The 288,358-nt window shown below is 44.7% G+C and overlaps 1 protein-coding gene across 3 annotated transcripts; it reads left to right on the top strand.

The window, feature by feature from the left end:
• Positions 1–81,150: 81,150 nt before the first annotated feature.
• LOC147422195 (uncharacterized) lies at positions 81,151–223,957 on the top strand. 3 transcript variants are annotated; one of them, XM_086503360.1, is made up of 7 exons: positions 81,151–81,346; positions 125,423–125,495; positions 216,235–216,411; positions 216,545–216,640; positions 216,886–217,026; positions 223,414–223,526; positions 223,606–223,957. In XM_086503360.1, the coding sequence occupies exons 1-7, from the start codon at positions 81,210–81,212 to the stop codon at positions 223,679–223,681; spliced, it is 813 nt and encodes a 270-aa protein (XP_086359486.1). In that variant the 5' UTR covers positions 81,151–81,209; the 3' UTR covers positions 223,682–223,957. The 3 variants fall into 3 exon arrangements, with proteins under 3 accessions (XP_086359486.1, XP_086359485.1, XP_086359487.1); XM_086503359.1 differs by having other exon boundaries at positions 216,232–216,411; XM_086503361.1 differs by lacking the exon at positions 216,886–217,026 and having other exon boundaries at positions 216,232–216,411.
• The last annotated feature ends 64,401 nt before the right edge of the window (positions 223,958–288,358 follow it).

Genomic DNA, 288,358 nt, shown 5'->3' with positions numbered 1-288,358 from the left:
TCTCGGCATCATTTAATTGGCGACTTGCAAAGCTAATAGGGTAGTCCAATTTATGTTCTCCTGGTTGAGTTAGAACACACCCAATAGCAAAGTTTGATGCATCAATATGCACATGAAAAGGTACATTCCAATCAGGTGTTCGCACGATTGGAGCACTTGTTAGGGCCTTCTTTAATAACTCATAAGATTGATGACATTCTTCCGTCCAGTGAAACTCGATAAGAAGCTTGTACAATGGACGCGCTATCTCGGCAAAGTTTAAAATAAACCTTCGATAATAACCAACATGGCCCATAAATCTTTGAACTCCTTTATAGTTCGTAGGTGGTGGCAAATCGGCAATGGCTTTAATCTTACTCTCATCTGTGGATATCCCGTTCTTGGACACTATATGCCCTAGAATGACTCCATGCTTAACCCAAAATTGGCATTTGAAAGGGTTCACTGAGATGCGATAAAATCTGCACCTTTCAAATATTTTTCGTAGATATAACAAATGCTTCTCCCAAGAAGAATAAACACAAAGGTCGTCTAGGAAAGCTTCACAAAACTCCCTTAGAAATTCTTTAAACGCAGTGTTTATTAATCGTTGGAATGTAGCAGGGGCATTTGTTAAGCCAAAAGCCATAACACGAAATGCAAACACTCCAAACTCTGTGATAAAAGCAGTTTTAGCTTGGTCCTCTAATGCAATTGTGATTTGATTGTAACCAGAGTACCCATCTAAAAAGCTATAATCTTCCTTGCCCGCAACTCTTTCAAGCACATGTTATGAATATGGCAAGGGATAGTGATCTCTCCTAGTGGCCGGCTGCATTAACTTTCTTGAGATCCACGTAAACTCTTAGTTTCCCATTCTTTTTTGGCACAATGACTATTGGAGAAACCCATTCTGAGTGCTCAATAGGGTATATGAATCCACATTGGATAAGTTTTTCAATCTCCTCTTGTACAATTTTGGCGTACTTAGGATTCATTGGATAGGGTCATTGCTGGACGGGTTTAGCAGTGTTGATCATGGGAATTGTATGTTGCACCACAGAAGGTGGAACGCCCTTCATGTCATGATATGTCCAAGCAAAGATATCCTTGTATTACTTGAGGAGCTCCTTAAGTACAGCCTCTTCAGTTTCGGTAAGGTCTTGAGCAATAAAGACTGGTTTAGACTCCTCACCTGGTTCTGCTAATTCTATCTCTTTAACTACCGCTGGACCATCATAGACTCCACTGCTTCCATTGGTAGGTATTCGTTGGGCTTTGGTATACACAACCTTTCGCTCCCCCGTGGTATAAGATTTAAAATGTTCAGGAGCCGTATGTAAGTCAGCAGGCTCTTATACTGACAGAGACCTTTCTTTTAGTTCTGCCTCCTTTTGTTGTTGTGCTAACTCTCGATTTTGACATCTTCTTATAGTTCGACTCAATTTCGGCTCTGTAACCTCCAATTGAGCGAGGTCAATGGGTCGCAGGCTGCACCACATGACACTCTGGAGATGTTCACCCCAATTGTCTACTAGCTTTCGATGAGCATCACATGCCCCTAGATAGCTAAGCCATTCTGCAGTAGATCTTTCCTTGTTTATCCTAGCTCTCACATTTGCTCGATATCGTCGTCTCTTATATGACCTTTGTTTCTTGTTAAGGTTTTGATTTTGGTAAATGTTTGAACTCGACTCGCCTGATAAGTCTTCGCTTGTATCTTCTTCACTCTCATATAAATAGAAGGTCGTACTAGGCCTTGAGTGTTTAGTTTCTATACTTGGTTCACTCGATGTTTCCTCAGGTTCTGAATCCATTTCTCCCTGAGATTCCGTTTCTGATGTGTATTGGCCTGAAGCCTTTGAGGAATCATCAGTTTCACTCTCAGGTAGGTGTGTCTCTTTCTTATCATCGGATGTTACATGCGCTACACCTAACATGTTTACTGGTGCAATGTGTGGTATCTCTTCCCCATCTGGTGTTACCCAGGTTGTTCCTCTAGCTCCCCACGTATCTATAGTTGGCGCTAGGTGTACCCAATCGACATTGTCTGACTCAGCCATTCCGGGTAGGATATCCATATAAGGAGAGTTCTCCCCAATATCCGTGTCTTCGTTACACGTGTAACAATACTGTAATGGAGCTGAGTGAATTGTTGTGTGTGATCGATTATCAATGATGAATTTGTTTCCTAGAGGATGCGTTCAACCACTTAAAAGATCAACTCGAATGACAGAGTCTTGGAACTGTAAGTAGACATGGTTCTTGGACCAGTCATGCACCATTTTTGCTTCCCTCATGAATGGACGCCCTAAGATCATCTCAAATGACATAGGATGCTTGGAAAAATCCATAACAATGAAAGTCTGCCTTACCTTGTGTCCCAAGACCTTGATCCTGAGATCTTGAGATCCTTTAGCATTCCAATAGGCGTAACAATAGATCCATTAGCCATTTTTACCACTACGCTTGTGGTTTCAAGGTGAGGTCTTCCCATAGACTCCCAACAGCTCTTTGTCACCATGCTGACTCCCGCACCACCGTCAAGGACCCCCTTTACAGTTAATCCTTTAGTAGTGATTGGTAGAGTAGCATTAGATTCATCACCTTCAAAGTATTGCCCCAACTTGTTAACAATTATTTCTATAACAAGGTTCTCATCTAGGTTGGGTTGTGGATCTATGTGTTCCTCCTCTATCGGCATCTCCGCAGCTCCATCCATCTGTGTAAATTGTGGTAGCCCAAACTTTAGTTCTCCATTGAGGAAGGCTCGAAGAGCTGAGACTAGCTCAGGGTCTTTATATAGTTTGGACATGATGGTGGTTCTAACTTCTGAAGACATGAAATCCATCAATTTCGCAATGTTTAACGGCACCTTTTGGACTTCATTCCCTTGACGTGGGGAAGATGCGATCTCCATTTCTTCGATAGGATCAAGTAGTCCCTCTGTAAACATTATTTCCATCAAGAAGTGAGTACGCCCACTTTCCCATGACTTTAAGTCACTTTCTTCTTGGATGACACTAGGTATGTCCAAGGGTCTATGGACTTGGTGAAGTTGTTGTTGCGTAGGGAACACGATGTCTGTAATTTAGATCTTCCTAGGTGCTGGTTCTAGATTCCTTTGGGTATCTTCTATCAAACTCCTTAATTGCTTGACTCGCTCAATCTCCTCTGTAGGGTTTGGGTAAGTTCCTATCTTCTTTTTGGATCCTGGCCATTGTGGCTCATGAAGATCTTCCTTGTTGGTTTCTATGTTAGTGGTCATTTTGGTCTCCATGGTTTCACCTGAATCAGAATCTTCTTCAGCGTCGTTCATATATACGGGGTCATCACCAGTCCCTATGTTGGTCTTTGAGCTGGGGTCTGACTTCGCTGCTTTTTGCGATCTCTTTCTTCGTGTTTTCTTCTTTTTTTGAGATTGGGCAATTGATGCCGTGTCTCTTTCCTCAAGAATATAATTTTTTTTTTGGAGCATCGATCGTGTGAGTGCGTTTACTGGTACTATGTTTATAGTTGGTGGTGTCCCATAAACAATCTCTATTAAGTTCAATGGTGTGATTTTCGGTGCGTTTGTATTGTTAGGACACTGTGCGATCAAATGATCTATGCCACAACGATTACAAGTTAGTATTGGCATTGCCAATGCACTCCCTTGACTTGTTTGCATTAGTGCAGCATTCTTTTGCATTCTAATGGGGCACTCAGCTACTCGCTGTGGTCCACCACATTCGTAGCACTGAAGAGGTGGTCTCTTAGCAGTGTAGTTGATATTTTGGCCTCTTGCCGCAAGAGCAGCTACTTGATATATAGGTTTTACTTGTCCCCAATAATCTTCCATATAGTACATGGGACACTCCTCAAGCATGTCTACTCCATAGGTGATACTAGAGTCTATGTCCTCTTCGCAATCTACATAAGTACTAGATGACTCGCAACCTATTTGGTTCATAGGTGTAACTCTTGGATGAGGGGGTTGCGGTCCTAGCACTGGAGGTGGCAACGGTGTGGTTTGGACCACATTTTGGGTTCTAGGGACCATGTGCTGTAATGGCAACTGTTGCTCGATGGGTAGGGTAGGCATCAATGCAAGAACTCGAGGTGAGTCTGCCCAAGCTATAGGCGGTCTATTTTCCATGTTGCGTTTAAGCATTAGGCAATCCTTCGCTTGATGGCCATACCTACCACACACGTTACAAGTCCCGTTAAACTTTACTCTGAAAGTAGGGCATTCACTTGTAGTATGTGGGCCCAAGCAAATTGAGCACGATTGTTGCTCCCTTCTTGGATACATATGAGTGTTTTGTGGAGCACGATTACCCCTAAGGCTTTCTTGGATGGCCTTGGTGAGATCTGCCAAAGTCATCTCAGATATCGTTTGCTCTTTCACGATTGTCTTTATCTTCATTAGCTCATGCCCTAACGCTTGCGAGCTACTAGACTTCGGCTCGACAGACACTCTTTCTCCTGCAATCATTAAATTATCCTCCAATTGGATTGCATTCATGGTGACTGCTTCCCAAGTAGTGATACCTCTAATGACTAGGCCATTATAGATACTTTCATGACGTAGTCCCCTAATGAATCTATCGAGCAATTGGTTGTTGTTGAATCGTTCGTTTGGATTGCATCGAGAATTCAAATTCTTTAGGCGACTAATGAAGTCTCTCACGGATTCACCTTCTTCTCGTTGGACTTTCTGGAGCTGAGAGGCTACACCCCAAAGTACTCCCTCTCGTATGTGCTCTTTCAAGAACAATCTCCTAAGAGTAGAGTAGATCGTTTTCTCTTCTACTCTTAAGGTTCTATACCAATCTCCAGCATTTCTGCTTAGGGTCAAACTCAAAGCCTTACACTTACGTAGCTCATTGTGCTCTTCCAAGGAATCGCACACATGTTCAAAGACTTCCATATGCTTTCTAGCATCTCCGTCTCCACTCAATTTCTGTGTGAGCTTAGCTACTTGAACTGCCTTGCTCCTAGGCTCTCTATCATGTGCACTTCGCATGTTTTTCGCAATAGAGCGACCGATAGTTTGAGCAAATGCTGCCAAATCTCCTATTTGAGCAGGTATAATGGGTGTATGTGCTCCTGGAACCACATGTGAGATGGGATTTGGCCTTGGCCTTGGCATACACGCGGCTCTTGGGTCCCATATTTCGTAGGGTGATGTACCAAACGGTGGTCCAAAGTTTACAGGCGTGGCCCTAGGCATAGGGGGTGCCTGATATGGCATGTTATTATTAAATGGCATGGCTCCACTTGTATAAGAGCTTGGATAATGCCATTGTGGATTGTAAGCTCTTGGAATAATCGGAGGTGTAGAAGCTACATGAGGCTGAGGTACGACAGGTGCACATGATTGATACATACATGTAGGTATAGTTGGGGGCACTGTGCTACTAGGCATCGGCGCAGTATTAACAAATGAACTCCATGGTGTACTTCTTGTCATGCTCACCACTGGGATATGCATGGTAGCCGTAGTGTCATTAAGAGAAAGATGAGCTAGATCTGGGAAGGTAAAGCTGCCACTTGTGGGATCAGATTGTACTGAGGCTCCTGGAGAAACAACATATGGAGGATCAATGGGGCTCACTGAGGGAGTCTCCATTTGTGATAGGGTTGGTTGGTTGGCCTTTCCCGTATCCAAGAATCTCATTAGGCCTGTTGAAGGCATGTTGATCCCTGTGTTCTGTCTTTCTAACTCGACAATCCTATGGAGGACATCACAGACTTTCTGTAGTTGCTCATCTATGCTAGTAGCACCCGATGTGGATTGTAGAACATCTAACCAACCCACATGATAGGTGTGTCCTGTGTACCGATCAGTTAAAGCTTCTGCTTGTAGGTCATACTCCCAATTTTTGTTTAGGAATATCCCATCTAGGCCTGGTGTGCTGGAGGTTTCCCTCGAAGTGGAATCATTATTGCTCCCCATCGCTTGCCCCTCCGTGACTGCTACCTTGGGAGCACTCGGTTGCTCAGCTGCATGATTGTTGTCATAGGAGCCTTTGCTTTCAGGGCTCGACTTTGTTCTAGCCTTCATAGGTTCTCAATTTCCCTCTCCCTTGTTGCTTGCATATAGCGTTCGATCTCTTGTACTTCGGCAAGACTCCTACCATCGGGTAGTAGAACCTCAGAGGGAGATAGTCCTAAAGGATCAGGAGGTGCAGTGGATGGAACATTCACATGCACACTCTCAAGAAGCATAGGGTCTATTTTAGGCATGAATGACGAATTTACTTCCCCACTCCCTTCATTTATTTCATTAACCGCATGTTCGGAGCGAGTAGCTCTACTAAGGGTCTCTTTTAAGCGGCTAAACACGCTGGACCCGGGCCTTGGGCCCATGGCATGCATGTCTTGACTTGAACTATCAGGTTTTGGTGTAGGATACCCCTCCATGACTTTGTAGTCAGAGGAAGAATCACTAGACGCGATATGAGGATCTTGGGTCGCGCTACCTTGAGTCCCGGCCGAAGGTCCAGAACCTAGGGTGGAGGAATAATGGGTGCCCGCGTAAATGGAGGCACTACCAATATGCTCGTGCTCTAACACTCGTCCAGAGCGTAGGTTCATATGACTTGGATCCCGTAGAAGTGTCAGTGAGTGCCCGTGAAAGCTGCTCACCTAGTATTTTTGGGTGTTTTGCAACCCAAGTCTTTTCTTTTTTTTTCTTTTTTTTTTTGGTCCTTTTTTTTTTACCCAGCTATAGAATAGAACGTATGATAGCTCAAAATGAGCGTCTCGATCAAAGGGTGCCGTGCTTTATAGCCCTCCGTTTGGTCACTTTATGCCCTCGGAATCCCTCAAACCGTCAATTTCTAGTAGGGAACTAGGCTCAAATTAGAAAGTCTAAGGGTGCAAGTGGGAAGAGAAGGGAGGAGTGTGGAGGACTTGCCCCACATGCTCTCATTCCCTCTTGAGGGGGTAGGGTATATATATAAGAGTGAGTCTAGTATATATCATAGGACTGAGGACTGAGGCCTTGGCCTGAGGCCTGGGCTTGGGCTTGGGCTTGGGCTTGGGAAAATGATCCCGATCCCGATCAAAATTTTAGTGTAGCCCCCCAGTCACTCACGCTTAAATATTTTCGGATTTTTTACTCTTTTTTTAAATTAAATTTTTTCTTTTTTTTTCTTTTTTTTCTTTTTTTTATTTATTTTGGCGAAGACCGCGCGCGGTTTTGGTGACCTTTTCTTGGCCACACACACTTTCAACACCTACCTAACCTCTTTGTCAACAGCTCACAGCTCACTACCTTATCTACTTACTAACAGTGCTGCTAACCACTAGCTAATCTACTAACTAATCTGTTAACCACTCTGCTAACTGCTTACTGACAGTGAGCTAACTGTCCACCTACTTCCTCTCTCACTACCTTACTGTGCAAAGACTGTGTGCAAGCAAACCTTAACAGAAAGCTGTGTACAAACTGTGTGCAAACAGAAATTGCTAACTGTCTACCTACTTACTCATTCATTGCGAACAAGCTAACGACTACTAATTGTGCAAAGACTGTGTGCAAACAGAAAACACAAGATTATGCAGAAATCACAGAACTTGCAGACAATACAGAAACTAACAACTTGCAGAAAAATAACTCATTCCTCTTCCTCTTCCTCTTCTTTCCTACTACAAACCACTCATAGAAGAAGCACAAAGTGCCTCTTGGGCTTAGTGTAGGGCGATTCCCCGGCAGCGGCGCCGAAAATGTGCGCTCCTTGCCGCACTGTCGAAGCAAGGGACTTGCCTAACACTGTGTGCGAGCCACAGACGGCTCCAAGCACACAACTAGCTTAACTAGTAAGCTCAAAAGAGGGCAATGGTGTGTCACTCACCGCTCTATGCTCCTGCCGTGGAGGATTCCTCGCCGCGAAGAAGAAGGAGATGCCGCTACGTCGCGCTCAACCGCTTCACCGTCGTCGTGCCGCCGCAATGCTCGATCACACACACTCTCTCTCTCTCTCAAGTACACACACACACACACTAGTACACAAGGAGATGGAGAAGGGGATGGAGCAAGAGCACTCTTCTTGCATTGCACAAATGAGAGAATCCGTGAATTTTAGGTTTAGTTGGCTTTTATATGAGCTCACCCCATTCACACTTGGGTGCCCATGCTTAACCAACTAATCCCTTGAATGTCCCAGTTAGAGTGCACCTCTCATCGGCGATCACTCTTACCCTTTTCCTATTGGACCGACAAGCCCGGTACCTGACTCTACCAAATAAATAATACAATGTCCACCGTAGGTTACAACGTCCGTCTTGTAGGTGATAGGGTGTCCGTGAGCCATGAGGGTTAACAGTGACAGATCATGATTCTTTTGAAGGTTTTGATCTCTTTTAGTCGATAAGGAATTTTTCCAATTTTGAGGATGCATAGAAATTTCCACCTCAATATAGATATGTAGCAGGTGAACGAAGGCCAAAACGAGGTTAATCAAAAAGAGAAAATTCTCTTGTACAATGAAGCAGACATGGCTCTAAGTCAGACATTACCTGTCCTTGATTACCATCTGAGCTCTCAACAAAAAAAAAAATCCTTCGCACTGTACATAAGCATTCCCCACTTCTGAAGTGGACTCCAAATTTTACATAAATCACACTAGTTCTTTTGTGGAGGCATGGTAATCGAATGCTTGAAAACTTCATTTCAATATTTGAAAAGTTGTTTGTACCCTCTCTCTATGTGTATCACCCGAGGAAGAAAGTTTGAACTACTTGGAGGATTGTAAAATGATTGAATTGGCTAGTAGACTCTTGATGTATTATCCGTCTAAACTACTTGGAAGATTGTAAAATGATTGATTTGGCTAGTAGACTCTTGATGCCTTACCAGTAAGAGAGGTTTACCTAATGCCTTCAAAGCAAAAATATTCACTACATAAGTAGTGCAAGGACACTAAGCAACGCGTGCAATGACACTACGAAAATGCTAAAGGGAAAAATAAGAAAAGGAAAACACAAATGTATATGATGTGCACTCGACCATCTCTTTTATATGGAGATGAAATATCTTTTGACTTTTCATTTCCCATGACTTTTCATTTACATAGGGCTTTTCATTTTCTATACTCACCTTCGCTTATGCATTTGAAATGTTTTGAGAGAATTTTTATTTTTCTGAGATTGGTGAGACCTAATTGGAGGGCATTCAGTACTGTTGTATACAATACCTTCATGATTTTGTTGTAGGCTTATGGAAGCTCATTCCTTTTGCCTTTTGAAGTTTTCCCTTTCTCTTAGACCAAGGGATCTTTCAAGATTCCTATTAAAAAGACATGGGTACAACCCTACTTGACGTGCGCAGCAACAACAAGAGTCAAATATGATACATGTCACAGAAGCTCACAAACAATTGAAGCAGCTTATTATGATCTCATTCATCATCAAGAACCAAGCAAGGAAAAGGGTTATAACAATGTAGGGGCGAAGTAAAATATTGAGATGAGATTATGTGAATTTAAAGGAACTCCAATCTTCAATTTCGAGATGAATTATACCTTCATTATGTACTCTTGTCTATATCAAGTAAGAATTACTTTGCAATATAAGGATTAGGTCTTACGTTTCCACACTTCTTGTCCTTACTAGTCAATGAAAACCTGGACTTTCGGCTGGACATCATAAAAACAAGAGAGATTTAGTTTTCATTGACACATGAAATTCAAGCTAAACTCAAATTTTGAAGCGCAAAAATCTTTTAAAAAAGAAGATTCAAAGTCGTCACTTAGATTAGGCGGTGTGGAAGCGTAGGGACCAAGGGGAGTGAGCATGAGAGAGAGAGAGAGAGAGAGAGTCTCATGAACCAATCAACCTTGGCAATAAATAATTGAATGTCTATACAATGGAGGCAAGGGGTTGCTTATATAGCAAGCCTAGTGCCCTACCCAAGACTTTGACAAATAAGTAGAATAAATACCTAAAAGACAAACTAAATAATGGGATCACATTGGACAGTTCACTTGAGATGCCTAAACTTTAACATCCTCTCTGCAGCTCATAGTGGACATCAATAGTGAGACCAAGTGGATGAAGAAGCTACCATGGACACCCCAGCACCGGTCGGGCTACTGGATACACCTCAATGTTGCTCTCCTCAACTTTGTACCTGAAAGTAATTCCATCTTGAGCATCGGTTGGCTTTGTAGAAACTTTGAACTGTAGACCATACTACGTCCAAGAATCCCGATTCGTGAATTGTGAACACATCACGTCCAAAATGTAAAACTCCAAGATAATGAATTGTTGAAACACATCATGTGCATAATTTGACCAACAACAATGGATTGGTGCACTCATCCATAGTGTTTTAGACGTTTGATTGGTTCTCTGCCAGATGCATGTGCATTGAGACCTACGAGTCCAAACACCAATAATTTGAACTCCAACACAAGGTCTAAATGAATTATAGGGAGCATGCGGTTGCCACTCTCTACCACTCACAAGCCTCTCCCTCTCGTTGAAGCTAGTGGTGACACTGGTTTTCATGTGACTAGAAGGCGGGAGTCCGTGTCAGTGTAGTCACCACCACACCAGCAGCCTCCTTGTTGTCCCCCCTTGAGTCACTATCACTGCTTTCCTCTTGTTGCTTGCTTTTACCTTTGTCCTTTGTAGAATCTTTGTCTTTGCCTTTGAATTTGCAATCCTTGGCCAAATGACCTCGCTTCCCACATTTGTAACAACAGTACTTTGTCCTCTTTTTGGAATCCGAAGCAACAAGTGCTTCACCATGTGCTTCCACTGTCTCAAAAATCTGAATTTTGCCTTGAGTTACCAATATGGCTTCCTCCTCAATGAGAAAAGGGCTGAGATCATCAAATTCCAGCTTTTCCTTCGTGACTTGTAGCTGTAGTGTCCTAGCCACTATTTCATACTCTTGAGGCAACTTCGTGAGATCCAAAGCAGCTAATTGGGTACTCGTCATACACTCTTCATAGTTGATAGTTGATCACGAGTAACTTTAGTCTTCATAAGAAATGATTGCATGGAACTTCCTCGGGGAAAGTGGATGGCAAACAACTATCCAAGAAGGGTGATTGCTCACATTGTAGAATCCCGATCAAACATACCTACAAGCTTGAACCACATTTCATTGGCAGTCTTCAAGGTTTGAATAGCTGGAGAAAGGTCCTCTATAAGAGATTCCACAATGGCCGACATTGCCTTCACATTAGCCGCATCCCAATCGACACACGATTTGAGATATTCGTCATCTTGAAGGCCGGTGTACCTGTTGTGGGAATCTCGTGTGGGACGATGCTACGAGCCGTCGACAACATCCCATAAACCTTTCCGTGAAAACCAAAGTCGCATAATCAAATTCCAATGAGCGTAGTTATTCTCATTCAATTTGTCGCTGGCACTTGACCAAGGCGGAGCCATTGTGAAGCTTGCAAGATCTGGAACTCTGAGAACCTTCTCGCATTCCAAAGTTGGCCGCACAAACCAAGGCGATAAAATCCCCACTTTCCTCGCCTCTTCCAAGCCGCTCCACACCGGTTGTCCCTCTCTAGAGCTCGAGACCGCACGCAAGTCCCACCGATTGGCTACTCAAAGCCTAGCCCTCTACACTCCTCCAAGCCGTGTGATAAGACTCTTCACAAAACTTCTCTGAAAGCTCGCCCTAGAAACCCACCAAGGCCAAGCAAAACCAGCTCCCTCACTGCAACCGAAGGAACATTCACCTTGTAGCTTACGGCGTTTCAAAACGCTGGGGAGTTGGGGGGGGGGGGGGGGGGGGGGGGGGGGGGGGGGGGGGGGGTGGGTTCCAAATTGTTACTGGCTGAGCGTCTCAAAATGCAAGATAGTAGGGGGAGGAGGGGCTTTGTCCTTGCTCTTGCTGCCGTAAGGCGTTTCAAAATGCAGGGCCGCCAAGGGGGGGAGGCGTCTAGAGGTCACTGCCTGGCAGCGTTCCAAAACGCTCGGGATCTCTGTCGCCAAGGGGAAAATGCTGCTACGCGCTCCGTCTCAGAATGTGCAAGAGGGGAGTGGTGCTATCTGGTTGGGCTATGTTTTGGCAGCATTTTGAGATGCCGCAGCGAGAGGAAGCACCGACGACCGAGATAGTCTTTGCCGGCAAGGGAGGGAGGTGGGCTATGAGGGCAACGTTTTAAAACTTTGTTGCTACTGCTTCTCTAGACTGCTCCTCCACGCGAAGGGCTTCAAGCCGCCCGCTTTGACACCATGTCAAAGTCGACGATGCGGAAGTGTAGAGACCAAGGCGAGAGAGAGAGAGAGAGAGAGAGAGAGAGAGAGAGAGAGAGAGAGAGAGAGAGAGAGAGAGAGAGAGAGAGAGAGAGAGAGAGAGAGAGAGAGAGAGAGAGAGTCTCCTGAACCAATCAACCTTGGCAATGAATAATTGAGTGTGTTTACAATGGAGGCAAGGGGTTGCTTATATAGCAAGCCTAGTAAATTTCCCTACCCAAGACTTTGACAAATTAGTAAAATAAATACCTAAAATCCAAACTAAATAATGGGATCACATTGGGTAGTTCACTTGAGATGCCTAAACTTTAACACTATGCTCCTGGGAAGTTGGTCTTGAGAAGGGGTCAAGCTGGAAATTTTCTGTTGGGATAGAAGGGACTTGGAGAAGAGTGGGAGGAATGTGCCATGTGGCAATGGGATAATCCCACATAGGGGAAAGTGGGCTCAAAGCAAAGGGTATAAAGGGGTGGATGGGGTGCCCATTTGGGTGTATCAAAGGAAAGGGGAGCTTGGGAGGAGCTTGGATATGGGGGCTCGTGGACTCTTGGGGGAGAAGGGGGCTCATTTTTGGGTTCCCACCAGCCTGGACAGGCGCTTGGCTCCACTTTTTGGTCCCCGAACACTTGTCCCACTTTACAAGGTGAGATAAAAGTTTGGTTACAAAATTATGAAGAGGTGGTACAGGCACAAACTCTAGGGGTGGTTTTGGACTACAATTGTGTGAAGCAAGATTTTCTGGCACAATACAAGGGCATTGAAGTACTTTATGAAGTTTGGCATGAAATTTTGGGGTACACTTAGAAGGCTAATCAAAGTGTTGATGATTTTGTCATCCAGTTCACCCGTTTATGGGATAAATGGGCCCAAGCTTTGGGAAATGAAATCTCTCCAGCCATGTTAAAGAAGGACCGTTTCGTGGCAAACTCAAAGGAAAGTCTGAAGTTCAAAGTTGAGCTGAAAAGGCCCACTACCTTTGAGGAAGCAGTCACTATTGCTAGGGAGAAAGAATGGAAAGCTTAAAGACTCAATGAGTATAGGAAAGCAATCCATGTGCAAGGTAATGGTGACCAAAATGAGGGAAATTAGGTAGAGGTTGGAGCCCAACTTGCTCAAAGGGTTGCGAACACTGAACAGTTACAGCGAAATATGCAAGACGTGATGACCATGATGCAAGAATTGCGGCTCAGTGTTCTTGGAGGTGGTCGTGGTCATGGTGGTCATGGTAGAGGAATGGCCCAGCCGTCTGAAGCTTAGCCTAATGCTAATGCGGATCGTGGACAAGGTGTCTTTGAACCGCAAAGGAGGTTCATCCCTACCTGTTATAATTGTGGTGAACTTGGTCATATCAGCACTTATTGTCCAAAGCCAACAAGGATGGGAGGTGATATGTTCCCACTTCCTCGGTAGATTCATAACAGGGCTAATGATTATGCATTGGATATACGGGGAGATCAAGATATTGAACAAGAAAATTGGGCCTCAACCTCTCGTGGTCATGTGGGTATTGTGCGGGTTGAAAAGAAAGAAGTAGATATGATGCACGTACGCAAAAGAGAGAGGGAAGGCTACGCCGCTCCAGGTCCCAGTAATAAGAAAGAGAGAGAGAAAGAGGGTGAAGACGTAAAATTTAAGAGGAAGAGAAGACCTCGTAGACGGTTTGAAGTAGCAGATATACGTTTGGGAGAAGGCCAAACAGCTTACAGTTTAAAGGAAGACCTGATTGGGGGGAAAGTCGATTGTACTTTTGGACAGTTGATGAGTATGGTGCCCAAAATTAAGAGATAGTTGAAGTCATTAGTGAATCCAGAGAAAGATCTGAAGCATGGACAAGTCAAAGTGTTGGCTGTGGAAGAGTTACCCAACATTTGTCTTGTGGTGAACGCTTGGCACAAAGGTGTGGACATGGGAGAGGCCCACATTGATGAGGTGCTCAAGTTTGCGTGATCACACAGTCATGTGTCGAGAGACTAGGTCTCATTACATGCGGGAGCTTTGGGTTTAGGATTCAACTAGCAAACCATGCCAAAGTGAAGTGTTTGGGGCTGATTAAGAATTTGGAAGTTGAAGTCTTTAATGTGAAGGTTATAATAAACTTTCATGTTATGCCAGCTAGCTTGGGAGATTTTCCTCTCATTTTAGGACGACCTTGATTGAGAGTTGGTGGAGCTATGCAAGATTGAAGCAAGGGCACAATTTGTGTGTACGGCAAGAAGGGTGAAAAGAGTGTGTTTGATATGACTACCAAGCAACCTTTGGTGCTCGAAGATGTGAGTGAAAATGATGAGTCCAAATTTACCGGTGAAGATAGTTCTAAAGATTCGAAAAGTATCACTGCTTCTAGTTCCAGTGATGAGGGTGAAGTGTCATTCTTGTTGTTGAACGAGGAGAAGAGAGCAATTGATGAAGTATTTCAAGTGTCAGGGGATATAAATGCTTCGAGCCGTTTAGAGCAACTTGAGGAGTTGATGCAACCTAAACTGGAATTGCTAGTGAAGAAGGAGTTGATTCAAAATATGTTTACTGATTTGACACAAGGAGAAAGAAGGGAGTACCTAACAATGCTAAACAGGTTTCCAAATCTTTTCATCACTTCACATCAAGAAATAAGGGGTTTTTTTGGAGATCCTATGAAGATTGAAATAGTTGAAGGGACAAAGCCAATAAGACAAAAATTAAGAAGGACGGATAAGGAACAAATGAATGCATTAAAGGAAGAAGTAGATAAGCTTTTGGATGTAGGGTTCATTGTGCCAGTTGATAATGCTGAATGGGTGATCCCTGTAGTGGTCACTCTAAATAAAGATGGATGTTGGAGAGTTTGTGTTGATTATAAGCCATTAAATGCAATGACCAAGAAAGATCCTTATCCCTTACCTTTCATTGATCAACTTTTAGATGCAGTGGCTGGCTTTGAAAGATACAATGTCTGTGATGGTTATTCAGGGTATTTTCAGCTTATCCTTGCTCCTAAAGACCAGAAAAAGACTACTTTCATCACTCCATGGGGTTGTTTTTGCTTTTGTTGCCTTCCTTTTGGGTTAACAAACGGGCCTGGAGCCTTTGAAAGAAAAGTGGATTGGGTACTTACCCCATTCCTTGGAAAGTTTGTCAAAGGATTTATAGATGATTTATGTGTATACAGTTCAAGGAAAGAGCATGTTCAAAAGCTTGAAAAGACTTTTGCAAGGTATGATGAATGTGGGGGTCAGTTGAACCCTAAGAAGTGTCATTTGGTGCAACCAAGGGTGAAGCTTCTTGGACATGTCATTTCAGAAAATGGGATTGAAGCAGACCCAGAGAAAGTGGAAGCTTTGTTATTTTTCTCATCTCCAAAGGATACAAGACAATTGGCCACTTTCATACAGAAGGTTAAATATATGTCTCGATTCATACCTTTGGCATCACAGTTATTGTATCCATTGCAGCAAGCAGTTAAGAATGATCCAGCAGAGTGGACACGTGATTGTGAAGATGTTTTTGACAGATTCAAAAAAAAATTAAGTACACTACCTATCATGCAAGCTCCTGATTGGGAAAAGGAGTTTTATGTTAACCCATCAATGGGAGATGATGCCATTGGGGCTATGTTGTTGCAAAGGGGGAAGGAATCTCAGTATATGAAACGTGTTCATTATGCTAGCAGAGTGAAGACTCCTCATGAAAGAATTGAATTGAATTAGTGATGACCAATATGGTTTATACTTGCAGACTATTCAGACATTACCTATTGCAAAAGTCGTTCACTTTTCTCACTAGCTATTCATTGCTTCCTCAGCTGTTTAATAATTCAAATATATCAAAGACAGTGATGAAGTGGGTTATTGAACTTTAGGAGTTTCAGTTCACCTTCTTAGTGGAAGAGAGTACTCAAGCTACTCTTGCAGATTTACTCACTTATAAGGTAACTCCTATTCTGGTTAAGGAAGAGGTGGTGCAAAGGAAGAAGGTTGAAACACTTTCTATAGCCAATGCTTCATTGTTATATTTTGATGGCTCTTATCGAAGTAGTCATGATGCTGCTTCGGGAGGAATTATCATGTATGATGCACAAGGAAAACTTGTAAGGAATCAAGGACTGAAACTTGATGCAAAAAGTAACTATGAAGCAGAGTACATGGCTCTTGAAGGTGGCTTGCACATCTGTTTACAGTTGGGAATTAAACACCTACAAATCAAAGGAGATGCCTTGTTGGTTATGAAGCAAGTATTGGGAGTATGGAAGAATAAGAACTGTAAACTACAAAATTTATGCTTCAAGGTGAAATCATTACTCAAAAAATTCGAAGCATGGAGTTTGCAGCATATTGAAAGGTCTCAAAATGAGGAAGCTCATGACGCTGCCCAAGAAATGATCACTTGTGTGTTTGTGTTGAGGCTAATGGCCCTTTATATCATGGAAGGGAAGTGTTATCAAAGGAGGTGGATTTTTTGTTAACAGGTGTTTTACCTGAGGGTCTACCATCATCCAAAAATCATGCTTTTATAAGATAATCTAGGAAGGACAAAATGCTTGATGATGTGTTTACATGAAAGGAAGTGATTTAGTGTTGCGCCGTGTGCCCTGGAAAGAAGAAATCTACAAGATTTTGGAAGAAAATCATGAGGGATCTTGTGGAGACCATTTTGCCATGAAGATCATGTTGCATAAATTTTGCAAGAAGGCTATGTGTGGCCAAATATTCATTGACATGTTAACCATTTGTGCAAGTCTTGTTTGTCTTGTTGAAAAATGGGGAAGAGAATTTTGAAGCCTGAATTACGAAAGACAATTCTAGCTTTTGATGTGTTTGAAAAATGGGGTCTTGATGCTATTGGACCCTTACCCATGACTAGTAAAAGGAATGCTTACATCTTGACAGAAGTGGATTATTTGTCACGTTGGGCAGAAGCTAAAGCTGTCAAACAGATTATCAGTAAGGAAATGGGGAAGTTTGTGTATAAACTTATATGCTACAAATTTGGTGTACCATTAGAACTACTTTCTGATAGAAGACTGGGATTTAGAGGAGAGATGTTTGATTTCCTGTGCGAAAAGCTCAATATAGAGCACCGATAGAGTTCTCCTTATTATCCAAAATGCAATGGTCTCAATGAGAGATTCAATGAAGATTTGGTAAAAATATTAACAAAGATGACCCAAACATATGGGAAAACTTGGGATTCAGAGTTGCCTTGTGCATTATGGGCCTATAGAATTGCTATCAAAATGAGCACATGGTTTTCTCCTTACCACTTGGTCCATGGCAAAGAAACATTATTTCCAATTGAAGTGGAAATTCTTGCACTCAAACTGTTGTCATTGGGAGATGAAGAGAAAAAAGATACTTGGCAGAAAAGGTTATTGGATTTACAATGTTTGCAATTGGACAAAATTTTTGGCTTTGAGCTACTATGAGGAAGTGTAAAAGAAAGCTCAGATATAGGGTAATGAATGTGTGAATAACAAGGGAATTGAAAAGGGTGATCTTGTGTTGCGATACAATAGTAAACTGGACAATACCTTTCAGAAAAAATTTCAAATTAAATGGGAAGGTCCTTTTACTATTCTGAACAAGTTTGACAATGGCACATATCAGTTGGCAGATTTGAGTGGTGCACAAAATAAATACCATGTTACTGGTTACAGATTGAAGAAATATCTAGCATGGTTGATGACAATTGTGATAGATGAGATGCTATCAATGGAGGAAAACAATGTGAAGACATTTGAGAAATTGAATGAGGTTTCTGGGAATGAGCTACAAAGTTGTTCACCCTAGAAATCTCTTCTTGTCATGAATGATCAAGCAGGCTATGGGGGTTGGCAAGCTATGTCAAGCATTTTTTGGATGAGCACAATGATTTAGATGTTTGTTGCATGATATCATGGCATTGTTTCATGATGTATTGTGTTTGAGATATTTATTAAAATCATGCCAAAAAGCTTGCTAACTAGCCTCATATATATATATATATATATATATATATATATATATATATATATATATATATATGTGTGTGTGTGTGTGTGTGTGTGTGTGTGTGTGTGTGTGTGTGTGTGTACATACTGCTTGGAGTCTTGGGAGTGACCATGTAAAATTTATGTACAAAGGTTTGGATTTTTTGGGCTTGTGTACTAGTTTTTTGGGGTTGTTCAAGTTTCCAAAACATGGTTTTCAATAAGTATTTTCAGCTGTGATTTATAGCTTGTGAATCGAACTTGTACATCACGAGTTATGTGCGTCCGAAGTGGGCGGTCTTGACTTAGAAAGTGGTTGCAGATGCATACGACAAAAGCAAACGGGCCAACTTGAGGATCTAAAATTAGAAGTGCTGAGATTTTGAATTTTTGGAGATAGCCAAAGTAATGGGCTCTGAACCGTGCTTTACGGCGTCGCATTTGGTGGCCGGAGCAGTGCTTTATGCTCACGGGAAGTTGGGTCCTAAGAAGGGGTCAAGCTGGAAATTTTCTATGGGGAGAGAAGGGACTTGGAGAAGAGTGGGAGGAGTGTGCCATGTGGCAATGGGATAATCCCACATAGGGGAAAGTGGGCTCAAAGCAAAGGGTATAAGGGATGGATGGGGTGCCCATTTCGGTGTATCAAAGGAAAGGGGAGCTTGGGAGGATCTTGGCTATGGGGGCTCGTGGACTCTAAGGGGAGAAGGTGGCACATTTTTGGGTTCCCACCAGCCTGGACAGGCGCCTGGCTTCACTTTTTGGTCCACTGACACTTGTCCCCACCCCTTCCCTTGACCAAAAAGTCACCGACTGCCCATTTCATGCCCAAAAAAGGACCAATTAAATGGAGGCTTGCACAAGAGAGCCTTGTCGGCTGAGAAGAGAGAAGAAATATTTGGGAATAAAAGATAAAAAGCTCCCATTATTATAGCTACAACACCTGCAAACTTTCCAGAGAGCTCATTTTTTAGCAAGAGAGAGTGCATCCCTAGTTTCGAGTGGCCATAACTCTCTCATCTTTCATTTGTTTGTTTCCTATGGTACTCTATGGACATCTCCACAAGACAAGCTACATCATGATGTCCTTGGTTCATCCTAATTCCAAGCATGCTTATGCTAGAAGGGTTCCTCATAAATCTTTACAAGTGCTTATCACAGGTGGTTTCGGCAGTGCATTTCTTCCTTCCGATGGTGTGACTCGTGCAAGGCTATAGAGGCACTTGTTTTCCATGTCATTTGCATGCTAACACCGTGCATAGAATCTTATAGGTAGCTTCAACATGTCCATTAGCCTATGGGTAGTATGGAGCAGACTTCCTGTGAACTACCATGAATTCGTTCAAAAGATTTTCGATAACTTCATTAAGGAAATGTGTGCCACAATCACTGACAATTTCTATGGGTAAGCCATATCTAACAAATATATTTTTGTGTACAAACTCTGCAGTGGTTGTTGCATCTGCTTTCTATGTGGCCTTAGCTTCAACCCACATTGTGAGATAGTTTGTAGCTACAATGACATATTGGGCATGAGTTCTGTAAGTTGGGGGTGAAATTGGTCCGACAAAATTTATACCCCACTTAGCAAAAGCCCTTGAAAGGAGATAATGCCGAAATTTCTTAACAGCGTATATCATCCCTAGCCCCTCTCTCTTATAGTTGTGTAGTTCTTTTCAGCACTATTCAGCTGCGTGCTGGCATAGCGAAATCCATATTTCCTTCTCCTGGTTGGGCCAAGATGCATCCAATAGAAAATGCCGAAAGAATCGATATGAACATGAAACATCTTTTCCCAATTTGGTGCTTTCAATATTGGAGCAAATATAAGTGTTTTCTTCAACTTTTCAAAGTATTCTTTACACTCTTCCATCCACACAAAGGCTACTATAAGTCTGTACAAGGATTGGGCAATGACAGTATACATGTGTATAAAGCTCTTGTAGTAACCATAGTGTCCCATAAAGCATTGTACCTGCTTTACATTGTTTGGCATAGGCAACTCTACAATTACTTTTATCTTGTCCAAATTGGTAGATATGCCATTCTTCGAGACAATATGTCCCAAGATTCTGCCTTGCCTAACCATAAATATGCACTTTTATGGGTTAAGACATATCTTGGCAGTCCTGTAGTTCTCGAATAAATTTTTGAGGTGCTATGTATGTTCATCTCTCAAGAGAGAGTGTACACATAAGTCATCCATGTATATCTCCTCAAGTATTCCTTAAAGGCATGAGCCATCAATCTCTAGAAGGTGGTTCGGGCATTGGTCATGCCAAAAGGCATCACCCTATATGCATATATACCCCATTATGTGGAAAACATTGTCTTGTGTTGATCTTTGGGAGCAATGGCAAGTTGGTTATATCCTGAGAATCCATCTAAAAAGGAGTATTCTTGCTTACCGGCCACTCGTTCCAAAACATGTTCAGTAATAGGAAAGGGATAATTATCCCTTATTGTGGCGGCATTAACCATCTTTATATAATTTCTGGATCTCCTCCTTGATGCACTTAGCAAACATATCATTGTATGTGTAAGGTCTTTGTCAACAAGGCTTTGCATCAGGATTTAATGGAATTGTGTGTTGACATATCGTAGGATCTACTCCCGTCAGGTTTTTATATGACCAAGCAAACACGTCCTCGTATTCCTTGAAAAGACTTATAAGCTTCTCTTCCTCTTTTGGATTTAGATATGTTGCTATGTAGGCTAGTCGTGGCTCTTCTTCGGGTCCCTTAATGGAGCTCTTAATGGAGCTCTTAATGTAGCTGATTATACCCTTAATGGAGCTCTTAATGTAGCTGATTATACCCTTAATGGAGCTCCCGCCTTGCTTCACTCTCACCACCTCACACTCACCTTGTTGCATCAACTTCACACTCTATGAAATGTGTGTAGAAATGGCCTCCTTTTATAGGCCAAAAGGGCTGCCCTCTCTTATGAGAGGCAGCCATGTGTAACCTCCCTTGTGTGAATAAGTCCAAATCGGACCCTCCAATCCGCCCATGTGTGGCCGCCCTTGTGTAGACAAATCCGCTTTTGAATTCAACCACCTACCATCGGCCAGTGACTTCCGACCACCTGCTAACCGACGGTTGTTTTCCGACCACTTTCTGACCGCCGTCCGGCCATAATATTCCGGCGAAAAGTAATATTCCCCTAAAATTGCCCCTGGTTTTTTACTGTGAAAATTTTGGTTTCTGGTGAGTGATTTACCTTCACGTATGATGGCTTCTCCTCATAATGGGGGCCTTACAAATGTGTGCTTTTACCACAGAAAATTACAAGGGTAAATCAAGCTCCATACTTAACAATCTCCCACTTGGAGACTGATCTCCAAACCAAACCTGTGACTACTTTCCATCCTGGCTTCTTATCCTTGAATGCCGATTGAAGATGAGCAAAATCTCTACTTCTCCTTGTTGACCACCTTTGTAAACATGTCTGCAGTATTTTCACTTGTATGCACCTTTCCTAGCTTTAGCTGTCCCTCTTCCAAAAGAGTGCGTATGAAGTGATATCTCACCTCAATGTGCTTTGTCCTTGAATGAAAGGTTGAGATCTTCACAAGATGGATAGCGCTTTGGCTATCACTGTACAAGACACAATTGTCTTGTTTGAATCCAAGCTCTTCTAAGAATCTGTGAAGCCACAGAATTTCTTTGCTTGCCTCCGTCATTGCTACATACTCTGTTTCCTTGGTAGAAAGTGAGACCACTTTCTGCAGCTTTGAAACCCAGCTTACTGTTGTGCCTCCAATCATGAACACATAGCGAGTACTGCTCCTTCGAGTATCTTTGTCACCTGCCATATCTGCATCAGCATACCCTTCTAGAAAAATATCAGTTCCTCCAAAATACAAAGCATTTGTTGTTGTCACTTTTAGATACCTAAGTATCCACTTCATAGCTTGCCAATGCTCTTTACCTGGGTTGTCCATGAACCTACTCACAACTCCCACTGCATGTGCAATGTCCGGCCTTGTCCAGACCATAGCATACATTAGAGAACCTACCGCTGCAGCATATGGAACTTTAGACATATAGGCTATCTCCTCTTGTGTCTTTGGACACATATCCTTCGTTAGTTTAAAATGACCAGCCAAAGGTGTAGAAACTCGTTTTGCATTTTTCATTGCAAACCTTTCTAATACCTTCTTGATGTAATCTGCTTGAGATAGCTTTATTGTCTTCTTCGTCCTGTCCCTTGATATTTTCATACCAAGTATCCTCTTTGCAACACCTAAATCTTTCATTGAAAAATATTTAGACAGCTCCTCTTTTAGGTCTTCGATGTCCTGCATGTTAGCACTTGCAATCAACATGTCATCAACATACAACATTAGGATGATGAATTTCCCATCTCCCAAATTCTTCGTGTAGACGCAGTGATCCGAGTTGCATCTTGTGAATCCATGATCCAACAGCCATCGATCAAACTTCAAGTACCATTGTCTTGATGCTTGCTTTAAACCATACAATCTCTTCTTTAATCTGCAAACCATTTTCTCCTTACCTTTTACTTCATACCCCTTTGGTTGAAGCATGTAGATTTCCTACTCTAAGTCACCGTGAGGGAATGCCGTATTTACATCCATTTGCTCGAGATTTAGATCATGAGCAGCCACAAGGCTTAAGGCAAGCCTAATTGAGTTCATTTTTACAACAGGAGAAAATATTTCATTGAAGTCAATACCTTTCTTTTGAGAAAACCCTTTTACCACAAGCCTAGACTTGTACCTTTTCTTTCCACCTTCTTCTTCCTTCACCTTGTATACCCATTTGTTTTGAAGTGCCCGCTTACCTTTAGGCAACTCAACCAACTCCCATGTTTGGTTGCGATGTAGTGAGTCCATCTCCACTTGCATGCTCTTCGTCCATTCTTCTTTGGATTCATGTTGGATAGCTTCTTCGTATGATTCTGGCTCTCCAGAATCTGAGATCAAGAGATGGTTGAAGGAAGGAACAAACCTTTCTGGAGGTCTACTTTCTCTTGTAGATCTTCGGGGAATAGGTTGAGGCTCCTCATTTGGTTGACATTGTTGCACATTGTCACCATTTGCAGTCCTTGAGTTGTTACCGTCCTCAAGCGCCATGTACTCATCACCTGTTTCTTTTGTTTGTTTTCTTTCCAAGTAATCTTTATACATATTTTGTTCGTTAAAAATTACATCGCTACTCCTTAAGATTTTACCATCTTCAGGATTCCATAGGCGATACCCAAAGTCACCTTCTCCATAGCCAATGAAGAAACACTTTTTGGACTTTGCATCTAGCTTTGATCTTAGGCTTCTATCTATGTGCATGAAAGCCTCACACCCAAACACTTTGAGAAATGCATAATTAATCGGTTTACCTGTCCATGCCTCTTCTGGAACTCCCCCATCCAATGCCGTTGAGGGTGACCGATTGATTAAGTACACAGACGTACTTACAGCTTCCGCCCAAAGCTCAAGCGGTAGGCCTGCATGTAGCCGCATGCTTCGTGCTCGCTCCATGATTGTCCTGTTCATCCTTTCCGAAATCCCATTTTGTTGAGGTGTCGTTGGGGTTGTCCTTTGGCTCCGAATGCCATTGCCAGCACAAACGCTTTCAAACGCTTGGCTGCAATATTCACCTCCATTGTCGGATCTGAGGCATTTAACCTTGGTACCTGTTTCATTCTCCACAAAGGCTTTCCATGTTTGAAATATGGAAAATACATCGGATTTATTCTTCATGACATAAACCCATGTTTTTCTAGTTGTATCGTCTATGAATGTTACATAGTACAATGAGCCACCAAGTGATGGTGTACTTGCAGGACCCCAAACATTAGAATCAAATTTTTGCGAAGAGAAGGAACATGCCTAACATCTTTAAGCTTCCATTCATTTCCATTAGCAGTTTTGACAAAAACTGTACCTTTGTCGACAATCTCACAAGATTCATCATCTCCCGAGTATACATACCCAAAATTACCTTTGGTATAGTCTTGGAAATGTTGCTTGTGTGGTGTCGCATGGAATGAAGCCCCGGAATCTACTATCCAAGAATTAGACACATTGTCTAATGAGAGAATTAGAGCATCTTGCTCTACTTTACTTGCCACATTGGCCTCCGATGTTGGCTTGTTGTCTTCAGACTCAGTCTCCTTCTTCTTCTTGGACCAGCAATCCTTCTTGACGTGGCCCTTCTTGCCGCAGTTCCAACATTCAAGAACTGACTTTGTGCGTGACTTGCTCCGCCTTGAGCGATCACGACCCTTTTGGTTTTTGAACCTTTCCTTAGGCCTTCCTCTTGTTTCCACTGATAGTGCAGCACTTGATGATTCTCCTGTACTTCTCCTTCTCATTTTCTCGCTTAGGAGAACACCCACAACATCATAAAACTTAAGAGTATTTGTACCAGAGATAGAATTACTTACAGCCATCACAAGACTATCCCAACTATCCGGTAGAGATGATAGTATAAGGAGAGCTCGCACTTCATCATCAAAATTGATTTTCACCGATTGAAGTTGACTTATGTTTGTGTTAAAGTCATTTAGGTGTTCTGCAACTGAACCATTCTCTACCATCTTTAGATTGAACAAGCGCTTCATAAGAAATACCTTATTGGATGCCGATGGTTTCTCGTAGAAGTCATCAAGTGACTTCATCAAATCCTCTGTGGTCTTCATCTCCGAAACATTGAAGGCTGTTGAAGATGATGAAACACGAAAGAGAAGGAAGATAGCAACTCAGAGTAGGAAGAAGATGGAGACGGAGAAGACACAAAGCTTGCGTACGAGATCTCTGTAGTCTATCTCTCTGTATTAGAATAATAGAGCATATGCAAACTCAGAGCTACAAAGCTTATATGAGACCCTAAGAGATAAGGTGTCCTTTCACACCGGATGTCCAGGGGGAAAAACCCAGTGGGAGAAAAGTGCCCCTGGTGAAGCGCGTATACACACTAACACTACTACATGTCTACAAATCCCCCCTGTAGTGATAGTGTGAGTCCGTACAAGGTAGCAGATCATCATGTGTATGAGAGTAAGCCCAAAGCTTTTCGAAAAGCTTCAAACTTTTCTCGTGATAACGCCTTCGTAAATAGATCTACAATGTTATCCTGTGTAGGACAGTAAGTTAGTGTGATCTCCCCTGCATGTAGCCTTTCCCTGACATAGTGGTAGTGAACCTCTATGTGCTTTGTTCTTGCATGAAATACTGGATTCCTTGCAACTTCCATTGCACTCTGACTGTCATTGAAAATGGTAGTGGGTGCCTGTTGACACTCGCAAAGATCTGCCAATAACCTGCGTATCCATACACAATCAACGGTTCCCGTGAAAGCTGCCTTGTACTCAGCTTCACAAGTTGATGTAGCCACTGTGGGTTGCTTCTTGGTTAGCCAAGATATACATGCATTTCCCAAGAAAATACAATTCCCACTTGTGGAATGTCGTGTGTCAAAATCACCAGCCCAATCTGAATCGCTGTAACCAAGAAGATGCATAGAACTGTGCTTTCCATACATATCCCCCCTTGGAAAGAACATGGAAAGATTAGGGGTACCTGAAAGGTAACGAAGTATGCGCTTAAAAGCCTGCCAATGATGCATACCTGGGCTGTGCATAAATCTGCTTGCTTGTGAAACCCCAAATTGAATGTCTGGACGAGTGTTGCCTGCCAAATATATCAAGCAACCAACCGCTGCTGCATAAGTATGTACATCAAAAGGTTCTCCAGCATCGTGCATGCTCAACTTTGATCCAGTTTCTACGGGTGTAGAGATTGGTTTACAATTTTGCATACCAAACTTGTCCAAAATTTTATGCAAATATTTTGCCTACAACATGTATATGCCATCCTCTGATTGCACAAACTGAATACCCAAGTAATAATGTAGCAAACCAAGATCATACATCTCAAAGTTTTTTCTCAAAGCATCTTTAAACTCTTTAATTTAATCTGCAGTATTGCCTGTAAAAAGCATATCATCCACATAAAGTGTTAGCATAATGAGAACTCCATCTCTCTTTTTGACATACAAAGTACTTCCTGTTGGACTATTTTGAAATCCCTGGCCAATCAAATAAGTATGTATCTTCTCATACCATGCTCTTGGAGCCTGTTTGAGACCATACAAAGCTTTACACAATCTACATACCTTTTTCTCTTGACCTTTTACAACAAAACCACTTGGTTGACTTACATAAACTTCTTCCTGCAAATCACCATTCAAAAAAGCAGTTTTGATATCCAACTGATGCACTTTCCAACCATGATGAGCAGCAATTGCAATGAGGGATCTAACTGTGGACGCACGAGAAGTAGGAGCAAAGGTTTCATCATAATCTATGCCTTTCTGTTGCGCATAGCCTTTTGCCACAAGCCTTGCTTTGTACCTGTCAACAGTACCATCTTATTTCATTTTTACCTTAAATACCCACTTTGTACCAATAGGCTTTTTACCTGTAGGCAAGTCCACTAGATCCCATGTATGATTCTTATGAATAGAATCAATTTCTTGTTGCATAGCATCTTTCCACTGAACACACTCTAAAGCTTGTTCAAATGAATCAGGCTCATCTACATCACAAAGAGTGCTAAAGCAAGCCAAATCTACTTGCTCTCTGCCAAAAGTAGTACCAACACGTGTTTTTCGTGGCAACGGTGCATCCAACTTGCTATCTTGTAAATTTTTTTGAACCCGTTTAGGCAAGGTTCTTTCTTCCCTGAGAACTTCTTGCTCTTCACGCACAATTTCCTCTACATCATGAGGTGTCACATGCTGATCAAAAGATTGATCAAGATTATCAACCTGTTGTGATTCTTGATTCTCCACAAAAGAAGGAAGCAAACCTTCAAATACATCATGTGTCTGCATATGAGGTACATCAAAAGCAACCATAGGTTGAGCAGTAGTTTCTGCAAAAATTTCATCACGACTTTCAAAAATCTTGTTTGTAGCAGGATTGTAAAGTCTATAACCTTTACTTCCACTACTGTACCCCACAAATATACATTTGATTGCCTTATCATCAAGCTTCCCACGTAACTGCTGAGGGATGTGAGCATAAGCAAGACAACCAAAAACACGAAGATAACTGACTGAAGGTTTTCTATCATACCAAGCTTTATATGGAGTAATGGTCTTCAAGGCACGAGTAGGACACCTGTTCAAAACATGTGATGCACAAGCAACTGCCTCCATGCATAGCTTATGAGGCAAACTCTTAGCCTTGAGCATACATCTAGCCGTCTCCATTAAAGACATGTTCTTCTTTTCTACAACACCATTCTGTTGTGGTGTGTATGGCATAGTGCATTGGTGTTTAATGCCTTTCTTTCCCAAAAAGTCCTTAAATGCACCTGACATGTATTCACCTCCTCGATCGGTATGAAGAGTCTGTACTTTGCAACCTGTTTCATTTTCAACCATGGCGACATAATGTTGAAAAATTGCAAACACATCTGACTTTGCTTTGAGTGGATACACCCAACAAAACCCGGAAAAGTCATCAATGAAGGTCACAAAATAAAGGCTGTTTCCCATAGATGGCGTCCTCATAGGACCACATACATCACTGTGTACAAGCTGCAACTTTTGTGTCCCTCTAACTGAACCATCCTGCGAAAATAAAAATCTGTGCATCGTTCCAAGAACGCAACCTTCACATACATGTCTTGGTGGCATCTCCAATAAAGACAAATCATGCACCATATTATGACGTTGTAAAGTCGTCAAACTGCCATAACCAACATGCCCAAATCTAGCATGCCACAACTCAACATCCTGCATGGCTTGAGTCTTTGTTTCTGCAATACATACTTGAATCTGCTTTTCATAATGATCTAGCACAAACAGTCCATTTTCCAGCGTACCTGTAGTGATAAGAGAATAACCATTCTCTCGATCTTGTACAACACATCTGTCATCCTCAAAAATGACCCGAAGACCATTTTTTGCAAGAGAGGATACAGACAACAAATTCTTCTTGATCCCTGGAACATATAAGACATCTCGCAAGCATAAATTTGAACCATCTGAAATGGTAATCAAAATCTTACCAACGCCTTTGATTGGATAAGTAGCATTATTTGCACATGTCACCTTCTTTCCTGCTAGAGCTGCATCGAATGAACAAAACGAATCGTTCCTTGAAGTAATATGCCTGGATGCACCACTATCAAAGTACCAAATCATTTGTGTCTCTTCAACACTGTAAGCAGAAAAATCTGAACATACTAAGAAAGCATAAGAATCCTTCACAAAGTTTGCAGACTCTTCTTTAGCTGTAGAAGAATCACCAGAAGCTGAAACAACCAAACTTGACTCTTTCTTCTTTTCTTTAGCAATTCACTTTTTACACTCACTAATGTAGTGACCAGTTTTCTTACAGTAGTGACATTTACCTTTCTTCTTGGACTTGTCGGAATCACCTTTATACTTCTCTGAAGACTGTCCTGCACCAGACTTGGAGTGATGAGCACTCTCTTTACCCTTGTTTTGTTCTGTACAACAAGAGCATGATCCATACCATCCACCTGTAAAGACTTGTTCTTACGTGATTGATCCTCCTGCAATAGCAAAGCCACTAACTCTTCAAAACAAAGAGGCTCAAGATTAGCTCGCAAAGACAGAGTCAAAGAAGTCTGAAAAGTCAAATAAGATGGTGGTAGTGAATTGAGTGTTTTGGAAACCAAGTCCTTCTCTGGAATCACTTCATCAATGCTAAGCAATTGCTCTTTAAGATCCCTGATTTTTGTAAGATGCTCGACGATATCTTCACCTTCGTCCATCTGTATTTTGTCATGTTGTTTCTTCAAAAACTCTATTCTGGCAGCGTTTCTTCCTCCAAACATAGCTTGCAGAGTGTCCCAAGCATCCTTAGAAGTTTTGCAAGATCTGATATGTGGTGTGATTGTCCTCTTTATGGTTAAGGCAATCACAACCATAGCTTGTGCATCTTTAGTATCCCATTTCTTTTGCTCTAGAGTGACTTGTGAGGGTCCTGTACCAACAGCTGCACCACGACCAGGCGTGGCAGGTGCAATGCTACCTGGACGAACTGCATCTCCAGATACATAATCCCACAATCCTTTACCAACCAAAACATTTTTGGCCATAAAAGACCAAAGAGAATAGTTGGTACCATCCAATTTGTCTTCGGATGTAAACGCACCAAAAATCTCTTTCTCCATAGATTGCGCCATAATGTGGATGCCCACAAGAGAGCAAAAGAACCTCCAAGAGATTCACAAATCTCCTCTCCAATGCAAGAAAAACTCTACACAAAATCTCAGCACAAAGCTAAGACAAGCTGCTTCCCAAAGGAACTGTTTACTTGAAGAAAATCTTTCAAAAAGCACACCCTCTTGATCTAAACGCCTCCGAAAAGTAACTTCTGCTACGCTGCTCAGAACGAAATTCTGAGGGCTCGAACGGCTTCAAAAGGGGGGGTAAAACCACAGGTCACCTACTGAGAATACTCCCGAAACGTCAAGGATGCTCCCGCGAGCAAATTTTTTGAAAACTACTTGAAAACTGCGATTGCGCGCGCGGACGCGAAAACGCAAGTAGAGGCTCTGGAAATCACCTTGCTCTGATACCAATTGTTGAAGATGATGAAACAGGAAACAGAAGGAAGATAGCAACTCAAAGTAGGAAGAAGATGGAGAAGGAGAAGACACACAGCTTGCGTACGAGATCTCTGTAGTCTATCTCTCTGTATTAGAATAATAGAGCATATACAAACTCAGAGCTACAAAGCTTATATGGGACCCTAAGAGATAAGGTGTCCTTTCACACCAAATGTCCAGGGAAAAAACCCAGTGGGAGAAAAGTGCCCCTGGTGAAGCGTGTATACAAACTAACACTACTACATGTCTACAAAGGCCACCGTTGACGCCAAGCTTAACCGGATTGTTCCTAGTGCCTTTCGATCAAGGACAATCCATGCTTCATCTGCCATTGTTGCGGGCTTCTTCGGAAGACCGCCTATTGGAAAATAGAGGTCCTTCTGGTAGAGATAGTCTTCAATCTGCATCTTCCAATGTTGGTAGTTTTTGCCATTGAACTTCTCAATCTTGAGCTTCCCTTCCTCCGTCATAACTCCCACTCAATTCAAGGAATCCTTTCCTTGAAATAATTTAGCTACGAGCAAATCTTTCTCTGATACCAGTTGTTAGGAAATAAGACGTAGCTAAATAGATAATTGAGTAGATTACTTAATGGAGAGAGACAGATTTACATACACGAGATTATAGACTAGAGAGAGAGAGAGAGTACACACGATATACGTGGTTCACCCAATGTGGGCTACGTCCACGGGAAAGCAGCCACTCAATGGCTTTAGTACGTCAAAACAAGAAGTAGTTTACAAAGGGATTATACCCTTAATGGAGCTCCCGCCTTGCTTCACTCTCACCACCTCACACTCACCTTGTTGCATCAACTTCACACTCTATGAAATGTGTGTAGAAATGGCCTCCTTTTATAGGCCAAAAGGATTGCCCTCTCTTATGAGAGGCAGCCATGTGTAGCCGCCCTTGTGTGAATAAGTCCAAATCGGACCCTCCAATCCGCCCATGTGTGGCCGCCCTTGTGTAGACAAATCCGCTTTTGAATTCGGCCACCGGCCACCGGCCATTGACTTCCGACCACCTGCCATCGGCCATTGACTACCGGCCACCGGCCAACCGACGGTTGTTTTCTGACCACTTTCCGACCGCCGTCTGGCCATAATATTCCGGCGAAAAGTAATATTCCCCTAAAGTTGCCCCTGGTTTTTTACTGTGAAAATTTTGGTTTCTGGTGAGTGATTTACCTTCACGTTGTCGTGCTGTGACACGTTTATAGTGGGAACGCATGCTACAAGATCTATCTTGTAACTTTTTAGATACATAATTATCTTTCCTATAATGTACATATGCATATTTAAGTATAATAATAAGCCTTCTATCTCATCCTATTATTTTTCTCAAGGGTAACCTATCCTTACTTTACCATCAGAAAATACTATGGGAAAAGCTCAATAGCTCCGCCTCTTTAACTTGGGGCAAAAAGCATTGATTCTTTATTTCTACTATCTCATTATCATCTCACACCCTAGCTAGATCCTATATCTAGGGTAAACTCCAATATATATATATTCTATGTTTTTTTATACTTTTCTTATATTTCTTTTTAAATAGCTACTAGGAGGGAATCAAATCCTAGTGGGACACTAGGTGGCATGATTTCAAAGATACACTTATTTTAATGCATTATTGCAAGCATGATTACAAAACTTTGTCAAGGAGCAATGTCATGCTTTCATATGGCATGAGGTGTCCTTTGGAATTAAATGAAAGTCTAGGCTAAGGGGACCACGGGAAGACTTTTGCTGTCAGAAATGGACCCTATTTTGATGAATTTTTTACACAAGGTTCCAATCCGAATTGGAAAATGATTTTAAAATACAAATCATAGCTAATGAGCTGAAGTTTCTACCCATATTTTTACTTTTTTATTTGGAGCCACGGTTGAGGAGATATGATCAAAATACTGGACCCCAGTCTGCCCACATCATGCAGGGACAGCTCATTTCCAACTTTTCCAATTCCTATTCACACTGGCTCCTCTCTTCTTGTGTAAACCCTTGGGGGTTCCCTTCACCTATAAAAGGGAACCTCTTCTTCCTTGAAAAGAAACTCAAGCATTCAAGCCATTGATGAGAGGAATTCTTGAGGGAGTGAGTAGTAATGCCTAATTGTACTTAGCCCCATTAACATAAGCCCAAGCCTACACTTTCTCCTAGAGGAAGACTAGCCATTCTTGTACGCTATCCTTGGAAGATCAACTCTAATCAAAGAAGGTGTTGTACTTGGCGTATCAATCAACGTTGAATTCTCCCCTCTTCTTCTCTCTCCCATCAATAATGGTGCCGAAGGGTTTCAAGTAAGATGTGTTCTACATTGATGTTTTCTTGATTTCTTGTTGTTTTCATTTTCATCTCTAATCCAACATATATATATGTATCTAATCTCATCTCTTTAACCAAACCTATCTCTCTCATTCTTAGTAATTCATCCTCTCTAGGTTCTCTTTGCTACAGGTACATCTCTCCCCGCAGTATCCTTATTGCCTACGGGCAAGAATAGGGCTTGGGAGGGAAACTTCTCATCTCTTCACTTCTCTCATATCTACATTTCTCACATACTATCCTAGATGAATAACCCACATGATGATCATTTCTATCGCTTTCACTCTGTACGATCTATTAGAATTAACGTATGGATTAGCCGAAAAATACACTTTCAACAACGTATAGTGTTTCTCTTTGGCCCAGAAAGGCTTAATGAAATACTTCTATCACCGGATCCCATCATACTACCTCTCATAGACTATAACTTTTCTTTTGACGTAAGCGTAGTTATCTTGCTACGAACTAAGAGGATTTGTACACACAATTAATCTCAATCACTAGACAAAATATATATATTATGGTATGCACAAAAATACAATTCCAAAGAACAATTCGTAGCCTATTTGGTCAGCCAAGATTGAATGCCATTAACTCATCTATTAACCCTTTCATATTACCCATGATACGATATGACCATAGCCTTGATGTTTTCATTTTCGTATTGTTTTGACATTCTCTTTTGTGTTCTTTCTTTGTGTGTGTGAGTGCAAAAGAGAAAGAGTGAGTCTTCTTTGATTGCACTTCTTACCAAACCCTAGTCTTCATGGCATCTATGGTTTAACTCCTTCATATAGTTTTTGTTGAGTTCTCTCACAAACTCTCACATCCATAAGCCCGGTGCTTTCCTGGCAAGACCGCAAAATTCTCGACAACGTACGATGGCTTCTCCTCATAATGGGGGCCTTACAGATGTGCGCTTTTACCACAGAAAATTACAAGGGTAAATCAGGCTCCATACTTAACAAATGGCACACCCATTATGTCCTCATTATGATCTTCTCCCTCCCTACTTTCTACTTCCATTGTCCACACCTCCCTAAGAATCTTCTTAAGCTCACGGTACTTCTTCTTTCTTACCACCTTGGTCCATTTAGTTTCTCCAAACTTGTTTAATGCTGGTTCTTTTGTTTGTTTGGGTTTATTTCAGATTCTAACTTTCTGGTTTGTTTTCACAGGTCCTTTATGCTCTCTTTTGTTTTGGAATCTTGAGCTTTAGAGAACCTTCCAGACATCTTGTCCTTAACACAATCTTTGTTGGAATTAGGGTTGCAGAGAAACGCACACAGCTTGGAGAAGACGAAGGAAGCTCAAGGCACACAATAGAGAGTGTGTTTCTTAGTGTGCAATGGAAAGATAGATAGCCCTAGAGTGATGGGCGTATATACAATGCACGGGGGGAAAAAACCTCCTAAAGAGGGAAAAAATGCCCCGGCGATCCTAGTGTGTTCACACACATCACTACCACATGTATATGGTAACGAATCCCCCCTGGAGTGATGCGGTGAATGAGAGCTGGCACATGAGTAAAGGGAAGTGCCATGCCCTGAGGACAGGATCAGTCCACAAAGGGGAGTAAGCCCAAAGCTTTGCGGAAAGCTTCAAGCTTCTCACGAGACAATGCCTTTGTGAAAAGATCTGCAATGTTGTCCTGTGTTGGCACATAAACCAAGCTGATCTCTCCTGCTGAGAGCCTCTCCCTAACATAGTGGTAATGCACCTCAATGTGCTTTGTGTGAGCATGAAAAACTGGGTTCCTCGCAACTGCCAATGCGCTCTGACTGTCAGTGTAGATAGTGTTGGCAGTGTCTTGTCCAACACCCAAATCAGCCATAAGGCGTCTGAGCCATACACACTCAACCGTAGCTATGAAGACTGCCCTGTACTCAGCCTCACAACTCGAAGTGGCCACAGTAGGTTGCTTCTTGCTCAACCATGATATACATGAACTGCCAAGCATGAAACAAAAACCACTTGTGGACACTCGCGTGTCAAAACAACCAGCCCAATCTGAGTCTGAAAAAGCATGTAAGTCTGGCGGCAATGATCCCCCCTTGGGATAAAACAAGCCAAGATGTAAAGTGCCACTAAGGTAGCGGAAAATCCTCTTGACAGCCTGCCAATGCTTAGACCCTGGGCTATGCATAAATCTGCTGACATGTGAGACTGCAAACTGAATATCCGGCCTCGTGTTGCATACATAAATGAGGCAGCCAACATCAGTTTGGTAAAGAGTGACATCAGCAGGATCGCCAGCATCATGTAGACTCAACTTCAAACCTGTTTCCATGGGAGTGGCAATAGGTTTGCAATCCTCAAGTCCAAACTTACATAGCAATGTGTCTATGTAACTTTTCTGACACAAGGCAATACCACCATCACACTGCTTAAACTGTATACCCAAGTAATGATGCAACAGCCCCAAATCTTTCATCTTGAAAGTAGCATTCAAATCAGCCTTAAATTCAGCAATATGTCTCTCATTTGGTGCAGTGATCAGCAAATCATCAACATACAGAACCACGATGAGAAATACATCACCCTCACGCTTTACATACAATGTGCTTTCTGTTGGACTGTTACGAAAGCCTTGTTTGAACAAATGAGTGTCAGCTGAGTGTCAGCTTTCTCATACCAAGCACGAGGAGATTGCTTCAACCCATACAAAGCCTTGTTACATTTGCACACTTTGTCCTCTTGTCCTTTTATGACAAAACCGCGAGGCTGCGTTACATAAACTTCCTCAAATATGTCACTATTCAAGAAAGCAGTAACAATGTCTGATTGATGTACATCCCAACCAAAATGAGCTGCCAATGCACATAGAAAACGCACAGTAGCCATACGACAAGTGGGAGCAAAAGTCTCTTCATAATCTATGCCTTTTTGCTGTGCATAACCCTTTGCAACAAGTCGAGCCTTATGGCGATCCATCTCACCATCCGGCTTGCGTTTCAATTTGTAAACCCACTTCGTACCAATGGCCTTTTTTCCAGGAGGCAAATTACATAAAGTCCATGTGTCATTTTCTATAAGTGCATCATATTCTGATTGCATGGCAGCCATCCAATTTTCTGAATTTTGTGCTTCATCAAAACTCAGAGGCTCCTCAACATCATGTAAGCTAGTCACAGCCAAAGCATAACAATCTGATGCATAAGATGCATGGCGAGAGCCTGAACAAGTACGACTAGACAAAGGTGCATCCAATTTACTGCCACGCAAAGTGTGCACCAGCCATTTTGGCATACCTTTAGCCTGCTCATTTTCAGCCCTTTCCTCATCATGTACATCTGCATCAGTAATAGGCTGATCTAAAACATTTTCAGAAACCCCCATAGGCTGTACATTTGCCTTATTGGAACTTACATTCGTATTTCCACCACTGAAAAGAGGCAACAAAGTGTCATAAATGTCCTGTGAGCTTACATTACTGTCTCTAGTACATGACAGCAAGGGCTGAACAGAATCTTCCACAAACACTACATCCCGAGAAACCAGAATACGTTTTGTTTGCGGATGATACAACCTGTAACCTTTGCTTTCAGCACTATAACCAACAAAAATACATTTGACAGCCTTATCATCCAATTTTCTGCATTGCACTTGTGGCACCAAAGCATATGCTAAACAGCCAAAAACATGCATGTGCTCAATAGAAGGTTTTCTATCATGCCATGCTTCATATGGAGTAATAGACTGCAAAGCTTTCGTAGGACACCTGTTAAGTACATAAATGGCACACATAATGGCCTCAAGCCAAAAAGAATGCGGCAAAGCTTGACTTTTGACCATACATCGTGCCATTTCCGTCAGTGACCTGTTTTTCCTCTCAGCAATACCATTTTTCTGAGGTGTATAAGGCACTGTACATTGGTGTTTTATCCCACGACTAGCCAGAAATGCATTAAATTCATGAGACATGTACTCCCCCCCCTCAATCGGAACAGAGGGTGCCCATAGTACATTTCGAGACATTTTCAGCCATAGCAAGAAATTGTTTGAAGCACATAAAAACTTCGGACTTCGCTTTAAGTGGAAATACCCATGCATGCCTGCAGTAATCATCAATGAAAGTCACGAAGTACAGGTAATTGCCCAAGGACGGAGTTTGCATGGGCCCACAAACATCACTATGCACAAGCTGCAACCTGCATGTGCCCCGAACTGAACCATCCTTTGGAAACTTAGAACGCTGCATCTTACCCAAAATACAACCTTCACAAACATGTTTGACACGTGCTTCAAGAGGCGGCAAAGAAGCAACCATATCAGATTTTTGCAAACGCAGCAAACTGGCAAAATTCAGATGACCAAAACGTGCATGCCAAAGTTTTGCATCTGAAATAGCCCTTGAATCTGCAACAGCATTTGCAAAATTTTTTCCACACTTGTCATACAAAGTGAGCTTATACAGCCCACGGCACAGAATCCCAGATGCAACAATTTCATCACCAAAACTGAGATCATGAACTGTACATCTGTCATCCACAAATTTGACTACAAGTCCAAGTCTAGCAAGTGCGGATACAGATAAGAGATTCTTCTTGATCCCACGTACATAAAGTGCATCAACAAGTGTGAAGGAACTGCCATTAGCAGCAGTGAGCACAATCTTTCCAACTCCCTGAACTGGATAAGAGGCGTTGTTGGCACAAGTGACTGAATTCCCATGAGGGACAGACTCAAGAGAGGTAAACAATTCACGATGTGAGGTAATGTGCTTTGTAGCACCACTGTCGAAATACCACACATGTGAATCTGCAGCAATGACTGATAAGCATGCATCATGGATAGTAGGATTGTAAGTGCACTCTGCGCTAAAAGCCCATTCTGCATCAACATCAGCAACATAGTCTCCTTTCACAGAAGACTCAACAATGGCTGCATTTGTAGTGGAACCAGCATTTGAACCACCCTCTTTCTTCTTAGCCTCTTTGGCCTTCAACTTAGGACACGTTTTGATCAAGTGATCATTAGCTTTACAATAATGGCAACGCATCTTCTTTTTGCCCTTATCACCAGAATTGCCAGACGAAGTACTGCCAGCAGAAGTATTAGAAACAAAATTTTTGCCACTCGCAGCAGAACCATAAGAAGTGGTTGCATTACTGTTACCACCCTTTCTTTGAGAAGCAATAAAAGCCTATTTAACTGCACGTTGCCTAGTCCTGTTTTTTCTGGAAAGTGACTCTTGCAACAGCAATGTGCATAATGCATCAAACTTGACGACTTGAGGATTTCCTTGGGTCATCAGTCTCCAAGTACTAGCAAATGTCTGGTAGTACTTGACATCAAGAACCGTCTGCACAAGGGAACTGTCTGAAATGACTTCACCTGCAGAAATAAGCTACTCATTGATATCCTTGACACTAGCAAGGAAAGTGTCCATATCATCTTCCTCATGCATAATCTTCGACTCCAGCTCTTTACGCAGCAAAGCAATTTTAGCCTCATTGCGGCTTGCATAAAGACCTGCTAAAATATCCCAAGCCTGTTTTGCAGATTTTGCAGAACGGATGTGAGGAACAATGGTGCGCTTCACAGACAACGCAATCAATGCATGAGCCTGCGCATCCTTAACATCCCAACGAGCTTGTTCTATCGTAGGCAAAACAACTCTAACATCTGCAATCCTTGCAGCAAGACCTGCAACATCCTCAACATCGCCTACATCCTCAGAACCAGGACGTACATCAATGCCCTGCACAATGTTCCAGACACCTTTTGACACAAGAACATGTTGCATCATATAAGCCCACATAGGGTAGTTGTCCCCATCCAACCTGTCCTCAGTAGCAAACATCTTGAACACATCTGTGTTGTTGTTGTCAGCCATGGTAAATGCTGCAACTGATGTGAAAAGTGCCCAAAAATAGGAGAAACGGAGCGGGAACAACCTGTGCTATATAGCACAAACCGTAGAAGACTATAAGGCACCTGTTATGCAGAAATTGGCACTGACAGAAATTTTGCACAAAATGACGAAATAGCCTGTGCAGTACTGCCTGTAGTGGAAACGGAGGCCGAAATGAGCCCAATTTTTGTCGACCTGCGAACGCTCGCCAAAGCTCACTGAAATCGGAGAAGGTGAGCAGGCGTGTGTTGGAGCAGCTGGCGACTAAGCCCGGGAGGACGTGACCTGCTATGATACCAATTGTTGGAATTAGGGTTGCAGAGAAACGCACACAGCTTGGAGAAGACGAAGGAAGCTCAAGGCACACAATAGAGAGTGTGTTTCTTAGTGTGCAATGGAAAGATAGATAGCCCTAGAGTGATGGGCATATATACAATGCACGGGGGAAAAAAACCTCCTAAAGAGGGAAAAAATGCCCCGGCGGTCCTAGTGTGTTCACACACATCACTACCACATGTATATGGTAACAATCTTCAACTTTTACAAGCATGAGAAACTGTGCTTTGCCCCTTAGTCTAAGCATAGGGTTCTCTCTTGGTTTGTTTTGAGTTGTCTTTTCCTTGTAGCATTTTTGAGGTCTAGGTTTTTGATTTGAAAAAATCATAAAACCAAACATCTGCTATCGTTTCTTCCTGCTCACTTGGGTTGTCCAAGCATTTGTTATCTGCATCATCCTCTCGTTCAAAATTTTATAGGGAGTCATAAAACTCGTCTCCCTCTCTTTTGGCACTTGACAATACATCAACTTCGGGTCCCTCTAGGGCTAATGTCTCATCACTCGCAGTTACTATACTGACCATATAGTATGGAACCACATCATAACCATCATTGTAACAAAATTTTATTGTGGGGCCATTTAAAATACCACACACATCTAGGGTTGCTAGGATATGAGTCCATTCTTATGGCTCAAGCGATTCTTCAAGAAAAGGTTCAAGAACGTATTCCTTATCTTCAAGTGCCCTTTCCAGGATACACTCTTCTCGTTTCGAACTCCCACATTGTGATGCACCACATCCATAGCTCTTTGGGTTTGCCTAACCAAGCTGGAAGCTCCAATCTTGCTATCGTAGCTGAATTAAATTCATCCATTGGGATTCAATTCACATCTTTGTAGCTATGGTCTTTAAGGTTTATGCGCGTTGTGGTTTCCATGTGTCTGAGGTATATATGATCATATCCCCAGTCTTGAACCATCTTAAGTTGTCTCATAAATGGCCGTCCAAGTATGATGTCGTAATTGTTCTTCTAGTCAAAGTCAATTATGGCATAGGTGCACTCATACTCAATGCCACAAGAAGTAACAATCATTTTCTCTAGAAGTCCCAAGGGTTTTGCCATATACCCATCTGCTAGTTGCAACCTCATTCTGGTAGCCCTAAAGGCAGGTTTTCCCATTTTTTCCAAATTTCCTTGGTGGCGGTAGCAACACCAACTCCACTATCGAGAATTTCCATGGTTGTTACACCTTGGAATTCTACTAGAAGCGTAGTATTCCCATCTTCACCCTCACAATACTCACCAACCTTGTTTAACGGTACATGTCGTGTGTTTAGTTGAGGTTTTTTCAGCTCTCATATCCCTTCTTGAATCTGTGATGCTGGATCTTTTATCCCAAATTTCTCCAAGCATTTTCCAATAGTCGCCCACATGTTTGGTCTTATTCGGAAGAGCTCTGCTAGTGTAATAGTACAAGTCACATGCATAGACAATATGTCTATCAACCCCTTAGAGTCCATAGCCTTTTTTGACAAGAGCATTTGTGATGGCATTGCCTTCACATTTGATTTGGCTTCATACTCTCCCCTGTATGAGGGTAAGGTTTTCAAAGATTGAGGTCGACTCTCTAAAAAGTGTACTGACCCCTTATCTCCCCAGTATGAACAAAGGTCTAGGTCAGCTTGAGGTCCTACCTCGAACTCTTCAATAGGTGGAAGAAAAACATCCCTCCCCTTACTGGTTTGGTTGACTCTTTGATTCAACTCTTTCGCATCGTTTGCTTCTTGTATGTGTCTACAAAGCTCGTCTAGGCCATCATCCTCTCTGTAAGCTTCTGGTATCATAGGATGGATATCCTTGGATGCCTGATCTATCGTATTCATCAATACTCTGGGCTTTTCTACTTCAACTGTGGATTTCCCAATGGTCCCTTTAGCTTTATGCCTTGGTAAGATTATCGGTATTGGAGCTAGAACTTTGATCCAACTCTTTGGCTTACTTGCAGGTGGCTCTAGCAAAGCTTGGGCAGTTTGGATCATTTTCTGACACATCTCCAACCTTGCTTTTCTAATTCTATATAAGGGTACGTCATCCATTTTTTCTCTTGGTTTTGTTTAGTCTGAAGTCATGCTTTGTAGGATTTTATAAGTGCGTCTAGAGGTTCATTCACTTTTTCAACTAAAATTGGTCCTCCAAAACTTGCACTTTTTGGTAGCTTTGTCCCATTAGGCTCTCTGGTCTCAGGGAGTTCCAACTCAAGGTTATTTTGACTCTCTAGTCTCTCTAATCTATCCCTGGTTTGTTTTAACTCCTCCGCAAGGGCTGTCTGTTCACGTTCCTTTCTAGCTTTCATACATGCCTTCCTGGCTTTCCAGGTGTTTCGTTGACTTTTTTGTTCATAACTAGGCGCATTTGTTTTAGGTTCCTCAATTATCCATTCTTTCCTAGCTTTTTGTGCTTGCACTCTTGTGGCGACCTATAAGGGTATCACTGTTTCATTTTCTGAACCGCTACTTGATGGGATCGCCCCCACTATGTTTAATGTAGTTTTCATTTTTTTATTTGGTTTTTTTGGATAGTCACTGATCAAATGAGTAATACCGCAATCTGGACATTACACATTCACTCTCATGAGCTCTGTGTGAGGACAATCTTTCATAAGGTGGCAACCACCACACTTGTAGCACGGTCCTAAGGGTTGATGAGGCGCTCCTGGAGCCGCTCTCTATTGATAGGTAGGTCTTGGTCATGTTAACTCCCCATTGGCTACTATGAACAACAATGTGCATTCATACAAACTGTATCTAACTTCTCTTGCAGCATGAGCTGTTGTTGGTGGTCCAACATTCCCAATCATGCTCCAAGGTTCAGGTGCTTTTGGCTCTTCGGGTGGATAGTATGTTGAACTAGTCCCATGTTCACTTGGCTCTTCGCTTAAGCATAGGTATGAGCACAACAATTTGATGTTCGAATCCAATTATGAACGTCCATGAGGTGTGGGAGTATGGGCCATGATGCATAGACGTGGTTGCAAGCAGTAAATCAGTAAGTAATCCACCCTACAAAATGAGTCATTCTGAGGCTGTTGAGGTGGAACGTCAATTTGCTGATTATCTCAATAGAGTTTTTAGACAATCCAATTCTTCACCATGGGCTTCTCCCATCTTATTGGTGAAGAAAAAGATGGTAGTATGTGTATGTGCGTTGACTATTGGGGATTAATGCGGTTACTATATTAAGAGCAAGTACCCATTGCCAAGAGTGGATGAGCTATTTAATAAGCTCACCCACGCTTGCATGTTTACAAAGATTGAGTTACAGTTAGGGTATCATCAAGTATGCAAAGGATTGTGGATATACCCAAGATTGCATTCCAAACACAATCTGGACACTATGAGTTTTTGGTTATGCCCTTTGGGTTGACCAATGCACCAACTAGTTTCATGACACTTATGGACAATGTCTTGGGACCATATTTAGGTAAATTTGTTATTGTTTTTCTCAATGACATTCTCATGTATAGTGCTTCTAAAGATGAGTATTTACAACGTTTGAAGCAGCTGTTTGGATTGTTACGAGAACATAAGTTATAGGCCAAATAATCAAAGTGTGATTTTCTCAAGGAGGAGATTCACTATCTAGGGCATGTTATATTATTCGATGGGTTACATGTCGACCAATCCAAAATGGATGCTATTAGGAGGTGGCCCTCTCCCAAAAATCTTGAAGGGCTTCATATTTTCTTGGGATTTGTAGGTTTTTATTGAAGGTTTATTAAAAACTATGCACATATTGCAGTTTTGGTGTGACAGACCAATTGAAGGCCAAGGGTATTTTAGTGGGGTACATCTCAGCATCAAAATTTTGATGCTCTCAAGGATGCATTAGCTACAAATCCTATTTTAGCTATTGTGGATCCTTTGAAGCCATTTGTTTTAGAAACAAATGCCAATAATCGTGCTATTGGAGCATTCCTTTTGTAGGAGGGAAGGCCAATTGCATTTGAAAGCAAGAAGCTTGATTCAGCCCAGCAAAATTATTTTGAGTATGAAAGAGAAGTTTATGCAATAGTGTCTGCTTTGAAGACATGGCCGCATTATTTGTATGGGGCCCAATTCGAGAGTGTGTTTGACCATGAAAAATAAAACGGTTTACACAACAATCTGATTTGAAGAGTTGGAAGGCCAAGTGGATTGAGATTCTTCAAGAATATGATACAAAGTTCCGATATCATAAAGGACGATATAATGTGGTAGTTGAGGCTCTTAGTTGAATATCACTAGTTAGTACTCCTAGCATAACCACACAAGGTAGGGATATTGAAGTGAATGTTGTCCAACATAGAGGACATTCTGAGATCATATCTCTTCTCTTTACCGAGCTACAAAGCAAGGTTTTGGAATCTCTCAAGGGAAAATGTGAGCATGATCAGGCATACTCCAAAGTGTGGAGCCATGTGCAAATGAGGGATCCTTCTCACTCCAATGCTGGTAGTTCATGTTTAACCTCCACACTTGGTTCTCCTCTTTGAGTGATGAGTTGCAAAGATGGAAGAGGTATTTTTGCGTGTCCTAGAGCACTCAAAAAATTCTGAATACTCGCCCAGCTCCTAAATTATATTCGCGATATTGTGGGCCTTTTATGATACTCAAGCAAGTTGGTGATAGAGCCTACAAAATTTTGTTACGTATGCACTCTTGTATTCATCCAATATTTCATGTGATTTGTTTACATAAACACTTGCATGGGGATGATAATGTCATTGAAGAGCAAATTTTGGTTGATTTCATTGAACCTCCGATCCAACCGCATGAACCTAAGAGAATCTTAGACCATCATGATTTACATACTTGTCATCATGTGCGTCGAAAGCTTTAGTCAAGTGGAAAGACCGACCTGAAGAAAGGTGCCACTTGGGAAAACATTAGTGTTCTTAAGAATAAATTTTCCACTTTTTTTTTGAGGATGAAAACACTTCTCCAAGGGGGGAGTAATGTAAGGTTAAGGAGGTCACAAACCTAGGCCAAGGGCCTAGACTGTGCATGTAGATAGGGGATCCTAAAGCAAGCTAGGGCTAAGAGCCCAACTCTTATATAAAGGGTGGTAGGGAGGAGGATAACCGATGCAGTCTCCTTGGGTCTTATAATATCGTTAACAAATACGCGTATCTTGCACTTAGGGGAGAAGTTAAGAGACATTAGAAAAGGTTATATAGGGGTTAACATAGTCATGGCATCAGTGTACAAGCAGTGCAAAGCGAACCCTCCATCTACCCTATTCTTTTGCTTAACACTTGGGCTATCAATTTGAACAAATTCACCTAAACAAATCTTATCAAGGTAGAGATCTATATATGGATCATTAACCACCACCCAAATGGTTTCATTGCATTTTACATCAACGAAGTCAACATTGAGGTAGCGATGAGGTGGCAATGAAGAGCAAGACATTGAAGACCCACCAATAGATTTATTTCATGGATGAGTACAGTCAGTTTTTATCATTTGGAGCTCTATATTACACTAACTATGAGGAGCTAGTGCCTTTGCATTGCTTAATGTCAACACTTAAATTAAAAACAAACATCAAATCCACCTTTGTTCCAAACAAATAGTAACTTACACCAGTTACCTTGAAACAACAAACTCCGTCACAAGGAAATGCTACAAGCATACCCAATAGAGACTTCAAGTTCTTTTAGTCATGGAACAATCATACATGATTGGTGGAGAATCATTAATTCATACAAAATAATACCCCTTTCTTCTTAAACGTGTGAAGAAACAATTGATGACAAAGGTGAGGCTCATTCAGAGTCGCCTTCTTTTTCTGGTAGCACTTAATGGCATTGTTAGTAGGGGGAACATATAGGGAATTAAATAGGGGGACATTGAGAATCAAAAGTGTTTTCAATGAGGAGCATAGTGCAATCTTGCTTGCAAGCTCATTGCACATCCCCTGAAAGTTTGTTGCTTACTATCTTTGTCTAGCCCTTCCCCTACCTATATGTTGCCTTGCTGAAGTTCTTTCATGAGCTTCTTATTCTTGTAGTTTAAGAAACCTGCAAAGTTCCCGATCCCCTAAATTGCACCACTATGCCTTGGAAATATCAACTAACTCTTACAAGGGCCAAAAAATAGATAAGACAATGCAAAAGTAATGCCCCTCTTCCAAGACATAGGAAGGAAAAAGTTTTGTAACGATTAGCTTTCCATATGACACTAATATATAAGCTTTATCCAACAGTCCATAATTGCTCCCAAGAGTTTAATGCTTTCCTAAAGCATTGCTGAAAAGTGAGAAGCCTTAAGATTAACGTTGAAAGTGGTACATAGAAGTTGATTGATGTTTCATTGGAAGAAGGCAAGCAGGGTTTCATGCTTGTTCATTCTTTTGAGAGACTAGTCTCTTCTTTATTTGATTTCCTTGTTGTGGTGTTTGTCATAAAAGCTAGTTCTACTTTAGTATAATTTAGCTTTCGCTTGGACAGACTAGCATCATGACAACAATTGATAGCAAGGAGCAGAGGCTCAATGAGCTTTGTTATAGGTAGGAATTGCACCAGACTATAGTAAGGTGTAATATTTACTGGGTATTTACCAGTGCGTTCTCTCTCTCTCTCTCTCTCTCTCTCTCTCTCTCTCTCTCTCTCTCTCTCTCTCTCTCTCTCTCTCTCTCTCTCACACACACACACACACACACACACACACACACACACAGTTGAGAGAGAGAGAGAGAGAGAGAGAGAGAGAGAGAGAGAGAGAGAGAGAGAGATGATCAAAGTGGCAATGGAAAAGGGAAAGGAGGAAGAACTTGACACATCACATAAGCAATATTTTGATGAACTAGATGATATGATGTTTGCCAAACATATATCCACTATGAGGACAACAAAATCTCACTGTCTCAAGTTCTATGCTACGAGATGAAGAAGGTATGCTTGAGTTGTTTAGTTTCCTTGTGGAGGTCCTGGTACAACCAATGTTGTTTTTTTCGGGGGAGGAAGTTGAAACTATAGCCTTGTAGGGCTTCACATGCATCACCAAGTGTAAGGCTCGATGGGAGTTTGATGCAATTGGTATGTATGAGTGTGTCCAAGACGCGACAAAGCTCCTCACATGCTTAGCCCAAGTTCGGTGGAGTAGATGCTATATGTGAGAGCCCAAGACACATAATCGAGCAATACTAGTGAAACAAAGGCACTAATTTCAATGGTTAGGATGTGTCCCCATGTGGAGTCCATATGTGAATGGAATTTCTTACATAGACATGTGCATGTCATCTCCTTATGCAAGGTATAAATAGTACGTGCATTGCACATTTTAAAAGGAGCATCAAACGACCATGTAAAGTGACAATCACTCCAAAGCTGAGTGGTGACAATATTCAATCCAAAGAAAAAGAGTTCAAAAAAGGCCTTGACATTACATAAATCTAGCAAAGGGTTAACAAAATGGATTGGAACAAAGATGCCTTTGTTTAAAGGCTTCTTCTCGAAGCATAGCCTTCCATGCAAATCTCTAATAACCTGTAGCGAACAGCAAGGAAGCAGATTCAAATTTCAATCATACAATAAGGCTTTTGTGCTAGCAGCACAAAAGCCTTTAACCCACAGTGTGCTAGCAGCACACTGTGGGTTAAAGGAGGGGAGAGCACAGGGCGGAGGGGGATGCACAGACTTTTGCAAGGAGTAGGCAGGATGAGTGGGAGTGTTGAATGGTGTGTGAGAGTTGTTAGTCAAGTCGACAGGTGAGGCTTGCGACCATCGAAATTTGGTCGTAGTGGAACCAGTCGATCTTTGTGGGGTGTATGGCTGTCATACTCGGCCTCGGGACTATTTTGAAGAACCTCCTTGAGCATGCTTATTTGATTTTGCATCTCAACATCTCTCCCCGGAATAATGGCCTACTGTATAAAGCTATCAACCTCAACATTGAGACTTGTTGTGGGAGCATGTTGAGTAAACAAAACTCGATGCTTGAAAGCATCCTTCAACTTCTCCCTCTAAAAAAGGTGAATCAGCAAACCTTTTATGGCCTCCTGGGCTTGTTTCTCAATCCAAGAGAGAAAGGCAATAGTAGACATTTTCAAACTTGAGCCCAAGAAGAATATGGAAAGACGATTCATCATCATCCACAATGCATGGTATACATTTCCATCCTTGCAATTATCAGAGAGAGAGAGAGAGAGAGATTATCAAAGTGGCAATGGAAAAGTTAAAGGAGGAGGAACTCGACACATCACATAAGCAATATTTTGATGAACTGGATGATATGATATTTGCTAAGAGCATATCCACTATGAGGACAATAAAGTCTCACCGTCTCAAGTTCTATGCTAGATCATATAGTCATATGAGAAGGTCATGGGTCACCACCTTGGAGCATTAGATTTCCTATTGTGGATGACATCAAGCTCCTTTTTTTATGTTGTTGGGAAGGTAGGTAGATGTGATGTCAAAGAATGGATGGGTTGCACTATACCAAACATGAGGAAGGCTTTCGTGGCTACCATTATCTTCACACCAACCTCTCAAGCTCCAATTGTAGATGCACAACCCAAAGCTTTTTAAAGTTGTTCATCATAGCTAGGTTTCATGTAAGTAGCAATAATAATCATAGTACAAGATACAATATCTAAGAGGGCGTGTATCAAAGACTTGTTATGCATCAACAAGAAAATTGCATTCACATATAGTTCAACCAACAATATTGATAAGTTTCTCAAAACTGCAGGTGTACATATAAACTATAAGGCAAACAAACAAAATACTAATTCTGTTTACATTGCTTACACTTGAATGACCCAACTTCGTTGATAGAACTTTATGGTAAAAATCAAGCACACCAAGCCTCAACTAAACACATCCATTTCTACCAACTTCGTTGATAGAACTTTATGGTAAAAATCAAGCACACCAAGCCTCAACTTAACACATCCATAGGAAGGAAAAAAGTTTTGTTACCATTAGCATTCCATGTGACACTAATCTATAAGCTTTATCCAACAATCCATAATTGATCCCAAGAGTTTAATGCTTTCCTAAAGCATTGCGGAAATGTGAGAATCCTTTAGATTAACATTGAAAGTGGTGTTGTAGAGTGGCAGAGAAATCAATCATAACATTAAGAATGTAGCAGCTCTTCACAACGTAAGCATAGGTAAAATTCTTTTGGATAATGCCTTCATTCTCCATCAATGGAATCTATACTAAAGTTTCTTCATATCCTATCTCCATGTTCCAAGAGACGACATTCCAACCAAGAAGATCTGCAAAACATTTGTCCTTTTGGGAGGATTCCATATGTCGTGGCGTAAATATCGACCAAAGCGCAAAATAACACTTGCTGAAAATGTAAGACGTGAGCTTTGTCCTAGAGTCACTAGAGTATGAGTCAAGGAGAGAAAAGGTGGAATTATCCCACATGTATTGGTGCAAGTTTGTAGAGCTACTTAAAGCTCATTTCATTAATAAACAAATCTATTCCAATTTTGCATTACATCTCTCTTGTTTATGGTGAGCTTGTGATGGGTTAGCAAACTACTCAAGATCGTGCTGATGAGTCCAAGTTAATCTATCTTGGAACCTAATTTGCTTGAGTGATAATCTAGCCTACACACACTCACTTGTGTGCACGATATTTGTCTTTCATTCACCCTAGCTAGCACAATCCCAAAGGAAAACAAAGGTTCCAATGAGCCTAAGGGGAAGGACAATGTCCAAAAGTCTCCTAAGGGCAATTCCAACAAAGCTAAAGAGAAGGGAGTTTACAAAGGAAAGAATAAACTCTCTCCTGAAGAGCTTGAGCGTTATCGTAAAGATAACCGGTGTTTCAAGTGCGGCGAACAAGGGCATGCGTACCGCGCTTGTCCCCAAAAGAACAACCGCCAAGATCCTCCTAGAGCTTCTTTGGTTGAAATCCAAGAGGAGGAGATTCACCAAACTCACCACAAAGGATCTCCTCTATGCCATGCTTGGGGAAAGGTAAGAGAACATGATGCTTTTATTCTCTTTGACCCTGGTTCTACTCACAATTTCATATCTATGGAGTTAGCCACCAAGCTAGGCATACAATCCTACGAGATGGGAGATATCCTACCCGCAGACAGTGCCTTCAAGGGGCAAGAAGCTTCAGTCACTCCCTTAATCGGGAAATTGAGGCTTCATGTCCAAGGCTATGTGGACAAAGAGGATTTCTTTATCTCTCCTCTCAAGCATGAGGATGTAATCCTAGGGGCACCATGGTTTGACCGTCTGGCTGCCCATGTTAAATTTCCTGAAAGGAGAATCTCCTTTAAGTTCAGGGAAAAGGACATGTATATAGATGCTAGGGAGATGGGTAACACCATCCCCATTGTACATACACCAGCTTTCAACAAGTCAATAAAGAGCTCTATTTCCGTGTACATGATTTTTGTTAAAGATTCTCAAAATGAACCTAATGCTTTAGCAAAAGAAAATAAAAGCAACCAAAAGGAATTAGAGTTATCCAATTTTCTCAAGGGGTTTCAAGATGTCTTTATTGACGACATCCCTTCTGAGCTACCTCCTAAACGAGGTAATGACGACCATGCAATTGAACTTCTTCCAGGAAGTTCACCGCCTAACAAACCTCCTTATAGAGTTTCTCAAGCTCAACAAGAGGAGATTATGCGGCAAGTGCATGAGTTAATTGAGAAGGGCATGGTTAGGCCTAGCTCATCTCCATTTTGCTCACCTGTGCTATTAGTGCAAAAGAAAGACCGCACATATCGTATGTGTGTCGACTATAGAGCACTAAATAGGATCACTACCAAGAATAGGTTTCCCGTTCCACGGGTAGAAGACCTATTTGATAAGCTACAAGGATCGACCTACTTCAGTAGGATTGACCTAAAAAGTGGCTATCATCAAATAAGGATAGTTGATCAAGACATTGTAAAGACCGCATTTCGTACTACATTTGGTCTTTACGAATACATTGTCATGCCTTTTGGCTTGACTAATGCACCAGCCACATTTAACCGCTTGATGGAGAAGCTGTTCAGACCTCATCGAACCTTCACTGGAGTGTTCTTTGATGATATTATCATCTACTCTAATTCATTAGAGGAACATAAGCAACACCTCCAGGTAATATTTCAAGTTTTAAGAGAGAATAAACTTTATGTTAATCGAAAGAAAAGTGAATTTTTCTTGCAAGAGATTCAATATTTAGGTCACATTATCTCTCAAGATGGAATCCAAATGGATCCATCCAAGTTAGAGGTAATAAAAGGATGGCCTAAACCCAGGAATCTTCATGAACTAAGAAGCTTTATAGGTATGTGTGCATACTATAGACGCTTCATAGAAAAGTTCTCACAAATTGCGGGACCATTACATGACCTAACAAAGAAAAATGTTAGGTATACGTGGTCTGCTAAGGAGAACAATGCTTTCGAAAAGCTTAAAGAAAAGCTTATCTCTCAACCTGTGCTTACACTACCGGATCTCTCAAAACCATTTGAGGTCCAATGTGATGCTTGTGGTGATTGCCTTGGGGCTGTTTTGCTCCAAGAAGGGCACGCCATAGGCTATGAGAGTCGAAGGCTCGACCCTGTTGAGCAAGCTCTAGGCATATACGAAAAAGAACTCCTTGCAGTTCTACATGCCTTAGACTCATGGAAGCACTATTTATTGGGGACTCCTTTCATTCTGCGAACGGATCACCAAAGTCTTAAGTACTTCATGACGCAGACCAAGCTCTCCGACAAACAAATGAGGTGGGCAAATTTCCTTTCGCAATTTCATTTTCATATTGCTCACATTGCTGGCAAGCATAATCAAGTAGCCGATGCACTCTCAAGACGACCGAGAGTGAATGCGGTTTCCATAGCAACTCACAATGATCTATCTTTAATGATAGATGAGTATGCTATTGATCCCGATTTTAGAGATGTGATTTCAGCCCTTGCCTTAGGGAAGAAAGAAGAACCATTTACTTTACAAGATGGTTATCTTCTCTATGGCAATAGACTATGCGTTACTAACTCACTACGTGAGAAAGTAATGTATGAATCTCATGCTCCCCCATATGCGGGGCATAGAGGGATTCAGTCTACCCTAAAGGGAATTGAAACATATTTCTATTGGCCTACCATGAAAGTGAACATACATGAGTATGTTTCCAAATGTGTGGTATGTCAAAAGACAAAATTTGATAGAGGGAAGCAACTTGGATTGCTTCAACCCTTGCCAATCCCTAATTCACCATGGGAGAGCATATCCATGGATTTTATCTTTGGATTGCCTAAGTCTATCCATGGGAATACGGGAATATGGACGATAGTAGACAGGTTCAGTAAACAAGCTCATTTTATACCTGTCAAAAAGACTATCAAAGCCCATCAAATGGCAACCCTCTTCATTTCACAAATTTTCGAGTACCATGGCTTGCCAATGTCCATAGTGTCGGATAGAGATCCTAGAATGACCAGTAATTTCTGGAAGGGTCTCTTTGAGAATTTAGGAACAAGGCTAAACTTCTCTTCGGCCTATCATCCACAAACTGATGGCCAAAGTGAAATAGCTAACCTAACTATTCTCGATCTACTAAAAGCCTATGTAACGGAAGTAGATCAAAGATCCCAATGGGAGAAGTACTTACCCTTAGTAGAGTATGCTTACAATAACACTGTACATACTTCTACAGGAAAAGCACCTTTCGAGGTAATTGAGGGAAGATCAAAAAGTCCCTTGCTACTTAAGGTACATGGGAAGATCTTCGCTGCAGATGAGTATAGCCGAGACCTACAAGAATCTTTCCAAAAGATTAAGGATGCTATCTCTATCTCACAGCAAAGGCAAAAGGCTGCTGCTGACAAGCACAGAAGAGCCCAAGACTTTAAAGAAAACGATTGGGTCTTGTTAAAGTTTCCCAAGGCTCGATTAAGGCACACGACGGGCAAGAATCCTACGGGCCACCAAAAGTACTATGCTAAACTAGCAAAAAGGTACTATGGTCCCTTCCAGATTCTTAGGCCAATCAATGAGATGGCCTATCAACTTAAGTTGCCCAATCATTGGCTCATACACAATGCTTTTCATGTGAGCCTCTTAAAGCCTTACAAAGGAGAGCCACCTCAAGAACCAACTATTGAAGACCCACCGGAGATCGAGGACCACGAGGAGGTGCTGCAGCCCGAGTCCATTCTCCGACATGAAGACAAGGTATTAAGAGGCGGTAAGACTATCCGACGATATCTTATTAAGTTTAAGAATTATCCTTTTGAAGATGCTAGATGGATGCAAGGCATACAATTAAAGGATAACCTAAACCTTGTCAATGCTTACAATGCTTCCCAAGAGTAAGCAAATGTACAAAATGTTAAAAATGAACAAAAATTTTTGTCTTATAAGACTCTCTTTTTCTTTATTTGTGCACAAAAATGAAGTAGTATGCATGCTTAGATCAAGTTTGCGGAGACGACGTCTCCCGAACACCAAGTAGAGCTTGTCACTCTACTATGGAAGACTGATAGGACTAATGTGCAGACATGCTTGCGGCAGCCTCAGGCTCTCAAGCGCCAAATGGACTAGTCATCCATTATGGAATGATGTCGTAGGGTAACATAGGGATCCTCTACCCGCTAAGAAAAGGACTCATGCATATGCTTTATCTTTTCTACACCATAGTCGAGGACGACTATGATTTCAAGAGAGAGGTAATGTCATAATAATCAATATCTAATTCTCCTAAATGATTTTCTCATATTAAACTGATCATTTAATGTGGGGAAGTGCCAAGGGAGAAAAAGCTAGAATATTGGTTAAGTTAGCAGACTGGCCACAGTAGGGATCCAAAGGAGGGAAAATAGGGATCCAAAGGGGGGGGCCATCTGCAAAAGAGCCATGTGAAACAACGGGCTAAAAAGACCCTAAGGTTCAGCCCATTAAGACTTCCAAAATGCTAAGGTTCCAAAATTCAAAGGTTGTGTCCAAAGGTCAACCTTAGGGAAAATTGGATGCTTAGTGTGTGCCCAAAAAGTCTTTCTACATCCCTACATGGGAGGGGGCGAGCCCCAAAGCTAGGGGATGAGAGAGAAAGCCACACACACACACACAGGCTCCCTTTACACAAAGGGAATGAGGGACACATGTCAGCTCCCTAGGCCAGATGCCCACAAGGTATGCCCAATTCCTATTGGAAGACCCTTGAAGTGGACCAATGAGAATTAGGCTAGAGTAAATCTAGTTTAATTAATTTAAAAACATTTAATAAAAGAAACCAATAAGAATTAAGTGTCCTAGAAGACTATTGGGCAGTCTCCCAAGGGGTCCAATGAGCATTCAGGAGCCCCATGGCTTGCCTGATTCCTATTGGCCAGGAGGCAAAGGGGTCCAATGAGAGTTTAGTTTAATTATTTAATTATCTAAAGCTCTCACAAAAGGGGAAAGGGGGACACATGTCAGAAGGCTATCACTTATGCTGCTTAATCCCTATTGGCTTGACCTGGGGAGGTCCAATGAGGCAAAAGCCAGACTAACTTAGCAGCTAGGGCTCGCCCAAGAGAGAGAGGGGGCTGATTTTTGCTTGGCATTGACACACACACTCTCACACTTGACCATGTGTGAAGGGAAAATACTCTATCTCCTCCCAAGCTTTAATGGAGAGCTCATCACCTACTCCAAGCTTGTGAGATAGAAGCCTACATCAACACTCTCTTGGCATGTGGATGCAAATCCAACCAAGAGCCAAGCTTCAATGCATGCTCATCTTCTCTACCAAGCTAATTACTAAGCTAAGCTATGCTAATATGAGTGATTATGTGAGGAGATGTACTTCTTTTTCCTCTCAATCTACTCTCATACCCTGCTAGCTCTCACCATCTTCGAAGGTGTGTGAGGTCTTGGGTCTGAGAACGGGGATAATTCAAGTTGTGTTTGATTAAGTGTTTTGCTTGGTGTATGAAGCTTCCATCTTCATTGCACTAGCTCGTCTTGAAGGAACACAAAGAATTGTATTGTACAATGTCTCTCTTGATGGGAGAAACCATAATACAAAGCCTTTTGGAGGGGGGACCGGCTCCATGCAAATCCGGTCCTCAACTGTTGTCAATAGCTTAATTGCTCTCTCTTTTGAAAGTATTGTCGATGCTATCTAACTAGGTGTTATGCTTTTTGTTGCTCTCTCCACCCAAGCACTCTTGTAATTCTCATTAGGAATCAACTCTAATGAAATGCTCACTATGTTCATGCTAATTTCCGCTACACATAAGATTTTAGGCCATTAAATGTTACAAGAAACATGTAAGAGGATCAGCTCGTGTGGTGGACGATGAAGAAGAAGACGAAGACCAAGGCAAGAAAAACTTGGTCTACTACGACAACATACTATGAAGATTGTAGCCTCTCTTCAAGGGGAGGAATTTTTTGTCCTCTTTTTGGGATTTTTCATCCTTAGTGGATATGTATTGACATCCTATGTGGATAGTATGTGTGATCCTCGGTGAATAAAGATTCTTCAATGTATTGTCCTAGTCCAAACCTCAAGGGGAGGATTGTAAGGTTTGAGCTTTGTCCTAGAGTCACTAGAGTATGAGTCGAGGAGAGAAAAGGTGGAATTATCCCACATGTATTGGGGCAATGTTGTAGATCTACTTAAAGCTCATTTCATGAATAACCAAATCTATTCCAAGGTTGCATTACATCTCTCTTGTTTATGGTGAGCTTGTGATGGGTTAGCAAACTACTCAAGATTGTGTTTATGAGTCCAAGTTAAATTATCTTGAAGCCTAATTCGCTTGAGTGATAATCTCGCCTACACACACTCACTTGTGTGCATGATGTTTGTCTTTCATCCACCCTAGCTAGCACGATCCCATTTCCATCAGAAAATTGACAAAGAAGTAGTTGAAAATAGACCAAAGCTTCCACATCAATGTTGTCCATATTTTGCAATCAACCTGCTCTAAGTGACAACATCAAGACACAAAATATATCAATGATGTTTTCCTTGATGCTATCCAAAATCTTATATCCCTCATCCATTAAATATGAATCACAACATACATTGCGCACACTAGTAAAAAGCAACCGTAAGTGTGGACATATCCTCATATTGTATTGAGAAAAAACAAGTTTTCTCAACCAACAGATGTTTAGATTAACATCTTATAAGTGCATTCCAAGAGGATTTTCTTGGCAAGAAGCTCTCACTTTTATTTTATGAAAACAACTTGAAGCATCCTTTCAAAATAATTTCAACATATTTTGCAATCAACTCACTCTAGATGATGATATATTCGATAGGTTAGTGTGACGAATATTTTTTGCTTTTATGAGGATGTGAATTTGGCATACACGTCGACCAAAGCCCATCAAGCACGATAAGCTTTTGCAACATCCCCATGCTAGAAATCTCATTGTGGATTCTCTTGTCCATGTCAACAAGTTTGTGCAATCCCTCATGCTTCAAGGTGTAGACCTAGGTGGCTACATCTAGAGAGAAACTTCCAGTTTGTATCTATTGATAATAGCCCAAACCTTCCTTGTGACAGCCATGCTATGCAAGCATATGTGTTTGCATTTGGAGAAAGGCCCTCTTTTCGCATCCGAATAAGACATCGAGAGCTTCCTTGCTATAATCAAAGCATTGCCAAACTCAGTTTGTTTCTCCAACAGACATGCAATCAATTTTTGTAAGGCGACGGCATTCCAAAGATGAACCTCATTCTAAATTCTTATGTCCATATCAACATCTTGTCTAATGCCACATGCCATCAAGATGCAAGCATAGTTCATTGCATTTGGAGCGATGCCCTCCCTTGTAATCCACTAAAAATAGCCTAGAGCTTCTTGTCCCTTTAGGGAATATCCTAGAAACAGTGCATATCAAGGAGAGGCACTCCTTGAGAGGAACCTCCTCAAGAACACCACATTTGGCATACATGTCGATCTAAGCAGTACAACAACCTTAGCATCAACATTGCATTGACAGTGTTCGAGAAAAGTGTGCCTCAGCTTAGAGCCTGGAGCCGGTTGAAAAACCAAATTAGCCGATTAAAGGGAGGGGAAGAAGGAGAAAATCCACTTGGAGAATATTAAAAAATAGAGTTAGATTGCAAAAAATGCCATTTATATTGCAAAATTTCCCCGTTGAATCTATCCTCAAGGGGATTTTGTATGTGATATTGATTTTTCCCAAACAATGCATTATAACATGCCTATAAGATGCAACTTTGTGCAAATGATCAAATCCCCTTGTACCTTAGAGGCAAAACAAGGGGCTTCACTAAGAGCAGTGACTTGGACGTAATCCCTTAAGGGCTTGTGCAGCTGAAGAACCTGAAGATATCTCCACTCAAGAGGTAGCTCCCTCAACTTCTTCTTTTTTGTTTCTAAGAAGAATATTCTTGCATTAGAAAGCTTGCCCAATTGAGAACAACCCAATACTTTACAAAGCAAGGCTTGACCGGATGGCAAAAAAAAAGAAAAGGAAAAAAAAGGTTCCCAATTGGCTACAAACTGCCCATACTAGAGAGGGCTACATCAAAAGGTGGAGAGACTCTCCCAATGAAAAACCTAGATATGAACAATAATGGCTAAATCAAGATATGGGAGGAGAAAACAACTACACTGGTGGGTAGTAGTGCCATCTAGGTGCCGCATGAGCTATGGTGAAGAAAGGCCATGGTCACCAAAGTTGCAAGAAGGCCTAGTGGCACTTGCGCATGCGGCTAGAGTTGCCTTAAAGTCTCTTAAATTGTCCCTTGAGTGTATGAATCAACTCCATCCAGATGTCTCGTGCAGTCTTTGCCGGTGGAAGGAGTCAAGTCTCAAAGGGGGACCTTCCTAAATCACAATCTATATTACTCTATAAGGGAGAGCATTTTTCAGGATGCCACGTGGTGGAGGGAGAGAGAGAGAGAGGGGGGGGGGGCTAAGTTCGTGGCCGATCCTCCTCACTATCTCACACGGGCCTCGGCAGGAGGGGATCAATGGTCCACACCCATTTCGAGAATCCGGTGCGATCTGGGCCGTCTGACGTGCTTTGTGTAAATTTGGGAAAATAGGTAAACTCGGGTGCATAAAAAATTATAAATTCGGGTTGCCCCCTCCCTTCCTCGATTCGAACCTAGGACATCCCCTTTGCAAGCCTACCACCCTAAACACCTTGCCTGCGCGTGCTTGTTAAAAGCATAGGGAGAAGGGTTCCTTTTATGATGAACCCACCGCCATATAAATTCGGGTCAGTTGCATAAATTTGGGAATATTAGTAAATCCGGGGCACATCGCACGATCGACGGCCCACAATTCCCGCGCTCTGGGAATTAGGTGTAAACCATTGATCCCCTCCTGTCCATGCTCATGTGTGATATTGTTGAGGCCGGCTGATAGGGCACGTGTGCTGACAGTGAGAGAGGGATTCAATGCAGGGCCCAGCCGCCCAATGGCATGCGCATGAGAGCGAGGGCATGTGTGTGTGTGTGTTGGGGGGGGGGGGGGGGGGGGGGGGGGGGGGGGGGGTCTGAAGATCCCTCTTGACTCTAGAGCTTAGATAGGCGAGCCCTTGGCTGCCTTGTCTGCCATGCACCCAAAAGACGGCCACAAGACCCTCGCCTTTGCTTTTTGTTCTACTCCAGGCACAGCCTGTGATGGGCCACCGACGTTGTAGGGTGCTGCTTCCATGTCTCTTCCCACGTTAGACAGCTAGCCAACAAGCTTTTCCTATATTTTATTTTACAAAAAATTTACCAAAACACCCCTACAATTTGTGGAAATTTCCAAAATACCCCTCAAATTTTAAAAATTCCCAATTTACCCCTCATATTCAAGCGAAATTTCCCAAAATTCCCTTCAACTACTTTGAAATTCCCAAAATACCCTTCAATTTCTTTGAAACTCCCAAAATACCCCTCACTAACCTCTCAGACATCTCTAACGACAATTTTTTTGCAACTCTTTAGAGAAAGATTGGTTCTCCCTCAATAGAAGATGATAGGATTAGGATTTAAAATGGTATTGTTAGCATACAAGATGAAATCGTTCATCATTTTTAGACACATATGCCTCTATTTGTGAGCTCATTGGTGAATAATTTTGTCAACCTGTGCTGGGCCATCGATGTTGCAGGCTGCCGCTTCGTTGTCTCTTCCCATGTTAGACGGCGAGCGAGCAAGCTTTTCCTATATTTTATTTTAAAAAATATTACCAAAACACCCTTGCAATTTGTGGAAATTCCCAAAATACCCCTCAAATTTTAAAAATTCCAATTTACCCCTCATATTTGAGCGAAAATTCCCAAAATGCCCTTTAATTTCTTTGAAGGGCAATTCCCAAAATACCCCTGAGTAACCTCTCAAACATCTCTAACGACAATTGTTTTGCAACTCTTTAGAGGAAGATTGGTTCTCCCTCAATAAAAGATGATAGGATTAGGATTTTGAATGGTATTGTCACCATACAATATGAAATCATTTTTAGACACATATGCCTCTATTTGTGAGCTCATTGGTGAATAATTTTGTTAGCCTGCGCGGAGCCATTAACGCTGCAGGCTGCCGCTTCCTTGTCTCTTCCCATGTTAGACGACAAGCCAACAATTTTTTCCTATATTTTATTTTACAAAAATTAGCGAAACACATGCAATCTGTGGAAATTCCCAAAATACCCCTCAAATTTCAAAAATTCCCAATTTACCCCTCATATTTGAACAAAAATTCCCAAAATGCCCTTCAATTACTTTGAAATTCCCAAAATACCCTTCAATTTCTTTGAAATTTCCAAAATACTCCTCAGTAGCCTCTCAAACATCTCTAAAGACAATTTTTTTGCAACTCTTTAGAGGAAGATTGGTTCACTATATTACTCAATAAGGGAGAGAGTTTTTCAGGCTTGCCACGTGGTGGAGAGAGAGAGAGAGAGAGAGAGAGATCGGGGCTAAGTTCATGGCCTGTAGGGCACACGTGCTGACAGTGAGAGAGGGTTTAGTGCAGGGCCCAGTGGCATGCGTATGAGAGAGAGGGCATGTGTGTGTGTGTGTGTGTTTGGGGGGGGGGGGGGGGGGGGGGGGTGCTGGTGCAGACCCCACTTGACTCTAGATCCTAGACAGGCAAGCCCTTGGCTGCCTTGTCTGTTGCTCACCCAAAAGACGGCCACAAGACCCTCGCCTCTATTTTTGTTCGCTCCAGGCACATCCTGTGTTGGGCCACCAACATTGTAGGTTGTCGCTTCCCTGTCTTCCCACATTAGACGGCCAACTAGTAAGATTTTCCTATATTTTATTTTATGAAAAATTACCAAAAAACCCCTACAATTTGTGGAAATTCCCAAAATACCCCTCAAACTTCAAAAATTCCCAATTTACCCCTCATATTTGAGCAAAAATTTCCAAAATTCCCTTCAATTTCTTTGAGGTTCACAAAATACCCTTCAATTTTTTTTCTTTGAAATTCCCAAAATACCTCTCAGTTGCCTCTCAAACATCTCTAATGACATTTTTTGCAACTGTTTAGCAGAAAGAAGATTATAAGATTAGGATGGGATCAACAAGGAGATTGAGAGACCGGTTGGGGACATGCATAATAAACCTATGTAGATGGACAACCCCTTAGATAAACCACAATCAAATAGTTTGGAGGCATCCAACTGTGAAGGAAACGGCAATGAGGTTGATTGCCCTCGAGTTGAGATGCAAGACAAGGCAGAGATAGTCACTGAGGATATGGGATTGCATCATCTGGACCTCATTAGTCATTCGGTGAAGGTTAAAGGTCCTTTGAACACACTATGAGTAGTCTAAAAAGAATAGCTAGAAAAAAGTGAGAGCTGCAACAATAGGTTTTGGCTTGGCGGTCAAGGGGTGCGTTGTGACAGGGCTCTCTCCTTTGTGGCAACCCAAGTCAACTTATGTCCCTTTGGTGTTGTTCGGGTTCAGGATGGCTTCCCTTCAATTTCTTTGAGGTTCACAAAATACCCTTCAATTTTTTTTCTTTGAAATTCCCAAAATACCTCTCAGTTGCCTCTCAAACATCTCTAATGACATTTTTTTTGCAACTGTTTAGCAGAAAGAAGATTATAAGATTAGGATGGGATCAACAAGGAGATTGAGAGACCGGTTGGGGACATGCATAATAAACCTATGTAGATGGACAACCCCTTAGATAAACCGCAATCAAATAGTTTGGAGGCATCCAACTGTGAAGGAAACGGCAATGAGGTTGATTGCCCTCGAGTTGAGATGCAAGACAAGGCAGAGATGGTCACTCAGGATATGGGATTGCAGAACCATCATCTGGACCTCATTAGTCATTCGGTGAAGTTAAAGGTCCTTTGAACACACTATGAGTAGTCTAAAAAGAATAGCTAGAAAAAAGTGAGAGATGCAACAATAGGTTTTGGCTTGGCGGTCAAGGGGTGCGTTGTGACAGGGCTCTCTCCTTTGTGGCAACCCAAGTCAACCTATGTCCCTTTGGTGTTGTTCGGGTTCAGGATGGCTTCCCTCCATCAGCCAATGTAGCAGTTTCCTTGTGTCTTAGGTGCCAATTGATTCCATGGCTCGGTAGGAGCATGGTTTTACAATGTAGTTTTTTGGTTTCATAATGTATACATACACTCACTATTGTGAGTTTGGGAAAAAAAAAAAGAATTAGGATTTCAAATGGTTAAAAAGTCATCAAGAAATATACAAATCCGCCTCAAGCTCGTGTTGAGCCTTGAGGGACAGAAGGTTACTTGTACCTAGCAACGCACTATTACCAACAGCCCAATCCTTCTTTATACAGCAAGGCTCAATCGGATGGCGAGGGTCACCCTAAGACAATCCTTTGTGTTATGCCTTTTACCTACTACATATATAATCTCCTTACTTTCTTGTACAATCTCTGAGAAGCTAGCAACAGAGAGGTTATTATCAAATACATGTCAGTTCCTAGCCTTCCAAATATTCTTGAAGAAATAATACCTGACAATTTGAGTAGAACTTCGAAACTATTTCCCACCAAGGCAAAGATCCTTCTTGAAAAACCCTAACTTCCACAGTCTTTGTATCCATTTGCACACCTTTCCTACTAGGCCTCTAATTGCCGAACAGTCCATGAAAAGGTGGGTGAGGTCTTTGCTAGCCAATCTGCACCCTGAACACCTATTGTAGAACTACGAAACTATTTCCCACCAAGGAAAATATCCTTCTTGAAAAACCCTAACTTCCACGTTCTTTGTATCCATTTGCACACCTTTCCTACCATGACTCTAATTGCCGGACATTCCATGAAAATGTGGGCGAGCTCTTTGCTAGCTAATCTGCACCCTGAACACCTATCAAACCCAATACCACGTGATTGAATATTGACACCTGTTAGCAGAGCCCCCCATAGGAACTTCCACAAAAATATCTTCATAAACTGAGGCCACTGTGGATTCCAAATATTCTTTGTAACCTCAACCCATTGAACTTCTATCCATTGTTTCTTCCATTGCTTGTTCAAAGGGCAAACCAATTAGCCTGGTGTATTAACACTTGGTAAATGCCATTGGTAGGAGGTTTACAGAATTGGCTACTCATGGGCCATTTCCAATCTTGCCACTCAAAAAAAAAATCACAAATCGGCATCAGAATCTTGTCCAGGCCTTCTACAACTCTAATGGAAAGAAGCTTCTCAATCCCATTAAGTTGAAATTGTGTAGCCACTTGGTCAAAGGATTTCCAACACGTGTTGTTTTCATCTCAAAAGTGGATCAACCACTGGAGTCTTTTATTATTCCTCTTGCAGATTCTCTCCAATAAGGGTTTAGGGTAACACCAACAACTTTAGATAGCCAAGGGGACTTGTGTGAGATGGAATTCTGGAAGTATCTAGTTGATTCACCCCATTCTAGTATCCGTTCGCTCTATTGCACTTCCGCACCAACTCTCCTGTGATGCCACCTAGTCTCAAGCTAGACCACCTCGGGGCTAATAGTTTGTTGTGTACCTCAATCCCTTTCCACTGAACACCTTTAGAATAAAGTTTTACCTTGTGTGTCATATCCTTGGTCATGATAGCCCAAGGATGGTCTTGTTTTGCAATTGAGACAGCAAACTTGGCACACAGGGCCTCAACATGAACAATAGGGTTGAGAATTCCCAAGCCACCTTGGACTAACAGTCGAGCAATACCTTCCCACTTTGCCCATTGCCATGGCGATGAGGCTTTAGTGTTGTTCCTCTCCATAAGAATCTTTTAACAGGTTTCAAAAACTCTTTCTAGTTAAATTTGACTATTTTAAGGAGCGGGCTGGTGAAAGCAATATAGGGAAGCAAAAACGAGTCGATCACTGTGACCCGACTCTGGGAAAGTGAAGCAACACATACTCCCACCTTCTTATTTTTCTCTGGATCTTCTTCAGGACTCATTGGAACCTTTGCTTGTGCGTAACGTCTATCCCCAAGGGGGCACCCAGATGTTGAAAGATCCTTCCTTTAGAAACAGTCTCCCCTGACAAGACCGATGGGTCAAATAAGTCGTTGTCTATCAAGGAGATTAGTCGAGACTTCTCAATACTACACTTTAATCTCGAAGCCACAACAAATGTTTGCACAATCTCAAGGGCCTTTCGGAGCACCTGAGGGAGTGCTTTGAAAAAGAGGAGGGAGTTGTTTGCCAACATCTTGGTCAAGAGCTGGTCGTCACTAGGTAAAGTTAAGCCTTGAATTTTTCCCCGCGCAATAGTAGTTTCAAGCATTGTTATAAGAGGATGTGGTCCAATGGAAAATAAAAGAGGGGCCAATGGGCATCCTTGCTTGATAGATCTTTTGGCTTCAAAGGAGCCCACAATTCTATCATTGAATAAGAGCTCAGATTGATTGCTTTCACCGTGAGTGTATATAAGTCGACAAAGGTGTATAATTCGACAAAGGTGAGGCCCAACTGGCAATCAAAAACCAAATATAACAGCTGCATCGCAGCTGCTTGGAGTGCATCAAAGAAATTTTTATGCCGCTAGATCTAGATTGAAACAACAATCAAGACTACCATTGCATTTGAGTGAGCAACAACCACACACAAGGAATACCATTACAGAGGAAGTCAAAGACAAAGTCATAGCCTTTTGGACAAGCAATACATGGGTGTCTCCAAACTACAAGGATGTATGTGGAAAGCGTATTTCAGCAAAAGTGTACAAGAAACATCGAATGCATCTACTGAAACAGCCTCAGGTTTGGTTTTTTGTATTTGCATTGATCCTCATGCAAGCTTTTGATTAATTTCATGCATTTAGTTGATGGTTTAGGCTAGTATCACAACCAACATGATAACTACCATGTATCACCTTCCTTTGTGTAACAGTAAGATATCACTACCTACCTGGTATCTCATAGCCTTGGAGGTACCAGTCAACTATCTTTCAACCTGATAGCTATCGACCAACTTTTACCAAGTCTCCTACCCATCTGATAGCCACCTGACAGCTACCTTTCATCCTGATAGCTTCCTTCAAGTCTCCTATCCACTTGATAGCCACCTGACAACTACCTCTCATCCTTTCAACTTCCTTTAAGCCTGAAAGCTATCCACCAACTATCTTCTTTTTGAAAGCTACCCACTAGCCACCAGCTATCCACTCCCACCCTGATAGCCACCAATATCACCTGGATGGTCTCACTAGGTAGTTTACTGGCGACCAGAAAGTAATCTTGAAGCTTCCAATTCCAACTTGGTGACCTCTTATCTTGATAGCTACCTACCTTTCAGCTTCCTTCAAGTCTGAAAGCTATCCACCAGCTACCTTCTTTCCTGAAAGCTACCCACCAGCCACCAGCTATCCACTCCCATCCTGATAGCCACCAATATCACCTGGATGGTGTCACTATGTAGTGTACTGCCAACCATGAAGTAATCTAGAAGCATCCACTTCCAGCCTGGTGACCTCTCATCCTGATAGCTACCTTTCAGCTTCCTTCAAGCCTGAAAGCTATCCACCAACTACCTTCTTTCCTGAAAGCTACCCACCAGCCACCAGCTATCCACTACTCCCATCCTGATAGCCACCAATATCGCCTGGATGGTCTCACTAGGTAGTGTACTGGCAACTGGGAAGTAATCTAGAAGATTCCAGTTCCAGCATGGTGACCTCTCATCTTGATAACTACCTTTCAGCTTCCTTCAAGCCTGATTTTGTCAACAATCTCAAATATTTTCCTCTTTTCATGAAGATGGAATTCTTTCTTGACTTCAAACAGAATCATCGAGAGGTTTAGATATGCCAAAGAGAATTTGAAAAGCTGAAGCCTTATTTTGTGCGGAAGCTTAATGATCAGTACACATGTTGTTGCATCACACATGTGAAAATGTCATTTTTGCGGGACGCTTTAAACAAGGCAAGTCATGTTACTAAAGGTGTGCATGGAAAAGAGTGTGCATGTTGATGTGGCGTATGTGGTGCAAGTGGGAAATGCGAAGTGCACAACAAAAATTACTCAAGCCTTACAATGTTGTGGGAATCAATTTTATGTCCAAAGGTTACAGGCGTAGACCATTTAAATTTGAAGTGTTTGTTGGGGGACTACCAGTCATGTGGACGTGCAAAGAAACTTATGATATGTCCAGAGGAGGATTCAACTTGTGTATAGGTGAATGTGAAGATATTTGAAGATATTCAAACCGGTCAAACTAAAACTGGCAAGAAAATGAAAAGAAAGCCATGTCTCATAAAGAGATGTCAAGAAAAAAACTTCTTGATTTGTTTAGGGATCATTTGAGCAAGTTCATAAAGCACAATTGGGTCTACAGATTGCAGACTAAACAATTCAAGGAGTGTCTACGTACTTCCCCGATGACGTGGTAGTGTCAGTTGTGGACTTTGCTGAGAACTACACATTCAAGAAACAAAATGAGATTCAATCAATGCATTGGTTCTCTTGCTAGGTTACAATCTTTGTTCACATCACGTATTTGAAAATGGCAGGGAGTGTCCACAAGTATTATCACTGCCTCACAATTCAAAGCAAAAAGACCATTGTACTTTGTTGCCTGGTATGGGACTCTCACATGTTTGAAAATGACTTGGAATTTCTCAGGTTCAGGTCATGGGAAGGGTGAGCACGATGGTGCAGGTGCAGTTATCAAGAGACATTTGACTCATGAGCAATTGAAGCCAAATTGTAGAAAATTGCAATGTGCAGCAAATGTAGTTACATTTTTGAGAGAGCCTATGTCTGATGGGGCTATCGCCACATATGCTTCCAAAGTACGGCCAGTGACAAGGGTGTTTTGGGAGGTGAAGGAATGTGATGTGGACACGAGAAACCATTGGATGGAGTTCGTGGGTTACAATGTGTCTCTGGGTACTCCTTAACAAATGGAAAAGCTCTTAGGTGTAGGAAATTCTCATGCTTTTGTACTGCTTGTCTGCAAGGCTAGTGGAGGAGGTGTTCTTTCGAAGTGGGAGTACATGACCCTTGAACCTACTGAAAATGTCGAGCCTGATGATGAAAGTGTTAATTTTGCATATGAAGTCCACCACAATATTTTGAGCGATGCCCTCCGGATCAGTGACAATTTTGATGTCATAGCTCCTCATGACAATGAGGAGTTTGAAGATTTGTTTGTCTGGAAGGCATTCAACACAGAAGTGGAGGTAGACATTTTTGTCATGCCGCACAAAGGAAAGGGCTACCCTATCATTCTTGGAAGACCATGGCTCATGGCTATGGAGGCTAAGCAAGACTAGAGTACCGGAATGATCCAGATGAAGGATGCTAAGGGAAAGTCCATATTCTATGACATGAAGACTAGGAAGCAACCCTACATGATCTTGGAGGCATCGGAAGATGAGTTCACCAGTGACTCTTTGACCACCTCAGGAGAAGAGACAACAACAACTGAAGAGAGCGATAGTAGCATCGACGTGATGGGAGTCATCCTGAGAGATCCAAAGAGATTGACACAAGCTGAAACACCACTGGAGAACCAAGAGGGACCATCAGGTATGCAACCCTTGGTGGATACAAGTAAGTTACACTGGATGCTCTTCAGTGAGCTAGCTAGTGAAGAGAGAGAAGAATATATATCTATGCTAGGTAACTTCACCACCCTATTCATTGATTGTTATGACAAGATCACAGGCATCACAATGGTGCAACGTCGCATAAGATTCAAGGAAGGAAGTAAGCATGTAGTGCAAAATCTCAGAAGGCTTGGGGTAGTTCAGCAAGAGGCATTCCTCAAAAAGGTAAGGAACTTTCTACAGGAAAGTTTCATTTACCCCGTTGAAGACTCAGAGTGGGTCTCTCCAGTGGTAGTCACGCCAAAGAATAATGATAAGTGGAGAGTTTGTGTAGACTACAAACCTCTCAATGCAGCAACAAAGAGGGATCATTTTCCCCTCCCATTCCAAGACGAGATTCTCAACGATGTAGCAGGTCATGAGCGCTACACAATATGTGATGGCTACCCAAGCTACTTTCAGATTATCAGTGTGGAAGAAGACCAAAAAAAGACAACTTTCATAACACCATGGGGATGTTTTGCTTACAGGGTGATGCCTTTTGGCCTCACCAACGCTCCGGCCACATTCCAACGCTATGTAACTTTGTCTTCCAACCATACTTTGGTAAGTCAATTCTGCATCTACAGTTCTTGCTCCCTCTTTTTGAGCAAGGTTTATGATGGCGTGGCTAGGCTGCAAACTCTGGGTGGTCAGCTTAACATAGATAAGTGTCACATTGGTGAAAGCAAGGTCACTCTTCTCGGCCAATGCATGTAATTTCAGCAAAAGGAATTGAGGCTGACCCTAGCAAGATTCAAGCTTTAATATCTTTGTCATCACCCACAACAGCTAAGCAATTGGTCTCTTTCCTTCAGAAGGTAAGGTACTTGAACAGGTTCATCCACTTGCTCTCTCACGCGGTTCTCCCTCTACAACAAGTCACCCATAGAGATGTCTTCTTATGGAGTGAATAATATGAGCAACAGTTTAGCGAAGTGAAATAGATCCTGGCTACACTTCCCACCATTGCTCCCCTAGATGGGACGAGCCATTTTATGTTAACCCCAGTGTAGGAAGTGATACACTTGGAGCTGTACTAATGCAGAAGGACCCCCAAACCTCTTTCATGCGTGCTATCTACTTCTCTACTCGCGTCATAACCCCATCAGAAAAAGGATTCACCACGGTAGAGCACATGGTGCTTGCATTGATGTTTGCCACTACAAAGTTCCACTCTTATCTATTGCTTCTAACAATGGAAGAGGTCTTTCTGTATGTGATGCAACACACGGATGTCTCATCTAGAATCTCTAAGTGGCTTGTTAGATTACAAGAGTTCGATCACACTATGCAAGTGGAAAACTCCACCAGAGCTAGTCTAGCAGGTATTCTTACTCATTGTCACTATGAGAAGAAGCTAAAGGTCAAACACAGAAGGCAAAGGAGTGACACCAATGGTGGAAATTCCTAAGCTAGAAGGAGCTCACTCTCTTTTCTTTGATGGAGCTTACAAAAGGACATCGGACTAGGCTGTAGCAAGCATTGTAATTTTCAATGAGCAAAAGGGAAGGTCTTCTCTATTGGGCAGTTACTACACTCCCACTCCAACACAACGAAGTAGAGTACACAGCCTTGATTCTTGGATTAGAAAATGTGTTTTGCAAGGGGTTCAACGTCTATATGTGTTTGGTGATGCCATGCACTTGTGGAACTTGGATTTGTAAAAATCAGGTTTTGCTTGGCCAATTATGCCAAGTTAAGCATCTTTTAAGAAAGTTTAAAACGGTGCAATTATTTCTTGTCCCTAGGACATAAAATCAAGAAGTCGATGCTCTAGCCAAGGAAAGAATACAAGATGTTCCCATAGGAGCAATCAGCTGCCCCTCTTCCTGATATCATCAGCTTCTCAGATACAAGAGAATGTCCTTAAGGGTATACCAAGGGCCAAAAACAATGGCTTGTCCGAAAGGCAACAAGATACCGCCTTATAAACAACGACTTGTACTGCAAGGGCAAACATCAGATTCTCAAGCGAGTGCCAATCTCCAGTGAAATCACGGAGGTGATCTCAAGTTGCCATGATGGTGTTTGCGGCGGCCACTTTGCTTAGATATCACTAGTAGGAAGATTCTACAGGCAGGATTCTCTTGGCCTAGTCTAAACAGGGATGTGCATCATTGGTGTAAAACATGCAGAGCTTGTCAACTATCCAGTGATCGAACACTAACCTATGAGCCACAAACTCCTATCATCTCATATGGACCGTTTGAGAAGTGGGGAATAGATGCAATTGGTCCTTTACCAAGGGCCCAATCTGGTAAACTGTACATTCTAGTTGGTGTAAACTACATGACCCGATGGGCGGAAGCAACAACCACCACACACATTACAACCCAAGAAGTGGCGAAGTTCATATTTGAGCACATCTGTTTCCACTTTGGCACACTTGTGGAGATAATATCTGATAGAGGGCCAGGTTTTAGAGGCGACTTGGTGGGAGAACTGATGAAAAAGTAAGGCATCACACGCCGATACTCAACTCCATACTATCCACAATGTAATGGTCTAGTAGAAAAGGTAAAGGAATGATCTGTAAGATCATCACAAAGCAGGTGAATAACCAACAAGTGATTGGGATAAGCATCTCATGGCCGCTCTTTGGGCCTACTGCCCGACATTCTGAACATCACTAGGTTTCACCCCTTTTCATCTAGTATATGGAAAAGAGGCCATTCCACCCATTTGAGGTACAAATAGCCAGCTTGCGAGTCATGGCTAGTCAGTCACAACACCCAATTGCCCATATTCGCAACCACATCTTAGATCTAGAAAGGCCTCAGCTAGACAGGGAAGATGCGATCAACCACTATGCAACACAAGCAGAACGACGCCGACTCACATTCAACAAAGGCATGTTAGTATTGAGATACGACAACATATTCGACACTAGGAAAGATAAGAAGTTTCAGCCTAGATGGGAAGGTCCATTCATCATCAAAAAGCGATACGCCAACGGTAGCTACAAATTGATGGAAGCAGATGGTCGAATTCACAAGACCAGAGTCAATGGATGGAGGCTAAGAAGGTACTTCTTAAGGTTTGATCCAGAGTTTATGCTAGATATTCCAAAGGAGGGAGAGCCCTCCAACCCCGCTGCTAGAGAGTCAGAAGCAGAGCTAGAGGTATAAATGCCTCTAGCCAGAAGGGGAGGGCTAATGATGGCCGGCTTTGAAAAGCTAGGGCCGCGGGAACCAACCCACCCAAGGGAGCTTCATAATGCAAGAAAAATATTTGAAAAAGTTTTTTTTTGTCTGTAGACGACCGCCACCGCCACCCTCTCTCCCCCCCTTTGCTCACGCATGCGCCCATAGTCCCCCCCCCCCTCTCTCCTCCATTATTGCCATTCCCCTCCCTCTCCCTCTCATTCGTCTGTATGCAGTCAAAACCCTCTCTCTCCTTCTCGTTCGTCAACCCAAGGGCCGCCATGAAGCAAAGCTCTCTCTCTCTCTCTCTCTCTCTCTCTCTCTCTCTCTCTCTCTCTCTCTCTCTCTCTCTCTCTCTCTCTCTCTCTCTCTCTCTCTCTCTCTCTCTCTCTCTCTCTCTAGTTCCCCACCTATGTCCACACACACTCCCCCGCTCCCTCACCCGCTCTCTCCCTCTCTCTCTCTCTCTCTCTCTCTCTCTCTCTCCGTCCCTCTCTCTCTCTCGCTCTCTCTCTCTCTCTCTCTCTCCTGTCATGTGTCATGAGGGGCCATCAATAGTTTCTCTCTCTCTCTCTCTCTCTCTCTCTCTCTCTCTCTCTCTCTCTCTCTCTCTCTCTCGTTTCTCCACCCATACACACACACACACCCACATCCACACACACACACACTCACCCTCTCCCTCCCTCTCTCTCTCTCTCTCTCTCTCTCTCTCTCTCTCTCTCTCTCTCTCTCTCTCTCCCCCCCCCCCCCCCCCTTTTCTGAGTCGACAACAGCAAAGTCTCTCTCTCTCTCTCTCTCTCTCTCTCTCTCTCTCTCTCTCTCTCTCTCTCTCGCTCTCTCTCTCCCTCCTTACACACACACACACACATACACTCACCCATACACCCCCACACACACACACACTCCCTCAGTCTCTCTCTCCCCATCTCTCGCTCACTCCCTCTCTCTCTCCCCCTCGTTCAGCCTCCCTCTCTCTCTTCCTCGTTCATGTGTCGGTTCAACATGTAAAAAAATCTTCTCTCTCTCTCTCTCTCTCTCTCTCTCTCTCTCTCTCTCTCTCTCTCTCTCTCTCTCTCGTTCCCACACACACACACTTACCGACACACATATACACACTTACACCCACACACTCCCACACAACCATCAAAATCTTTATCTCTCTTTTACCATTTAGATAAACACTCACGAGCACATGCACATACACACACATATGTACACTATACGCACGAGCACGAGCACATCCAAACAAACACATGCACCCCATACGCATGCACACGAAGAAAAGACCGAAGGAGTTCAACATCGACGCCCAAACAACAAAAAAGGAAGACCAAATCACGCGATGGTGATGACGAGTCAAGAAATGACGCCGAAGGCATGCCTCGGCTAACGGCCCCAAAAGTGACAAACGCGCTACACCGAAACACCAGCAAAGCCCGCCATTCACCGACATTTCGTCCACGATGCATCTTCGTAGTAAACATCCGTAGGGTAATCTACTTTTCGTTTTCAAGTCAAAACCTTTATAAAAACCAATTGTACATTGCCACCTCTCTCTATGTGATGGTCACAAAGGCCTACCTAGGAGATATCATTTTAAAGTTCTCCTAAAACAAAGCAAGGGTCAACCATCTGGGACCCGGATCTTTGCTTTGTCTCTCCTGATAAGGGCCCTAACCTAATCAGATCATCCTAAACAAATGCAGCCTGCATGTTTGGAAATAAAACGTAGCTAAATAGATAATTGAGTAGATTACTTAATGGAGAGAGACAGATTTACATACACAAGATTATAGAGTAGAGAGAGAGAGAGAGAGAGTACACACGATATACGTGGTTCACCCAATGTGGGCTACGTCCACGGGAAAGCAGCCACTCAATGGCTTTAGTACTTCAAAACAAGAAGTAGTTTACAAAGGGAGTATACCCTTAATGGAGCTCCCGCCTTGCTTCACTCTCACCACCTCACACTCACCTTGTTGCATCAACTTCACACTATGAAATGTGTGTAGAAATGGCCTCCTTTTATAAGCCAAAAGGGATGCCCTCTCTTATGAGAGACAGCCATGTGTAGCCGCCCTTGTGCGAATAAGTCCAAATCGGACCCTCCAATCTGCCCATGTGTGGCCGCCCTTGAGAAGACAAGTCCGCTTTTGAATTCGGCCACCGGCCATTGACTTCCGACCACCGGCCATCGGCCATTGACTACCGGCCACCGGCCAACCGACCGGTTGTTTTCCGACCACTTTCCGGCCGTCGTCCGGCCATAATATTCTGACGAAAAGGAATATTCCGGCGGAAAAAAAAGTCTCGGGGGCGCCTCTAAAGTTGCCCTGATTCTTGTCCGTGAAAATTTTGGTTTCCGGTGAGTGATTTTCCTTCACGCACGATGGCTTCTCCTCATAATGGGGGCCTTACAAATGTGCGCTTTTACCACAGAAAATTACAAGGGTAAATCAGGCTCCATACTTAACAATCTCCCACTTGGAGACTGATCTCCAAACCAAACCTGTGACTGCTTTCCATTCTGGCTTCTTATCCTTGAATGCCGATTGAAGATGAGCAAAAGCTCAACTTCTCCTTGTTGACCACCTTTGTAAACATGTCTACAGGATTTTCACTTGTATGCACCTTTCCTAGCTTTAGTTGTCCCTCTTCCAAAAGAGTGCGTATGAAGTGATATCTCACCTCAATGTGCTTTGTCCTTGAATGAAAGGTTGAGATCTTCGCAAGATGGATAGCGCTTTGGCTATCACTATACAAGACACAATTGTCTTGTTTGAATCCAAGCTCTTCTAAGAATCTGTGGAGCCACAGAATTTCTTTGCTTGCCTCCGTCATTGCTACATACTCTGCTTCCGTGGTAGAAAGTGAAACCACTTTCTACAGCTTTGAAGCCCAGCTTACTGTTGTGCCTCCAACCGTGAACACATAGCCAGTAGTGCTCCTTCGAGTATCTTTGTCACCTGCCATATCTGCATCAGCATACCCTTCTAGAAAAATATCAGTTCCTCCAAAATACAAAGCATTTGTTGTTGTCCCTTTTAGATACCTAAGTATCCACTTCACAGCTTGCCAATGCTCTTTACCTAGGTTGTCCATGAACCTACTCACAACTCCCACTGCATGTGCAATGTCTGGCCTTGTCCAGACCATAGCATACATTAGAGAACCTACCGCGACAGCATATGGAACTTTAGACATATAGGCTATCTCCTCTTGTGTCTTTGGACACATATCCTTCGTTAGTTTAAAATGACCAGCCAAAGGTGTAGAAACTGGTTTTGCATTTTGCATTGCAAACCTTTCTAGTACCTTCTTGATGTAATCTTCTTGAGATAGCTTTATTGTCTTCTTCGTCCTGTCCCTTGATATTTTCATACCAAGTATCCTCTTTGCAGCACCTAAATCTTTCATTGAAAAAGATTTAGACAACTCCTCTTTTAGGTCTTTGATGTCTTGCATGTTAGCACTTGCAATCAACATGTCATCAACATACAACATTAGGATGATGAATTTCCCATCTCCCAAATTCTTCGTGTAGACGCAGTGATCGGAGTTGCATCTTGTGAATCCATGATCCAACATCCATCGATCAAACTTCAAGTACCATTGTCTTGATGCTTGCTTTAAACCATACAAGCTCTTCTTTAATCTGCAAACCATTTTCTCCTTACCTTTTACTTCATACCCCTTTGGTTGAAGCATGTAGATTTCCTCCTCTAAGTCACCGTGAGGGAATGCAGTATTTACATCCATTTGCTCGAGATTTAGATCATGAGCAGCCACAAGGCTTAAGACAAGCCTAATTGAGTTCATTTTTACAACAGGAGAAAATATTTCATTGAAGTCAATACCTTTCTTTTGAGAAAACCCTTTTACCACAAGCCTAGACTTGTACCTTTTCTTCCCACCTTCTTCTTCCTTCAGCTTGTACACCCATTTGTTTTGAAGTGCCCGCTTACCTTTAGGCAACTCAACCAACTCCCATGTTTGGTTGCGATGTAGTGAGTCCATCTCCACTTGCATGCTCTTCGTCCATTCTTCTTTGGATTCATGTTGCATAGCTTCTTCGTATGATTCCGGCTCTCCAGAATCTGAGATCAAGAGATGGTTGAAGGAAGGAACAAACCTTTCTGGAGGTCTACTTGCTCTTGTAGATCTTCGGGGAATAGGTTGAGGCTCCTCATTTGGTTGAGGTTGTTGCACATTGTTACCGTTTGCAGTCCTTGAGTCTTCACCGTCCTCAAGCTCCATGTACTCATCACCTGTTTCTTTTGTTTGTTTTCTTTCCAAGTAATCTTTGTACATATTTTGTTCGTTAAAAATTACATCCCTACTCCTTAAGATTTTACCATATTTAGGATTCCATAGGCGATACCCAAAGTCTCCTTCTCCATAGCCAATGAAGAAACACTTTTTGGACTTTGCATCTAGCTTTGATCTTAGGCTTCTATCTATGTGCATGAAAGCCTCACACCCAAACACTTTGAGAAATGCATAATTCACCGGTTTACCTGTCCATGCCTCTTCTGGAACTCCTCCATCCAAAGCCGTTGAGGGTGACCGATTGATTAAGTACACAGACGTACTTACAGCTTCCGCCCAAAGCTCAAGCGATAGGCCTGCATGTAGCCGCATGCTGCGTGCTCGTTCCATGATTGTCCTGTTCATCCTTTCCGGAATCCCATTTTGTTGAGGTGTCCTTGGGGTTGTCCTTTGCCTCTGAATGCCATTGCTAGCACAAAAGCTTTCAAAAGCTTGGCTGCAATATTCGCCTCCATTGTCGGATCTGAGGCATTTAACCTTGGTACCTGTTTCATTCTCCACAAAGGCTTTCCACCTTTGAAATATGGAAAATACATCGGATTTATTCTTCATGACATAAACCCATGTTTTTCTAGTTGTATCGTCTATGAATGTTACATAGTATAATGAGCCACCAAGTGATGGTGTACTTGCAGGACCCCAAACATCAGAATGAAACAAGTTTTTTATTTTTTCTTTCATTTCTTGATTTTTGAAATTTTACCCTCTTTTGTTTACCATAAACACAATCTTCACAGAACTCTAAGTCCACTTCTTTCAAACCTGGTAGAAGCTTCTTTGTTTGAAGGATTTGCATTCCTTTGGCACTCATATGCCCAAGTCGATAGTGCCACACTGCACTATCAACTTCTGTAGTTGCTGCACAAGCTAAAGGTTGCGTGCTAACAGTACACAAGTAAAGTGTACCGACCTTTTCTCCCTTGGCAACCACCAAAGATCCCTTTGAGATCTTCCACCGTTTATTTCCGAATGCAATGTTGTGACCTTCATCGTCCAATCGTCCTGTAGAGATTAAATTTTTTCAAAGAGAAGGAACATGCGTAACATCTTTAAGCTTCCATTCATTTCCGTTAGCAGTTTTGACAGAAATTGTACCTTTGCCGACAATCTCACAAGCTTCATCATCTCCCAAGTATACATACCCAAAATTACCTTTGGTGTAGTCTTGGAAATGTTGCTTGTGTGGTATCGCATGGAATGAAGCCCCGGAATCTACTATCCAGGAATTAGACACATTGTCTAATGAGAGAATTAGAGCATCTTGCTCTACTTTACCTGCCACATTGGCCTCCGATGTTGGCTTGTTGTCTTGAGACTCTGTCTCCTTCTTCTTCTTGGACCAGCAATCCTTCTTGACGTGGCCCTTCTTGCCGCAGTTCCAACATTCAAGAACTGACTTTGTTCGTGACTTGCTCCATCTTGAGCGATCACGACCCTTTTGGCTTTTGAACCTCTCCTTAGGCCTTCCTCTTGTTTCCACTGATAATGCAGCACTTGATGATTCTCCTGTGCTTCTCCTTCGTATTTCCTCGCTTAGGAGAACACCCACAACATCATCAAACTTAAGAGTGTTTATACCAGAGATAGAATTACTTACAGCCATCACAAGGCTGTCCCAACTATCCGGTAGAGATGATAATATAAGGAGAGCTCGCACTTCGTCATCGAAATTGATTTTCACCGATCGAAGTTGACTTATGTTTGTGTTAAAGTCATTTAGGTGTTCTGCAACTGAACCATTCTCTGCCATCTTTAGATTGAACAAGCGCTTCATAAGAAATACCTTATTGGATGCCGATGGTTTCTCGTAGAAGTCGTCAAGTGACTTCATCAAGTCCTCCGTGGTCTTCATCTCCGAAACATTGAAGGCCACCGTTGACGCCAAGCTTAACCGGATTGTTCCCAGGGCCTTTCGATCAAGGACAATCCATGCTTCATCTGCCATCGTTGCGGGCTTCTTTGCAAGACCGCCTAGTGGCAAATAGAGGTCCTTCTGGTAGAGATAGTCTTCAATCTGCATCTTCCAATGTTGGTAGTTTTTGCCATTGAACTTCTCAATCTTGAGCTTCCCTTCCTCCGCCATAACTCCCACTCAATTCAAGGAATCCTTTCCTTGAGATAATTTATCTACGAGCAAACCTTGCTCTGATACCAGTTGTTAGGAAATAAGACGTAGCTAAATAGATAATTGAGTAGATTACTTAATGGAGAGAGACAAATTTACATACACGAGATTATAGAGTAGAGAGAGAGAGAGAGTACACACGATATACGTGGTTCACCCAATGTGGGCTACGTCCACGGGAAAGCAGCCACTCAATGGCTTTAGTACTTCAAAACAAAAAGTAGTTTACAAAGGGATTATACCCTTAATGGAGCTCCCGCCTTGCTTCACTCTCACCACCTCACACGCACCTTGTTGCATCAACTTCACACTATGAAATGTGTGTAGAAATGGCCTCCTTTTATAAGCCAAAAGGGATGCCCTCTCTTATGAGAGACAGCCATGTGTAGCCGCCCTTGTGCGAATAAGTCCAAATCGGACCCTCCAATCCGCCCATGTGTGGCCGCCCTTGAGAAGACAAGTCCGCTTTTGAATTCGGCCACCGGCCATTGACTTCCGACCACCGGCCAACCGACCGGTTGTTTTTCGACCACTTTCCGGCCGCCGTCCGGCCATATTATTCCGACGAAAAGGAATATTCCGGCGAAAAAAAAAGTCTCGGGGGCCTCCGCCCTCGAGGCCTCTAAAGTTGCCCCGATTCTTGTCCGTGAAAATTTTGGTTTCCGGTGAGTGATTTTCCTTCACGCACGATGGCTTCTCCTCATAATGGGGGCCTTACAAATGTGTGCTTTTACCACAGAAAATTACAAGGGTAAATCAGGCTCCATACTTAACAATGTACCTATAAAAGAACACTGAGAGGTCACTATCAAGGGGAGCACTGGGGAGTCAGCACTTGAGAAGGAAGCCATGCACACACACTGACTCCAAGGGTCACCACACACAAGAGTAGGATCTCTGTGCATATGGAATTTTCCCTAGAGAATGCACTATAGTCTCTCTCTCTCTCTCTCTCTCTCTCTCTCTCTCTCTCTCTCTCTCTCTCTCTCTCTCTCTCTCTCTCTCTCTCACCACAGTCTCCATCTCGCCGAAACTAAGCTTTCTATAAATACCACTTTGAATCAAGATTGCCCTCACATCCCGAGGGGTTTGCATCATATCTCTCTCTCTCTCTCTCTCTCTCTCTCTCTATACGGGCGTGCTATATTAGTGTTAGTTTAATCACTACTCCCCACGTCTTAGCGGCTCAAAGCTAGATGGTGCCCCCTGTTTACTTCCCGTGACAAGTTCGAAGTGCATGGTCCTGGCGTTGAGGCTGTCGGGGTCTGTTTTGCGCTTGCGCTTGTCACTGGTAGCTGAAGGTGGTAGAGAAATTGGATGGGCCAGTGTCCTCTTTGACAGAATCAAATTTGAGATTTACACCAAGCAAAGAAGAAAAGACAAAACAACCAAAGTGGGTCCATATTTGGCAGCATTTTTTCAATATGTGAATAACAAAAGTATATTGCAGGGGGAAAGTTTTCTAGCACCAGGACAAATGATTGAAGACTCAGGGTCTGCACAAAGAAAAGAGAAAATACAAAAATTGCAACATGACAGGAAGCCCATGCAGATGACAAAGGATGTGGACACACTGATGGTTGTTGCAGGTTATTCAAAGAAAGAATTTTTAGATGCAGCAAAAGTAAAGTTAGATCGAGAATTTGGGGATTTGTTTCCTGTCTACAAACGTAGAGCCCGATATCAAACTCAAAAAATTGAAGGGGAAACTTACAGGGGAGGTGCATGTACTTGCAGTTGGGGAATCTACAATTCAAAAGACTAGCACGCCTAAAGCAAGTTTTCCAAATGTATCTTTAAATGAGGTGCAAACTACATTGGGTGTAGTAAAGGAGTATGTTGAACAACAGACAATGGATTTTACCTTGTTGAGCAGGGAGAATGAGGGATTTCACAAATAGTTGAAGCAGATCAAAGAGGGTGCACTGAAGGAAAACAAGACTCGTTCTGAAGTGGAAATTTTACAGAAGCAGGTCAAGGAGCTGATTGATAGCCTTGATTGATAGCCAAGAGCTCATGCAACAGGAGTTACACACAGTTACAACATGCAAAAGAGTGGAAGAAAAAGATCAAGCAAATGGCAGAAGAAGAGCTAGATGTAGAGGGCTGGTATTTGGCTTCAACTGATGTGAATAAAATGAAGACTGAGGTAATGGAGTACATGAAAGGAGTGTGGGAACATATCAAACTGAGAATGTATGATGTGGTTAGTAAACCATATCAGATTTGCAGAAGAAGAAGCCAAAGAGGAGAATGTGTTTGTGTAGAGGTAGTATGATGATCTGAAGAAGAAGTGTGAGGAATTGCAGCTGCAGTTGGAGCAGCAGAAACATTAGCAACCTGAACAACTACATACTCAGAGTGATACTATAAAATTGGATAAAACTTAAGCTAAAGCTCAAGAACAATTAATAGCAGATGCAATCACAATTCAATTGCAGTTGCAGATGAAGAAGCATATGTTATAGGTGGACAACAATAATTTAAAGATCCAATATTGTCTATTGTTGATGAGATACTCAATGGAGAAGAGGTTGAGGCTCCAATGAAAGCACCTGAAGATGAGGTGGATGCAAGAATTACTGGAGAGGACAACACAACTACTGACCAGGATGAAGATGCAAAAGAGCAGTAGGCTGAACTTGAAGATCAGGTTGATTTTAATCAAGGAATTGTGGGTCCTCACAATGTTTGAGAAACATTGCCCACCAGGAGTGCCAAGTGTTAGTGCATGTGTGAGGGCACTTACTTTTTGATTGTAACTAAGGTCTTAGCTTTAATCCTTAGGGGTTTGTTTACACAAGGATTTTATGCCTAGGTAGTTTTAAACATTCGAATGGTCTTATGGCGTGTAGTAGTTTTTGACAAGTAACCAACGGAGTTGGCAATTGGTTGTCCTTCTTGTTAGTGTTTTCTGATGGTTTCGAGAATGTAATGGACATTGATGATGGATACAGGGTAGCGCAATACTTTCTCTTGCTTAGCCATGGTCTATTGTCTTCACACAATTTGCATTTTTCATGGTGTAAAGTGCAGTCACCTGTAGTCAATTCCTTGTATTCTATATGTGGTTTTCATTGAATATCTGTTCGGGTTGTAAACCCCTAACAATTGCCACACAGGCACCCTCCATGAGAGTGGCCGACCGTAGGGTAGCATCAAGTGGAACTGGGGTAGGGTTCTTAAAATCAAATGTATGATGCATGTAAATATTCAAAAAGATGGTGTAACGTGTTGTGCTAGCAAGAGAAAATAAGTACCTTGTGGTAAAATTCACCTGACAAAATCAAAGAGTAACCTGTCATAATCAACCACGAAAGAAATTGACTAGCCTTGCTAAATCAATAATTCATAATCAATTGCCAATGTCGATCTCGAACATTGGAAGTCACCATCCAATCAAAAAAATTATTCTCAAACTTGAAACCCGGTCAAATTGACCGTGTCAAATTCGATGAAGGAAAAACCTTAATATGTATGGCCGACTTCGATTTATCACCCGACTTTGTTGAAAAAGAGAGAGCGAGAGAGAGAGAGAGAGATGAGATTAACAAATTTCTATGACACAAGAAATTGATGTTGTTATTGATGTCAAAAATCGGCTAGCCTTGCTAGCAAGTCTCCCACCAAACTTCCTTTGCTAGGCTATGGGGAAGGGGTGTCCAAGGTGGGCACCCTACCTTAGAAGGTTTTTTTTGTAAAAGAAAAGGGGTGGATCTTCCTTAGCCTTGGGTGCTGAACAGGAAAACAAGCTCCATCAAACGATGGAGGACTTATCGAGCAGTGCAAAGAGAGAAGGAAAGTGCCGCAATGCGCAACACAAAATTCGAGAGAGAAAGATGATGAAGCGGAATTTGCTCCAAATCATAGCGTGCTCCCAATGAGGGTGATCTCACCCCATTTTGTGCAAGTTGAATCCACGCGACCCTGCATCATTGCGGGTCTCCCTCTACCCTTCTTCTCCGTGGCTTCAAATTCATGCAACTTTTCTAAAATTAGGACCATGCCCTGCTTTTCCCAGAATAGCTTTGATACCAGGGAGTGTGTAAACTACCTCACCTCCCATCTTCTTGTCCCTTATATAGGCAAACTCTTGAGCTTTTCAGATTGGCCCTTGGCCTCTAGACCCTTGTCTTGATAGGGTCATTTTGTGGCTCTTTGTGGCACATATGAGATAGTTTGTACTCATTATTAGCCTACTTTTGGCATCATTTTTCCTGCCATGTACTGCTGGCAGTGTCATATAGTTTGTCTCTTAAAGGCCCTAGGTTGGGATATTCTTTCTTGATACCCAGTACCACTGGATTCCTATAACATCAATTCTTTTAATTTTCTTTTCGCCATATTTTTCACTAAGTTGTGGGGTTATATATTTGTTGGGATGAGTAGGAAAAGCTTTGATAGTTGCCATATAGGGACCCCACCCCCTTGTACTTCATTTTACATTGTATTACATTTGTTGGGATGAGAGTAGGAAAAGTTTTGGTAGTTGCTATATAGGGACCCGACCCCCTTGTACTTCATCCACATTGTGTTAGTGTAATGGTCATTACAGTTTGCCACCCTTAAGGGTCTCTCTCTCTCTCTCTCTCTCTCTCTCTCTCTCTCTCTCTCTCTCTCTCTCTCTCTCTTCAACATTTACTCTCTCTAGCATTTTTGCCAAATCGCTATCCCCCTCTATCTACGTTTGCATTAATTTTTGGAGGATTTCTCTCCTTCTATGCCCTCTCTTGCCCTGGGCGACTCTCCCTTTGTGTGTATTTGCAGATCTAGAGGATCACCGCCATGACATTGTTCTCAAAGGTTCCACCTTGGAGGTTGTTGCTATTCTCCATCAGATCTTCCATCTTCAGTTGCCACTTCTTACAACAAACACAAACCCATTCGAAACAAAATATTAATTATAAATGATTTTAGATAGTCATCTGTATTTTTCCTTCACAAGAAAAAATTCTACCATGAGAAGATAATTCACGGTGATTTATCATTATTGCAATCTTGTAGAGAAGATATATTTATTTTATTTTTGTGCAATGTTCCCAATAGAATTATAACGTGGAGGGCCTAGAAGGAGCCCATAGTACACAGACCATCCATAGAAGGCACCTTTTCTTCTACATCGTCACAAACAGAAGATGAGCGTCTTTTGGCTCTCCTTGCAACTTATCGTTGCAGCATTAATTCTTATTTGTTTTTGGGGCCTAAAACTGATTCTTAAGAGTTGATGCTCTAGCTAAAAAGAAGCCACTTGCAAGGGCCTCTATCAATTGCACCAAAAGACTTAAGTAGTTTGCTACTACTAGTACTCATCTACTTTAGGGGCTCTACACATTGAACCTGTGCACGCTATTTGATGTTTGCACCTCCAATTGTGATGCACCAACTAGGAAGTGGCCGCTTGCATGGATACACACTGCCATGTCTGGTCAAGTTGTAGAGCATTGTTGGCAGCCTTGTCACGCCAACTCCATGGGGTTTTGGTTGGTACCCATAGGCTATTGGCTGCCCATTTTTAGCTATTCCTTGCTCAGCCAATCGCAAGAGAAGAAAACCACCATCAACTAATTTCCATACAGCACCTACTGAGTGCCTTTGTTTTTTACAACTTGAAATTACAACGCACACACCCTACTCACTAAGGTGGAGCATCCCAACTTGATAAGGTAGGCCAACCCATCATATAGACTTGGGGAACAACCCCTAAGGGCTACATGTCACATGAACTATCAAGGGGGTTTGAACCCAAGACCTTGGAGACAACTCGTTGACCATACACCACCCGCGACCCGCCTTGGGTACGGGGGCCAGTTATGGGTCGGGGTCCTCTGCTGGGACAGGTGACTCCGCTAAAAATAAGTAATGTCAGGACCTCTTTAGAGACACCGAAAAGTGGATGCTTACGTGGTTAGCACAATGGAAATAAGATATTTCCGTAGGATGTTGGTTCAAATCGAGCTGGCAAGTTGGTTTTCAAATTGGGCTGCAACACTTTTGCTAATGGCATCGGTTTTTGATACTCACGATTGCAAAGGCTGTCGGCGGTCGTAGTCTGTGAAGGGTTATTTGCACCAGGGTTTTTGCTGCAGCTCGGTCTTGATGTTGGCTATGGATTGCACCCTTCTATGCCCAAAATGGAGCACCTGAGGAAAATTCCGATTAGAGGGGGTTTTACCCTAGGCCTAGTGCTCGGTCTTGATGTTGGCTATGGATTGCACCCTTCTATGCCCAAAATGGAGCACCTCAGGAAAATTCCGCTTAAAGGTCTTAAAATAGGGGGTTTTACCGTAGTGCCATATTTTGGCCAGCCATACTTTTGAACAATTTCCAGCATTCTTGCGCGGGAAACTGCCGGCCACCTTTCTTGCCTGAATAAAGCGTACGTGCGTACCTACATTTGCGCGGGTGAGCTAATGGAGTCAGCTGCCGCTTGGACAGAGTTGAAGGAAACTGCGAAATTTAGTAGCGACGACGAAGGGGACGGAGCAGAAGATGCACTCATGACGGCTTCTCTGTGCCCAGAAAACATGCAAGCTGCGTCCCACCTCCTGTATGTCTGCTACTGTTTTTTTGCATGATGAGAGAGAGAGAGAGAGAGAGAGAGAGAGAGAGAGAGAGAGAGAGAGAGAGAGATTTTTTATTAACCGCTTCTAAAGGCGAACTGGCCTTAGGATGTATGATTGAGATCGTCTCTGTTATCCTAAAATATGGGGAAAATTTGAATGAAAAAACTATAATGGGAGCTGGAAGCGAGCCTGGAAGGAGTGATTGACTGGAGCAGCGTGCGCTGTCAAATCTGGGCTCAAAATGCAAAGTATGTGCGTCGGGTATACAAGCATGATTGCATATCTAGTTCCATCCTGTACCGTAAGTATGGAGTATGGATAGACAAATGGACAGAGAGTACATTCCTTACTCCATGATAACCATGGTATCTTAGTCTTAGAGGTTTCTTTTGGTGGGAGTGCCTATCTTTTAGAGGCAACTGTCATCTAGCTACCCAAGGCACATTTTACTTCCTTTAAGAGAGGTTTTTCCCCGACATTTCAATTTTTTGTTTTACCCATGTGACTAATTCTATATGGTTTTGTCATCTCTTCCCTTCAGGCATGCTTCATACTGTTGGAATGTAATGGAGGATTAGATTCACCTTGATTTACATCTAGTTAGATTCACCTACTTTAGTCACCTACCCTTGATTGGTGGGGTCTACTTCTCTTGGATCAGAGTCACCTAAAAGTAGTCCCAAAGCACACCTACCAATCACACCTACTTCATCTCTCATGTTGTATATGAACACATTGTACTCTGTCATTTGATTTAGTAATGAATTGAGTCTTGATGTGTTCTATTCCAATATTTGTCTCAATCTTTATCATTTTTGTTTTATCTCTTTCAATTATCTTTTCATTAGTGTTAAGGTTAAGTAGATTAGTTCCACATGGTATTAGAGCTCCACTAATCTTCATTAGCCTTCACTCTAGAGCCCTCGTTTGCTTTCTCTAGCCCACTAAGCCCACTAAGCAAAACTCTCAATTCCAAGGAATCAAGAACCTTGAAATGGCTGATATAGCTTCTTCATCTGCTTCCGCTACTTCTTACAAGCCTCACCACACCAATTAAATAAGCTTAATGGTACAAATTACCAAATCTGGAAGCTGCGGATGGAGCTCTTTCCGAAGGAACTCCGTTTGTAGGATATTATCTCGAGCTCGGACCTCATGCCCATTGCTTGAGCCACCCAAAGAACGAGTACCTTGAGGTGAAGTTGAGGCATACGAAGCCCGGAAAGCTTGAGATATAAATGCTCAATTGGAGCTCATACAACACTGCCATGACAGACAATTTCTTATTGTAAGAAATCCTACCAACACTCAAGCCATTTGGCAATTTTTTGAGTGTAGCTATAAGCAAAATGACCTCATCTATCAAGTCTCCTTGATCAAGAGACTTATCAACACCAACATGTAGGAAAGTGAAGCCACTGCCAAGTTCCTTGATAATTGCAAGCTCTTCTTGATGAAATCTTGATCTTTGGATTGGATATCCCTGAGGAGTTTTAGTCTATGCTTCTACTTGCTACTCTACCGGCTTCTTGGAGAGCATTCATCACTACTCAAGCCACTGTGGAGAACTTGCAACTCCAAGGTTTGGTGGCTAAGATTCAGCAAGAGAAGACTCTATGCAAGCAAAGCTCCTGCTCTTAGAAGTCTATCGTACCTGCTACTATAGCTAGAACTACTAAATACTACAAAAATCCCAAGAATCCTCAATCTCCATCAAAGCAACTTTAACATCAAGACCTGAAGAAGAATCCGAACTATTGCCACCACGGTATTACCCTCAAGGGGGAAACCAACCACCCTATTTTGGTAACTCCTATCATCATGGATGATGGCGGTCATCGAGCTCAAGCTCACTCCATGGAGATTGCCAATTACTCAAGTGATACCTATCATACTTCTCCCAAGCTATACATTGCTACTATAAGCACCACATCATTAGATTCTTGACTTTGATACTGGAGTCACTCTCATCACTATGAGTGGCTCACAGATGTCAACTACTTAAGCCGGCCATCCACTTGAAGTCTCTCTCGGAGATGCTAACATACAACTTGCAAAAGTTTATAGTGATGTGGAAATCAAAGTCTCAAATGGTCGCAAGACAACCATTCCTAATGTCTATTATGTTCTTGGATTGGCAAAGAATCTCCTATCGGTGAGCTTACAGATGCAGTCATTAACCTCGATTTCACCAAAACATGATGCAAGCTTCTTACTCAGGATCCCTCTGGTGAGCTCACGACCCTCCATATTGCAAAGAAAGGTTGTCTCTATCCTCTTGGCATCTCTACCTCTAAAGCACATGCACTAGCATCATCTGTACATACCCTTGCACAAGCCACTGCTAACGCTTGGCGCTACCGCTTAGGACATGCATCCAGTCACATTGTACAAAAATTAAAAATCGCAAGCTTGTCATAGGTCCTCCTTTTGAGCTCTCTCCTCTCGCTTTTTGCGAAGTTTGAGCCTTAGCCAAAGCTCATCAACAACCATTTCCTCGCAATCACACATGAGCCACAGCCGCCCTAGAACTCATTTACTCTGATCCTTGCCCACAAACTCTCTCACTGGTCACAAATACTTTCTCACTTTCATAGATGATTACTCCCACTACACATACTAGCACAAAAATAATCTACACTCGCCATGTTCAGGCAATACAAAACAAGAAGTGGAAAATTAGCATGACACTTGAATTGAGAGGCTGCGCAATGACAATGGGAGAGTACCTCATGCGAATTCCAACTTCCATGTCCAGAAGCTGGAATTCGCCATGAGTTCACGATCCCCGATCATCCGCAACAGAATGACATCACCAAAAGAAAGAAGCTCACACTTATGGATACCACGCGTGCAATGCTACAACATGCAAATCTCACTCCATCCTATTGGGAGCATAATAGCCATGAAGTTTTGAAACTTTTCGTATGGAACGAGTTTCAAAAGTTTTGAAACGATTTCGCTTGACTATGAAATTGTCACGTGCACATGGCTCTGTGTGCCACATGGACATGCTTCAGTAACTTCTAGAGCCAGTCTGTACATATCTCTAGATAGAAGTTTCTAAAATTCTATGAGGATTATTACTGGCAATTTTGTGAGCTTGTTCGCAGGGCGTGCATGTCCCAACGAGTCCATTAGATTAGGTTTTTCAATTTTGGAACCCTCTTGCATAAATGGATTGTACAAGCGTTTTGACATATATTGTTACACGACTGTGGACATCTGGCATGACGTGCATGCAGTTTTAAGTTGGAGGAATCCAACGAGCCATTCCCCTCGCCAATCGGATTCTTGAGTGGGCAGACGTGCGATGGTTTCACTGAGAAACTTGGCCCGGACAAGTTTATTAATAAATCATTTATATGATTTATTTTTTAACTTTGTCTTCCAAATTTGCCCTACCAAAGTCCTAAAAAGTTTACAAGCAAAATTTTCACCTATAAAGGGAGTAGGAGAGCTAACGTTTGCAATCAGATGAGCCAACGCTAGAACTAGACTTAGGGTTTCTGTAGATCAAGCCCTAGCATTTTGCATCTAAACGCTCTGGCGTTTTTGCTCCACAACGCAGATCAGCCTAGCGTTTCTACAGCAACACATCAACCTAGCATTTTTAGTTTTCAGCCCTCTTCCTTGTCGGAGGTTGCGTGGATTTGCAGAATTTATCTTCCTTGCTACAGCTTGGACCTTTGACAGTCCATCGAGCCTCTTCTCGGCCATTTTGCCTCACCACATCGAGTCCTCCCATTGCTGTCCATCATCGGCTCCATCATTATTTGCATTTTCAGCCCTGCTTTATGCAACGGATTGGCTGTGTTTTTGCAGCCAGATCTGCGTTTTCGCAGCCAACTTTCAGCTCTTCACTCCTCTCACATTGGGAGCGCAAATCAGTCCCAAATCTACCCCTTGGTGGCAATCAACAACCCCTCATCGAGACGGATCCAAAGGTGCATCAAATCAGCCCCGGAGGTGCCTTATCTTGAAGAGTTACCGTGGCGACATTCCCCATTCGAGTCAATAGAGTGTGCATTGAGGTGTTGCACGTGTGTTCATTCCATTTACGCAATCAAAAGCAAATACCACATCAGCAATGGTGTGGGGGGTCCTTGAGAGCAGGTTGGGACCGCATTGACTATCATTTTCCTTCTCTCTCTCTCTACACATCTCTACCTCTCTTTCTCATTCTCTCTACAAGGAAATGAAAGGAACCATCATTTGTGCATGTACACCATTCAAGCAAGGAAAGGAGTAAAGATTTGTGGAAGTGTAAAGTCTAGATCTTCATCATTTCAATTTCGTTGCATCTGACAGAATCGCCACTCCAGAAGTGTTGCCACCAACTGTCAGGTGCAGCGGAAAAGAATAAGGATTTGCTTGGATCTAGTACTCCGCACACAAATACAAGGGATACTTTACTTCACTTGAAAGAACTGAACTGAACTGAAAGAAAGAGACAAGAGAGAGAAAAGAGACGACACACGGATGTCGGGTCCCAACCCTCAAGGGCCCCCTTGCTCTGCTGCCAGAGCAAGTACTTTCTTTATTCTTTCAAAAATGCTACTACAATGGGTGGATGTTGAGATGCTGATGCTAATGGATCCATCCTCATATGCACTCTGGACGTGGAGAGAGTATGGCTCGAATCCTCTGCTGTAGTCTCCGTCGATATTGTGTAGCTCCTCTCCTCAATCGCGGGCGTCTAGATCTCCCTAGCTCCAATGCTCGGTCTATGAGAATGCCAGTAGCGGTAGTATGAGTACGGGCAGAGCTGTACAATGGTGTCTGCTCCTTTGACTGCTCCTCTGGGGGTCCAATATCTAGTGTAAAGAAATTTGTAATCTGTCTTTGGGACTGTCTTTCTCCAGCTCTCCTCAGTAAAGTGTCTCTGTGCCTGTGTAACTCAAGTAGATACAGTCCAAGACATCTCTGATCCTCATAGCTCATGACCCTAGATAGAGGCCCAAAACCCTCTCTGAATAGACAATGAAAACGGCCTCGTATCTCATAGTACACTGTGCAATGACATATGTAATGTAACTCTGACTGTGGCACTAGATGAAATAAGCGGCATATCCTGCTATCTGTTGGTATCCCTCTAAATCTGCCAGTCTCAATGCTGATGTGAGGATGTGCGTATCTGGCCAATGGCACAACGCAAGCCATGAGAAAGATGTGTGTCCATATAGCTAGGTCGAATCACAAACCCATCCCTTGTGAGGTGGAGAAGATGCTGTCTATAGAAAGCCATCTTCGTGGCCAACTCCTGTACCGGCTCTATCCATGTCCTCCTCGTCTCCAGTTGGATAAGATCTTGACGAATGACTCTAGTAATCTCCACACGTGTCAGAGACATCAGGGTGCCTGTAGAGAGTACTGGAAAGGAAGCAGCTTGTCCACGGTGAAGCCATGTGTCTGAAACCATGATGTCATCTGTGCATACCAGCATGATGTACCCCCCTGTAGAGCTAGCTGTCTAGAGGACTCTAGGGCCAACCTGGCATATCTGTCTCTGGTAGTATCCCATAGGTTGTGTACAAAGGAGACTGATCTGGTAAGCGCCTCAATCTCCATAGGGGGGTAGCTAACTCCGCTCGAATGATATCATGTGGTACGGGCGCCTTGGCTCTAATCAGCCGTCGAGAGATCATAGATACCAAGGGCCTCTCCATACGTCTCCAACCATCCTGGCCTAGAGAAGGTCCCCAAATCTGCACCCCATATAGCATAGTAGATGCAACCAAAGTATCAAAGAGCCATAGCTTTGTCCTAGGTTCCTAAAACTGAACATGTGAACACATCTTCTCTAGTCCTCCCAAAGCCGCATAAGCTCTAGTCAGTCTAGTCTCTGCTGCTCTTCTCAAAGAAAAATCTTGGCCCAATGAAGACTGCCCCCAGGTAAGTGTACGCTTTTGTATACTCCACAATCTCCTGGCCATATGTGAAAGTAGGTGCTGATTTCCTGATCCACTATGGTGTGGGGTTAAACACCATAATCTTGGTTTTACCAAGGTTTACACAATCAACTATCCTCTGAAAAACTGTGTAGTGCATCCAAATGTTGCTGCATACCCTCTGGTGAGTCAGATATCAACACAATATCATCAGCATATAACAACAATGGGATCCACGTCCCTGCCAGCTGGGCACCTCTCTCACCCTCTCTGTCATTGTAATCAGACACCTCATCAACATACATACCAAATAGAGTAGGAGACAATGGGCAGCCCTGTTTCACCCCAATAGTAGAGTGAACTAAATCAGATACCCCTTCTGGAGTGCGTACATGTCCCATCACTGATCTGTACAAAGCCATAATCCCCCATATCAACTCTCTGGGCATCCCCATATCTTGTACTCTGCGCATCGATCTAGCTCTCGGTACCATGTCAAATGCTTTGCGGAAATCCACAAATCTACAATAAATCCGTGTCCCATGTGATTTGCCCTCCTCAATGATGGCTCTGAGTGTCAAAATGTGATCAAGAGTGGAGAAACCCCTCCTGAAACCGGCCTGACCCTTTGCCTGTACCCCCTCATCCTCTGCCCAAATACTCAAGTGTTGCTCAAGAAAGGATGCATACAACCGTGCCAATGTGTGTCCAACCACAATAGTGCGGTAGTTCCCAGGCTCTGTAGGATCCCCTGCCTTGAAGATAGGCACAATAGTAGATAACCTCCAAGTCTCAGGTAACCCCTCACACATGGCATGATTAAACAACACTGCAAGAACCTCCATCAACATATCCCTAGCATGTATAAAGTGCTCCGCTACTAGACCGTCATGATCATATGTCCTCCCGGTCCTCATCCTGTCAATGGCCCTCTGTACCATTCCAGTGGTAAAGAAGGTGCTCATAGCTGGGCATGGCTCTGTAGGGTCTGGAAGGCGGGGAGGGGGGTTCTCCTGTCCAGGAACCGTATATAACGATGTTGCATATTGGCCCCACACATCAAGCGAAGTAATCACCGGGGCCTGTACCAGCTATGCCTTTCCATAGACGGTCCTAGATCTCCTCTATATAAACATAATCAGTCTTTGGTGTAAATGTATAACGAGTGTGTGACCTGCCTCCTGATGTCTGGGCTGTACTATATTGGAATGAAATAGCTAGTGTCAAGAGAGCATGATCTACTGCTACGCCCATTGGCCTTGCTCCCACTGTGAAATCTTGCATGCAAGGGATAAAGCTCGTCTGTGTCATAACATAGTCCACTGTACTGGCCCCATGTCTGTGTGGGAAACATGTGAAGCCGGCTGCTCTAGGAAATCGCTGTAAGCCGTTAAGTATGGCTAACCCAACACAAGACACGAAGTGGCGGAGTTCTACTCCCAAAATGCAATGGCCCCAAACGATGGCGCCCCTTTCCGTATTTCTTTATATTGCTTCAACAAGGTATAACTTTGTGGGTCTGCTTTGCATCTCCCGCGGGTAGACTCCCAAAGAGAGCCCACAACACGTATATAAAGGCCCTTGGCCTGTACAAAAGCACCATTATATCAGCATTTGTGCAAGTAGTTAGAGGAAGTACTTGTCTTGGCAACAGAGCAAGGGGGCCCTTGAGGGTGGTTGGGACTTGATATCCGGGGCCGTCTCTCTTTTCTCTCTACCTCTCTTTCATTGTGTTTAGTTCAGTTCTTTCAAGTGAAGTAAAGTAATCTTGTGTTTGTGCAAAGTACTAGATCTGAGTTAAAATCCGCAAACCCTTCCGTTGCACCTGACAGTCAGCTACTACTTCCAAGAAAGCCCCATCAATATCGCAGAGCAGAGATGAAGATCCTCTCTTGGCACTAGGGGATGGCTTGCCAGCTGTGCTGGAAGAGGTGTACTCATTGGCCAAGGGCTGCCCTTTGTGCCCGAGTGAGGACACCAGCAGGCTCTACCAGCTGCAATTTGCCTTGAGGGACAACCACATGGGTAGAAGGTGGCGGCTCAGGGATGGCTTGCCGGTTGTGTTGGAAGAGGTGTACTCATTGGCCGAGGGCTGCCCTCTGTGTCTGAGTGAGGACAACAACGGGCTCTACCAACTACAATTTGCCTTGAGGGACAACCACATGGGTAGAAGGTGGCGGCTCAAGGATGGTGCTAACTGCTATCAGATTGATCTTGGGAAAGGTGAATTAAGGTCGGCTTTGATTTGGGCTGGAAGGTGTGGATGCGTGTTGTTTGGGACAATCCAACTGTAGTGATCCATAGCCTCAGGGCAATGACGGCAGGAGGAGACCCTTCTAGGAGGTGGCATTTGCTTTGGTAATGCCCATATTCTCCACATGTGTAGCACAAAATGGGCTGATTGGATAGACGAGTTGGGGGACGAGGTGGCCGTTGCTCCTACTGCATGGAGGTGGATGTTGAGGTGCAGAAGCTCTGAGGGGCTGACGGAGTACTAACATGATAAAAGCTTTGAGATGGAAAAGTGCTCTGCATACCTTGCATAGAAATTGTAGTCAGCAAAGGTGGCATGTAGTGTGGATGGTCATAGGGAAAACCGTGTTGGATGCTGGTCCCAACCCTTGTTGAAGAGTAGGAGCAAAACTTTGCTGTAGTTGCCACAATCCTTTTAAGTAGTAGCAATCCTTGTCTTCATGTGCAGCCTTTTCACAGAGGTGGTAATAAGCGCGAAGGAGGCATTTGTGTGGAGGATGCCCAGGAGAGCGACATGAGGTACACCAGACTACAGGCTTAGATTCTTGCTGAGCCCGAAGCTCTTCTAGCTCTCTCTTGATTTGGTCTAAGGCTCCTTGATGTGGGAAATTTTCTTGTCAAAGAGAGAAGGATCTCTCCTTTTGAAGAGCTTGTTGTAATTTTAGTGCTTTGAGTTCCGTTTGTATAGAAATCAAGGGGTTAGAGGCAGTTTCCATGAGGACCAATGTAGACTCTACCTAAGGGGGGTTCTTGAATAATCACCTTGCTCCCTCTATTCTGGTATCGGCCGCGACAAACTCCTTCATAGTTGCTTCAAGTCAGAGAGTCTCTTGTAGCTTCTGTTGAGACATCCTGGGGAGAGCCTTCTCCACCCACTTCTTGACCATGAATTCTTCTGGTTGCTGGGGAAGCTTGGCGACTAGAGACTTCATTCTTGTCATGATTTCTGCAAAAGTCTCATATGGTTGGAGCACTAAGTTTGCCAGCTCATCCAAGACTTTATCTTGCAAATCACATGGTCTGAAAGCTTCAGAGAATTGTTGCCTTAGAGTTGCCCAAGTTGTAAAGTGGTTCTCAGCAAACTGATTATACCATTTATTTGCTAAGCCAACTGACCAGTGTAGGCCAACTGACTAAACTAGGAGAGGGGCTAAACCAGCTAGCTCCTCGACCATGTATGCTCAGTGGAGTGAGCCTTCAGTTGAGGTCCCACTGGGCGTGCCAAAAAATTGAGAGCACCTGTAGCAAGAAAAGTGTGCCGTGCTCTCTACTATGGGTGCTCCTCAGTGCAATATGCATGAAACCTCACTCCAACAGAAAAAAAACACTATAGAGCAATGGAAGAAGCAAATTCAAAGACACAACAACAGACTCAAAACTCAACGGAACTCGACTAACTCATGGAACCAATACAGACTTGTTAGAGTTCAGTTTCCTCTCCGTGGGTTGCTCTAGTATTTCAAGGAGTAGATTAGGGAGTGAGGGTTGTTTTGTGGCTATGCCCGGCCGTACTTGAGGTAGACGTACCTGTTCATGGCGGTGCACTTCATTGTGTTGCTCACCTGGTAGTCTGGCATGAGATGGGACCCCCATTCTTAGGGTTTCCCAGGGTCAGAGTCAAATTTTCGTAGTTTATCTACTAAATATGTGTCCGAGGTCACTTTTAGTGAGTTTACATATTTATTAGCATTTAAAGCCATTTTATATGGGGTTGTGGTAGAGCCCTCCCTCCCCACCCCTCGTACTTTTGGCATGTTATTCAGTGCAGAGATCGAGCGTTTGGGTCTCCCTCTCTCTCTCTCTCTAGCGTTTGGTGTGCTGGCGACTCACCTCTCTCTAGCGTTTCTCCCTCCACTTCGATCTCTCTCCATCTGGCGTTTTTCTCTTGCTATCTCATCTAGTGTAACAGGGAACGGGCGGAACGGGGCCCTCCCGTTTTCGGAACGCGTTCCCAAGCCTGGCGCCTCCTCGAAACAGGAACGGGACCGGAACGCCGTTTCCTTCCTAGGCATAACCGGAACGCGGAACGGCAAATCGGGAACACCAAAGTATTAAAAAATGATAGTTTGGGGCAGGTTTTTTGAACTTTTGGGGGGTGGTATTTCCATCCTCTCCTATATAAAGTATAAAGAGGGGCTTTAAACCCTCTCTCTCTCAAGCTCTCTACCTCACCCTGTCCCTCAAGGCTCTCTCTCCCTCTCCCTCTCCCTTTCCCTCAAGGCTACTGTTCTGGCCTGCGTTCCGTTCTGCCACCCTGAGGGCCCCCCGTTCCGGAAACATCCCGAAGCCCCCCGTTCCTGTTCCCCGTTTTGTTCCCCGTTCCCGTTCTCTGTAACTATGATCTCATCTCCCTCTACTAGCGCTTCCCTGTTAGGTGCAGCGGAATGAATGTTGTATTTTCTCAAGATTAGTGATATTTATCGCTCAAGGTTCCTTTTAGTTCTTAGGGAAAGAGAGAGCTTTCCGTCTTGTGGAGAGTGCTATGATCACGAACAAAGTGAGTGGATATTGTGCGTGCAAGTGAATGAGACTGAGAGAAGGAGAGAGAAGAGATACGACACCGAGAGGTTTGTAAAACCCTCCTCCGAAGGCCCCACTCTCGTCGGCGAGAGTGGTCTATTCTTTGATTGCACAAAGGTGTACAAGCGTATGCAATGGACTATGCAACTTGGTCTATGCCGATGTCGACGACGATGACGACGACGACGATGGCTGAAATCTGAGATCTTCTAATCGCTGAATTTCGGGACTGTTTCGGTGGCTGAAAATGACTGTTTTGGCTGCGTTTTGTCGGGCTAAACTTGGGGTTTCTTAGGGTTGAAAATTGATGGTCTTTACGGGCTGAATCTGCTACACTTTAGGTGAATAATGCCGGTCTTAATTTGCTGCTGAAATCCAAAAACGCCAGGGGCTGAAATTGGTCCTTCTGTCGCCGGGGTTCTGCAAATGCAAAAACGCTAGGCTGATCTGTTGTGTCGTGATGACGCCGGGGCTGATCTGCTGTGCACAAATCACCAAGGCTGATCTGATGCAAAAACGCTAGGTCTTCTGTGGAGAAAACGCCAGAGTAGTCGCGGGGGTTGGTCTTACTGAGAAGTTGCCTGTTGAGCAAGGTGCTCCTGTTGCCTCTTCTGCCATTTAGTGCTAACTTGGGTTTGCTTATATAGAAACTTAGCAAAATTGCCCTACCTACTTTTGTTGGAAAGTCACTTAAAAAAAATAAGTGAAAATAACCAATAAATAGGAAAATAGGCTAAATGCATTGAAAAATTCCCCTATCTGATGCTAATGGATTCTGATGGGAATTCCGATGATCATGCTGTGTGCAACCGGAGGATATGCATCTATGCTAAGTGACTGGGCATGCACGGTCTACGAATAGACTCACAAAAGTGCCAGATCACTGCTAATCTAGACTTGACTGAACTGACTGAACCTTGCTGTGGTGTAGCTTGTCCACGGACACATACGGTTGGGATGTGTCACGTGACATTCCCCTTCTCACTGTGTGGACACCCTCTTTGGTGTTCCATTGTGTGCGGTGTGTTTCCGTGCCTGTTCGGTGAGCAGTATGGGCTAGAACCTTGGCGGTGAGGAGATCCATCGCGATAGATACGTGACCTATTGGCTGCCTAGTATGGAGAGGTGGTTTGCTCGTGGTTGCAGACAAGTTCATCACCCGATTCACCCCTTTTCTGCTGCACCTTTGACATGGTATCAGAGCCATGGCGTGCTCTTGAATCGGATCGGTGATTTTTGCGAGTTTGTGGTGCTGATTTTTTGCGACGAAAAGAGACGGTTTGCTTTTTTTTTTGGTGCATTTTTCACTCTTTTGTGGCTGATTTCGGATGTGGGCAGATTTGCAGATTTTATCTTCTTAGACTACCTCGACCTAGCCTTATCACATGCCTAAATTCTCCAACACCACGGAGAGGAGTGATGATTCTGAAACCAATTCAGCCCGTGGTGACAAAGTACATCATGAGGATGGGATCGGTGGCGATGAGACCTCCGTCATCGAGGAATGGGGAGATTGATTCCAGTTCTATTCCGGCGTAGGTGATCAACCAATCAAGATACATACACTTCCTACCTTTCCCTCGGATCGACAATTGAATGGAGACAACTATGCCATTTGGAAAACTACCATGATGGAGGTTTTGTCTCGAGCAACTTTCAAAAGCCAAAGGACCCGGCGGGAGCGAAGTTATGGGAGCGTGTCAATGCTCGAATCCGGTCCTTCATTATCCTCAACAGTTCACCATCGGTGATTAGCCACATTCGTTTGATGAAAGATGCGAAGTTGATTTGGGATCGGCTCCTTTCCCTTCATGATCGAGTTTCTCTAATGAAATGGGCTCAAGGTTCAGTTGAGGACCTTGGATGCGAAGAACTCTTCCATGAGAGATCACATCAACAAGATGTAGGAGCTTCAACAAGAGATACTTCATATGGGAAAGCTCATCAACTCAGAGGATATGGCCATCCAACTTTTGGCCCAATTACCTCCTCGGTACTCCAACTTCTATTCTTTCTTGATTACGAGTGGCCGGCTGAATACTATCTTTTGGGAAGAGATTCTTCCAATGGTATTGGACTAGGAGGAGCGGTTCAATACGGGGAAGAAGTCAGGCTTCGAAGCCTTGATCGGTTCTTCCAACAACAACAAGAAGCAAAGGGTACGAAGAAAAGCAACAACACTAGAAAGAAAAAGAGTGATGGCGAGTGTGAAGCCTTGAAGGCGGAGCGGCATTGCAACAATTGCGGTGAGAAGGGCCGTTATTGGAGGAAGTGTTCTAAGCGGCTTAGAGAGGCTTCGACTTCATCAATGGTAGTTGTGCAGTCACTGGTCTTTGTTCATTTGGAGATACTCCCCACAAATGACTTTCCGGGACATCGGAGGTCGAGTTGATTGTTGTGAGGCGTGCAAAAAAAACTTGGTGGCCTCTACACCAAGACGATGCATACGGACCTCATCAAGGGAGGGCAAAAAAAACCTTTGGGGCACCACCTAGCTAAAAGTGCGGCTACGACGCAAAGTGAGAATCAACACATAGTACACATGCACAAAGGCATTGGGATACGCACTCATGTTGCAGCCTCATCAGGCTAACTTCTAACACCCAAGTGAGAATGCACACGCAAAAGAAATCCAAATGGAAGGATAATGGTATGAGGAAACCAATCTTGTGCTGTGAGAGGCTTGACGGGGTGCCTATTCAAAACCTCTCTTGATCAACTCTATCAAGTGGTTGCAATAGCAAAGGCAATTGTGTGCGTATGTGATTGAAGGAAGGAGAGAGAGAGAGAGAGAGAGAGAGAGAGAGAGAGAGAGAGAGAGAGGAGAATAGAATAAGAAGAGAAGGTAATAGGAATGTGTTGGAGAGTAGGGAGAATGAAGGGAAGAAGGATGAATGACAATATAATGCAATGCTTCACTATAGTCTCAAGCCTCCATAATCCGCAACATACTCACCCATACTCTACACACATACTCACAAGCAACGAGTCCAGACATTATGAAATTTTCAATGTGGAGTGGAGTAAGGGTAAGCATCACAACTCCATCAAAAGGGAAGGTTGCAAGTAGCAAGCTCACACACAAATCTAACTGCTAATGACAAGATATACAAAAAAGACTCCGCCTCCCTATACACTAGTCGTATCCTAGTGTTGCACTCAAGTACTTAGTAAAGGAAATATACAATGTGGAGAGTCCCCCTTTGGTTGAGATTGGGGTTCTTTATATTGATTTTCTTACATGATTATATTTAGGGATCATTACAATTTACAAGGCTAAACGGGGGAGGGGGGGCAAAATGAGATGCCATGGGAGCCACCACCTTGTCCTTGTAGATGCTTCTCTTAGAAGCTTCTCTTTGCCACTTGTATTGGTGCTTCTTCATCACCCACTTGCAGAAATTTTATTTACCTTTGAGCCTTTGAATATATCGAGTTCTCATCTCACCATTGTTGGTAGAGGGAAGTGATCAATGAGGCATAGTAAAGAGGTAGATGTATATATATGAGAATGAGTGAGAGTGGGAGGTGAAGAGATGGAGTTTTCTGAGTTTTATGGTTGATTTGAGTGGGGTGAAGTGGGATTTGTGATGAAAGATTGGAATTATAATGAATCCATACTTGTGTGATTATGTGTGTAGTTAACTAGTGTGTGTGTATAGTTAACTAGTGCACATCCTTACAAGAAAAGGGAAGATGATGAAGTGCAGCCATGGAAGCTTGGGAGGGTTGATTAGGAATGAAGAGTGAAGGTGGTTTTGTGCAAAACTAAGTGTGTGTGAGCAAGAACATGAATAGGGCAAGATAAGAGAAGACTAGGTGATAAGAAAAAAGGCCCAAAATAGGTGTTTTTCCACTAAAATGGCTCCAATATGGGTCCCAAAGGGTTCCATCCGAATTTTGAGGGTATGTGGCAAGGGGAGGGCGTGGAGGGGGTCCTAGGGGGGTCTACTTATGATATGGTATCCATACTTTTAGAAAACTATTGAAAAAAATGATAAAAAAGCTTGTTTTGTCTTATTTTCCTTATGAGCCAAAGGGGAAGGTGGCCCACATCACATGCACCTTGCTTTGGAGTCTTCCATTATGCACCACATGAGATTGACACCTCAGGATACCTTAAGGGCCCATGATGTCACCAAGCATCTTATCTGTACACAAGGAAATTTCTGAATAGAAAATCTTGGAATGGTGGATCTTGCCACTTGACCTTCCAAACTTCACTCCTTTCCTAAGTAAAATTAACTCCCATTCCCTTTACCATGGAGTTCACCAATGCATGGAACTCATTCCCATATGAAACTTACGCATGCGGAAAAAACCGAGTCATGATTAGGCAGCATCCCCCAAGCGTATCCTCTTAACTAGCTATAATTTTTTGTCCGCACTAGCATCACGCATGGAATGAAGGGGATCGGGGAGCACCACAGAGGGAGAGTGAGAGAGAGAAGGAAACACACACACAATGTGGGTGGGGAGATTGTGAAGTGGTAGCTCCCCCTATACAATATACTCACTATAAGTATAGGGTAACAGTGGGCGGGCGCCCATGACCTGGGCGACCGGTCAAGGCACATAGGCCTTAACCCCAACAACCTCCCACTTAAAGGCCAATGTGCCTTTAAGCAAGATCTAATAGTGTACAACTAATAGAAGGTGAGATATTCTCTCAACCTATGCCCACTGACTCTCGACGAGCTAGTGCATCCGGCTCTACTGATAGACAAATATCCCGCTGCGGAAACCACACAGAGCTAGCTCCAAGCTCTGCAAAGAGTCTACAAGAGCTCATGCACTCCTGCAAGTATCGGTCCAATACCTGCAAACCTCCCCTATGCTCTATGCCGAGATCAGTCATCGAACAACTAAGCAACCCTGCTGCAAATGCTCCCACTGCAGCTGCTATGTCGGGCCTCGAGATCAGCATCTTGTACACGAGGACACCGAACATTGATGCAACCCTGGCAACCTCTGCCACCTCCAACTCAGAACTCAACTCATGGCAATCATGTCCCCTATCATAGAGACCATGGCACTCTGACTCCGAGCTCTGGAGTGACTCCTCGTGCCCATCACATATCACATGTGTACCAAGAGTATCCATCTGTCCTGAATCTACATCAAGCTCTGGCATAAGCATATCAAGAAATGATTCCATAATAGCCGACATCTTAGCATCCATGTGAGTCATCTCTGTCATCACCTCTGATGACTCATCCTGCTGCTGTGACTCACTAGAGCTGTCCCGCTCTACCTGTGCATCCGTAGACGCAACCTGCACAACAAGGTCACTGCTCTGCACTCCATGCAAAGCATCCTGCAACCCACAAGCAAAAGAGACTCGCCTGCTCTCTCGCTCTCTACCTGGCTGCATGATCACAGAGACAACACCGTCTCTCCTGTGATGCACGTAACCTGTACCACTCCTGGCACCTCTCGCAATCACTAGCGAACCCAAATGCATCACAAAATCTCGCTCTCGTAGCGAAATCTGACATCCACAATCTCTAAGCTGACCAATCGAGATCAAACTCACTGTCAAATCTGGTACATAGCGCACATGTCGTAACAAGTAAGATGCACCACTCGGTAATGACAGTCTCACATCTCCTGCACCTGCTATCGCATGCACCGATCCATCGGTCAAACGTACACTGCCAAGCATCCCGCTAGAATAGCTACAAAACCATTCACGATGCGACGTGACATGAAACATAGCATCTGCGTCTAGCAACCATTGCGAAGGGAGTGCACTATCCACATGTATAGCATCTCGTGCATAGCTCAAGGTAAAAGTCACATCCCCGTCACTAGTATACTTTGACACTACATCTGCCTCAACTGTCAAAGCAACTGAGTCCATGGCATCACAACATACATCTCTGAGACTGCCATGTCTCTTACGATGTCGCATACGACGAAAACAACGCCGTCTAACGTGTCCAAAATGACCACAATACCAACATATCACCTGTCGGTGTACTCGTGAATGTACATGTCTCACACGAGTCCTTGATGACTCAGATCTATCATACATATCATGTAATCTGCGCCAGAGTGCTCTCGAAGTAGTCTCATACATAACAAGAGCATATACAGATTTCGCAAGGTGCAAAGAGAGCGTAGATAGTGCCATCTCCTCTAGCTCCTGCCACTGATCATCAGACATGTTTGAAGGTCTACCTGCATCACCACTCAATGGTCGATGCAACCCTCGCTGTGTCAGTGCATTAAGCATACAATCTCTCCATGCCGCAAAGTCTGATCCATCAAACACGCGCATTTGTGAGAGGTCACAATCTGATCGATCACCTGTCTCTGCCATGAGCACAAGTAGCAAGCTAGATAGCAAAACCACCTCACCAACAACACCTGGAAACTGTCTACAAATATGGCTAGAAACACAATGTAAAGCCTGTGAGACACACTCCAAAGTAGAGCGCCCGCAATGTCAATACAAGCCTCGCCTGCTCTAGTATCACACTGCAATCTGTGAGCTAATCACCAAGCCCACACTGTGCGGTATCGATGCATACACACGCACAACTCCCACCTGCAGAGAATACCGCACGTAACCCCTGAGTGCCACCTACAATCACAATCCCGATTGCATCAATTGATGCCTGCTCAAGACCATGTGCATATGTGTATCAAACTGTATTCAAATACATGCATAAAACCTCTGCGAATCTGTGTCCACACTGCACATCAACTTTATGCATAAGTTGCTCTCCTAGAGACAATGTAACCGGAAACCAAGCTCCCACCTGAGCTTAAATTACATGCACATAAACTATGCACAAAACCGATCACAAATAACTCCACACACTGACCGACAACGAGGCATCACATGCACAAATCCACATATGGCATACATAAGCCAAATCTATGGCAATGAAGCTCACTCCCACACAAGGAGCTCTCTCGACACAAAGTCGAAACCTGTATATCTGTATCCGTAATCAATGCATACATAGCACGTCCGCAACTTGCAGAAGTCCTCTCGCGCATGCAAATACATCGTCTTAGTCAAGCAATCTCGTCACGGATTTGTTTCCCCTTGTCAACAATGACTTCGGGTGTGGGAATGCATGATCCTTGTGGAACCTTAGGAGGATAAGTTTTCCAAGCCTGCAAACCTGCAAAAAGAACGAATGTGTGTGTGTGTATCTTCCTTGTGCTTATCCTGCAAACAGCACGCTCTGAGCTTGCTTCACATGATCATTGCCTTGCGCAATGTCAGTCTGCAGTAGTTCGCAAAATAGCCCCCTCACTTAGCATACATGCTAACTAGAGCATTGCCCTACGCAATTTCACAGCCCTGACTTGCAACCTTTGCACTCTAGCTGCAGAAGCCCGTGAGTGAAATTCGTGCTCAGTAGAACCGCCACACAGTAGCATACATGCCTGTTAAAGCATTGCCATGCTCAATGTCCACTACAACAGCTCAAGGCACACTCAAGCAGCCCGTTATGCAACCTTGTAGCGCATTGGAGAGAGTGTATGCAGCCCGCCTGTCTTGCTTGCTAGCTGGCCGCTGTTGCTGGCCTCCTGAGAACCACTACTGAGGTTACCCACACCTGGCTGCCCATACACCCATATGCGGCACCTGTGGGCTGCCTGTTGGTCACCGCCTTGGGTTGAGCACGCTACCGGGTTGTCCAGAGGATGAAGGCACAGTACCTTAGCCTTGCAAGCTCTTCTCACACAAGAGCACCGCCTTGCTCTTGCACTCAGATCTGCAGCAAATCAGCAAGCTCCTGAGCTCACAAGCTCCATAGCTCAAGCTCCGACGCCACTCCTGCTCTGATACCAATTGAAGGGGATCGGGGAGCACCACAGAGGGAGAGTGAGAGAGAGAAGGAGACATACACACGATGTGGGTGGGGAGATTGTGAAGTGGCAGCTCCCCCTATACAATATACTCACTATAAGTATAGGGTAACAGTGGGCGGACGCCCATGACCTGGGCGACCGGTCAAGGCACATAGGCCTTAACCCCAACATGGAGCTGGAAGCCTTCAAAATGCAAGATAATTTTTTTTAATTTTTCTCTTTTTATTTTTTTGGTTTTTTTCCATTTGGCTATGTACAAGTGACGACTTCTGGGGGGGAGTCGTGGAAAGCATGCATCATATAGCCCTCCCCTGATGGCTGGAGACATTCACGTCTCTAGCCTGTGTCCCAATCTGAAAGGTTATGAGCAATGCAGAGAAAAGTGTCCGCACACTCCTCAACCTATCTGCAATTGTAGGGTTTAAGCCGCCATCCATTTACTGGGGTATGATGCAATTTCCCATCCAGGTCTCCTAATTTATAGTTCCGAGCCTGAGCCTATGAGAAGTAGAGTCCTATCTCAGCTTATGGCCCATTTGAAAAATGGGGTATTGATGCAATCGGACCATTACCATGCACGCAGTCCGGAAAGGAGTATGTCCTCATGGGGGTAGACTACATGACTAGATGGGCAGAGGCACGCTCTACTAGGAGGATCACTGCCAAAGATGTGGGTGACTTCATCTTTGAGTGCATTTGGTGCAGGTTTGGTACACCTTTGGAGATCCTATCTGATAGAGAACCCGGGTTTCGAGCAGATCTAGTAGGGGAATTAATGGAAAAATTGAAGATAAAGCGTAGGCACTCCACTCCTTATTATCCTCAATGTAATGGGCTGGTTGAGAAGGTGAATGGCCTTATTTGTAAAATTATCACTAAGCAAGTGCATATGCACCCAAAGGCATGGGACAAACACTTAGATGCAACACTCTAGGCTTACAGGACATCTTTCAAGACCTCTTTGGGGTACACCCCTTTTCACCTAGTGTATGGGCAAGAGGCTCTTCTATCCTACATTGCAGATTGGTTAAGGAGTACGCTGACACTTTTCTATGCATTGCTGATAACCTTTCACATTGGGACACAGGCTAGTGACATGAATGTCTCCAGCCATCAAGGGAGGGCTATATGATGCATGCTTTTCACGACCACCGCAGAAGTCATCACTTGTAGATAGCCAAGAGGAAAAAAAACAAAAAAAATAAAAAGAGAAAAAAGAAAAAAAATTCATCTTGCATTTTGAAGGCTTCCAGCTCCATGCGTGATGCTAGTGCGGACAAAAAATTATAGCTAGTTGAGAGGATACGCTTGGGGGATGCTGCTTAATCATGTGTCACGTGACACATCTCAACCCTATGTGTCCATGGACAAGTTACACCACAACAGGGTTCAGTCAAGTCAAGTCAAGTCTAGATTAGCAGTGATCTGGCACTTTTGTGAGTCTATTCGTAGACCGTGCATGCCGAGTCACTTAGCATAGATGCATATCCTCCGGTTGCACACATCATGATCATCGGAATTCCCATCAGAATCCATTAGCATCAGTTAGGGGAATTTTCCAGTGCATTTAGCCTATTTTCCTATTTATTGGTTCTTTTCACTTATTATTTTTAAGTGACTTTCCAACAAAAGTAGGTAAGGCAATTTTGCTAAGTTAATATATAAGCAAACCCAAGTTATCACTTTCTGGCAGAAGAGGCAGCAGGAGCTTCCCGCTCAACAGGCAACTTCTCAGCAGTACCCCCCTAGCACCCCCAGCGTTTTTGGATCCCTATCCTCGCCGGGCAAGTTCCCATCCTCAACGTTTTCTCAGCATCAGCCATCGCCATCAAGTCCCTCCTTCTGGCATTTGTTCGCCCTTCAGGCAGCCCCCAAAGCCCAACGTTTTTGGGATTACAAAGCATCAACAGAATCAACGTTTTTTGACATCAGCAATTTCAGCCAAGCTAGCATTTTTGCTGGCGTTTTTGCCTTGCTGCAGCGTTTTGACTTTTAGCCCCACCTTGCCGCAGATACACAGCATTCAGCCTTTAGCAAGGTAGCAGATACATCCCAGATTGGTTGCAGAAGTTTCCCCATCTTTAGCCCAAGAAAACGCAGCCAAAACAGTATTTTCAGCCACTGAAACAGTCCCGAAATTCAGCAATTAGAAGATCTCAGATTTCAGCTACCAAGTCGTCGTCGTCATCACCGTCGTCGTCATCGGCATAGTCCAAGTTGCATTAGTCCATTGCATACGCATTGTACACCTTTGTGCAATCAAAGTAGACCACTCTCGCCTACGAGAGTGGGGCCTTCGGAGGAGGGTTTTACAACCTCTCGGGTGTCGTATCTCTTCTCTCTCCTCCTCTCAGTCTCATTCACGTGCACACACAATATCCACTCACTTTGTTCGTGATCATAGCACTCTCCATAAGACGGAAAGCTCTATCTTTCCCTAAGAACTAAAAGGAACCTTGAGCAATAAAGATCACTAATCTTGAGAAAAAACAACATTCATTCCGCTGCACCTTACATCATGACTCGGTTTTTTTTGCATGCATGAGCTTCACATGGGAATGAGTTCCATTTATTGGCGAACTTCATGGTAAAGGGAATGGGAGTTAATTTTACTTAGGGAAGGAGTGAAGTTTAGAAGGTCAAGTGGCAGGATCCACCATTCCAAGATTTTCTATTCAGAAATTTCCTTGTGTATAAATAAGATGCTTGGTGACATCATGGGCCCTTGAGGTATCTTGAGGTGTCAATCTCATGTGGTGCATAATGGAAGACTCCAAAGCAAGGTGCATGTGATGTAGGCCACCTTCCCCTTTGGCTCATAAGGAAAATAAGAAAAAACAAGCCTTTTTAATCATTTTTTTTCAATAGTTTTCAAGAAGTATGGATACCATATCATAAGTAGACCCCCCTAGGACCCCCTCCACGCCGTCCCCTTGCCACCTATCCCCAAAATTCGGATGGAACCCTTTGGGACCCATATTGGAGCCATTTTAGTGGAAAAACACCTATTTTGGGCCTTTTTTCTTATCACCTAGTCTTCTCTTATCTTGCCCTATTCATGTTCTTGCTCACAAACACTTAGTTTTGCACAAAACTACCTTCTCTCTTCATTCCTAATCAGCCCTCCCAAGCTTCCATGGCTGCACTTCATCACCTTCCTTTTTTTCTTGTAAGGATGTGCACTAGTTAACTACACACACAATCACACAAGTATGGATTCATTATAATTCCTATCTTTCATCACATATTCCACTTCACCCCACTCAAATCAACCATAAAAGTCAGAAAACTCCATCTCTTCACCTCCCACTCTCACTCATTCTCATATATAGACATCTACCTCTTTACTATGCCTCATTGATCACTTCCCTCTACCAACAATGGTGAGATGAGAACTCAATATATTCAAAGGCTCAAGGGTAAATAAAATTTCTGCAAGTGGGTGATGAAGCAGCACCATTACAAGTGGCAAGGAGAAGCTTCTAAGAGAAGCATCTACAAGGACAAGGTGGTGGCTCCCAAGGCATCTCATTTTGTCCCCCCCGGTTTAGCCTTGTAAATTGTAATGATCCCTAAATATAATCATGTAAGAAAATCAATATAAAGAACCCCAATCTCAGCTAAAGGGGGACTCTCCACATTGTATATTTCCTTCACTAAGTACTTGAGTGCAACACTAGGATATCACTAGTGTATTGGGAGGCGAAGTTTTTTTTGTATATCTTGTCATTAGCAGTTAGATTTGTGTGTGAGCTTTGCTACTTGCAACCTTCCCTTTTGATGGAGTTGTGATGCTTACCCTTACTCCACTCCACATTGAAAATTTGATAATGTTTAGACTCTTTGCTTGTGAGTATGTGTATAGAGTATGGGTGAGTATGTCGCAGATTATGGAGGCTTGAGACTATAGTGAAGCATTGCATTATATCGTCATTGATCCTTCTTCCCTTCATTCTCCCCACTCTCCAACACGTTCCTAGTACCTTCTCTTCTTATTCTATTCTCCTCTGTCTCTCTCTCTCTCTCTCTCTCTCTCTCTCTCTCTCTCTCTCTCTCTTCCTCAATCACATACGCACACAATTGCCCTTACCATTGCAGCCATTTGATAGAGTTGGTCAAGAGAGGTTTTGAATAGGCACCCCGTCAAGCCTTTCACCGCACAAGATTGGTTTCCTCATACCATCATCCTTCCATTTGGATTTCTTTTGCATGTGCATTCTCACTTGGGTGTTAGAAGTTAGCCTGATGAGGCTACAAGCTCAGGCTCGGCTAAGGGGGAAGTCTTGGTAGGTTGGACTTTCTCCGGACTCTCATAGCAGCGTTGTGTTAGCACATCTGCTAGGCATGCCCTAGTAGTTTTCTCCACTTGTAGTGTGTAATCAAACTGCTGTAGTAGTTGCACCACCTATTTTTGTATCCTTGGGGATAGTTCCATGTGTTGCAAAGCATACGGTAAAACATCCTCAGTGGTAAGCACAACAAACCTTTTTGGTAACAAGTAAGCCCTAAACTTTTCCACCGCAAATTTAAATGCCAAGACCAACTGTTCTGTAGAGATGAAGCCCTTCTCCACTACAATCATAACTCTACTTACAAAATACATAGGTCTCATCAAGAGTGTCTTTGGGTCCTTTTGCATCAAAATTGCCTCCAATGCCTCGCAGCCAAGGCTAGGGTTGACATAGAAGGTCTCCTTCCAGCAAGGTTGCAAGACAGTAGGTAAAGATCCCAGAATTTTCTTAACCTCCTCAAAACACCTCTCACTATTCCCATCCTATGCCAAGGTAGCTTGCCTTGTGAGTTGCTGCAGTGGATAGATTGCCTGTGAAAGGAGATGAATGAAGCGACTCAAATAGCGTACGTTTTGCAAAAATGATACCAATTGTTTCATGTTTGAAGGTGAAGGCAGAGCAAGGAGTGACTTCACTTTCTTGGGATTAGCTTCTATCCCTTTCTCAAACACTACATGACCCAAAAGAGTTACCTTGGATTCTTCAATGTGGCACTTATCCTTGTGGAGTTGCCCTCCCAACTGAGCTAGTCGTGTAAACCCCTCATTTATCTTGCTCAAGTGTAATGCTCTAGAGCTATAGATGCAAAAGTCATCAATGAAGACTCTGATAGACTTACCAAAATAGGGCTGAAAAACCAAATTCATGAACCTTTGGAAGGTAGTTGGGGTATTAGTTAGGCCAAATGGCATGACCCTATATGCAAAACATCCCCATGTTGTAATAAAAGTCGTCAGCCGTTGATCTTCATCTGCAATCCTTATCTGAAAATACCGTGAATACCCATCACACACAGTATACCTCTCATGACATGCCACTTCATTCAAGATCTCATCTTGAAAAGGGAGAGGAAAATGATCCCTCTTTGTAGCAACATTTAGTGGCTTGTAATTTACACACACTCTCCACTTACCATTTTTCTTCGGAGTTACCACCACTGGGGATACCCATTCTGAATCCTCTACGGGATAAATGAACCCTGCTTTAAGCAGCCTCTTTAGCTCCTTTAGCAGTGCGTCTTGCTGGACCACTCCAAGCCTCCTTAGCTTCTGCACGATTGCTCTACTACCTTCCTTAAGCTGAATGCGATGTTGTGTCACCGTGACCCCTTTGATGCGCTCATAATCTGTGATGAAAAGGCCAACATGTTTCTTTAAGACCTGTATGTAAGACTCCCTTTCCTCTTGAGGCAAGTCCTTGGCTAGCATGGTCTCTAATCCTATTTCATCTATTTCACCTTGGATGTCTTGGCTCTTCTCCTCCTCTGGATCTCGGAGGAGTATACCCATCACCTCTAAGAGCTTGCCTCATCCTCGGACATCTGCTCATTAGATGAGGAGTAATCACTCGTACTCCACTCATCCGCAGAAGACTCTAGCTCTAGATTCTGTTGCCTACCTAACTTCATGTCATAAACAATCTTTTGCTGCTTTCCACCAGACTTTCTTTTTAGCCGCAACTCCACTGCTCCAGTTTCCCAGTCTTGCCTAGCCTTCATTCCATGAGCCAAGGCTTTAATGAGTAGCCCTCCCCCTTGGTAGAGATCACATATGCATCTATTGACACACTCACCCCAAAAACCGACACCCTTACTCCATTTACCTTGCCTACACATGCAACACGAACATTGTTTGCCATCTTTGCTTGCAAGGAAGTGTGCTCATTCACTTCTAACCCAAGTCTGTGCATAAGCTTTTCTGTCATTACACAAATTTATGCTCCTCTATCCACATAAGCATTAGAGATCCGTTGGTCCTTGATCTCAACCTCTACTACTGGTACAATATCTTTGATTCCCCGGGCACTGATGGCCCCAACAGACTTACCTTTAGCTCTCCTAGTGCTCACCATCTTGGATCAAGCCCTCCTCATCTTAGGTGAGAGATGAAGGAGTTGCTGCCAAGTGATCTTCGGCCTTTGCTTACTAACATCTGCCACAAGGTCATATGGTAAAGATCCCACTCCAAGTGGAAAATCCTCCAAGCCAATGTGTCTCCTAGACCTAGTTTTCCTTTTCTTTGCATCCTTGGGAGCTTGTGATGATCCTTCTTGAGGAACCTCTTCCCACTCTGAGGAATCCGTCTCATCAGATATGTGTCTCCTTATACTGCCCGCTCTTCACCGCAGGAGGGAGTGGGGGAATTTCCGATGGTGGGAGTGGTGGTGGTGCCGGGGGCCTTAATATCTGTATTGGGGGTGCATGGGTGCGACAGGCGTTGCTTGTGGCCTATCACGTGGAGGAGTTACTTGCTGTCGGGGTAGGCGTCGTGGATTACCATTCCCTTGGCGAGGAAAGGGGCAATAATACATACCATGACCTACCTGCACTCTCAGGCATCCATCTCATCAGATATGTGTCTCCTTACCCTTTTGATTGGCATTGCATCAGCTTCACTCACCTTTGCCTTCCCCTTATCTTTGCCATGATCTAGGCTAATGACTGATACTGCCCGCTCTTCACCCCCAGGAGGGAGTGGGGGAATTTCCGATGGTGGGAGTGGTGGTGGTGCCGGGGGCCTTAATGTTTGTATTGGTGGTGCATGGGTGCGACAGGCGTTGCTTGTGGCCTATCACGTGGAGGAGTTACTTGCTGTCGGGGTAGGCGTCGTGGATTACCATTCCCTTGGCGAGGAAAGGGGCAATAATACATACCATGACCTACCTGCCCACAATTGTAGCATACATATTCCCTAGCTTGCCATTGACCACCTTCACGATTAGCTCCATTGGCTGGTGGTGGGGGTCTCACACCTTGAACCAAGTTTAAGGAGAGGCTTTCCAACTGATTGGTAATTTGTTGCAATAGCTCCTGCTGTGCAATTTTGGGGTTGGTTGGAGCCACCCCTCCCATTGGCCCTGGCTGTTATGCCATTGATGGAGGCTCGATTCCTCCTCGCAGTTGAGCTTGGAACTTCAGCTTACGCTCCTTCTCTCTTGCATGAAGAATGGCTTGATCATAGGAAATTGGGAACTTCTCTTTCACTTTTTCTCGCAGGATCGGATAAAGTCCTGCTAAAAAGCAGTCCTTCTTAAGACAATCAGTTGCCCTTTCTTCCTCGCCTAAGGAGGATGACCACTTCTCCCAGAGTTTGAGAAACTGATCTTCGTATGCCTTATAATTATTTGGCAAAGATTGACGGAGTTCTTGAAGTTGTCTCCATATTTCATCCGGGGACTCTTGATGTTGATAGTTGCTAAGAAAAGTCATCTTTAATCTCTCCCAATCCTCTCACGTCTGGAGGGAGCGTCTGGTACCAAGCCTTGGCCCCCTCCCGCAAAACCAGTGGGAAGGCCCTGACCTTAGTAGCTTCCTCGTCACGTCAGGATACCAAGAAGGCCATTTCTAGATTGTCTAGAAAATCAGAGGCGACTTCACCCGGCTTCCTATAGAAGTTTGGGAAAGCCATCTGCTCAAGAGCTCAAAATTGCAACACCTCCCTTTTTTTTTTGAACTCTTTGTATATATATAATGATTTGAAAATCACAATGGTATGTACAACGGGTTGGAACTGAGTTTAATGATCAAGGAGCTAGAACAAAATGAAAATAAATACATCAAATGAGTGATGATAATCCAGTAGAGGCAGGATCATAGGATGTGGGGATCTAAGGATTTCATCTAATACTTGGGGTCAAAACAAGAAGACTATTTTTTGCTGGTAGAAAGTTTTCCTATCGACATATATGTTCACATCCATATGACGTAGGAGGCTAAAAGGAAAAAATTGCGGCCCGTTATCCATGATTACAGGGTAAAAACTTACCTACTGCAGTCGCACCTTCTTGGCCTTGACAAGGTTGTATATCCACAATAGATCACAACCCTTCATGACTTCCACCTTACCAAACTCCTCAGCTACCATCACATAGGGAGTGATGACCACGTGCTTCACAACTCCGAGGTTTTTTGCTAATAACAATTGTAGGTAGTTGCCGTAATCAAACTGTTGCATGAAGAGCACTCCATTTAGGTGTAAATCTCCCCCAATCCACTCTATTGCATCTATGGTGGATAGCTTCTTTAAGATGAGTTGCAAGGGAAGAGCAGAGAGGCTCTCAACCCGCTCTCCAAAGCACCGATGACAATAGCCGAACCACTCTTTCTTTGGACATGGAATTGCCCTTGACATCCTTGCTTTGGGGTTGACAAAGTGTACTGGTTGCACTCGCATACAGGCCGCAAAAAGGTATGCGACCTTACGTCGCTTTGCCTCAGAGGACGACCTCCATGGTAGCCTGAGTGCAATCTTTGCTACTATGTTTGAAACGGGCTTTGAACTTGAAGCACCAGCACTGCCAAGTGCCTCCTTCCCTTTGTGTACCATGTACTTTCAAGCTTGTCTAGACCCTTCCTTTCCTATCACTCGTGCAACAAATGAAGAGTGAAGGTAGTTTTGTGCAAAACTAAGTGTGTGTGAGCAAGAACATAAATAGAGCAAGATAAGAGAAGACTAGGTGATAAGAAAAAAGGCCCAAAATAGGTGTTTTTTCACCAAAATGGCTCCAATATGGGTCCCAAAGGGTTCCATCCGAATTTTGAGGGTAGGTGGCAAGGGGACGGCGTGGAGGGGGTCCTAGGGGGGTCTACTTATGATATGGTATCCATACTTTTAGAAAACTATTGAAAAAAATGATAAAAAAGGCTCGTTTTTTCTTATTTTCCTTATAAGCCAAAGGGGAAGGTGGCCCACATCACATGCACCTTGCTTTGGAGTCTTCCATTATGCACCACATGAGATTGACACCTCAGGATACCTCAAGGGTCCATGATGTCACCAAGCATCTTATTTGTACACAAGGAAATTTTTGAATAGAAAATTCTGGAATGGTGGATCCTTCCACTTGACCTTCCAAACTTCACTCCTTCCCTAAGTAAAATTAACTTCCATTCCCTTTACCATGGAGTTCACCAATGCATGAACTCATTCCCATGTGAAGCTCATGCATGCGGAAAAAACTAAGTCATGATTAGGCAGCATCCCCCAAGTGTATCCTCTCAACTAGCTATAATTTCTGGTCCGCACTAGCATCATGCATGGAGCTGGAAGCCTTCAAAATGCAAGATGATTTTTTTTTAATTTTTCTCTTTTTATTTTTTTGGTTTTTTTTCCTCTTGGCTATGTACAAGTGACGACTTTTGGGGGGGTCGTGAAAAGCATGCATCATATAGCCCTTCCTTGATGGCTAGAGACATTCATGTCTCTAGCCTGTGTCCCAATCTGAAAGGTTATCAGTAATGCATAGAAAAGTGTCAGCAATGCATAGAAAAGTGCGATCCCGTTTGTGACAGTGGTATCAGAGCTCGGATTTCTCTCTTTCTCTGCAAAGGAGGACGATTCCGGGAAGGAATGGGAAGAACCATGATGAGCCACGAAAGAACCGGCGAAGACGAACTTCAGCAAGTACGAGTCCAACTCGTGAAATTGCAGCAACATATCTTGCTGCCGGGTGTCTTGGACGGAATCAAGAAGCTGCAAGGAACAGATGCCCATGGGTACCAGGAAAATCCTATCGGTGGTAGAAACCCGCAAGAGAATAATGCGAAAAGAGGTGCCGAAGCGCACAAGGGATCTCCGGATCAGGACAAATGGCCTTCCAAGAGCAAGGGCCAAGAAAAAGAACTTTCTCTGCTTAACCTAAGCAAGGATGTCTCTATCTCTTCTCCATCATATTCTCCTGATTATACCACATCTATTCTCATACAATATCTAAATCTTCTCCAAAGAAGAAAACTCCTACTACTTCTCTACGTAATACTAAAGAAAAGCCCAAGTTCAAGAAGGATAATTGCAGGCGTCAGTACAAGATGCAGGTTTTCAAATCCGATGCCAAGGATGTGAAGTTTAACAATTACACAGAACGGAGAGATGTCTCCAAGGCACTATCTTTCATCATGCAGTTTGAAGTTGCTTTTGCCAACGGGAACTTCACCGAAGAATCTATGTTGCGTCATGTTGGGATGCATCTCATGGAGACAGCAAGCAACTGGTGGTTAGCCAAGATTCTGGAAGGTACACAAGTTGATTTTGCCAACAGGAACTTTACCAAAAAATCCAAGTTGTCATGTTGGGATGCATCTCAAGGAGATAGCAAGCAACTGGTGGTTAGCCAAGATTTTGTAAGGTACACAAGCCAGAACGTGGGCTCAATTCAAAAACTGAATTTATGAACAATTTTTTCCATCTGACTTCGAGAAGGACATTCGGAAGGAATGGGACTAGCTCGCCCAGAAGGACTATGGAAAAGTCACGGCTTATGTTGACAAGTTTTGGTCGGTTCTTTTGAAAGTTACGTCTTTCAGTAAGATTTCCGATGAGGAAAAGATGCGGAAGTTTGAAGCAGGCCTTCAACCACCGCTTCGAGGCTCTAATTTTTTTTTTCCCGAGAAAAAGATCCTTCTATTAGTTAATGAAAGTTGCCCATAGGGCTACATCCACCTCTGCAAGAGAGGGCTACAACAAACATGATGGGGAGACTCTCCCAATGAAAAAACAGCATATATACAATGGAGCTAAATCAAGAGATGGGAGGAGGGAAAAGCCACACAGGTGGACAGTAGTGCCATCTGAGCACCCCCTGGACCATGGAGTAAAACGGCCCAGGGCGCCAGAGACGAAGGAAAGCCTCGCGGCGCTCCCGCATGCGGTCGGAGCTGCCCTGTAGTCCCTCAAGCTGTCCTCTGAGAGTATGGATCAGCTCTAGCCAAAAGTCACGAACAGTCTCTGTTGGTGGTACAAGGCGAGCCTCAAAGATGCGGAAACAACGGGCCCGCCAGATGAACCAGAGAGCTAGGCCACTGATGAGCTCCCAACACTCCGCTCTCTCACTGCTCCACTCCTGTGGAGTAAGGTCTGTAGCAGGCTGGAGTGTAGGTCGACCCCCCTGTATCACTATCATCCTGCTGGTGGAAGATAGCTCAAACTGAAGTGCCGGGCCCGTGCGGGTGGACCAAGCCGCCGCCCCCCAAGTGTACTGTCGAGCCGTGGAGAGGGCAGGCATCAGCCGAAGAACTCGTAGCCACACCTGCTGGGCCGAGGGACAGTCCCAAAGACAGTGTCGCTGACTCTCCACCAACTGGTCACAGGCTGTACATGCGGCCGAGAGACCACAATGTACAAGCCAGCTCCCTACTGCTGTGGCTCTGTGTGCAACCAACCACTGGAACAAGGTGACGCGCCTCGGCTGTCTGGAGTCCCACAGCCTCTGCCAAAAAGCTGCCAAGAACTCAACTGTGAGACCCTCCTCCTGCCAATGACGTGCTGTAGCGGGGCGGGCCTCTCTCTGTGCTGCAAGTATATGACGTCCAAGCCGAACAGTGTATTGAAAGAAAGGGACTCCTGGGCGATCTGCAGAAGAGAATGGGTCCCTCGACAGCCACTCACCAGGATCCCACTGTACTCGTGCCAGTGGACAACACTCCCAAGCCCATAGCCTCCAGTGTCCTGTCTCAAGAGCTGCTGGGTCAGGGTCTATGACGCAAGTCCTCCCACAGATGCCCACAACTCGGATCCTCTGGAAACAACACTCTGCTACCTGCGGGGCCTCTACTGCAACTCTCTGTAATCGTCCCCCACCCTGAAGCTCGAAGAGCAGGGTTGGGACAGTCTCTGAGCAAGCCCTGACTGAAATGAGAACCTCTAGTTGTGTGAAGACTCCCATCCACCGGGGTGCTACTGGCTCGAGAGGCGTGAGCCAATCAGCTGGAACTGACTCTGAGATGTCCTGACACATGCTCTGAACCCCTCTCATGCCTAGTAGCTGGACAACCTGCACCTCCTCTGACAAACCTGTGAACTCTAGCCAGTCACCTAGAGAGCGCGCTGGACCTGCTGCCATGGGACCCCAAGAAACATGAGGCCTACTCCCAACCAAGTGGCCTCTCTGAGTGCTAACCATGGGGTTCCAGACGAGGGGCTGCCGTAGGCGCTCCTCCGTGCACGTCGGCTATCGCTGCTCTAGGCCACGCCGCAATAGCTCCCAAGAACGAAGCAAACTCACAGCGAATCGGTCCTCCAGTCTCCTGCTCAAACCAACTCGGCGCAACTCTGTAAAGATCCATCTGGTCGAAGGTTGCCAAGGGCCTCCTAACTGAGGCACCCTGGCACGAAGCCTCTGCAACAAGAACTCCTTCCAGGGCTCCTCGCCTGGAAGAAGTTCTCTGACGACGAACTTCCCAAGAAGGGCTCTGCTCTGCTGTGCTGGATCAATGATCCCAAGCCCTCCCTGAGAACAAGGAAGTGTGATAACCGACCAAGCCACCTTGGCTCGGGCAATCTGAGTGTCGCGACCTGACCAAAGGAAGTTCCTGATCAGCCTCTCTACCTGGCTGATGCAAGAACTCGAGAAGATCCAGCAAGAAGTGATGTACCACATAGTCGCCAACAACACCTGGTTGGCAACTACTACTCTACCAGCCAGCGAAAGTCGTGCTGAGCTCCAATGTAACAGCTTTCTCCTGATGGACAGGAGAAGAGGAGCAATCTGCTGCTCGGGGGACAAATCCAAACCAACCTGACAACCCAAGTACCGAATTGCAGTCCCTGGAGGAATCCACCTGAAACCCTCTCTTGGCATCCATTCTGGCACAGGAGCACTGCCAACCGAGAAAGCCACTGTCTTTCTCCAGTTGATCAGTGCGCCCGATGCACAGCAGAAGGTCTCCAAAGCTTGCCCACATCTGTGTAAATTGGCCTCCTGGCCCTCTAAGTACAAGGCTGAGTCGTCGGCAAACTCAGCGTCCAGAAGCTCATCTCCCCGTATAGGGAGTGCTAAGCCCCTCAAACCAACCTGCTGTGACACCAAAAATCTGCTCATCGCCTCCGCATAGAACAGAAAGAGAAAGGGGGCAAGAGGACAACCCTGTCTGACCGATCGTGTGAGCATGAAGCGCTCACCTCTACCTCCTGCCAAAAGCACCTGACTGTGGGCCTGTCTGTACAAAGCTGACACCCCTCTGATCCAAGCCTCTGAGAAGCCATCCTGCGTAGCGTGCCCTCTAGAAAGTCCCAGTCAACTCTGTCGTATGCCTTCTCAAAATCGAGAAGAAGAATCACAAGGTCCTCCCCACGGAACCGTGCAAGGGCAGAAGCCTCCCAAAAAGTGAAGATGTTGTCAAGGATACTGCGTTCCTTGACAAAACTTGTCTGAGTCCCATGTATAAGGCTCTCCAAAAGTGGCTGAATCCTCAAACTCAGAGCCTTGGCAAGAATTTTGTAGGCTGAGTTGAGAATGGTGATGGGGCGCCACTGTCGAATCTCATCCAAGGCCACCCTCCTTTGGAATGAGGTAAATCAGGCCCTCACTCATGCTATCCGGCATCACTCCTGTGTGCAGAATGTACTGAAAGGCACTACAAAGATCTGGGCCAAGCAGGTCCCAGTACTCCAAGAAGAAGTTGAAAGTCAGCCCATCCTCACCTGGACAGCTACCACGAGGGAGGGCCCTAAGAGCCGTGTGCAGCTCCTCAAGCTGAAGAGGTAACTCAAGCCTCTGCCGCATCTCCTCAGTCACAAGACAAGGCATCTGTGCCCAAACCTGCTCCCTGCATGCATCCTGTCTCTTTGACTCGGGCTCAGCCGATAGTAGCTCATGGTAAAAGTCAGTAGCAACTGCACGCATATCCTCTGGCTCACAAACAACTGACCCATCGGGTCTCCTCAACTGATTGACCTTGCCATGCGAGTGCCGAGGTCCGACTGTCTCAAAAAAAGCACCTGTCACTCTGTCACCCACCTGAGTCCACTGAGATGCCTGTCGGTGAAAGGCAAACTCATGGCGCCTCTCCTCCGTGCAAGCAAGTTCCTGTCGAGCCTGCTGTAGCTTTGCTCCTCCAACCATGGACTGTCTGGATGCTGCTCCTGCATCCTCTGTAGTGAAGCAATGCCTCGTCTGAGACGCTGCTCCTCCTCTCTCGTTGCAGCCCGTCGAGCCAAAGACTCCTGGAGAAAGAAGTGGCTAAGCTGAGCTAGGCCTGAGGCCACTCTGTCTGCAGGTGGAGCTTGGCTGTCCATGCCCTCTGTCCATAGAGCCTCGACCCTCTCTCTGAGTGCTGAGTCCAACAAGACCTGCTCTGGGATGCGAAGCATCGTGCTCCCACTCCTCTGCCTGTCTGCCACTGTGAGGATCACTGGTGCATGGTCCGAGAAGGATGTCCCTGCCAGGATGCCCACAGATCCCCCCAAGTCACTGAAGTGGTCACTAGTGTAGAAGCGATCTATGCGCGATAGATTCACTCCTCCCACTCTGCGGTCCGATCTAGAGAAGGCAAGACTCTCTGGAGGTTCACAAAGCCAGAATGCTGCCATGTATCCGAGACCCTCAACGTCATACAAAACCTCTCCCAAGCTGCTAACTCGACTCCATGCAAAGTAGCATGGCTGCCTCCGATCCTGTCAGAAGGGTCCTCAAACATGTTGAAGTCCCCTCGTACACACCACTGGTCAACCTGTGGCAAAGACTCAACAATCTGTGACCAAAACTCTGCACGAGCACTCGCCACATTGGGCGCATAGATGTTCAGGAGACCCACAAGGCTACCCTGAACCTGCATAGTAATCCACTGAGCCCTGCCAGGTAGCTTTATCCCTCTGCCCACAATGGCCTGCTGTAATGAGTCCGCAATAGTCATACATACCCCACCCTGGATGCCTCTAGGTCCAGAAGCAGCTGACCAAAAGGTATCATAGCGTCCACGCAAAATCTGACCACATCGCCGAATGCGGCTCTCAGACAAATGGTGCTCCTGAAGCATAAGGAGATCAATCTCTCCTCCCACAAGGCAACTCTGAAGCTCCTGACGCAATCTGCCCCGCTGTCGCTGAAACTGGGGCCCACCTAGTTCCTGCACGTTCCACGAGACGATCCTCATGGGGAGCGAGAGAGAACAGATGCTGCAGCAGCAGCAAGACGAGCTATCTTCGAAGCAGGCTTGGATGGGGAGTAATCCGCATCCGAGTGTCCTCTAGATAGGCGAGACTGCAGTGAGTGCCTGGTCCAAGCCCAAGTAGAGCGAGCCGTGCGTAAAGCAACCTCCTCTGTCCAGGAGTCCTCATGAATGAATACATAGCAAGGCAAACACTGCGTATCAGCAAAAAAGTACACCACAATGTGTATACATCCTGCTGAATCTGGGGGTGTCACCGCAAACGTGGCCAGTGGCCACAAAGTCTGCAGCAAATCTGTAACGCCAAGTTCTCCCATGTGGTGAGAGAACTCGAGAACCTGTGTATGCAACCATCCCACCACTGAGTCGAGGGACCACTCTGTCTCAGTCCTGCCACAGAGGGGGAAGGAGAAACCAACTGCTGAGTCCAAGGCCTCTGTCCCCCTAGCGGCGAGGAACAAAGCGTGGACTCTGAAGCAGGCTGCCTCGTGGTCTGCTGCGGAATCGCCAAGAAAACGAGTAAACCCGTAATCGAAGAAATCCCAGCGGCGTCGGAGGTCAAAGCTCGTCAAACCACGAGGGATAGCTGTAAGAGGAGATGTCTGAATCTGCAGTGGGGGCCGCATGAGGGGCTGACCCTCTCTCGCTAGGCGACTCGTGGCGAAGGTGCTGCCAAGAGATCTCCTGGCCGCCGGCAAGGGTCCAGTCTCCTGAGCCGACTGTGGTACTGAAGCAGGAGGAAGGGGAGAACGGGCTGGGGGGGCGGGGGAGAGGAGAAGCGGGGTGGGGCGGTTGAGACATGGGGGGGGCGAGGTGGGGAGTGAGCGGTAGCAGAGGGCGGGGGAGGGCATGAGGAGGAGGAGGGGAGATTGGAAGGCGGAGCGGCTGGCGAGGGTGAAGCGGAGGTGGTGGCTGGCGTAGGGGGCTCCTCCTGCTCAAGAGGACCAAAGCGGTTCCCCGTGGGAACCCACTGCTGCTGAGTAGGCACCTGGGGGCCACTCTGAGTGCCAGGCTGTCGCTGTGGCCCCTGGCGTCGACGGCCACGGGCCTGTTGCCACCCCTCCTCCGCTGGAGCCCCAGGCTCGGTGGGTGGCGCTGAATCTGTGCTCTGTGTCGCTGGCTGTGGCTGCGGGCCAGCCTTGGCAGGCTGGGACTGAGGCTGGGGTGCGGGTCGTGGTCTCCTCCGTGGACAGGCCTTCGCTAGGTGGCCCATCTGTCTACAAATGAAGCACTGGTTCGGGAGACCCGAGTACTCCACACTTTGTCTAAACCAACCCCCACTCACCCGAGGCAGAAGGATGACCTTCGGGAGCGTGTGGGTATCTCTGACCAAAATTCGAACTGAAGGGATGCCAGCCGCCTTGGCAGCTACTGATGCTGCCGTACGAGGTGTCTTCAGGACAGTTCCGATGGCGGAGCCAATCCTGGAGAGAAGTGGAAGGTACTCCCTCCGTAAACCCGGAAAGCAGACTGAGATGGGGATGTCCGCCTCCTCTACTAGCACATCCGAAGACGGGTCAAAACCATGTCGCCACTGTCGAAAGTGGGCGCGTGATGCTCGGATGGCCAATGGACTCATAGCTATGACCTTGAAGGCCATCTCGGAAGTCTCGAACTCAATCTGGTAGTACCCCCGTCCGAGAATCTGGACATCCAAGATCTTGCCCACCTCTGTGAGGAGGCGGGCCTAGAGAAGGTCTCGCAGCTCTCCTCTGCTGGGACGAGTGCCGAGAACCTTGCAAATGACAGAAGTCGCCTGCAAGCGTTCTACCTCTGTGGCAAGGCTCGCTTGCTCTGCCGGCGTAAGAGCAAGTCGAATGGTGGGCTCAGCGGGGTCGGGCGAGGGGGCTTCAGGCGAGTCCCTCTGAGGTGAAGCTGGAGTCTCCATCTGTGTCTACTGCTGAGTCGAAGAAGCGGGCGGCGAAGAAGAAACCTGCAAACAAATCAGCCAGGCACTTTTCCGAAGAGAAAGTGCTGTCGAGCCAGGTGCAGAGGGCCTTCGGGAGCGAAGCGGATGGGGGGGGGGGGTGATGAGGAGACAACGAGGGCGAAGAGGGCAGCCGTGCAATGTGCGGGTGCACAAGCAGCAGCGAGCGGGGGGGATGGAGCGGGGAAGGCAGAGCGAGAGGAGGGCAGCGGGCTGCGGCAGCTAAGGGGCAGCGCGCAGACAGGGGGGGGCAGCGGGCTGCGACAGCTAATGGGGCAGCGCGCGCAGATAGGGGGGGGCAGCGGGTGGGTTGAGAGGCAGTGCGCAGGGGCTGAAGGGGGTGGGGGGGCAGCGAAGGGGCAGCGGGGGGAGGGAGGGGGGGGGGGGAGGAGAGCGATGGCGCAACAGCAAAGGGGGGGGGGGCGAGCAGCAGTAGCGGGCCTCTCACCGTCTTGGGCAGCTTCCGTTCCGACTTTCTCGAGGCTCTAAATTCCTTTGGTACCCCAGACGCATGAACATAGCACGTACTGTGCAAGGCAAAGAGCGGTTTATGATGACCATGGCGACCAAGGCAAAAAGAGTCCCTCAGAGGATCCGAGTCAGCCTAAGAAGCCTGAGGGTACCAGCAAACGCCTCAAGTATCTCACGCCAAATCAAATACAAACCTTCAAAGAGCAAGGGAGGTGCTTCTCCTGTGGTGAGAAGGGACACATGAAGACCGATTGCCCGGTTTGGTAGCAACGACAAGAACAAGCATCTTCGAAGAAGGAACAATTGAAGAAGGAATCGGCTTCATTGAGCTTGAATTCCATTCCTGATGTGCAAGGGAATACAGAAACCAAAAGGGAAGCGTCAGCTCCTTAAAGGTTGGGGATCTGTGAATAACTAGCGCGTGTTGATTCTCTATGACCCTGAATCACGAACAATTTTATCTCATTGGAAACTGGAGAACGCTTGGGCCTCACACTAGCTCAGCTTGGAACTCTAGTCACTTCCGGGTCAGCATTCGAGGGGTTGACTACCAATGCAACTCCCGTGCAAGGATAGCTCAATCTTCGGATTGGTGAGTGCAAGTACCATGAATGCTTTTTGATGGCACCCATCGAGAGATGTGATATCATCTTGAGTATGCCATGGCATTACCATATGCAACCGGTTCCAGATTATGTAGAAAAGACCCTTGCTTTTGAGCATGAGGGCAAGAACATTAAAATTTTTGCTGACGCAAGAGATTGGCTATTCCCTATTGTAAGCCATCTCTTTATTAAGAAGAAAATAAAGAAGTGCATTTCTGCTTACTTCATTTTGGCACGAGGAAAAGATAAAACAATGAGGGTTCGCTCTCTAGTTTTGGAATTAAACGTTTTCAATTTCTTGAAAAGTATAAAGATTATTTCACGGATACTCTGCTAGATAAGCTACTCTGGAATGTCCGGAAGATCATCGCATTGATCTTGTACCGGGTACCTCTTCCCCAAAACAACCCCCTTACAGGGTTAATCTTGCTCAACAAGAGGAAATTTTGAAGCAAGTCAACGAGCTTCTGGAAAAAGTCTAGTACGACCAAGTACTTCGCCTTACTGCTCTCTAGTCTTACTGGTGCAGAAGAAAGACAACACGTTTCGAAAGTGCATAGATTACCGATCCTTAAACAAGATCACCATCAAGAGTTGCTTTTCGATTCCTCAGATTGATGATATTCTCGATAAATTGCAGGATGCAAGCATCTTTAGACGCATTGACTTAAAGAGTGGGTATAATTAGATACGCATAGGTATAATTAGATACGCATAGCCCCTGAGGATGTCCATAAGACTGTCTTTCGCACAATCTTTGGACTTTATGAATTTTCGGTAATACCTTTCGGCTTGACCAATGCTCAAGCCACATTCAATCGAATGATGGATCGAATTTTCAGCCCACACCGAGCTTTTATAGGAGTGTTCTTTGATGACATACTTGTCTTTTCGAAGACTGAGAAAGAACGTCGGAAGCACTTGGACATAGTGTTTCAAGGATTGCGAAAGCATGAGTTGCATGTGAATGCAAAGAAGAGTGAGTTCTTTCTCACTGAGATACACTATCTCGGCCATATAGTCTCACACAACCAAGTGAGTATGGATCCCGCAAAGGTCCAAGTGGTACAAGATTGGCCAATCCCAACTACGGTACATGATGTACGTAGTTTCTTGGGATTGTGTTCCTATTATTGGAGGTCGAGGATTTGCTCAAGTAGCAAGATCACTCCATGATCTAACAAGGAAGAATATCCCTTTCAAATGGGGATCGAGACAACAAGGTGCCTTTGATAGGCTAAAGTATCTATTAAGCCATGGATCTACTTTGATAGTGCTAGACTTGAGGAAACCGTTCGAGGTTCATTGCGATGCTTCAGTTGATTGCATTCGGTGCGGTGCTCAACCAAGAAGGCCATGCAATAGCTTTTGAAAGTAGATGGCTTAAGGATGCAGAATTGCATGCCTAGATCTATGAGAATGAATTTATGGCTTTGATTCACGCCTTGTCTACTTGGAAGCACTACCTTCTAGGAGTGGATTTTGTGATCAAAACCGATCATCAGAGTTTGCGGTATTTTCTCACGCAATGGAAATTATCTGAGAAGCAAATGAGATGGGCCAACTTTTGTCCATGTTTCACTTCCAGATCCTTCATACGGCTGGGAGTAAGAATGTGGCTACAGATGCATTGTCTAGACAGCCTAGGGTGAATGCAGTTACTTTTGTATATTACGAAGAATTGGAATCACTTTCAAATTTGTATTTGAACAACCCCGACTTTGTGGGAAGCAACATCGACAATCTATTCCACGGCTTGCGAGCCATTGCCGTATTGGAGTTGGTTCACACCAACCTTTGTGGACCTATGCATACCTCTTCCCTAGGCAAGACTCTTTATTTCATGTTATTGGTGGATGATTTCAGCCGCTTTACTTGGGTGTACTTTCTACAACACAAGTATGAGGCATTTGGCCTCTTCAAGAATTGGCGTACTCTTGTGGAGAGTATTTCCCGATGGGACTTCTCAGTTCTTTCATGTAGAAACCCGTCAAGTCACATTTTGAGTAGGCTCTTCAGACTCTGCGGTATTTGAGGACGACCAAGTCATTAGGCATACATTATCCAGCTAGAGGTACAGACTCTCAGATCATTCTACGGGGATGGAGTGATTTGGATTGGGGTGGTGATCCAAATGGACGACAGTTGACCACAGGTTATACCTTTTGGCTCAGGAGCAGTTTCATGCAGCAGCAAGAAACAACCAACAGTTGCCTTGAGGCAGAGTACCGTGCTGTTTGCAGTGCTACATGTGAGTCAGTGTGGATACAGAGGTTACTTTTGGAGATGGGCTTTCCCCATTAGACGACCATTATGTACTCTGACAACCAGAGTTGTATAACAATTGTAAGGAACCTGGTGTTTCTAGACCAAGGATGTGTATCATTTTGTTCGTGAGAAGACCAAGGATGGCTCTATCTGACTAGATTACATCCCGACTTCGGATAACCCCGTTGACATCTTCACCAAACCTCTTCTACAGGCAACATTATCCTCTCATGCCATCTCCCTTGGACTTGTTTCCCGTCCAGGAGTTGAGAGAGGGTGTTAGAGTTCAGTTTCCTTTCCGGTGGTAGCTCCAGTATCTCCCAAGAGTAGATTAGGGATTGAGGTTGTTTTGTGGCTGTGCTCGGTGGTACCTGAGGTAGATGTACGTGTTCATGGCTGAGAGTTTGCCTATGGAGGTGCCCCTCCCCCCCCCCCCCGGCGTACTTTTGGCATGTTATTCAATGTAGAGATCCAATGTTTGGGGCAGTCTGTCTCTAGCGTTTCTGCTTGCTAGCGTTTGGTGTGCCGGCGACTCTACTCTCTAGTGTTTTCTTTCTCCACTTCAATCTCTCTCCATCTAGCGTTTTTCTCTTGCAATCTCATCTCCCTCTACTAGCGCTTCCCCTCCGCATCGTGTGGACACCCTCTTCGGTTTCCATTGTGTGCGGTGTGTTTCCGTGCCTGTTTGATGGGCGGTATGCGCTAGGACCTTGACGACGAGGAGATCCATCGCGATAGATACGAGATCTATTGGCTGCCCGGTACGGAGAGGTGGTTTGCTCGTGGTTGCAGACAAGTTCATTACCCACTTCATCCCTTTTCCGTTTCACCTTTGACAAGATTCTGGCTGGCACTACACTCATCTCCAAGCCCAAGATTCACAAGTACAATGGGAGTGTCCAGGCTTCGCTGTGTATGGAGAGTACAGATGTGCGATGCTGGATGCAAGACACGAGACTCCAGACTCGTAGAAAGTATGATGTATCTGACAACTAAACCCAACTAAGCATATATACATAATGAGCAACCAACGGTTAGCAAAATATCCTTAACAGTCTAGCTACGTCTATGTCACGTGACACATCCAACCCTATGTGTCCGTGGACAAGCTACAACATGACTAGGGTTCAGTTCAGTCAAGTCAGTCTAGAATAGGAAGTGATCTGGCACTTTTGTGAGTCTGTTTGCAGACCGTGCATGTCCACACACTTAAAGTAGATGCATATCCTCTGGTTGCACATAGCATGATCATCAGAATCCATTAGGAGCATTTTCCAGTGCACAGAATCTATTTTCCCTATTTTTGACATTTTTCACTTATTATTTTTAAGTGACTTGTTGGGAACTAGGTAGGGCAATTTTGCTAAGCAAGTATATCAAGAAACCTAGCGCTAGCACTTTCTGACAGAAGAGGCAGCAGGAGCACCTTTGCTCAACAGGCACCTTCTCAGCAAGACTCCCACCAAGACCCTAGCGTTTTGCACCATCTGCATAAAGCTAGCATTTTTGCACGCAGATCAGCCAGCGTTTTTGCACTTGCAGATTCCCGGCGACAGTAGAATAGTAGATCAGCCTAGCGTTTTGCAATTGTAGGACAACCGGCGAGAGCAGACCAGAATTTAGCCATAGCATTTTTGATTTGCAGATCAACCTCAGCGTTTTGCAAATCCTTCGCGACAAGACTTCAAGAAGCACCAACATTTTCAATTTTCAGCATAGACCCACAGCAGAACAAGTCCCGAACCTCGCAGATCTCACCTTCCCGCAGCAGATCCTCGCCGCATGGTCAGATCCCACGAAGTTTGCAGTTTCAGCCCGGAAAACACAGATTTCAGCATCTGCGTTTTCAGCGCGTCGTCGTTGCATCGTCGTCATTGACATCGTCACCGAGATAGAGTCAGAATTCAGTAGATAAAGATTTGCAGATTTCAGCCCTTAGCATTTTTAGATTTCAGCCCGTCTCTTTATCGTCCTCATCGTCATCGACATCGTTGGCAAGTCCAAGCATTGTAGAGATTTGTGCAATCATAAGTAGACCGCTCTTGCCATAGAGAGTGGGGCCTTTGGAGGAGGGTTTGACAACAGTCTGGTGTTGTATTCTTCTGTCTCTATCTCTCAGTCTCAGCACCTTCATTCACGGTTTTTATCCACTTTGTTTGTGTCCATTGCACTCTCTCACTAAAGGAACGGCAAGATTTCCCTTCCGAAAGTAAAAGGAACCTTGAGCACAGTTCGGAGCACTCATCTTGAGCAAAGTTCGACATTCACTTCCGCTGCACCTTACAGTCTATCTCCAAACTGTGTGTTCTTTTCCCTTGTCTTTAATATTTGGAGCAGCAGAAAGTGCAGACAATTGTACTTGTTTCCCCTTGCCTTTAATCGTCCCAGCGGAGGGGGAGGAGGATGAAACTCCTTTAGTTTGAACCTCAGTAGAAGGTTCGGAGGCGAGCGAGGTTGAGGAGCAGGGACGGCTGAAGGAGGTGGTTGCAGATTTGGTTCCGGACATTCGGACTGCATATGACCAAATTTTCCACATCGGAAGCAAGAATTTGCAAACTTGTCCCATTTAAGCTTAAATGGGCGCTTTCCAACCACTGTATCCCCATAATCGATCGAAATACCTGCTGGTGTGGGGATATCCGTGTCCCACAAAATACAAAAACGGTTTGTGTTTGCCTCCAACTTAGGAGGGCAAATGACTTTGCCTAACCGAGCAGCCAACAAAGGAAGAAAATGACGCCAAGTGCGAGGAAAGTGGACCACCTCAACCCAAACGGGACACTTGTGACGAATGAGACTCTGATAGTCCTTGGTAAGAGCCGAGGGCAGCACATGAGTCATCTGCTTATTGAAAAAAAGAGGAGACATTTCAAGCAGAGCATCCCGAGCATCCATGTCAGCTAGCAAGACTTCGTAGAACCCTCGCGCACCAAAGTAAACCCCTTGGATTGCTTGCCGTTTGAGCAGGAAATCAACCCATTGGCCTACATCTTGAGCAGTAGGCATTCTACCCGGGAAAAAAAGAATCACAGTATTAAGTGCGTATTGAGCAACTCGGATCCATGAGCTCCTGTATAGGAATGCGCACTTCCGTAACAGGAGCGGTTCCTTCCCAGGCTTGACATGCATCCTCGAAGTCCTCATGCAAACATTCTTTAATAAGACTCAATGCATCCATCTCCGAAGTTTCCATGGCTTTCCGACGCTTATATATACACTGATCAGTCGAATCCATGTGAAGCTCTCACACACACTCTCTTCTTTTTTTTCTTTTTCTCTTTTTTCTTTTTTTTGGGGAGTTTTTGATATATGACTGCTATAAACACAGGCAAAAACACACACACCGGCTAACTGTACAGAAACACACACCCCTCTCTCGCACACAAGACGACGGAAGGACCGCGTGTAGGCGAAATCAAACTTCCACCCCCGGCGCGCTGCGAAGAGCCTGCACAAGGTAGATGTTGTGCAGAACAAAGTCGTGCGCCAGACAAGGCCGAAGGATTCACCACACACCCAAATCCCCCACCACACCTCTCACACACGCACACACGGGCATTCGCTCAAATCAAAGTAGCGAGTTTGCAAAAGCAAAGAAAGCAGACTTGGACGTCAATGGAAATGGGCGTGTCTATGTCCAGCATGCTGCGCCCTTTCCTCTTCTGCGGGAGCTAACAAGAACCCGAAAGTGTCCAGCTGTCTCACACACACACACACACACACACACACACACACACACACCTCGCTGCACAAAATCGCAGAAGCTACAGCCTGCCCGTTGCTGAAAATTGATGAGCAAGAGGTTACGTGCTGGCAGGGAAAACATCCAGACGCCTGCGCAGTTAGGGTTCGCGACCTTACTGCAGAGAGAATCTGTTGGCTGGGGTCTGCAGAATGTTGCGCTGGGCTGCTTACTGTAGAGGGCGAGAGCACAAGGCAGGCGACCACCAGAGCAGACGAGCGCGTAGTCCAGTACACATCACCCACATACACTACACCCCACACACACACACTCTCTCTCTCTCTCTCTCACACACACACACACACACACACACACACACACACCTCTCTCTCTCTCTCTCTCTCTCTCTCTCACACACACACACACACACACACACACACCCCACACACACACACACACTTTCTTGGGTTAGCTTGAGAGGTGAGGCGGGTCTCTCTCTCTCTCTCTCTCTCTCTCTCTCTCTCTCTCTCTCTCGTAATATGGCACCATTTACACCATATTGGATGAATTGTAGCAGAAGATGGGTGACCATATTTAGATTCTCTCGCACAGATGTGTCGTCTCGGTATACACATGCATTGATGCTTAGACTCTTGAAAAACACACACATTCCATATTAACATGTGCGTGTGTGTATACATACATATATAGAGATTTATGTTGTATTTAAATAAATACAAAACATATATTTAGTATTAATACATTTTTTGTTATAACAGGATACATTTTTTTTTTGTTTATATATGTACTAAGCATGTTTGTGTATATATTTGTTTATATGTATGGACATACACATATACACACGTGTATGTGATATATATTTCGATGTATGCATGTGCTTGTTTACACACATGCATGCACTCAAGCATAAATATATGTGTATATTTATGCATTCAAGCATAAATATGTGTATATTATAATATGGGTTTACATACATACATACAATATTTATGTATATGTGTCACACTATGATATAAATGCACACTAATTATATGAATGCACGCAAAGATGCTACTAATGACTATTAGAGTTCATTGATTTACCTTTTAAAGTTGGACTTTGTCATTCACAAGCAACTCTCATTTATTATTTTTCAAAAGTGAAGGCACCTAGTCGATTTTGGCTTAGTTAGGTTTTCATTTCATGCATATTAGGAGGTATGCAAATCCTTGCCATCAAATACAGCAAGTCCCAAAGCTATGCAAGAGGAGAGATCTTTCCTTACAGGTTAGATTACCAAGTTAATAAATTTTGTAAATACTTTATATATTATATCAAAACTTGACATTGTAAGCAAGTCTGAACTAATTGTTAGCAAACCTTGTTTATTGTTCAATGCTCATATTGTTGAGCTTCATGGAGATATATTGGGAGGGTGTGCATACCCTAGTAGCTACTCATCTTACACTCTTGTGTCGAAGTGATTTTATGCATGTGTATTTGGTGTATTTGTTTCATTTTGATTTGAATAAAGAGAAATATTATGGCCGTTTTGTAATATTGGCTTCATTATGATCGATTGTGTAGAGTTTTTTCTTTCTTGGCCGAGAGGAAGCTCGATGGGTTGCCGAACTACTGGACCGCAATCGTGAAGGTTAGATCTCATCCGCAGCGCGACGACGATGGGTTGAAAACTGAAAACGTTGGCTGTTGTGCAGGGCTGAAAATACCAAGGGCTGAATTCTGAAAACGCTGGTTGCTCTTCTTCAAAAACGCTGGCTGAATTGCAGTCCCTGAGAGAACGAGAATAGCACTAGCTCCTTGGGTGCCTTTATAGGGAAAGAATAGGCGTTAAGTAATTATTAGGCCTTAGGTAGGGCAAACATCCACCAGTTTTTTCAACAAATAAATCATAAAATGATTTATTAAAAATTGGTCCAAACTTGGTGAGATTGTCACACATCTGCCCACCTGGGAATCCGATTGACGTGCAGTCTGGCACGTCGGATTCCTCTAACCTAGAACTACATGCTCATCATGCCAGATGTCCACCGTAGTGTAATAACATATGTCAAAACGCGTATACAAACCATTTATGCAAGAGGGTTCCAAATTGGAAAACCTAATCTAATGGATTTGTCCGGACATGCAAGTCCTGCGAACAGGCTCACAAAATTGCCGGTACTAATCCTCTTAGGATTCTAAACATCCCTATCTAGGAAGAAGGGGAAAGCTGGCTCTGGAAGTCGATGAAGTATGTCCATGTGGCACACAGAGCCATTTGCACGTGACATCCCCTCCTGCTTAAGGTGAGGTACAGTTACCGATCTGCATGGCCTCCTTGTATGAGGCTAGCAAATCCGGGTAATCGATGAAGAATTCCTCGTCCACCCATGCCGCTTCATGTGTCCCTCGATCCTTGAATTTGAGGAAATATTGTCGTGCTTGCTTCTTCGTGCCGTGCTTGAAGCGATGCAAAAGGATCTGCTCGCGCTCCATCACCTCGGCTTCATCAACAATCTCCGGTTGGTACTCATCAGGAATGCTCCTTGGAGGATCACCCTGAAACAATTTAAGCCAAGAAACATGGAAAACATTATGCATTGTCCAAGAAGATAGCAAACGTAATTGCATGGAAACATCATTTCCCTTTTTGACGATTGGAAACGGACCATACATACGAAAAGAGAGTTTAGGACACCTCTTACCAACTTGCTTGAGCCGTTGCTTCATGATCCATAAATACACCCAATCACCTTCCTTAAACGAGACATCCTGTCGATGCTTATTAGCATGCCTAGAATAGGACTCTTGAGCCTTGCTAAGCCGAAGCTTAACACTCTCGAGTACCTCCGCATAGGTTTGACTAACACAATTAGCATCATTAACCTTGGAAACTGACCTAGTCAACAATGATTGAAAAGGTCGCCAAATGCAACCTCATATGGAGTGCGACCAATAGCACTAGAAAAAGAATCATTGAGGACAGCTTGAACTAATGGCAAATATTGCTCCCACTTAGATTGCTTATCATGCACATTCGATTTGAGAACATCAAATGCCAATTGATTGTAAATTTGAGTTTGTTCATCATTAACCTTGGAAACTGACCTAGTCAACAATGATTGAAAAGGTCGCCAAATGCAGCCTCATATGGAGTGCGACCAATAGCACTAGAAAAAGAATCATTGAGGACAGCTTGAACTAATGGCAAATATTGCTCCCACTTAGATTGCTTATCATGCACATACGATTTGAGAACATCAAATGCCAATTGATTGTAAATTTGAGTTTGTTCATTAGACTGTGGATGAAATGCAGACGAAAAATTCAACTGAGTGCCAAAATTTTCAAACAAAGCACGCAAAAAATGGGATGTGAACTTAGTATCACGATCCGACACAATAGACTTGGGTAGACCACACAATGGATACCAATGCTTGATGAACAATCGTGCAACATCTTGTGCAGTGACATTAACCTTGCAAGGGATTAACATACAAACTTTGCCAAACCGATCAATGATGGTTAGACATTGCGTGTTCCGTGCAGACGTGGAAGGAGGTAAATTAGTTACAAAGTCCATGCTAATGTCCTCAAATGGTCCGTCAGGGATAGGCAACGGCATGAGTAGCCCTTGTTGCTTACTATGAGGGACTTTAACCTTTTGACACACAACACACTTAGTAACATAAGCGTATACATCCTTACGCATCTTTGGCCAAGAGAAAAAACGTTCAACCTTTTCTAATGTAGCATTAATACCCCTATGCCCACCTGTCAAAGCATCATGTGCGTCATGCAAAATGGGTGCTTGGTGAGAAGACAGAGCACACAAGCGGTTCCTGAAGAAAAGCCACCCATCACGAATGAGATAATTGCACGACCTTGTGCATTTAATGCTTGTAACCAATGCTTTTCAAACTCAGAACCCGTGTAATTGTCTTAAGATCATCAAAACTAACACCTTGAATAGAAAGAAAAGAATGAGACTCGAGAGAGAGAACTTATCCTTTCCTACTAAGTGCATCTACAACGGGGTTAGCTTTTCGAGGGACATACTCAATCATACCACCAAACTGCTTAAAAAACTGAGACCATCGTGCTTGCCTATCACTCCAATGTGCACCGGGCATAGATTGAAGCCATTTAAGTGCTTGGTGATCTGTGCGAACAACAAACTCATGCCCATAAATGAAATGCTTCCAATGCTTTAATGCATGAATGACAGAGAGAAGTTCCTTATCATAAACAAAATAATTCTTCTCAACACTATTGAGTTACGAGAGAGAAATGCCACTGGATGGTTGTTTTGTTGTAACACTGCGCCAAGGGCAATGTTACTAGCATCAGTCCACACCTCAAAAGGCTCATCCCAAGAGGTGAGGGCGAGGCATGGCGCCTCGGTTACTGCTACTTTGAGCGCTTCAAAAGCACTCTTAGCGGCATCGGTCATGACAACCCAGTTGACGGCGTGTCTTGACACCTTTTAACAAGTCACATAATGGTGCGGCAATATGTGCAAAATGCCTAATGTGAGGACTATATGCTTGACACAAACCCAAAAATGAGCGAACATCATATGCTGTCTCAAGCATAGGCCACTCTCTTACCTCACTTACCTTTGCAGGATTAAGTCGAATGCCCTCGGGAGAGATAATGTATAGTGAGAAAAAATTCCGACTTCTTTGCTGCAATATAAAGACGTTTAGCATCCAACTTACCGTCATACTTACTGAATGTGATCTTCTCGGGAATTGGATCACTGGTCGTCCGTGTAGTAATGGTTGCCTCTGCCTTGGCAAGCTTTTCATAATCGGGCTCCGAAGATGCGGGATCGGGTCGCACCGCCAAGGTGGTGATGAGATCACGCATGGAATCCCTTTCCAGCCTACGAGCCTCGGCTTCGGTCGCCAATCGACGCTCCTCACGCTCCGCCGCTTCCACACGCTCTTGTCGCCGAGCTTCGTCTTGCCGCATCATCATCTCCATCATCATGCACATCATAGCATCCATGGGATTTGATGGCGAAGGTGGAGGAGTTGGGGGAGGGTTTGCAGGATCCATAGGTGGCTCTTGCTCGCCTTCTTGATTTGTGGAGGTATTCATACCGCTACGAGTCTTGACCATGCAAGGATTTCTCCTCTTGGTTCAAGGAAGGTCGCAGACTTATCTTCGGGAGACTATCTACCCCCTCGTCGGCGCACCACGCATGCAACACCCGATATACAATTGGTTGCTATTTTTCGACGCTCAAGGCGCACGGCTCTACGCGCAATGGCAGGCCTGCTGTTCCAAGAGTCGGAGGAGTATACACCGAAGGGCTACCAACACAACCAAAAAACACAAGAGAGAGAAAAAACTTGTCGTGGATTAGCGGATTAGTGCAAAATCTTCAAAACTCTAATACCAATGTCAGGTGCAGCGGAATTAAAATGGTGAAGATCTAGTATTACACTTTCACAAAATCCTTTCCTTCTTTCCTTGCCTTAGTGAATGCTTTGTACTTCAATGAGTGCTCCTTTTATGTTCCCCTGAAGAGAGGGGTTGAGAGAATGCAATAGAGATGTGTAGAGGGAGAGAGAAAAAGAGAGAAGAAGAGAGCGACACCCGATGGGGTCCCAACTAACCCTCTCAAGGGTCCCCCACACTGTTACCGATGTGTATTTGCTTTAGATTGTGTAAATGGAATGTATACACAATGCAATACCTCAATGCAGACTCTAATGACTTGACGACGACAAATCACCGCGGTAACTCCTCGGGAAGAGGCACCTCCGGGGCTGATTTGGTGCACCTTTGGATCCTTCTCGATGTGGGATTGCGGATGGCCACCAAGGGTAGATTTGGGGCTGATTTGCGCTCCCGATGTGAGAGGAATAAAGGGGCGACTGATGGCTGCAAAACCGTAGATCTACGACGAAAAACGCAGCAGATCTCTCACGTAGAGCATGGCTGAAAACGCAGATTTCGATGATGGCGATGAAGGGCAGCAATGTGAGCACTCGATGCTGGCGAGGGAATGGCTGAGAGGATGCTCGATGGGCTGCCGAAGTATCGGACCGCAGCCATGAAGGTTAGATCTCACCCGCACCGTGACGACGATGGGCTGAAAACTGAAAACGCTGGCTGTTGTGCAGGGCTGAAAACACCAAGGGCTGAATTTTGAAAAAGCTGGTTGCTCCTCTTCAAAAATGTTGGCTGAATTGCAGTCCCTGAGAGAATGAGAATAGCGCTAGCTCCTTGGGTGCCTTTATAGGAAAAGAATAGGCGTTAAGTAATTATTAGGCCTTAGGTAGGGCAAGCGTCCACCAGTTTTTTCAACAAATAAATCATAAAATGATTTATTAAAAATTGGTCCAAACTTGGTGAGATTGTCGCAAATCTGCCCACTCGGGAATCCGATTGACGTGCAGTCTGGCACGTTGGATTCCTCTAACCTAGAACTACGTGCTCGTCATGCCAGATGCCCACCGTAGTGTAATAACATCTGTCAAAATGCGTATACAAACCATTTATGCAAGAGGGTTCCAAACTAGAAAACCTAATCTAATGGATTTGTTCGGACATGCAGGGCCTGCGAACAGGCTCACAAAATTGCCGGTACTAATCCTCCTAGGATTCTAGACATCCCTATTTAGGAAGAAGGTGAAAACTGGCTCTGGAAGTTAATGAAGTATGTCCACTTGGCATACAGAGCCATGTGCACGTGACATTCTACAAGAGTTCTTTGATAAACGAATGTCTATAATTTAATAGACAGGGTTTTATTTTAAATGGGATGAAATGTCACGATTGTGACGTATTCTTTATGTTTGTATTACTTTCCTCGCTTGGTTCTCTTGCAGATACGAAGATGTACAAATTAGAGACACTTGTTCTCGAAAGGGTGTGCCTCTTGGCCCAAGAGTCGCACGGCGAATAGCCATGCCTCTTCAGCGAATGGCTGCACCTCTACGCCAAATGGTCACGACTCTACAGCAGAGGCACACGACTATTGGCCTAGAGTCATGTCTTTTGACCTATGCTCATGTCTCTTCATCGTGTCTCTTCAGATTCTATATAAGAACGCCTTTGTAAGACATTTGAATCAATCAAACACATTCAGTCTTTGAGTCTCTTGTTATCAAGTTTTGTTCAGAGTTCAGTTTTCATTTAAGTGTAAGTATGAATAAACACACATAGTAAGCGTGTTCTTCACAGTGCCATTATCTCTTTCTGTTGTGCTCCACTAACCCTGTACGGTGGCCTAGTGGACGGACTAGACCTTGGAACGAGATCTATAGTATGATCTTCAAGCCTCTCAGGGGGTAACTCTCCTGGTAAAGAATCTGAAAAACAATCCCCGAATCTATCCAAGAAAGCCCTTCTACTTTCATTTAGTGCAAACAAATCATCGTCAACTTCATTAACTTGCTTTGCAAAAACCAAGCACGCAGAAAGACGACTTTTCATTATTGAAGTAATAGCAGAAGCAGAAACTACTGGGACAGGCTCCCCTTTTAGCTTTACACCTAGGGTGTGGGTCTTGCCTCTATGTACAAGGGTGATTGTTTTTTTGAAGACATCCAAAATAGCATGCTTCCTGTGGCATCAAGGTATGCCTAACAGAACATCACAACCTTCCAAGCCGCATAATATGAAACCCCTTTGTGTCCACATAATTTTGAATGTGTATTCAGAGTTTTTCAAGTATGGGGGTGATAGGTTCAGAATGCCTAGGGCATGCCAAATCAGCCTGTCGAACTCGTCCCATTTCTACAGGATGTGTTCCTAGCTTGGCTGCCAATGCCGGTGTAATAAAATTGGCACGAGCTCTAGGATCAAAGAAAATAAGCATTGTAGAATCTCTGATCTTGCCCCAAGCTTTGTATTACTCTGAAGCATCAGTACATGGCTGATCACCAACCATGTCAGGCACTAAACCTGCACTTCACATCCTTATGCTTGTTGTGTACACTTTGAAGCAATATGCCCTTTTTCTTCGCAAATGAAGCATTTCCCAGCTTGCATTAAAGCCTTTCTTTCTTCAAACGACTTTCCAAATAATGGCCTCTTCTGTCCTTTGCCTTGTCTGAAGAATTTCTGAGGCTGCTCTTGAAAGGTCTTCTTTCCAAATGGCTTCTTTCCATAAAAGTTCTTTGTTGGAAAATCCTTCTTTGAACCTGTATCCTGTTTGCCCTATGGTTCCTTCTTGGTGAGTCATGTTTGCAACATTGGTCTCAATGCAATAGTCTCTGATTTCTTTGGGCAAACCACAACAATATTTCTCAATCTGCTCTGGCAGTGGCACTGTCCAGTATGAAGTGACTGGTAAGAGTGCATCCTTGTTATACTCTTCCAGATTTGCACAATTTGCTGCATCCAGCTTGTGCCATGCTGTCATGACATCTACTTCAAATGTGTTTGTCAGCCAAGCAAATGAGAACTGTTGTTTGAACTGGACCCAAGTAGCAAGTGATAATCCTTGCATTAACAGTGAGGTCCACCATTGTCAAGCATTACCCTTTAAGAATGTTGATTCCTTCCGCACCTTAGAAGACTGTGTAAAATTACCTCCAGAAAGTATGTGGCATCAAACTGTTGGATAAAAATCAAAGCTTTCAACTTGTCTTGCATACCACTGAAAGTCTCCAACTTCACTGCGTGACCACCTTCCTTATAGTCCTTAGCCTTTATGCTCGTGTCAAGTGATCATAGACTGGTGGTGGTAAGAATGGAAAATCCTTAGGCATCTTCTTCTTTGCACTGACCTCACCAGTCTTTGCTGCCAAATGTTCGCCTGAGGAATTTCAGCCATGCTAACAGGTGGTGTAGGCATCAGAACTGGACTGTAGAAGGTCTGATGTCTTGGCTGTACACCGATGCTGGCATAAAGAGGGTTCACTGCCTCAGTAGGCAACATTCCTGGTGACCCTCTTGGCATGAATCCTGGAAAACTAGTGGGCTGCCTTGCCATGGCTTGAAAAATTGACCCACCACCAAAGTATCCAGGTTGGGCAGCAATCTGGGTAGAAATGGTCGGCATAAGCAACTGTGCATTACTCCCTTGACCATTCACTGCTAGATCTTGTGCATGTGTAGCTTGTAGCATTGGACAAGTCATTACTACTGGTATCTTCTCAACATGCACTTGTTCCTTCAATCTGTTTGTGGCACGATGAGACGATTCAGCATGTGAATCCTCTTTGCCTGATTTCATAGACAAGCTGTTCAAATGTGCCAACCATGCTCATGAGCTGTGTAGCAAAAACAATTGCTCTTCAAGAGTCATATTAGGCTATGGGACACGCTTTGTCCTGGAAGATGCTGACCCTGGTGCACCTGTCGTGCCTCTATGGTGTCTGCGAGTTGAAGAGGAACTCTCTTCAGGAGGAAGCTTGCCTTTGCCTTTATCTGCCATAGCTACAACTCTGGCTCAAGCAAAATATGTAATATTCAAAGAAAGATTGCCGTAATATTTCTCACCTGTAAGGCAACTGTGTGTGTCCTTTTCACCCAAAACTGTCTGTGATAGACTCTTTAAGGAAAGAGTTCAAATCCCGTTGATGGAACCATAAAACCTGTGTATGGACTCATAAAGCAGTGATTCTATCAAATAAATACCTGGACTTGTCATTCACACACAGACTTTCAATCTCACTTCCTCGCTCAACACCAGATTGGCCCCAAAATTTGGCGCCCCTTGCAGTATTTCTTTTTCAATTAAGAGTAGAGAAATTACAAAGATTGAGAGCTTCAGAGTACAGGACCTATTCACAACAAATTTTCACCTGCTCTAGAAAATCTTGACAGCATAACAACACTATAACTTGCCCAGAACAAACCTCTCTCAAGTAGAGAAGCACTTTCTCTAATCAAAACCCTTCCATTTGAGCCCTAAACAGTAAATTTCAGACCGCTGTATTTTCTGGTTTTTGACCCGTTTTCCACCTGTTTTTAGTCCTAATCAATCCCCGTATTGTCCGCTGTATCCCGGGCTATGTTGCCCTCAATTTTGGCATCATTCTGAGCTCAAAACAGTAAAAAAACAGCAATAATTCAGAGCTGGATTTTAGTATTTGTACAGAGAGGTTATCAACCTCTCTTGTTCCTGCACAAAGAGGCTCTTACCTCGGCGTTTAAGCATTGAACCCACACGACTATACATGTTCAGCTGCAAAAGCCCTCTTGTGGGGCATTATGGTATGTATTTAAGTGGGAGAGAGAGAGATCAAAGGGAGCGGATCACCTTCGTACATAAAGCAAGGGAAGAGGGAAGCACACCACATTGCTTGTGTACCTGAAAATCCGCCATACCTCGCAAAAAGAGCCCAGCACAAGAATAAAATGCCCTCTCTCTCTCTCAAGCTGGAAAGTGGCCAAAAATGTGCCAAGTGGCACTCATGCATGGTTTTCCCGCTTTGTACCTACTACCGGTCTAAAAATATCTCAACCGGTTGCTCAGTTGACTTAGCGGCATACTAATAAAATGTTCCTCTCGTCATTCTAGAGCTAATGACGCTAAATGTCAAAAAATAGTAACTCCCTAAGTTCTAGGGATCACTTCCATTGCATTTCCTTGGGTCTTTTGACCATCTTTCAACACTGTGACTGCATCTCAAAATGCAATGTGGCTCAGATACAGTGACTTTCAATCAATGTCCACTCACTGGAGTGCACATTCATTTCCGGCCAGGCACTTTGTCTTGCACCTTTTCTAGTGACCAAGCACACAGTTCTGATCCACTGCCATTCTATTCTTCAGTGCCAATTCTAAGGCTCAGTCAAACCATTGTCCAATGTCCCAATGGTTGTCTTATCTAGCCATGCAATAGTTCAAGCTTAATCCAAGAAAATAGGGGGAAAACAACAGCAACAAAAGAAGAAGAAAAAGATATATCCCAATGTCCCAATGGCCGTCTGCTTTGGCTATGCAATGGTCCAAGCTTAACTTAAAGACCTTCCTGAAGAGACGTTCCTAGAGAAAGAAGCTAATTTCAGAGAAGCTTTCTTGAGGACTACAGACTTCTAATGCAAAGAAGTCTCCAGGTGGGTCTTCTGACCATCTTTCAACACTGTGACTGCATCTCAAAATGCAATGTGGCTCAGATATAATGACTTTCAATCAATGTCCACTCACAGGAGTGCACATTCATTTCCGGCCAGGCACTTTGTCCTGCACCTTTTCTAGTGACCAAGCACACAGTTCTGATCCACTTCCATTCTATTCTTCAGTGCCAATTCTAAGGCTCAGACAAACCATTGTCCAATGTCCCAATGGTTGTCTTATCTAGCCATGCAATAGTCCAAGCTTAATCCAAGAAAATAGGGGGAAAACAACAAAGAAGAAGAAAAAGATATATCCCAATGTCCCAATGGCCGTCTTCTTTGGCCATGCAATGGTCCAAGCTTAACTTAAAAAAAATGGGGAAAAACAACAGCAGCAAAAGAAGAAGAACGTAAGATGTCACCAGATGGTGATATTTTTGCAATTGATTTCTGCACGTAACAACAAAGTTAATAGAGCACTTATCTACGTAAGACCTTTCTGAAGAGACGTTCCTAGAGCAAGAAGCTAATTTCAGAGAAGCTTTCTTGAGGACCACAGACTTCTAATGCAAAGAAGTACCTTAAACTCCTAAAGACTCTTTAACCTTTACTATGAGACTAGAAATTGCTTTCTCTATGGCTTTGAGAAGGCAAGAGTTATCCGAGGAAGAAAGCCTATATTTAGTACATGTAGAGAAGAGGTCTTTGAGGGAATCAAAAGGAAGAATAGTACAATCAGCAAAAGCTTCAATCAAATATTTTGTCGACTTCAATCAGAAAGAGGGATGCATATCCAAAGTTTACCATACATTAGGTGAGCTCGCGCTGCTTGCTATGCTTCACCCCCCTCGCACGCCCCCCCTCCACCTTCCCCTTGCACTAGCATGCCGCCCGCGCACCTCCCCCCCCCCCTCCCCCCCCCCCCCCCCCCAAGTCTTGGAGGACCACAATTTGTGCACCATTAGGGTTCTTTGAGACAAGAGCTTCAAAGATGCATAATGGATGGACCTATTGATATTCTTATCTTACAGAAGCATCATCTGTATGAGAGCTGCATTCAACGTTGTGGGCACGTTCTGCGAGGTAGATATGAGACATTTTGGTCAGTTGCTTTTGGCATTCATGAAGGTGTATGTGTGACTATTGCGGATACATGGAAGCAGGCCATTGTGGCCAGAGGCATTATTGTGTCAGACAGGGCCGAGTGGGTCACAATGCAGGTTCAAGGTAGCCTTGTGGGCTTCTTGAACATTTATGCGCCCAACCATGCGAGTGCACGGGCTGAGTTTTGGTCACATATTGTGGAGTCTTTGCCTCACACAGAGCAATGGTGCATTAAGGGGGACTTCAACCATAGTAACAGGGGACGGAGGAGACAGAGCTTGAGACGGGGGATGCCCGATTCCGGGATTGGGATGGGTGGGGACAGACGGCAAACTGCCTACCATGTGGGAACGCAAGCAAAACGTCCCGAGGACAGCAGGGAAAGGTAGGGGACGACAGTCAAACAATCAACTTTTTTTAAAATTTGAAAAACTGATCGTTTCTAACGGCCAGTTCCTCTCCAACAGCCATATTTTGGAACTTTGAAGCACCCCAATGGCTATAAAAGCCACCCTTTGGGTCCTCATTTCTCGATGTTTTATTGGCACATTTGCGTCGATACGACTCATGTTCTTTGGTCTATTTAGTGTAAATTTGTGGTCAAAGTGATGCTCTATGTGTGTGGCATTTATGTAGGTCAAAAAATACCAAAAAAACTCTGTTTTATATTTGCCATTCCGACCCCCGTCCCCGTTCTCTAACTTTTGCCGTCCCCGTTCCCGTCCCCGTCCCCGTTCCCGACCGCCGTACCATGTTACTATGACTTCAACACACTAGAGGACCCCTCGAATAGGATTCGAGGCAGCCATGCTACTGTTCACGGAGCTGAGTTGGCTGCTTGGGAGCACGTATGTATGACTATGAGGATTTCGGATGTATGTTAGCGTAAAGAGTCGACACACCTCTGATCCAAGCATCTGAGAAACCCATCCTACGTAGAGTGTCCTCCAAGAAGTCTCAATCAACTCATTCGTGAGCCTTCTCAAAATCAAGAAGGGATATCACTAGATCCTCTCCTCGGAGACGCGCGAGGGAAGAAGTCTTCCAAAAGGTGAAGATGTTGTCAAAGATACTACGCTGCTTGACAAAACCTGTCTGGGTCCCATGTATAATGCTCTCTAGTAGCGACTAAATCGTCAAGCTCATAGCCTCTGCTAGAATTTTGTAGGCTGAGTTGAGGATGGTGATGGATCGCCACTATTGAATCTCATCCAAGGAGCCTCCCTCCCTGGGAATAAGGTAAATCAAGTCCTCACTCAGGCTGTCAGGCATCTCTCCAGTGTGCAAGATGTACTGAAATCCGTTGCAAAGATCTGAACCAAGCAAGTCCCAAACTCCAAGAAAAAGTTGGGAGTCAAACCATCCTCCCCTGGACAGCTACCTCGGGGGAGTGCTCTGAGGGTTTCGTGGAGCTCCTCTAGTTGGAGGGGAAGCTCTAGTCTCTGACGCATCTCCTCAGTACAAAGGCAAGGCATCTGTGCCCAAACTTACTCTCTGCATGGATCCTGACGCTACGACTGAGGCTCAGCTCTGACAGAAAATCACGGTAAAAGGTAGTAGCAATTGCACGCATATCCTCAGGCTCTTAAGCAACTGACCCGTCCGGTCTTCTCAATTGGTTGACATTGGTGTGCGCATGGCGGGGACCCACCGTCTCAAAGAACTCCCTAGTAATTCTGTCACCCACCTTCCAGTGAGATGCATGCCGATGGAAGGCAAACTCATGACACCTCTCCTCAATGCTAGCGAGCTCCTGCCGAGCCTGCTGCATGTGCTCCTCCAACCAAGGACTGGCTGGGTGATTCTCCTGCATCCTCTGCAAGGAAACAACGCTGCGTCAGAGAACGCTTCTCCTCCTCCCTGGCTGCAGCCAAGGGAGCTGCAGACTCCTGGAGAAAGAAGCGACTAAGCTCAGTAAGTCCAGAGGCCACTCTACCAGCAGGGGTGTCCTGCATGTCCAAGCTCTCTGTTCAAAGTGCCACCAGTCGCTCTCTAAGCTTTGGATCCAGCAAGATCCTCTCAGGGGGGACGCGCATCATCGTGCTCACCCTCCTCTGTGTGTCTGTCACAATGAGGATCACAGGTGCACGATTGAAAAAGCAGTCCTTTCCAGAATGCAAACAGATCCACCCATGTCACAGATGTGGTCACTGGCGTAGAAGCAATCTATCCGAGATAGATTCTCTCCTACTCTACGGCCAGAGCGAAAGAAAGACAAGTTGTCTGGGGGCCTCATAAAGCTTGAATACTGCCAAACATCAGAAACCCGCAAAGTCATACATAGATGCTCCCACGTTGCCAACTCAGCCCCGTATACAGTAGCATGGCTACTTCCAATCTTGTCAGAGGGGTCCTCCATCCTGTTGAAGTCTCCCCCAACGCACCACTACTCTACATGTGGCAGATACTCTACAATATATGACCAAAACTTTGCTCGTACACTTGCCACATTAGGCGCATATATGTTCAAGAAGCCCATGAGGCAACCTTGAACGTGCATAGTAATTCAATGAGCCCTGTCCGGCACAATAATACCTCTGCCCACAATGGCATGCTGCCATGAGTCCACAATAGTCATACATACCCCTCCCTCGATACCACCAGGTCCAAATGCAGTTGACCAAAATGTCTCATAGCGACCACGCAAAATTTGACCACATCGTCTAATGATGTTCTCACAAAAATGATGCTCCTCAAGTATAAGAATATCAATCTCACCACCCACAACGCACGCTGAAGCTCCCGACGCAACCGACCCTGCTGGCGCTGAAACTTGGGTCCTCCTAATCCGTGCGCATTCCATGAGACAATCCTCATGGAGTTTGTGAGAGAAAACCGATGCTGCAACACCAGCCAACCTTGCTATCTTTGAGGCCGGCTTGGATGGGGAGTAATCCGCATCCGAGCGACCTTGAGATGACGTGACTGTAAAGATTGTCCAACCGAGGCTCAAGAAGAGTGTGCCGTCCGTCGAGCTACCTTCTCTGTCCAGGAGTCCTCATGACACATGTATATATACATAGCATGGTGTGCTCTGCTTGTCAGCAAAAAGTTTACCACAATGTGTCTACATAGTACTGTGTCCGGGGGTGTCACCCAGAACTTGGCCAATAGCCACAGAGTTGTAGCAGGCTACAGTGTCACTGCTACAGGACACAGTTACAGTTAGTACAGTTGGACATCATGCATACTACCAGAATCAAACAAGAGCACCATGTGTTGACCATTCACATGACCATAACACTTCATGAGAGACTCATCAATGATAGGATCATGAGAAACTTGTGACACACGAATGTTCTCATTTATGGCATTAACAGAGGACGTGGGTTCTTTAGATTTGTTAGATTTAATCTTAGGAAATGTTTTCTTGATATGACCCTTGACGTGACAATGATAACATCGACCTTCCTTATAATAAATGGCTTGTTCTTCTGACGTGATGTATCCTCCTACAATTCCTTGTGCGGCTTTTTCATCTGGGGTGAGCTTAGGTTTAGCAACTGTGTTTGCTTTACCCTTAGATTCATTGTGTGAGTTCTTTTCCGAAAGACCAGTGGAAAAGTTACCGTTCTTACCATTCTGAGGGTTCTGAGGAGTATGAGAGGTACTTTCAGAAGACTTGTTCTCCTTAGGCTTTCCCTTATTGTTCTTCATCTCCTATGTGAGAGAGCAATCGCTACCGCCTTGTTGAGATCCACGGGGCCAAAGACTTCTACATCAAACTTGATCTAGTCGTGCAAACCCAAAAAGGAATATGAGAGGTACTTTGAGAAGACTTGTTCTCCTTAGGCTTTCCCTTATTGTGCTTCATCTCCTGTGTGGGAGAGCAATCGCTACCGCCTTGTTGAGATCCACGGGGCCAAAGACTTCTACATCAAACTTGATCTAGTCGTGCAAACCCAAAAAGGAATGCCTCTTTGCGTAATTGGGTGCCGAGCTGCAAAACACGATTAGAGAAAGACATAACTGGCATACCATTTTTCTTGAGATTGCGTCAATCGTCTTTCAACCGTGCTAGGTACTGTGGTGGCATAAACCGCACCTTGACTTTGTCTTGGAAGTCGGCGCAATTGAAGGAAAGGGACGCGCCTTCTTCGGCTTCCTCTAGGTGCACGGTCAACTGTGCCTCTTGCCATGCGTGATACCAACTAATGGCATCATCGGCAAGGTACATAGCTGCCGTCAAAACCTTGCTATTTCCTGTCTTCTTAGTTGTCGCAAAGTAAGCATTAAATTGATGCAACAAAGAATGAATAACACTAGCATCCATCTTACCGTCATACTTACTGAATGTGATCTTCTCTGTGACGGGGTTGTTGGAGTCCGAGTCTCTGCTTGTGCTACTTGATGAACTACCAACATCTTTGACCGGCTCGGGTTTTGAGGTAAAGACCTGTAGGAACAACTCTTGCATGTGTTGGTCTCTCTGCGCCTCACGCTCTAACTCCAAGGCCACTCGTCTTTCTTCGGCCACCAAACGTGCTTGCTCACGCTCCAAGGCTACCCTTCTGTCTTCGACCGCCAAGCGTGCTTTCTCGCGCTCACGCTCCAAGGCTAACCGTCTTTCTTCGTGGTCGCCATCCAATTCTGCCTTTCTTTCTTTGCGCTAGCGATCCAATTCTGTCTTTCTTTTTTCGACCGCCAAGTGCGCTTGCTCACGCTCACGCTCTAAGGTTTCCGTTCTTTCTTTGCGCTTGCGCTCAAAGGCGGCGCCTTGCGCCTCTTGTTGTAGCATCATGTCCATCATCGTCTTGACCAAAGCCTCCATAGGATTTGGTGCAAACCGTGGTGTAGATGGAGAAGGGGGAGGGTAGGAAAAACCTTATGGTGGGAAAAATTCTTCTTCACCACCACCATGCTCATCACCTTCACACAAAGTATCCATTCCGCTTCGGGCGATGACCATACACTGAGATCTTGGGTTCTTAAGTTCACGAGGATCTTAGGTTCTTGTGGTTCTTGGGGCCTTGGGTTCTTGAGTCCTTGAGTCCTTGAGTTTTTGAGGTGTTTCTTTAGCTTGCAATCTGTGTTAGAGAAGGATCTTCTCTTACCCGAGCTCTACTCTACCCTGCGGGCGCACCCCTTGGCGGCCTTGCGCTCACACCAAGGTTGCTTTTTTCCACCTCATGTCAGTTGGTTGGCCGCTAAGTGCACGGTCCGCTCTCAATGAGTGAAAAGAGGAACAAGGGGAGGCCGGACAAGTCCTTCTTTCTTAAGTTTCCTGTCACTCTTCAAAAACACGATTAAGAATCGACATGCCCAAGTGGACTTGGGTTACGTGTGACCGCAACAAGCAAAAAATATTCTGTGGTTCTTTCCTTGAGTGATACAGAAACATTGCCAAATCTTTGATACTAATATAAGGTGGAATGGAAGTGAATGTTGAACTTTGCTCATGATGAGTGCTCCGAACTGTGCTCAAGGGTTCCTTTTACTTACGGAGGGGAGAGCCTTCCATTCCTTTAGTGAGAGAGTGCAAATGATTACAAACAAAGTGGAAAAACACTGTGAATGAAGGTGCTAAGACTGAGAGATAGAGAGAGAAGAGAATATGACACCAGCATATTGTCAAACCCTCCTTCAAGGGCCCCACTCTCTATGGCGAGAGAGGTCTATGCTATCGATTGCACAAATCTGGTACAATGGTCTAGATGCAATGGACTTGCCGACCATGTCAGCAACAATGATGACGACGACGACGAGACGGGCTGAAATCTGAAAACGCTAGGGATTGAAATCTGCAAATCTGGTATCTGCTCAATTCTGACTCTATGTCGGCAAGGATGGCGATGGCGACGAGGACGACGCGAGGACGATGTGTTAAAACCGCAGATGCTGGATCTGCGATCAGCAGGCTGAAACTGAAAACGTTGGTTGATCAGACCATGTGGCGAGGATCTGCTGCGGGAAGTTGAAATCTGCAAGGTTAGGGGGTTGTTGTGCGGAGTCTAACTGTTGAAAACTGAAATGCTGATGCTATGGGTTGAACCGTAGCAAGGAATCTGCAAAACGCTAGGTGGTGCAACAAACTGGAAACGCTAGGTGGTGCAACAACAAAAAGGATATGCTGATCTGCAATCTGCAAACGCTAGCTGCTGTAGTCTAAAAACGCTGGCTGATCTGCAATGTGGAAAAACGCCAGGTTGGTCTTGATGGTTGAAAACGGTAAGAAGTCCTGCCGGTCTTTGCTGAGAAGGTGCACTGCAAGTGTGGTACTTCTTATGCCTCTTCTGCCAGAAAGTGCTAGTGCTAGTTTCCTTATATATTAACTTAGCCAATTTGCCCTAACCAGTTTCCAACAAAGTCACTTATTAATAATAAGTGGAAAATGTCTAAAATAGGAAAAATGGGTTCTGTGCACTTTATAATTCTTATGATGTCTATTGACTGTAATTTTGATGATCATGGTATGTGCAACCAGAGGATATGCAACTACTCTAAGTGCTTGCATATGCACGGCCTACGCACAGGCTCACAAAGGTGCGAGAACACTTTCTAAGCTGACCTAAACCCTAGACCTGAAGTAGCTTGTCCACATGCACATAGGGTTAGATGTGCACATGACATAGCCTTTCGTCGCAAATTAGACGGTTGAGACTGTTTATCACATTGAAACCATCGATGAGGTCCACCGCAAAGTGTGCATAATCCATCTCTGGACGGTTGGGAACTGGATTGTTGTGGAGGAGCGGAAGAAGTTGAAGCTTGATTTCCATACGAACGGCTGTCCTTGTAAGAATTTTGCCGAAAAGATTGTCCGCCTCGGTGACGTCGATTGAAATTAGACCGATCATTTTTAAAATTTGGTCTACTATTCTGCACTCTTGGACTCCAAACACTAGATCGGGACAAGGAACTAGCAGTTGATTGGGATTGTGAAACATTAGAACCAATGCGTGATCTGTTGCCTGAATAAGAGACGTCACGCTAGTTTCGAAAAGGGACACGGGATCCGCGATCAAATGGGCGATCACCGGCTCGACCAAGCAAAAAGTGGTCTCTACGAAAGTCTCCTAACCGTTCCACATATGAAATGGCATCCTCAACTATAGGGGGGTTTGCCTTGTGAACATCATCGTGCCAGATGGGCTGAAGTCCATCGACAAAAAAATGCAATTTATCGTTGGGACTAATGGTCATTATCTCCAAGTTCAGTCGTTGGACCTGAGATATGTAAGTAGCTAGAGAGCCTGTTTGCTTTAAGTGGCGCAACGCAGAACGTGCATGAAAATCAGCACTTGCTGGCACAAAGACTTTGCACATTGCGCGCTTAAATTTTGTCCATGTTGGTATTTGTTTTCTTAAGGCAACCCGATTTTTCCACCAAAGAAAGGCAGTGTCTTTCAGGAGGCTAGTACTAAAGCTACTTTTTTTTGTTTAGTTATGTCCAAGTTATTGAAATAATTGTTTATTTTGAATATACATTGATCAATCACCTGCTTATTGCGACGACCATCATAAGGTTCTGGGAGGTTTATGTCCACTTGTCTATTTATTAGATTCTGTGATTAAATGAAATAAATATTCATGTTCATGATTATTAACCTCATCAGGTGGATCTGGCATTGGTTGATCTTTGCCCGCACTGATGATGTAGAACTGGCATCCTGCTGAGTTGTCGGCTGTGTCAGGGCTTTGACTTCATTTGATAAGGACTGGAGCATGGACTCGAATTGGGCTTGTCGTGAAGCGTGGGCCTCAAATTGTTGTTGAATAGCGGCCAAGAGTGCGGCTCTGTCCACCTGTCCCTGCTCTGTCCTTGAGTCCGACATGACGAGCTTACAACTCGTAGCGAGGCGAGGCTACAAAAGACCAACTTGTAGGCAAATTAGGCGGTGTGTGTAGTGGCTCCGCGAACTCGGCAAATGCCGGGTCCTTCGTGAAATCCTCGATCTCGTCGAGCTTTCGAGTCAGTGGAGTGTAATTTGGCACGGCTTCCTCTGCGTGAAAAGGAATCAATGTGGGAGGTCTGGATCTTAGAGAGGTTATCCACGTAACAGGCCGGAATGTGGTGTGCGATGAATGGGAAACGAGTCAAAAGGAACTCGTAATATGGTAACTTTGCCTGCTCGCACCGAATGGCAATCTGCCAAACTGACCATCTCTGGAGCCGAAACGGTGTTGCGAGATGTGCACCAGGTACTCTCTTTCTAGAGGGTTAGGAGGTTCGGGAGATTACGTGGGAGATGGAATCCCAACGGGTACGTCCAGAACTGCTTGCTCAGGGACAGGTGCAGGAATAGGTACGGGTATAGGGATCTCTGAAATTTATGGCTCTGGAGAATCCGGAATGAGTATGATGTCAGGTTCCGGCAAATCGGAAATGATGAGAATCTCGTGGGGGGTAAGAGGTTCCGGTGCAGGAGTCGGTAAAGGCAAAGCAGGATTCTCTGGAAGGATTTCTTTCGGCAGATCGTCTACGTACGACAAGTACGGAATGGGCACGTCGTACGCGTCGTCATCCATGAGGTGAGAGCCGAGATGTGTAACGCGCTCTGAGAGGAAGAGCACGCAAGAATGCGAGCGCTGGAGCATTTCTCTGCAATGCGGGCTCGTACAGATGATTGCGTTGGTTTCATTCGATTTGAATAAGTCATACTTTAGTTATTTTTTTTAATGAGTACCAAGTCGCCCCTTATAGGCCGGCCACCGAAATTTGGGACGGGCAGGTCACTTATGATAAGGAATTATAAGGCTTATGTTAAAAGGTCAGCCAATGTAAACTAAAAACCTCAGCGACGTACAACTCAGTCAACGAATAAAAGAGAGAAGCGTCAAACGTTGCCAGAACGTTATCGCTTGGGAAAAGTGCTGACGTTTGGTGGAATGAAACGTTGCTGCTGCTGCCACTTGGGAAGAGGTGTAGCGAAAGGCTCAATTCTCCAAGTACTCACGGCGTACACAATTCTCCGGGTACACGCAGTGCGCGACTCTCCGGGTACGCCACACACACCCTCCAGGTACGTCACACACACACTGCTGTCTGCCCTTTTTATTTTTCTCTTATGTTCATAGAATTAAATAGAACAGCTAAGAGTTACCTCATACACATAGGCAGTTGGACACCATTTTTCCTTAGCATCCAGACAACTCACTAGGTGAGGATTGGGGGAAGGGTCGGAAACGACGAAGTTAGGTACGCCAAGTCCAGAGGCTCGGGAGTTTTTTTTTGCTTTGATACCAATGTGAAGAACACGTTTACTATGTCTGTTTATTCATACTCAAACTTAGATGAAAACTGAACTCTGAATATAACTTGATAACAAGTGACTTAGAGACTGAATGTGTTTGATTGATTGAAATGTGTTACAAGGGCGTTCTTATATAGAAGCGGAAGAGACACGATGAAGAGACATGACCATAGGTCAAAAGACATGACTCTAGGCCAATAGTCGTGTCCCTCTGCTATAGAGTTGTGACCATTCGGCATAGAGGTGCAATCATTCGCTAAAGAGGCATGGCTATTCGTTGAATAGGTGTGACTGTTGGACGAAGAGGCACATCCTTTGAAGAACGGGGGTCTCTGATCTGGTACGTCTTCGTATTTGCAAGAGAATCAAGTGAGGAAGGTAATACAAACATAATGTCACGATTGTGACGTATTCTCTATGTCTGTATTACTGTCCTCGCTTGGTTCTCTTGCAGATATGAAGACGTACCAGATGAGAGACCCGTGTTTTTGAAAGAATGTGCCACTTAGCCCAAGAGTCGCACCTATTGAGCGAATGGCTATGCCTTTTCAGCGAATGGCTGCACCTCTATGCCGAATGGTCACGACTCTACAGCAGAGGGACATAACTATTGGCCTAGAGTCATGTCTTTTGATCTATGGTCATGTCTCTTCAGATTCTATATAAGAATGCCCTTGTAACACATTTCAATCAATCAAACACATTCAGTCTCTGATTCTCTTGTTATCAAATTCTGTTCAGAGTTCAATTTTCATCTAAGTGTAAGTATGAATAAACACGCATAGTAAGTGTGTTCTGCACAGTGGTATCAGAGCAAAATTTTTTTCCCGGCCCTTTGGACTTGGCGTCTACCTAACTTCGCCGTTCCCTACCCTTCCCGCAATCCTCACCTCGTGAGTTGTACGGCACCAGAGGAAGATGGTGTCCAATTGCCTACATGTATGAGGTAACTCTTAGCTGTTCTATTTAATTCTATGAACATAAGAGAAAAATAAAAAGGGCAGATAGCAGTGTGTGAATGTGTGACGTACCCGGAGGGTGTGTATGGCGTACCCGGAGAGTCAGTCGCGCACTGCGTGTATCCGGAGGATTGTGTGCACAGTGAGTAGTTGGAGAATTGTGCCTGTTCGCCACACCTCTACCCAAACGGCAATAACAGCAACGTTTCATTCCACCAAGCGTTAGCACTTTTCCCAAACGATAGTGTTTTGGCAGTGTTTGACGCTTCTCTTTTTTTATTCGCTGGCTGAGTTGTACGTCGCTGAGGCTTTTAGTTTACATTGGCTGACCTTTTATTATAAGCCTTATAATTCCTTATCATAATTGACCTGCCCGCCCCAAATTTGGGTGGCCGACCAGTAGGGGGTGACCTGGTACTCATTTAAAAAAAAAACTAAAGCATGACTTATTCAAATAGAATGAAACCAGTGCAACTATCTATACGAGCTCGCAGTGCAGAGAAAAAATCCAGCGTTGTCATTCTTGCGCGCTCTTCCTCTCGCAGTGCGTCACGTGTCGCGGCTTTCGTCTCCTCATAGATGACGACGCGTACGACGTGCCCGTTCTGTACTTGTCGTACGTAGACGATTTGCCGGAAGAAATCCTTCCAGAGAATCTTCCTTTGCCTTTACTGGCTCTTGTACCAAAACCTCTTACTGCCCGCGAGATTCTCATCATCTCTGATTCGCTGGAACCTGACATCATACTCATTCCGGATTCTCCATTGCCAGAAATTGTTGAGATCCCTGTGCCCGTAACTAATCCTGCACCTATCTCTGAGCAGGCAGTTCCGGACGTACCTGTGGGGATTCCATCTCCCATGTACTCTCCCAAACCTCCTAACCCTCTAGAAAGAGAGTACCTGGTGCACATCTCGCAACACCGTTTCGAGTTCTAGAGGTGGTCAGTTTGGCGGATTGCCATTCGGTGTGAGCAGGTAGAGTTACCACATTACGATTTCCTTTTGACTCTTTTCCCATTCGTCGCACACCACATTCCGGCCTGTTACATGGATAACCTCTCTGAGATCTAGACTTCCCACATATTCGTTCCTTTTCACAAAGAGAATGTCGTGCCAGATTACACTTCATTGACTCCAGAGCTTGATGAGATCGAGGATTTCATGGAGGACGATCCGACATTTGCCGAGTTCGCGGAGCCAGTACACACACCGCCTACTTTGCCTACAAGTTGGTCTTTTCTAGCCTCGCCTCGCTATGAGTTGTAAGCTCGTCATGTTGGACTCACGGACAGAGCAGGGACAGGTGGACGGAGCCCACTCTTGGCCGCTATTCAACAACAATTTGAGGCGCAAGCTTCACGACAAGCCCAATTTGAGTCCATGCTCCAATCCTTATCAAATGTAGTCAAAGCTCTGATACAACCGACAACTCAGCAGGATGCCATTTCTACATCATCAATGCGCGACGAAGATCAAACAATGCAAGATCCACCTGATGAGGTTAATAATCCTGAACTTAAATATCTACTTTGATTAATCACAGAATCTAATAAAAAAAGTCGACATAAAATCCTCGGAACCTTATGATGGTCGTTGCAATAAGCCGGTGATTGATCAATGGGTATTCCAAATGGACAATTATTTCAATAACTTAGACATAACAGTACAAAAAAAAGTAGCTTTAGCTCCTAGCCTCCTGAGAGAGACTGCCTTTCTTTGGTGACAAAATCGCGCCGACGTGAATAAAATTTAAGCACTCAATGTGCAAAGCCTTTGTGTCAACAAGTGTTGATTTTTTTGCACGTTCTGCGCTACGCTACTTGAAACAAACAGGTTTTGTAGCTCCTTACATATCTTAGTTCCAACTATTGAACTTTGGAGATAATGACCATTAGTCTCGACAATAAATTGCACTTTTTTGTCGATGGACTTGAGTTGACTCTGCGCGATGATGTACACAAGGCAAACCCCCCTACAGTTGAGGATGTCATTTCATATGTGGAACGGTTAGGAGACTTTCGCAGAGATCACTTTCTGCTTGGTCGAGCTGGTGATCGCCCATTTGGTCAAGGATCCCATGTCCCTTTGCAAAACCAGCGTGACGTCTCTTATTTAGGCAACAGTCATACACTGATTCTAATGTTTCACAGTGCCAATCAACTGCTAGTTCCTTGTTCCGATCTAGTGTTTGAAGTCCGAGAACGCAGAATAGCAGACCAAATTTTCAAAATGATTGGTCTAATTTAATGGACGTCGTCGAGGCCGATAATCTTTTCGGCAAAATTCTTATCAGGACAGACGTTTGTATGGAAATCAAGCGTCAACTTCTGTCGTTCCTCCAGAACAGTCCAATTCCCAACTGTCTAAAGATGGATTATGCACACTTTGCGGTGGACCTCATCGATGGTTCCAATGTGATAAACGGCGTCATCCGTATAATCTACGACGAAACACTAATGCAGAGAGACTTGCAGTGTTACCTTTTAATTCTAACCAATCTGCAGATTCTACTTCACAGCAAGACCGAGGCAAACATGTTGTTAATACAATAGGCATTTCCAAGGTGGCTACATTTCTAATGAAAAATGCCAAGAATACTATGCCCATACCGAGCAGCTTGTCTAATCAAGTCTTAATTCTCTTTGGCTTCATTCATGGCAAACCAATTAATATTTTGGTCGATAGCGGATGTTCCAATAATTTTGTGAGCACCAACATTGTGCATCAACTACAATTGCCTATTGTGCAGAGTACTCAGCCATACGATGTTGAGCTAGCAGATGGTTCATTTTTAATGTGCAAGTTGCCCTTTGACGTCCAAGATTATCAGGATAGCCTTACTCTCGAAGTAATGCCATTATCCACTTATGATATGATTCTTGGCCAATGCTGGTTATACCAATATGATCCTCTGATCAGCTTTCCTTTGCAAGGATGGTCAGCTTATAACTTTGAATGGCTTATTTCGCATACAACCGATGACTGTCGTTTTTGCACTGCAAGTTAAAAGGATGGTACCAAAACCCCATAACTTCACAACAGTTTAATGATACGTAGCATGGAAAATGTCACAACTGATACAGTTCAATCCAAACCAGTACCAAAGCCAGCAACTTATTTTGAGTAACCTTTTTATAAAGCATACTTGGATCTTTTTCCTGATGATTTGTCGAGCACCTTGCCTCCTCGTCGACGAGTAGATCATCCGACTGATCTAATTCTTGGTAGTGCTCCGTCTACACGAGCTACGTATTGAGTCTCATATTCTAAATCTCAAGAAATTCAGAGACAACTGGCAGATTTGCTAGATAAAGGTCACATTTGTTCAAGTAAAAGTCCTTTTGGTGCTCCAGTCATGGCCATTGCAGATTCTACAAAACCATTTCTTGTGATGACAGATGCTTCAGATCGTGCTTCTGGTGGCGTATTAATGCAAAATGACAAGGTTATTGCATTGGATAGCAAGAAGTTTACTGCTATACAGATCCGTTATCCAGTCTATGACAAAGAGTTTATAGCCATTGTCCATGCATATCGTACATGGAAACGTTACCTTTTGGGAGCTAACTCTGTTGTCAAGACGGATCATCAATCATTGCAGTATATTTTTACACAACCAGTTATGAATCTTCAACAAGGACGTTGGGTAGAATTTTTGGCAAGTTTCCACATGGTCATTGAATATGTGCCAGGACTTCAAAATTTGGTAGCAGATGCACTTAGAAGAATGCCTCAAGCTACAAATATGGTGATATCTACAGTTACATTTGATGTTCCTGATTGTTTTAAGGATAATTGAGATTTTGCTGAAATTTTTCGAGTGCTTCGAACAAACACTCCTACACAGACAGAAATAAACTTGGTTGTAGCATATACAATCGAAGATGATCTGTTGTATTATGAGGACATAATTTACCACATAATTCGCGTTTGCGAAAAATGATTATTCAAGAACATCATAAAGTACCTTATGCTGCTCATCCTCGTATCAACAAAACGTTCAAACTATTGACAGCTATTTATTATTGGCCTCAAAGACTTTGTCAAAGCTTGTCACTCTTGCCAAACTATGAAGGCATCACGACAATTACCACAAGGATTGTTACAGCCTTTACCAATTTCAAATGAACAATGGGAAAGCATCAGCATGGACTTCATTACAATGTTGCCCAAATCTTCAAAAGGCAATAATCAGATATTGGTGCTAGTGGATCGATTTTCCAAAATGGCACATTTCGTACGTTGCAGAATTATTGCTTCAGCACCAGATATTGCTTCATTATTTGTGCAACATATATTTGAAATCCATGGATTACCAAAATCAATCATTTCAGATCGAGATCTAAAAGTTTACAAGACATTTTTGGACTTGCTTATTTAAATCATTGGGAACGAATCTTTTATTCAGTTCCGCTTACCATCCATAGGCTGATGGGAAAACTGAACGAGTGAATCAAATATTGGAGGAAATGTTACGACATTATATACAGACTCGACTTAATTCTTGGGAAGAATATTTGCCATTGGTGAAGTTTGCTTGCAATAACTCCTCTCACTCATCAATTGGCATAACTCCCTTCCAAGCAGCCTTCGGACATACTCCATTGATTCCTACAAATTTGTGATACAACATAAGGTTGCTTTGGCAGATCAATTGGTAAATGAGATGCAAGATATTCTTATTCAGACCAAGGCCAAGTTGACACATGTTCGACAGACTTATGAAAAGCAAGCAAATAAACATCGTCAGTGTGTTTGACTAGGGCCAGATATATGTGCCACTAAGTAAGCCCATCTTGATATCGCTAATGATCCTTTGGAAGCTTTATGTTACTGCTTTTATTGCTGATGATTCCGATAATAATTTGGTTGCTTAGAACTATAGCATTTCCAAGATTATTCATGCTGAGACTTTTGTTGCTCACACGAAGATACTTTGTGTCTAGTTGTCTCCGAGAAACCATGCTTTGGGTGAGAAAATTTGAGTTCTGAAGGCTTTTGTTTGAGTGGTTCTTCCTGGTCGACCACTGAAGCGTTGGAAGAAGACGGCAGAGAAATTGCATGTGTAGTCTGAGAAGTAGTTGGGTGACTCCGAGAAGAGGTTTGCATCTGCATCTGATCCAAGCAAATGTGAATCGATGCGAGGCTTGTTTAAAGTGCTGCCATCTACTCTTTGAAAATTGCTATCGGGTTCACATGCATAATATGGTTGTCGCCTTCTCCGGACATACTGACAGCTCAGAGGAAATATCGTCCATGTAACTCAGTTACGTGATAAACGTGAAGCCTTCGAACCCATTTGGAGAATTAGCCATGGCACATTCACAGGAGTAGCATGGTCCAACGATGACGAGAGCGGGATCACCAAATGTTGCAAACTAGCGTTTGTTGAAAACTGCAGTTCCTTCGTCGGCTGCTGAAATTTGATTGCCAAGGGAAAGGGGGGTGTCCATACGAGCGGGAAATGCCCAGCAGAGGGAGGCGATCAAATTTGGTGAACAAGGTGCACTAAATTTTTGCTTAGGCTGCTTGCTGAGAGGCTCTGTTTTTCTGCTGTGGGATTAAATTGTAACATTATTCTATAACTTATGGTAACGTGGCATCAAGTGATGATGTGGCAAATTTTTAAAGGTTGCTTATGCTTGGGCGATTAAAGCACAGCCATCGATCGTTTTTTTTGAAAACCCACGCATCAGTTTATTCCAGCGTGTATATAGGCAGCGCTTCAGTACAGGCAGCGGTTCAACAATTCGGCCAACGAAGGGGTGCAAGCATCGGCTCTCTGAATTCAAGTTTCTTAAGTCTTAATCATGAGTTTTAAGTACTTAAACTCATGATTAAGACTTAAGAAACTTGAACTTCACTCAAAGACAAGACTTAAAAGACTCTGTGTTTGATTGATTGAATGAATGCCTGAAATGTGTTACAAGGGCGTTCTTATATAGAAATTGAAGGGACACGATGAAAAGACATGACCATAGGTCAAGAGACATAACTCTAGGCCAATAGTCATGTCCTTCTGTTGTAGAGTCGTGACCCTTCGACGTAAAGGTACAGCCATTCGCTAAAGAGGCATGGCTATTCGCGAAACATGTGCGACTCTTGGACAAAGAGACGCATCCTTTGGAGAATCGGGGGTCTCGGATCTGGTGTGTCTTTGTATCTACAAAGAATCAAGTGAAGAAAGTAATACAAAAACAAAGAATACGTCACAAATGTGTCACTCACTCCCAATTAAAATAAAATTTAGGGTGGTTCTAGAAACTCCGGGAGAAGGAAATGTATTGTTGTAGTGCTTCTGCATCCAAAGCTCTTTCTGTTAAGTCCCACCCCATGGCATTGTTTTTGACCATAACTATTTTGCCAAATTGAAAACTGATCATATCTGCAACTTGTCTCATCTTTGTCAAAAGTATCAGTATCACATCTGCAACTCGATTAGTGCTTTTGTCAAAGTCATTTGTAACTTCGAGCTTTGTCGAGAAAAGATTGAATCTTTATTTGCTTCGAGTGAAACTATTGATAAACTGACTTGAGTTTTCTATTGAGTGATGACCACTTGTGGAAATCTGTAAGGTATTCCATTGGTTTGTCTGGAACAATAAAATCCTCCTAAAGGAATGTCGTAGACCGAGACAGAGTAGTGGTTGGAGGTATATCCATCTGTAAGGGTTTATTTGTGGAACAAGTTGTGTCCAACAATTCAATTGTAGCGACTAAAGTCGTGCTACAAGAGTCTGTATATGTTTTATCCTTTGCATCATTGAAGGTAAGCACTCGAGTCTTCAAGTTCGAAAAATTATCATTCACCACTGCATTTGGTATCGTTAAGAAACAAAGACTTTATTCTGCAAGGGCAGTGATAAGGCGACTTTTTCTGCTTGGATCACGGCCATAGAAGGGGTTATGTGCTGGTTGGTTGTCATTGAAGAACTGGAATCTTCTGAATCTTCAGCTTTCTCAGCGGTTATTAAAGCTTCCAATTGACAAGAGGTTGAGAAAGTTGTTTCCTCTTAGACCTTTGAAGGATCCTCTTGCACAAGGAAAGGATCAATAAATCTTCAACTTTACCACCATCAAATAAGAAAGACTTGAATGTACGGCATGGCTCGCGAGGGGGATCTTGTCCAGCGTCGCGACATTCACAACCGAGTACTCGATTAGGTTCGGATATATGTGCCACGAAGTAAGCCCATCTTGATATCATTGATGATCCTTTGGAAGCTTCATATTGCTGCTTTTGTTGCTGATGATTCCGATAAGAAGTTGGTTGCTTAGAATTGTAACATTTTCAAGAATATTCATGCTGGGACTTTTGTTGCTCACACAAAAGGTACTTTGTGTCTAGTTGTCACTGAGAAACCATGCTTTGGGTGAGAACATTTGAGTTTTGAAGCCTTTGGTTTGAGTGGTTCTTCTTAGTCGACCGCTGAAGCTTCAAAAGAAGATGGCGGAGGAGGAGCATTAGTCGTCCGAGAAGTTGTAGGACAATTCCGAGAAGTGTTTTGCGTCTGCATTTGCTCTAAGCGAGTGTGAAGTGATGCGAGACTCGTGGGGAGTGTTGCCATCTTCTCTTTGAGAACTGTCATCGGGTCCTTGGGTGGAATAGAGTTCTTGCCACTTATGATTCGGCCATGCCGATTGCTTCGAGGGAATAATTGGAATTGTGGCGTGATGATGTGTCACATACAACTTGTATTCATGTTGTATGGGGTTGGCCTTGGGTATCGGGTGTTGTGGAACCAGTTTTAGAAGAGGGATCTCTACTACATGTGCCAATGAGGGAACAAGTTTGGGTACTTGTTTTGGGAGAGGTTCCAGTTCCGGGAGAGGCTCCGGTTCTAGTTCCGGTTCCGAGAGAGGCTCTGGTTCTAGTTCCGATTCCGGGAGAGGCACCTTAGGAACAAAGTGCAGGTTGGTTTCCGGGAGAACCTCTTCTGGGAGTTCGTCAATGTACGAGATGTACGGAAGAGGTTCGTCGGCCATGGCTGGGAAATGTACCGCGTGCAGGAGATGCACACACAAAGCCAGCGCTGGGTGATTGGTAGGAGCAGCGTGCCGCAATTTAAATCGCTGGTTGGCTGGCATGTTGTTTAGTATAATTGTTGAAGAGGTGCAACTATAAGGCGTGTTCACATTGGGAATAAGTGAAGCTGGCTAGACACTTTAATTGGCCAAGAAGGCCATAGGGAAGTGGTAGAGAAAAACGTGCAATTCTTTTACCATCAAATGGTCACCTTCATATTAACTTTTCTATGTGATATTTCAAGTCATTTCGTGCCTTACTATATTCATTTTAATATTTTCATTATGAAAATGAGCATGTGTGTGTACACGTGCATCTCTCTCTCTCTCTCTCTCTCTCTCTCTCTCTCTCTCTCTAATCTTTCTCCATTAAAGTGTTCAAGAAATATCATCTTTTCAGACATATAAAACTTCTTTTCTTAAATTTATTAAAAGAAATTTTTAAAAAATTAGATTTATTTTTTAAGTTTTTATATTATTTTTCACTATCTTGGGACAAAAATTCTCCTTTGCCCCTTACTCTCAATTGGCATTTTTGAAATTGAGAACGGCACAATATTAAGCTGAGACACATTTTTCATGAACACAAGGTCCATTAATATGTCAAATGTGCTCTAATAATCATTTATTAGAGGAAAAAATGATGCCTTCTTGAGGCCATCGTGAAGTCTTCACCTTGTTTTTTAAAATTAAAGGTTATGCCAACCGGGTGAACTCGTAAAATCACCAGCGAAGAGTTCTTGCAAAGGGGCAGCCATGGGCAACGTCAGCAAAGCAATTCACACGGCACAAGGGGGGCTGACCGGCAAGTTTAATCAATAAAAGTAAAGGGCATAAAACTTATACGTTGCTTGCTTATAGCGTAGAAAAATACTATGCGCTACTGTTGCTGCTGCTGGTGTTGGGTTTTTTTTTGTAATGCCGGCAGCCAAAATTGAATGCGTTAAGCCCAAAGCGTAAGTTGGCTTGCGTAAGACAATGAAGTGGGCTGCCAGTGTAAGTGGGTTCTACGTACGCTGCCTCTTGGAGATTGAAACGGCTGCCTTTTGGAGATTAAAACGTTGCGCACAATATTGAACGGGCAGATGGATGCAACCTTTGGGGGAAATGGTGCCACCAAAGCAGAGGGGTGCCTTACCTTGGTGCCCTTTTGCGAAGAGGTGCCTTGTGATATGCATCACCCAGCAAAGAGAATTCAGCCACCAGCAAAGGGAGAGCTACACCCGTGAAGAGACACCGGTATGCGGAAGGGTGCGATCCAAGGGAGATGAAGCGACCGCCTGCCGGGTCAGCGTCCTTTTGCATGAAAGGGTGTGTGCACAGAGGGGCAAAAAGGTGCAACCCGATGAAAGGGTGCACAAGGTTCTCCGCGTACGCCATACACACACATCACTCTTCTGATACCACTGTGAAGAACACGCTTACTATGTGTGTTTATTCATACTTAACTTATATGAAAATTGAATTGTGAACAGAACTTGATCACAAGAGACTTAGAGTGTGAATGTGTTTGATTGATTGAAATGTGTTACAAGGGCGTTCTTATATAGAATCTGAAGAGACATGACCATAGGTTAAAAGACATGACTTTAAGCCAATAGTCGTGTCCCTCTGGTGTAGAGTCGTGACTATTCGGCATAGAGGTACAGCCATTCGTTGAAGAGGCATGGCTATTTGCCGAATAGGTGCGACTCTTGGGCGAAGAGGCACATCCTTTGGAGAACAGGGGTCTTTGATCTGGTACGTCTTTGCATCTGCAAGAGAACCAAGCGAGGAAGGTAATACAAACATAAAGAATATGTCACAATCGTGACGGGCGTAGGTTAATGAGCTATTAGAGAAGGGTTTAATTTAGCCCAGTAGTTCCCCTTTTGTTCACTTGTGTTACTAGTTTAGAAGGACGGTTCTTGGCGAATGTATATAGACTACAGAGACTTGAACAAGAATACGATCAAGAATAGGTTTCTGATTTCTCGAATAGATGACATTCTTGATCGATTGCAGGGAGCAGAAATATTTAGCAAAATAGATTTGAAAAGTGGATACCATCAGATTAGAAAAAGGCCCAAGGATATTCACAAGATTGCTTTTAGAACTACATTTGGTCTCTATGAATTCTTAGTGATGCCGTTTGGTTTGACCAATGCTCCTGCCACCTTTAACAGAACGATGGACAAAATCTTTCATCCACATAGAACTTTTGTAGGCACATTCTTTGATAATATGATTGTCTTCTCAAAGAATGAAGAGGAGCATAAAGACCATCCTACTGCAGTCTTTAATGAGCTCAAATGAAATAGGTTGCTCATCAATGGCAAAAAGAGTGAATTCTTTCTAGAAGAGATCCACTTTCTTGGGCCCATAGTCTCCAAAGATGGTGTCAGGATGGATCCTACTAAGATAGAAGCAATCGTTTCTTTGCCAGACTTGCAAACTGTACATGGTGTGCATAGTTTCCTTGGCCTATGCTCTTACTACATACAGAAGATTTATAAGACACTTTGCTGAGATTGCTTCTTCCTTACATGTGCTTGTAAAGAAGACCATCAAGTGGTAGTGAACTGACAAAGAGAAATCAGTATTTAGATGCCTGAAAAGCAAAATGACTACAGATCCAGTGCTTGTTTTGCCATTGCTGTCTAAGTCATTTGTAGTGCAGTGTGATGCATGTGGAAACAACATGTGTTGTCTTGATGCAGAACGGCCGAGTCGTGGCATATGAGAGTAGAGTACTCTCTGACACTGAAAAGACTTATCAGGTTAATGAGAGAGAATTGATGGTTGTAATCCATGCACTTTTCACTTGAATGCACTATTTGCTTGGTGCTGATTTTGTAGTGCAAACGGATCACCAAACTCTCAGATACTTTCTCACACGAACAAAGTTGTCAGAGACACATGCGCTGGACAAATTTTCTGTCAGTGTTCCATTTTCAGATAGTGTATGTGGAAGGCAAGAAAAATGTGGTTGCTAATACCTTATCTCGCAAATCACAAGTGCAGTTGTGTCAATTTCTTATCATCAGGAACTTGATGATATGAAAGAGCAATATGCAACTGATGAAGATTTTTCTGGAATCTATGAACAGCTGATCAATAGATAACATCATGATCAATACATTCTTAAAGATGGCTTTATCATGATGCATGGCCGACTATGCGTTACAAAGCCATTAAGGCCAAAAGTTTTTCTTGAAAGTCATGCTCCACCGTATGCTGGACATCGTGGCATTGATGCTACTGTTAAAGCGGTAGAGACTTTCTTTTATCGGCCAGTTTTGAGATCAAATATGGGTGCATATGTCAGATCCTGCCTAATAATATGCCAAAAGGTCAAATTTGACAGACAGAAGGCACCAGGGCCTAATCCAGAGAGGCCCTGGGAAAGTATTGCTATGGACTTTAGTTTTGATCTTCCAAGAACAACTACAGGGAATGATGGAATCTGGACAACCATTTGTAGATTCAGCAAGCAGGCACATTTCATTCCTGCTAGAAAGAAGATTAAGCCTGAACACATGGTCAAGATATTCATGCAGAATATCTTAAGTACCATGGGATGCCACAGGCAATTGTCAATGACAGAGACCCAAGAATGGCTAGCTTGTTTTGGAAAGCATTGAGAATATGGGCACTTCTTTGAAGTTCTCATCTTCTTTTCATCCACAAACAAATGAACAGTCTGAAGAAGGGAACTCTACTGTCTTGGATTTGCTGAAGTGTTATGTCTTAGAGCATAAGGCATCTTGGGAGCATTACTTACCACTGGTAGAGTATGCTTACAACAATACAGTGCATTCCTCTATTGGCAAAGCACCTTTTGAAATAGTTGAAGGTGGAAAGAAAGTGCCTCCCATTTTGCAAACAAAGGACAAGATATTTGAAGCGGATCGTTATGTGGAAGGATGGCAAGAAGCTTACAAAAAGGTCAAGTATGCCTTAGAAAAGTCACAAGCTAAATAGAAAAGAGCTGTTGACAGCCATCATCGAGAGCTCTTGTTTAAAGCGAACGGTTGGGTTTTGCTGCGTTTTGAAAAGGCACGACTGAGAAAGAGGAAGGGTAAGGAACGTCTGTTTCCTAAGCTCAATATGCGTTACTATGGCCCTTTTCAAGTCTCAGAGAAGATTAGTGATGTGGCATACAGCTAAAGTTGCTTGAGAAATGGAAGATTCATAATGCTTTCCATGTGAGCCTATTGAGGCCCTTTGTTGGAGAAGTGCCAGAAGAGATGGTTCAAGAATAAGAGCCTGAAGTCGAGGAATTAATTGAACTTCTGATTCCTGAGCAAATTTTGGCACACAAAGATAGGAGAGTCAAAGGTCGAGTTGCAAGACTACTTTTGGTGAAGTTTAAGAACTATTCACCAATGGATGCCAAATGGATGGACGAGGTTGAACTGGTTGATTCGCCTCAGTTGTTGCAACTTTACAAAGAGTATGTTCCTACATCCAACAATGTAACTTGCAGTTGACCATCGTCCTTTTGGATCTTTGTCCCAATTGGAAGCACTCCATCCTCAAAGAATGATCTTGGAGTCTTATACCTTTAGCCGTATGAAAACTGCCTAATGACTTTGACTGCTTTAAATATTGTAGAGTCATCTTCATATGTGACTTGACGGGTCTTTGCAAAAACAAATTGAGAAGTCTCACGGGGAAACTGACATCAAACCGGGTATTGAGTACCCAAATAAGAGAATCCACCAATTTTTGATACTTTCTAGTCTCTACTACATCTAAGGGGTCATACTATGACAACTTCTGGTTGGCATCTATAAGAGCCATATGGGATAGGGTTGCACTCGATCATCCCAAATGCTTCCAACAACTCTTGGACATAGCGTTGCTAAGAGAGAAAGATGCCCCGGTGTGTTTGCTATAACGAGACAATATCACGTGCCAAGTGAAAAGAACAGACCGAGACAAATGTTGAGCACTTCAAACAACTGAACAGAAAGAAAGGGAGAATCCACATGAGACATAGATTGGCGGAATTCCACTCCCAGACTGCAATGGCCCCAAATCATGGCACCCCTTTCGGTATTTCTTTATATTGCTACAACGCAGCATAACAATTGTGGCTCTGCCCTGAATCTCACGTGGATAGAATGCCAAAGAGTGAAACATGAGCTCTTATTTAAAGGCCCTTGGCCATCAAGAGTATATACTTCTCAGACTATTTCCAATTTCCTTTTCAAAACTCCTCCAACAAATAACCAAGAAGGTCCAGGTCATGATTAAAACACCACTTTGCAATCATTCAATACTTCTCCCGCAAATAGCCAAGAAGGTTCGAGTCATGAGTATATTCAGACATTATCAAGCATCAATTCTTCTCTTCAATACTCCTCACAGGAAAGCCCGAGGCATGAGTAAAACACAACTTTGTAGTCACAATTTCCTCTCAGATACTCCTCCCAAGAAAGCCCGAGCCATGAGTATCCACAAGTGTTTCCAAAAACATCGAAACCAATATCAAAACCGAAATCAAGCAATCTCAAATCGACACCAATACGGGCTCAAAAGAGCTAAAATTCATTTCAAACAAATTCTAGATAATATTTTCAAACAATTTCTCAAGCAAAATTCGAGTAAATGGTTCCCGTTGCAAAAGAATGGATCTCGATCTCTGTGCTCCCAAATGCTTCTAGTATTACCTGTTGTCTGCAAAAAAACACTCAAAACATAATTTTGACCCAGGTTGCAAAAACCCTAATTTGCTGTTGAAAATCCTAATTTTCCAAAATCATCGGAATCAAAATCTGTTCACGTCAATGTGTAGGACTTGTTGAGAAGATCATACTAAACTTCTATTGCATAGCCAAATTCTCACGTTGAAGAGGTCTCTGCAACACAAAAAATCGTCAAACAACGTGTTTTTTGTGCTTTAGGGCAAAAACGAACTCCTCCTTCTCTTGTTGTTTCTTCTTCATCCAACTCCATAGCTTCCATCTTTCAGTTCATGTAGGTCTGGATTTCTCTTGAGAAAAGGCAAAAAAAATTCTGTAAAATCTCGAAGTGCCATCTTGCTCTGTCTACTCTTGGAGGACCGGTATGTTTTCAAAAAAGCACACAACCAGAGTCTATTACCACTTTAACGGGGCTGCACCACATGCCAACTAAAAAGAACAGACTAAGGCAGATGTTTAGCACTTCAAACAACTGAACAGAAAGAAAGAGAGGATCCACACGAGACACAAAGTCCACTCCCAGACTGTAATGGCCCCAAACCATGGTGCCCCTTTCGGTATTTCTTTATATTGCTTCAACAAGGTACAACACTTGCGGCTCTGCTTTGCATCTCCCACGGTAATACCACTTTAACGGGACAGCACCACATGCCAACTGAAAAGAACAGACTGAGGTAGATGTTAAGCACTTCAAACAACTGAAAAGAAAGAAAGAGAGGATCCACACGAGACACAAAGTCCACTCCAAGACTGTAATGGCCCCAAACCACGGTGCCCCTTTCGATATTTCTTTATATTGCTTCAACGACGTAGAACACTTGCGGCTCTGCTCTGCATCTCCCACGGGTAGAATGCCAAAGAGTGAGCCTTGAGCTCTTATTTAAAGGCCCTTGGCAATCAAAAGTAGTTTACATGAAAAGCTTCAAGTCCAAAAGCATCTGCTCCCAAAAGCTAGCCCCCAAAGTTGCTAGCACAATTTGCGAATATCCGTACAGTTGTCACGTCAATAGTCAACGCAAAACGGAGCATCCGTACAACTGCCATGTCATCATCTCTCTACACAAATTTCGAGAGAGTGTAAAAATGGTGTGCAGAGAGGTCTACCTCCTCGCGAACTGCATGCCCCTTGTGACCTGCCTGCCCTGCGCACGCAGTTGACTCTGCACTGCTCATGCGCACGTGCATGTGTGTCATCATCCTGCCTGCAGTCGACTTACAACTTGTGCAGCCGTTTTGGGGGGATTTGGGCCCAACAACGAACAGGCTCTCCACCAGTGCTTTGCCTGTTGAAAAATTCCAAGGCACAGCTGTTTTAGGGTTTCGGGACCAACAAAGAGAGTAAAAGGTGTGCAATTTAATTTGAAGCCTCTGTACAGCTTGCGTTTTGTTTAGGGCTATGTATATGTGTATAAAGATATGGCCTGCAGATTTACAAAAAAGAGTGTGGCCTGCCAGAGTCAAACACAAAAACACCAAAAAACAGTGTGTGTGTGTGTGTGCATGTGTGTGTGCGTGTGTTTGTGTGTGAGCTTCGCATGGATTCGGTTGAACATTGTATTTACAAGCGCCTCAAAGCCATGGAATCCTCGGATATGGATGCTTTAAGCCTTATCAAAGAATGTTTGCATGACTTCGAGGATGCACGTCAAGCCTCGGAAGGATCCGCTCCTGTCGTCATGGAAGGGCGCATCCCTATACAGGAGCTTATGGATCTTGTTGCTCAATATGCACTTAGCGCGGTGATTCTTTTTTTCCCGGAAGAATGCCTACGGCTCGGGATGTAGGCCAATGGGTTGATTTCCTACTCAAACGGCAAGCAGTCCGAGGGGTTTACTTCGGCGCGCGCGGGCTCTATGAAGTCTTGTTGGCCGGCATGGATGCTCGGGATGCTTTGCTTGAAACGTCTCCTCTTTTCTTCACTTTGTAGATGACTCGTGTATTGCCTTGGGCTCTCACCAAGGACTATTAGAGTCTCATTCGTCACAAGTGTCCCGTCTAGGTTGAGGTGGTCGATTTTTCTCGCACTTGGCGTGACTTCCTTCCTTTGTTGGCTGCTCAGCTGGGCAAAGTCATTTTCCCTCCTAAGCTGGACGCAAACACAAACCGTTTTTGTATTGTGTGGGACACAGATATCCCCACACCAGTAGGTATTTCAATCGATTCTGGGGATGCAGTGATTGGCAAGCGTCCATTTAAGCTTAAATGGCGCAAATTTGCAAATTCTTGCTTCCGTTGTGGCAAATTTGATCATATGCAGTCCGAATGTTCGGAACCAAACCTGCAACCACCGCCTTCAACTGTTCCTACTCCTCAACCTCACTCAACTCCGAAATCTTTTGTTGAGGTTCAAACTAAAGGTGCTTCAACCTCCTCTCCGATAGCCGAGGCGAATAAAGGCAAAGGGAAACAATTACAATTGTTTGCACTTTCTGCTTCTCCGAATATTAAAGACAAAGGCAAAAAACAGGTTTCAACCTCCCAAACTTGGATTGTGCCTAAGAACCCGTTAAAGCTGCTACAGCCCGTATTCCGGCATCTTCTCGTAATTATGTGTCCCCTTTGAAGAATGTTGCTAAAAAAAAACTCCCTTGTAATGACAACACTTCTTTGGTTGAAGCTTGGGACAAGGTGGTCCGCTCTTACAAGGAAGTTGTTACAGGTGAAGCTTCTTCATCACAAGGTGCCTTTATTTTCAATCATCCAAGTCTAGGTCTTGACCCACCTCCTCAGGTGCCTGCAGGCAGCCGGGGAGGATGTGTCGATGGTCATTGGTACTTGAGTTTTCTCCCATTTTCCCATTTCCTCGCCCACTGTATATACCATATCAGATGCATAGTTCCTTGAACTGCATCTTCTATAATGTGCATGGGTTATGCAATCATGACAACTGGTGGCTAACCTGGCACTATGTACATACATGTCAAGCAGACATTGTAGTTCCTCAGGAGCATAACCAGCATCAATTTGTAGGACAGACTTCTTACTTTGCGCGCTACTGGATAGCTTATGCAGGATCAACTGGCTATTCTGGCGTGTCTATACTTGTTCGACACGAACTCTTCCCGACCTTGGTTTTCAATGACCCGGCTGGGAGATGGATGGTCATCCAATGTATTGTTAATGGGGAAGTTTTAGGGTTTAGGGTATATATGCATACACAGCTTGTACAGATAGGGCATGGTTGTGGAGTGCTATCTCCTCTTATTGTTTGCGTTCTAATGCATTTCTCTGTGGGGATTTTAATAATGCACCAAACCTTGAGGATAATACTACTGGGCATTCTCACATGCTTCATACGGGACGACAATCATGGGATCAATTTATGTTGACATGTAATGGGCTTGATTTGTGGCCCTTATCGCATGCGATTGATCCAGGATTCACTTTTCAACATAATGCTCAATCTATGTATCATGCTCGGCTGGATCGCTGGTATCTTTTTCACATGCAACAGTATGATGACTTCGTATGCGAGATGGGGATTGATTATGCTATGTGTCTTTTGGATCATTTTCCTGTCTGCTTGAAACTTTGTTTTAGCTCCTTTGATGTCAATGATCGCCTACCCAAGAAGAGGCTTTTGCATGTCAATAATGCTTATCTCAAGCATGAGCCTTTTCGCGCTACGACTGTGGATATCATCCTACCTTTGATCTCCCAGATGTATGTTGATACGGACATAGCCTGGTTCCGCTTTGTTATGCGTGTTCAATGTGTTATCCAGGATTATGGCAGGGATTATTTGTCACAATCAAGGGAACAGGTTAATCAGGCGAAGGATGCTTGTAGCATATTCATGCTTGTGGGAATCATTCTTCTCTTACTGATACTCAAGTGACTGAGTTGTTTTCTGCTCGCGCTATGTTACGGCACAATGATGAGAGGAAATGGCAGACTCGAGCTCGACAACACGCTTTTGCAGATAAAGGATGTTCTTCTAAACAATTTTTCCAGCATTTGCATCACTCCAGGCAGTCGCAAGGTATACGGAGAGTTAAATTACCTTCAGGGGAATGGACCTCCACTTTACAAGAGCTAGCACTAGCCCTACATTCTCATTATGGCAAGATTTTTGAGGTCCCTTCTTCTCCCACGAGAGAAGCTTGCCAAGCGCGTCACATGTTTCTATCACATGTTACTCCCATCCTTTCGATGCGGTAGGCTCAAGACTTGGAAGCTGTTTTCACTGAGTCGGAATTGCATGCCAGCTTGCTTGATTTGGGTTGATGGAGAGCTCCTGGTTAGGATGGTCTCTCTGTGGAATTTTTCTTGTCCTTCTGGGATTATTTGAAGTTGCCTCTGTTGTTCATGATGAATACAGCTTGGGAAAAGCAGGAATTGCCCTCCTCTTGGAAAGAAGGTTTGCTCAAGTTGATACGTAAGCATGCATTGTGCAAGTTCACCCATGCCTGATCTGATGGAAAAGGTTTGAGGGCGCGCGCTCGCTGCTGCTGCTCGCACACCCACCCCCCCCCCCCCCCCCCCCCCCCCCCCCCCCCCCCCCCCACTGCCCTCGCGCTGCCCCCCTGCCTACCCTCTCGCGTGCAGCAAACTTGCCCGTACCCTGCGCCTTTTTCCACTCCCGCTGCCACCCCCGCAGTCTGCTCGCTGCCTTCGCCAGCCACATCCGCTGCCCACCCCTTCCCCACTTTCCGTCGCCAGCCCCCCCCCTCCTCTTGCTCGTCCCGTTGCTCGCCCGATGTCCTCCCCCCGCCGCCACCCTTTTCGCCTACCGCTCCGTTTGCCGCGCTCGTCTCCCTGCTTTTCACCTTTAGCCATCGCCCCCCCCCCCCGCTTCATTGTATTTTATTTATTTTCGACTCTCTTGCTTGTCGGGCCTCGCCAATATCCTTGACGTGCTCGGTTCCGCAGGAGTTGACCTCTTCATCGACGTTTCTCCGCCTTTCCTTCACAGCAACAGACACAAATGGAGGCTCATGCTCCGCCACAAAGGAACTCCAATGAAGTCCCCTCGCCCCACCCCATTGAGCCCACCATTCGACTTGCTCTTTCACCGACGAGCAAGCGAGCCTAGCCGCAGAGGTAGAGCGCCTGCAGGCGACTTCTGTCATCTGCAAGATTCTCGGTACCAAACCTAGCAGAGGAGAGCTGCGTGATATTCTCCAGGTCCCTGCTTCAAACGTTTTGGTAGAGGAAGCAGACATTCCCGCCTCCGTCTGCTTTCTTGGTTTGCGACGGGAGTACCTACCACTTTTATCCAGGATAGGCTCAGTGATTGGGACTGTCCTGGAGACACTTCGCACAACAGCCTTTGTAGCTGCCAAGGCGGCCGACATTCCCTTAGTTCGTCTTCTAGTTAGGGATACTCACACTCTCCCAAAGGTCATCCTTCTTCCTCGGGTGAGCGGGGGTTGGTTTAGACAGAGCGTGGAGTATTCGGGCCTCCCGAATCAGTGCTTCATTTGTCGAAAGATGGGCCATCTCGCGAAGGCTTTTCCACGGAAAAGGCCCTGATCTACACCACAGGCTCAACCCCAGCCTGCAAGGGCTGGCCAGCAGACAGACAAACACAGAGTACACAGGCAGAGCCTCCATCCGAGCCTGGGGCTCCAGCGGAGGAGGGATGGCAGCAGGTCCGCGGTCGACGACGGCAGGGGCCACAGCGACAACCTCGCACTCAGGGTGGTCCAGCAGCGCCTGCCCAGTAGCAGTGGGCTCCCACGGGAAACCGATTCGGTCCTCTTGAGCAGGACGAGGTCCCTACTCCACCCCCCACCTCAGCTTCACTCTCGACAGCCCCCCTCCCCCCGAGTTCCCTCCCTCTTCATCACCCCCCCCCCCTCCCCCCCCCCTTCCTGCTCCCGCCGCCTCTCCTCCTCGTCCCACTACCTCTGCCGATCCCTCTCGCCCCTCTTCTCCCCCACTCCCCCCTGCTCCTACACCCCCTCCCTCCCCCTCCAGTTCCGCAGTCGACCCAGGGGGCAGGGCCATCCCCGGCTGCTAGGAGATCTCTTGGCAACGCCTTTGCCACGAGTCACTTGGCGAGAGAGGGACAACCTTTCTTGCGACCCCCTCTACAGGTACAGATTGGATGCTGAGTTTGCAGATGACTCAGCCTTGTACTTGGATGGCCAGGAGGCCAACCTTCACAGGTGTGAGCAGGCTCTTGAGACCTTCTGTTGTGCATCTGGCGCAATGATCAACTGGAGAAAGACTGTGGCTTTCTTGGTTGGTAGTGCTCCTGTGACCGATTGGATGCCAGGTGAGGGTTTCAGGTGGATTCCCCCAGGGACTGCAGTTCGGTACTTGGGTTGTCAGGTTGGTCTGGACTTCTCTTCCGAGCAGCAGATTGCTTCCCTCCTCCTGTCTATTAGGAGGCAGTTATTACATTGGAGCTCAACATGACTTTCTTTGGCTGGCAGAGTAATAGTGGCCAACCAGGTGTTGTTGGCGACTATGTGGTACATCACTTCTTGCTGGATCTTCTCGAGTTCTTGTATCAGCCAGGTAGAGAGGCTGATCAGGAACCTTCTTTGGTCAGAATGTGACACTCAGATAGCCCGGGCCAAAGTGGCTTGGCAGGTCATCACTCTTCCTTGTTCACAGGGAGGGCTTGGGATCATTGACCCAGCACAGCACAGCAGAGCCCTTCTTGGGAAGTTCATAGTCAGAGGACTTCTTCCAGGTGAGGAGCCTTGTCAGGAGTTCTTGCTACAGTGGCTTCATGCTGGGGTGCCTCAGGCGGGAGGCCCCTGGCGACCTTTGATCAGATGGATCTTCACAGAGATGCGCAGAGTTGGTTGGAGCAGGAGACTGGAGGACCGCTTCGCTGTGAGTTTGCTTCAATCTTGGGAGCATTTGCAGCGAGGCCTGGAGCAGCGATAGCCTAGTTGCACGGAGGAGCGCCTACGACAGTCTCTTGTTTGGAACCCCATGGTTAGCACTTAGAGAGGCACTTGGTTGGTAGTCGGCCTCATGTTTCCTGGGGTTCCATGGCAGCGGGTCCAGCACGCTCTTTAGGTGACTGGTTAGAGTTTTTAGGCTTGTCAGAGGAGTTGTAGGGTTTCCAGCTACAGGGCATGAGAGGGATGCAGAGCATGTGCCAGGACATCTCAGAGGCAGTTCCAGCTAAGTGGCTCACACCTCTCGAGCCAGTAGCACCCATGTGGATAGGAGCCTTCACACGACTGGAGGTTCTCATCTCAGTTCAGGCCTGCTCAGAGACTGTTCCCTCCCTTTTTTTCGAGTTACAGGGTGAGGGACGCTTACAGCGAGTTGCAGTATAGGCCCTGCAGGTGGCAGAGTGCTGTTTTCACAGGATCCGAGTGGTGGGCATCTGTGGGAGGACGTGTCATGGATCCTGACCCAGCAGCTCTTGAGACTGCACACCGGAGACTGTGGGCTTGGGATTGCTGTGGGATTCTGGAGAGTGGCTTTGGAGGGACCCTTTCTCTTCTGCAGACCACCCGGGTGTCCCTTTCTTTCAGTACACTGTTCGACTGGGACATCACATACTGGTAGCACACAGAGAGGCTCGCCCTGCTGCAGCACCTCATTGGCAAGAGGAGGGTCTCACAGCTGAGTTCTTGGCAGCCTTTTGGGAGAGGTTGTGGGACTCTAGACAGCCGAGACGAGTCACCTTGTTTTAGTGGCTAGTCGCACATAGAGCTACGGTATTTGGGAGCTTGCTAGTGCATAGTGGTCTCTCGGCCGCATGTGCAGCTTGTGACCATCTTGTGGAGAGTCAGCGTCACTGTCTTTGGGACTATCCTTTGGCACAGCAAGTGTGGCTTCGTGTTCTTCGGCTGATGCCTGCTCTTTCCACGGCTCAACAGTACACTTGGGGAGCAATTGCTTGGTCCACTCTCACGGGCCCGGCACTTCAATTTGAGCTATCTTCTACCAGCAGGATGATAGTGATGCAGGGGGGGCGACCTACACTCCAGCCTGCGAGACAGAGCTTACTCCATAGGAGTGGTGCAGTGAGAGAGAGGAGTGTTGGGAGCTCATCAGTGGCCTGACACTTTGGTTCATCTGGCTGGCCCGTTGCTTCCGCATCTTTGAGGCTCGCCCTGTGCCACCAGCAGAGACTGTTTGCAATCTTTGGATAGAGCTGATCCACACTCTTAGAGGACAGCGCGAGAGACTCCAGGGCAGCTCCGACTGCATGCGGGAGCGCAGAGAGGCTTTCATTCGACTCTGGCATCCTGGGCCTTTTTACACCATGGTCCAGGGTGTACTTAGATGGCACTGCCATCCACCTGTGTGGCTTTTCCCTCCTCCCATCTCTTGATTTAGCCTCTTTGTACATTTGATGTTTTTTCACTGGGAGAGTCTCCCCATCATGTTGTTTTAGCCCTCTCTTGCAAAGGTGGTTGTAGCCCTATGGGCAGTTTCATTAACTAATAGAAGGATCTTTTTCTCGGAAAAAAAAAAGCATGCATTTTGCGAAGGATTCTCTCATTGGCGGCCTATTACACTCATGCCTGTGGTATATAAATTAATGGCAATAATGCTAGCTAACTAACTCAAGTGCTTTTTGCATTAAGGCTTTCATCAATCTCAATACGGCTTCATTCCACGACATTACTGATAACCTCCCAAATGTCATCATGGGTATGGAATGTGCAAAATATACTCTACAGGCATTTGATACTGTGCTTTGGGATTATATTGCGGATACCATGCAACACTTGGGATTTGGGCCTAGGATATCCCGTGTCATGCTTTTCATGTATGCACACAACACTTCTGTAGGCTTGCTTGATGGATCTCTTACAGAATCTTGGCCTTTGGGACGGTCAGTGAGGCAGGGCTGCCCTTTAGTGCTTTTCTTTATGCGATCCCTACTCACCCCTTGTTTATGTATTTGGATTCCTTGACTTCAAGTGGCAGGCTACATGGCCTGACTTTACCTTCGGGATGGCAGTTTGCTGGTCAGGCCTATGCAGATGACTCTTTGTTTATGCCTCGCAATCACTATGATGATCTACAACAAATTATGCATACTCTTCACTTGTTTAGATTAGAGATTGTTCCTCCACGTGTTCTGGTTCGCCATTTGGGTTATCCGTTGGGTTCGAATGTATCGGCTATGCAGAAACTGGATTTGGTGCTCCGACGTCTACATTCCAAGTTGAATTATTGGAAACTGTCCACGTGGCCACTTCATGTACGTCTCAGGATTGTCCAATGCATCCTTGTGGCTTATGTGCAGTTTTACTTGCCTTTGTTATCCTGGCCTCGGTTGTACTTGCAGTCCCTCATGTCCAATATTTTAGAGCATTTTTGGTGGACCTCGTCTACCAAGAAGGGTCTTCGGCTTCTCTCTATGGACAAGCTATGTTCTCCCAAGCGATTTGGAGGGTTAAATATTTTGGACTTGCGATATCATCTTTTGGCTCCGAAAGCTATGCTGTTGCCAGTATTGGTGGAGCAGCAGTAACCCTGGGCTCTCATGGTCACACATTTGTGTACGCACATTGTCACCCCAGCTTTTGGTCATTGGCAACCGACTTATTGGGATGTTTTTTGGGGAAGCTTGAAGGACACATTCCTGGATGTCCCTTTACTTCTTCTCTCATTGTTGATTGGAAGGTTGTCACTTCGCATTTGGCTTGGAATGGTCGACAATCCAATGTGGGTAACTCTCTTCGTTTGGAGAGTTTGCATTGGAGCAGGGCCTTCGCTTCGACTTTGGTTCAACAGTCTCCTCGCCAAGCATATTTTCTTTCCCAAAAACGAATCTGTCAGGTGCATCAGGTGCTTGATGACTCGGGTTATGTTCTTTCGTTCGCTAATGCAGTGTCCCGCTTTTGGTTGGGTCCTCACTGTTCTTCTCTTTGGCAGGAAATTCAAAGGATGCTTGTTGATTGCTCATCCATTCCTCCTTTGGATGTTGACTCTCGCTTCTCTAATTGGAATCTGGCTACTATTAGATTGGACTGCGTCTCAACTGTCAGTGTATATGCCATCCTTTAGTCTAATATATGGATTGTGCATCATAGCATTCCTCTCTGAGTCATCCTTGTGGTGGCAACACACATTTTCTCACATTTGGCATAGTCGTCTACTTATGAAGGAACGTGTTTTCTTGTGGTGCGGCTTGGTGGGAGCTCTAGCTGTTTGCAGCATGTTACATGCTCGGCATATTGCGTCTTCCCATTGCCCCAGATGCCTTGAAGCTGAGGAGACCGTGCCACACTTACTATGGCGTTCTCGCCATTCCAAAGCCTTCATTCGGCAAGTGACGATTGCTCTTCGACGTCGTTTTCCTTCCGGCTCTTTTCACAGACGCTTTTGGCTTTTTGGGGTGCTCTAGTCACCGCATTCTCGGTTTGCGATGTTCTTCACCTTGGTCAGATTTTGGATTCTGTGGGCCATCTGGCACCATAGGAACTCCTTAATGTTCCAAGGCACTTATGTTGACCCCTTTCCCTATTTCAAATTATCTCTTGGTAAAGCACTACATTTTGCTTATGACATTGGAGACATCACTCTTGATGCCTACAGGATTTACTTTGTTTCTAGCCTTCGGAGCCTCATAGTGCTCTGCTCTTTGTATCCCTTTCTTTTTGTGGGGTTTCCTGGCTTTGATGTTTCCCAGTTGTAAAGTAATCAAAGCAGATTTTCAAAAAAAGTGTGTTTGTGTGTGTAATGTCCAAATGGCAGACTCGAGCTCATCAACAGGCCTTTGCAGATAAAGGATGTGCTTCTAAACAATTCTTCCAGCATTTGCATCACTCGAGGCAGTCTCAAGCTATACGGAGAGTAAAATTACCATCAGGGGAGTGGACCTCCACTTTCCGAGAGTTGGCACTAGACCTACACTCTCATTATGGCAAGATTTTTGAGGCCCCTTCCTCTCCCACGAGAGAAGCTCGCAAAGCGCGTCACATGTTTCTATCGCATGTTGCTCCCATTCTTTTGATGTGGCAGGTTCAAGACTCTCTGTGGAATTTTTTGTCTTTTTGGGATTATTTGAAGCTGCCTTTGATGTTCCTGATGAATACAGCTTGGGAACAACAGGAATTGCCCTCCTCTTGGAAAGAAGGGTTGCTCAAGCTGATACCTAAGCATGCATTGTGTGAAGAATTCTCTCATTGGCGGCCTATTATACTCATGCCTATGGTATATAAATTAATGGCAAAAATGCTTGCTAACCGACTCAAGTGCTTTCTGCATGAAGGCTTGCATCAATCTCAATACGGCTTCATTTCATGATGTCAAATTATTGATAACCTCGCGAATGTCATCATTGGAATGGATTATGCAAAATATACTCGACAAAATGTCTTGGTCATGTAGGTCGACATTGAAAAGGCATTTGATACTGTTCTTTGGGATTATATTGCGGATACCATGCAACACTTGGGCTTTAGGCCTAGGCTATTCCGTGTCGTGCTTTTCTTGTATGCACACAACACTTCTGTAGGCTTGTTGGTTGGATCTCTCACAGAATCTTGGCCTTTGGGACGGTCGGTAAGGCAAGGCTGCCCTCTGAGTGCTTTGCTTTATGCGATTGCTACTCATCCCTTGTTGGTCAGGCTCTTTGTTCATGCCTCGCAATAACTATGGCGATATACAACATATTATGCATACTCTTCACTTGTTTAGATTGGCAACAGGTCTCAAAGTTAATTTTTGCAAATCCAAGCTACTGCCTTTGAAAGAGTGTGACTGACATAAGATATTGTGGCCTGGGGAGATTGTTCCTCCACATGTTTTGGTTCGCCATTTGGGTTATCAGCTAGGTTGAAATGTACTGGCTATGCAGAAACAGGATTGGGTGCTCCAATGTCTGTATTCCAAGTTGAAGTATTGGAAACTGTCAACGTGGCCACTTCATGTGCGTCTCGGGATTGTCCAATGCATCCTTGTGGCGTATGTGCATTTTTACTTGCCTTTGTTATCCGGGCCTCGGTTGCGTTTGCAGTCCCTCATGTCCAATATTTTAGAGCATTTTTGGCGGACCTCCTCTAGCAAGAAGGGTCTTCGACTTCTATCTATGGACAAGCTGTGTTCTCCCAAGCGGCTTCGAGGGTTAAATATTTTGGACTTGCGATGTCATCTTCTAGCTTGGAAAGCTATGCTGTTGCCAGTTTTGGTGGACTAGCAGCAACCTTGGGCTCTCATGGTCACACATTTGTGTATACACATTGTCACCCCATCTTTTGGTCATTGGAAACCGACTTATTGGGATGTTGTTTTTGGGAAGCTTGAAGGACACATTCCTCGATGTTCCTTTACTTCTTCTCTAATTGTTGATTGAAAGGTTGTCACTTCGCATTTGGCTTGGAATGGTCGACAATCCTCTTTGGGTAACTGTCTTCGCTTAGAGAGTTTGCATTGGAGGCTGGAGTAAGGCTTTCACTTTGACTTTGGTTCAACGGTCTCCTTGCCAAGCATATTTTCTTTCCCAAAAAGGAATCTGTCGGGTGCATCAGGTGGTTGATGACTCGGGTTATGTTCTTTCGTTCGCTAATGCAGTGTCCCGCTTTCGGTTGAGTCTTCACTCTTGTCCTTTATGGAGGGAGATTTAAAGGATGCTTGCTGCTCATTCACCCATTCCTCCTTTGGATGTGGACTCTTACTTCTCTAAACTGAATCTGGCTACTACTAGATTGGACTGCATCTCAGCTAGCAGTGTCTATGCCATCCTTCAGTCTGATGTATGGATTGTGCATCAAGGCAATCAATTGTGGTCGCTTTTCGAGTCATCCGTGTGGTGGCAACACACATTGTCTCGCATTTGGCAGAGTCATATGCCTTTGAAGGAACGTGTTTTCTTGTGGCGCTGTTTGGTGGGAGCTCTACCTGTTGGTAGTGTGTTACATGCTCGGCATATTGCGCCTTCTCGCTATCCGAGATGCCTTGAAGCTGAGGAAACCGTGCCACAATTACTGTGGCGTTGTCGTCACTCTAGAGCCTTCATTGGGCAAGTGTCGACTGCTCTTCGGCTTCATTTTCCTTCCGGCTCTTTTCACAGACGCTTTTGGCTTTTTGGGGTGCTCCAGCCACCGCAATCTTAGTTTGCGGTGTTCTTCAGCTGGGTCAGATTTTGGACTGTGGGCCATCCGGTACCATAGGAACTCCTTAATGTTCCAAGGCACTTCTGTTGATCCCTTTCCCTATTTCAAATTATCACTTGATCAAGCGTTGCATTTTGCTTATGACGTTGGAGACATCACTCTTGATACCTATAGGATTTACTTTGACTGTTTCTAGCCTTCGGAGCCTCATAGTGCTCCGCTTTTTGTATCCCTTTCTTTTTGTGGGTTTTCCTCGCTTTGAGGTTTCTCACTTGTAATTAATCAAAGCAGATTTACAAAAAAAGTGTGTGTGCGTACTTTATTTTAGGCACCATCGGACGGGGTCCCGTAAGTTGTTGGGGGTTGGGATGTTTAATCCTAACCCTATTTGTTATTTAGGCCACTCGGTGAGACTTTGTAATTTGGTAAGTCCTTCTGCTTCTGTTAGGGTTTAAGCCCCTCGATTGGGATCTGTAGGTTGGCTAGGGTTAGGGCTAGGGAGACTTAACCCTCTAGATCTTCAGTGGCTTGGCACGTCAGCAGTTTGTGACATTTTCCATATCTCCAAGCCAAGAAAGTAGTGAAGCAAGTCGAGCTTTTTCATCTGAAAATCCTTAGCCAAGGTCTTCATATTACTACGAATGTGCTCAACATGGCTACTTGTAATCACAAGATTGTCCATAGAGAGGATAATAAGAGTCACGAATCCTCCCTCAATAAACATGTACAAATCTCAGTTTGCAAAAGAATGACAAAAGGAGTGCCGTAGGAAGAAAGAGTCCATCTTCTGGTTCCATGCTCAACAGGCTTTCTTCAGACCATAGACTTGCCAACCATGTCACTGAAATCTAGGTCCAAGAACCGTGGAGGTTGCTCCACATACATCTCCTCCTCCAAGTCGTCGTTGAGAAAAGTCGAGACAACATCCATTTGATAGACGGGCCAACCAAAAATGCAACAAGGCAAAAACTGTGCGAATGGTCGCCATCCTTGCAATTGGTGTAAAGGTCTCCTCATAGGCCACACCATGTCTCTGAGAAAAGACCTTGGCAACAAGTTGTCCCTTGTGCTTATCCAGAGTACCATCAGATTTTAGTTGGTCTTGTAGTTCAATCTGACACCAAACACCTTCCGCTTAGCGGGCCATGGAACCAACTCCCATGTGCTAATCTTCTTGATGGAATCAAGCTCTTTCTGCATGGCAAACGCCTACTCTGGTTGTGAAAGGGCCTCCTCAACTGTCATAGGGTCTCTATCCTTGATCACTGTAGATATCAAGGCATAGTTTAGAAAACTTCCTAGTGGGCTACAACCTACCCCTGCTAGAGAGGGCTTCATCAAAGTGTGGGGAGGCTCTCCTTATGAAAAGATAAGATATGTACAATGACGGATAAATTAGGATATGGGAGGAGGAACAACCACATTGGTGGATTGTATTGCTTTCTAGGCATGCCATGAACCATGGTGAAGAATGGCCCTGGTCACCAAAGGCGCGAGAAGGCTTCGTGGTGCTCCTGCATGTGATCGGCTGCCTTGAAGTCTCTCAAACTGGCCCCTAAGTGTATGGACCAGCTCAGCCAAATGTCACCTATAGTCTCCGCAAGTGGAACAGGTCGAACCTCGAAGATGTGGAAGTAGCGGGCTCTCGAGATGAACCACAGTGTCAGGCTGCAGATGAGCTCCCAACAACACTCTCTATGTGTGCTTCACTCTTGAGGAACAAGCTCTGTGGCAGGTTGGAGTATAGGACGGCCCTCTTGTATCACAATCATCTTGTTGACCAAAGCCAACTTAAAATGGAGTGCTAGGCTTATGAGTTGTGACCAAGCTGCAGCACCCCAGGTGTATTCGCTGGTTGTAGAAAGTGTAGGTGTTAGTTGAAGAATCGGAAGCCAAACCTGCTGTGCCATGGGGCAATCCCACAAAAAGTGGCGTTTGGTCTCAAGTGCATGATAACAAGCGGCACATACCGCCGAGAGGCCACTGTGTACCAACTCACTCTCGATTGCAATAGCTTGAAGAATCTGAAGCCAAACGTCACAGACTTGGGTACCCCAAGTAGGAATCGGGCACGACCCACGACAAAACACTTAAAATACTTCACAACTTTAATATTCAAGTCGACACGCCTCGGCATAGTTCCGTGCCCATCGGTATTGGCCCGAAAACTTGGCGTCCCTTTCGGTATTTCTTTATTATATTAATGCTGAAGCAAAGTACAACTCCCGAACGGGTCCTCTGCTCTCAGACTCTACGCCCAGATGCTATGAAGAGTGAGGCCCCTTGGGTCCTTTTTATTCTTACAAGGGATGCCCCAAAAGAAGAGCCCCAAAAGCAGTCAAACTCAAAAGCAAGGAGTCCCAAAAGCAACTTGTCAAAAATCTACCAACAAAAGAAACAGCATAATATGCGAAAAAATCCGTACAATCTGCCTCGTCATCATGCTGTCAGCGCTTTTTGCAGAGGGCCGTACAGGTTTCCACGTCAGCATGATGTCAGCGTGAATTGCGAAAGGTCACATCACTATCCGTACTGCCACATCAGTCCCTCTGTCTGCGGATGGTCATGCCACAACATCATTTTGTGACATACCCCCGTCTTGAAAGAATTGTAATCGCCCTCAATTACGCCTGCAAAATCAGACATAAGCCATAAACCAGTTCAATAGACACTGACTCTAAGTACCGACTCACTAGACGACACAAATCCAACACTTGTACAAAGACGACAATCACAGCACATCACATCACATTCAAATCACATTCAGATCATATCACATAGAACCTAGGACTGTGATTCTTGGTGACGTATTTAGCAATCGCATTTAGATCGGCACCGGACCTCACTGATGTCGATTTAACTAATGCCATATCGCGATCATGTCCGTGCATTCTGTAAAGTGTGAGCTTTGTCCTAAGGTGTGAGTCAAGGAGAGGAGAGTGGATTTATCCCACATATTGTGGAGCAAGGCTGTAGAGCTACTTAAAAGCTCATTTCTTGAATCAATAAACAACAACTCATTTTGCACTACATGCTTGTCTATGGTGAGCTTGTGCTAAGCTAAGTCAATACTCAAGATCGTGTTTATGAGTCCAAGCTAATCTATCTTGGATATTCACTTGAGTGATAAGCTTGCTTACATACACTCACACACTTGCACCATGCTTCTCTTTCATCCACCATAGCTAGCACGATCCAAATCCTAACATTTGGTATCAGAGCTATGGTGTGCTACCTAGGATTTTCATTACGCATTAGTGTGTGTTAATCACTAGCATCTCCTTTAGATCAATTTGCACTTCATTATCACGGCCCATTAACATTCTTCGTGATTAGTTGCATCTCACTAATTAGGTCTTAATCTAGCTATGTGTGGGCATGTCCTTGGCACACCCAAGAGGCCACTATCCTCCATGGCTAGATAGGTTTGATTAGGGAGAAGATTAGCATCCAATTTTTTGTGTTCCTAAGCCACTTTTGTGTCAATTTTCTAGTGATTTGCACCTTCAATTAATCTTCCCGATCTTGCACTTATCAAGCTTCAATCATCCCATCTTGAAGCCTTCCTTGCAAGCTTCGCATAGAGCTTTCAAGCCCTGCAATCCGAGCTCAAAATCATTTCAAACTCCATCTTCAAGATTGCCTATATTTAGGTGTGTGTGTGTGTGTGGAAAGTCTACTGAGCTTTGCTTAATAATTAAACTTTCGGAGGCCTTCACAAGCAAGCACCTTGGCTTGTTGGCTAACCCAATTTGGGGAGCCTAAAATTGGCTTGAGGTTGTGGGGTCAATGCCCTTGGCCAACTTGGGGAGAGCGGGCGGATTTTAAAAGCCAGTCAACTGCGCCTTTTTTAAGGTTGGCGGGTCCACAGGAGGACATTCACGCGCTCAACTACATTGCATGAGCGAGGCGGGTCCGCCACTGGCCCGACCGACTGTAAAGGCATGCGCCCGTCCGGTGGAAATTGAACAACTGCGCGAGCGCGCCTGTGCTTTGTCGCGATCGACCGATGCCTGCTCCCACGCCGTCCAGCCACGAACCTTACCCGCATGCTCAAGCATTTTCTAAAGAAGTTTCGGGTCCGCCCCTCTTGGGCCCTTCCTTCCCACAGTGCTGCATGCCGAGTTGTCTGGCTCTGTAAGCGTACCTTCACGCGCTGCCTCAAGGGCTTCAACCTCCGCCCTTGGCCCCCCTTCCCACGCCTGCTAAGGCCCACCTTGCTTAGCACCCCTTCCCGTGGCTGCCTGGTTTGCCACCTTATGCCAAGGCCCCAAAGCCACTAAGCGGGCAATCTTGCCTCAAGCCTCCGAGCACCTCCAAAAGGCCCAAAGCCCCATCTCATTACAAGGTGTTGTTCCCACTAAGAGGACAGCTGCCTCGAACCCCGGAAGACCCCTTTAAGGCTTGCTCCCACCAAAGCAGCAGCAAAGTTTTCAAGGCCTTCCAAAAGACATTCAAAGGCGGATATTATCGCGCTTTAAAAGGCATCTCCAGGCCAAATACACCAAGGTAAAACAGAGCTGTGAAGGGTGACTTCACCTCGAGTGAAGAGGTACTTCACATTTCATTAAGAAGATATTAAAATTTCAAATCTTGCAACCAAGCACAACTTTGCAAATAAATTTTCTATCATCAATTGTGCACCGTGTAAAGAGGCAGACACTGGCTAGGAGAGTCTCCTAAGCTAAGACCCCTCTATTGGCACAAATGGGGGACAAGGGAATAGAGAAATTCAATGGGGAGGGATTTCACACTTGGCAAACGAAGTTAGGAGGCTATCTTATGAAAAAATGTTTGTGGTCTGTCATTAGCACTGCCCTCGAGCAACAAGCCGAACCCGATGGAGTGCACACTAGGGCATCTACACTCATAGCAAGTGCACACAATTTAGCCAAAGACGAACAAGCATTGGGAATTATCATCACTTCTTTGCATGATAACTATGTGCATTTCATAGATGAATGTAAGCATGCACATGAAGCTTGGCATGTCCTAGAAAGTAATTTTGGAGCTAGAGCCAAAAGAAGCAAAGTTAGTCTTAAAAGACAGCTTTACAAAGTTACTATGCTTCAAGGGGAGGATATTGCTAGCCTAGTGAACAGGCTTAAGAGCATTGTCACGCAGCTCACTTACATCCAAGTTGAAGTACTAGAAGATGACAGAGTGGCTATACTTTTAAGTGCACTTCCACCTTCTTATGACCACTTAGTCACAATTTTTGAAGAAAAAGAACCGGCACCACCATTTCAAGATGTAATCAACTCAGTCCAAGCAGAAGAAAGAAAGCAAAGAGGTTCCCTTACCCCATCAGGAGGAGTTTTCATCGCAACATCTTCAAGGGGAAGATATTCACCATCAACATCGACAAACGGACGAAAATGTTATGAATGTGGAAGAATGGGACACGTAGCGAAAGATTGCTACACAAACAAACCTTGCAACAAATGTGGGAGGAAGGGACACCCTCCTTCTCGCTTCTACTCAAGTGGAGGCAGTAGCAGTGGAGAAAGCAGCAGCAGTAGAAGCAACAGCAGAAGCAACGAAGGCAAGAGACCTGACAAAGGATCAGCTCACATAGTAGAAGACAAAAAGGACGAAGACGAAGGTAACGTTTGGGAAGACCCATTTTGAAGATGTAGACTCTCTACTTGTAGGGGAGGACTTTTTTTTCCTGTGTGGATACCAGCTTATCATCCTGTGTGGACATCACCATCCTTTGTGGAATGTTCTTGTGTGGATTTTACCATCCTGTGTGGATATCACCATCCTTTGTGGACTTTATTTTCCTGTGTGGATATCACCATCTTGTGTGGATTTTGTTAGCCTGTGTGGATCATGCATCTTCAGTATCTTGTCTTAGTCCAAACCTCAAGGGGAGGATTGTAAAGTGTGAGCTTTTTCCTAAGGTGTGAGTCAAGGAGAGGAGAGTGGATTTATCCCACATACTGTGGAGCAAGGCTGTAGAGCTACTTAAAGCTCATTTCTTGAATCAATAAACAACAACTCATTTTGCACTACATGCTTGTCTATGGTGAGCTTGTGCTAGCTAAGTCAATACTCAAGATTGTGTTTATGAGTCCAAGCTAATCTATCTTGGAACCTAATTCACTTGAGTGATAAGCTTGCTTACACACACTCACACACTTGCACCATGTTTCTCTTTCATCCACCATAGCTAGCACGATCCAAATCCTAACACATTCCTTCTTATCTAGAACCATGATTCCTAGCAACGTATTTAGCAATCGCATCTGTCTATCCCATATGTCACTGATGTCAGATCGACTAATCCCATATGCGATCATGTCCATAGATTTCCGAGACCGAAATGCTGCAGTCATTTGGTCAATCATTCCATTTTCAGTCAAGCATTGTCGTGTGCGAGTAAACATTTCCAGGGATCCCAATCCATCACACACTGAGTTCATACTGAACAAAGTGGTTCAATCATTCAGATCTAGCTGTGTGGCCATCTCATCCCGCAAGAACTCTTGATGCGCGCACGAGAGTTCCATTGAATCGTTCGTGAAATCAAGCACTACGAGACAGAATCACTTAAAATACTTCACAACTTTAAAATTCGAGTCGACACGGCCTGGCGTAGTTCCCTGCCCGGAGGTATTGGCTCCAAAACTTGGTGCCCCTCTTGGTATTTCTTTATTATATTAATGCTTAAGCAAAGTACAACTCCCGAAGGGGTCGTCTGCTCTCAAACTCGACGTCCAGATACTATGAAGAGTGAGGCCCCTTGGGTCCTTTTTATTCTTTTTTTTTTCAGAGAAAAAGATCCTTCTATTAGTTAATGAAAATTGCCCATAGGGCTACATCCACCTCTGCAGGAGAGGGCTACAACAAGCATGATGGGGAGACTCTCCCAATGAAAAAACAGCATATATACAATGAGGCTAAATCAAGAAATGGGAGGAGGGAAGAGCCACACAGGTGGACAGTAGTGCCATCTGGGCATCCCTTGGACAATGGTGTAGAAAGGCCCAGGGCGCCAGAGTCGAAGGAAAGCCTCGCGGCGCTCCCGCATGCGGTCGGAGCTGCCCTGTAGTCCCTCAAGCTGTCCTCTGAGAGTATGGATCAGCTCTAGCTAAAAGTCACGAACAGTCTCTGCTGGTGGCACAGGGCGAGCCTCAAAGATGCGAAAACAGCGGGCCCGCCAGATGAACCAGACAGCTAGGTCGCTGATGAGCTCCCAACACTCCTCTCTCTCATTGCACCACTCCTGTGGAGTAAGATCTGTAGCAGGTTGGAGAGTAGGTCGTCCCCCTTGCATCACTATCATCTTGCTGGTGGAAGATAGCTCAAACTGTAGTGCCGGGCCCGTGAGGGTGGACCAAGCCGCTGCCCCCCAAGTGTACTGACGAGCCGTGGAGAGGGCAGGCATCAACCGAAGAACTCGTAGCCACACCTGTTGGGCCGAGGGACAGTCCCAAAGACAGTGACGCTGACTCTTCACCAATTGGTGTAGCGCGGATAATGTGTCGTGCTCTCTAGAGTGTGGGTGTCCCCCAGTGCAATGTGCGTGACAATCTCACTCAACAAACAGAAACTCTCTCAACAGAATGAGATACAAGAAACAATGGATAATAACAGAGACACAGCAGTAGACTAGAACATGTAGACTCGACTAACTCAAAGGACCTTGTACAGACTCGGGAGTGGCAGCACACTCAGCTCCAGCCCAGGACTCACAGGTACAAGATGGGGTGTCGAGGCTCAGATGTGCATGGATGGTGTAACAGTGCTCTGTGTAAGACTCTCTAGACGACTACGTGCAAGATAAGCCCCAACTCCCCCAAAACGACTACTGATATGTACAACCATAAGAGCCACCAACGGCCCATAAATGTCCAGCCAACTAAGTCTATCTCCAAACTGAGTGGTGGTGGTGACCTGGCCACGACGTCCACTAGACCACCGTAGGTACCCTGCCACGTGTCACTCCCAGCCAAAGGGTCCGTCCAGTGTGAACCAGACCAACTGTAGCTAACTGTCCAACTGCCTGTCCTGTGAAGTGACACTGTAGCCTGCTACAGGTTGCCCGCCACAAGACTGGTCACCGTCTCGGTGAGCCAAAACTGAATGAAACTGCAAAAGTAACTATATGTACCATGAAAGATGAGGTAAGAGCACAGTCCTGTCACCCAAGGGAAAGGGTCATTCCCACTGCTGCTCCAGAAGCTTCCGGATCGGGAGGAGCCATCAGATCAATAGTGTAACCATGCGGTTGCTGTCCTGTGCTTTGCATACCTTGATTTCCTGTGGTTGTAGCAGCCATCTGCTGCACAGCGGATGGGAGTACCTGCCCTGAAGTGAACTCCGGACGCCTAGTAACGCAACCATGGCGGTGTGCACCAGCAACACCGTCACAGCAAGGAACACTCTGGCTCTGCATGTGTGGCATCTGGACCTGAGACTCTTGCTGAGTGAAGTACTGGACCTGGGGCTGTGGGTAGTGTCCCATGAACTGCTGAGAGGGCTGAGAGGGACCTGCTGGCGCTGCAAAGGTAGCTGGACTCTGGACCTGTATCCCTGGCCTAGTCCATCCATATCCCACAGTAGCCTGGGTAGGCCTGTTATCATACATAAGCATTTCTTGAAATCCTTGCACCTGTGCTTTGAGGTCATCAATAATTCTCGACTTTATCTTCAATGCCTGCTGTAGTGCAAAAATCGTTGCATCTCGATCTGCGATGGCACTCTCGGCAACTCGCAGGGATCCCTCCATAGCTGCGTATGTGGCGGAGTGATGCTGGTGGGTTGCAGCTAGCTGCTCCACGCCTAGCTCGATGGTGGCAATAGCAGCTCTGGAGTCCTGAAGCAACTTCTCTGAAAGCTGAAACAGAGAAGTGGAGTCGGTCCTACCTGAAGATCCCTCAGATGGATGTGATGTTGGAGGGCGCACATGTGGCACTGCCGGCGAGCTAAAAGTAGGTGCAGATGGTGGCACAACCGGCGAGCTAGAAGTAGGGACACTCGGTGTAGAAGGTGCCTCAGAGATTGTTGTTGTAGGTGCAGCGAGTGATATGTTGACCGGTGTATGAGTGAAGATGGGAGAAGAAGGAAGAGGATCCTGTAAGGGTGAAGTGACCATCCTGTCCTGAGGAGCGGCAGTAGACACTGGTGTCGGCACAGCAGAACCAGGTGTAGCAGTAGACGTATGACGCTGAAGATGTACCTTAGTCTGCTGTCTCTCAGAAACTGGCAAGGAGAGTAGAGACTTCACTGTATCCTTCATCACTTTCGCCTTGATCTTCTTTTTCTTGGTGACTGTGGGGTCTACTTGCATGCTCACGGGTTTCCTTTTCCCTTTCGAGGTTCCCTGTTCCTCATCCACTTCATTTATGTTAATAGGTATGTTTATGATCCATGCCAAGAGAGGCGCCGCAAAACATCTAAAAGTTAACTGCACAGACTGCACTTGGGCCCGAAATCTTTTTGCCCTAGACTGCAGAGAGCTGAAGAGAATTTGGTGGAATCCACATGGGATAGTGTGGATTAAACAGTATAGCCCGTAGCAGTGGGAGAATGTAGTGAGAATATCTGTTTGTACCTTGTCTTCTTTGGCATCCCGAGCCAGAAAGTAATACCTGAAGATTGCGAGAAGCCGTCTGTTTCGCTCATAATTTGGGTGATCCGAGCTCAATAGCTCTTTACATGCTTGAATTGTCGCGTCCTTGGACAACAAAGAGAAAGTGCGAGTAGTAGACTTCACAGCTGGAAAGTTGGTCATACCCATGGCATGGCCAAGCCTTGTAGCTGTTAGCTTGTGGCCCCGGACCTTTGGAAAGTTTTTTAGCAGTTGATGTATCAGTTCTGCTGGAATAGTATCAGGTAAATTTGCATCAGCCAATTCTGTGAGGCCCAGAGTCCGTAGCTGAGCAGTCGACAGCACCTCGCTGAGAGATGGTCGAGGTTGCTGCGTATGAAAATGTAATGAAAATGCTGTGCGATTTTTTGAAGAAGCAGGCCTCTTGATTTCATGAGTGATAATTTGTTGCTTTTCTTTTTTCTGAGCCACCTTTGAGTGTTCCTCTTGGTCACTGGAATTGACATCGGAATCATCAGATGCTGCTGAGTCTGCTTTGTAGCTCTCATCACTTGGGTCACTGGAGGTAAAGTCCTCTATGTCATGGCTGCTGTTGCTGGCAGATACTTCATCTGCTTCGCTCTCTGATTCTGCAACCAGAGCTTTCCTCCTCTTCAACTCTACCTTTTTCTTGCTACTTCCTTCTTGCTGTTTCTCCTGCTGCTTGCTACCCCCTGCCATGTTGAGGTCGGATGACAAATCGAGCCTCTGAGTAGTGAAGTTGACAAACAGAGCCGTTGAGTAGGCAAGTGATGGAAAAGCACTCAGATACAGGCCAGGTTGGAAGAAAAGGCCAGGTTGGATTTTCTTCTGCAAAACGATTTAGGTTGGCAATGGAAAAGCACGTGATGCTTTAGTTTTGCTGCAAAACACAATTTAGGGCAGCAAATTCGAACCAGTAGGGCAAGTAGAGGGCAGGTCGAATGTGAACTTTGCGAGGGTATGGCGAGAGGGGTGCTGAGAGAGAGTAGGGGCGAGAGTGGGAGGTTAGGGCGAGACGGGACGGTTAGGGGCGAGGGTTGCTGTGAGAGGGTAGGCGAGAGGGTGTGGGAGAGGGTAGGGGCGAGAGGGGAGGGTAGGGGCGAGAGGGGGTGCAGGAGAGGGTAGGGGGCGAGAGGGGAGGGCAGGGTCGAGAGTTTAGGGTAGGGGGCGAGAGGGGGTGAGGAAGAGGGTAGGGGGCGAGAGGGGTTGTGGGAGAGGGTAGGGCCGAGAGGGGAGGATAGTGGCGAGAGTATAGGGTAGGGGCGAGAGGGGGTGTGGGAGAGGGTAGGGGGCGAGAGTATAGGGTAGGGCGAGAGGGGGTGTGGGAGAGGGTAGGGGCGAGGGGAGGATAGGGGCGAGAGGGGGTGCGGGAGAGGGTAGGGGCGAGAGGGGGTGCGAGAGAGGGTAGGGGGCGAGAGGGGAGGGTAGGGGAGGATAGGGTCGAGAGTTTAGGGTAGGGGCGAGAGGGGGTGAGGAAGAGGGTAGGGGGCGAGAGGGGAGGATAGGGGCGAGAGGGGTTGTGGGAGAGGGTAGGGCCGAGAGGGGAGGATAGTGGCGAGAGTATAGGGTAGGGGCGAGAGGGGGTGTGGGAGAGGGTAGGGCCGAGAGGGGAGGATAGGGGCGAGAGGGCGAGAGGGGTGTGGGATAGGGTTGGGGCGAGAGGGGAGGATAGGGGCGAGGGTAGATAGTGGAAAGGGCGAGGGTCTGGTATAGAGTAGGGGCGAGTGTGTTTGGGAGAGTTTAGGGGCGAGGGAGTGTGGATGCGTAGGTAGTGACGATGTGGTTGGGGTTGGGATAGGTAGGGCGCATCATCACACTCGGTACTGGGTACAAAGTGATAGCAGAAGCAAAGAGAAGGTACAAAGTGCTAATTTTTTAGCAGCTACAATTTTCGAGCAGATAAAAGGGAGGGTAATTTTGACTCATTGGGAGATTAAGGTTCCTGCAGTAAAGCCTATATTCTTCCCATAGACAGTATGGCATTGGGAGTCCCATCAAGTCAAGCCCTTGATTACACCTTGCTCATTATCCCAATTGCCATCTAAGCAGTCCCCACGAGTCCCCAAGCAGATTCTAGTTGTCAGACTGAACAAAGTCACGCAAGAAGCTTGACTGAAAGCAGTTTGGAAGGATCTTAATACTTAACTGCAAATAACACTGAGGATAGAAACCATTAGAGGAATTAGAAGAGTGACTGATTAGAGGAGTCGTCCAGTGAGGAGGAGTGACTCTTGCAGAAGTTCTCGATAATACCCAATTACCAAGAGGACTTAGTGGAGAAAAGATATCTTAGAGGAAAGGCGGAAACTTACAAACATAGCAAAAACTGTGACAGTAACAGAACATCTATTCTGGTGGAAAGCTCGAGGGGAGGAGAGAGATGGGCCATAGAACCTACAGATGGTGGAAAGTTGCATACCCTTTACTCAGAGGAGTAATAGCACTTGATTCTGGAGCCATTTACCAGTGGCAAAGGGACGCCTTCCAAAGTGACTAACTGGATAGCCCCCTGTGGCAAAACCTCCTGTACTCTAAAGGGCCCTTGCCAAGCTGGAACCAGCTTCTTTGCTTTTTTCAAAAACTTGGCCTGATAAAGTAGTACCAGTGCTCCTTGTGTTATTTGCGGCTTCCTGAGATGGCGATCATGCCAGGCTTTACGACGAAGCTGCTCTGCTTCTAGAGCCAGTGAAGCCAAACCTCGGCTTTCCTCCAAAAGGAAAAGACGAGAGACTACTGCCGACCCCAAATTTCCATTGGCACGAAGACTTCCCACTCGTGGGGATCCTGAGTTGAATTCAAAAGGTGCTATCGCTTCCAACCCGAACGCCAATTGAAATGGAGTGTGATTGGTTGTGGCTTTGAAAGAAGTTCGATATGCCCAAAGTGTACCGTGGATAGCTTGAGCCCAAGTTGATGGATGAAGATGACATGCTTTCCGCAGGAGTGCTATCAGAACCTTATTAGTGCTCTCTGCCTGCCCATTTGCTCTAGGGTAATAAGAACAAGATTTTCTGTGAAAAATCTTGTAGTTGGCCAGCAAGGTAGAAATTGTTTCATTGACAAAGTGACTACCCCTGTCACTGGTGATTTCCAATGGACATCCAAACCTGCACAAAATATTTTCATAGAGAAACTTGGCTACTGTAGTGCCAGTGCAGTCCGTTGTGGCAAGTACCTCTGCCCACTTTGTTGCGTAGTCGGTAGCCACCAAGAGATACTTCCGATTGCCGGGTTGGGCAGAGGGAGTAATTGGGCCTACAAAATCTATGCCCCACCTCTCAAAGGGTTGCCATGCCATAGAGACCTGCAGAGGACGGTTTGACTGTTTGCTTGGTTTAGGGCCACAACGCTGACATACATCACATACCTTTACATAGGCGATTGCATCGCGGAAAATATAGGGCCACCACAAGCCACACTGGAGAATCTTTTGTGCAGTAATATGGCCAGGGTAATGGCCACCAGTGGGACCACTATGGGCATCCTCTAAAATATACTCGACTTCGTGAGGGGAGGCACACCGCCTCAGAACACCATCTTGCCCTGATTTGTATAACTGGCCCCCAATGAGAGTGAAAGGTCTAGACTTTAGCAACAGGCGTCTCTTCTGTAGGGGAGAAGCATTCTCAGGGTAGAGGCCCCTAGAAAGCAGATGCAAAACATCGCCGTACCATTCCGGTGTGGTATCCACCTTAAAGAGACTGCTGTCCGGAAAGTCGTCACCAACCCCTGTTGCTTCTTCACCAGTGTAAACGCGAGAAAGATGGTCGGCGAGGACATGATGTTTGCCGGGCCTGAGTACCACTTCGAAGTCGAACTCTTGAAATAAGAGTAGCCATCGCCATACTCTACCTGCAACCTGCGGCTTGTTGAGTAGATATCTGAGGGCATGGTGATCAGTAATAACTGTGAAGTGGACCCCTAATAAGTAGTGCCGAAATTTTTGCAGAGCATACACAATGGCTAAACCTTCCCTTTCTGTGGTGCTATAGTTACACTCTGCCTTGGTGAGTAGGCGACTTGCATAGTGAACAGGGCGATCCAGGTTATACTCCTTACTAGGCTGAGTCAGCACCGCACCCACAGCCAGTTGACTGGCATCTGTATGCAGATGAAAGGTGAGAGACCAATCGGGAGCTACTAAGATAGGCGCCTCTGTGAGGCGTTTTTTAAGGTATGCAAAAGCTTCTAACTCTGCCTTTGACCATTGAAAGGGAACAGCAGCACTGGTTAGACGGGTCAGGGGTTGAGCCACCTGTGCATACATGTGTATAAACTTGCGATGATACCTTGTGTGGCCTACAAAGCTCTGTACCCCTTTTGGGTTGATGGGAGGTGGTAACTTTAAGATTGCCACAATCTTCTCTGGGTAAGGAGCTAAACCTTTAGCCGACACCACATGGCCTAGAAGTGTGCCTTCAGTAACCAAAAAATGACATTTGTTAGGATTTAGCTTTAGACGCGCCTCTCTACACCTGAGGAAGACAGCAGAGAGCTGAGAGAGGTGTTCCTCTAGGTTTTCCACTGGGGTTGAACATTGAGCACCTGAGAAGGTCGAAAAATCGTCCATGAAGATGCGAAGATGATCCGTAAGCAGAGGACAAAAGATGAGATATACCGCCCTATTGAAAGAAGGTGGAGTATTTTTCAACCCAAAAGACATTCGAGTGTATATAAAAATACCCCAAGGAGTCACAAAAGTCGTTTTCAGTTGATCACCTGGATGGATGCCCAACTGATTGTATCCACTAAACCCATCCATGAAACTGTACAATACATGCCCTGCTACATCTTCGAGCACACGCTCGGTGAAAGGTGTTGGGAACCCATCTGGGATAGTTACCTTATTTAGAGCATGGTAATCGACGCACACGCGGATTTTGTTGGATTGCTTCTTCGGCGCTATCACCATGGGTGATAACCACTCATAGTGCTCCACAGGTACTATGATCCGTGCCTCTTGCATTTTTTCTAACTGTGCCTTGACCGCCTCAGCATACTTCGGGTTGAGCTTGTAAGCTCGGCCTCTTACAGGCTTAGCCCCTTCGACCAGAGGTATAGTGTGGACACCCAATTCTGGTGGAATCCCCTCTAAATCCTTGTAGGACCAAGCGAAAACATCTTTAAAAGAGTGAATGAAAGAGACGACCTGATTGAGTAATGCGGGATGCTCCCATAACCAAGCTGCTATCAGTACGGGCTGAGGGTTGTCAGGATCTCCCAGGTTGACTTCTCTGACCGGGTCTGGGGTTGTAGTTGGAGAGGGTGCTTCTGAAGATGAGAGGTGAGCTGCCTCTTGGAGCTTCAAGACATCATGAGCAGGGATTTGATCGATTGGAAACTCTGCATACTCTTCTTGTAGCCATCCCTGTGGGAGCTCCTCGAAGGGAAAATCTTCCGATAGAGACAACCTGACAGAGTGCTTTTGCATGGGGTCCAACTTGGGAGATGCTCTAGAAAGAGGGAAATCTTTGGCTAGTGCATGCAGAGGAGATTTCTTCCCCCTTCGGTGATGTGTGATAGGTTCCCCAAGACCGAGGGCTTCCATCGGCGGTTCATTCGACGCATGAGAATGTGGGGCTGACACACTTACTTCTTCGACTGTTGTACTGTCTGCTGTAGGACTTTGGACATCGGTGTCCTCCTGAGGATTTTGAAGAGAGAGTGTAACTGGCGGCAAAGGTAAATTTTGAGTAGAGACCATGTAACATGGCATTGAAGTGGTAGCTTCCAACCACTGTAGCAGGTCCTCGTCAGACCCGTCAGGTGCGATGGGCTGCTCAGGGTCAGGGTTGGACTGTACTGTCAGTGAGCTGTGCTGGGCCACTGGATCCATCCCTCCTTCAAGCCGGATTGGTTGCATTTGGGAGCCGGGAGTGGATATCCACATGGCGTCGTTTCCCCAATCATGAAGTGCCTTAGTATGCCGTAACCAGGGTCTACCAATCAGCAACGGAAATCCTCCCTCCACCTGAGGAAGACTGACCACCACAAAATCCAAGCTAAAGGTGAAGTCTTGTACCTTCAAAGGCACCTTCTCTATTATGCCCACAAGATAGACTGTCTGCTGGTCTGCCAATGTAACAGTGAACGGAGCAGGGCGAGTAGGCTACAGACCTAAGGCTGACATGGTAAATTCAGGCATTAGGTTGATTCCAGACCCACCATCCACTATGACGCCTGAGAACGACTTCCCTAGAATAGATACAATAAGACGTGGACTTTTATAGTCGGTGAGGGGAGCAGCCGGATAGGAAATCAAATAGGACTCTGAGGGCTGTACAGGGAGGTGCCTGCCACTAGGCCCAGCCCCCGGGTACAGAGACTGAATGACTGACAGGGTGTCACTTCTAAGTGTTGCGTCGAGCCTTAGCATGTCGTATAGTGACACCTGCTGAAAAGTATTTTTCAAGATGGCTTCTGTTGTGGGCTTGGCACCTTCGAACTGGGCTCCTTTTGTGACCTGAATCTGTTCCAAGTCAGCCACTGCTTCTAAGAAGGCTCCATCAATGTCAGATAACAAGGAAGTTGGTTTGCTCTGAGCAATTGGGAAGGACTTGTCCTTTGGGTCAGGTAGACCAGAGTGAGGAAGTGGAGACTGGCGAGGTGGACCTGTGGGTAGACTGAGACCAAGAGCTGCTCTTTGTGCTCGAGTAAGGACACCAGTAGGCTCCTCCACTTGCAGAGGCTTAACCACATGAGTAGCAGGTGAAGGTTGAGGCACGGTGTTCACAGTAATCAAATTTATCTTCGGAAAGGTGAATTCGGGCTGGTTCTGAGTCGAGCCTGAAGACGTGGATGCCCTTTGCTTAGGACAATCCTTACTGTAGTGATCCTTCGAATCAGGGCAATGACGACAAGGAGGGGACCCCTCGGGTAAAGGACACTTGCTCTGATAATGCCCATATTCTCCGCATCTGTAGCAGAGTATGGGCCGATTGGAAGGACGAAACGGGGGACGAGGTGGTTGCTGCATGGAATTGGAGGCTGAGGTGTAGAAACTTTGGGGAACTGAGGGAGTACTAGCATGATAAAAACTGTGGGGTGCAAAATTGTTGTGCATACCTTGCTGCATAGGGGGTGTTGTCAGCAGAGGAGGCAACTGGTTTTGATGGCCGTAGGGTGAGACCATGTTGGGTGCAGGTGCTAGCCCTTGTTGGAGAGAAGGACCAAGATTTTGCTATATTTGACGCAATCCCTTGAGGTAGTAACACTCTTTATCCTCATGTCCAGATTTTTCACAGAAGTGGCAGTAAACGCGAAGGGGGCACTCCTGTGGGGGGTGCCTTGGAGAGCGGCATGAGCTACACCAAACCATAGCCTTAGTCTCTTGCTGACACTTGAGCTCTTCTAACTCGCGCTTAATCTGTTCCAATGCCTCATTATGTGTAGGCTTCTCTTGTCTAAGAGAGGACCTCTCCTCTTGAAGAGCTCGTTGTAGCTTTAGGGCTTCCAGTTCCCTGCGTAAAGAAGTTAAAGGATCAGTAGGACTACCTTCCGAGAACACAGAGGGAGTATCTATTTGAAGAGAGTTGTTGAAGAGCTTCCTAGCTCCCTCTATTCCAGTAGCAGCTGCGATGAACTCGTCGAGAGTGGCGTCGGGTCGGAGACTCTCTCGGAGTTTTTGCTGAGAAGTTTTGGGAAGCGCCTTCTCCACCCACTTTTTAACCATAAATTCACCGGGTTGTTGGGGAAGCTTGGCCACCAGTGACTTAGTTTTAGTCATAAGCTCCGCAAAAGTCTCCTCAGGCTTGAGCACCATGTTGGCCAACTCATCCAACACCTTCTCCTGGTAGTCACCCGGCCTGAAGGCTGCACAGAATTGCTGTCTTAAGGCTGCCCAAGTTGCAAAATGGTTCTCTGCAAATTGGCTGTACCATTTATCTGCTAGGCCATCCAGGGTGGATGGAAATAGTACCAAGTAAGCATCTTCTCTGTTCAGCCCACGTCCCCTACAGAGAGATACAAATCTTCTTGCATGGTCGTCAGTATCTTCTGAGGACAGCCCTTTGAAGGTAGGGAACTTGATGTTCACCTTGGCTAAAACACTAGCTAGTGGCTCCATGATTCCTTGCTGAGAGCAAGTCTGTTGCACAATAACTTGCTGTAGCAGAATAGGAGAGAGCTTTTCTGGAGAGGTGATCACGAAGATGGGGAACCTGATGACGAAGGAACGGGTGGTGTGATATGTGGAGGTATAGGTGATGAGGTTGAAGGATTTCTACAAGGCGTCAAAGGTCGTCTTCTGTGATAGTACTTCAGAGGGCTCAGTAGTGGGCTTTGACGCTCAACTGACCTCCTTGTATGTGTCATGCAGTGACCTCCAATCCAACCAAGCTTTGGGCCTTTGGGCAAGAGAACCTTGAACTGGCTGAAGACTGGTCTAGACTCTACTAGACCAGACGAGTGACTAGACTAGCTGGACCAGGGACGAGGAGGACGAGACCAGGGTCTAGACCAGGCAAGTGACTAGACCAGCTGGACCAGGGACGAGGGACGAGGAGGACTAGACCAAGGTCGAGGGGTCTAGACGAGAGACGAGGCAAGTTGGACCAGGGCGAGAGGGGACCAGGACAGCAAGGCGAGAGACTAGACCAGCTAGATTAAGCTATCAAGGGTGAAACTGGACTAGACCAACAGGCTGCACAGGCGAAGCGAAGAAACCAGCTACTCAACAGAGTGAGACTTCAGTTGAGGTCCCACCGTGATCGCCAAAATGAGAGCACCTGTAGCGCGGATAATGTGTCGTGTTCTCTAGAGTGTGGGTGTCCCCCAGTGCAATGTGCGTGACAATCTCACTCAACAAACAGAAACTCTCTCAACAGAATGAGATACAAGAAACAATGGATAATAACAGAGACACAGCAGTAGACCAGAACATGTAGACTCGACTAACTCAAAGGACCTTGTACAGACTCGGGAGTGGCAGCACACTCAGCTCCAGCCCAGGACTCACAGGTACAAGATGGCGTGTCGAGGCTCAGATGTGCATGGATGGTGTAGCAGTGCTCTATGTAAGACTCTCTAGACGACTACGTGCAAGATAAGCCCCAACTCCCCCAAAACGACTACTGATATGTACAACCATAAGAGCCACCAACGGCCCATAAATGTCCAGCCAGCGAAGTCTATCTCCAAACTGAGTGGTGGTGGTGACCTGGCCACGACGTCCACTAGACCACCGTAGGTACCTTGCCAAGTGTCACTCCCAGCCAAAGGGTCCGTCCAGTGTGAACCAGACCAACTGTAGCTAACTGTCCAACTGCCTGTCCTGTGAAGTGACACTGTAGCCTGCTACAACTGGTCACAGGCTTCACATGCGGCCGAAAGACCACTATGCACAAGCCAGCTCCCTACTGCTGTGGCTCTGTGTGCAACCAGCCACTGGAACAAAGTGGCGCGCCTCGGCTGTCTGGAGTTCCACAGCCTCTGCCAAAAAGCTGCCAAGAACTCGACTGTCAGGCCCTCCTCCTGCCAATGACGTGCTGCAGCGACGCGGGCCTCTCTGAGCTGCAAGTATATGACGTCCAAGCCGAACAGTGTACTGAAAAAAGGCGACTCTTGGGCGGTCTGCAGAAGAGAAGGGGTCCCTCCATAGCCACTCACCAGGATCCCACTGTACTCGTGCCAGTGGACAGCACTCCCAAGCCCATAGCCTCCAGTGTCCTGTCTCAAGAGCTGCTCGGTCAGGGTCGATGACGCAAGTCTTCCCACAGATGCCCACAACTCGGATCCTCTGGAAACAGCACTCTGCTACCTGCGGGGCCTCTACTGCAACTTGCTGTAATCGTCTCCCACCCTGAAGCTCGAAGAACAGGGCTGGGACAGTCTCTGAGCAAGCCCTGACTGAAATGAGAACCTCCAGTCGTGTGAAGGCTCCCATCCACCGGGGTGCTACTGGCTCGAGAGGCGTGAGCCACTCAGCTGGAACTGACTCTGAGATGTCCTGACACATGCTATGCACCCCTCTCATGCCCTGTAGCTGGACAGCCTGCACCTCCTCTGACAAACCTGTGAACGCTAGCCAGTCACCTAGAGAGCGCGCTGGACCTGCTGCCATGGGACCCCAAGAAACATGAGGCCGACTCCCAACCAAGTGGCCTCTCTGAGTGCTAACCATGGGGTTCCAGACGAGGGGCTGCCGTAGGTGCTCCTCCGTGCACGTCGGCTATCTTTGCTCCAGGCCACGCCGTAAGAGCTCCCAAGATCAAAGCAAACTCACCGCGAATCGGTCCTCCAGTCTTTTGCTCAAACCAACTCAGCGCAACTGTGTAAAGATCCATTTGGTCGAAGGTTGCCAAGGGCCTCCTGACTGAGGCACCCTGGCACGAAGTCTCTGCAGCAAGAACTCCTTCCAGGGCTCCTCGCCTGGAAGAAGTCCTCTAACGAAGAACTTCCCAAGAAGGGCTCTGCTCTGCTGTGCTGGATCAATGATCCCAAGTCCTCCTTGAGAACAAGGAAGTGTGATGACCGACCAAGCCACCTTGGCTCGGGCAATCTGAGTGTCGCGACCTGACCAAAGCAAGTTCCTGATCAGCCTCTCTACCTGGCTGATACAAGAACTCGAGAAGATCCAGCAAGAAGTGATGTACCATAGTCGCCAACAACACCTGGTTGGCAACTACTACTCTACCAGCCAGCCAAAGTCGTGCTGAGCTCCAATGTAACAGCTTTCTTTGATGGACAGGAGAAGAGGGGCAATCTGCTGCTCGGGGGACAAGTCCAAACCAACCTGACAACCCAAGTACCGAACTGCAGTCCCTGGAGGAATCCACCTGAAACCCTCTCTTGGCATCCATTCTGGCACAGGAGCACTGCCAACCGAGAAAGCCACTGTCTTTCTCCAGTTGATCAGTGCGCCCGATGCACAGCAGAAGGTCTCCAAAGCCTGCTCACATCTGTGTAAATTGGCCTCCTGGCCCTCTTAAGTACAAGGCTGAGTCGTCGGCAAACTCAGCGTCCAGAAGCTCATCTCCCCGTATAGGGAGTAACCTGCTGTGACACCAAAAATCTGCTCATCGCCTCCGCATAGAACAAAAAGAGAAATGGGGCAAGAGGACAACCCTGTCGGACTGATCGTGTGAGCATGAAGTGCTCACCTCTACCTCCTGCCAAAAGCACCTGACTGTGAGCCTGTCTGTACAAAGCTGACACCCGTCTGATCCAAGCATCTAAGAAGCCCATCCTGCGTAGCGTGCCCTCTAAAAAGTCCCAGTCAACTCTGTCGTATGCCTTCTCAAAATCGAGAAGAAGAATCACAAGGTCCTCCCCACGGAGTCGTGCCAGGGCAGAAGCCTCCCAGAAAGTGAAGATGTTGTCAAGGATACTGCGTTCCTTGACAAAACCTGTCTGAGTCCCATGTATAAGGCTCTCCAAAAGTGGCTGAATCCTCAAACTCAGAGCCTTGGCAAGAATTTTGTAAGCTGAGTTGAGAATGGTGATGGGGCGCCATTGTCGAATCTCATCCAAGGAGCCACCCTCCTTTGGAATGAGGTAAATCAGGCCCTCACTCATGCTATCCGGCATCACTCCTGTGTGTAGAATGTACTGAAAGGCACTACAAAGATCTGGGCCAAGCAGGTCCCAGTACTCCAAGAAGAAGCTGGGAGTCAGCCCATCCTCACCTGGACAGCTGCCACGAGGGAGGGCCCTAAGAGCCGTGTGCAGCTCCTCAAGCTGAAGAGGTATCTCTAGCCTCTGGCGCATCTCCTCAGTCACAAGACAAGGCATCTGTGCCCAAACCTGCTCCCTGCATGCATCCTGTCTCTCTAACTGAGGCTCAGCCGACAGTAACTCACGGTAAAAGTCAGTAGCAACTGCACGCATATCCTCGGGCTTACAAACAACTGACCCATCGGGTCTCCTCAACTGATTGACCTTGGCATGCGAGTGCCGAGGTCCCACTGTCTCAAAAAAAGCACCTGTCACTCTGTCACCCACCTGCGTCCACTGAGATGCCTGTCGGTGAAAGGCAAACTCATGGCGCCTCTCCTCTGTGCAAGCAAGCTCTTGTCGAGCCTGCTGTAACTGCTCCTCCAACCATGGACTGTCTGGATGCTGCTCCTGCATCCTCTGTAGTGAAGCAATGCCTTGTCTGAGACGCTGCTCCTCCTCTCTCGCTGCAGCCCGTCGAGCCAGAGACTCCTGGAGAAAAAAGTGGCTAAGCTGAGCTAGGCTTGAGGCCACTCTGTCTGCAGGTGGAGCTTGGCTGTCCATGCCCTCTGTCCAGAGAGCCTCGACCCTCTCTCTGAGTGCTGAGTCCAACAAGACCTGCTCTGGGATGCGAAGCATTGTGCTCCCACTCCTCTGCCTGTCTGCCACTGTGAGGGTCACTGGTGCATGGTCCGAGAAGGATATCCCTGCCAGGATGCCCACTGATCCCCGCAAGTCACTGAAGTGGTCACTAGTGTAGAAGCGATCTATGCGCGATAGATTCACTCCTCCCACTCTGCGGTCCGATCTAGAGAAGGCAAGACTCTCTGGAGGCCTCACAAAGCCAGAATGCTGCCACGTATCCGAGACCCTCAAAGTCATACACAACCTCTCCCAAGCTGCTAACTCGACTCCAAGCACAGTAGCATGGCTGTCTCCGATCCTGTCAGAAGGGTCCTCCAACATGTTGAAGTCCCCTCCTACACACCACTGGTCAACTTGTGGCAAAGACTCAACAATCTGTGACCAAAACTCCGCACGAGCACTCGCCACATTGGGCGCATAGATGTTCAGGAAACCCACAAGGACACTCTGAACCTGCATAGTAATCCACTGAGCCCTACCTGGCACAATAATCCCTCTGCCCACAATGGCTTGCTGCAATGAGTTCGCATCAGTCATACATACCCCACGCTGGATGCCTCCAGGTCCAAAAGCAGCTGACCAAAAGGTATCATAACGTCCACGCAAAATCTGACCACATCGCCGAATGCGGCTCTCAGACAAATGGTGCTCCTGAAGCATAAGGAGATCAATCTCTCCTCCCACAAAGCAACGCTGAAGCTCCTGACCCAATCGGCCCCGCTGTCGCTGAAACTGGGGCCCACCTAGTCCCTGCACGTTCCACGAGACGATCCTCATTGGGAGCGAGAGAGAACAGATGCTGCCGCAACAGCAAGACGGGCTATCTTCGAGGCTAGCTTGGATGGGGAGTAATCCGCATCCGAGCGTCCTCTAGATAGGCGAGACTGCAGTGAGTGCCTGGTCCAAGCCCAAGCAGAGCGAGCCGTGCGTAAAGTAACCTCCTCTGTCTAGGAGTCCTCATGAATGTATACATAGCAAGGCAAACACTACGTATCAGCAAAAAAGTACACCACAATGTGTCTACATCCTGCTGAGTCTGGGGGTGTCACCGCAAACTTGGCATGTGGCCACAAAGTCTGCAGCAAATCTGTAACGCCAAGTTCTCCCATGTGGTGAGAGAACTCGAGAACCTGTGTATGCAACCATCCCACCACTGAGTTGAGGGACCACTCTGTCTCAGTCCTACCACAGAGGGGGAAGGAGAAACCAATTGCTGAGTCCAAGGCCTCTGTCCCCCTAGCGGCGAGGAACAAAGCGTGGACCCTGAAGCTGGCTGCCTCGTGGTCTGTTGCGGAATCGTCGAGAAAGCGAGTGAACCCGTAATCGAAGAAATCCCAGCGGCGTCGGAGGTCAATGCTCGTCAGACCACGAGGGATAGTTGCAAGGGAAGATGTCTGAATCTGCAGAGGGGGCCGTAAGAAGGGCTGACCCTCTCTCGCTAGGCGACTCGTGGCAAAGGCGCTGCCAAGAGATCTCCTAGCCGTCGGCGAGGGACCAGTCTCCTGAGTCGACTGTGGTACTGAAGCAGGAGGAGGGGGAGAAGGAGCTGTGGGGGGGGGGGGGGGGGGGGGCAGAGGAGAAGAGAAGCGGGGTGGGGCGACAGAGACAGGGGGGCGAGGTGGGGAGTGGGCGGGAGCAGAGGGCTGGGGAGGGGATGAGGAGGAGGAGGGGAAATCGGAAGGCGGAGCGGCTGGCAAGGGTGAAGCGGAGGTGGAGGCTAGCGTAGGGGGCTCCTCCTGCTCAAGAGGACCAAAGCTGTTCCCCGTGGGAACCCACTGCTGCTGAGTAGGCACCTGAGGGCCACTCTGAGTGCCAGGCTGTCGCTGTGGCCCCTGGCGTCGACGGCCACGGGCCTGCTGCCACCCCTCTTCCGCTGGAGCCCCAGGCTCGGAGGGTGGCTCTGAATCTGTGCGCTGTGTCGCTGGCTGTGGCTGCGGCCCAGCCTTGGCAGGTTGGGGCTGAGGCTGAGGTGCGGGTCGTGGTCTCCTCCGTGGACAGGCCTTCGCTAGGTGGCCCATCTGTCTGTAAATGAAGCACTGGTTCGGGAGACCCGAGTACTCCACACTCTGTCTAAACCAATCCCCACTCACCTGAGGCAGAAGGATGACCTTCGGGAGCGTGTGGGTATCTCTGACCAAAACTCGAACTGAAGGGATGTCAGCTGCCTTGGCAGCTACTGATGCTGCCGTACGAGGTGTCTCCAGGACAGTCCCGATGGCGGAGCCAATCTTGGAGAGAAGTGGAAGGTACTCCCTCCGTAAACCCGGAAAGCAGACTGAGATGGGGATGTCTGCCTCCTCTACTAGCACATCCGAAGTCGGGTCAAAACCATGTCGCCACTGTCGAAAGTGGGCGCGTGATGCTCGGATGGCCAGTGGACTCATAGCTATGACCGAGGCCATCTCGGAAGTCTCGAACTCAATCTGGTAGTACTCCCGTCCGAGAATCTGGACATCCAAGATCTTGCCCACCTCTGCGAGAAGGCGGGCCTGGAGAAGGTCTCGCAGCTCTCCTCTGCTAGGACGGGTGCCGAGAACCTTGCAGATGACAGAAGTCGCCTGCAAGCGTTCTACCTCTGCGGCAAGGCTCGCTTGCTCTGTCGGCGAAAGAGCAAGTCGAATGGTGGGCTCAGCGGGGTCGGGCGAGGGGGCTTCAGGCGAGTCCCTCTCTGGTGGAGCTGGAGCCTCCATCTGTGTCTACTATTGAGTCGAAGAAGCGGGCGGTGAAGAAAATCTGCAAACGAGTACGCCAAGCACTTGTCCGAAGAAAAAGTGTTGCCGAGCCAGGTGCAGAAGACCTTCGGGAGCGATGAGGATAGGGGGGGGGGATGGGGGGACGGCGAGGGCGATGTGAGCAACTGGGTAATGTGCAGGTGCACAAGCGGCAGCGAGCGGGGGGATGGGGTGGGGATGGCAACGCGAGAGGAGGGCAGCGGGCAGCCTTTGGGGCAGCGCGAAAACAGGGGGGGGGCAGCGGGCGGGCTGTGGGGCAGCGCGTAGGGGCTGATGGGGGCGGGGGGGCAATGTAGGGGCAGCGGGTGGGGGGGGGGGGGGGGGGGGGGGGGGGAGAGGTTAGCGATGGCGCAGCAAGGGGGGGGCGAGCAGCAGTAGCGAGCAAAAACGTAAATCCGTGGGTCCTTTTTATTCTTACAAGGGATGCCCCAAAAGAAGAGCCCCAAAAGCAATCAAACTCAAAAGCAAGGAGTCCCAAAAGCAACTGGTTAAAAATCTACCAACAAAAGCAGCAACATAAGATGCGAAAAAATCCGTACAATCTGCCACGTCATCATGCTGTCAGCGCTTTTTGCAGAGGGTTGTACAGGTTCCCACGTCAGCATGATGTCAGCGTGAATTGCGAAAGGCCATGTCAGTGCCACATCACTCCCTCTGCCTGCAGGTGGTCATGCCACGTCATCATTTTGTGACATCGCCCTCAATTACGCTTGCAAAATCAGACATAAGTCATAAACCAGTTCAATAGACACTGACTCGTACCGACTCACTAGACGACACAAATTCAACACTTGTACAAAGATGACAGTCACAACACATCACATCACATTCAAATCATATCACATAGAACCTAGGACTGTGATTCTTGGCGACGTATTTAGCAATCGCATCTAGATCAGCACTGGACCTCACTGATGTCGATTTAACTAATTCCATATCGTAATCAGGTCCGTGCATTCCTTTTGATCTAGAACCATGATTCCTAGCAACGTATTTAGCAATCGCATCAAGATCTATCCGAGATGTCACTGATGTCAGATTGACTAATCCCATATGCGATCATGTCCATAGATTTCCGAGACCGAAATGCTGCAGCCATTTGGTCAATCATTCCATTTGCAGTCAAGCACTAACGTGTACGAGTAAACATTTCCCGGGATCCCAATCGATCACACACTGAGTTCATACTGAATAAAGTGGTTCAATCATTCAGTTCTAGCTGTGTGGCCATCTCATCCCGCAAGAACTCTTGATGCGCGCACGACAGTTCCATTGAATCATTCGTGAAATCGAGCACTACAAGAGAGAATCACTTAAAATACTTCACAACTTTAAAATTCGAGTCGACACGGCTTGGCGTAGTTCCGTGCCCAGAGGTATTGGCTCCAAAACCTGGTGCCCCTTTCGGTATTTCTTTATTGTATTAATGCTTAAGCAAAGTACAAATCCCGAAGGGCTCCTCTGCTCTCAGACTCTACGTCTAATGAGGCCCCTTGGGTCCTTTTTATTCATACAAGGGATGCCCCAAAAGCAATCAAACTCAAAAGCAAGGAGTCCTAAAAGCAATCGTCAAAAATCTGTCAGCAAAATCAACCACCGTAATATGCAGAAAAATCCGTACAATCTGCCACGTCATCATACTGTCAGCGTTTTTTGCGGAGGGCCGTACAGGTTCCCACGTCAGTATACTGTCAGCGCGAATTACGAAAGGCCACGTCAGTATCCGTACTGCCACATCACTCCCTCTGTTTGCGGGTGGTCATGCCACGTCATCATTTTGTGACATACCCCCCTCTTGAAAGGATTGTAATCGCCCTCAATTAGGCCTGCAAAATCAGACATAAGCCATAAACCAGTTCAATAGACACTGACTCTAAGTACCGACTCACTAGACGACACAAATCCAGCACTTGTACAAAAACGACAGTCACAGCACGTCACATCACATTCAAATCATATCACATAGAACTTAGGACTGTGATTCCTGGCGACGTATTTAGCAATCGCATCTAGATCGGCACTGGACCTCATTGATGTCGATTTAACTAATCCCATATTGCGATCCCGTTCGTGCATTACTTCTGATCTAGAACCATGATTCCTAGCAACGTATTTAGCAATTGCATCTAGATCTATCCCAGATCTCATTGATGTCGGATTGACTAATCCCATATTGCGATCATGTCCATAGATTTCTGAGATCGAAATGTTGCAATCATTTGGTCAATCATTCCATTTGGACTCAAGTACTGTTGTGTACGAGTAATCATTTTTGGGGATCCCAATCCATCACACACTGAACAAAGTGGTTCAATCATTCAATTCTAGCTGTGTGGCCATCTCATCCCGCAAGAACTCTTGATGCGCGCACGACAGTTCCATTGAATCATTCGTGAAATCGAGCACTACAAGAGAGAATCTTGTAAAATACTTCACAACTTTAAAATTGTCGACACCGGTTCCATGCCCAGAGGTATTGGCTCCAAAACCTCGTGGTATTTCTTTATTTTATCAATGCTTAAGCAAAGTACATTTCCCGAAGGGGTCCTTTGCTCTCAGACTCTGCGTCCAGATGCTCTGAAGAGTAAGGCCGCTTGGGTCCTTTTTATTCTTACAAGGGATGCCCCAAAAGCAAGGAGTCCCAAAAGCAACTGGTCAAAAATCTGCCAACAAAAGCAACCACTATAATATGTGGAAAAATCCATACAATCTGCCATGTCATCATGCTGTTAGCGCTTTTTGCAGAGGGCCATACAGGCTGCCACGTCAACAACGTGAATTGCGGAAGGCCACGTCAGCATCATACTGCCACATCAGCCCCTCTGTCTGCAGGTGGTCATGCCACGTCATCATTTTGTGACACCAAACCTGTTGTGCCATCGAGCACTCCCACAAAAAGTGGCATTGGTTCTCAAGTGGATGATAACAAGTGCCACAGATCGCGGAGAGGCCACTGGTGACTGTGCACCAACCAACTCTTGACTGAAGTAGCTTGATGGGGACAACTAGCCACTAGAACATGGTAACTCTCCTCGACTTTCTATTGTTCCACAAGCGCTCCCAAAAACCTGCCAAGAACTCGGACGTGAGACCCTCCTCGTGCCATGATCCGTTGCAGCAAGAGGAGCCTCTCTCCGCGTTGTAAGAATATCACGAGTCGAGCTGTGTACTGGAAGAAGGGGGTCCCCGGGTGATCGGCTGGGGTAAAAGGATCCCTCTAAAACCACTCCCCCAAGTCCTACTATACTTGCATCCTCCCACTGATGCCCACAACTTGGATCTAAAAGCAACAACCACCTCTGGTGCCTGAGCAGTGACTCTGTGGAGGCGACCCTCTCTCTAAACATCAAAGAACATGCAAGAACCTGTGTCTAAGCGATCCCTAAATGAAATGAGGACCTCCAATCGAGCGAAAGCTCCCATCCAATGAGGAGCTATTGGCTCAAGAGGGGTGTGCCACTCTGCAGGTATAGTCTCTACAATATGCTGACACATGCTCTGTGCACCCCTCATGTCTCATAGCCGAATGCTCCGAGTCTCCTCGAGAAGTACTGTAAACTGCATTTAGTCCCAAAAAGTGGGCTGGACCCTTTGACATGGGACCCCAAGGGACATGAGGTCTGCTACAACCATGTGGCCTTGTTGTGTGTTGACCATAGGGTTCCATACAAGTGGCTGCCTCAGATGCTTCTTAACGCATGGGGTGGTGTTTCTCAAGGCCACTCCACAACCTCTCCTAAGACAGAAGCAGGCTCACAACAAAGCGGTCCTCCTATCTCCTACTCAGGCTTGCTTTGCGCATCCCAAGTGAATGAAGCTTTTCTACAATGCCAATGTATCCCAGCTTGGGATGAATCCAGTGGGTCGCGCTTCGTACATCACACCACCCATATTGCCCCCAGCTACAAAACTATGTTCTTTGCTGAAAGAGGAAGCCGTATGCACCCTTATATGCTTGAGCCTATCCCCTTGTCAGTGATACGTGCTATTGTCTCCATTCAGCTTAGCTCCCACCCCATTCGATGTGAGACGGGGCATTGGGGCAATAGAGAAGAGTCCCATTGACTATGCACATTATGCTCACTGCAAGTTCGAGAGTTTGAGTACCACACACTACTAGAGTACTCAACTTTTTCTCACATCCGAACTTGCTTCCTTCACATTTTCTAACATGACTTACACCTACACACTTTCCTCTCGCATCCACAATGTGGACTCTACATTGCAATTCTCATCATCACGAGAATTGCAATGTAGAGTTCTAACATGACTTAGACCTACACACTTTCCTCTCGCATCCACAATGTGGACTCTACATTGCAATTCTCATCACGATCCTTGAGCATTGAGAATCACTTACCAGCCCGGCTTATAGTACATCACATGTATCTTTGGTCCCATAGGTCATATTTGACCTTCAACGACGATATAAAATCCCCCCCCCTCTCTCTCTCTCTCTCTCTCTCTCTCTCTCTCTCTCTCTCACTCACACACACACACACACACACACACACACACACACACACACACACACACACACACACACACACACACACACAGCTCGCACATATGAGAGAGGTAATGCCAGAGATTACAGCGGCAAGGGAGAAGGGAAAGATAGCCTTCTATAGAGATGGACGGGTGGTGATTTTAGAGCGGCGTACTACATGACGGTGCGAGACATATGGGACCACACTGAAGATGGCTACCTGGAATTGTAATGGGTCTATGAGATTGGACGTGGGTGCATTTGAGGAGAGTTTCAAAGACATAGATATTGTGTTCTTCTCAGAGACTCATCAGGCCCCTGGACAGGTAATGCCACATGTGGTGGGATACAGATGGGAAACAGCTCACAGGACAAATGCGAGATCTGAGCATGGGAGTAGAGGCTCAGGAGGAGTAGCAGTGCTATTCAGAGAGGAACTACAACCATTACTGCATATTGTACGAAGAGATGATCATGCTAAATATATGTGGGTGAGACTGAGAGCTGACACAGGTCGATTCCTATATATTGCCATATGTTACTTTCCTCCCAGTACATCAATGTATGCCGCATCCAAAGGGTAGTCGCCTTTCTCTATCCTAGATGATGACATTTGGGAGTTCTCTAGGGATGGTGATATCATTCTCCTAGGGGACTTTAATGCCCGAACGGGCAACTCGCAGACAGTCTTCTACGACATTTTAGATGAGATGCTTAGAGAGCTGGATGTGGGCGAGTTGGGACTTGACAGATGCTCAGATGACAGAGAGCAAAAGAGTATGGGAGATACCTCATGGAAATGACGACTACACATGGATTAGCCATACTTAATGGCTTACAGCGATTTCCTGGAGCAGCCGGTTTCACATGCTTTCCACGTAGACATGGGGCCAGTACAGTGGATTATGTTATGACACAACCGAGCTTTGTACCCTACATTCAGGACTTCACAGTGGGAGCCAGGCCGGTGGGCATAGCAGTAGATCATGCTCTCTTGACACTATCCGTTAAATTTCAGTATAGTACAACCCAGACATCAGGAGGCAGGTCACACACCCGCTATACATTTACACCAGAGACTGATTTCGTTTATTCATAGGAGATCTGGGACCGTCTATTGGAAGGCACAACTGGCACAAATGGTATAGGCCTCTCAGTGGAAGAGTGCACCACTCTACTGACTGAGACACTGCATGGGGCTGCATCAGTGGCATACCCACACACTCAGCCGGGCAAGAGACGACATTCTGGGAGCATGCCCCAGAATAGTTGGTATGATGAGGAGTGCAGAGAGATGAGAGCCTAGCTTCAGAGGGATCTTCTTTTAGGAGGCATCACTTACAGACAGTCTCGGATTGCTTTCCGACGCCTTGTGCGACGGAAGAAGCGAGCTTACCTAGCTCAGATGGAGCGAGACTTGTATCAGATGTTCTTGAGTAGGGACTCAGGAGAGGGATGGCGTCTCTTCCATGAGCACTCCCCTCCCCCAGTGATTACTTCACCTGAGGTGTGGGGCCAATATGCGACATCATTATATACGGTTCTTGGACAGGAACCTCTTCCAGACCCTACCAAGCCTTGCCCAGCTACGAGCACTTTCTTTACTCCTGAGATGGTACAAAGGGCCATGGACAGGATGAAGACCGGAAAGGCATATGATCATGACGGTCTAGTAGCGGAGCACTTTATACATGCCAGGGATATGCTGATGGAGGTTCTCGTAGTGTTGTTCAATCGTGCCATGTGTGACGGATTACCTGAGACTTGGAGGTTGTCTAATATTGTGCCCATCTTCAAGGCTGGTGACCCTACAGAGCTCGGGAACTACCGCACTATTATGGTTGGACACACATTGGCACGGTTGTATGCATCTATCCTGGAGCAACACTTGAGTAATTGGGCAGAGGGCGAGGGTGTACGAGCGAAAGGTCAAGCCGGCTTCAGGAGGGGTTTCTCCACTCTTGATCATATTCTGACACTCAGGGCCATCATTGAGGAGGGCAGAGCACATGGGAGACGGATCTACTTTAGCTTTGTGGATTTTCGTAAAGCATTTGACATGGTACAAAGAGCTCGATTGATGCGTAGACTGCAGGAGATGGGGGTGCCCATAGAGGTGATTTGGGGGATTATGGCCTTGTACAGATCAGTGATGGGACGGGTACGCACTCCGGAAGGGGTATCTGATTTAGTTCACTCTACCATTGGAGTGAAAAAGGGCTGCCCATTGTCTCCTACTCTATTTGGTCTGTATGTTGATGAGGTGTCTGATTACATCGACAGAGAGGGTGACAGGGGTGCACAGCTGGCAGGGATGTGGATCCCATTGTTGCTATATGCTAATGATATTGTGTTGATATCCGACTCACCAGAAGGTATGCAACGACAGTTGGATGCACTTCACAGTTTTGCAAAGGATAGTGGATTGTGTGTAAACCTAGGTAAAACCAAGGTTATGGTGTTTAACACCACACCGTAATGGGTCAGGAGATCAGTACCTACTTTCAAATATGGTCAGCAGATTGTGGAGTATACAGATGCATACACTTACCTGGGGGTAGTCTTTATTGGGCCGAGATTTTCCTTGAGAAGAGCGGCAGAGACTAGACTAACCAGAGCTGGTGCGGCTCTGGGAGAAATGGAGAGTATGTGTTCGCAGGTTCAGTTCCAGGAACCTAGGACAAAGTTATGGCTCTTTGATACTCTGGTTGTCTCTACTATGTTATATGGGGTGCAGGTTTGGGGACCTTCTGTAGGCCAGGAGGGTTGGAGGCGTATGGAGAAGCCCCTGGTATCTATGATCTCTCGGCTGATTAGAGCCAAGGCTTCCGTACCACATGATATCATTCGAGCGGAATTAGCTGCTCCCCCTATGGTAATTGAGGCACTTACTAGATCAGTTTCTTTTGTACACAGTCTGTGGGATACTACCAGAGACAGATATGCCAGGGTGGCTCTAGAGTCCTCCAGACAATTAGCTCTTAATGGGGATACATCATGTTGGTATGCACAGATGGCATCATGGTTTCAGACACATGGTTTCACCATGGACAGGTTGCCTCCTTTTCAATACTCTCTACAGGCACCCTTGAGGTCTTTGATGCGGGTAGAGATTAATAGACTCATTCGTCAGGATCTGATTCAGCTGGACACAAGGAGGACATGGATAGAGCCGATACAGGAGTTAGGCACAAAGACGGCTTTCTATAGAGAGCATTTTCTCCACCTCACAGGGGATGGGTTTGTGATTCGACCTAGTTATATGGACATGCATCTTTCTCATGGTGTCCGATGTGCCATTGGCCAGATACACACGTCCTCACATCAGCTCGAGATTGAGACTGGCAGATTCAGAGGGACACCAGCAGATAGCAGGATATGCCGCTTATGCCTTCTAGAGCCAGAGACAGAGGTACATTACCTATGTCATTGTACAGTGTACTATGAGATACGAGGTCGTTTTCATTGTCTATTCAGAGAAGGTTTCGGGCCACTATCTAGGGTCATGAGTTATGAGGATCAGAGATGTCTTGGGCTTTATCTACTTGAGCTACACAGGCATAGAGAAACTTTACTGAGGAGAGCTGAAGAGAGACAACCCCAGAGACAGATCACAGATTTCTTTACACTAGATACTGAACACCCAGAAGAATAGACAGAGGAGCAACCAACAGTGGAGAGGTCTACCCGCACTACTAGCATTCTCATAGACCGTGCATTTGAGCTAGGGAGATCTAGATGACCCCGATGGAGAAGAGGAGCTACACAGCTTGGAAGGAGGCTACAGCGAAGGATTCGAGCCATACTTTTTCGTCGTCCAGAGTGCAGATGAAGATGGATCTCTATGCAGATAGATCTCTACTTCCCTCCCAAATTGTCTACACATTGTATAGCTCAGTTCACACGTTTCACGCCTCTCGCCTTTCACACCTATCCGCTTAGTTTCGGATTCCGCAGTATTGATATCTTATTATCCCTAGTCTAGTTTAATTTATTTTGTTAATCTGACTTGATATCAGATACACCGCATTATAACTTCGTGGTCTCATAGGTCACTTTGGCCTTTTGAAGACGTTAATATAACATTTCATTTCATCTCTCTCTCTCTCTCTCTCTCTCTCTCTCTCTCTCTCTCTCTCTCTCTCTCTCTCTCTCTCTCTCTCTCTCTCTCTCTCTCTCTCTCTCTCTCTCTCTCTCTCTGGCCGCCCCGCTCCCTCTTTGTCGCGCTGCCCCCTCCCCCCCCCGTCTATCGCGCGCCCCCCCCCCTCCTCTGCCTATCGCGGGCCCCCCCCTCCTCAGTCTATTGCGCGCGCTCCCCCCTGTTGCTCCCTCTCTCTCTCTCTCTCTCTCTCTCTCTCTCTCTCTCTCTCTCTCTCTCTCTCTCTCTCTCTCTCTCTCTCTCTCTCTCTCTCTCTCTCTCTCTCTCTCTCTCTCTCTCTCTCTCTCTCTCTCTCTCTCCTCGCGCTTCCTGCCCGCCCTTGCCCCTCGCGCTTCCCCCCTGCTGCTCCCTCGCCTCCTCTCTCTCTCTCGCGTTGCCCGCCCCGCTCTCTCTCTGTCGCGCTACCCCCTCCCCCCCCGTCTATCGCGTGCGCGCCCCCCTCCTCTGCCTATCGCGGGCCCCCCCCTCCTCAGTCTATCGCGCCCACCCCCGCCCCCCACCCCCCCTTTTTCTAATTTCTAATTTAATGTTAGTTTTAAGCCCCCCCTCCTTGGTCTATCGCGCGCCCCCCCCCTTTTTTATTTTTAATTTAATGTTAGTTTTAAACCCCCCCCCCCCCTCCTCAGTCTATCGCCCCCCTTTCCCCCCCATCTGTCTATCGCGGCGCCCCCTCCTCCTCCCTCTTCAGTCTATCGCGCGCCCCCCTTTCCCCCCCATGTGTCTATCGCGGCGCCCCTTCCTCCTCCCTCTTCAGTCTATCGCGCGCCCCCTTTCCCCCCCATCTGTCTATCGCGGCGCCGCCCCCCCCCTCTCTCTCTCTCTCTCTCTCTCTGATTCTTTGGGCCTCACCGTAATGGATCCACTTGAAGAAGACCCTGATTCTTTGGGCCTCACCGTAAGGGATCCACTTGAAGAAGACGCTGCACAGGACACGGAAGCCGCCAATGTCTCACCTGTTTGCAAGCCGCGAGCAAAGGCAACCTTCGTGATCACGAATAAGTGGATGGTGCAGATGGAGAGGGAAATGAAGGAGTGGAAAACAGAGATGGAAGGATGGTGGAAGGAGAAGGCCAACCTACGTCAGATGGTCTTCAATGAGGGCGCACAGTGGAAGAAGGAGAAAGAGAGCCTTAACGCAGAAATACGGACACTCAAAGAAGAAGTCTCAACCCTCAAACAGGAGAACCCAAACGCCGAGATACGAGTACTCAAAAAAGAAGTCTCAGCTCTTAAACAGGAGCTTGCTGATAGAGTAAGCAATGGACTAGAGGAAGGCGAATTTCAACCCTCGGTAATAGATGAAATCAAGGAAATTAGGGAACAGGTAAGGATGATCAGAGAGGAAGAGAAACTGAGTGTGGCAAAGACATCTTCAAGGGCGGAGATGATAACAAGGACACAGAAAAAGGCGGACGAGGCTGAAAAATGGATTGAGGTCGCCAAGAAAGGGAAAGGTCAAGAAACTCCTTGTACACCGACGCTTATCAACATGACTCTCGAAGAGGAACAAAGAAGGCAGATGCGAGCACTGCATGTGAGAGTGACCGGTCTCAAGGACATAAACAATGTGGAGAAAGAGGTCACAAGCCTTACATCCATGATGGGGATGGAAAAGCCTTTGCACACAAAGGCATGGAGGGTAGGTAAGAAAAGTGATGGCACGGGTGAGTCTTCAAAGGGGAGAGCTCTCATACTACGCTTCCCCTCGTTGGAAGAGAAGAAGGAATTCTTGAGGAAGAGGCCTACTCTCAAAAAGACAGGTATTTTCCTCGGTGATGACCTGACTCTCTCACAGCTCGCACATATGAGAGAGGTAATGCCAGAGATTACAGCGGCAAGGGAGAAGGGAAAGATAGCCTTCTAGAGAGATGGACGGGTGGTGATTTTAGAGCGGCGTATTGCATGACGGTGCGAGACCTATGGGACCACACTGAAGATGGCTACCTGGAACTGTAATGGGTCTATGAGGTTGGACGTGGGCGCATTTGAGGAGAGTTTCAAAGACAAGGATATTGTGTTCTTCTCAGAGACTCATCATGCCCCTGGACAGGTAATGCCACATGTGGTGGGATACAGATGGGAAACAACTCACAGGACAAATGCGAGATCTGAGCACGGGGAGTAGAGGTTCAGGAGGAGTAGCAGTGCTATTCAGAGAGGAACTACAACCACTACTGCATATTGTACGAAGAGATGATCAGGCTAGATATATGTGGGTGAGATTGAGACCTGACACAGGTCGATTCCTATATATTGCCATATGTTACTTTCCTCCCAGTACATCAATGTATGCCACATCCAGAGGGCAGGCGCCTTTCTCTATCATAGATGATGACATTTGGGAGTTTTCTAGGGATGGTGATATCATTCTCCTAGGGGACTTCAATGCTCGGACGGGCAACTCGCAGACAGTCTTCTACGACACTTCAGATGAGATGCTTAGAGAGCTGAATGTGGGTGAGTTGGGGCTTGACAGATGCTCAGATGACAGAGAGCAAATGGAGTATGGGAGATACCTCATGGAAATGACGACTACACATGGATTAGCCATACTTAATGGCTTACAGCGATTTCCTGGAGCAGCTGGTTTCACATGCTTTCCACATAGACATGGGGCCAGTACAGTGGATTATGTTATGACACAACCGAGCTTTATCCCCTGCATTCAAGATTTCACAGTGGGAGCCAGGCCAGTGGACATAGCAGTAGACCATGCTCTCTTGACACTATCCGTTAAATTTCAGTATAGTACAACCCAGACATCAGGAGGCAGGTCACACACCCGCTATACATTTACTCCAGAAACTGATTTCGTTTATTCAGAGGAGATCTGGGACCGTCTATTGGAAGGCACAACTGGCACAAATGGTATAGGCCTCTTAGTGGACGAGTGCACCACACTATTGACTGAGACATTGCACGGGGCTGCATCAGTGGCATACCCACACACTCAGCCGGGCAAGAGACGACATTCTGGGAGCATGCCCCAGAATAGTTGGTATGATGAAGAGTGCAGAGAGATGAGAGACCAGCTTCAGAGGGATCTTGTTTTAGGAGTCATCACTTACAGACAGTCTCGGATTGCTTTCCGACGCCTTGTGCGACGGAAGAAGCGAGCTTACCTAGCCCAAATGGAGCGAGACTTGTATCAGATGTTCTTGAGTAGGGACTCAGGAGAGGGATGGCGTCTCTTCCATGAGCACTCCCCTCCCCCAGTGATTACTTCACCTGAGGTGTGGGGCCAATATGCGACATCATTATATACGGTTCTTGGACAGGAACCCCTTCCAGACCCTACCAAGCCTTGCCCAGCTACGAGCACTTTCTTTACACCTGAGATGGTACAAAGGGCCATCGACAGGATGAAGACCGGGAAGGCATATGATCATGACGGTCTAGTATCGGAGCACTTTATACATGCCAGGGATATGCTGATGGAGGTTCTCGCAGTGTTGTTCAATCGTGCCATGTGTGACGGATTACCTGAGACTTGGAGATTGTCTAATATTGTGCCCATCTTCAAGGCTGGTGACCCTACAGAGCCTGGGAACTACCGCACTATCATGGTTGGACACACATTGGCACGGTTGTATGCATCCATCTTGGAGCAACACTTGAGTAATTGGGCAGAGGACGAGGGGGTACGAGCAAAGGGTCAAGCCGGCTTCAGGAGGGGTTTCTCCACTCTTGATCATATTCTGACACTCAGGGCCATCATTGAGGAGGGCAGAGCACATGGGAGACGGATATATTGTAGCTTTGTGGACTTTCGTAAAGCATTTGACATGGTACAAAGAGCTCGATTGATGCGTAGACTGCAGGAGATGGGGGTGCCCATAGAGGTGATTTGGGGGATTATGGCCTTGTACAGATCAGTGATGGGACGGGTACGCACTCCGGAAGGGGTATCTGATTTAGTTCACTCTACCATTGGAGTGAAAAAGGGCTGCCCATTGTCTCCTACTCTATTTGGTCTGTATGTTGATGAGGTGTCTGATTACATCGATAGAGAGGGTGACAGAGGTGCACAGCTGGCAGGGACTTGGATCCCATTGTTGCTATATGCTGATGATATTGTGCTGATATCTGACTCACCAGAAGGTATGCAACGACAATTGGATGCACTACGCAATTTTGCAGAGGATAGTGGATTGTGTGTAAACCTAGGTAAAACCAAGGTTATGGTGTTTAACACCACACCGCAATGGGTCAGGAGATCAGTACCCACTTTCAAATATGGTCAGGAGATTGTGGAGTATACAGATGCATACACTTACCTGGGGGTAGTCTTTACTAGGCCGATATTTTCCTTGAGAAGAGCAGCAGAGACTAGACTAACTAGAGCTGGTGTGGCTCTGGGAGGAATGGAGAGGATGTGTTCACAAGTTCAGTTCCAGGAACCTAGGACAAAGTTATGGCTCTTTGATACTTTGGTTGCCTCTACTATGTTATATGGGGTGCAGGTTTGGGGACCTTCTATAGGCCAGGATGGGTGGAGGCGTATGGAGAAGCCCCTGGTATCTATGATCTCTCGGCTGATTAGAGCCAAGGTTTTTGTACCGCATGATATCATTCGAGCGGAATTAGCTGCCCCCCCTATGGAGATTGAGGCGCTCACAAGATCAGTCTCCTTTGTACACAATCTGTGGGATACTACCAGAGACAGATATGCCAGGGTGGCTCTAGAGTCCTCCAGACAATTAGCTCTGAACGGGGATACATCATGCTGGTATGCTCAGATGACATCATGGTTTCAGACACATGGTTTCACCATGTACAGGTTGCCTCCTTTTCAATACTCTCTTCAGGGACCCTTGAGGTCTCTGACACGGGTAGAGATTAATTGACTCATCCGTCAGGATTTGATCCAGTTGGACACGAGGAGGACATGGATAGAGCCGTTACAAGAGTTGGGCACAAAGATGGCTTTCTATAGAGAGCATCTTCTCTACCTCACGGGGGATGGGTTTGTAATTCGACCTAGCTATATGGACACGCATCTTTCGCATGGTTTGCGTTGTGCCATTGGCCAGATACGTCCTCACATCAGCTCGAGATTGAGACTGGCAGATTCAGAGGGACACCAGCAAATAACAGAATATGCTGCTTATGCCATCTAGAGCCAGAGACAGAAGTACATTACATATGTCATTGCACAGTGTACTATGAGATACAAGGTCGTTTTCACTATCTATTCAAAGAAGGTTTTGGGCCTCTATCTAGGGTCATGAGTTATGAGGATCAAAGATGTCTTGGGCTTTATCTACTTGAGTTACATAAGCATAGAGAAACTTTACTGAGGAGAGGTGAAGAGAGACAACCCCATAGACAGATCACAGATTTCTTTACACTAGATACTATACACCTAGAAGAACAGACAGAGGAGCAACCAACGACGGTGGAGAGGTCTACCCGCAGTACTGGCATTCTCATAGACCGAGCTTTGGAGCTAGGGAGATCTAGACGACCCCGAGTGAGGAGAGGAGCTACACAATTTCGAAGGAGGCTATGGGAAAAGATTCAAGCGATACTCTTTCATCGTCCAGAGTGCAGATGAAGATGGATCTCTACTCTCCTCCCATATTGTCTTCACATTGTAGTGCTTAGTTTAGGATCCCGCAGTATTTATATTTATATTTTGTTATCCTAGTTTAATTTATTTTGTTAATCTGACCTTGTATCAGATACACCGCATTGTAACTTTCTGGTCTCATAGGTCATTTTGGCCTTTTGAAGACGTTAATATAACATTTCATTTCATTTCTCTCTCTCTCTCTCTCTCTCTCTCTCTCTCTCTCTCTCTCTCTCTCTCTCTCTCTCTCTCACACAGACATGGAGCCAACACAATGGATTATGTCATGGAACAGCCGAGCCTCATCTCTAGTATCCAAGACCTCACGGTTGGACCCAGACCTGCTGGTGTGGCAGTGGATCATGCTCTTGTGTCGTTGACCATTTCTTTTCAGTTTAGTGTAGCACGTAGGCTATGGGCAGCAGCCCCTACTCGCTACACCTTCACGTGCGAGACGGACTCTGTATACATAGATGGGATCTACAGATGCCTGTGCATAGAGGAGCCAAGGCGACCTCTGGAGGAGCTTACTACTATACTGACACAGACACTACATGATGCAGCAGCAAAGGCATACCCACATACCCAGCCTTAGCCGAGACGCCGTTCGGGGAGCATGCCCCAGAATAGTTGGTATGATGAGGAATGTCGGGACACTAGAGCTAGACTTCAAAGGGAGGTGCTTTTGGGGGACATCACTCACAAGCAGTCACAGATTGACTTCCAATGCCTAGTGCGGCGGAAGAAGAGGGCATTTTTGGCTCGCCTAGAGCAGGATCTATACCAGCTATTCTTGAGTCAGGACTCACGTGAGGCATGGAGGCTCTTTCATGAGCACTCCCCTCCCCCCCTGCCATCACTTCTATAGAGGCTTGGGACCAATATGAATCATCTTTGTACACAGTTCTTGAGCAGCCCCCCCTTCTCGACCCCCTTGATCCATGCCCACACACATGTGCTTTTTTCACCTCTGAGATGGTGAGGAAGGCCATTGATAGGATGAGGACTCGGAGAGCATATGATCATGATGGCTTAGTGGCTGAGCATTTCACCATGCCAGAGATTTACTAGGAGAGCTTCTAGCAGTTATGTTTAACTGTGCCATGTGTGAGGGCTTGCCTGATACTTGGAGCCTATCTACTATTGTACCTATCTTCAAGTCGGGAGACCCTATGGAGCCTGGGAACTATCACACTATCATGATTGGGCACACATTGGCACGGTTGTACGCATCTATTCTTGAGCAGCAACTGAGTAGATGGGCAGAGAGAGAGGGGATACGCGCAGCCGGGCAGGCAGGTTTCAGGAGGGGTTTTTCTACTCTTGACCATATCTTGACACTCAGAGCCATCATTGATGAGGGCAGATCGCGTGGGAGACGGATCCATTGTAGCTTTGTGGATTTCCGCAAAGCATGACACAATGCCCAGATCTAGATTGATGCGTAGATTACAGCAGATGGGAGTACCCACAGAGCTCATTTGGGGGGTCATGGCATTATACAGGTCAGTAGTGGGGCATGTACGCACCCCAGAGGGTCTATCCACACCGGTTTACTCCGCTATTGGGGTGAAGCAGGGCTGCCCGCTCTCTCCTACTCTATTTGGTATGTATGTAGATGAGGTTTTTGACTACATTGAGAGAGATGGTGATAGAGGTGCACAGCTGGCAGGGACATGGATTGCACTATTGTTATATGCTGATGATATTGTGTTGATCTCCGACTCTCCGGAGGGGATGCAATGTCACTTGGATGCTTTGCATAGGTTTGCCCAGGAAAGTGGTTTGTCCGTCAACCTTGGTAAAACCAAGGTCATGGTATTTAATACCACCCCACAGTGGATCAGGAGGTCAGCGCCCGCCTTCACATACGGCCAGGAGAAGGTGGAGTATACAGATGCTTACACTTACCTTGGAGTGGTTTTTAGTGGGCCAGCATTTTCATTGAGGAGGGCAGCAGAGACTAGATTGACCAGAGCCCATGCAACATTGGGTAGATTGGAAAGGATGTGTTCACAGGTTCAGTTTCAGGAGCCTCGGACGAAGCTCTGGCTCTTTGACACTTTGGTGGCTTCTACATTGCTTTATGGAGCTGAGATTTGGGGACCTTCACTGGATCATCACGGGAGGACAGGCCGCAGTGATGGATGGGGGACATGGAGAAGCCCCTGGTCTCTATGATCTCGCGGCTCATTAGAGCCAAGGCTTTAGTACCACGTGCTATTGTACGAGCAGAGCTAGCTGCCCCCCCACTGGTGGTTGAGGCACTCACCAGATTTGTCTTCTTCATACACCGCATGTGGGAACTTCCCAGAGACAGATATGCACGCCTTGCACTTGAGTCCTCTCGACAGTTAGCCATGCAAGGAGATACAACATGCTGGTATGGGGAGATGACATCATGGTTTCAGGCGCATGGGTTCAGCATAGACAGTGCCTCCCTTCCAGTACTCACTGGATGCGCCCTCTCTGACTCTTACATAGTCTGAGATCACCAGGCTCATTCGCCAGGACTTGACTCAGCTAGACACCAAGAGGACATGGATACAGCCAGCACATGAGTTGGGCACGAAGATGTCTTTCTACAGAGAGCATCTCCTCTAGCTTATGGAGGATGGTTTTGTGACGAGGCCCAGATACATGAACACCCACTTGTCTCATGGGATACGATGTGCTATTGGCCAGATATGCACATCTTCACACCAGCTGTGGATCGAGACTAGGAGATACAGCGGAGTACTAGCAGAGGCCAGACATGCCCCCTGTGTGACATCGAGCCTGAGAGAGAGTTGCACTACTAATGCCACTGCCCCGTCTACTACGAGATACGAGGCCGCTTCCATTGCTTGTTCAGAGAGGGCTTTGGACCATTCTCTAGAGTCATGCGGTACGAGGATCAGAGGTGCCTGGGTTTGTTTTTGCTCGAGCTGCGCAGACATAGAGAGAGCCTGATGAGAGAAGAGGCTAGCCAGTCTCAGAGACAGATCACAGACTTCTTTAGAGCTGCCATTGGACACTTGGAGGAGTTACTACCACAGTAGAGCCCGTCGCTTTACACTGGAGGCATACTGATCGACCGAGCGACTGAGCTTGGGAGATCCATACTGAGCTTGGGAGATCCATACGCCCACGACTGCGGAGGACTACACAGCATCGACAGAGGCTGCATCAGAGGATTCGGGTCACTTTGGCTCGACATCCACGACGCCCGGTCAGACCACTGACCATGGAGGAGATTGATGAGATCCGCCAGCGACCGATGTTGGATCTCCTGTGATCTAGCTATCCCAGCTAGCTATTTAGCTGCCTAGTCCACACCTAGCAGTTTAGGATTCCATAGTATTTTATTTTGTCATCTTGTTACTCTTGTTACTCTGACTTTGTATTAGATCCACCACATTGTAACTTTCTGGTCTCATAGGTCACTTTGGCCTTTTGAAGACGTTAATATAACATTTCATTTCATTCTCTCTCTCTCTCTCTCTCTCTCTCTCTCTCTCTCTGGTCTCATAGGTCACTTTGGCCTTTTGAAGACGTTAATATAACATTTCATTTCATTTCATTTTTTCTCTCCCCCCCCCCCCCCACACACACACACACACACACACACCCCCAGTGGCCAGATACGCACCTCATTACATCAGCTAGAGATAGAAGTTAACAGATATAGAGATGCACCTCTAGAGGACCGGATATGTAAGATTTGTCAACAGGAGCATAAGACAGAGGAGCACTACATATGCCGCTGCACAGCTTATCATGATTCCACTGTCTGTTTATTTTTCTCGCAAGTCATGGACTACATTGATCAAAGATGTTGGACTAGAGATACACCGTCCTATAGAGACAATCTTGAGGAGTAGAAGATGGACACATAAGGGCTGGTGCAAAGACAGCTGATGACTTTCTTCACTAGTATCACTCAGGAAACTTCCGAGCGACGCCACGACATACCTCTTCAACAGGGTGTATTACTTGATTGATGTTATGCACACAAGTGATTACAGAACACCTTATGAAATCAAATCTTCACAAAGTATTGTGTCGTTACTTGCATGTTTCTCTTTACAACATGCAAGTATTGTGTCGTGACTCGCATGTTGCTCTTTGCAAAAAGAATTTCAACTTTAGAACAATAGATAAAAAAGGTTCATTTCATATGTTAAGAAGTATGCTGGTTCTTTTAATCCTAACCAGCAGGTAAGCGAGGATGTCAAGAACCTCTTTCAATTTGTGGCTTGTTACAAACCTCGAGAGGTAGAAATCGAGGCAATCTTGAAGCCTTTTATTCCGGATTATATACCGGCAGTTGGTGCTGTCGACGAGTTTATTAAAGTGCCTCGCCCTGATGGTATCCCTGACTATCTTGGCTTGAAGGTGAGACTTATTCTCTTGCTGAAAATGTCAAATGTCAACATAGTTTTGTAGCTTTTTTCTGTATTAATGATAAATCTTACTCTAACCATACAGATTTATCATCTTACTTCATCATATAAGGCTGATGCTTCAGGTCCTAGATGAAAGTGGGCCTGTTCAGACTGACCCAGCAGTGGTGGCATTGCAACTTCGAGCATCATCCATGCAATCAAGCCATCATCTTGCAGAGGTTACTTTTGTAATTTTGATTTTCAGTTTTAAATCTGTTGCTCACAGAGATGATGAGGCTGAATATGTAATGCTAATAAATTTCCGATTGAATAATGCGAGGAGAGCAATGCATGATTTGCACATTTTAATTGCTTTGTACAGTGCTCTCTTGTTCTCAAGTTGATTTGTTTAATTCATGGTACTTAAATTCAGTTGATTTAGCTGTTGACATTTTGATGCGAACTAGAAGTGGTACTGCTCTAGGTTCCAACTGTTGAAGAACCAGAGAGGAACCCAAGAAAGATTGAGGCATGGATTGAAAGCATGAGAGAATTTCATCGATCAAAGCCACCTTCATCGGTTACTTATTCAAAGCCCATGCCTGATATGGAAAAGCTTGTGTCGGTAAGTACCCATCAAAATTCTGTGAGCTGTGCAAAGAGCAGCACAGCGCTCATAGTATTCCTTATCTTGCATCCATGGAGTGGAGATACAGATTTTGATGGTAGTCTTGCAGCCTCATACATGAACTTTCCAGCATAAACACTACAGTCTTCAACAAAACCTTGTCAGAGAAGACATAGAATATGCAGAAAACAACTCGTAGCTTCTGCCATAACCATCGCCATCGCCTCCCCCCCCCTTGCTTTTGCTGCTCCCCCACCCTCCTGCCCACCTGCTCAGCTCCCCTGTCCCCCCCTCCCCTTCTGCGTGTTGCCCTTCACCCTCGACACCTCCCGCCTTGCCCTTTGTCCTTCACTTTATCTTCTCCGCACATTTCATGCTGTTGATCTCCTGCTTCTCAGGCCATTCTCGCATAGTGGGCTCACAGCAACAAGGAATCTCTCCCCACCACTCCCCCGTGCAGTAGCAGACACAAATGGAGGCTCTTGCTCCGCCTCAGAGGGACTCAAATGAAGCCCCATCGCCTGACCCCACTGAGCCCACCATCCGACTTTCTCTCTCACTGACGGAGCAAGCGAACCTTGCAACAAAGGTGGAGCGTCTCTAGGCCACCTCTGTCATATGCAAGATTATCGGCACCCAACCTAGTAGAGGGGAGGTGCGCGATCTCCTCCAGGCCCACCTTTCGGAGGTAGGAAAGATCATCGACGTATAGTTCCTCGAGCGTGGCTACTATCAAATCGAGTTTGAGACTCGAGAGATGGTGACCAAGATCATTTTGATGAGTCCTTTGGCCATCCGAGTAGCAAGGTCTCATTTTTTACAGTGGCTCCATGGTTTCAGCCCAACTCTAATGTTCTTGTAGGGGAAGTAGATTTAGCCATCTCGGCTTGCTTCCCCAGCCTAAGGAGGGTACCTTCCGCTTTTATCCAGAATAGGTTCTGAGATTGGACCGTCTTGGAGACACTATGCATGGTAGCTTTAGTCATTGCCAAGGCAACAGGTATACCTACAGTACGCGTGTTGGTTCAAGACATTTACTCTCTTCCGAAGGTAGTCCTGTTGCTCAGGGTGAGTGGTGGATGGTTTTGCCAGAGTGTGGAGTATTCGGGACTCTTGAACGAGTGCTTCATATGTAGACAGATGGGCCATCTTGTGAATGCCTATCCTTGCAAGAGGACCCAACCTGCAACACAGACTCAGCCTATCAAGGCTGCCAGGCATATTAGATATGACTCGGGATGCTTCGGTTGGCACCTCCTCACAGACTCTTGGTGGCCAGCCTGCAATAGGCGAGCGGCATTGGATTCCTAAGGGGAGCCGATTTGATCCTCTACAGCAGGATGTTCTTGAGGAGATTCCTTCCACCTCCTCCTCTGCCCGCTGCCTCCACCTCCCCCTCCTTCACCCTCTCCTCCCACTCTCATCTCTTGCATTGGACCTGTAGCCTCGTCTCTTGGCTCGTCTCATATCCCACCACGGGCTCGGGGGGTAGGACTCTCCTCTACAGCTCGGCGATCTCTTGGTAGTGCTTTTGCCACGAGCCAATTGGCTCGGGAGGGATAGCCCTACCCGAGGATGCTACTTTGGGTACAAGCTTCCCCTTTTGAGTTAGTCCCACGAGGGTTGTCGGCAATAGAATTTTTCGACTACGACTTTATACGCTTCTTGGCAAACCATCTCTTGACCTTGAGGCAACTTGCTTCAGAATACTTTTTCTCTTCCTAGTAGACAGAGGTGCAGATGCCTTGGACACACCGCTTGGTCTCTCTTTTCCGCTATCACTTGTGTGGCATGGATCACACAGAATGGGCTATGTATACACTATTGGATTAGCTCCATGTTCAAGCTCTTGAGTTCTCTCACCACATGGGGGCCTTGGGAGTGACAGACTTGATACAAGCCCTATGGCCATTGGCCAAGCTCTCTATGAAGTTGCTTGATACAACAGGTTGTAGACACATTGTGATATACTTCTTTGTAGACACCCAGAGTTCGTCTTTCTATGTATATGTACGTGAGGATTCCTGGACAGAGGTTGTAGCTCTATGGACTGTACGCACATCTTGGGTGTGGGTTGGATAGACACTTCAAGCACGCATGTCTCGGGGTCCCTTGGATGCAAACTTCTCCCCATCCAAGCCGGCCTCAAAGATTTCCAGGTTGGCTGTTGCGGCAGTATCGGTTTTCTCTCACCGATCCCATGAGGATTGTCTCATGGAATGTGTGGGGGCGTGGCGAACCCTAGTTTAGAACTATTGCAAGCTCATGGCAACATGCCATTATGGGCAGAGGTATTATTGAGGCATGCAGGGCCTAGTGGGTCACTATGCAGGTTCAAAGTAGCCTTGTGGGCTTCTTGAACATTTATACACTCAACCATGCGAGTGCACGGGCTAAGTTTTGGTCACATATTGTGGAGTCATTGCCTCATGGAGAGCAATGGTTTATTGGGGGGGACTTCAACATGTTTGATGACGCTATAGATAGGATTGGAGTCAAACCATGCTATTGTACACGGAGCTGAGCTGGTTGCTTGGGAGCGCCTATGTATGACTTCGAGGATTTCAGATATATGGTAGCATGCAGGCTTTGTGTGCACAGCCTTGAGACAACCTCGCTTTCTCTCAGTCTGACCGGAGACTAGGAGGGGCGAATCTATCCAAGATACATCATTTTTACGCTAGTGATCACATCTGTGACATAGGCGATTCCGTGTGCATTTTAGCAGGCACTACCTTTTTAGATCGTGCACCTGTGATTCTTACTTTGTCAGATAGACAACGGAGTGGTAGTCTCATGCTTCGCATTCCAAAGAGGATTTTGCTGGATACAGAGCTCAAAGCGCAAGATGTGGTGCTTTGGACAGTGAGTTGGGACACACCGGCGAACCTGTTGTTCAAGCTACCACTGGCTTTGTGGAGCTTAGTCATTTCTTCCTCCAAGAGTCAGAAACCCGCTTGGCTGCGACTCGAGAGGAGGAGAAACGACTCCAGCGGGGCATTGCTTCTTTAGAGCAGATGCAAGAGCACCAACTAGGTAGCCCTTGGATGGAGGATCAGATGAAGCAGACTTGGCAGGAGCTGATTACCATTGAGGAGTGGCGCCACAAGTTTTCCTTCTATCATGAGGCATCTTAGTAGACCAAGGTGGGAGACACAATTACTGGAGATTTTTTTGAGATAGTGGGTCCTCGCTATGGGCAAACCAGTGTTTGTCAGTTGAGTAAAAGGAATGGGTCTGTTGCTATGGAGCTTGATGATTTGCATGTAGTTGCTACTGATTTTTACCGTGAGCTGCTTTTAGCCAAGCCACAGTTATAGCCTCGGGATGCATGGAGAGAGCAGGTGTGGGCACAGATTTCTTGCTTAGTCACTAAGGAGATATGCAAGAGTCTTGAGAGCCCACTCCACCGAGAGGAGCTTCAGGAGGCCCTTAAGGCACTTCCCCGTGATAGTTGCCAAAGGGAGGATGGCTTGACTCCAAGCTTCTTCTTGGAGTATTGAGAGAGGTTCTCGGTGGAGACTTATGTAGTGCATACCAACACATTTTGCGCATTGGGGAGATTCGAGGTAGCATGAGTTAGGGCTTGACCTATCTTATCCCCAAGGAGGGGGGGCACTTTGGATGAGATTGGAGAGTGGGGACCCGTCACTATTCTCAACTAAGCCCACAAAATTCTAGCAAAGACATTGAGTTTGAGAATCCAGTTTTGCTACTTGAGAGCATCATACATGAGGCACACACGGGCTTTGTCAAGGAGCGTAGCATCCTTGACAACATTTTCACCTTCTGGGACGAGGAGCAGCCCACAAAATTCTAGCAAAGGCTTTGAGTTTGAGAAATCAGTTGCTACTTGAGAGCACCACACATGAGACACAAACGACCTTTGTCAAGGAGTGTAGCATCCTAGACAACATTTTCACCTTTTGGGAGGTGATTGCTCTTGCTCGTCTCAAAGGAGAGGATCTATTGGTGCTCCTTCTCGACTTTGAGAAGGCTTACGATATAGTTGATTGGCACTTCCTTCAGGGCATTTCAGATGCATGGACTAGAGGAGTGCCAGCTCTCTACAGTTGTGTGTATAGTTAGGTGTTGTTGGTAGGGGAAAGGGGGGAATGTTTCATGCTCACATGGTCAGGACGATAGGGATGCCCTCTTGCCCGCTTCCTTTTCTTTTTCTATGCTGAGGCGATGCGTAGATTTTTGACTTCATAGGAGGTTGGTCTGTGCTGACTACAATTACCTATTCGGCAAGATAAGCTTTTGGACACTGAGTTTGCTGATGACACAGGCTTGTTTCTAGAGGGCTGGGAGGCCAATTTTCACAGGTATGAGCAGTTCCTTGAGATGTTCTGCTATACGTCGGGAGCATTGATTAACTGGTGGAAGACAAAGGCTTTCTGGGTTGGTCGTACTCCAACGCTTGATTGGTCGCTTGGAGAGGCGTTTAGGTTGGATCCCCCCGGGGACACTAGTTCGATACTTGGGTTAGTTTGGATTTGACTTCATAGGAGGTTGGTCTGCACTGACTACAATTACCTATTCGGCAAGATAAGCTTTTGGACGCTGAGTTTGCTGATGATACAGGCTTGTTACTAGAGGGCCGGGAGGCCAATTTGCACAGGTGTGAGCATTCCCTTGAGATGTTCTGTTATGCGTCCGGAGCATTGATTAACTGGTGGAAGACAAAGGCTTTTTGGGTTGGTCGTGCTCCAACGCTCGATTGGTCGCTTGGAGAGGCCTTTAGGTTGGATCCCCCCAGGGACACTAGTTCAATACTTGGATTGTCAGGTTCGTTTGGATTTGTCACCTAAGCAGCAGATTTCTCTCTCCTCCTATCTATTCGGAGGAAAGTGTTCCATTGGAGTTCAGCATGGTTGTCATTTGCCGGCACGGTTGTAGTGGCCAACGAGGTGCTTTTGGCTAGTATGTGGTACATCACGTCTTGCTGGATTTTCTCGAGCGCTTGCATCAACCAATTGGAGAGGTTGATCAGGAGCTTTCTGTGGTCAGGGCGGGGCACACAGTCCGCTCGGGTGAAAGTGTCCTAGTAGGTCATTACTTTACCTTGCTCTCAGGAGGGTTGGGATCATCGACCGAGCACGGCAGAGTAGAGTCCTCCTTGGGAAGCTCATTGTCAGAGGTCTCCTTCCATGGAAGGAGCTATTGCTTCATCGGCGGATTGGTGCTCGGGTCCCACATACGGGCGGCCCATGGAGCCCTTCCACTCGTTGGATCTTCACAGAGATGTACAGAGTGGGCCTGAGCAAGAGATGGGAGGACCATTTCGCTTTGAGCTTGCTTTGGTCTTGGGAGTAGCTGCGGAGTGAGAGGCCTTGAGAAGCACCAACCCAAATGCATTGAGGAGAGCTTCAGATAGCCACTTACATGGAACCCTTTTGGTTAGCACACAGCAGGGCACATGGTTGGGTAGCTGACCTCATGTTTCTTGGGTCCCATGGCAGAGGGCCCAACTGCTACAGTCTATAGCGATTCCTGAGGGGGGTGCAGAGCATGTGTCAGGATATTGTAGAGGCTCCCTGCTGGATGGGGATGTTCACTCGACTAGAGGTACTCATTGCAGTTAGGGCTTGCTCAAGCACAAGGTTTTGCATGTTCTAAGAGGTTCAGAGAGAGGGCCCCTTCCAGAGTCATTACTGAGGCACCAGAGGTGGCAGAGTGCTGCTTTTAGTGGATTCGAGTTGTGGGCATCAGTTGAAGGACTTGTGTTATAGATCCTGGCCCGTCAGCTCTTGAGTCAGGACACTGGCGTTATGGGCTTGGAGAGCCGCCCTCTGTGTGAGTGCAGTGGGACCTAAGGGAGTGGTTTTGGCCGGATCCTTGTATTCCAGCTGATAGGAAGATAGAACAAAAGAGGTGACCTGGCAATAGTGCAGTTGATAGAGTCGAAAAGTGGGACACTGTGATCATGGGTTCGATTCCCAGATTCTTCATCATGAACATGGAAAATGGATGTGGGTTGTTGGCAAGGCTTGAGCCCCAGCATACCACTGGGTCTGGTACAGACCCAGTGGTATGACCATTGGAATACAAGGTGAAGACTCATGTTGGCGTTTTGAGTCATAAAAATGAACTATGAAATGAAGGGATTTATTTACAGATGAAGAAACAAATAAGATTTCAAGGCTTCACATGAAAGGTTAGCTCCCTAAGTATCAAAATGATTGAATATTCAAATGTAAGCCTAACTCCCTTCTTCAATAAGGCTTGCTTCAGGCAGCCAAAAAGAAAGAGAAATAAGACAGGATGGAGATATCAACTATAATGCTGCTCAAAATATATGGAAATTAACATGAGTCTTGAAGTCCTAAGGTCCCTTGCATGTTTACTTTCATTTTTCATGAACTTCTTTGTCTGAACCAGGAATGCCCCACAGAAATTGAGAAAGTCCTTGCAGAAACCCAACTCACGAACACCCAGGATGTGGATCTGCCAACGTTTGTGGACATTTGTTGCTCTTTGTTCGGTATTCCTGTGTGAGTATTGCAGTCTTTAGTGAAATTCTCAAATAGTGTTGAATGGTACCTAAACTTTTTGACTGTTTTTGTCAAACAGGTACAAGAGTAGGGTTGAGTCTTTGCATTGCTTGTTTGCTCTTTTCTTAGAGCTGAAAGCCGGAACCGGTCTCTGAAGCTTACACATTACAAAACATAAAGCTATTTTCTCTGACATATGTTTGGCATGCTAAAACATTCCTTACAGGAGGAGGGAGAAAGGATTACAAAATTTTGGGTTCCTTTCTTTAGTGATTGAAAGGGTCCCTCAATTTAAGGGACTCATGTGACTTCCACTCCTTGTTTGTTTTAGAATGACTAAGTGAGACTTCACCTTGTTGGCATTCTAAAACATGCTTTAGAAGAGAAGGGAGAAGGTGTACAAAATTTTGGGTTCCTTTCTTTTAGTTATAGAAAAGGTCCTTCAAATTAAGAGCCTCATGCGACTTCCATTCCAATTTTGTTTTGGAATTCCAATTATATTACTCGAAAACTTCAAGAATAGGGGAAAATAACAAAGAACTTAATGTACAGTGTGAAATCTTGCACTAAATCCACGAAGAAAAGGGTCGAGGTTGCAAACAACTAAAAGCAATCAAAAACCCGTTGAGAGATGTCCAAATGGTGAACGAGAAGTGTAATGACTATTGAAAAGACATTTGAAAGAAATGGATAGGATTGGAGGTTGAAAGAACAAATTTTATGCCTAAAACTGCAAATAGATCGCAAAGCCCAATAAAAAATCCAAGTGAAGTTGGTAGCATCTTGCACACCAAACAAGTAGGATCACGTTTCAAAGCAGAGATACAGGAACTTGTGATGAAGGAGGCAGCTACAAATGTGTAAAAGCAATGCCAAAGAACAAAACCAAAGCAAGTGTGTATGAGCCTTCTCCAAATGTCACAATGTGGACATTGTGCACTTGAAATTTTGCATTTGAAAAGCACGCCTATTGTGTGGGAAGCACTCCAATAAGGCATTACTTAGGAATATATGGTCCTTATGAGGAAGATGGCACTTCATGTGTGAGACATTGATGCCACCAAGCTTCCTTGTTTTGCATACTCCACAAACAAATGCATATGTTTGATGCCCAAGAAGATGATTGTAGCCTCATATTTTTTTGAGGAGTTGAAATCCAATCAACCAACCAACACACACACACACACACACACACACACTTTTTTAGAAAATCAATTTGATTTATCTATCTGTGGGGTACCTCAAAGAGAGGAAAACCCACCAAAAAGATGAAGTACAAGAGAAAGAACACAAAAGTGTTGGACTGTACAAAACAATTAAAAGCATTCATATCGAGAAGTACAACAATCCCACAAGAGGTGACAAACATCCTCTTCGGCAGATGAGCAACGAATAGAGGATGAAGGGCGGATATGGCACATCCGATGAAAGGTACCCACAGGGAGCACACCAAGTAAACAACGCCAAAGAAACAAACACTCCTTTAGCGGTAAATGGCTTTCCCATAATGCAGATAGAAGCCTTCTCCACCAAATATTGGATTTATGTATGTGCCAAGAGCGTTGCAATGATCAGCAAGCCATGGTTGAGGCCAAAGAAGAGCATATGCCCGACCGGCAGAAATATCTTGAAAGGGCATTTCTCGAAGATTCCAGTCAAACATGCAATCACCATCAGCCAAAGGTGAAATGAGCAAAAAACCGACCAACCTTCGCTGCAATTCTCTCTTGAACTGGCGATAATGCATGCCCAATCCAAAACAGCGAGCGGCAAATGGAAACTCCAAAGTGAAAGCAACTGCATCCACCACATCCTCAACCACTTGAATGCCACGGCAGGAGAGAAATACCCTTGGCGAGGCGAGCGGTCAACCAAAGTAAGAGAAAAGGCTCGGCTCCAATGAAGACTCTCCAAGCGAAGGGAATTTCCTTGCGTCCGAGCATTCCACAATAGATGATTCGTAACCTGTTTCCAGGCAGAGAGCAAGGTGGAAGCAAGCGGGCATCCAGGAATATGGCCATCCATCTTACCAAATACCACCTCCCAAATAGATGATTGCCATTGACCAAATGAGGACGTAACCACATGTTGGCTCAAGTGTGCAAGCATAAGAGTCCAAGATTGAGATTATTGTGTAAGTGTAGGCAATAGCATAGCCTTCCTAGCAAGGACATGCCTACGCAAGTCCAAAATATCAAACCACCAAAGCGCTTTGGTGTACAAAGTTTTGCCATTGACATCAGATGCATGCCTTTTTTGTGTGCATGAGTTCGCCACAAATGAGACAAAATGGCCGACATGAGAGAATCAAGACAATGGCGAGGCCAGTGCAAAAGTGGCAAAAAGAACTGAACATATGCCATGAGGATACTATGAACGATTCTTAGGCGAACATGTAGTGGCCAAGTAGAAAGCTTCCAATAATGCAATTTAACATTCAAGTGTTGCATAACCCATTCCACTTTTTGTGTGTGAGTGACGTTCCATCCAGTTGGATAACCCAAATGCCTGGTGATCACATTTGGAGGAACAATCTCTCCTGGCCACAGTAGAGCATGCCACACACACACACACACACACACACACACACACACACACACACACACACACGGAGACACAACACCCGTGGGACTAAACCAAATATGTGAAGCTTCCACCATAACTAGACAACATTGAGGAAAACTTGTATGGCGTGTTTTGGAAGGGTTCATGAAATCATATGCATATGATGAACCTAATTAAATTGCTCGGTTCAACTTTTTGACAGAAACAAATTAGTTGCTACCAGTAAACATTAAGTTGATGCACACGAGTGCCAATTTAACTATGCTGCCACAAAGATGGAAGGAAGTGTATGGTGGAGAAGTGTAAGAGAAACTACAATAGAACCATTCAACATATGGTTGAATTGCATAGTACACCATTTTCATCACTGCGTAGATGTCACATCTTAAGTCTTTAACTGCAATAGGTCATGTGCGTGGGGTACGAGCTGCTAAACATTATCATTATGATAGACACATCTATGTAAGTAGATAGGTTGTGCATATTCCTTTTAAGCAAACAACTCAAACCATTGAAAGTTGTGTCAATCAAACATTTATGTATTCAATTAGTGTACAGGTGATGGGGTGCAAAATATGTGACATGAATCTCACAAGCTCATCTGATCTTGGCATGAGGACCCATTAATTAATTGCTTCTCTCTCTCTCTCTCTCTCTCTCTCTCTCTCTCTCTCTCTTGATCACCTTGTCACTCTTCGAGTTCTTATGGAAGCGTCTCGATTGAAAGGAAAAAAGTTGTATTGTTGCTTTGTGGATTTCAAGAAAGCTTTTGACATGGAATCGCGACGAAATCTTTGGAGACGTATGCAAAGCCTTCAAGTGTCGAGAGAATTTATGCATGCAGTCTTTCGTATCTACCAAAAAGTGATATGTCGACTACGTATGGGAGATGGAATTTCATAATTTTTTGCAAGCACCATTGGTGTCAAACAAGGATGCCCACTTTCCCCAACCCTCTTTGGGCTACTCATTGATGAATTAGAATGTATGGTTCTTGATTTTATGCAGCAAGAAGGCATAGAAGAGGTTAAGATCGGAAACGCGGTGATCATGCTTTTGCTTTATGCCGATGATGTAGTAGTTCTCTTGGCACATACCTTAGAAGATGCACAAAAGCTTATGAGTGTCTTGGAACGCTTTTGCCTACATAGCGGGTTGATCATGAATGGATCCAAAACCAAGGTTATGCTTGTAAAGATCTTCAATGACAAAAATCCATGTATCGTATACAACAATGAGCAACTTGAAGTGCTAGATCACTTCAAGTACCTTGGCCTTGAGGTTCCATCCAATCATAAATGGAAGGATTGTGCAATGCATTGCTTGGTCCTAGAATCGCATATGAAGCAAGTCAAAAGGTTCAAAAGACATGCAAGAGCAAAATACTAAGTTCGGGGTGGATGCTTGACATCAAGAAATGGTTTGGAAGATGGGATGCATGTCACTTGGTCAAGGATGCGTCGATCAACTCCCAAGTTAATGAGGCCTTCTTACAACGCCAATGTATCATGGCTTGGGAGAAATCCGGAGGTTCTCACTTCAGCCATTACAAAACACACGTTGCCCCAAACTACAAATCTCTCTTCTTCTCCGAACGAAGTAATCGAACCCATCCCTACATCCTTGAGCCCATCCCGTTGAGTGCGATCCGCACCATTGCCTCCATTCGTCTTAGCTCCCATTCTCTACGTTGCGAGACAGGACGTTGGGACACTGGTGAGGAGTGTCATCGACTTTGCACCTTATGCCCTCGTCAAGTGCGAGAGAGTGAGTACCACACACTACTTGAGTGCTCAACTTTTGACCACATTAGGTCCTCTTTTCCCTATATATTCAGCCATGAGCTCTCCCTACATACCTTCCTCTCCCAACCACGATGTGGACTCTCTATTGCGACGCTCATTTCAGCCATTTTTGAGCATCGAAAGTCACTTATGACCTCCACTCACACCACGTGACATGTTCATTTGGTCCCATAGGTCATATTTGACCTCCAAGGGCGATAATAGAACTATCTCTCTCTCTCTCTCTCTCTCTCTCTCTCTCTCTCCCCCAAAACCCCAATTCACTTGGACATTACTAGTGAGTGATTGTATGTAATGATCATGTTTGACATTGTTGGCAAAGACGACAAGAAAGTATCCACTTGTAACACAAAATTCTTGCAAAAATGTTTTCTTGAACTTGAAGGACATACACCCTTTGAGGTAAGAGATAATTTTACATGAGACAAAAGCCTAGAGTAGCACGAGGTGGCATCAACAATCTCTTCTTCTGAGCCTTTCACTACCATTTTTCTAAAATATCCTCCAAAGAATATCAAAGCTCTATCTAATTTATCAATACATAAAGATGTGTCATTGGTACCTCATCCCATATTATCAATCATGTAAGGCTTATGACCTGACTTGAGGACCATTCACAATGATATTACATGTGCTAGAAGCATTTAAATTGGGTGGAATATGAAAATTTTCAATTAGAAACATATCATAAATTTTTCCATCATTGAAGACCATCAATATTGTAGGCATATGAGCTATTAATCTCTATATAGCTAGTTTCTAGCATATCGTATGAGTTGATATGCCAACATGCCTTTGAACCGGATACATATCTTGCATCCAAGTACATAATAATTTTATCAATGATAACCTTCACATCTTGCAAGTGAAGACCAACCTTGTCATGTCCCTTGTACACATATTTATAGAAATATTTGGTAGTTGTAATTGTTGAGCACCCTTCAATATTGATATTGATCTTATATTGCAAGGATAAAAAAGGATTATATGGCACATTTAATCTATATTCAATGCGTTTCTTTTAATGGTCCTTTAACTTTTACACTACCATTGTTTTTTTGTTTCATATAAGAATGATAGTTATCTTTGTCGACAACAGTCATAGGTGAGAATTGTTTAGGATAATGATGTTTACATCTTCCATTTACCATGCAAAGAGAATCTTTGATGAAGACACCACATGGCTCATGAATATTTGAGCAGCATATCACTATATATAATTTGGTAGCTCTTCATAAACAAACTTATTATTATAGAGTGCCACATCAACATGCTTGAAACCTCATCGCAATATTAAGAGGATGACAGCATGTGCTAGCCCTCTTTTTGAAATTGAATCACAAATACATATCTTGCTACCTTTCCAAAAAAGGACAGGTGTATTAACAATGCCTTGAAGTCTTGCATAACAAATGCATGTAGTCATATGTGGACGATCTTGAGAAGTTCGACCTGAAAACAATGTATCATTAATCTCATCCCATATTGGATTGCAAGCAAAAGTTATAAGGAGTTCTGTTTTTCCCATTCTTCTAACAATTTCCATTGAGTCTTGATGAATTTGATGTGTAAAATTTGGCCCCTCAATGTGAGACGAGGGTAAAACAACTCTCTCATGCATCTTCAACTAGCACATTTCTTAGCACAATGTGAACACTAAGCATGTCGGAAGGACCTTGGCACATCTCAACATATATTGTCAATTGGTGAGGAGGAAAAGAGGAAGCAAGCAGGTGGTTTCCTTGGTTTTTTTAATTTTTTTTGTTTCTAATAATGGTAGCATTGTTTCAACCCAACAAATAAAATCTCATCGTGGCTTCCATGCAGGAGTGGCTGGCAAACATCCTGAAGATAATGCTAAAACTAAGGAATCTAAAGCCATGGGACAAGAGAAGAAGGATGCAACAATGAGAAAAACACCCTAGACAAAATTGGAAGAAGAGGTGCTACCACAATCAAAGTTTAAGAAACGCTACAAACATAGATTACACTGCTTTTTATTTTGTGGCATCAAATTTGCCTCCACTCCTTGGAGTTGTTGTCTTGTTTTGTAGCCTCTTGTGGCTTTATACTATGTTGGTTATTTTTCAATAATGAAAACAAAAAGAGTTTTTGTTCTCGTCTTTTTGTGTATAATTTTCTTTTATCTTATAGTTAATGTTGAAGTTTAGAGGCTTCCCCCAATGAGGTTGATGCATTAGAGGGGGTAGTTAATGTGGTGTCTAAGTAGTCCCCAAAGTCTCCCCTGATGATAGGGGTCATAGTGCTAACAATTTCCTTGTTCAATACAAGGTGAGGGTAGTAGTCATCATTCTTCCAAAACATCTTCTTTAATTGTATAGTTAATTGCCATGTTTAGAGGTTGCCTCTAGTGATGTTGTTGCCACAAGTGATAATGATGTTGATGTCTTAGACAAAGTAATTGAATTGTTGTCTAAGTGGTCCATTGCTAAACTCCCTTGTGATGTTAGGTACAATTGGGCTAGAAGTCCCTATTCAATACAAGGTAATAATGATCCATTTACTTCTTCTTTCCAATAATGCTACATATGCCAGATTTACAGAGGGACATGTGGCTAATCATTCAAGTAATGATATCAAAGTTGAAGATATTGGGTACAATTGGGATTCTTGGAATTTGCCAAAAGTGGAAGCAAAATGTTATGTGCAAGCAAAGACTTTGGTTATGGTTCAAATCAGAGCTTTGTTCATTGGAAAGTATGAGGCGACCTTGGATACAAAGCATGGTGATCCTCAGAGTGACTTAGGTATGTGGCTTCTAGTACACCACCTACATTGTGTCCTCCTATAGGTTGGTGGTTTCTTTCAAATATTAGTGAACAAATTCATGGCAATAGGAGTTCAAGATGGTTATCTAGAGTGATTATCGTTTGGTTGAATTAATAGCTTACACCCTTGGAAGAAGATTTGATAAAATGCAGTGATCAGCCTTCCTTCTCAAAGTTGTGATGCCGCATTATATTTATGAATATATTATGCTAGCTTACTATTTGGTTTTGAAATTGTGAAAAGTATACATGTGCACAGCTTTCTTGATAGTGCCTTGTGAAAAGTACACTTCTTCTTTTGAAGTACACATCGTTTTGGAACTTGTGCCCTCTGGAAAGCGTTACATTGCATATGTTTGAGAAAGAAGTAGCACATATAATTTGAGCAATCAACATGTATGAATAAACGAAAGAATCATGTACATAGAGAACAAGAAAATTTTTCCATGATGGTAGATTTTAAGTGTGAACCAAAGTTGTTAAAAGTCAAAATGAGTGCTATTGTAAATAGCCTCATACACCTCATGAGCTAGCAAGAATCTTCTACCACCCACCTTTTGCATTGGGAACTTAATAGCTTGTATAAGGTATAATTTCAAGGAAGCTTCATGCTTAGACCACTAGAGCTTGAACTCATAGGAATTTCCTTTTGTTTTGTGCATACCAAGTACCGTTCACAACATATGTGCCTCTATGACAATATATCCCTCAAACATCTCTTACAATAGTGTTGGTCCTCTTCTTCTCTACTATGCATTTTAGAACATAGAAATCGACTAGTTCCTCATTTTCATGTGACAAACGACAAACACAGTAAAATTATCACTAGCACAAAGTGCATCACTCAAAGTGTCATGTTGTCCTTCATATGCAAAGGCTTTGATGCCATCATCGTCATTGAAATCATTGGAGGGTTCGAATGTAGGATACTCCCAACTAGGAACATGCTTAGAGTTTGAACACCTCCTCCAAAGACCTTGCATGCATGCATCGAAAAAACATGAGAATTTCTTGCATCTAAGAGCTTTTCCATTTGTTATAAGGAGTATCTAGAGACACAATGTAAACCACGTGCACCTTCTACAACCTTACATTCCCAATAGTTGTTTCTATCCATACCACCCTTCTAGAAACACAATGTAAACCACAAGCACCTTCTACAACCTTACATTCTCAACATTTTCTTCTATCCATATCTCCCTTCTTGAATTACCAAAACACTCGAGTTATAAAACGTTGTCGCGATGCTTTATGAGCATGGAATAAAGGACTAGGATTTCACTACAACACGTCTTGTGAAAACTGATGCCTATACCAATGGAGATAAATGGGTTTTATAATTCCAAAGCGTCGATATACGCGTCGGTATCGGATCGTCGAAATAGGAATCTATATGCACTGCATCGATATACGTGCTGAAAAATACCAATGCTTATTTTGACACATATTTCACAGTGCATATTGACAACTATGTAGACCTCTATATTGATGCCAAAACCTACAAAAAAAAATGAACCAGAGAGGACTAAAGTTGGTGCTGCGTTGTGAGCGGGATGAAAACACACACAGCGCCTCTATAACGATCCGACACACACTCTTGGGAAGATACACACACACACACACTATGGGGCACCACTCCTCTTACACAACACACCTGGCCGAGACAGGGAACACACCTCTGGAGTGAGAGGAGAGAGACTATCCACTTGCCCACTCCACACAGACACACACACACACACCCAAAAAACTCAGCTCAAAAGAGGAGAATTTCTGATGTTTAGATACAAATGAGCTTGGGCCAACACCAATGGGGCAAATAGCTCACACAATATGGGTAAAAGATACCAGATACAATCACAAACTAGAGCAGAAACTTCGCTCATAGGAGAAACTTACACAGCCAAAACAACAGAAAAAGAGGGAGGAATTTGGAAAAATGGACAGCGCCATCGCGTCCGGAACGGCCTAAAACCCCAGTCTACAATGTCAAAGTGCTCAAATCCGACCTCGGATGAGCAGTTTACGGCCAAAACAGGCTCCAAAATGAGCAAAAACACAGTTGCGGCTGTTCGTCCTCTCTTCTCCACGTTTTTTCTGGTCTTCTCTCAGTTTTTTCAGTTCCCACACTTAGATTTTTTAGTTGGGCACCCTTGGCCTTTTAGATGACCTCAAACAGACCCCGAACAGGCCAAAAACTGACCTCGCAGTGCATAGTTGTCACCTTTTTGCATCATCCGCACACTTGGCACTCATTTCTTTTCAATAATGCGTCTCACAACCACGTGAAGTGGCCCCAAAATGTGGTCCTAATGATGAACTTTCTGCATAACTCTCACAAGAAAACACCCACGTTGTGTCTGTCCTCATCCGCGTGCAAATATTGACCTCGTTCGCCCTCCTGACGCCACTAGATGCCATCTGACGCACCTGCTTACCTCATGTCGTCGGCCCGCGGATAGCTTCCTCGAGAAGTTTTACGCGCTACCAACTCCTCCTTATTATAGAAAAAACACAGTGGTACTGGTAATAGTGAAAATCGATGCACTATGTACACCCTGTCCTACCTGTACACATGTGGGCCCCACGTAACCACCTGGCTCTGAAAAATGGGCAATTATTTATTTGATGCACCATGCATGTATATGTACATATGCGCAATCCCTTGCTCCAAAAAACTCCTGACATAATTTTCCCATCCCCTAGTCTGCTAGATCATTCATGATCAGCAGCAGCAAAGAGAGATATGAGACTCGCCGCATCACAGGTCTCTTCATCCCTCACCAACAGTGCTTGATCCACAGACAGCTCATCTTGCTCCACCATCATCAATCTAGCATGATACAATTTAAGACGCAATCCATTTACCCTTGACTTATGTAGAACACCATTCAGGTTAGCCAGCTGATATGTGCCATTTGGAAAACACTCCACTACCTTGAAAGGGCCTTCCCACTTAATTTGAAACTTCTTTTGGAAGGTGTTGTCCAACTTACTGTTGTAGCGCAAAACCAAGTCATGTTTCTTGATACCCTTACTTTTGACCTGTTCATTTATCTTTGCCAGAGCCTTATCCTGCATCTGCCCATAATGCTCCAATGCGCTCATCCTATCCAACTGGACCTCTTGTAACTGCAAGAGCCTCTCTTTGAATGCATCACTAGGCGGCCCAAGCAACTTCTCTAACATTTTGACCGCAGGCAACTCTACCTCCACAGGCAATAGTGCTTCCTTTCCATACACCAAATGAAATGGAGTAAACCCTGTACCTGCCCATAATGCACTAGGCAATTCCAAATCCCAATTCTTTCCTTGGTGCTCTGTCACTTTAGAAAGAATTTGTACCAACTCACCATTGAATCTTTCATTTAAGCCATTACACTGCGGGTAATAAGGAGTGGTATGCTGGTGCCTAATCTTCATCTTTGTGCATAAGAAGTCTAGCAGTTTAGCTCTAAATCCTGGCCCCTTATCTGAAAGTAGCTCTAATGGCACCCCAAACTTGCAACAGATTTCATCATACACAAATTTTGCCACATCCTTTGCAGTGATCTGTTTAACTGCTATAGCCTCTGCCCATCTAGAGAGATAGTCCACTGCCGTCAAGATATAGCTTTTGCCCCTGCTTGTGATAGGTAACGGGCCTATTGCATCAATACCCCACTTTTCAAACACATCAAATGCCATAATGGTTTTCCGTAGCTCTGGCTTCAACACTCTCTTCCCAAATACTTGACACCTATTGCAAGACCTACACCAATGGTGAACATCCTTGTGCAAACTAGGCCATACATACCCCTCTTGCAAAATCTTATGCAAGGTGATCTTTAGAGCAAAATGGCCACCACATGCGCCTTCATGATTCTCTTCCAACACTTTGTAAAGCTCCTCCCGCCAAGGTACACGTCTCAACACGAGATCAGCCCCTTTCATGTATAAGACATCACCAATCAATTTGTACCTGTATGCTCTACGCACAAAGCCATACTTCTTAGACTTCTGAATCTCCTTTGGAATGATTCCTATTAGCAAAAACTCCTCTTCTTGAGCCAAACTTTCCCGGCCATGATAAAGAGGTAAAGTGGTCCTCAACACAAATAGCTCCCCAATCATGCCTTGAGCTGCTTCATGTGCCTCTCCATTTAGAGCACGTTCAATGTGTCTGATGCTCCATGCTTTGAGCTTTTTTAACAGGCCTTTAATTCTGAAGCACATTTCCTTCAATGAGGTGTTCTTGCTCTTCCACACACCCAGCACTTGCTTCACCACTAACAAGGCATCACCTTTTATGCTCAACCTTCGAACCCCATGCTTCAAACAAATGTGTAATCCGGCTTCCAGAGTAGCATATTCAGCCTCATTGTTACTATGAGCATCCAATTTGAACCCTCTCTTGCATACTAGCTTCCCCTCTGGATCATAAAGTGCTATACCCCCTGAAACTGCATCATGGCTCTTTCTGTATGAACCATCAAAGAACAACACATGTGCATTGCTGATCTGTGGCACTTCTTCAACTACCTTTCTCACCACCTCTTCCTTAACAATAAGGGGATTCTCCTTGTAGGCCAACAAATCAGTTAGGGTAGCCCTTGTACTATCTTCCACTAGAAAAGAGAACTCAAACTCTTGCAGCTCAATTACCCATTTCTTCACCACATTTGACATGTTAGTACCATTAATTAACTGTGGCAAAAAGGCATAACTCGTCAAGAAAACAAAAAGCTGTGGTAGCAAGTAATGACGAAATCGTCGACAAGCAAATATTACACTGGCCATCACTAGCTCTACTTCCGAGAACTTTCTCTCCGCTACCAACTTCACTCGGCTTGCACAATACATTGGCCTCATATAATGGCTGCCCTTCCCCTTTTGCAATAGCATGGCTCCAATGGCATCATCCCCTACTGAGGGATTTACATAAAAAACTTTCTCCCAATCAGGAGCCTGCATGGCTGACAAACCCCCTAACACCTCTTTCACCTCTTGAAACACTTCTTCACACTTGTCATCCCATTGCAATGGATCATGCTTTGCCACTTGTTGTAATGGATAAAGAATCTGAGAAGACAATGGAATAAACCTTGCCATGTACTTCACTTTGTGTATAAAGGTTGCCAATTGCTTCGTACTTGTAGGTGATGGAAGAAGAATAATAGACTTAACCTTATCTGGATCAGCCTCAATGCCATTTTCTGACACCATATGGCCCAATAACTTCACCCTTGGCTGTGCTAGATGACATTTCTTTGGATTTAGTTGTCCTCCACATTCATCATATCGAGCCAATACCATCTGCAGCTTCTCATGGTGTTCAGCCCTACTGCTATAGACACAGAAGTCATCCATAAAAGCTTTAACACAACTACCAATGAATGGTTCCAACACCCAATTTGCTCTCTCTTGATAGAAGGAAGGTCCATTTGACAACCCAAATGGCAATACTGTGTAGCAATAGCAGCCCCATGGCGTAATAAAAGTTGTCTTTGTGCGGTCTTTAAGAGCAATCTTCAATTGAAAATAGCCTGAAAAACCATCACACACACTGTACCTCTCATAACCTGCCTTTGAATCCAAGATCTGATCGATGAATGGAAGAGGATATGGGTTCTTCTTAGTGGCTACGTTTAAGGGTTTAAAATCCACACAAATTCTCCACTTCCCATCCTTCTTTGGACTGACTACAACTGGACTCACCCATTCTGTGGTCTCCACTGGAACTATGAACCCTGCCTTCAATAACTTGTCCACCTCTACCCGCAAGGCTTCCATTTGCTCTTGACACATCCTTCTTAGCCTTTGCCGCACTGGCTTAGCACCTTCTTTCAGCTCTATATGCATCTCTTTGCCCTTGAACCCTCTGATCTCTTCATATGAAGTAATGAACAAATCAGGAAAACTAGCCAACATGTGCAAATATATATCCTTCTCCATAGCTGAGAGGTCTCCACTGATCATTTGTGTCATCAATTCCTGCTTCTTTGACAACTCAACCTTGGTTTGCATCAGCCCTTCAATCACTTCATAAGGCCCTTCACTTTCATCTTCAACCTCATTCGCAAATGCAACTAAACCAATCTCCTGGATTTCTTTGTCCATCAAAAGAAATGCAACATCAGCAACCTCATCACTGCTGGTAGTGCTATCACTGTCCTCATCTGTCACCGTGGAAGAGTCTTCATCACTAGACTCATTCTCATCTTCATAAAGTTCCTCTAATCGTTTCCTTGTGTCCATATTATAAAGCTTCTTGGTACCTGTCTTTCCATAGAGGCTAATCGTACCATGTCGCCAATCTTGAACAGCTCCCACTGCACGTAACCATGGTCTGCCCAGTATAATAGGATATGCTCCCAACCCTGCTGGCATCACATGAAAATCAACCACTGCCTTTGCATCATATGCCTCCACTTCTAAGCTCTTTACAACACCCAAGCATTTTACTTTTTGATGGTTTGCCAATCTGATCCGAAAACTTGACACCCCAGCCACTGTGAGACCCATCTTCTCAACGCATGAGTGTGTTATGACGCATATTTGGGCTCCGCCATCCACATAACCTTGTCCCAAATTTTTCCTTTTATGCCACACATCTACTATTGGACAAATGTCTGGTAGCTCATCCATTGCCAACACCTTTACTGAACCTCTCTCTGGCTCTTTCTCCATTGGGTTAACCATCCTCTTCCACTGTCGCTTTAGCTTAGGCACCATCTCTATAAGCTGCCCAAATGTAACATCTGCCTTCCTGCTCGTCAGATCCTCCTTCAAGTCATAGCTTAATTGCCCATCCCCTAGTGGAAAATCTGAAACATGAAACTTTCGACGAGCTCTCCTTTTCCTCTTGGCCTTGACATCCTCGCCTTCATGGCTCTTTCCTTTCTTCTTACTAGGACCTGGGGCACTTCTTCCTTCCTTATCCTCTGTGGTCCTCTTCCCAATAGGCATCACTAATGTATCCTCTAGCTTTGATACCTTCTCCAAGGTGACTACACTTAGCACTTTTGTCTTTCCCTTTTCCTCCTGGGTCAGTCCACTGGTTCCTTCGTCTCCCTTAATTTCGATGCCATAATCATTTGACCTAGTTAGCACCTGTCTTGGCAATGGATACATGTCTCCCCCCATCCTTGGTGGCTTATCACATTGCGGGCTGATGTGACCCAACTCTCCACAATTATAACATGTGGGCGTCTGCCTCCAAAACCTACCATTGCTTTGTCCAACACCATTCCTAGGCCTTTCTTCACCTCCTGGCTGATTTGCAAACCTCCCTCGACCTCGATTATTTCCCACTTGACCTAGCATGTTTAGGCTGAGATTCTTCATCAAATCTACCACTTGTCTCATGTCTTGCCTTAGCCCATCATCTTGCACCGATGTAGTGACCACTGCCAGCATAACCTGAGTAGTAACAAGAACCACTGGTTCATGATGAACCCCTGACATGCGACCTTGTAAAGACTCTATAGGCTGAAATTCAGACCTCATTGGCAAAGACTCCACCCCTAACTGGCTCATTTTCCTCAGCTTCCACTCTTTGTTCCTTCCTACCTCTAGTGCATCTTCATATTTCCTAGGCTTCTTTAGCTCCACTCTCCAGCGTATATTCTCCCAAAGACCAGCTAAGAACCTGTCCTTCTTCATCATGTCAGGCGGGGGTACCTGTGGTGCTAAGGCCTTGCACATTCGCTCCCATGCCAATGAAAACTTACGTATGTACGCATCTACTGGCTCACCTTCCTTTTTCACCAAAGCCTGTACTTCTTGCCACACTTTGTCAGGATCTTCTATCTTCACAAACTCCACTTCCAACCCATGTCGTAGATTGTCCCAACTCAACCTTACAGGTGGATCAGCCACACGCAACTCCTCTTCAAATGCTTTAGACCAAACTCGTGCATCACTCTTCAAACAAATTTGGAGAAGGCGTAACATCTGCACAGGGTCATGAATCTGGTTGCTAATGCAGGCAACCTCCATCTTTTCCAAAAATTCTTCCACATCTTCATCACTTCTTCCATGAAACTCCGGATAAGAGAAAGCCATGGCTACCCAAGTTTCAATGCTTTGAGAACCCCTTTGAACACACGTGCAAGAACCCAAAACTTTTGACTACCCAATCCCCAGAAACTTCAATGGAGCTCAACTTTAGATAAGGACAAACACATGCACATCAAATGAGTTTTCATAGTTGATCATCGGAATTACAACAGGCAAAGGACATTCCAAGATCTCTCGTAATCTTCTTGGCCCGAACATAAAGACTATGCGCTGCTGGAAAAAAATCTTCCTGGACACATGAACATTTATCTGGATTCTTTGAGTTAAATGAAATGGAGTGAATTGAGGGCCATTTTGATCATCCATTAAAGCCAACCATGAAGCTCCCAAGAAGGCACACCTGATTTAACCTCTGATTTTGCCAAAATTTTAGCAACATAACAGCATAAATGGCTCAAAAGACCAAAAAAACAGCCATCATAACTTGGAAAAATTTTGGCAGAGTTTCCCCTGAAATAGAGCAGTAGGAACCCAAAATATAGACTGTATATGTATGCATAAACTGTCAACAATAGAATCCGAGCATCAAGTAGGACTCACTAGTACATAGCCTATGGCGAGGTCACAAAAAGGGTACTCGAGCTACATGTATGACCGAAAGGATCTCTACATTTGAGAATCCCCCAGCTCAATAAAAACCTCACGCTATCGACCCTCACACGAAGGCTAATGTAAATCGCGTATAGTCAAGTCTCAGAAATGACTATCTTCCAGACCAAGTCTCAGAAATGGTTGGGACTTCCAAATACAACCAAGTATGGCTCCACAAATGTGTACAATGGCAGTTTCCACAAGTAACGTACAATCCAGCAGACAATGCGCTCAAATAGGCGCCAAGTGATGCATACCCACAACCACTGCAAGTGACACCACTGCTAATATATTACTGTACTCCAGCTACCTGTACTTGTGTGAATCACCTGTACATGTACCTATCCCTGTAACCTGTAACATGTAATCTACAACCTGCAACCTGTAATCCCGAATCTCGAAGCTTGAAGCTCGAAGCAGAAGGTACTCGAAGAAGATCCTCCGTGGGGGTGCCAAAAGAATGTGAGCGGGATGAAAACACACACATCGCCTCTATAACGACCCGACACACACTCTTGGGAAGATACACACACACACACACACACTATGGGGCACCACTCGGCTTACACAACACACCTGGCCGAGACGGGGAACACACCTCTGGAGTGAGAGGAGAGAGACTATCCACTTGCCCACTCCACACAGACACACACACACACACCCAAAAAACTCAGCTCAAAAGAGGAGAATTTCTGATGTTTAGATACAAATGAGCTTGCGCCAATACCAATGGGGCAAACAGCTCACACAATATGGGTAAAAGATACCAGATACAATCACAAACTGGAGCAGAAACTTCGCTCATAGGAGAAACTTACACAGCCAAAACAGAAGAAAAAGAGGGAGGAATTTGGCAAAATGGACAGTGCCATCGCGTCCGGAACGGCCCAAAACCCCAGTTTACAATGTCAAAGTGCTCAAATCCGACATCGGATGAGCAATTTACGGCCAAAACAGGCTCCAAAATGAGCAAAAACAGCTGCGGCTGTTCCTCCTCTCTTCTCGACGTTTTTTCTGGTCTTCTCTCAGTTTTTTCAGTTCCCACACTTAGCTTTTTTAGTTGGGCACCCTTGGCCTTTTAGATGACCTCAAACAGACCCCGAACAGGCCAAAAACTGACCTCACAGTGCATAGTTGTCACCTTTTTGCATCATCCGCACACCTGGCACTCATTTCTTTTCAATAATGCGTTTCACAACCACGTGAAGTGGCCCCAAAAAGTGGTCCTAATGATGAACTTTCTGCATAACTCTCACAAGAAAACACCCACGTTGTGTTCGTCCTCATCCGCGTGCAAATATTGACCTCGTTCGCCCTCCTGACGCCACTAGATGCCATCTGACACACCTGCTTACCTCATGTCGTCGGCCCGCGGATAGCTTCCTCGAGAAGTTTTACGCGCTACCAACTCCTCCTTATTGTAGAAAAAACACAGTGGTACTGGTAATAGTGAAAATCGATGCACTATGTACACCATGTCCTACCTGTACACATGTGGGCCCCACGTAACCACCTGGCCCTGAAAAATGGGCAATTCTTTATTTGATGCACCATGCATGTATATGTACATATGCGCAATCCCTTGCTCCAAAAAACTCATGACAGCGTGTACTGTAGCACCAAGAACGAGTCCTCTAATAAAAAGGAAGATTGAAAAGCAACTGCAATCCACCTATATTTTGGCTAAAAATGGAGAAATACTTGTTACCATACATGTGTGGTAGTGATGTGTGTGAACACACTCAGGACCATGCCACATCATCACCTTGTGAAAAAATCCATCATCAACAAAGACTCAACCTCAAATTTAAAAGGCCTGATTTCTCAAGGATTAGGGTACGGAGGCCAGTTATGTGTCGGGGTCCTCTGCTGGGACAAGCGACTCCCCTAAAAATAAGTAATGTTAGGACCACTTTAGAGACATCGAAAAGTGGATGCTTCTGTGGTTAGCAAAGCAGAAATAAAATATTTTCTGTAGGATGTTGGTTCAAATTGAGCTGGCAAGTTGGTTTTTAAATTGGGCCGAGACACTTTTGCTAATGGCAGCGGTTTTTGATACTCGTGATTGCAAAGGCTGTTGGCGATCGCAGCCTGTGAAGGGTTATTTGCACCAGGGTTTTTGTTGTAGCTCGGTCTTGATGCTGGCTATGGATTGCACCCTTCTATGCCCAAAATGGAGCACCTCAGGAAAATTTTGCTCGTCTGCAGCTTAAATGTCCTAAAATAGGGGGTTTACCCTAGTTAATGCAATTTGAATATGTAGAGGCAAAAGAAAGCCCCTACTCAAAATAGATCATGTGCTAAAATGGAACTTCTCAAGTGTTAGATAGAGAAATGTTCCATCAATACTTTATACTACAAAAGCATTGATAGGCTTATCATGTAATAACCTCTCACTCCCTTGTGAAGGGATAACGAAAATCCAAAACCATGAGAAAAATCCATTATTACATCTCCTTGATCAAAATGAGTGCAAAGTCAAAAGTAAGTCACCCCAAGAAACTTCAAAGTTTCTAAGTGACCATGGGTCACAAGAGGAAAATCTAACAAGATGCAAACCACAGTCTGTTCTAACAAGATGCAAACCACAATTGACCGACCTATGAACACTATTGCTATCTGTGGCATTGGCTTTTTGTTTGTACATTTTTGTTATTTAGTATGTTTCATACTCAAGTACTGTTTCTCTTCTTCCCACTTATTGAGATCATTTATTGTGTGCCCATATAATGGCTTCCGATCCGTTCAATAATTCCTTGGCTTAGAAAGTGTCCAACTTACTATGAGATAGACATTGACTCTGTAAATTGCTGCAACTTGGATTTGCACCTTGTATGTATGCATAGTACCTCTTCACTCATGTTGGTTTCTTCAACATCCTTTTTAACGTGTTACACTTGAGGTCACTCATGAAATGTACTTGTCAAAAAGAATTTCTTTGAGGTGTATATGCTCGTCAACCTATGGAGAAGCTTCTCTAGAAGCAATTAAGGGAGCACTTCTATTACCTAGTGTTGTCTATGCACAATTGTATATTTTTGTCAAGACAAATAAAGCTAAGAGAAGACCTAGGGGATTTGTAATAATAGATACCATGGTCGTATGTTTTCTTTACTCAAATTTACTTGAGCACTACTAGATTCAATCTAGTAGTGATTGTGTTATAGCTTGTGTCTTGCCTAGTCGATTGGTTACATGTACACAAATTCACCAATTTAAGCAGTGTACAGTTATCACTTGGTGTAGATCCATCGATTTAGGCAACACCATCTTCTTTAGTGTAGATATGTCAGTTTAGTCACTATAAGTGCATATTCAACGCACATCAGCAAATTGCAGATTCACTAGTTTTAAGTAGCATAAGTGCAAATATGTTGGTTTAGGAAGCACAAGTGTAGATCCCTTGATTTAGACAACATGCCCAGTTGGTGTTGATTTTCCTATTTAGGAAACATTGATATCAAAGTTATACCATAGTGGTTGGCCACCATTGCTACTAGTATAATTTTTCAACCCAGGTGTATCATGGAAATGATTTGGATTACACTTATATGGAGTTGGATTTGGTTTATGATGATATGATGTCTTGACGGTTTTTATGGATTTGGACTTGGAATTAATGAAACTTGGTTATTCAATGATGATTGTATCCAATTATATCCTAATATGTCAAGATATGACACATACTAATTATTTTAGTGGGGTATAGGATATAAGAACATGTAGTATGTGGGTGACCAAAGGTATAAGGAAATGAGTATATTTAAGTTTGTTAGATTTTATCTTGATACATGATGTTTGTGATACTTAATTTTAACCAATATTCATAACATAGCAACCAAGGGTAGTTGTTTTCTTAATGGAGAGTTATGTAATGAGATTTAATTATGATGTTTTAACAACTTCTTCTTGTAGAGTGGACATGCAGAAAGTAGCAAAAGCCATTGGATTACTTAACTGACTTTATCCATTTCTTATAATGTGAGCTTTTTATGGCAATATATATTTTTATATCCAGGCGGACAATTGTAATCACTTTTGGGCATTGACAGAAATATATATATAAATAAGTGCAACAAAAGAATGCTCACTCTTGCAGACAGGGAGATTGCATTCAGTGCTCTATCTCTTCTTCTCTCCTCACCCCTCTCTTGTGCATGTGTAGCACTCCGTTCTAGGAGGTGCCCGTGTACGTGCTCTCATGCCCTTCTCTCTCTCACTCTTATCCTCTCTTGCATCAAGGACTTTCATAAACGTATATACTTCTTGTTGATTGTTTGTGAGTATGTTATTTATTGTATTTTGCAGGCCCTCCACCTTTTTGTATGTTGAATTGGAGTGGACGGATTATCATGCCAAGGCGGCTGGCAAAGTGTGTGCCCCTAACTAAGTATTTTCAATGTGAGTGAATATAGAGCGTTGGCTATGCACTTGTACCTTTTATGACTCGGTGCACTCCAAGCCTTGGTTGTGTTTAACTTATTCCTAAGGTTTGGATCTTTGGGCTCCATATGATAATATTTGCTGCTATCATCAATGTAGATGAAGACTATTAAATATGGCCACCAAAATCAATGTAGCAAGCTTTTTGACCAAGAATCCAGTAGAGCTGCAACACATGATGCTTTCTTGGTAGTTTATGATCATGTAGGGAACAAGACTCTTGGCCATTGTGCACACATAGTCCATGTTTGCTATCCATATTAATGAGAGTACACATTGTGCTCATGGTGGAGCTGCTGGTTGAGATGGAATGCATATTTTAATGAATCCTCCTATCAATCTAGTTTTCACTTAATAGATACATGTCATGTTTGGAGACTTTAAATGCTAGATGCTCACCACAGGCTACAATGTGGTAGCTAAGCCACTTTAAGTGCTAGATGCTCACCAAAGGCTATGATGTGGACTCTAGCTAAGCCACTTCAAAGTAGAAGTATATGCCTTTGGAAATGGTTCCACTATGTTTCAAGGTATGATGAGGATGACTGGAGTTCTGCTTCATTAATTTTGTCACAAGCCAAGAGTTTGGTTTGGAATATTGATATGTCCTTAAGTGCACCAATATAGTGGATTAAACCCTTACACAGAGGCTCCCAAGTAAGTTAAGTCATAATTACTTTTGAAATGGTTGTAGCTCCCATTGTAAATGTGAAGTCTCTGGGTGCGTGCAAGAATAGTGAAAGTTTTGCACTTAGAAGAACCTTGAAAAATTCATGTTGGATTCAACACAAGACACTACCCCAACTTCAATCAATTTTGTTAGTGTGCTCCTTGCTTTGGATAAGCCAAGAGTCTACTCGCAAATGTTTTGATTGTGTAAGGGGAAAATATGGCATTATATCTTGCAAAGAGTACTACTACTACTTAGTCAACATTTTTGATTGGCCAAAGCATAGGAAAAAACTTGGAGATCAAGGTGGAGTGTGGTTTGATGTTTGGTATTCCCCATTGTTGATCAAAACTGAGTGCATGGGTGTAAAAAGTAACGAGTGTCTAATGCGTGTGTCCAATGTTTGAACGTTTATATGCATATGTTGTTTGGGGGGGGGGGGGGGGGGGGGGGGTTTGGTTTGATATACGTGCATGAGTAGCTTATATGTACAAGCTCATCAAAGTAGATATAGCAAGGGTAGTAGAGTACATAAAGCTGTAGAAGTAAACTACGAAAAGGATAGTTCATAAATTACTTGGAGATCATGTTGGAAGATGATTGATGGCTGGTAATTTCCTTTGTTGCCGAAAAGGGAGTGTATGGGTCAAAAAATTAAAGAGTGTCTAATCCATATGTCCAATGTTGGAACATCTATATGCATATACAGGAAATGCATGGAGAAAATTATGCAATGATAGATGAGGTGATGGATAGGTGCTAACACATATTTAGGAATTATGGGAAAAATGCACAAAAATGGGACTATTCTTCTCATTCTCTATTTCTTGAGAAGAGACATGAACAATGTAAAAGAATGCACGTTGTGTTTGTATGAAGTTTCCAGTGGTTTACATATAAAAATCACATATGACGGTAAGCTTTTGAGTCTTAAAAAACTACAAACTTGTTTGCATGTGACTATTGTTGAAGCTTCATCCTTGATCATGATTCTCTTGGAGTAGGCACTCTCAAAAAAAAACTTCAAGCCCAAACTCTAGGTTGAGTCTTGTCTTAAATGTACAAGGCAATCAACAATGTGTCTATCCTTGTTGTGCTGACAAAGACAAAACAAGGAGTATTATAACTAGATACAATCTTGGGGATTAATTTCTACACATTGTAGACATGTTCATTGATGACAAAAATACGAATTTTAATCCTGTGGCGAACCAGATTTTTGTGACAAGAAAATGTTGAGATTTTTACTCAAACTTGAGATTAAGGGCCATTGTATAAGCACTCTAGATTCTAGAATGGAGATGCCAAAGGCTGCATGCTCCTAACTTTTGGAGTCCAAATCTTAGGCCACAACATAGTCCCGGATTCCAAAGGCCAAAGCATGCTTCTAAGTCTTGCTTATTCAAAATTGAGGCTGATACCTTCCAAACAATCAACACAATATTAAGCCAATCCATTCATTTGAACTTAAGACAAATCCCTTTCAGCATGCTTCCCAAGCTTGCTCTCGGAGTCCAAAGGCCAAAGCATGATTCCAAGCCTTGCTCGTTCAAATTTGAGGCCCAATCGCTTTCAAACGATAAACACAACATTAGGCCATTTGAAACTGAGGCCAATCCCCTTCAGCATGCTTCCCAAGCTTGCTCTCGGAGTCCAAAGGCCAAAGTACGATTCCAAGCCTTGCTCGTTCAAATTGGAGGTAGATCCCTTTCAAACAATAAACACAACGTTAGGCCAATCAAAAACTTGAGTTCGATCCTTCTTCCCAACTTGGTTCAAACTTGAGGCCGCTCGCAAGCTTGCTCGTTCAAACTTGACTTTCAAATTGGTGTGAGCTTACTTTAATTTGAATTCAAATATGATGGCGGACGTCAAATATGACGAGCGGGAGCAGCCCCTACTGTCATTGTGCATCTCCTTGGTAGTTCGCTCAAACCCATCACCACACAGGCCCATACCATCGCTGCGCATCTGCTTGGCAGTTTGCACAAACCCTTCGCCACAGAGGCAGCCGGTGCGTACCAGATAGGGATGGCATTTGGGTTGCTGCATGGTGCGTAGACAGGCGGAGGGCACCATAAAACACTTGCAATATCAGCTTTCTGTGAGTGAACAGACACCACATGATGTAGATTGCTGCCCCAAGTAGCCAAAGGTGATGCTTGCAGAGCATTCCTGAGTAGAGAGCGCCTTGAAAATATTTTCTCGATTCCACCGAGGGCTATCACTTTCAAACCTATATGAGCTCCCCGTTAGTGTTGCAGATGCAGATGGCGAGACCAAACCCGGGCAAGCTTATTACCATGAGAAGCAACATGATGTAGGCCAGTCTAGATAGACGAACGAGGCTCGACTATAGCACCAGGTTTTCGTGAGTGGCATCTCATCATGTAAATCCCTGCCCCAACAGCCGAAGGTGGTCCTTGCGAATCATCATTCCATAAGAAAACGCCGGTGTGCAACAACAAATGGGGATGGTGCTGGGATTGGCTGTAGCTCTAGCTCAACCCTGTGACTTTGAATCTTGACCATACTCTCTAAGGTCGCCAGTTTTTTTCTTCTTTCACTTAAGTTAGCCAGTTACCCAATAATTAAATATGATATTTTCACACTATTACCTTGGGAGGCACAATGCTAGCTGGAAGATATTTTTAATGAAGGAAAGCTTGGGGATCCATCATTGGTATTGAAGTTGTAGCTCTCTCTCACCTTTCCTTGTCGGACACATCTTTAAGATCTCTTGGGATAGTTTCCGACGACATTAAAATACTCTTCTTCTTCTTCTTCTCCTCTCTCTCTCTCTCTTTCTCTCTCTCACACACACACACACACACACACACACACACATCTATTAGATTTCATATTTTCCTTTTCATATCTAGAAACGGTAGAAGATCAAACTTAAGTTCAAGCCTCATGCTTGTCTTCTTCTTCCTAGTAGGGCTTTATCATTTACCATTTTTGTACCTACCTATCGTACAACCTCCGAACCTAAGTTCGAGTTTGGACAGCCATCATGGTACTACTGGAGCTGTAGCACTCTCTCTCTCTCTCTCATCATCAGTTTCATATTTTCCTTTTTGTACCTAGCAAGGGTGGAGGCTCGAAACTTAAGTTCGAGTTAAGTTCAAGCCTCTTGCACGTCTTCTTCTAGACTTTAGCATCAGATTCTATCATTTTTGGACCTAGCCATGGTAGAGGCTCAAACTTAAGTTTGAGCCTCCACTCCTTTATATACATGCCATGATAGAAGCTTGGTACTTTAGAAAGTGCTTTTTATATTAAAAATCTCTATGCCAAATAGCTTGGTTTCTACGAATAAGTTCATTTTTCACCTCTAACTAGAACCAAGTACATGTTTTTTCTCTCCAAAAAGACCACTAATTTATACAACTTTCATCGTTGTATTCGAAAAACTCGTATAAAGGGAGTTATTTTTTAAGGTAAAAAGCATTAAATTCCATCCAATAGACCTCCAAGTGCCCTAAATTGGACTAATTAACAATCATCAAACTTCTTGTAATTGACCTCCAAGTGCCCTAATGTCCTTATTATGTTATGACTATATCATAGTTCATCATATCATCTAGAGAATATTATTAAGTTATGGGCATCTTCAAATAGCTAAAATAGGAAAAAATGAAGGTGCTATCTACAAAAATAAGGAATTCAATTGAGTGTGTCCACAAATAGAGGACATATCAAACTACAAAAAATAACTAAGCTTTTCAGCAGCATAAAAAAAAATGGGACTCGAATAATTCCCAAAATTCCTAAATATGTCTTTGCTTCAAAATTTAGGTGTAGCTATCAAAAATTTTAAATAAATTTTACAAGCTACTACCCCTTTATGAAGGGTTTGTCAAGACGTTGCGCTCTCATCTCATTGTGCACTTGTCCATGAGTGTAAGACTCTATGCCACTCCAACTGACCCACAGAATAATAGACTTGAACTCTTATACTCACTATCCCAACAAGAGTGGTGTATTCTTGTGTCGCTTCTAGCTAGATGATTGATACTTTCATTGGTGGCTCAATCCTTGTGGCCTCTTAGCTTTGCGAGTCTTTTGTTAACTTTGTAGCTTGTGACTTGTGGACTTGGCAACCACAAATCTCTTGGCAATTGTGTAACCCTTATGCATTTAGTGAACTTTGATTAGAAAGAAATTACTTTGATACATTGTCTTTGACCCTTGACCTTCTACCCATTGAAATATGTCTCCTTCACTTAGGTTTACTGCTTGGACTAGTTCTTTTGGCACTACTACTTGCCTGTGACTATCGTTTTTGTTTTCTAGGTGATAGGAACTATGGTTGGTACACCTTGGGTTTCCTATTGGGTTCTTTTGGTGACAAATTGTCTTTGAGTCTTTGTAAAAGAAGATTGAATTCCCTTTATCTTTGTAGGATCCAAAATTGTTTATTTCTTTGTAGGTGTAATAGAGTTTGTCGAGGCTCCTACACTTTGGTGGTCATTTGTTGATGAATCTTGTTGTTGATTGCCTTCTAAGCTTACCTTGTAATATAGGCACATTAGTGTTCTAGGTACCCTAGATGTTGATGCTTTAGATTCCTTGAAATCTTTCAAATACTTTTGAGCTTCACATTAAGCTCTAGCTATCTGGAAGCTCACTTGTGTTGCTACAAGGGTTAAGCATTCTTGGAGGAGGAGGTGCTTTGTCATAACTTTTTGGCTTTGGAAAATGCTAACTGGTTTAGTGCACTAGAAGATTCTAGAGGCATGAGTTGCTCTTATATAATTGGGTCTTGTGAAATGCGGCTTGAATCTTCCACCCAATCTTTGCTCAAACCCAATTCTTAGGCTACCCAACTTTGTGACATGGGAGATCTCTTCCATATGTGAGACCCTATGTGAAATGTAGACTCCAACCTAGCTGTACACTTGTAGCAAAGATTATTCAAATGAGTAATGATGTCAAAGGATTCAAGATTAGGTTCACCTAGAAGATTCCAAGTCTTGTACCTCAATAGTTTGGGTACCCCTTTTTATCCAATAAGGCTAAGCACAAGAGTTGATGCCCAAAGGTGTCCTTTAGACCAACTAGCATCTTGGTGGGGATGGTTAAAGTTTACCTTGCTTGTTTGGGGTTTGTAGTTCTCCTTGCACCACTTCATGAGCCTCCAATTGCTCTTCGCTAGCTAGTGTTGGAGCTTCAGCTTGATTTTCTTCTCTCTCTCTCTCTCTCTCTCTCTCTCTCTCTCTCTCTCTCTCTCTCTCTCTCTCTCTCTCTCTCTCTCTCTCTCTCTCTCTCGGTGTACCTTGATTTTCTTCTTGTCGATGGTTGGGTTGGGTTTCACCCCTTCATTAGTGCTTGATTGATCTAAAAGTTTGATTGGAAGCTCCACCACTTTCCTTCTTTTGAGATCTTTGAGTGCACTTGCTTCAATTATCACAAAAAGTTTAGCATGTAGGGAAGCTCAAGATTGAGAAGTTCAACGGCAAAAACTATCAACATTGTCAGATGTAGATTGAAGACTATCTCTACCAGAAAGACCTCTATCTTCCACTAGGAGGTCTTCCAAAGAAGCCCACAACAATGGCAGATGAAGCATGGATTGTCCTTAATCGAAAGGCACTGGGAACAATCCGGTTAAGCTTGGCATCAACGGTGGCCTTCAATGTTTCAGAGATGAAGACCACGAAGGACTTGATGAAGTCACTTGACGACTTCTACGAGAAACCATCGGCATCCAATAAGGTATTTCTTATGAAGCGCTTGTTCAATCTAAAGATGATAGAGAATGGTTCAGTTGCAAAACACCTAAATGACTTTAACACAAACATAAGTCAACTTCGATCGGTGAAAATAAATTTCGATGACGAAGTGCGAGCTCTCCTTATACTATCATCTCTACCGGATAGTTGGGACAGTCTTGTGATGGCTGTAAGTAATTCTATCTCTGGCACAAATACTCTTAAGGTTGATGATGTTGTGGGTGTTCTCCTAAGCGAGGAAATACGAAGGAGAAGCACAAGAGAATCATCAAGTGTTGCACTATCAGTGGAAACAAGAGGAAGGCCTAAGGAGAGGTTCAAAAACCAAAAGGGCCGTGATCGCTCAAGACGAAGCAAGTCACGCACAAAGTCAGTTCTTGAATGTTGGAATTGTGGCAAGAAGGTCCACGTCAAGAAGGATTGCTGGTCCAAGAAGAAGAAGGGGACAGAGTCTCAAGACAACAAGTCAACATCGGAGACCAATGTGGCAGGTAAACAAGAGAAAGATGCTCTAATTCTCTCATTAGACAATGTGTCTAATTCTTGGATAGTAGATTCTGGGGCTTCAATCCATGCGACACCACACAAGCAACATTTCCAAGATTACACCAAAGATAATTTTGGGTATGTATACTTAGGAGATGATGAAGCTTGTGAGATTGTCGGCAAAGGTACAGTTTTTGTCAAAACTGCTAACGGAAATGAATGGAAGCTTAAAGATGTTAGGCATGTTCCTTCTCTTCGCAAAAATTTGATCTCTAGAGGACAATTGGACGATGAAGGTCACAACATTGCATTCAGAAACAAACGGTGGAAGATCTCAAAGGGATCTTTGGTGGTTGCCAAGGGAGAAAAGGTCGGTACACTTTACTTGTGTATTGTTAGCACGCAACCTTCAGCTTGTGCAGCAACTACAGAAGTTGACAGTGCGGTGTGGCACTACCGGCTTGGGCATATATAAGTGCCAAAGGAATGCAAATCCTTCAAACAAAGAAGCTTCTACCAAGTTTGAAAGAAGTGGACTTAGAGTGCTGTGAAGATTGTGTTTATGATAAACAAAAGAGGGTAAAATTTCAAAAATCAGGAATTGAAAGAAAAAATAAAAAACTTGAGTTGGTTCATTCTGATGTTTGGGGTTCTACAAGTACACCATCACTTGGTGGCTCATTGTACTATGTAACATTCATAGACGATACAACTAGAAAAACATGGGTTTATGTCATGAAGAATAAATCCGATGTATTTTCCATATTTCAAAGGTGGAAAGCCTTTGTGGAGAATGAAACAGGTACCAAAGTTAAATGCCTCAGATCCGACAATGGAGGCGAATATTGCAGCCAAGCTTTTGAAAGCTTTTGTGCTAGCAATGGGATTCGGAGACAAAGGACAACCCCAAGGACACCTCAAAAAAATGGGATTTCGGAAAGGATGAACATGACAATCATGGAGCGAGCACGAAGCATGCAGCTACATGCAGCTCTACCGCTTGAGCTTTGGGCGGAAGCTGTAAGTACGTCTGTGTACTTAAGCAACCGGTCACCCTCAACGGCATTGGATGGGGGAGTTCCAGAAGAGGCATGGACAGGTAAACCGGTGAATTATGCATTTCTCAAAGTGTTTGGGTGTGAGGCTTTCATGCACATAGATAGAAGTCTAAGATCAAAGCTAGATGCAAAATCCAAAAAGTGTTTCTTCATTGGCTATGGAGAAGGTGACTTTGGGTATCGCCTATGGAATCCTGAAGATAGTAAAATCTTAAGGAGTAGGGATGTAATTTTTAACGAACAAAATATGTACAAAGATTACTTGGAAAGAAAACAAACAAAAGAAACAGGTGATGATTACATGGAGCTTGAGGACGATGAAGACTCAAGGACTCAAACGGTGACAATGTGCAACAACGTCAACCAAATGAGGAGCCTCAACCTATTCCCCGAAGATCTACAAGAGCAAGTAGACCTCCAGAAAGGTTTGTTCCTTCCTTCAACCATCTCTTGATCACAGATTCTGGAGAGCCGGAATCATACGAAGAAGCTATGCAACATGAATCCAAAGAAGAATGGATGAAGAGCATGCAAGTGGAGATGGACTCACTACATCGCAACCAAACATGGGAGTTGGTTGAGTTTCCTAAAGGTAAGCGGACACTTCAAAACAAATGGGTGTACAAGCTGAAGGAGGAAGAAGGTGGGAAGAAAAGGTACAAGTCTAGGCTTGTGGTAAAAGGGTTTTCTCAAAAGAAAGGTATCGACTTCAATGAAATATTTTCTCCTGTTGTAAAAATGAACTCAATTAGGCTTGTCTTAAGCCTTGTGGCTGCTCATGATCTAAATCTCGAGCAAATGGATGTAAATACGGCATTCCCTCACAGTGACTTAGAGGAAGAAATCTACATGCTTCAACCAAAGGGGTATGAAGTAAAAGGTAAGGAGAAAATGGTTTGTAGATTAAAGAAGAGCTTGTATGGTTTAGAGCAAGCATCAAAACAATGGTACTGGAATTTTGATCGATGGATGTTGGATCATGGATTCACAAGATGCAACTCGGATCACTACGTCTACATGAAGAGTTTGGGAGATGGGAAGTTCATCATCCTAATGTTGTATGTTGATGACATGCTTATTGCAAGTGCTAACATGTAAGACATCAAAGACTTAAAAGAGGATCTGTCTAAATCTTTTTCAATGAAAGATTTAGGTGCTGCAAAGAGGATACTTGGTATGAAAATATCAAGGGACAAGACGAAGAAGACAATAAAGCTATCTCAAGAGGATTACATCAAGAAGGTACTAGAAAGGTTTGCAATACAAAATGCAAAACAAGTTTCTACACCTTTGGCTGGTCACTTTAAACTAACGAAGGATATGTTTCCAAAGACACAAGAGAAGATAGCCTATATGTCTAAAGTTCCATATGCTACAGCGGTAGATTCTTTAATGTATGCTATGGTCTGGACAAGGCCAGACATTGCACATGCAGTGGGAGTTGTGAGTAGGTTCATGGACAACCTAGGTAAAGAGCATTGGCAGCTGTGAAGTGGATACTTAGGTATCTAAAAGGGACAACAACAAATGCTTTGTATTTTGGAGGAACTGGTATTTTTCTAGAAGGGTATGCTGATGCAGATATGGCAGGTGACAAAGATACTCGAAGGCGCACTACTGGTTGGAGGCATAGCAGTAAGTTGGGCTTCAAAGCTGCAGAAAGTGGTCTCACTTTCTACCATGGAAGCAGAGTATGTAGCAATGACGGAGGCAAGCAAAGAAATTATGTGGCTTCACAGATTCTTAGAAGAGCTTGGATTCAAACAAAACAATTGTTCCTTGTACAGTGATAGCCATAGTGCTATCCATCTTGCGAAGAACTCAGCCTTTCATTCAAGGACAAAGCACATTGAGGTGAGATATCACTCCATATGCACTCTTTTGGAAGAGGGACAGCTAAAGTTAGGAAAGGTGCATACAAGTGAAAATCCTGCAGACATGTTTACAAAGGTGGTCAACAAGGAGAAGTTGATCGTCATTCAAGGATAAGAAGCCAGGATGGAAAGCAGTCACACGTTTGGTTTGAAGATCAGTCTCTAAGTGGGAGATTGTCAAGTATGGAGCCTGATTTACCCCTTGTAATTTTCCGTGGTAAAAATGCACATTTGTAAGGCCCCCATTATGAGGAGAAGCCATTGTACGTGAAGGAAAATCACTCGCCGGAAACCAAAATTTTCACGGTTAAAATTTAGGGGCAACTTTAGGGGCCTCAAGGACAGAAGCCCTTGAGACTTTTTTTATCCCCTTCGTCGGAATATTCCTTTTTGCCGGAATATTATGGCCAAACGACAGTCAGAAAATGACCGGTTGGTTGGTCGGTGGCTTGTGGTCGGGAGTCAATGGCCGGTGGCCGGTGGCCGAATTCAAAAACGGACTTGTCTTCTCAAGGGCGGCCACACATGGGCGGATTGGAGGGTCTGATTTGGACTTATCTACACAAGGGCGGCTATACATTGTTGCTTCTCATGAGAGAGGGCAGCCCTCTTGGGCTATAAAAGGAGGCCATTTCTACACACATTTCATAGTGTGAAGTTGATGCAACAAAGTGGGTGTGAGGTGGTGAGAGTGAAGCAAGGTAGGAGCTCTATTAAGGGTATAATCCCTTTGTAAACTACTTCTTATTTTGAAGTACTAAAGCCATTGAGTGGCTGCTTTCCCGTGGACGTAGCCCACATTGGGTGAACCACGTATATCGTGTATACTCTCTCTCTCTCTCTCTCTCTCTCTCTCTACTCTATAATCTCTTGTGTATGAAATCTATCTCTCTCCATTAAGTAGTCTACTCAAATATCTACTTAGCTACGTTTTATTTCCTAACATGAAGGAATAGGATTTAATTTAGAATGATATACTAGCATGTCCTCATGTATTTGTGGCCATTTTTTGTGGATAACATTTGGCATTATCTTTGTGGCACTAGGCTTTGTCTTCATTGACATAGGACTAGAAGCTTGAATAATGGGGGACCTCTGACTTGGAGAGTACAACTTTAGTCTAAGGGATTTCCTTAGAGAAGTAACTTCCCCTTCCTAGTTGGCTCTATATTTGAATCAATTGGTAGAGTCACCCTAGGGCTCAAGTCATTAGCTAATCGTTGCTTTCAATGAGTGGTAATTTGCCGAATGAGACCCCCCTCTGAGAATCGACCCTATTTTGAACGATAAGAGGGTTGTCAAGATCTACTAGCCTTTCCGAATTTGTAGCTTGATTGTGGGTTGGCAAGTGTGGTGGAGTTACAACTCAAGTTGGGATTGCACACTCGTTGGAGTTGATTTCATAGTCTTTTCACTTGATTTGGCTTTGCATTGCAAATAGGGAGAATCGCTTCTTGCTAGCATACGTGTCTCTACTGTGACAATTTTAGTGAAGATCTTATAAAATTCCTTCCATTAAGTAAATAGGTTGCCACTGCTTAAAGTTCCCTGGGAAAAGGACCTTTGGTAACAATTGAATAAGCTCAGCTTTTCAAGAATTGGGCATAGTGCCAAAAGATAAGATATGTTGACAAAGGGTTCTAAGTGATGCATTCAAAGCATCAACACATAGACATAACAAAACATTAGTGAGTTCATCCATCATGGGCTTTTGTTTATGGACAAGTAAAGCAAGGCATCCTCATGCTCTCTAAAGTTGGCCTCAAGAGTAGCAATATCATGTGACACATAGAAATGCACCAAATCAAACAAAGAGTCTCTAGGTGCTCTTTAGTCACCATGTACATTCGCCAAGGGACCCAACAATGAAGAAAAGATGGCATTACACATAGAAAGCAAAGGAAAAGGATGCATAATCATGTTTGTTCATTATTTTTCAATGTAACAATATTTTCATGGGCATGCATGTGATGCAAATAACGAAGAGTGTCTAGGTGCTCTTTAGTCACCATGTACATTAGCCAAGGGACCCAACAATGAAGAAAATATGGTTGCATTTGCTACTTCATCACCTGTTAATATGTCAGCAAGGACACATCAAGGGTCATGACATCGAAGGTATGCGGTATGCGGACGCTTATGACATGGTGCTCTAACTTCTAAGTATGATATGTGCATTTTGTATGATATTATAATCTATTTGAAGCTCCCTTCAGTGTTCATGCCTACAATCACCTCCCCATTAAAATTGTGCATGTTCACCTACCTGGCTCCAAGCGTGGTTGCCTTCCTTTCCCTACGAACTGTCTAGGCTTCATTCATGAACGGATGTTTTTTTTTTTGGGGGGGGGAGAGAGAGAGAGAGAGAGAGAGAGAGAGAGGGAGGGAGGGAGGGAGGGAGGACAAACATCTAGGGCAAATTGTGCCTATGAAGCTAAGGTTTTTCAAGGACTAAGGTAGTAGATCACGTAGCATTGAGTTGCATCGATGAAATGTTCGTGTTACCGAGCGAGGTGGTGGTAGCTAGGAAAAACAGGGAGCGAGGTGGTGAGCCAAATAGGGTTGGTTTTTTACTAGTACCGTCTGTTGTTGGCCATTGCCTAGGGCTACTATATATATATATATATATCTATATATATATATATATATATATAATATATATATATATATATATATATATATATATATATATATATATATATATATATATATATATATATATATATATATATATATATATATATATATATATAGAGAGAGAGAGAGAGAGAGAGAGAGAGAGAGAGAGATTGATGTTGGGTGGCTTAAATGTAACTCTCCATCATATCACAGCACCATTGTAAATGACAACATTAAGCTTTCATATTTGATAGTCTTTTTGTTGTCGAAGGTGGAGGGAGTCTCACTTGTATCTATTTTAAAAAGACAAGCACATACTCCACATGGTTGCAAATGCTTGCAACCACGATGGAAGGCCCCACGCCAAGTCGAACTCATCTCTCCCTCTCTCTCTCTCTCTCTCTCTCTCTCTCTCTCTTTGTTTGTCAGGTATGTTGTGTCTCAACTCTCACCTTGACTTGCAGGAGCTCCCTTGTGTTGTAAGAGGAGAGATACTTCAAGATCACCAATGACCACCTCCCTTTATGTGTGGGAGCCTACTGGGGGGTGGGGGGGGGGTAGTCATTTATGCCCCGCATGTTCGTTTTCACTTCCTTCCCTACTGTCCCTCGACCTCCCTACACTCCTACTGTGCCACTCCTTGAACCTTCTCCGCCATCAGCTGCTTCTACGTTGTTGCATTCCATCTCTCTCTCTCTCTCTCTCTCTCTCTCTCTCTCTCTCTCTCTCTCTCTCTCTCTCTCTCTCCACAGCTGGAGCCTTTTGGTTGCACTTTGCCATGCATATCAAAGTTACCCAAAATGAAAAACGCGGAACGGGAATGGCGACGGGTCTCCCTATGGAACGAGGGAACGGGAATGGTTCCGGAACGAAAACGACGCGGAAGGAGAGGCTAAAAAAACACCCAAATATTGTTTTTTTTTTTTTGTGTTATGTGTTTGAATACAAGTAGTACTAGAGTCCTTTGACTCTAATACCCACAAAAAACACGATTCGAAGACCATTTAGCCTTATTATGACCTGATTGGGATGTGCGGCACCGAGAGTACACAACACATACACAACATTGAACAAAGTTCAAACACAATGCACATACACAATTGTCAATAACATATGTAATTACATATTAGAGCTCTCAAATAATTGCAAGAGTAGAAGTAAAAAATAACACTTTTCGCTTAATTATGGCTAACAAGGCTCGCCAAGGCGCTTCAAAAAAACCAAAGTTGACATGCCATAACGAGAGTCGAAACTACAAGGGGGGCAAACCAATGACCACAATACCAAAAGACTGAAGGTGACAAATACCATAAAGATGCTAGTAGCTACAAATGTCAAAGAGGGCCAGGCTCAATCAGCCATACAAAAGGGAAAGGATAATGGAAGTCCTAAAGTCGCAACTCTCGAGCCTTAACACTAGTTTGGTAACCTAACAGGACATAAAAGTGTCCTTTCAGGGTTTTGAAAAAAACCTCCAAAACCATAGTAGATCCACTCATTTTATAAAATCGTTTCATGAGGTTATAGTTCAAGGCCTACTACACATGGAAAAAATAAGAAACTTGTAAAATTTCTCATCTTTTGGTCACACCAAGCCTCCAAAGTTGATGGACCTGTACATTTCCATCAAAACAGTCAGAAAACGTTTTGTTGTATGTATAAAAATAAGATTAGGGATTTTTGTAGGACTTGAGATAAATTCCCTAGTTAACTTCAATGGGTTGGTGATTAGAACATATGATTGCTTCTCACTCACTATTTTTTGCTTTGCCAAAAGAAATAGGTACAAAAAAGTTGAACTTTTACCATTCTCCAAACCTATCATCAAAGTTTCTATAGCCACGCTCAATACAAATAATATATGCATGTTCTCCTAGTTCCCTATTGTCATTTAAGTTCATAAGGAGCCATGGAGCATGTCAAAAGAATAATACATCTCTTACCAAGGGGAATCTTGGGGACAAAGATGAAGTGCTAAATACAGCAAACATGAAAAAACTGGGTTCAACATTATGGGTTGTAGAATCCCATAGAAACTATTCGATATCTAGCCAAATTTGATCCTTATGACTAGATATGGATACTACCTACAAAATGCATGTAGTTATCACAAGAAACTAACAATATTGAAAAAGATATACTTGATATTCTAGAATGTTTTGTTTTCTTCTATAATTGAAAAAATCAATCATCGTTGTCTACTATGCAAAATAGGGTATTAGGTGCCCCAAAACTCAAGGAATATTAGCTTTATGTTACAATATGTGACATAGAAAATCAAAACTGCATTTGGATATCCTGAAAACCACCAAAAAAATCATAGAAGAGCTAAAATTGGCTAAAAAACAGGATTTGACAATTTTTGTAATTTGGTAATAACTTACAACTTTAACATTTATTTCTCCCTAGAAGCATCAGGACATGTTGAGGACTACTAAAGATAGTTCTCTAGCATTATAGACCTCACAAACATGAATTCTAGAGTGGTATAGTTGCAAAAAGTTGAAAAAAGCCAAAAGCAGGACCCGTTTTTTCACACAATTAAGGCTGTGAAATGTTGTGCAAGGACAAGGTTAAAGATGGAATTGATATTCCAAAAAAATGTCGAGTTTTTTTTCAGCTCATGAGACAAATTTCTAGACAGATAGCACCTCAAAATCCATTTTGAAACTCTTGACATAATTCAAGGAAAATGGTCACTTAACATGACATAAAAGTGTCCCATTACCAACCTAGTGTTAAGACTCAAGACTCAAGAGCCACTAGCCAGACAGGCCTCCCAATTCGTAGTAGCCGGCTGTAAATCGTGCACATCCTCCCATTCCTCATCATCGAGCTCTAGGCCTGGCTCGATCTCAGCCACGAAATGAAGTACCTGGTGTTGGTGGATGTGCATCTCCACCTGCCTGAGGAGCCTCTTGCTCCATCTCCCACTGTGAAAGGATCTGTTTGTTTTTCTGTACTCTTGCAAAGCATTTTTAAATTTGCGCTGACAAAGACAAGATCATTAGCCTTCTCCACTCCAAGTTGATTCCTCTTCTTGGAAGCAATGTGGCTAAAGGTACTCCACAATTGCTCCAAGCATGAGGTACTAATAGACTGGTTGAGAATACGATCGCCAATCTTTGAAGCTCAGGGCCATCATAGCCATAATCCTCCCATCATAGCATTGAATCTATCTTCCTGCGATCAATCTGAGCATCTGCTTGCCAAATGATCCCCGCATCTCTCTGTACTATCTTAACTGATCTCTGACAATGCGTCACCCATGTTTGTTTAGAACCATTTTATTTAAGATCTCTATAAATTGGTTCATGACTTCTCTATCTATCTCTTGTCTTGCACCTTGGAACTCTAGATCCACCATGTACGCTGCCCCGTGTAAAGGAGAGGCATATGAATTCCACCTTGAGCTACAAATCGCATGGATCTCCTCATATCGCTCTACTTTCGGCTCCAGCTATGCAAGCTGCTCGATCATGCGGTCCATTGCCTCATAAATCTTGCCAATGCAAGGGTCCATGCCATCCAAAACTCGAAGCAAATGAACCACCGGTTTCACCTGTGTGTCAGCTCCTTCTAGAACTCAAGATCATCTGCCTTATCCTTGCACAAAATCCTTGCAACTGTTTTTGCATAGGGGGAGGTGGTCAACTCGTCACGGATGAAGACCTATCGGACTGCATTTTGACATTCAGATAGACTGTGCACAAGAAGAAAGCTGAATGCGAAGCGGATGTCTGAATACTTTAGAAGCACTTTGCTTCCCAACCTCTTAAGGTACTCACTCCGAACCAAGTTGTGATTGTTGATGAAAGTAACAATCTTCACTGCATCAGCAATGAGTGGAGCAATCCAGTCTAACTTGCCGATGTCTTTTAAAAGGTTGTTCAAGCAGTGTGCCATGCAAAAGCACACAGTCACATGCGGATATTGGCCCTCTATAATAGCTGTTGCTGCCCTGTTTGATGCCTCCCCATCTGTGACAAAGGCCACCACGTGTTGCTCACCAATAGATTCTATGGCCGCTGTCCACTCTGCAGAGAGAACATCGGTGGACTTGCCACTCTCGGTGGCATCATGAGAGTGCACAAAGTATATCTCTCCACTCGAGTATGCAACAAGACCATGGATACATATCTTCCTTGTATCGCTCCACCCGTCGGCAATGAGGGAAACGCCATGTTTTGCCCAAAGACGCTCAATATTGAGGGTTGCTTGCTACACAATAGCCTTCTTTCAATTGAGCAAAGTGGTTCGGAGAGCCTCTGAAGATGGCGGCACATAGCCGGTGCCATACTCTCATATCCCTTGCACCATGACTTTCCAATACTCCAACCTATTTCGATCAAACATAGAAGAGGTTTAGTATTGAAAAGGCGGAAATGACGATAACTCGAAGAAACGAGAGAGAAGATTGATAAATCATAAAACATACCTCGCTGCGACAACTGGGATATGGTCGTGATAAAAAAATTTGGGTCACGCCCGCATCCACCTCTTCTTTCTTCTTTGGGTCCCAAGAGGTAGCAAGGGTCCTTTGGCAACGAATCGGACCCGATGAAGATGCACCGGCACCTCAACCGGGTAGGGAGGAAAAAGGGAAAATGAGGGTCTTTGGATCGATACCTTTGCATGCAGGCTTGGATTTATGATTGAATTGCCGATCCTTTTCCTCGAGCTCCTTCCTCTTCTCGATGGTTACATTGGTGCAAAATTTCACCTCATGCCCCGGAACTCGAAGAAAGTGTGACCCCACTTTGTCATGTCCCCCGTTTCCACATGTAAGAGCATAGCTTGCATGCCCATGCACGAGAACCTCCCGCCGTCAACAAGGTGCCCTCCGAGGTCACTACATCCCACGACCATTCCTTCGCCTTTTCAGTGATTCCCACATGAACGGAGGGGGTTGTACAAGAGGAAGAGGCCATGGATTATCTGTGAAAGAGAGAGAGCTTGATCTTTGAGGGTTTGAGAGAGAGAGAGAGAGAGAGAGGGAGGGCTTGAGAGAGACATGCTTGATTCCATGAGAGCTTGAGAGAGAGGCTTCACCTCTTGAAAGTTGAGAGAGAGAGAGAGAGAGAGAGAGAGAGAGAGAGAGAGAGAGAGAGCCTTGAGGGTTAGCCCAAGAGAGAGAGGTTGAGAGCTTGAGCCTTGAGGCCCTATGGCTTGAGAGTTGAGAGCAAGGAAGAGAGGGCACACTACCTTAACTTGATGCATATGTGAAGAATGGGGGAAGAGGGGGCAATATATAAGGCTTAAGCTCATGCTAGCCGTTGGTGGCTGCCAAAAAATAGACATTTTTTTCAACTTTAAAAATGACCATTTCTGGCCGTTGGAAATGTTCCAGACGTTCTGGTCCGTTCCGACCAGCCCGTTCTGGTCATTGTTTGCTGCCCGTTGGAACGTCTATTCGTTCCGACGTTCTAGGGCCCCTAGGCCACGTTCCCCGGTAACTCTGATTCATATGAGTCAAGAGTCCTTTCACCATGCTTGTGTTGTGCATATGACAAAATGGTGTTCCATAAAATCACATCGTTGACATGTGATACAAGCTGCCACACTTGCTATACATCTTGATCAGTGCACTTCTAATCCTGGCATCCAGAATCGGCCCAAACCGTTCAATATATTTGTGTATTTGTTTGGCTTGTTTTGCACATGCGTTGATGACACCTAGCAATGTCACCCCACGTGGAATGTACCCTGTTGGATCATATCTTGGAACAGTTCAAGTGCTATCTTTTCCGATTGATCATTTGGATGAAAACCATGAAAGCTTCATCAAAGCTTCCACATTTACCATACAAATGCAACAATGAATTCCCTACACTAACATCCACCTCAAGTCCCAAAATTTGAATGCCTTTATGTGCATATCTGCCTGTATCCAAGCTTTTGGGAGATGTACATGAAGAAAGGAGACTGACCAAGGTCACAATATCAGGTGGGAAGCCCTCATATTGCATCTCTGTAAGAAATTCATGAGCACCAGTAAATTGTCCATGTTGAGCATATGTGTTGGGGTATAAAGCCCAATGTGGTCGCCCAGGTAAGTGGGCGGGCCGCCAGGTATGTACACATATTCTTTTGTAAAAACCTAAAAAGAACTCACTATGCTCTACACATTACAGTAGAGCGAGTTCACCATATCGTCGTGCTATTCTTCTCGCACTCTCTCTGGCATCACACTTTCGCTCGCACTCCTTCAACTGGTATCAGAGCTCAGATCGAGGCTCGGGGCAGCATTTACAGGTAGCCAGAGTCACCTGCTCAGATTGGAGTGAGATTCGACAGGCGAAGACACGGCCCCAAATCTTGTGGGTGAACTCGAAGGCCTCGGTGTTCTCAGAATTTCATTTTGAGGTCATCTTGGCCACCGTTCGGCTTCGACAAAGTTCTGCGCAGGCCATTTTCGACTACGTGGTCTCAGCGGGTGCAGATCCGACTCTGCAACTTTGGGGTTTCGGCCTACGACTTCAAGTCCTCAGGATATCGGCACTCCCAGAGTATTGATTTGTGGTTGTCTACACATCGAAGGACGGCTCACAGTTCTTGGAGGCGTGTCACATACGACACAGGCGCATCTACACACAGACTGTAGGCGACATCCACTAGTTCATCAGATAGCTTGTGTTTGCTGCTTGATATTCCAGATTTCATCCTGACATTGCAGGTACTTCCACATGGGATGTATTGTCAGAGATGATGTATGTCTGTTGAGGGTTTGTTGGCTGTGAGTCACGCAGCAAACAACCGCCGCAGCGGTTACAACATACAGTGGGAAATTTGTGGATGTATGACTTTGTGGGAAGTCTATGTACTGTCAGATTTACTGCAGCCTTTGTTGAGGGTCGAGTGAGGTTTTATTGAGCTGGGGGATTCTCGAATGTTGAGATCCCTTCGGTGATACAAGTCTTGGAGCGATCCCTCGAGCACCCTTAGATAGGCAGCTAGGATGTATTGACTGTGAGTGAGACAGTTGGGATTGCATCTTTGCTTTACTGCCGTTGAGGCATTGTCGTAGTCTATGCTTACAGGACAGTGACAGGACAATGAGAGACAGTACAGGTGCAGGACAGGTTTACCCACATCTTGTAGTGTTAGAGAGGCAGTGGTTTTTTGAGCTGTTTTTTAGTACACCAGAGCCTATTTACAAAGGAGACTTTGCCGAAATTTATGCAGAATCTGAAGCTTTCTTGGCTCATTTGACAGGTTGATATTGGTTTAGAGGTCAGTTTACAGGGGAAACACTGTTGAATTTTTCCCAGGAAAGTAAACTACTCTGAAGCGTAGCTATGGCTGGATCACAGGACACTGCTCTTTACAATATCAAGAACTGGATGGAACCAATTTCCCATTGTGGAAGAAGCAGATTTGGCACGTGTTGGTACAAAAGAAGCAGATAAAACCTATAAAGCTCAAGGGGATAAAACCAGAAGATATGGACGAAGATGAATGGAGCGAAATGGATGAATTGTCACTTTCTACCATTATACTGACTTTGGCAAAAAGCGTTTACTTCAATGTAGCAGACGAGATGTCGGCTTATCAAGCATGGTTAAAGCTGAGTGATCTTTATGAGAAGCAGAGTGCAGCTTCACAGGTATACTGGCTTAAGACGCTTGTTGACTTGAAGATGAAAGAAGGGACATCTATGTCCAATCATCTGAATGAATTCAACACAATCTACAGTCAATTGTCAGCTCAAGGTGTCAAGTTTGATGAACCTGTTAGAGCTATGTTCCTGTTGATCACTTTGCCGGAAAGTTGGGACACGTTTCGCACAGCTTTGAGTAATTCTGCACCTCCAGATGGTCTGATAATAGCAGGTGTAGAAGGAAGTCTGCTTACTGAAGAAACCAATAGAAAGACAATGGACAAAGGCAAAGGAACAGCCTTAGTTGTTAGGGGAAGGACCAAAGAAAAGTACAAAGGTGGAAAGAGGAATCAGTCTCGTAGCAAGTCCCGCAGTGCTAAAGGTAAGAGTGACATAGAATGCTACCATTGTGGCAAGAAGGGTCACATGAAAAGAGACTGCAGAGAATGGAAAGCAGAAACAGGCACAGAGAAAGATGAAGACCATGGTGAGAATAACAAGTCCTCAGTGAATATTCAAGAAATAAATGTGACAAACACTGTTGCAGAGGATGACAGTCTAGTGTCAGGAGACATCTACTTCTTCAAGAATACAATGGAATCAGCTCTTCTTATAGCATCTGATGGAAATGCACTGAGTGACTGGATTATAGACTCAGGGGCATCACTTCATGTGTCTCCAAACAAGGAGTGGTTTACCTCTTATGTGACCACTAAAGATCATGTTTGGCTGGGCAATGGGCAAACATGTGAGATCTTAGGTGTTGGAGATGTTCAATTGAAGTTTCAGAATGGTCTTCTTTTACGCTGAAGAATGTGAGACATGTTCCCGCAATTACAAAGAGCTTGATCAGCACATGTTTACTTGATGATGCTGGCTACGTCACCACTTTTGCACAGAAGATGTGGAAGATATCCAAGGGTTCTATGGCAGTAGCACATGGAGTAAAGTCTGGAGGACTTTACACGATTTATGTATGAAATGTCTCTAAAAATGTAATCAATGTAACCGAGCAGCCGAACGTTTCTTTGTGGCATAGCCGGTTAGGACATATGTCCAAGAAGGGAATGGAAATCTTGTCTCATTCTAGTTATTTGCCTGGCTTTTCATTTAATGATTTGAATTCTGTGAACATTGTCTGTATGGTAAGCAAACACAGCAGCCACATAAGCATAGAAGTAGTAGAAGAGATACACAGTTGGCACTTGTTCCTAGTGATTTGTGTGGACCTATGCCTAACCTATCTCTAGGGGAGGCTTCTTACTTTATGACATTTATAGATGATTACTCGAGGAAAGTATGGGTTTACTTTCTCAAGCACAAGGATGAAGCGTTTAGTGTTTTCAAAACGTTTGTGACACTTGTGGAGAGTCAGAGTGGCAAGAAGCTTAAATGCTTACGCATTGACAATGGTGGAGAGTATGTTTCAAAGGCCTTTCAGGACTTTTGTGAGTCAAAAGGTATAAAACGTGAACTTACTGCTCCTTACAATCCTCCTCAAAATGGTGTTGCTGAGAGGATGAATAGGACCATACAAGAGAAGGTCAGAAGTATGTTGTCTAATGCACAGCTACCAAATGGGTTTTGGGCTGAAGCTGTATCAACAGCTGTTCATCTTGTAAATAGATCTCCTAGCAAGGTTTTGCAGAAGGATTCAGTGCTAGAGATGGTATGGTCAGGCAAAATGCCCTCATACAAGCATCTCAGAGTCTTTGGCTGTGAGGCATATACTCACGTTCCAAAGGAATTTAGGAACAAACTTGAGCCAAAGAGTAGAAAGTGCATCTTTCTAGGCTATGTAATTCTGATGAGATGGGGTACAGACTTTGGGATCCCGAATCTAGAACGGTTGTCCGCAGCAATGATGTTCACTTTAATGAATCCAAATATCATTCTAAACGAGAGAGGGTTGAGGAGATTAGAAGAGTTGTCTTCCAAGAAGATGGACCTGCACCTGCAAGAAAAAATGTCAGGGCTCAAGAGGAGCAAGGACAGGACAGATTGGAACCACAGGTTGTGGCTGAGCCTGAGCCACCTATTGTGCATAGATCTGGACGTATCACGCGACCTCGTGATAGGTTTGTTCCATCTATGAACTATGTCATGTTGACTGATTGCAATGAGACTTCATGTTACAAGGAAGCAGTGCAAATGAAGGACTTCGAGAAATGTCAATTGGCCATGCAGTCAGAGATGACAGCTCTGCATAAAAACCACACATGGAAGCTAGTTAAATTACCACAGGGCAAAAAGGCTCTACCTTGTAAATGGGTTTACAGGTATAAGATCACCGCTCATGATAGTCAGCCAAAGTACAAAGCAAGGCTTGTTGCCAAGGGATTTAAGCAAGAACAAGGCATTGACTTTGATGAAGTCTTCTCTCCGGTGGTCAAGATGACTACATTGATATGCTTTCTTGCATGGTTTTCCATATTATATTTGGTGTTGCACCAAATCGATGTCAAGACAACGTTCTTGCATGGTGGCTTAGATGTGGAAATTTACATGCAGCAGCCAGAAGGGTTTGTTGAGAAAGGCAAGGAAGATTTGGTATGCCAGTTGTTAAAGAGTCTTTATGGCTTAAAACAATCACCGAGGGCATGGTACCATAAGTTCCACAATTTTATGCTTTCTCAAGGGTACAAACGTAGTGAGTTCGATCATTGTCTATATACAAAGAAGGCTAAGGATGGCAGTTGGCTGATCCTTATTTTGTATGTGGATGACATGTTGATTGCTGGCAAGCACTTGGAAGAAATTTCAGCTTTGAAGTCAAAGATGGAAAAATTGTTTGACATGAAAGACATGGGTGAGGCAAGTCATATACTTGGTATGCGCATTGAGAGAGACAGATCAAAGAAGTTGATTTGGTTATCTCAAACAGAGTATATTGACAAGGTTTTGCAACGTTTCAATATGGAGAAGGGAAAGGCATTGAGTGTTCCATTGCCAAAATATGTGAAACTTAGCAAACAAGATTGTCCTGTGTCTGAGGAAGAACAGGCTGAAATGGATAAGATTCCATATGTGTCTGCAGTGGGTGGTTTAATGTATGCAATGATTGCTACTCGCCCAGACATTGCATTTGCAGTGGGAGTAGTAAGTCGATACATGTCAAACCCAGGCAAGAAACATTGGGAGGCAGTGAAAGGAATATTGAGATACCTGAAAGCTACAAAGAGTATGTGTATATTCTATGGGAGTCAGGAGCTAAGTGTAAAGGGTTTTACAGACTCAGATTATGCAAGTGACTTAGACAACCGAAGGTCTACGTCAGGGTATGTCTTTACATTGGCTGGTGGAGCAGTATCATGGCGTTCTAGATTACAAGATTGTGTTACTCAGTCTACTACAGAGGCTGAATATGTTGCAGCATCAGAGGCATGCAAAGAATCATTTTGGCTTAATCGACTAGTAACAGATTTGGGAATCAAAGAAGAGATGCCTGTGTTATATTGTGATAGTCAAAGTGCTATACAATTGGCTCGCAATCCAATTTATCACTCAAAGACAAAGCATGTGGATGTGAAGTATCATTTCATCAGGGAAATGCTCGAGGATAAGCAACTTCAGCTTGTCAAAGTTCACACCACAGAAAATCCTACTGATCTACTTAAAAAAGGACTTCCCTTAGAGAGCTTTGCGCATTTTCGCAAGCAGTTAGGTGCAGGGTAGTACATCACTTCTCTACATCTCTTGTATATTAGCTTGTATAGTAGCTTCTCTCACATTTAAAGTACCACATTGGACTGTAAGTGGGAGGTTGTTGGGGTATAAAGCCCAATGTGGTCACCCAGGTAAGTGGGCAGGCCGCCAGGTATGCACACATATTCTTTTGTAAAAACCTAATAAGAACTCACTATGCTCTACACATTACAGTAGAGCGAGTTCACCATATCGTCGTGCTATTCTTCTCGCACTCTCTCTCGCGTCACACTTCCGCTCATACTCCTTCAATATGCATCCATTGAAGCATTCCAAGCAACAAGATCTCTCTTGAGCATGAATGATCTATTAGCAACCTCTAAATTACTAAATGTTCTAAAGTACTAAAGTTGTAGCCACAATGAGATCATACTCAAATCCATCGCTCACAACAACAAGCTTATGAATCTCGATGCCCCTACATGAGTCAAAGCAAGCAGAGCATGCTTCAATGAGATCGACATAAGTGATAACATCGGGGACAATTCCCTCTTTCTGCATTTGAATGAAGAGGTGAACGGAGTCGTTTCCTTGCCCATGTTGTGCGAACGCAGAGATCATGGTTGATGGGAGCTTTTGCCAAGTTGATGAGGCCATCAGGCTCACCTATTAGGAGTGAGGCATGTAGAAATTGAGTGGATGAGCCCATTCTGGCCACCTCTTCACCGCCTTGCCCTGTGACTCCAAACTCTACACCATGAGAGAAGCCTCACGCCCTGCCAGGCTCCTTTAATGAAGTTTTGTAAATAAGCCTAGTTTCAGCTCTATCTACATAGTGGGTTCCATTGCACATTTTGTGCAGCTCTCTCTCTCTCTCTCTCTCTCTCTCTCTCTCTCTCTCTGTGTGTGTGTGTGTGTGTGTGTGTGTGTGTGTGTGTGTGTGTGTGTGTGTGTGTGTGTGTGTGTGTGTGTGTGTGTGCGCGCGCGTCCTAGAAATGCTAAAGGTATGCCCTTGCAGGCCGAATTTTTGTTTTTAAAAGCTAAACGAAAAGAGGCTCAAGTGTTGGTTGCACATGAACAGAGGATAGTGGTGTGGAGACGGATTGCTAGGCAGACTTGGCAATAGGAAGTAGGAGGTGCAAGCAGGGGCATTGAGTCAATGAGATTGCAAGTTGTCTTGCTAATGGCACCATATACACACACACACAGATTTACAATTGAAAACTGTCTCCTCTAAACCTATCTTTGCAAGTTTGCTGCAACAGATTCATCCTTTCTACTCTTTCCACTCTCCTGCATGGCACATCAAGGGTCATGACACTGAAGATATGCGGACGCTTATGACATGGTGCTCTAACTTCTAAGTATGAAATGTGCATTTTGTACGATATTATAATTTATTTGAAGCTCCCTTCAATGTTCTCTCTTCAATTTCAGCTACGCACATGGATTGGGAATCTTCTTACTCTCTCTCACCTTGCTTTTGCTAGTTGCAAGTGGGAGAGGCCTGGCCTAAATGTTGGACTCTCAGCCGACGTGGCAGAACCGGCAACCCCCCCCCCCCCCCCCCCCCCCCCCCCCCCCCCCCCAAATTATTTGTATAACTATAGTATTGTGGGGCTGTTGTTCAGTGCTATGGTCTATACCCTGCTGGAATGAACCGAGCTTGCGGGCGCGTCCACCTGGGTTCAAACCTCAGCCAGTGCAAACCAGTCTTGTGATCATTCATAGAGTGTGTTTAAACACTTTTGGTGAATGAACATCACCGCAAATAAACCAACTTTTGATCGGTTCACCTACTAAACAGGTTGTCCCCGCGGCCACATGGCAGGCTTTCAAGGATGCCAGATCCTTGAGAGTCTAATATTTAGAATGAGCCAGTGGGAGGTCCAAAGTGGGAATTATTTGACACAGGTGTATGGCTTTTGCATATGTTGGCAAAGGCTTGCAGGCCATGGAAAGTGTTTCTGCAATTTGGCCATCACTACGTACTTGATTACTGAATCGAGGGGGTAGTGCATTGCATTGTTCATGAAATGTTCTGGTACTCAAGAATTCCATATGTGCATGGTAGATCTTGCAACCACAAGATCTGCCGTTTGACTGCAATTCTCCTCTACTGTGGCAGACTATGTGCATTAATTTTGTTGCACATTGACTCCACTATAGGCAGAGTGCATTGCATGCATTTCTTCACGGTAGGGAGTTTTTTCCCCAAGCCCATGCGAGAGAGAGAGAGAGAGAGAGAGAGAGAGAGAGAGAGAGAGAGAGAGAGAGAGAGAGAGAGAGAGAGAGAGAGAGAGGATGGATGGCTGCTACCGTAGGAACCGTCTCTTTGCCTTCAGAAGCTCGAGAGCAAAGCATGTTATATATTTCCAAGTATGGTTTCCTTCCTTTCCCTACACAGTGCCCAAGCTTCAGTCATGAACAAATGTTTTTTTTTTCAGGGGGGAGAGAGAGAGAGAGAGAGAGAGAGAGAGAGAGAGAGAGAGAGAGAGAGAGAGAGAGAGAGAGAGAGAGAGAGAGAGAGAGAGAGGAGCCCAATCAACTTGACAATCGGCCACAACAGCACTCTTCTCACTGCTATCACCATGCATAGTCTCTCTCTCTCTCTCTCTCTCTCTCTCTCTCTCTCTCTCTCTCTCTTCCTCTCAATCAACTTGACCATCGGCCACAACAGCACTCTTCTCACTGCTATCACCATGCATAGTCTCTCTCTCTCTCTCTCTCTCTCTCTCTCTCTCTCTCTCTCTCTCTCTCTCTCTCTCTCTCTCTCATGCCTACAGTCACCTTCCCTGGCCTATATCTCACACGGGCATGGGAGGAGATGGGATCTACAGTGGGATGATTGAGGACTGTAGATTCCGTGCTTCCGTGGACAATGTAAACTCGGGTACCCGAGTTTACTTCGCCCTCCCCCCCGCCCCCCGCGATTGAACCCACAACCTAGGGTTTGAGGGCCATGTGGCCTATCCATCATGCCCGCACACGTCACTTGTGGAATGTACACGTTTCCATGGAGTTTTGACGTGCAAAAGTATCGGGGCGAGCAAAAGTAAACTCGGGTATTTTTGTAAACTAGGGTACCCGAGTTTACAAAAATACCCGAGTTTACTTTTGCGACAAGATCTACGGCGTGCGCCTAATGTCGGGGCCCAAAAGTGATGGGAGCCTTTGATCTCATCTCCCATGCCGGTGTTAGATATAGCTGAGGGTCACCTTCCCATTAAAATTGTGCATGTTCACCTACCCGGCTCCAAGCGTGGTTGCCTTCATTTCCCCACGCATTGCCTAGGCTTCAGTCATGAACAAGTGTGTGTGTGTGTGTGTGTGTGTGTGTGTGTGTGTGTGAGAGAGAGAGAGAGAGAGAGAGAGAGAGAGAGAGAGAGAGAGAGAGAGAGAGAGAGGACAAATGTCCAAGTCAAGCTGTGCCTATGAAGTTAAGTCTTTTCAAGTACTAAGGTAGTAGATCAAGTAGCATTGAGTTGCATCAATGAAATGTCCATGTTGCTGAGCGAGGTGGTCGTAGCTAGGAAAAATGGGGAGTGAGGTGGTGAGCCAGGTAGGGTTGGTTTTTGACGAGTACCGTCTATTGTTGGCCATTGCCTAGGGCTACTATAGAGACTGAGAGAGAGATTGATTGTAAGATGGCTTATATGTAACTCTCCCTCATATCACAACACCATTGTAAATGACAACATTGAGCTTTTATATTTTGATAGTTTTTTTTTTCGCCACAGGAGTCTTACTTGTATTATATAAAAAAGAGAGGGATGGAGCTCCACGTGGCTGCAAATCCTTGCAGCCATGGGCTTGCCATCCCTTCTTGGAGCCTAAGCATGGCCACGTTTGCAGTGCTCTCTCTCCTCGAGCTTCTTTGTCCAATGTTGTCAACATCTCTCTCTCTCTCTCTCTCTCTCTCTCTCTCTCTCTCTATACATGGCTGCCTCCCCCCCCCCCCCCCGCTCGGGGGACTCTTGTTGTTGCCAGCGTGCATGAGGGGCGTCTCTGCCTCCTCACTATCTCACACGGGCATGGGTAGGAGGGGATCAATGGCCCACGTCCATTTCGGGGATCGGGTGAGCCGTCCAATGCAGTTTGTTTAAATTGAGGAAAATAGGTAAATTCGGGTGCAGCAAAACTTGTAAATTCGGGCGTCCCCCTCCTCCCCACTCTCATCCCCCAAAATTGAACCCAGAACATCACCTTTGCAAGACTATCACAATAAACACCTCACCAGTGCGTGCCTGTTGAAAGCATTGGAAGAAGGGCTTCCCATATGATGAACCCGTCGCTGTGTAAATTCGGGTTAATTTAGTAATTTCGGGCAAATTGGCAAATTCGAGGCGTGCCGCAACATCGGACAGTCCACAATGTCCCCGCTCCGAGAAATAGGCATGGGCCATTAATTTCCTCATGGCCATGCCCGTGTGAGATAGTGCTGAGAGCGTCTCCGCATAAACTAGTGGGGCATTTTTTCATTCCCTGCAACCCAAGGAAGACCTACTGGTCCACAACTCCTTGCCCATGGCCCTGAAATATTGCCCTACCCGCACCACGATTTTAATACCAGAAAGTAGTCGAGAGGCCTATCCAGACACATGCCTTTATCTAGCTACTTATCAGTTGGAGCTGTCTCCAAGAGCTACCCAAAGTTAAACTACTTCCAATTTTCATAGAGCACCAAAGAAGAAGGCTACAAATCTAGAGATAGAAGAGAAGGAGGCTCGACGAGCCAATAGGCTACCTTCAGAAGTGGTGGACACAGTCGTTCTAAGTCGCCATCGGAGAGGTTGCAAATCGGTAAGGTTTTCTTTGCCTCTCATGCATTAACCAAGACTTTTATCCTATCATATTTTTATTCTTTTATTATGGCCATTTGATTAGGTCTCCCCAATCTCAAAAAAATAAATATTCTTTCAACACATATTAACTGCATAAGTAAAGGGTGAGTTTAAAAAATGAAAAGACAAATCAAGGTGGAAAGTGGACAAAAGAAGGTGGAAAGTCAAAAGACAAATAAAGATATAAAGTCAAAAGATCTTTTGTGTTCATATAAATAGGTGTTTGTCTACTCTTTCATTTTCCCTTTAGCATTTTTTTCTAAGTTCTCTTTAGCGTTTTCCTTGCTTTCTCTCTCTCTCTCTCTCACACACACACACAATATTATATTCATCTTTCTTAAGTAATATTGTTGCAAATCTATGTGCTTCATCGTTGTTTGTCGTTATGTGCTATAAATTAACGCATCATTTTTTTGGTTTTTTAGTGGAATCTTTAAATTAGAAACACCCTTTATTTTTTTAAGCCATTAGGAATACCTTTTAATTTTAAGGGTTCATTATTTTTTTAAGGGTTGATTTTTTAATATTTCTTGAAATTGTGTTCTGCTTACCACATTCGTTTCAAATCAATGATCCTAGATATCAATTTGGTAGCTCCTAGGTATATTTGGTTCAATAAGTGGTTAACCTAAAGATTTTAACCTTGAATGCTTAAATTATTGTACATTCACTAAAGGCCCACGACATGTGACATCAAACAAAGGTTGTTGGAACAGGAGCTCACAATATTCAAGCTCACTTAAGCAATAAAATGGTTTAATTAAAGTTTACATACATGTCAAGAGTATGGTTTGTTTTTATGGGATTTATCAATAGTAGAATAGGTTCTACAATTTTTGATCCAAAAGTTTGAACCAGTGTGATTCTCTCTCCAGCAGTGGCAGCCCATTACACCTGTAGTTTACAGACCTCTCTCTCGTGAGTTGCTACATTGCGCGAAGGAAATTTGAAACGGCATCAACAATATACACTCCGCCATTGTTTCAATTTAGCAAAATAGGGAGTTTTTGCTTTCTTAGAGCCCAAATTTGATGCAGGTAGGGAGTAGGGAGCATGCAAAGCAACTATGAACCAAGAAGAAAGCATCTATGTATCTATGTATATCCTATTATGGAGGAGGAGATTCAGGCTACCATTGGCAATGAATCCCACGTCCAACAATGAAAAGTTGTCTCGAAGGTGTTGGATCATGGTTAGCAATGTGAGGACTTGCAATGAGAGTTGAGAGGCTGGAGCCTCGGGGAGTCAAGGCCTCTGCTGCGTAGCCCCTCTCTCTCTCTCTCTCTCTCTCTCTCTCTCTCTCTCTCTCTATGGGCCCCCCACAAAGAGAGAGAGAGAGAGAGAGAGAGAGAGAGAGAGAGAGGTGGGGTGGTAAGGGATGACAACAAGGGACAAAGAGAATTTGTGTCGTGGGGAGATGTGTAAAGATAGACACACACTTATGCATACACATATAGACACATGCACACATACACACACACACACACATACACTATGTACTATATATATATATATAATTTCACACCTAGGTACGTACACACATATATACATACTTATAGGCGTACACAGATATATGGAGACATTTGAAAGTGAGAATAGAGAAATGAGAAGGATATGTGAGTGTTTGTATGTGTGCTCATGCGTGAAATTGAGAAATTGTAAAGGATTGGCCATTCAAAATCATTGGTAAGAGCGAGCGAGACCCGTCGTAGGACCCGTTGCTTCTTCAACTATTGATAATGATTATTATTGGATGAGTTGCCCACAATGTGAAGGCAATGTCTCTGAGAAGTGTTGGTATGATGCTCATACTTGAACTTGCAAGAAGCATAGACTACATACTCGAAGGGACTCTTCCCCAATGCCCCAACGCCCCGTCTCACGTTGAAGGGAGTGGGAGATTAGGTTAGCTGGATTACTACTACGTAGATGGTGTAGATTGGAGATAAAGGGATAGGCTCAAGCATGTATAGGGGTGTACAGTCTCCTTAGAGAAGAACATGCTTTTATAATTGGGGGCAATGTGCTTGGTGTAATGCATAAGCAATTTCCCATGCTGAGATACATTGGCGTTGTAGTGTCATTCACATAGGGTCTAATGATGCATTATGAAGCAAGTGTATTGCCTTCCGTCTTTCAAACTACTTTTTGATGTCTTGCATCCAGCCCAAGCTCAATATTTTACTTCTATGAGTCTTTTGACCTTTGTTACTTGTTTCTAAACCAAAAGGAAGCCGATGTGGCAAGCATGTACTCCACAATCTTCTCCATGCCATAACCTCAATGAATATGATTCTCACTCAAAAAGTAAAAAAAATCATGTAAGGTGTTTGCTTGGAGAAGTTTGTAAGAGAACACTTTTGAACATTTTCAAATTCTTTTCAAGTGGAGACACTAATGCTACTACCCCTTGCTTCAAATCCACAAAGAAGTACAGGCTTCACCAAGGTGTCAAAGAGATATTCCTTGAGAATCCAACTACTGATATCTCCTTACTAACACATGTTTTCAATTGCATAGTAAGCTCTCTTCCCGGTTTCAAGATGACACATAGCACATTCATGCCATTTGTGCTATGTGTCAAAGACCAAGGTTCTTGTAGGTTCTACTACTTTAGGAGGCTCTTGATACAATGCATGGTTTCTCCTTATCGATCGTTTCCACAAGCAAAACCTTTGAGGACTTCATAATCAAATCACTATGTAAGCAAAATTTTTAAGTATGGTTGTGAGCTTTTGTGCATTTTCTTGAGTATGAGCCTGAAACTCTATTATCTGCATATAGCAAAAGCATGATCATAACCTTTTGTCAATAAGAACTTCAATTCCTTCTTCATGCATATACTTAAGAACCATGTGCTCTAGCTCATCAATGCATATCCAAAAGAGAGTTGGTGAAAGCGAGCATCCTCGCTTAACATCAATATACAGCCTGAGAAAGTTTGTGAAATTTCTTCTCTCAAGCATACTCGACATATCCCTTTCTCATATGTAGATGAGATTGCATGCATGTATTTACCTTGGTACTTCATGTTTTTCCATGCGTCTCCAAAGATTCTCTTGAGGAACCATATCGAAATCCTTTTTGAAGTCCGCAAAGCAACAATACAAGCCTTTCTCTTTCAATGGGCTTTCCTCCATGAAAACTCGAATCGTAACAAGATGATTGTTACCATATACATGCGGTAGTGATGTGTGTGAACATAGACCGTCGGGACATTTTTTCCCTCACTAGGAGGTTTCTCCCCCGTGCATTGTATATATGCCTATCACTCTAGGGCTATCTTATCTTTTCCATTGCACACTAAGTAATACACTCTGTTGTGTGTTGTGAGCTTCCTTCGTCTTCTCTAAGCTGTGTTTTTTCGTGCGACTCTGATTCCAACAATTGATATTAGAGCAGGTTGCGTCCTCCCGGGCTTAGTCGCCAACAACTCCAGTACACACCTGCTCACTTTCTCCGATTTCTATGAGCTTTGGCGAGCGTCGGTAGGTCGACAAATACTTCGGGTAAGCTCATAGAGCTTGATCTGGTCAGATTTTTGATCCGTGCTCATTTCGGCTTTCGCCATTTTGTGCAGAATTTCTGTCAGTGCCATTTTCTGCATAACAGGTCCCTTTCAGTTTTGTACGGTTTGTGCTATATATGCTGTTCCCGCTTCATTTCTCCTCTTTCCGGATAGTTTTCACATTAGGTGCATCATTTGTCATGGGTCACAACAACACAGATGTGTCCAAGATGTTTGCTGTTGAGAACAAATTTGTGGGCTTATATGATGCAACATGTCCTTGTGTCAAAGGGCATTTGGAATATTGTGCAGGGCATCGATGTACGTCCTGGATCTGAGGATATAGGCGATGTTGAGAATGTTGCAAGTTTTGGTGGCAGGATTGCTTGTGCCAGAGATGTTTTGCCTACGGTTGAGCAAGCTCGTTGGGATATAAAAGATACACAGACTCGTGCTTTGATTGCGTTGTCTATGAAGCGCACTATTAGTTCTCATATTCGTTCAACAAAATATGCAAAACAAGCTTGGGATATTATAACTTGTCTTTATGCAAGTCGCAATGAGGCTAAAATTGCATTGCTGCGTAAAGAGCTGGAGTCGAAGATTATGCATGAGGAAGATGAGATGGACACTTTCCTTGTTGGTGTCAAGGTTATCAATGAGCAACTTATTTCTGCAGGCGAAGTCATTTCTGACAGTTTCCTTGTACAGACTGTTCTTGATGCTTTGCCAGATTCTTATCAAACTTTTGCTAGTACTTGGGGACTTATGACGCAAGGCAATCCAGAAGTTGTCAAGTTTGATGTATTATGCAAATTGTTGCAGCAATGTTCACTTTCCAGAAAAAACAGGACTAGACAGCGTGTAGTTGAATAGGCCTTTATTGCTGCTTAAAGAAAAGGTGGTAACAACAATGTAGCCATTCTCATGATTCTTCTGCTAATAACAATTCGTATGGGAATTTTGGTGATAAGGACAAAAGGTAGATATGTTGCCATTATTGTAAAGCTAATGATCACTTGATCAAGCAGTGTCCAAAATTGAAGGTAAAAGAGGCTAGGGTAAAGGGGCCATATTAAGCACCTTTACCATGGGGCTGGGCGGATTTTGTATACGCTAGTCCGTTTTGAGCAAGGAGGGGCGCGATTGACAGCGGCAAGAATGATCTACCTGCAGCATAAGCATCGACGCAACCAGCACTTCACAGAGGAAGATCTAGTCCAAACAGTTCCGTCGTGCGTAACAAAAAAGAGGGCGAGTTGCGAAACCTTCCAAGCCCAATTTTACGACTTTGCCTCCAACGCGTATCCAACGGTTAAGATCTCTTTCTCAGCTGGGCTAACTGTCCAGCATCCCGTGTTCTGTTGTCCCAAAGATGGCGCTCGTATATTTTTAAATTAAGGATACAGGGGTCCATTCAGTGGGACCCGTCCCATTACTTCCCCGCTTAGCCTAAGAAGAAAGAGGTTGCATCAACTACAAGCTCCAATACAAGTGCAACTATTGTAGAGTCTTCTGTGAAAGGAGATTGTGATGCTGATGTAGGTGCAGAGTTGGCTTTTAGTGAAGAGTGTACTTATGATCTTGATGTCCATGATGCATGCATGTCAGTTGCTGCAGATTCACATGTGTGGTATTTTGACAGTGGTGCTACAAAGCACATTACCTCACATCGTGATTTGTTACCTCTCTTGAGTTTTGTCCCTCATGGGAATTCAGTCACTTGTGCCAACAATGCCTCTTATCTGGTTCATGGAGTTGGAGAGATTGTGCTTAGTGCTATAAATGTCAGTTCTTTCACACTTATTGATGCATTGTATGTACCTGGGATCAAGAAGAATCTTTTGTCTGTATCTGCACTTGATAGACTTGGTGTTGTAGTCAAATTTGTGGATGACAGATGTACAGTACATAATCTCAGTTTTGGTGATGAAATTGTTGCATCTGGCATTTTATGCCGTGGGCTGTATAAGCTCACTTTGTACGACAAGTGTGGGTAGAATTTTGCAAATGCTGTTGTGGATTCTTAGGCTATTTCAGATGCAAAACTTTAGCATGCACGTTTTGGACATAGGACTTTTGCCAGTTTGTTGCGTATGAAGAAATCTGATATGGTCCTGTCAAACATATTTGTGAAGGCTGTATTTTGGGTAAGATGCAGCGTTCAAAGTTCTAAAGGATGGTTCAACTAGGGCTACATACAGGTTGTAGCTTGTGCACAGTGATGTTTGTAAGCTCATGCAAACTCCGTCCTTGGGCAATTATCTTTACTTCGTGCCTTTCAATGATGATTACTTCACCATGCATGGGTGTATCCGCTTTAAGCGAAGTCCAAAGTGTTTATGTGCTTAAGCAATCTCTGACTATGGCTGTAAATGTCTCGAAATGTACTATGGACACCCTACGTTCCGATCGGTGAGGGGGGGGGGGGGGGGGGGGGGGGAGTATATGTTTCATGATTTTAATGCATTTCTGGCTAGTCGTGGGATAAAACACCAATGTATAGTGCCTTATACGCCTCATCAAAATGGTGTTACTGAGAAGAAAAATAGGTCAGTTACGGAAATGGCACAATGTATGGTCAAAAGTCAAGCTTTGCCGCATTTTTTTTGTCATCATGTGTGCCACATATGTACTTAACAGGTGTCCTACGAAAGCTTTGCAGTCTATGACTCGTTATGAAGCATGGCATGATAGAAAGCCTTCTATTGAGCACATGCGCGTTTTTGGTTGTTTGGCTTATGCTTTGGTGCCACAAACGCAATGCAGAAAATTGGATGATAAGGTTGTCAAATGCATTTTTGTCGGTTATAGTGCTAAAAGCAAAGGTTACAGATTGTATCATCCGCAAATAAAGCGTATCTTGGTTTCACGGTATGTTGTGTTTGTAGAAGATTCTGTTCAGTCCTTGCTGTCATGTACTAGAGACAATAATGTAAACTCACAGGACATTTATGACACGTTATTGCCTCTTTTAAGTGGTGGATGTTGGGGTATAAAGCCCAATGTGGTCGCCCAAGTAAGTGGACGGGCCGCCAAGTACGTACACATATTCTTTTGTAAAAACCTAATAAGAACTCACTATGCTTTGTACATTACAACAGAGCAAGTTCACCATATCGTCGTGCTCTTCTTCTCACACACTCTCTCGCGTCGCACTTCCGCTCGTACTCCTTCAACTGGTATCAGAGCTCAGATCGAGGCTCGGGGCAGCACTGCAGGAAGCTAGAGTCACCTGCTCGATTGGAGTGAGATTCGACAGGCGAAGACACGGCCCCTAATCCTGTGGGCAAGCCCGAAGGGCTTGGTGTTCTCATAATTTCATTCTGAGGTCATCTCGACCACCATTCGGCTTCGACAAAGTTCTGCGCAGGCCATTTTCGACTACGTGGTCTCAGCGGGTGCAGATCCGACTCTGCAAATTTGGGGTTTCGGCCTACGACTGCAGGTGCTGAGGATATCTGCACTTCCAGAGTGCTGATTTGTGGTTGTCTACATATCGAAGGACGGCTCACAGTTCTTGGAGGCGTGTCACATACGACACGGGCGCATCTACACACAAGCTGTAGGCGACATCCACTAGTTCATCAGGTAGCTTGTGTTTGCTGCTTGATATTCCAGATTTCATCCTGACAGTGCAGGTACTTCCACATGGGATGTATTGTCAAAGATGATGTATGTCTGTTGAGGGTTTGCTAGCTGTGAGTCACGCAGCAAACAACCGTCGCAGCGGTTACATCATACAGTGGGAAATTTGTGGATGTATGACTTTGTGGGAAGTCTATGTATTGTCAGATTTACTGCAGCCTTTGTTGAGGGTCGAGTGAGGTTTTATTCAGCTGGGGGATTCTCGAATGTTGAGATCCTTTCGGTGATACAGGTCTTGGAGCGATCCCTCGAGCACCCTTAGATAGGCAGCTAGGATGTATTGACTGTGAGTTAGACAGTTGGGACTGCATCTTTGCTTCACTGCCGTTGAGGCATTGTCGCAGTCTATGCTTACAGGAGAGTGACAGGACAATGAGAGACAGTACAAGTGTAGGACAGGTTTACCCACAGCTTACAGTGTTAGATAGACAGTGGATTTTTGAGTTTTTTTTTGGTCTGTTTTTTAGTACACCAGAGGCATTTTACAAAGGAGATTCTGTCAAAATTTATGCAGAATCTGAAGCTTTCTTGGTTCATTTGACAGGTTGATATTGGTTCAAAGGTCAGTTTACAGGGGAAACTTTGCCGAATTTTTCCCAGGAAAGTAAACTACTGTGAAGCTTAGCTATGGCTGGATCATAGGACACTGCTCTTTACAATATCAAGAAGCTGGATGGAACCAATTTCCCATTGTGGAAGAAGCAGATTTGGCACGTGTTGGTACAAAAGAAGCAGATAAAACCTATAAAGCTCAAGGGGATAAAACCAGAAGATATGGACGTAGATGAATGGAGCGAAATGGATGAATTGGCACTTTCTACCATTATGCTGACTTTGGCAGAAAGTGTTTACTTCAATGTAGCAGACGAGATGTCGGCTTATCAAGCATGGAAAAAGCTGAGTGATATTTATGAGAAGCAGAGTGCAGCTTCACAGGTATACTGGCTTAAGAAGCTTGTTGACTTGAAGATGAAAGAAGGGACCCCTATGTCCAATCATCTGAATGAATTCAACACCATCTATAGTCAGTTGTCAGCTCAAGGTGTCAAGTTTGATGAACCTGTTAGAGCTATGTTCCTGTTGATCACATTGCCGGAAAGTTGGGACACTTTTCATACAACTTTGAGTAATTCTGCACCTCCAGATGGTTTGACCATAGCAGGTGTAGAAGGCAGTCTGATTACTGAAGAAACCAACGGAAAGACAATGGACAAAGGCAAAGGAACAGCCTTAGTTGTCAGGGGAAGGACCAAAGAAAAGTACAAAGGTGGAAAGAGGGATCAGTCTCGTAGCAAGTCCCGCAGTGTTGAAGGCAAGAGTGACATAGAATGCTACCATTGTGGCAAGAAGGGTCACATGAAAAGAGACTGCAGAGAATGGAAAGCAGAAAAAGGCAAAGAGAAAGCAGAAGACCATGGTAAGAAGAACAAGTCCTCAGTGAAGATTCAAGAAATAAATGTGACAAACACTGTTGCAGAGGATGACAATCTAGTGTCAGGAGACATCTACTTCTTGAAGAATACAATGGACTCAGATCTTGTTACAACATCTGAGGGACATGCACTGAGTGACTGGATTATAGACTCAGGGGCATCACTTCATGTGTCTCCAAACAAGGAGTGGTTTACCTCTTATGTGACCACTGAAGATCATGTTCGGCTAGGCAATGGGCAGACATGTGAGATCTTAGGTGCTGGAGATGTTCAATTGAAGTTTCAGAATGGCTCTTCTTTCACGTTGAAAAATGTGAGACATTGATGGGGGCTTTTCACAAGCCAAGCCCCCATACCCCTCTTCTCTCGTCCCCACCCCATGAAAACCCCCTCTTAGGGAGGGAGTGATAAAAGGCATTGGAAAAAGTAAGAAAAAATAAAGTATGATTATGTAAATATATAAGAAAGGTAAAATAGGCCACCTCATGCCTGCGGGGCAGCCCATCCCCACCTTGCCTCCTTTTTCTTCACTGTTGCCCCGCCGTGTGTCCCTTTTCCTCTCCTCCACTCAAAAGGTCAACCCCCTCTCTCTTCCCCTTGTCCTTTCTCCTTTCTCTCTCCCCTCAAGCTACCCCACCTCTCACCAATAATGCATTATAACTCACCAATAATACACCCTAACTCACATGCAACTTACCCTATCTTCCAAAATAGTATACCCCACCCCCTCTTTCTCTCTCCTATCATATCCCATGACCCAAATACCCCCCTCTCTCTCTAAAGGGTGCCATGTCTCTTGTCTTGTAGCTAAATAACCTCCCCCACACTCACACACACTCAGTTTCACTGAAAAAGGTGCCCACAGACCCATCCCCACCTGGTGGTTACCTGATTTTTCTTGTGTTCACACACATCTGCACACAGATTCACCTCTGAACACTCTCCCCTCTTGTAATTACTTTATTCTCCATGTCACCTCTCACTTTTTTTCATCAACCCATCTCTCTCTCTTAGTCTCTCTCTCATGAGACTGCTGTTCTGACACATATACACACAGCCAGACAAGTGGGGCCCACAGTCACATGGCCTATGTAGATAATGATTTCTTCATTTCTAAATTCTAGAATTTCTCCCCCCTCCTCCCCTATATAAAGAGGGGTCACCATCACACTAAGACACACACACAACATCACCAAAGAACACACTATGCACTGTGTGTGCCTAGTGCACACACACACACCCACACCATCACCATCACCGCAATCACCATGCTTGTCTTGAGCATGACCTCTACTAAAGAAGAGATGCCTGTGTTATATTGTGATAGTCAAAGTGCTATACGATTGGCTCGCAATCTAGTTTATCACTCAAAGACAAAGCATGTGGATGTGAAGTATCACTTCATCAGGGAAATGCTCGAGGATAAGCAAATTCAGCTTGTCAAAGTTCACACCACAGAAAATCCTGCTGATCTACTTACAAAAGGACTTCCCTCAGAGAGCTTTGCGCATTTTCGCAAGCAATGAGGTGTAGGGTAGTACATCACTTCTCTACATCTCTTGTATATTAGCTTGTATAGTAGCTTCTCTCACACTTAAAGTACCACATTGGACTTTAAGTGGGAGGTTGTTGGGGTATAAAGCCCAATGTGGTCGCCCAAGTAAGTGGGCGGGCCGCCAGGTATGTACACATATTCTTTTGTAAAAACCTAATAAGAACTCACTATGCTCTGTACATTACAACAGAGCGAGTTCACCATATGGTCGTGCTCTTCTTCTCGCACTCTCTCTCGCGTTGCACTTCCGCTCATACTCCTTCAGTGGAAGTTCAAATGTAAATTCCAATGAGGCAAATTTACAGTCTATGGGGGTTTTTGAAAATCTTACAGATTAGCCTATTACTGATGTAAATGTACATGATGTACTTGATGAGGAAAGGGCTGAGAATGAGCAGGCTAGAGGTATGCCAAAATGGTTGGTGCATACTTTGCGTGACAATAAATTGGATGCACCTTTATCTAGTCGTACTCGTTCGGATTCTCACCTTGCATCTTATGCATCAGATTGTTATGCTTTGGTTGTGTCCAACTTATGTGATGTTGAGGAACCTTTGATGAAGCACAAGATTCAGAAAATTTGATGGCTGCCATGCATTCAGAATATGATGCACTTATAAAAAATAACACATGGACTTTATGTGATTTGCCTCCTGGCAAAAAGGTCATTGATACGAAGTGGATTTACAAGTTGAAACGCAAGCCGGATGGTGATATTGATCGCCATAAGGCTCGACTTGTTGCAAAGGGTTATGCATAGCAAAAAGGCATAGATTATGAAGAGACTTTTGCTCCCACTTGTATGACTACTGTGCTTTTTCTATGTACATTGGTGGCTCATTTTGGTTGGGATGTACATCAGTAGACATTGTTACCGCTTTCTTGAATGGTGCATATTTGAGGAAGTTTATGTAACGCACGGTGCAACCTCACGGTTTTGTCAAGAAAGGAGAAGAGAATAAAGTGTGCAGATGTAAGAAAGCTTTGTATGGGTTGAAGCAATCTCCTCATGCTTGGTATGAGAACGCTGATACTCATTTGGTCAAACGAGGCTTTCGTAATACTCCAACAAAAAGCACATTGTATGTAAAGCGTGAGGGTGATGTACTTCTCATTGTGGTTCTCTATGTGGATGATTTGTTGATCACTGGATCCAATGAGAGACATACTGGTCAATTTAAGTCTACTTTAAATGCTACTTGCAAGATAAAAGATTTGGGGTTGTTGCATCATTACTCGGGTATACAGTTTACGCAGTGTGATGGTGGTATTGCCTTGTGTCAAACAAGTAACATAGAGACATTCCTATGTAAGTTTAGACTTGAGGATTGCAAACCTATTACCACTCCCATGGAAACAGGTTTGAAATTGAGTCTTCATGATGCTGGTGATCCAACTGATGTCACTCTTTTCTAAATTGCTGTTGGCTGCCGTATTTATGTATGCAGCACGATGCTAAGTATTCAGTTTGCAGTCTCACAGGTCAACAGATTTAAGCATAGACCAAGGTCTAAGAATTGGCAGGTTGTCAAGAGGATTTTCCGCTACTTGAGTGACACATTACATCTTGGCTTGTTTTATCCCAAGGGTGGATCATTGCCACCAGATTACATGCTTTTTCGGACTCAGATTGGGCTCGTTGTTTTGACACGTGAGTGTCCACGAGTGGTTTTTGTTTGATGCTCGACAGTTCATGTATATCATGGTTGAGCAAGAAGCAACCTACTATGGCCACTTCCAATTGTGAGGCTGAGTACGGGCCAGTCTTCATAGCTATGGTTGAGTGTGTATGGCTCAGACGCCTTATCGCTGATTTGGGTGTTGGATAGGACACTGCCAACGCTATCTACACAGACAGTCAGAACACATTGGTATTTGCGAGGAACCCAATTTTTCATGCTCACACAAAGCACATCGTGGTGAATTACCACTATGTCAGGGAGGGGTTCTCAACAGAAGAGATTAGCTTGGCTTATGTGCCAACACAGGACAACCTTGCAGATCTTTTCACAAAGGTGTTGTCTCGTGAGAAGTTTGAAGATTTCTGCAAAGCTTTGGGCTTACTCCCCTTTGTGGAGAGATCATGTTCTCAAGGCATGACACTTCCCCATACTCTATGTGCCAGCTCTCATTCACAGCATCACTCCCAGGGGGGATTTGTTACCATATACATGTGATAGTGATGTGTGTGAACACACTTAGGACCGCCGGGGCATTTTTTCCCTCACTAGGAGGGTTTTTCCTCCGTGCATTGTATATACACCCATCACTTTAGGGCTATCTTATCTTTCCATTGCACACTAAGTAATACACTCTATAACATTTAATGGTCTAGTAACTTGTGTGTAGTGGAAAATAGCATGAACATAGTGAGCATTTCATTAGAATAGATTCCTAATGAGAATAACAAGAGTGCTTGGGTGGAGAGAGCAACAAAAAGCATAACACCTAGTTAGAAAGCATGAACAATACTTCAAAAGAGAGAGAAATTAAGCAACTGACAACAGTTGAGGACCGGATTTGCATGGAGCCGGTCCCCCCTCCAAAAGGCTTTCTATTATGGTTACTCTCATCAAGAGAGACATTTTACAATACAATTCTTTGTGTTCCTTCAATACTAGCTAGTGCAATGAAGATGGAAACTTCATGCACTAAGCAAAACACTTATCAAACACAACATCAATTCCCTCACGGTCTCAGACCCAAGACCTCACACACCATCGAAGATGGTGAGAGCTAGCGGGGTATGAGAGTAGATTGAGAGGAAGGAGTATTCTTAAGACAAAGATGTACATGTCCTCACATAATCACTCATATTAGCATAGCTTAGCTTAGTAATTAGCATGGTAGAGGAGATGAGCATGCATTGAAGCTTGGCTCTTGATTGGATTTGCATCAGAAAGCCAAGAGTTGTTGGTGTAGGCCTTCCTTCTCACAAGCTTGGAGTAGGTGGTAAGCTTTCCATTAAAGCTTGAGAAGGAGAGAGAGTCTTCTTTGCTTCACACATGAGATTGTGTGAGTGTGTGTGTGATAATGCCTTGCAAAAATCAGTCCCCCTCTCTCTCTTGGTCGACCCCCCTTGCTAATTGCTCATGCTATAGCCCTATTGGACCTCCCCAGGCCTAGCCAGCAGCATAAGTGATAGCCTTCTGACATGTGTCTCCCTTTCCCCTTTTGTGAGAGCTTTAGGTAATTAGTAAATGCAACTAAACTCTCATTGGACCCCTTTGCCTCCTGGCCAATAGGAATCAGGCAAGCCATTGGGTTGCTGAATGCTCATTGGTCCCCTTGGGAGACTGTCCAATAGTCTTCTAGAGAGCTTCATTCCTATTGGTTCTTTCATTAAGTGTTTTTAAATTAATTAAACTAGATTTACTCTAGCCTAATTCTCATTGGTCCACCTCCAAGGCCATCCAATAGGATTTGAGTACACCTTGTGGGCTAGGGAGCTGACATGTGTCCCTCTTTCCCCTTGTGTACAAATGAAGCTTGTGAGTGTGTGTGAGTTTCTCTCTCATCCCCTACTTGCAAGGCTCGCCCCCTTCTATGTAGGGATTATGAAGACTTTTTGTGACATACACAAAGCATCCAATTCCCCCTAATGTTTGACCTTTTGACACAACCTTTGAATTTTGGAACCTTAGCATTTTGGAAGTCTTAATGGGCTGAATCTTAGGGTCTTTTAAGCCCATTGTTGCACATTGCTCTTTTGCAGATGGATCCCCCTTTGGATCCCTACCGTGGCTGGTCTGCTAGCTTAACCAATATTCTAGCCTTTTCTCCCCTGTCACTTCCCCATATTAAATGATCAGTTTAACATGAGAAAATCATTTAGGAGAATTAGATATTGATTATTATGACACTACCTCTCTCTTGAAATCATAGTCGTGCTCGACTATGGGGTAGAGAAGATAAAGCATATTCATTAGTCCTTTTTCCTATCGGGTAGAGGATCCCTATGTTACCCTACGACATCGTTCCACAATGGATGACTAGTCCATTTGGCGCTTGAGAGCCTAAGCTGCCGCAACAATGTCTGCACATTAGTCCTATCAATCTTCCATAGTAGAGTGACAAGGTCTACTTGGTGTTCGGGAGACGTCGTCTCCACAAACTTGATCTAAGCATGCATACTACTTCATTTTTGTGCACAATAAAGAAAAAGAGAGTCTTATAAGACAAAAACTTTGTTTATTTTTAACATTTGTACATTTGCCTACTCTAGGGAGGCATTGTAAGCATTGACAAGGTTTAGGTTATGCTTTAATTGTATGCCTTGCATCCATCTAGCTTCTTCAAAAGGATAATTCTTAAACTTAATAAGATATCGTCAGATAGTCTTACCGCCTCTTAGTACCTTGTCTTCATGTCGGAGAATGGACTCGGATTGCAGCACCTCTTCTTGGTCCTTGATCTCCGGTGGGTCTTCAATAGTTGGTTCTTGAGGTGGCTCTCCTTTGTAATCCTTTAGTAGGCTCACATGGAAAGCATTGTGTATGAGCCAACGGTTAGGCAACTTGAGTTGATAGGCCATCTCGCTGATTGGCCTGAGAATTTGGAAGGGACCATAGTACCTTTTTGCTAACTTAGCATAGTACTTTAGGTGTCCCGTAGGATTCTTGCCCATCGTGTGCCTTAATCGAGCCTTGGGAAATTTGAGTAAGACCCAATTATTTTCTTTAAAGGCTTGGGCTCTTCTGTGCTTGTCAACAACAGCCTTTTGCATTTGCTGTGAGATAGAGATAGCATCCTTAATCTTTTGGAAAGATTATTGTAGGTCTCGACTATACTCATCTGCAGCGAAGATCTTCCCATGTACCTTAAGTAGCAAGGAACCAAAAGGTGCTTTTCCCGTGGAAGTATGTACAGTATTATTGTAGGCATACTCCACTAAGGGTAAGTACTTCTCCCATTGGGACCTTTGATCTACTTTCGTTACATAGGCTTTTAGTAGATCAAGAATTGTTAGGTTAGCTATTTCACTTTGGCCATCCGTTTGCGGGTGATAGGCCGAAGAGAAATTTAGCCTTGTCCCTAAATTCTCAAAGAGACCATTCCAGAAGTTACTGGTCATTCTACGATCTCTATCCGACACTATGGACATTGGCAAGCCATGGTACTTGAAGATTTGTGAAATGAAGAGGGTTGCCATTTGATGGGCTTTGATATTCTTTTTGACAGGTATAAAATGAGCTTGTTTACTGAACCTGTCTACTATCGTCCATATTTCCGTATTCCCATGGATAGACTTAGGCAATCCGAAGATAAAATCCATGGATATGCTCTCTCATGGTGAATTAGGGATTGGCAAAGGTTGAAGCAATCCAGGTTGCTTCCCTCTATCAAACTTCGTCGTTTGGCATACCACACTTTTAGAAACATACTCTTGTATGTTTGCTTTCATGGTACGCCAATAGAAATATGTTTCAATCCCCTTTAGAGTAGATTGAATCCCTCTATGCCCTGCATAAGGAGGAGCATGAGATTCATACATTACTTTCTCACGTAGTGAGCTAGTAACGCATAGTCTATTGTCGTAGAGAAGATAACCATCTTGTAAAGTAAATGGTTCCTCTTTCTTCCCTAGTGCAAGGGCTGAAATTACATCTCTAAAATCGGGATCAATAGCATACTCATCTATCATAGAAGATATGTCATTGTGAGTTGCTATGGAAACCGCATTCACTCTCGGCCGTCTTCAGAGTGCATCGGCTACTTGATTATGCTTGCCAACAATGTGAGTAATATGAAAATGAAATTGCAAAAGAAAGTTTTCCCACCTCATTTGTTTGTCAAAGAGCTTGGTCTGCGTCATGAAGTACTTAAGACTTTGGTGATCCGTTTGCAGAATGAAAGGAGTCCCCAATAAATAGTGCTTCCATGAGTCTTAAGGCATGTAGAAT

Source organism: Adiantum capillus-veneris, chromosome 27 (genome assembly GCF_014529385.1).
Source record: "Adiantum capillus-veneris isolate H3 chromosome 27, ASM1452938v2, whole genome shotgun sequence".
Taxonomy (NCBI): domain Eukaryota; kingdom Viridiplantae; phylum Streptophyta; class Polypodiopsida; order Polypodiales; family Pteridaceae; genus Adiantum; species Adiantum capillus-veneris.
Note: the sequence above shows the minus strand (reverse complement) of the source record. Positions and strands in the feature narration are given on the sequence as shown.

Bases quoted from the DNA above. Each gene is read 5' to 3' on its own strand.
- LOC147422195 (XM_086503359.1), top strand. From the start codon at position 81,210: ATGGAGTCAGCTGCCGCTTGGACAGAGTTGAAGGAAACTGCGAAATTT. The intron at 216,412-216,544 runs GTGAGACTTATT...CTGATGCTTCAG, and splicing joins CTGACTATCTTGGCTTGAAG to GTCCTAGATGAAAGTGGGCC. The intron at 217,027-223,413 runs GTAAGTACCCAT...TGTCTGAACCAG, and splicing joins ATATGGAAAAGCTTGTGTCG to GAATGCCCCACAGAAATTGA.